At 41.3% G+C, this 288,358-nt stretch overlaps 1 protein-coding gene and 1 pseudogene across 4 annotated transcripts; both read right to left on the reverse strand.

Moving 5' to 3' along the window:
- Positions 1–20,814: 20,814 nt before the first annotated feature.
- Positions 20,815–144,336, reverse strand: KIZ (kizuna centrosomal protein). Of its 3 annotated transcripts, none has more exons than XM_081097207.1 (14): positions 144,138–144,336; positions 137,369–137,431; positions 131,650–131,815; positions 121,711–121,803; positions 103,900–104,545; positions 103,204–103,498; positions 84,515–84,628; positions 77,103–77,250; positions 58,234–58,399; positions 57,291–57,356; positions 33,303–33,404; positions 28,079–28,172; positions 22,872–22,915; positions 20,815–20,957 (listed from the first exon to the last, which is right to left on the reverse strand). In XM_081097207.1, the coding sequence occupies exons 1-14, from the start codon at positions 144,224–144,226 to the stop codon at positions 20,854–20,856; spliced, it is 2,190 nt and encodes a 729-aa protein (XP_080953333.1). In that variant the 5' UTR covers positions 144,227–144,336; the 3' UTR covers positions 20,815–20,853. The 3 variants fall into 3 exon arrangements, with proteins under 3 accessions (XP_080953333.1, XP_080953332.1, XP_080953334.1); XM_081097206.1 differs by having other exon boundaries at positions 103,204–103,516; XM_081097208.1 differs by lacking the exon at positions 84,515–84,628 and having other exon boundaries at positions 103,204–103,516.
- Positions 144,337–237,012: 92,676 nt separating this feature from the next.
- Positions 237,013–237,515, reverse strand: LOC308523562 (translationally-controlled tumor protein-like; annotated as a pseudogene). Its single transcript has one exon. The product of its transcript is annotated as a translationally-controlled tumor protein-like (transcript).
- Between the last annotated feature and the right edge of the window lie 50,843 nt (positions 237,516–288,358).

A 288,358-nucleotide genomic window follows, 5' to 3' on the forward strand; every position in this document is an offset into this window, starting at 1 on the left:
AGCAAAAAGGTGACAACTCGCTTTATTGTGGTGGTCTGGAACCAAACCCACAGTAGTATCTGCAAAGTATGCCTGTATCAATAAACCAGGCTTTGCTGCAGTAACAAGTAATGCCTGAAATCTCATTAGCCTACCATATGTGGAGTTGGGCTACTCTCCAGTGCTCTGCTCCATGTGGTGATTCAGGGATCCAGCTGCTTTCATCCTGTGGTTCTGCCAGCTCACCACCTGACCACCACAGTTGCTTCTGAAAAGGAAGACAGGACAGGAGGGCTGTCTTAAGGTCCGAGCTTGGTGGTAGCTTACATTATTTCTACTCACATCCATTTGACCCAAACCCCAGTCACATGATCCCAACCCAACTGCAGAGGAGATTAGGAAATATAGTCTTCCTGACTGCCCAGGATTAGCAAAAGGAAACAGGATTGGTGAACACATAGCATTATATCTGCCGCACTTCTTACGTTGCAAATCAAAGTATTAAATACTAGAGGCCTGGTGCGTGAAATTTGTGCACGGGGTGAGGGGGTGTCCCTCAGCCCGGCCTGCACCCTCTCCAATCCAGGACCCCTCAGGGCATGTCTGACTGCCTCTCTAAATCCAGGACCACTGGCTCCTAACTACTCGCCTGCCTGCCTGATCGCCCCTAACCACCTCTGCCTCGCCCCACATCCGGGACCCAGGATTCCCTCCTCCTGCTAGTTGCAGGCACCCGGGACCTGGGCTTCCCTCCCTCTGGCCAGCTGCAGGCACCTAGGACCCAGGCCGGCTTTGCCCCGGCCAGCCACAGGTGCAGGGGACTGTGGGTGGGCCGCAGCCGGGACCATGGGACGGGCAGCTTGTCCCTCTACTGGGCCGCAGGCGTAGGCACAGTTGCTGGCGCCTAGGACCACGGGGTGGGCGGCTTGTCCCTCTCCTGGGCCACAGGGACAGCTGCGGGCGCCCGGGACCGTGGAGACCACAGGGCAGGTGGCTTGTCCCTCTCCTGGACCGCAGCCAGGCTGGTCCCCATTCCTCTCTCGCGAGCTCATTTGTGCCTGGCTGGTCCCCATACCTCTCTCCCCAGTGTTGAGTGTCTGAACTGTTAAGGTGTGACAGCAATTATGCATATTAGCTCATTATATAGGATATACATGGTCCACAGTCATTGAAACATTATGATGGGCGCTATAAGCAAAATAAGTTATTGGCCTCAAAGAGCCTACCATCCTTAACAAGGACAAGATACAACCACAAAATATGAAATAATAAAATAAGTTACAATTCTACCAATAAAGCCTCACTACAGTGTATGATAAAATCCCAAATGAACTGCACAAATGATCATTGCTACAGACATTTAGAAAAGATAGAAATCTAGTCGTCTAATGGGGTCTTCAGAGATAATAGGAAGGAAACAACAACACTGAGTCTCAAAATGTCAAATTTGATTGGAAATGAGAGTGGAAGGAACACTCCCTCTAGGGATGTTTGTTTATCATGTGGGAATCCATATTCTCAACTATTTCTATTGAATTGAATTCTTAAAGCAGTAATTCTCAAAATATAGTCTAGAGACCCTTTCAGAGGGTCCATGAGGTCAAAACTTCTTTCATAATAATACCTGCATTAAGATGTGACCCACCCTCTTCACTCCCATTCCCCAAATGTGTTGTGGAAATTTTCAGAGGCTATGTGACATAGATAACTCAACAGATTGAATGTCAGAAGCAGGTGTGGCAATCCAGTTGTCTTTGATTAAGCCAGATATTGAATTTTAAAAATGTGGAACAATGCCAAACTTCTTATTGTTTTTAAGTTTGGGAAAATATTGTTATTTTCATAAAAGCATGTTAACATGGGTTTCTTGCTATTTTCAAGTGAATTAACCAATGAGTATTTTTAAATTTTTTCATATTTGACTTCTAACCTGGTAATATGTTGATAATATCCACCTAGACAAAAGCTCCTTGAGGTACTCAATAATTTTTCAGAGTGCAGCCCAGCTGGCATGGCTCAGTGGTGGAGCCTCTACCTTTGAACCGGGAGGTTCCATCACAGTTCGATTCCCAGTTAGGGCACATGCCTGACTTGTGGGCTCGATCCCCAGTGTGGGGTGTGGAGGAGGCAGCTGATCAATGATTCTCTCTCATCATTGATGTTTCTATCTCTTTTTCTCTCTCTCTTCCACTCTGAAATCAATAATGATATATTTTTTTAAAAAAGAGTATAAAGGAGTCCTAAGACCAAAAAATTTGAAACCTCTGTCTTAGACCGTAAAAACAGAAATGAAGTCTATAAGTTCCTGCTCTTATAACCCATCCAAAGCTGCGTTTTTAAATTTCTAGGATTTTGTCTCAATTGCTCCTTGCTACCTACAACAATCTGCAATCATTATAAGCAAGTGTAATTCACAGGTACAAATGAACATGACATCGGAGAGCAAATATATAAAACGCTTGTTTATATTCCATTTTATACTCAAGGAACTTAAGAATACAGCTCAGGCCCTGGCCTGTTTTGCTAAGTGGTTAGAGTGTTGGCCTGCAGACTGAAAGGTTGCGGGTTCAAACCCCGGTGAAGGGCAAGTACCTGGTTTGCAGGGTTGTTCCTGGCCCAATTGGGGTGCATTCGGAGGCAACCAATCAGTGTGTCTCTCTCATATTGATGTTTCTCTCCTTCCTCCCACCTCTCGTCCTTCCGCTCTCTCTAAAAAATTAATGGAAATATCCTCGGGTGAGGATTAACAAAAAAGAAAAAAGAGGAATGCAGCTCAGAAATGTAGATAGAAGAAGGTAATACTGTACAGAAATGTAGGTATCTGAAAGATGCATTTTAAGGCCTCAATATGTACATAGAGCTGAATGTATTCAGAAAGATTTAACTCCAAACTTTCTCAGTCTATGTTACACCTCAAGTTAACAGAAGACATAACAATGAGTAATGTACCCCAGAGTGTGAAAGAAAGGAGATCTGTGGTCAAATAACTTAGGGAGCTCTGGGTTAAATTGAGCTAAACAGGCAGCATTTCTGTGGCCATATTAGAACCTCTTTGTATGCCTCATTTCTATATTTGTCTAACCATAAAAACCTTCTTTTTTTTTTTAGGGGGAGGGCAAGATATTTCATGTATCCTTCAGATACTTTGGGAAACAATGCTGTCTGTATATAAGTGTGGATAGGCCACTACTGATGTTTTAGCAAGCTTTGGCTATATGTACTTAGGTTTCAAAGAAAAGAATTTGCCCAAAACCATGAATCTAAATCCTTGCTTGTTATTATATGAATTTAGATGGCAAATCCCAGGCTCTAAAATATAACCCCAAACAGTCAAAGCCACTAGAACATGATTTGTTTGTAAAGCAGGTACAGGAAGTCCTAGATCCAGTGCTACTGAAAGGCTCCTACTACAATTCATTCCCTAATATGCCATATGAGAAAATTCTGGCAGATTCCTGTTTCAGGCCACAGGTTGTATTGTCTCCTAAAGCAAAAGACAGGAAGTTGACAGAGGAACATGTTTCAAAGAGTTGAAAAGGTAGTAATTCCCTTTTGGGACATAAACCGAGGATGGAAAAGACCTCGTTTAAAGAATAATAAAGAGTAAAGAAGGGGTAAAGGTAAGACCTCAACCCTACAAGCTGATAAGCAGACCCAGACATTTATTTATAGTGACATGAGTGACATTGATCTGCTTTTCATTAGAACATCTAATCCACTTGTCAAGGTGTATCTTACACGGAGAACCTGATTTCTGGTCAGAGTTGGCAGGCTTCAAATACAAATGTGACTGCCCTGGCTGAAATTCCTGATTGAAAAAATATCATTGAGCCGTAGCCGGTTTGGTTCAGTGGATAGAGCATCTGCCTGCGGACTGAAGGGTCCCAGGTTCAATTCCAGTCAAGGGCATATACCTCGGTTGCAGGCTTCATCCCCAACCCTGGTCAGAGCACACGTGGGAGGCAACCAATCAATGTGCCTCTCTCACATCAATGTTTTTCTCTCTGTCTGTCTCTCCCCCTCCGTTCCACTGTCTAAAAATTAATGGAAAAAGAAAAAAATATCGTTGAGTTGTGAAATCTTTGGGTAAATATATCAACTCAACTTCAATGTGCCTCAGAAAGGCAACATTGTCTAGAGAGGGTCTTGGCTTTGTGATAGAAATTATGGTCTGTCAATTAAAGTAGAAGTGGAGATAAATTACCCTAATTAGTCTCTAAATGCAATCATAATAGAGTTGTAGATGTCTCTTCCTTGCCCCGAATTGTTAACACAGTACAAGTTTTAGGAATTGAAAATCAGGATAAATCAGGAACATCTACAAAAACTACATGGTGGCAATAGTTAAGGAACTATGGGAGGTCAGGGTACAGTTCTCTCTTAGGGAGCTTGTATAAATGAGATAAGGCATAACCACACGTAAAATAGAGATAAATGAATAGAATAGCAGTTCAAGAAAAAAAAAGTCCATGGTTATTACCAAATATATTGAACAGCACTTACACTGCGAATGCAGAGGAGGGGAAGAAGAAAAGGTTGCCGCGGTAGGGAGTCAAGCAAGAATTTATGGAGGAAGTGAGATTGGAAACAAGTCTTTCTTGTGGTTGTTAATCCTTGCCTGAGGATATTATTTCCATTGATTTTTTAGAGAGAGTGGAAGGAAGAGAGGGAAGAGGAGAGAGACACTGATGTCAAAGAGGCACATCGATTGGTTGCCTCACGCACGTGCCCCGGGCTGGGGATAGAACCTGCAACCCAGGTATGTGCCCTTGACCATGAATTGAACCCAAGACCCTTCGGTGCACAGGCCAACACCTCAACTACTGAGCAACACTGGCCAGGGATGGAAACAGGTCTTGATGAAAGAGTAACATAAATAAGATCTTCACCCAAAATGATATGTCATCAAGGCCTCTATATGTACAGGCCATAGTGAACCGCTCTCCCCCCAGCCCCCCTCCCACCCACATGTGTGCATGTGCACGCACACCTACTCTCCTATTCCTTGTCCACATGCTTCTTTGGTCACTCAATTCACACTGCCATCCGCTGTTCTTCAGTGGAGGGCTGTTAGACGACAGGGCTGCCCCTCGGCTTCATACTAGATGACAAGCATTTTAGAAACATCTCTCCTGTTTCCTCTTTGTCTTGTGCCCAGAACAGTTCTTTTATTTTTCTACAAGTCAACTGTATTAGGATATAGTTTATATACATTAAGTGCATCTATTTTAGGTGTACAGTTCAATGAATTTTGACATATGTATACATTTGGGTAACCATCACTAAACCAATATATAGAACAATTACAAATGTATACACTTAGGTAACCACCATAGATACAGAACAATTCCTCTGCCTCAGAAAGTTCCCTATGCTCCTGCAGTAGCAACTCCTTCCTCACCCCTGGCCACAGGCAGCCATTGATCAGCTTTATGCTCCTATAGATTAGATTCATTTTTGGAAAGTTTCCTATAAATAAAATAATACTGTTTATGATCTTTTGTCTGGCTGTTTTACTAAGTGCTATGTTTTTTAAATCCACCCATGTTGTGTGAATCAGACATTTTTTTTTATCAGTGTGGTATTGCTGTGGATGTACCACAATTTATTTACATATTGACCTGTTGTTGCATATTGGGTTGTTTTCAGTTTTTTGGAAACAAAGTTTCTATGAACATTCATGTGAAATTTTTTGTGGAAATACACTTTCATTTCTTTGGAGCAAATTGTAGAATTAAGTTTTCATGGTAAGTACACGTTTAACTTGTAAAAAACTGCCAAGCTTGTTTCCAAAGTAGTTGGACCATTTTACCTAAATATATACTTGATATAGGAATGGCCTCCATGGGCATTGTTGTCATTGTCAACAAACTTGGAAGGCCCTCTGATTTCTATGGACTGGAATTCACACTCCTTAGTCAAACATCCTTGGCTTCCACCATTGGCCCTTATTTCACTGTTTAGACTTTGCCTTTCACTACTCTTGTATATGTTCATTTCACTCATTCACACACCTTCCAACTATTTGCTTCCAATTAGTTGAGCCACCTATAAGCGACGGTGCTTCCAGGGCTGCAAAGGAATTTATACTAGTTTAGCTCCTCTTCTTGCCTCATTGTGTGTGTGAACTATGGCACACGTTCACCAAATAGTCAGGGTTAGGCACCAACTTCAATGTGCAATTCGCCAAATTCTTCACACAAATTTCAAGACATTATTAATCTTGAAATTTTACTTGTTTTTTAAAATAAAATATATATTTTTTTATTGATTTCAGAGAGGAAGGGAGAGGGAGAGAGGGAGATAGAAACATCAATAATGAGAGAGAATCATTGATTGGCTGCCTCCTGCACACCCCACATTAGGGATCCAACCTGAAACCCAGACATGTGCCCTGACCAGGAATCAAACTGTGACCTTCTGGTTCATAGGTCGATGCTCAACCACTGAGCCATGCCAGCTGGGCTTATTTGTCTTTAAACATGCCAAACATGTTTCTAGGATTTCAGAAATCCTATTTTTGAAGGGAGGGGAGTACAGAGGGCATTCTCTTTTCAAGGATTCCATCCACAAACATCTAGTGAGCACCTACTATGAACAGAGGTTTGTGAGAGACAAATATGGGCTTGGGTCACGGCAGCAGTCTAAAGGAGGGGAAGCAGCAGATGGTTCTTAGGGACTCTGAAGTGACTAAGTGACTGATGCGATTTTAACTGAAGCACAAACTGGAAAATTGGAAGAACAGTTCATGACAATTACAAAGAAGAAAAGAAATGCAGCCCACCTCGCCTCATTATTCATTCATTGCTTAAGCAAATAAACTTAAATCATCCATTCAGTGATGCTGAATTTTAATGAAGTCTGTCACTATTAGAAGTATCGTCATGGGCAAGACTTGGCCCCATAATGTCTCCTGGGCTCAGCTTGTGGTTTCTTCAAGATAATGCTTCAGGAGGTGAAAACAAGGATGGAGGGGAGAGGAACTGTGCGTTGAAAAAATCACCAGTGTCCCATTTTGCTTGTAAGACAATGATATCAATTTGAAGGAGAATATGTTAATTTGGGGTAGAAAGTTTGCAAGCACTATTTCTCATTTCTTCTATTTTTTAAAACCTGCTTTGGCCTGTTCTGTGTATCCCCATATTCTTTTCTGAAATGAATCTTCCACCTGGACTAGCACGGTTCTTTGTCCTAACACATGTTATTTAAATAGAATCATTCAAGAAACTTGAATAAGAACTAAAACATAGAATTGAACACTTGTGTTATGTAAAAGATGAGTCATTATTTGGCTCAAGGCTGCACAATGTGGGAGCTGCTCTTACTCCAGAATTTAGTACAGCACAATAGCAGAAAGCCTTAAATTAATTAGTGCTCTCAGAACTGCAACAAAGGTAAGGATCCAACAGCTTTTCTGTGAGTGAATGGCGGTAACATGTTTCTGTATTTCTATCATGGATTGCTTGCTGAAGGAGAACCAGCTGAAATATCTCTATCTCTTGTAGAGAGCACTTTAGCTGATGATTAAGGGAAAAAAGAGGATTCTTATGACACCAAAGACCAGGAACATTTTTCATGCAGCTGATCCGACTACCCAAGGTAAATCAAACGACCTAAAACTCCAAAGAAAATGCCTTCCCCTTCTGTCTAGTACACAGAGATCCCACAATGTGTGAGCCTCACTTTTATTGTCTAAGTCATAGTCAGTCACTTTCTAAAATCTCATTTGTGTTTGCCCCGCCAGCACTGGTAGGCTATGAATGCCCCTTTCCTAAAAGATCCTGCACTGGAGACAGGGGCAGCCCGTCTCCAGAGGAGTAAGACATCAAGACACCTAAAGCTTGAACTTGACCTATTCATTCAAGTTAAAGGGCCTGGCTCCTAAACCTCCTGCTATGTGGTCTGGAAGGAGGAGTTGCTAAACCAAGCTACCTTAGGATTCTTCCGGCTTTAACAGCCCAGGGTTAGATGCTCCCTCCCTTGTCTGGAGGCCTGGGACATTTGTGATCTGCATTTAATACATTGATATACGTGGCCTTATTGCAACTTGTGTTCAGCTGTGTGGGTCTTCCCTTCCAGGAGTCACTGAATGCATTCAGTAACATTTGACAAATCTTGACTGAGCAACTGCTGTGCCAGACTCAGTTGTGGGTGCTAGATGTTCCGCATAAAATGCCTGTCCTCCTAGATTTACAATCTTGCTTGTGGTAGGAAGTGGGGTGGGAGAGAGAGAGGCACCAAATAAGCGAAAAAACAATGAATAATATTGTGTTGAGTGGTAACTGCTATGAAAAAAAACCCCACACAGGGTAAAGGGATGGAGAGTTACAGTGGGGTGGGGCCTCTATTTTAGAGTCAAGGAAGGCCATTTTTTTCACTTTTTAAAATTGGGGTAGCACTAGCTGATTTGGCTCAGTGGATAGAGCATCGGCCTGCGGACCAAAGGGTCCTGGGTTCGATTCTAGTCAAGGGCACGTACCTTGGTTGCAGGCTCCTCCCTGGCCCCCTGGTTGGGGCGCGTGTAGGAGGCAACCAATTGATGTGTTTCTCTCACATCAAGTTTCTCTCTGTCTTTCCCTCTCTCTTCCACTCTCTCTAAAAATCAAAGGAAAAATATCCTCAGGTGAGGATTAAAAAATAAAAATAAATAAATAAATAAATAAATAAATTGGGGGTATAATTGACATATATGATTCTCACACATATTGCAACATGTGGATTTTTCCCCCAAACCACCAAGCAATTCTCTACACCAGCTGGGTGTCCTACAATTCAACACAATTGTGACACTATCTACCTGGAGATAGTGTCAGTGCTCACAGATTAAGGGCTCAGTCCTAACGACTCTTCTCCCCATGACCCCCCCAGTTCAGAGGCCAGTTGCAAGTTCAGGTCGTCACCAGTGCTTCTGACCCACAGGCGATAGACTGGAGGCTTCCATGACCTGCTCCTTGGGGTCAATTAATTTGCTGGGGAGGTTCACAGAACTCAGAGAAAAATTTTACTTACTAGGTTACCAGTTTTTTACAAAAGGACACAATTCAGAAACAGCCAGATGGAAGAGATGCTTAGGGCAAGGTATGCATCCATGTTCTTTGAGCGGCCACTCTCCTCAAATCTCCGCATATTCGCTAACCCAGAAGCTCTCTGTGCTCTGTACTTTTGGGTTTTTCAGGCTTCACCTGGTAGGCATGATCAGTCATTAACTCCATTTCCAGCCCCTTCTCTCCTCCCCAGAAATTAAGGGTGGGACTGAAAGTTCCATCCCTCTAATCCAGTGGTTCTCAACCTTGGCTGCACATTAGAATCACCTGGGAATCTTTTTAAAATCCTGATTTCTGGGCCTCATCTTCCGGAAATTCTGTTTCTTTTTTTCCTGCACCTGCCCCTCCCTCCCTGCCCCAAACCTTCACCACACCATTGTCTGTGCCCATGGATTATGCTTATATGCATACAAATTCTTTGGTTAATCTCTTCCCACAACAGTCTGTTCCATGCTTCTATGTCTCTGGCCCTATTTTGCTCAAAATGAACAGTTCCTAAATGTCTGGTGGGCTCTGACAGCTGTACAGACCTGTAGGAGTGCAAACATGTCTGAAAATGTTGTGGCACTCTTACGATCCCCTTCCTTTGAATTAGGACTGGCCTTTGTGACTTGATTCCAAGGCACAGAATATGGCAGAGGGACATGGTATGATTTCTGAGGCGAGGTTAGAAAAGGCAAGACAGCTTCCATCTCTCTTTCTCCCCCTCCACAATGCAGTGAGGAAGCCCAGGACACACACAGAGGCCGGGGGTAGGTGTCTGGCCTACAGCACCAGGTGAGGTCCCACTCAACAACAACGTGAACCACTATGAGTGAATGAGCCTTTGGATAATTTTAGCCCCTAGCCTTCAAGGCTTCTAGCTGAGGTCCCAGGCATCGCAGAAAATATTGTCTCTACTGTGCCTTATCCAAATCCCTGTTCCACAGAAACTCTGAGATAATAAATAGTTGTTTTGATCAACTGAGTTTGGAAGCAACTTGTTAGGCTGCAATAGATAACAGAAACAACACCCATGTAATGAAGCATGGTAGCAACCATGCTTGGGTAATGTTTAATATTTTAACCCTGCTGATTTGGCTTCTGTAATTATTTGCTTGCTAAAATAATAGAAATGTTATTTTGATTTTCTGAACTTATATAAGTTATCCCATTTGATTGGATACTCCATTGATTGTGATTTGAATACCCCATTGATTGTGATCTTACTGGTCTTTCCAAACACATTCCTCTGCACCTGGAGGCCAGGACTGCACAATTACTTTAAATTGCCTCCGTGGCTCTAGATAATGTGTTTCCATTGACTCAGTGGTCCCAAGACCTGAAACTATAATTAATCTTTGTAAATAACTAACTTGCTCAATCTAAGCTTCTGTAAGAAAATGCTTTTTTCCAAACCAGGTTCCTCATTCCAAACCTCGAGATGTAATCAATACCTTTGTGATATTTGCCTATATAAATCTGATGTTTTGGCCAAGGGGGCACTATGAGATTTGGAGAGCATTGCCCCCTTGTAGTACCGACTTTGAAATACATGTGGTTCCTTAATTCGACTTCTTGAGGCGTCCTTGTGTAATTCACGGGGTACACTACAACATAATCACCATCCAAAATAAAATACAGAGTATTTTCATCACCTCTGAAGGTTCCCTTGTGCTCCAATTAATTCCTCCCTCTACCCAGAGGCACCTTTTTCTAACTTTTACTGTCATAGCTTGATTTTGCCTATTCTATAAAGGTCAGGCCCTTAGTTTGAAATGAGTTTAGATTAGACACCTAGAGGAAGTAAGGGAATGAATGATCCATGCAAAGACCCATAACATCTAGGCAGAGGGAGCAACCAATGCAAAGGCCTCCAAAGAGGAATACGACCGGTGAGTCTGAGGAACAACAAAGAGGCACATGTGGTCCGCACGGAGGAACGGGAGAGAGGAGCTGGGAGTCGAAGCAAGATCAGCTTAGGTAGAGTCTTGATGACTAGGGTGAGGAATTTAGGTTTTATTTTGAATGAAAGGAGAAGCTATCAGGAGCTTTTAGCGTGGGAATGGCATGGTATGACTTATGTTTAAAAGGAATCTGGAAGTTATTTAGAGAATTATGGGTGGCAAAGGTGGAAGCAGGGTCAACTGAGTGGTGGGTTAAAGACGGCCACAGATTCTTTTTCATTTGTTCCATGGTGAGGTGGGTTTGTTTCCCATTACTTGAATCTGGGCAGGTCCTGTCACTGCTTTGACTAAAAGAATGCACAGAAGTAATTCAGTGTCACTTCAAGGCTGTCCTTGAAGAAATCTGCAGTTTCTCGTTCAGTGCAGCTCCTTCTTAGAAATGCTGTGAGAAAGCTGAGCAGTTATGCGGTGACATAAGACCCATGTGAAGGGAAACCAGCGCCCGAATCCTTAAAGCATGCACATTTATTAAAGAAGCAAGGCAAGCAAATCTATACATCTGGCTTAGGAAGTGCCGATGGGCTCTCAGCTAATCTGAAGAACCAGGAGAGTGGGAGGGATTCTGCCTTATATACCCTCCTGTCCATAGTTGTTGTTTTTTTCATGGACACAGACAATTGGGTGGTGAAGGCCTGGGGCAGGGTGGAAACTGGGCGGAGGGGGACAGTGAGGGAAACAAGGGGGCATATGTAATACTCCCAACCATAAAGATAAAAATAAAATAAAGTTCCTGTGTTAGATATCTTGTTACAGATTAACTGGGAAGATTTTGCTTTCCTTTGTTATGGCTTGCCCTGAATTTATGAGAAGCACCTGGCAATTAAATCCCTAGACTGCTGGCTTCTCTGTTTAAACAATGGGATGAGATAAAACCTTCCCTCTGCCTCCTTCCTCCTCTCTGCTCTCTTTCAGTTGTTTTTGGGGTGATTTAGCTATGTATTCTCTAATTGCATTAAGATTCCTCACCCCCCCCCCCCTTTTTGGCATTCTTTTGTGAGAAGGAGAGTTTTTAACCCTTTGTTCTCAAGATAAGGCCCTGCTACAAGTGGCCTGCAAAGCTTTTTGGCTTTAATTTTCCTGCCTCAGTTTCCCTATGTCCTCCTACCTGAAATTTTCCTAGCTTTTCATTGTCTACAACAGGAGTAGAGCAATGAGAAGAGAGATGACAGGATTTGTTATTGTGGAATAAGAGAGAAAAGAAACAGAAATGACACCAAGGATTTAGGGTTTAACTCTTGGAAGAATCGAGTTGTCATTGACTGAGATGAGAAGAATGACAGAAGAGCAGGTTTGGGAGAGAAATCAAGGATTCTGATCTGGACATGTTTAGTGTGATATACGATTAGACTTCCAGGCAAAGTAGGCAGGTGGACCTGTGAGTCTGAAATCCAGGGGAAGACTTACTTGGGCTGGAGTGAACGACGTAGGAGTGGTATTTAAAGTCATGAATGTGGATGCAATTACTTTGAGCTAGCAAGAGAAGAGATTCTTGCCTTGGCCGGTTTGGCTCAGTGGATATAGCATCAGCCTGGGGACTAAAGGGTCTCGGGTTTGATTCTGGCCTGGGTTGTGGACTAGTTCCCCAGTTGGGGGCAGGAAGCAGCCCATCGGTGAGCCTCTCTCATCATTGATGTTTCTATGTCTCTCTCCCTTCCTCTCTGAAATCAATAAAAACATACTTTAAAAAAAAGAGAGGAGATTCTTACTTCAACATTTAGAGGTAAAAAAGATAAGGAGAAACCTCAAAGGAGAATGAAAAAGAGCTGCCAATGAAATAGGAGGGAAATCAAGAGACTGTGTCCAGGAGGCCAAGAGAACATGTTTTAAAAAGGGAGTGAAGCTCTAGCTGGTTGGGCTCAGCGGATAGAGCATCAGCCTGTGGACTGAAGTTGTCCCAGATTCAATTCTGGTCAAGGGCACATGCCTGGGTAGCAGGCTTGATCCCCCGTAGGGGGTGTGCAGGAGGCAGCTGATCGATCATTCTCACTCATCATTGATGTTTCTATCTCTCTCTCCCTCTCCCTTCCTCTCTGAAATCAATAATAAAAAAAAGGGAGTGAACAACTATGTCCAGTGTGGCTGATGCACTCCTTGAATGCAACTATGAAGGCTACTGATAATACTAATCATTTGATATTTGTTGAAACTTGCTCTGTGTCTGAGTATCTAATTCATGTTTACTGATGTTGCCTGCATCAAAGGGGTGTAGTATTCTGTTCAAATCTTTTATATCTCCCCTTATTTGTTGATTTGTTTTATCTATTCATTAGTGAAAATAGCATGCTAAAATTACACACTAGTGCAGTGATGGTGAACCTATGACACGCGTGTCAGAGGTGACACGGGAACTCATTTTTTTGGTTGATTTTTCTTTGTTAAATGGCATGTAAGTATATAAAATAAATATCAAAAATATAAATCTTTGTTTTACTATGGTTGCAAATATCAAAAAATTTCTATATGTGACACGGCACCAGAGGTAAGTTAGAGTTAAGCTCAAAATGCTGACACGCCGAGCTCAAAAGGTTCGCCATCACTGCACTAGTGGGTGAATTTTTGTATTTCTTTTTATACTTTTGTCAATATTTTTTCCTTTATATGTTTTTTCCTTTATATGTTTTTAACATATATGTTTTCTTTATATGTTATATGTTTCCTTTATATGTTGTTAGGGGTGTTCAGATTTGGAAATGTTACAATATTATATCTGTACTAGAGGCCTGGTGCACAAAATTCATGCAGGGGGTAGAGGGGAGGCCACTCATCATGGCCTGCACTTTCTTGCAATCCGGGACTCCTCAGAGTATGTCCCTGCAGGATCAGGCCTAAACCAGCAGTGGGACATCCCTCTTGCAATCCGGGACTGCTGGCTCCTAACCACTCACCTGCCTGCCCGCCTGATCGCCCCTAACTGATCGTCTGCCTGCATGACTGCCCCTAACCACTCGCCTGCCTGCCTGATCACCCCTAACTGCTCGCCTGCCTGCCTAATCGCCCCTAACCACTTCTGCCTCAGCCCTGCTACCGTGGCTTCATCCAGAAGGTCATCTGGAAGGACGTCTGGAAGGTTGTTCAGCTGTCCAGTCTAATTAGCATATTATGCTTTTATTATTATAGATGAAGTGAGTTTATTTTGAGAAATGCTTTTTTTGTCATAAAAATCTAATTTGTATAACAATAATGTAGATATACTAACTTTATTTTTAATTTTTATTTATTTATTGTTATTTAAAGTATTACATATAGTATTACATATGTCTCCTTTTCCCCCTACTGACCTCCCTCCAGCCAATTCACTCCCTGGCACATACCCTCACACCCCTAGTGTCTGTGTCCATTGGTTATGCTTATATCTAACTTTCTTTTGATAACTGCTAGATATATATCCCATCCTTTTTCTTTCCCTCATTCTGTGTTCTGATGTTTTTTATGTGTTTCTTTCAAATGATAAATAACCCTTTATTTCTTTAAAAAAATAAAATAAATCCAGCCTGTGCCAGCCCTCTCAGTCTGGGTGCCAGACAGGAGAGTTAAGAAGCCATCCCCAGATATCCAGCTCCGCTAAGCATACAAGTGACTTCACCTTCAGTATTGAGGTTAGCACATGCAAGACCCCAAGCAAGAACCACCAAGCTAAGTAGAGTAAACCCACCGAACTGTGAGAAATAATAAAAAATCATCTTTTCAAGCAATTAAGAATTGAAGTGGGTTTTTACACATCAATAGGTAATAAGGAGAGAAAATGTTTTAGTATCAGAACAAATAGAAGAGTGGACATTTTTTTTTTTTAAAGCTAATGATTTGACTATATATAAGGTATTAAATTTTTGTATGTTAAACTAAAAATATTATAAATTATATAGGAGGATACAGGCAGACACTGCTTCAGGTGTCCTGAGAAACAAGGGTTCTAGCCCCATAAAACTAGACATTACACACTCTTTGGGGCATTGCTAGGCTCACAAGTGGCTGGTGAGGTCTCCAGAGGGTGTCTCTTCTTCCTTATCCTTTAAAAAAACTACAAACCAGAGTTGAGCTTAGTGGGTCTGGGATTGAGGGACTAGGCAGCCAAAGGCTGGAGCAGGAATACCACGGCCAGAGAAACAGAGCTGGAAGTATTAGGTCAGAAATAGAATACTGGGGACTAACTATAATTATAAGAAATATTAAACATGCTCTGTTAACCTTGATTGTTTTGTTCTGATTAGAGAAAGCACATTCTAACCTGGCTGGGATTTGTACACTCTGGGACATGGGAGCTACCATTGGAATGCAGTCCATGCTCCTTTCCTGAGAACTGCCTGTCATTATGGAAAGATTTACAACCTCGTGGCTGAAACAATCTAATCCTGGAGGCACCCACCCTTTGCAATCTCCAACCCCTATTGCCTGTAAGCTGGTCTGGAGGTACCTGGAGGCACCAGCCCTCTGTGGACCCTCTCCCCCCAGCTCAGCCTGCATTGCTTGTAACCTGTAACCATTATACCATGCCTACTCTTCCATGACTGTAATTCTTACTTTCCCATGTAATCTTTGCCCCTCTACCCAATACAAGTAGCTGGCTTATGGGGAGAGAGAGAGCAGGTTTTTGTGGATGGCCTGCTGCTCTCCCATACTGCTGGCAGTATTGGAATAATGCTCATATGTGACTCAACCCTGTCTCTGCTTAAATGACTCAAGTAATGACAGGCAGCCCTGCCCCCTTGGTTGTCCAGTTACAGAAGCAGCAGAGAGTGCTGAGCCGTGCTGTCTCCAAAGCCCCTTTTCTCTGACTTCTTCGTTAGTGAGCCAAAGCAGCCCAGCCTAGGCTCATTTCCCCACCTGGTCCCTCTCCTGTTGCTGCTTCTGTCCTAGGCCCTCCCTTGTGTCACTGTCCCCAGCTTTAATAAGCATCCTCTAAAAATCACCTGGACTTGTGTTGTGAAATCTTTCCTGCACAAAGTCAGGAACACACTACTGGCCAGTCCTAGGAAGATCCCCTCAGGGTCAGGTCCCACTCAAGTAACACTGTCATATTCTGAACTCATATGGGCCAATGTCACCTCCCAATTTCTTAGAAGAGGGGCTAAGAGTGACTTCAAACTTGGGCTTCTTCAGGAAATTGTAAAGCTAGGAGCTGTGAGGAATGCTTTTCTGATCAGGCAGCACAGGCAGCACGGAGACCCAAATGCTCTGTATTTAAAGATGAGCTCAGGCCAAATTTCTTCCTGCTCATTCCAGAGCAGGGCTTGAGAGTTCTAATGGACGGAGAGGCTCTTCAAGGATCTCCAGTTTGCTTAGCAGGGACCATATTGACCTTCTGTTTTGAATCAACGGTTCTTCCCCGGAGAGCACACAGAAGATCAAGACTGCAATCTGTCCTTCCTCCTTCTTTTCTCTGTGTAAATCCTGTCCCAGTTCTCCCAGAGCAGTTTCTTTGGGAAACATTTACCTGTGACTTCCAAGGTCCTAGTGATGGTCCATGGGGCTCCTGCAGGATTCTGTTTCTGAAGGTTTCCAGGGGTAAAGGGTGGAGGGGAGGAACCATCTAAACCAAGGGGCATGGCCCCTTCCTTCCAGGCAGAGGACTCAGGGGAAAAGGACTCCACCTTAAAGGATTAAGATCATGAATAACCGTTGGAAGTTCCTGTAAACATTTTGCATTTATGGAATTAAAATAATGACTGTCCACATGATGTAAAGGCAATATAAGCTCACCAAGCACCTTCAAGAACCTTCCATGCAGCATCAATAAGAAACTTGTGAACTTGTTTGGCTTCAGGACCAGATAATGTGCAAACCAGGAATTATAACTGTGTGTATGCCTGTGTGTATTGTTTTTCTTCATGCAAAAAATAAAAATGTTGTTAATGGTCTGACTAGGTTCCATAACTAAGTACTCACCAGTGGATGTGAGAAATTCCCATGCCACTTCTTCAAAGGAAATCCCTTTCCTAGGACTTCCGCTCTTTCCCTCCTCTAGTGCCTACTATCCAGGTTGGCCATGCAGACCAGGATGATGCCCTGGGGATGGAGGAGGAGCAAAATGGGAAGGACCTGGATTTTTTAATGTGCAAGAGCAAAGGCACCTGCCAAACTTGGGGTTGCTGATGAGAAAGAAATAAACTTTCATATATTAAAAGCCACTGTATTTGGGGGCCAATTTGTCACAGTAGCTAAAACATTACCTAAACAATTTACAGGGATACACACCAAATTCATCTCTTTGTATATTTGGCCTGGCATAATATCTAGGCCATACCAAGTACTCCAGAATGAATGCTCTTGTTAAATGAGTGATTGAATAATGGTTACTTCTTATATTATGCAAAAATGCCTATGAGAAAGGTTTGAGCATTGAGACCGATGCAGGCCTACCTGGAAAGGGAGAAAGAACTAGTCCTTGCCAAGAATTCGGACCAGGAGGCAGGACCGATAGCATTCTCATGGCACTGGGACATAGGATATAGTTTGATTTCAGTTAATTCATACAGTTGCCACAGGTGTGCTTGCAAGTGCTGGGAAGACCTGGCCAAGGGGGCCTTATGAATGCCATCGGTAAACCACCATGGCGATTAAACTGTAGGGTGCTACACAGCGCCCCCTTGCTCTTCTCTCTAGCACATTCTCTTGGTCAAGGAGCATCCAGCATTAAATTTGGGAATGCGGAGATGGCAATTGTATTGCCCATCAGTATCATCTGTCATCATCTTTGAGCTGCCAGTGTGACAGCTGGGGAAGAGCAGGATCAAGTTGACTGGCAGAATGTTTTACATCTAATGAGTTTGTGCACAATGATAGCAAAATAAATAAGACTCTAGAGGAATTCGGTTGTTGCTGGCATTGCGAAGTGAAATATGGCCTTCCCGGAAGCTCACAGAGCCATCTGTCATCAAATATTAGTCTCTGTGTCAATGGCTGGACTGGCCCGAGGACATGGAAGACCTCAGTGGGGGAGGGATAAAATGTTAAGGGAGCTACCTTAAGGAGCCAGAGATTTCCGGATGATTTGAGGTAAACATATAAAACCACTACCCAAGGCAGTTAGACTTGAAATCTTGGCTGCTGAACACTAGTAGGTCTTTCAATGGGATGCGTTCTGGTTCTCTCACTTGGGGTAAGTTCTTGTGTAACATAATCCTTATCTGCTTGCATCTGGGCCTAGAATTAGTGCCATCCTCTTTGATGTATTTTTGCCAGTTTGACACATCAAAATCTGATTGTCACCAAAGCACTCCGCTGCTGCCACAACTGCTAGTGACAGGAATACCGAAAGTGGATGAAAGCTTGAGAATTGGATGAAAGCTGTTAGTATGTGTCGTTGTTCGGTCCCCTCATTTTTTTTGTTACGGAAAAGGATGAGTGAACTCACAAGCTGTCACAAATAGAGAACTGGGCCTTAAAAATCTCATCAGTCAGTAACACAACGGATTGCCAAAGGTGTGAAACCACATGGTAATGAGGAAAGTCTGGGAGGACACAGTGGCATGTTGACCATTTAAAAAGGAGGTGCAACTAGAAAAGCAATTCAAAGAGACGAGAAGTTCAAGGATAGCCAAGTCCTAGTGGCAGCAAATGCAGGAAATTTCATGGCTCTTATCTGAGTGAAGTTTTCAGCTCAGATTGGCCCTGATGGTGTTTATGCCTGGAGACTGTCCTTTCCCACTGCTGATGGGAGACCCTGCATAGGCTTCTTTTGGGAGTTACAGGGACAGTAAAGTGAGATAGACTTTGGTGTTGCAAACTCAAAGAATTCACCTCTAGATATGGTTTCCCTGTTTAGAGTAACCATCCCCCAGCATACTATACTCCAGGACTAGTACTGGTAGATATTTACAATAGATACGGTAGAATGATGCTCAACATCAGTTCTAGCCTCTGCTTGTATGCTTTGCTATGGCCTTACCAGAAGCTCACAGAGCCATTGCCATCAGAACCTGAAAAGCTAAAAACTACATTTTCTAGATTCCCTTGAAGCTTCGTTGTCATTTAGGTAGGTCCTACCAATCAGATCTACTTGTATGACGTTTGGAGAGTGGCTGTGAACGGGGAGTTATTGTTTAGTGGGTACAGTTTCAATTGTACAAGATGAAAAGAATTCTGGGGATGGTGATCGTACCACAACAGTGTGAGTGTACTTAATGCCACTGAATGGTACACTTAAAAATGGCTAAGATGGTAAATTTTATGTGTATTTTACTATAATTTTTAAAAATTTAAAAAAATCATCCCACTGTTGTACACATATAAAAAGGAAAATATGGGCCAACTAAATAAGTTAATTTCCAGTTTGGTTCTGGGAGGAGTTTCAAGCAAGATCCACCTTCTCCACTGCCATCTTGAGCCGATACTGAATGAATTTTTTTTAAAAAATATATTTTATTTATTCTTTACAGAGAGGAAGGGAGAGGGATAGAGAGTTAGAAACATCGATGAGAGAGAAACATCGATCAGCTGCCTCCTGCACCCTTCCCATTGGGTATGTGCCTGCAACCATGGTACATGCCCTTGATCCGAATCAAACCTGGGATCCCTGAGCCAAACTGGTTAGGACCTGAATGAATTTCTTGATAGTTCCCTTCCACTTCACCATTCTGCCTCCAAATGTCTTTTTGCTTTCTTGGTGGTGTCCTTTATAGTAAAAAAAAAAAAAAAAAAAAAAAAAAAAAAAAAAAATTTAATTTGGTAAAGTCCAATTTATCTAGTTTTCTCTATTGTTATTGCTTTTGGTGTCATATCTAAGAAACCACTATCTAAAGCAAGGTCACAAAGATTTACATCTATGCTTTCTTCTAAGAGTTTTATATTCTTACATTTAGGTCCTTGATCCATCTTAAGTTAATTTTTCTATACAGTTCAAGGCAGGGACCCAACTTCATTCTCTTGCATAAAACTATCCAGTTGTCCCAGCATCATTTGTTGAGAAGACCAATCCTTTCCCTATATAATGGTCTTGGTATCCTTATCAAAAATTAAATGAACATAGCCCGGCTGGTGTGGCTCAGTGGTTGAACGTTGTCAACCTATGAATCAGGTCATGGTCCAGTTGGGGCACATGCCCGGGTTGCAGGCTTGATCCCTGGTGGGGAGTGTGCAAGGGGGGGGGGCAATCAATGATTCTCTCTCATCATTGCTGTTTCTATCTCTCTCTCCCTCTCCTTTCCTCTCTGAAATCAATACAAGTATATTAAAAAAATTAAATGATCATAAATGTAAGGGTTTATCTCTGCATTATCAATTCTAGATTATAAATCAATATTTCATTGATCTATATGTCTGTTTTAGTACCACACTGTATTAATTACTGCAAGTTCTTAGTAGGTTTCAAAATTGGGAAGTGTGAGTACTTCAACTTTTTCTTTTTCAAAACTGTTTTGGCAAATCTGGGCCCCTTAACATTTCCATATGGATTTTAGGATCAGTTTGTCAATTTCTATAGAGAAAACAATTTGAATTTTGATGGGTACTGAATTCATTACTTTGCTTTTTGATAACACTGAAAAATGAATATGCTAGCTACTTCATAATCTATCTATATATATAAAAGGCTAATATGCAAAGTGTCCCCTCAGGAGTTCAACAGGGAGAATGGGAGTTCGATCACTTGCTATGACTTTTGCTGACCACCAGGGAGAGGTGCAGAATGAAGGAAGGCCCCAGCTGGCAGCCATAAGGCCCCAATCAGCCCTGATCGCTGGCCAGGCCTAGGGACCCTACTCATGCATGAATTTCATGTACTGGGCCTCTAGTTATGCCATAAAATTTCAGTGGAATAGCAATGTGGTCCCAAGTTTTCATATTAAACAATTAGAAAACTTAAAAGGACTCATTTATTTTGGAAATCACATATGAAGACAGGGTTTCAATTTGTTTAAATACTTTATTTGAAGAACAGTTACAGTTTATTAGTCATAAAAATCATCAAAATCATCCATGGATGTGCTATGGTCTCTAGGACGTAAAGCAGCTTCAATTTCTGAGTTAGTGTCATCAGACTCACCCCAGAAGGCTGGAAGAGAAAAGAAGACAGCTATTTAACATCTTGGTACCTTGATTAGCCTGGTTTAATTAGCTGGACTGGTTAATTGGAGCACTGGTCTGCAAAAGGCCTCCTAGGGACAGCATGTGATGTTTCTGACCAGATACACCTGGAATGCATGTCTGTACTGCACAAATTTACATATTTTACAGTGTGTTCTATGTATTGCTATGGAAAACACTTTACAGAATACTTTCTTTTCCCTTCCGTGTGTCCAACTCTTTACTGTAGGATTGGGATTTAAAATCAGGATTAACACAGAAGCAGGATTACCTGGGTATTTTATTAGGTCTGATACCACCTCACTGAGCTGCCTCTCCACCTTGATCTCCCTCTGTTCTTCACTCTTGTGAAGCAGAGAGGAGAAGAGAAGAGATGATTTACACTGGCACAAAGGTCTGGGTACACATGGTTTATTTTGGAGGTAATCCTGAGAATGATGGGGGTTAGGAGAACTGGGAAAGTGACACAGGGAAGAGAGAAAGCCACAGGGGCCGTTAATGAGAAAGGCTGGTGGCGGTGGTCCTACAGGGGATCCTCTGAGAGACGGGAGAACTCTCCTTAAATTGTCCAAAGAACAAGGAAGTGAGATAATTTATCCACCAACTTCCATGTCTCCTTGTGTGAGGGTTGTTCTCAACCAGGGCATCTACTCCCTGGCACTTGGGCTGCCCTGTGAGAAAGGAGCTTTATCTACGCCTGTGGTCAGATAAAGCCCTCAGGTGGAGAGCCACAGCTGCCTGATGTAGAAGGCCAAGGGCATGCCAGTGAACTGCTGAGGGACCCCACAGTGATCATTCAGGATGTGGTGGGGATATTGTCTGCTACACTGACAATCTCCATGACTATCAATATCTACATGGCATGACCTGTCAGCTCTGTGATGCTTTCTAATATATGACTCCAATAATCCTTCTACCAACCTGGTAAGGTAAGTATTAATATCTCTGTTTTACTGATCAAATTGAGGCTGTAACTGGCCAAATCATCATCAGTGGCTGGTCAAAGCCCAGAGTCTCACTTAGGTCGTCTGACTCAAATCCATGTTCTCAATTATAACCCACTAGAAATGGGTTTAAGGAGACAGGAGTAGATAGAGACCAAGCTCAAAAGGGAATATCCTAGAATGCTGTGAAAGGAAGGTTAGACTCTCCTTGTAAGCTGGGTGTTAAAGGTTGAATAGGAGCTTGTAGGCTGAGGAAAAGAAAAAGGAACATTATAGAGAAGGAGTAACAAGAGCAAAGGCACACAGCATAAGGCTGTGATTAGACTCAACGAGGATAAGACTCTTGGAAGAGCTGAGCTGGAGAGTAGGGATGGGGCCAGACAAAAACAGGAGAAAGTATAGACTTTATCCTGTAGATGGTGGGAAGGCATTGGCAGTTCTTAATCAGGAAGGTAAGAAGGTTAAATGAGGTTGTAGATGCTGGTGGGCAGGTGTAGGACAGTCAGGAGTTGGGAAGAGGTAGGATGTTAAAAAACCAGTTTGAGTCTCCTGCAAGAGCCCTTCATGTCTTGAGAAGTGGGTACTTGCAGGGCACTGGCAATGAGGATGGAACAGAGGCAAAAAACATTTCACAGGTAGAATACAGTGCTGGTAATCAATTATATGCGGAGGTCAGGACTCCCTGCATATTCATACTTGCAAATTAAAATGCTATGCTTCTCACCTATGGCACCCATGTGCTCTCAGGTCACAGCCCTGTCACTGAAGCCCTCCAATCCCCTCACAGACAACATCCCCCAGGGAGAGTTAGTTGCAAGGACTGCCCTTGTGATCACAGATGTGCTTCATGGCCCTTACACCAGAAAACTAATACATGTCACAAACAGGTCTTTTGGTCAGAACAGAAAATGGCAATCTGGTCTCGTTACTTATCTTACCTTTAGACTTTAAGTTGGTAGTTAGTTTCTTTTTGTTTTCATGACTGTAAAATAAAGGAATAACCTGAGTTCTAAAGAAAAAGATAACCAGACTAATATTTTTACAAAAAGCACCTTAGGGAAGAAGCACATGTTATTCACTGAAAGGCCAGAAAATTTACATTTACTCCCCAACTTTTAAAGCAAAAAGAAAATCTCAGGCCTGCCGTGGCCAGAGGCGTTGGCTGATGCTTTGGTGGGAGGGTCCCTATTACAGCAGCATCGCTGCTGCCCCTGAGTGTTGGCTCTGCAGCAGTTGAGTCAGACTCCACCCGCCCCCGCCCCCGTCTCCCTCCCCCGCCCCCATGTGCCAAGGGGCATTGCACACTGTGCTGTTTCAGAGAATGAATGCAAGGCAGTGAGACGAGGACCGATTTCCCGTCAACAGTCTCTGGAAAAACTAGTGTGTAAAGCGTTAGCACTTGTAGACAAACTAAAAGAGAAATACCTGAAGTAGGGAGTTCAAGATGGTAGGATACAAGAAGTTGATGAGGAAGTTAAAATACTTATCTTCATCAAGCCAATACTTAATGTTTTAACAAAGGAGTTAAAAATAAACTCCCACTTTCCTTAGTTAAACATGTTAACATGTGGCAGAAAAAAAATACAATTATCCTAGAAATCCATGCTTAAGTCTCCGCGTATCACATGCATAAAAATGCAAGTGTCTAATGCATCTAATATCTAGCAGTTTGTTTGCTACAGCCAATCAAACAAGAAACTGGCTCTATGGGATATGATGCCCACATCAGTGCTCCTTTTCAAGAGCTTTTGCAATTTTAATGAATTTAAAAGTCTCCTGGGGGAGCATCATTCAATTTTTAAATCATACTTAAATTCTCTAATGTTCAGCCCCACAACCACATCAAAATTACAACTAACCTACAGAAAAACCATCACTGAGAACCACCTAAAATATAGCGGAACTGAAGTCCTCAACTAGGGATTTAAAGAAGAAGCCACATGAGATAGATAGGAGGGGCAGAAACATGGAACAGGCTGGTCCCACTCCCACGTATGGCGGTTTAAAATCAGGAGGGATATTTCAGCTGTGGAAGTCCCCCCTAGGAGTCCCAGCCCTACACCAGGCCTCCCAGCCCAGGGTTCCAGAGCCAGGAAGAGAAGTCCCCATAACTTCTGGCTATAAAAACCAATGGGGAGTGTGGCTGAGGGAGATAGAGGCTGCTGGAGTCCAAGGCAGTTCCTCTTAAAGAGCCCCTGCATGGACTTACTCAGACTCACTCCTGAGCTCCAGCACTGGGACAGCAGCTTGAAAGGAATCAGGGGCATACAGAGAGACTCTGAATTGGCTGGTAGCAGGGATAGGGAACATCCAGCCCATGGGCCATATAAAGCCCATGAAATCATTTGTCTGGTCCTAACAAGGCATTAGGGGTGAGTTAATTAAATGTTTGACCAAATGTAGCAGGCTAATTTTTAGGTTGATAATTTTATATGGCCCTTGAATGATGTTAAAAATATCCAAATGGCCCTTGGCAGAAAAAAGGTTCCTCATCCTTGCCTAGGTCCTGTCAGGTTACTTCCTATTACTTTCCAAAATTCTCACTCTTTCCCTATGCATTGCCACCCTCTGGTCAACAAAACCAGCATCTCTTGCCTGGATCTTTTTTCTTTTTTTGAATCCTCACCTGAGGATATTTTTTTGTTACTGAATCTAGAGATTGATTCTGGAAAGCAGAAGGCAAAAAATAATCCAGAAAAAAAAATCCCAATGAGTATCCCTGCAAATCTATAAATACTAATTTTAAGTTTCAGAGGCAGACCAAAGTCTGAGACATTCTAATTCAACAAAGTCTGAGCGCCCCCTGATGGTTAACCAGGAGCCCTGCAGCAGACACTGCTTTTTAGCTGCCTGGGGTCAACTTGTTAACTAACTCCTTCCATTTGGCTAATCAAGCCATTGTTCTTTTGTGCTCTGTGTAGAAAAGAGAGAAGTATACTAGTTTATGATGAAAAGCATGTGGATTATTTAGGAAGCTGCTAATTCAGTAGAATTTAAGGAGAATGCAGATTTGCTAAGCCAGAGATGCAGATGGGGGTTTTTATATGAGAACCTAAAGTGCATCCAAGAAAACCTCATTTTTATTTCTTTGTGATCTTCTTATCGCCCCAGGAGGAAACGGCATAGTGACCAGGCAAGAAGAGAGACACCACGGTCCCCAGAGCAACAGCCGTAGCCTGGCGCCCTCCCCTGGCCGCTCCCGTAGCTGCAGGGCTGGTACGGAATGCCACCCAAGGAGGCTCTGCCAGGGTGCCTGCGGTGGTTGGATGACCTCTGCTACCTTTCCCCCCAGCAATTAAGTTGTAAGCACACATCCTTTTCTTTTGGTAAAATGTTATCTCGATCCAACCAGTAAACTGAAGTTACCCGACAGGCTGTTAACATATACTCTCCACTGAACAAATGGATCTGGGAGAGTGAAAGCGGCTTCCCGGGGAAGGTAGAGCAAGACAATGTTTGCAGAGGAGAGGAAGCGCTGGCATGCACCCCGAACAAAAGGGAACAAGTGGTCTTTACGCGGAGAACAGCTTCCTATTAGGACTCACTCCTTCGTACATTATGCCTTTCATCCCCACTCAACCACAAAATGATTTTGCCGAAGCAAATACAATAGTAGAAAAAGATTTACACTGAAAGAATCTTTAATAATAAACTGTTGCCGATCTGCCTGCTTGCCTGTGATTTATAATACAATAAACATCGGATTCTATTACAGCTCATGCACTGAAGCTGCTGTTCTGAAAAATGGAATATGAAAGCACCCGGACCGCACCACCATCACAATGAAATGAGCATGTATAAATGTGCTAAGAGTATCTCTTTGCATCTTTTATAGCTTGTGTGTATTAATCTGTAACGCTTATTAAGAAAGCCATTGCTATGCAAAGCAGCACCCAATCCCTTTCTCTGGCTTTTCAACAGAGTGCACTGTTTAGCCAATAGGACGGACCCTCTGGCCCTCATTCTGCATTCATCGCAGGCAACATTTGCACAATGTATCTCTCAAAGGCGGCTGAAAAGAAGGCCTTAATACTCATGTAAACAACTGCAAACCAATTACTTAATGAATCAGGCCCACACATAATGAGGTGCAGACAAAGAGCTATAAATGTATTTTTGCGCCCAAGCCACTGCTTTAAAGTAAAATCCCTCGGCTGTAGTTTGGGCTTAACTAGCACATCATAATTATTGTCTCTAGGACATCAGAGGAAGCCATTTCTTTTTTTTTTTTTTTAGGTCCAGCGGGCTCTTTTTTTTTTTTTTTTTTTTTTTTTTTTTGAGGTTGCTCATCAGCTCACTGACAAAATAGAGCAAAGAAGAATTTTTAAAAGTGCTACAGCAGCACTGCACTGTTATGTTTATTCTCAAGTACTGGTTTCGAGACCACTTGTAAAAGCAATAAAGCACGAGGAGTGACTGTAGTAAGTGGGATCTTTAAATGTAAGCCTCTAAGAAATTTCAGTGAATTCAGGCACAAACAGCAAAATCAGAGCTCTCCAAAGCCCAGGGTGGCGTATTAACAACAACTCACCCAGCACAAGAACAAAACCAGAAACATCCAACCCAGGCCTTGGCGCCCAGACCTTTTCCTCACTGGATTAGAAACAAGGCTTCTGTGCGGAATGTTTTTTCTTAAAGGGGGTGATGTGATTACTTGTAATTTATTTAGGAAATTAATTTCATGCAGAAGAAACAGTAATAACAAAAGGTCCCTGACTCAAACTGAAAAAAAAAAATAGAAAAAAAAGAGATTGCTTTCTATAATGAAATATAGGAGTAAGACATGAAATGATCAGGCTGAGAAAATGTTCTGCAGAATCCAACTGCTTTCTGAATGTATTTAAAAATTGCCTGAAGAATACATATAAAGAAAAGTTTAAGCAGGATTGGGTTTTTAATGCCTCCAAAATATAATAAAAACATTTTTAACCACCTTTAAAAACTAAATGCTTGTATTATTATACCAAATTGTAACCATTAAATGCTAAAAACTACCTGTAAATTTGTCTTTTAAAATTCCTTTTAGAAGACTTAAATCATAAAAATATAATACTTTAATATACTTCCTGACCCATAATTCATTTTATACGTACATCAAAAACATGGATGAAAATCCAGGTATTAAAGATAATAATTTCTGATAACTACATGAGTAATTCCCTAAAATTAAACTTACCAGGTTTCTAAAAGCAGAATTCAATTTTAAAATATCATTCTTTTAAAAATATATTTCAGGTCCTAAAAATATTGTAATGTTTTTTAAAATATAAATGAAAACTTTTTTTTTTTTCATTTTAAAACACTATTATTCCTGGATCAAATCACTTTATCTTATGGGATACCAGAAATGTGAAGTTCCTGTTTTAAAATTTGGGCTAAGCAGTTAATTCAAATGTAATGCAATCATCCAAAGGACTTTTTAAATGAGAAATGTTACTACAAAAGGAAACTTGTAGTAACTTCTAAATGATATTCATCCCAAAGCAAAAAGGAAGGTACTTCATCAGACGCTTGCTTCTATTCCCATCTATAAATTCTTGCTAATTGACTCATGCCACTGCCCGTTTAGCATTTTATGTTGATGACAAATCCAGCACACAACTCACTTATCATTGCTTGGAAAACTTAAAGTGCTACAGTTAAGAAAAAATGTGAAGAAATAAATTTTGTTCTTTATGGAAAATAAGAAAAGATAGAAAAGGAAAGTATAATGTAGCCCAAATACTTAGTACAAAAGAGGAGTACAAAAACAAATAGCCAGCAATGCTGTATGTACATCAGCTGTCTCAGAAAGAAGAAACGGGCCACTTTATTTCCTTTAAGGTCCGATGTTTTCTCTGCCCCTTCCCATTGTGTGGTCTCTAAGCAGCCCTACTGCGAGCAGCTGTAGACGCTAATTTGTGGTTCACTGAGGTGTCAATTGAGTCTTAAACCACGGAAACAACAGCTGCAAAACAATACTTGGCTCTGGTGCAAACATTTTCAAAGGTAGGCTGAAGTTTCAACTGTTATTTTAGATAAATACCAGAACCAGAACCTTCCATCAAGTCACACAACAAAATAACATGTAGCTGGAGTTTGATTCATTGCATAGTGACATTTCTCTTCTTGTTGCCACCATTCAGAAAGGCTTTCACGACTTTACCTTGACAAAGGACTTCTTTCGCTAGATGAAAAACTAGTTTCCGATGTGATTTTGTTAGTTGTCGTCTTCAATGTACCACCGCCAATGTTCAAACCTGTGACAAGCACCAACAGGAGAGGGAGCATTAGCCTACATATAGGAACAGACACAACGAAGAAAGAAGGGGCCTCACAATAACTTTGGTAAAATGTCAACAGAGGAAGATGCTGCTCAAGCCACAGAAAGCAAGGGCGCTTTTGAGGCAAGAAATAACAAATTGGTAGAATCCTGAAAAGAAGTGTGTGTGTGTGTGGGGGGGGGGGGGGCCGGGGGGGGAGGGGAGGGGAGGGGAGGGTTTCCCAGTGAAACACAGAAGCCACAAAAAGTGAATAAAATCATTCAAAGAACACCATTTTAAATGATCAAGATGCACGGGTAAGCACATGGATCCCCACTATGGCATCGAGCTCTGGATAATTCACATTGTTATAACACACAGGCACCAACTCAATGGGTGCAAGGAGCCAGGTCTCAGAAATAACGGACACTCCTGGAGACAGCTGCCCACACCACCCACCTTTTAAAGCGCCTCTGCCAAATCCTCTGTTTTTCCATCTGAATCTCCACTGAAAACCGTCAAGGCCACTCTTTAACCAGCCTGACAAGGTTGATGGGGAAGATGCACAATGCACCTTTCCCCTGGAGTTGGGGAAACCCCATGATGCCCCCAATTTGCGGGGCAACTCCTGGCCTACGCCTCCTGGGAGTCATCAGCCTCGGATGTGTTTGTTACAAGTCTGATTCTTAACTGGCAGTGGCCCAAGATCACAGATAGAGAGTGCCAGGGCAGCTCAGCAAAAGGCATTTGCTGACTTTCTACCCCGTAATCTGCTTGCCTGCACAGAACCTCTGCAGCAGAGGGATTCTCTTGATAACGTGTCCATGTGCAGCCTGCACAGGTCTGCAGGTGCTTACCAGGACCCGGTCATTTCAGATAGGAAAACAAAAGCACCAGGTTTAAGTGGCTTTCTTTAGAGACAGGTCCAGAGACAAAAAAACTAAGACATCTGGTGTAGAAAGCAATTGAAACATGCACCGCACTTCAATCGTTAGACTTGGGGGTGGCTCCTGAGTTGAGAGTGCACATGCCCATCACCACCTGGAACCGTGCTGTGAAGTTTAACAAGGTACTTGGCTTCCATTTTCCTCTGCCCTCTGAGCCTACTTCCTGCTTCTTTTTGGAGCTCAGAGAAGTCCCCAGGATCAGAGTGAGAATGAGAAGGAAAAAGTAATGCATGACCAAAATGCAAATGAAATACCAGAGGCAGTTTCTAACTACAATGACTGCCAACACTATTAGAAGCACTAAGAAAATCCAAAGGACGACAATTTAGAATGTTGCAAACACATCGTGTAATTTTAAGTGTAGAGTGAGAAAATTGAATCTAGGGATACTTGACTACAAAACCCATATAGTATCACTTCACTTACGAATGAATTAACAAAATATGTTTAATTATTAATACATTAATACTATAATTTTGATACACATCCAACAGACTACAACTTATATCATATTTACTCGTCCTTTGAACCTGTCCAATGAACTATCCAAAGTATACTTACCAATAACAAATCTGTGGAGTCGCCTGTGTATGTCTGCTAACCAGCTATAATGCTCAGAAAGAGACATTACTTTCTTGGGGCCTTGCTTATAAAATGAGGGGGTTGAATAAGTTCCCCTGGGTTCTAATTCTGTGACTCAAATGTGAAGAAGGAGATGAAAAGCAAACATTTAAGGGCTCACAAGTGCTCTATCTCTCCAAAGTGATGAAGACTTCTATTGCGGGCAGAGGCCCTGTTTTATACCTGAACAAACTACAATGTTTCATGTTCACAGAGTTCAAATCACCGCCACCACCACGACCACCACATGCCAGCCCTCCTGGAGGCTTTTCTCCAACAGGCACAGGGCTGGGTACTTAAGCTACAGTGGCTCACTGAATCCTCAAAACAACCAAAATAAATTTTGCAGCAACCGATTCTAACATTACAATTAACTAGGAAATAGCTTCAAAGACAAGTCTGATGTACCATTAAGTGTGTCTCTCAAAAAAAGTGTCTGTCTGGTGAACACATCTTTGAGACAGTTGGGAAATCTGAATATGGACAGGAAATCATGTGATATTAAGAAGTCATTTTTTGCCCTAGCCAATTTGGCTCAGTGGATAGAGCACTGGCCTGTAGACCAAAGGGCCCTGGATTCGATTCCAGTCAAGGGCACAAGTCTGGGTGTGGGCTCAATCCCAGTAGGGGGCATGTAAGAGGCAGCCGACCGATGATTTTTCCTCATCATTGATGTTTCTATCTCTCTCTCCCTCTCCTTTCCGCTCTGAAATCAATAAAGATATATTTAAAAAGATTATTTTTTCATTCTGATAGATAAGAATAATGGTATGGTGTCTTATGTAAAAGTAACATTAAAGTGTACTTCCTTCAGTATTAATCCATTTATTTTCACAGAGGGAACTGAGGTGACTTATACTAAAAAAGTGTAATAAAATGAAAACCAGAGCGGAAACTAAGATGGCGGCATAGATAAACACCGGGAAATAGTCGCCTCCCACAACAATTGAAAATTAGCCCAAAGGACGGAGCAAACATCGTCCAAAACAACAGGAAGGCTGGCTGAGTGTAATTTCTACAACTAGAAGAAAAGAAAAGCACGCTGAGAGCCAGAGGAGCTGCGGAGGCTGAGTGCAGAGGTACGCGGCGGCTCGCGCGCGCGGAAAGGGGGTGGCACCTGAGGACGCGGCTGTCTTTTTGAATCACAAGCTCCCGACTGCTCTGATCTCCGGTTCTGGGAAGTCTCTGGGGACCCAGGACTCATATGGGGAGAGGCTGCTCTCTCAGGCGGCAGCGGGCGAACTTGGGGGCAGATTTCTCTCGGAGGTGCTTGCAGCCGTTACCGGGACACTGAGACGCGCGACTCCGGGCGCGGAGAATCAGCCATAGCTTCTTTCTCCGGCCTTTTGCCTCCCTGAGACCCCGCCCCACCCGGGCTGCAGCAGAGGCTTTTGCATGTGAATGCCCCAGAACTTTGCAACCTGATAATTACCTAACTGCAGCCGGGCCAGCCAGACCCGGAACTTCCAAGAGAAGGCCCAAGGCCCCGCAGCGGCTTGCATTGCTTCACAGCTGAGCCTCTTCGTAGTTCCTGCTGTGTGGCCTCAGGCAGGGGCTGAATTAGCACCTCCTTAGATCCAGGAGCCACTGTACCCAGTGGTCAGAGGGGGACCATTCTCCCACTTCAGACACAGCTGCTTCCCACAGCCAATTGGCCTGGAGGTCAATTCCTCCCAGTGGTCCTACAACAAGCGAGGCACCAAGCGTGCACCAAGAGTGTCCACCCCGGGTAACTGGGGAAGCTGAGCCACTGGGCCCTACAGGACACCTGGCGCGCAGGGCCACTCTATCAACACAGGGAAGCAGCCAAAATGCGGAGACAAAGAAACAGGTCACAATTGGCAGAAACGGAGGAGGCCAGACGACTGGATATAGAGCTCAAGGCCACGTTTATAAGGTTTGTCAAGAATTTTATGGAAACCGCCGATAAATTTAATGAATCCCTCAAGGAGTATGGTGAGACCATGGAGGTCATGAAAAAGGACCAATTAGAAATTATGCATACACTGACTGAAATAAAGAATACTTTACAGAGCTCCAACAGCAGACAAGAGGATCCCAAGAATCAAGTCAAAGATTTGAAATGCAAAGAAACAAAAAATACCCAACCGAAAAAGAAAAAAGAAAAGAGATTCAAAAAATATGAAGATAGTGTAAGGAACCTCTGGGACAACTTCAAGCGTACCAACATCAGAATTATAGGGGTACCAGAAGGAGAGAGAGGGCAAGATATTGAAAACCTTTTTGAAGAAATAATGACAGAAAACTTCCCCCACCTGGTGAAAGAAATGGACTTACAAGTCCAGGAAGCGCAGAGAACCCCAAACAAAAGGAATCCAAAGAGGACCACACCAAGACACATCATAATTAAAATGCCAAGAGCAAAAGATAAAGAGAGAATCTTAAAAGCAGCAAGAGAAAGACAGTCAGTTACCTACAAGGGAGTACCCATCCGACTGTCAGCTGATTTCTCAACAGAAACCATGCAGGCCAGAAGAGAGTGGCAAGAAATATTCAAAGAGATGAATAGCAAGAACCTGCAACCAAGATTACTTTATCCAGCAAAGCTATCATTCAGAATGGAAGGTCAGATAAAGAGCTTCACGGATAAGAATAAGCTAAAGGAGTTCATCACCACCAAACCAGCATTATATGAAAAGCTGAAAGGTATTCTTTAAGAAGAGGAAGAAGAAAAAGGAACTCTTACCATTTGCCACAGCATGGATGGAACTGGAGAGCGGATAAATACCACAAGATCTCACTTATTTGTGGAATATAATGAACAACATAAACTGATGAACAAGGACTGATCCAGAGACGGAGAGGCATTGATTGGACTGTCGGGCCTTGGAGGGAAGGTAGGGGAGGGTGGGGGCAAGGGGGAAAGATCAACCAAAGGACTTATATGCAAGCATATAGGCCTAACCAATGGACACGGACAACGGGGGGGTGAGGGGGTGAGCGGGGAGAGGGGGGGTAGAGGGTACACATATGTAATATCTTAATCAATAAAAAATATTAAAAAAAAAAGAAAACCAGTGAAAATCATAAAAATACAATAAAATATTAGAAAACAGAGAAAATTACACTTAAAACAAACATCCCAGATTGTCGAAATTACATTTAAGCTTAAAACTAGTTTTTACTGGGATTTAGTATTCTCATCTAAAGAACCCCCAAATACCTCAACATTCTGGGTAGCCTAGGATGGTGCTCCCATTGATGGTTAGGAAACTGGAAGATGTGGGAAGAAAAGGACTGGACGTGACTCCTGTGGTACTTAGGGACACGTTGCTCTCATGTGCCTGCAGGCAGAATCCCAGGGTCTGTAAGCGCCATCACCTTGAGGGGCCAGAATGTATCCAGGAGGGAAGACTTTTCCAAACTCGTGTTCATTAACAACTGGAAAGGTACTGGCTCATTCTGACAGTGACAGTTTGTTACAAAGCAAATTCCAGAAACCTTCAAAGAATGACCACTCTTCCCTGAACCCAGCACTGGCCACCACCCTGTGCTGTCCTAGACACTGATTTCAAGGGCTGGATCTGCCCTTGCTCACCTGGAAGCTGTGAGGCAGAAGCGTCCTTTTGGAGTCTGTCCTCAGTTTGATCTGCATTATCCTGAAGGGCAGACTGCTTCAGCCACTGGTAGACTTTTGTTTCTATTGATGACAAAAAAAGGCACAGAGATTTGGATATCTACATGCAAAAGAGAGATGGACCCTTACCTTATATCATACAGAAAAATCAACTCAAAAATGATTAAGGACTTAACTGTGAGACCTAAAACTATTAAACTTTTAGAAGAAAACATAGGATAAAAGCTTTAGGACAGTGGACTTGTCAATGATTTCTTGGATGACCAAAGCACAGTCAATAAAATAAAAACCGACTAATAGGACTACTACAAACTTAAAATTTTTGCATGTCAAAGGAGACAATCAACAGAGTGAAAAGGCAAGCTATGCAATGGGAGAAAATAATTGAAATAATATATTTGATAAGGGGTTAATATCCAGAACATATAAGGTACTTATATAATTTGATAACAACAAAAAAATAAAGCACTTTATTAACACTTTTTAAATGCATGAAAATTGTTTCTGTACTGCCTCTTTTAGGTACTCTGAAAACAAACAAAAACCAATTTAGTTGAACCCAGTTTTCAAGACTCAAAGACAAGTTGTGTGAGTTTATCTGAGATGGCCAAATGCTATTCATTATTCTGAGTGGGTCAACTCATGGTAAATGGTTTCTCTCCACTCCGGGCCTTGCAGAAGCCACTACAGAATGAACCAGAAGAAACAGCACGGATACCTTGGTCCGTCCTTTGGCTTCTTCGAAGCACTCCCTACTCTGCCTCTCAGGCTGTCACATTTGAGTGCTGGGTTTCTAGGCTGGGTGAATGGCAGGAACCTCAGGAAGAATAGTCGTAGCAGGATGAGCTCAGAGACCCAGAGCTGAGAAAAATCTAACCAAGATTGTTGTGGGGACAGAAAGGGCATACACAGGGAGCAAAGCGAGGTGTGCCAAAAGGGTCAGCAGCAGCCCAGACCTGGATCGGGTTCACAGGACAGACACCCTTAGCCCTGCAGGGCTTCTAATGGCATCCACTGTAAGTTAAGGGGAGAAGGTTGTTGGGGAAAACAGTACATAAAGATCACATATGTGAAGGACCCAAGATACAACCTCGCCCAATACCTCAAGTCTCAAGGATACCTGGATGGAATGGAACATGGAGAATTAGTTTTAGCACAGAAATAACAAAACAGCATCCTATGTAGAAACAAGGGAAGATGGGTTCAAGAACACAGATATTACATACACACTGGACAGGGCATTGTAAATGCAGACACTTGTGGGGGGGCCAAGCAGGAACCACACATAAAAAGTGACTCTGGTCAGGTGAGAGCAGCGGGAGGGGTGAGCTTGTAGCAGGATGGAGGGCCATACCCTGTCCACTGTGGAGAGCTATTCTCTGACTACAGCCAATTGCTGCCAGCTGGGAAGTGGGCCTCGTCTCGCCAGATTCTGCCTTTGTAAATGAAAAAATAAAAACTGCACAGGCCGAACAGAACCTACTTGCAATGTTGAAACTAGATGGTGAGCAGTTTTTATTGTGCTACAAGAAAACTGTGAAAAACTTCAGCCAAGCCAATTTAGATGTTAAAAAAGCTCACTCCGTTCAAAGAGTTGAGAGACCCCAGAACATATTATCAAGGGAGGCTGCAACATTTATTCAGAGATTTCTAAGTAGCTGTCTGTATCAAGTGGACCAGATTTGAGATTCTTTGGACACAAGTGTATGCTTTTTGCTAGGGGGGCTCAAACAATTCAGACATCCTCCAGGAATAGTCTAGAAGAGTTGGCTAGGAGGCCAACTTCATAAAGCAACAACAGCAAAGCTAGGATCTTAAGGTTTCTGGCAACTCAGGCTCAGGCTTTTGATAGTGAAGAATCAAGTGTTGAAAAGCTGCAAATTCATAGTTATTAAGTGAATTAATGAACAAATAAGGGGCAAAAGTAACAAATCTAGAGGTTCAAGTTAGCATGCTATAAACAAAGTAGGAACAAGGTGTGCATAATTCCAAGGGGAAAATACTTTAATCTTCTCAACAGGCAAGTAAACTCTCAGTCTGTAAATTTGAGGACTGGGTGGCTCCTTAGAACTCCAGAGAAACACTTCCTCTTAGTAGTAATGTCAAAATCTCAGTAAACTACTGAGTAGTGAAAAGTATTATATAAAACAACTATTTCTAAAGAATATAGTTCGTTCTTTTTCTCTGTCTTTTTTCTTTAATTTTTTCCAATTACCATTTATCCCCTCTATGCCCTCTTCCACCTCCACCCCCATCACCACACTGTTGTCCATGTCCATGAGTTTTCGCTCTCTCTTTTTTTCTTTTTTGCTCAATCCCTCCACTCCCCTCAACATCCTTTCCCCACTAGAGCTGTCTGCCTGCTAAGTGAAATAAGCCAGTCAGAGAAAGACCAGTATCAAATTATTTCACTCATATGTGGAATTTAATGAACAAACTGAACTACCAAGCAAAATAAAGACAGACTCATAGACAGAGAGCGGACAGATAGAATACAGTTATTTTCAATTAGAATGTTCCAGTGCACACAGAAACAAGCATGCTTGCATGTTCCAGCTTTAGGTTCTGGATTCTCAGTCAAGCAGCTATTACATGTGGGAAACTGTTTATTGCCTTCACTATCTGATAAGCATAGACAGAGCACTCCCCGAAACCACCCCCCCCCCAAGGCTGGGTGCCTTTGAAGCCCTCCCAAAGGTCGGAGTTAGGCGCCACCTCTGTTTGTCCAGACAGTGGTAGCTGAAACTACTCCCCCATTTATTATTATGTAAATCCTTGCTGATGGGCTAGTCTGCCTGTTGCAGGGGGTCACCTGCCTAGGGCTATGCTATGGGTGCATCCCAGATCAATAAAAGCTTGGTGAGGCCTGAGCACAGGGAGAAGTCCTTCGGGACTTGCCGCCTGGTCCCCCAATATTGCAAAATTATCTCGTGTCTTTTTCTCTCATTTGCTGTGCGTCTCCTCTTTCAGATACCGAACCCTACTCCACGCAAGTCGTGGAAGGAAACACTCAACAATTACATATTCAAATCTGTGTCAAGATTTAGTTTAAAAAGTAAAAAAGATTGTTATTTAAAACAAAAAATAAGGCAAGGGTCCAGGGGGCTAAAATCTATCCTTGCCATTAATTCCAGACTGATAACACAATTAGATAAAAATATTTTCCTACTTCCTTACATAAGCTAGCAGAACCCAATCAGCCATCTTCCTACAAAGTGGTAATGGATCTCTGAGACTGTTTTTTTTTTTTTTTTTAATATGCATTTTGTGTCTAGAGAATGGAAACAGCTAGAGAAACAAAGTGAAACACACTGCATAAAGGGAGGTAGGGGAGAGATGATGAGAAGAGAAGAAAAAGCCTCAACTTCTTATCTTTTATTCTCTTTTATATGCAAATGTACACCTGCTAAAATACTTCTAAATCTACAAATAAAAAGAAAAAGAAAATATCTGATGAACAAGTGCTTTTAACAACCTATTACAAGAGCCTGATAAGCATGTGGTTCATCAGCCTCTATGGGGTGTCTCTCAGGCAGAGAATCTGTCCTGAGCTTTTGCAGAAATGAAAAAAGAAGAGTTGGGTCTGGAAAAGGAATGACAAAGGGAGATGCAAACAATACCATCACTACAGCTAGCAAAAACGACCTTGCACTGACAAAAAACTGGGCATCTCTGAATAAGGAAGGATAAGTGCCATTCCTATATGAAGTGTGTAGAATTTTAAAAATTAAATTTAAAAAATATTTTCTGTCCACTGAATTTCCAGCTGCTGTTACTTTTCATGTATTTCTACATCCATGCATTTTTTTTTAAAAAAATACAATACACTAGATGTGTTGCTGATGCAGCAAACCCAGTTGTCTTTGCAAAATAAAACAAAAATTGTGGGATATATTTCTAAAATTAATTCTAAAGATAAATATTATCACTTAAAATCCAGAAACCACTTGTCTAGTAAACTGCTCAAATGAAATTGAGAAAATAGTAAGATATGGGTGCTTTCACAATTCTGAAAATACTTATCTATATTTAGGAATTTTTCAAAGGCCATAAGTCTGCGTGAATGTGAGCAGCACAGGTTGGGTCCACTTTTCACATCCAGACTTCCCACTCCACCAGGAGTCCTGGGCCTGTGAAGCTACTGCCAAGGTTTCTTTGTCCTCTCACAGAGAGGGCTGATGTACAGAGAAAATCCTAAACCATATGAGTGAGTTGCCTGAAGCTGCTTCAGAAAATAGATATTTATATCATATTCTTAATTTCTATGGAACAATTAAACAATTACGGCTGAAAATAAATGTGAGGCTTATAACTGAACTTTAATGAATGTTCCAAAACTGAATTGAAACAATTTTGCTGGCATTGCTTCACATGTAAATTTATAACCACAGTCTCTGACACTTAATTGTTCAATCATGGGAGGTGAATTTTCAAGTTTCAAAGTCGTAGAATCTTTGATTGAGTAATCTTTATCAGGAAGTTATAGTTTATGGTACAACTAAATGATTTAAAAATATTTTTAGCAATTTGTACTCAATTTACATAATGAGAAGAATCAGAAATAAAGATATTAATATTATCAATGTCATTACCTATAGTAGGGCCAGGAATAATCACTAATTAAGATGAACCAGATGTTAGGGATGTAAGATATGAAGACATCCCTCCTCAGCTCCTGTAGTGGAGGATGGAATAGTGTCTCCCCCCAAACTCCTATCCACGCACAGATGCCTGCCAAAAAATGAAACTAGACCACCTTCTTACACCATATACTAGCATAAACTCAAAATGGATTAAAGACTTAAATGTGAGACCGAAACGAAACCATAAAACTCTCAGAAGGATACATAGGTAGTAAACTCTCTGACACAGATTGTAGTAATATTTTTTTCTGATCTATCTCCTCGGGCAAGAGAAACAAAAGATAAACTAAACAAATGGAACTACATCAAGCTAAGAAAGTTTTTGCACAGCAGAGGAAACCATCAACAAAACAAAAAAGACAGCCTATTGAATGGAAGAAGACATTCACCAGACACACCCTATAAGGGGTTAATATCCAAAATTTATACAGAACTCATATAACTCAACACCAAAAAACAAACAATCATTAAAAAATGGGCAGAGGACTGAATAGACATTTCTCCCAAGAGGACATACAGATAACCAATAGACATATGAAAAGATGCTCAACATCACTAATCATCAGAGAAATGCAAATTAAAACCTCCCACCTGTCAGAATGGCTATCATCAATCAATCAACAAACAAGTGGTGTGGAGAAAAGAGAACCCTCATTCATGGTTGATGGAATTGCAAATTGGTGCAGCCACTATGGCAAACAATATGGGAGAACCTTAAAAAATTAAAAACAGAACTGCCTTATGACCCAGCAATTCAACTTCTGGGTATTTATTCGAAGAAATCCAAAACACTAATTTGCAATGATATATGCACCCGTATGTCCATTGCAGTGTTATTTACAACTAGAGGCCTGGTGCACAAAATTCACGCACAGGTAGGGTCCCTAGGCCTGGCCTGCGATCAGGGCCCATCTTCCCCGGCTGCTGGCAGCCAACACCAGCAGCCAACATCGCGGTCACCCTCTGTGTGTGGGGCAACTGGCAGGGTGATTGGGGCCCTGGCGCCTCCCACATCAGCAGCCACCCACCCCCAGTTCCTGGTTTCCCATCGGCAATCAGGGCCTGTCGGCCAGGGGGAGGGACCGAGAGATTGGCCATTCCAGCCCACTTGCCAGCCCCACCCCCCACCGCCACTGGTCGCCCTCTGTGTGTGGGGCAACTGGTGGGACGATTGGGGCCCTGGTGGACATGCTGCCACCCACCCCCTGTTCCCCATTCCCCATCGGGCGATCGGAGCCTGCTGGGATTGAGAAGTTGGCTGGCAGGTCCTGATTGGGGTCTGCAGGCTGGGGGTAGCTTCTGTGTTGAGTGTCTGTCCCTTGGTGGTCAGTGTGCATCATAGCCAACCGGTCGTTCCATCATCCAATTGATTTGCATACTATGCTTTTATATATATATATAGATATAGATATAGATATATAGATATATAGATATATAGATATAGATAGCCAAGATATGGAAGCAACCTAAGGACCCATCAATGAATAATTGGACAAAGAAGATGTGATACATATATACAATGGAATATTACCCAACCATAAAAAAGAATGAAATTTTACCACTTGTGACAACGCTGATGGACCTAGAGGGTATTATGCTAAATGAAATAAGTCAAACAGAGAAAGACAATTACCATATGATTTCACTGTTATGTGGAATCTAAAAAACCCCCCAAAAACCAACAAACAAGAAATAGACTCATAGATACAGAGAGTTGCCAGATTGGAGGGGGGTTGGGGCCTGGGTGAAAAAGGTGGAGAGATTATGAAGTACAAATTGGTAGTCACAAAACAGTCATGGGGATGTAAAGAGCAGCACAGGGAATATAGTCAATAATAGTGTAATAACTATGTATGGTGCCAGGTGGGTATAGACTTTGGGGGGGGTGTCACTTTGTAAGTTACATAAATGTTTAACCACTATGCTGTACACCTGAAACTAATATAAAATGTCAACTGTAATTGAAAAAAAATTCATGTCCACCCAGAACCTCAGGATGTGACCTTATTTGGACATAGGTTCTTTGCAGATGTAACTAATTAAGGCTCTCAAGATAAAATCATCCTGGATTTATGGTGGCCCTAAATCCAATGACAAGTGTCCTGAGAGGAAGCGGAGTGGACACAGAGACACAGAAAAGAAGGTGATGTAAAGATGGAGTTTTGTTGCCACAAACTAGGACCCACCAGGAGCTGAAACAGGCAAAGAAGGGTTCTCCCTGGAGCCCCCAGAGGGAGTACAGTATTGCTGACACTTTGATTTTAGACTTTTAGCATCCAGAACTGTGAGATAATACATTTCTGCTGTTTTCAGTTTGTAGTGCTTTGTTACAGCAGCCCTAGGAACATACATTAAGCCCTAGGAGAGTTCACTGGTTTTGCATCCATGGATTCAACCAACTGCAAATGAAATATATATTAAAGAAATCCCAGAGAAAGTTCCAAAAAACAAAACTTGAATTTGCTACTACACTAAATCCGAGCACTACATTAAATCCATGCGAATGAAGTGATGTGTTGGCATACCCTGCTGTAGCTCATATGAAAATATAATGCCTTTTTATATAAGGGACTTGAGCATCTGTAGATTTTGGTGTACACAGCGGGGAGAAGGCATTGTTAGGGGAACGGGTCCTGGAACCAGTCTCCTGAAAAGAAACCAAGGGATAACTGAAATACACTCCCTGACCCCTGGTTTTATTAAAATATCTAACGCCCAAGCTATTCACTCTCTCCACTTGAGTCTCTTATGTAAAGTGAGAGTATCTGACAACATGACCTCCAAGGGCTCTTTCAGCTTTGAGACCTCCTGCCCCATGGTTCTCAAACCTGGGGAGTCACCTGAGTGTTATAAAAGGCTGATAACTGGCTCTTGCCCCTAGAGGTTCTGATATAACTGGTCAAGGGAGGATCTGGGGCATAGGCAAATTTTAAAACACCATAGAGGATTCTATTGTGCAACCACCGAGAATTTCTCTAGGCATGTAGGAGTTCATTTCCTTGACTACAGGGGCATCCAATCAAGCGCACTAGTCAGAAAATTCTTTCATTCTTTAATAACTACATTAAATAAACACCGCTACCTTGCAACATCATGAGTGAGGAATGCTTTGCCACAGAAAGGAGCAGGCTGTAGGCCGAATGGGGGAAGTCCCAGCATCCTGACCACTACCATAGAAACAGGGCCATGTGACCTGCAATGGACAATGATGGTTCCTTGGTTTTGCATGAATTGGGGGTCCCCTATCTCAGGTGCAGCAGGTAATACGTCTCTACTGATTCTTGAACATTTCTGGGAAGGGACAAATGAGGAACAATCTTCAAGTCTCAGCAGTGGAGGTATCATGCCACTGTACTTTGGCAGTCCAAAGTTATCACCACAGTCTTTTCTCTCAAGATAAATTTAGTCACCAATGACAATGTGGCCATTGTATGTTTTCAGGTCTTTTCCAATTTGATGTCAAACTCAAGTAATAATGTTTTGGCAAGCACTGCCCAGGACCCCAAGTGGCACCCTTCAAATTTATGCTGACCTCCCACAAAGCTTCTAAATGGAGCACCTTAGCATGACTTTGAATGTTTCAGCTTGCCAAAGAATACCAGTGAGAAATGGCAGTCAGGCAACCACTTTCAACACAGCTTGACCATGAGAATTGATGTCAAAAGAATAAGAGGCTGAATGGACATTCTCAGAGGTTTAATCCTCTTGAGATAAAAGCGGAGAGCCCTTTTCACATGGAGCTTAAGGAGATGAGTTTTGCCAGGATGGGCACGTGGGTGGGAAAAGTATTGGTGGAGTGAATAACTGAAAGAGATAGTATTTTGGCCTGAATCAACAAGCATTTAAAGAAACTCCTTTAATACTCTCATTTTTATTCATTTGTTTGACATAATGAGTGTCCACTGTGTGCCAGACACTGTGTTAGATGATTGGTTTGTATGACATTTAGCATAAGCTGCATCATTTGCTAAAACTAAAATTCACTTCATTTTCAAAGGTAAATATAATTGAACACAAATAAAATTGTCAATGTGAGAACTTCCCCTTTGTGGTTTAAGTAGTTCAGGAGTCTTTCCCTCATAATCTAGATAAGCATTGCTCTAATCCTGGCCTAAGTGTTTCAGGGGAACACTGACCTGAATATCCTCCTATCAGCATGTGGTCTCAGGCCTATGTGTACCCAGATTTGCTGCTCTTTATAAAGGGCATAGCTCTCAGTACAATCCATACTCAGAAAACCTTGCAACCTTCCAAGCTCTGTAAACCCAACACAAGACAAAGGAAAGTAGGGCTATCTGTGTTCATCATTACTCTCTAAAGCATCCTTGAAGAGTTAATCTTTTGTTATGATATACGCTGATGTTTAATTAATCCAGGCATCCTGATGCAGTTCTTAAATCCTGAAGTTTGAGTTCTAGTCAAGATCCAACACACTAGCTATGTGGCTCTGAGCCGGACTCAACCTTTCTAAGTTTCTGTTCGACCATCTTCAGAATGTTACTAATATTTACCCCACAAGGCTGTTGTGAAGATTAGAGAAGACAGATGCTTAGTGAGGGCAAACACCCAGTCTTTTGCTGTCCTGGTATTTCCAAGTAAAGATGTTTTGTTACATGCAAATGATATACTATTTACTACATATATAAAATTACACATTTCATAGATATCAACATTAACCTTTAATTTCTATCTGAATTCTTTAGTGGGAATAACTAGACTAGTAAAAAGGGGTAGACTGTGTTAGGAATAGATCACAGGCTGTGAGAATACTTACTTTGGTTGTGTGTACGGCTGTGTGTATGGAAGGGTTTCTATGTACACTTTAGTACAGGTTATAAAAGCTAGAGTTATGAAACCCACACTCCCTATAATGGTGATTAACAAAGCAGATGCCTTCTAAGTGATAACAAACTCTTAAGGATGAGCCCCCTCTTATAAAAAGACTGATGTGAGGGCGAATAAAGGAAGTAAGAAAGGGAAAGAGAGAAATGAGAATGTTGGCACCTTTGATTTCTTTGATATGGACAGAGAATCACAGTCTCTTAACATTGAAGGTGGGTCAGAATTCCCAGAAATGAGAATTCCTTCCACAGTGACCCTCTAGAGAGCAGGTTCCTGCCATGATTCAAGCACCCAGCACAGAACCCCACAGCTGGAAGACACTCAGTTTGATTTTCCTGATAGGAAGAGCCAGAAAGTTTTTCTGTTATCGAGCTGTCAATTCCTTCCCTGCAGCACTCACAAACAGGGTCTCCTGAGGTACACTCTATAATTATGATCGATTAATTTTCTGCCTTGTACATGGCAGCTCTGCAAGTATTTAAAGATAACTTCTGTGCCCTTCTCAAGTTAAACTTCCCCAGGATCCTCATTGTTCTGAAAATGGTATAACTTCAGACCCACCCATCCATTCTGCCCAACCTCCTGGTGGCCTGCTCTGGGTCCCAGCTCTGCTTCTTTCTTTACTATATCCCTTCTGAGATGGCTGCAAAGCAAATGAGGTCACACAGAAGGATCCACACTGATAAAGACTGCTTCTGGATCACTGACAGTTACTACTGTGACCTGCTAGTCATCAATTCAGGGAGCAGCTTTAACAAGTAACTTAATCATAGCATCATCTGGGTTGAGTTACATTAAAGTAGCCCCAAGTGTCTTTATTAAGCAATCTTATCCACAAGGGAGACTCCCACAAAAAGAACTACAGGAAAATGTTGATGATAATTCTAGTGTACTGATAAAATTGGTGCCCTCATTAGACATAAGGTTTTAAATGTTCCACATGTATGTGTGCATATTTCCCAAAATGTGTTCCATAGAACATTAATTCTGTTGGCTTCTGTTAGACAAAGTATTCCATTTTCAAATCGTTATTTGATTCTAGGTTCCACACTTTTAAATGGTTCATTTACTGAAAGTCTTCTAAAAGTCTTCAACATGCTCCTGTGCATGGTGCATGCTGCAGAGGGAGAAAGACCAGATGGTTTAGCCACAGGATATGTATTCCTTGCAATGTCTTCTGGGAGGAGCAATACACAGAACACATTTGGGGAAATGCTGCATCAGATCATCAGCCTTGTAAGGCAGCACATCAGGGGAGGACTACCACCTGGTGATGAGGAACCCTGCAATGCCCTCACCTGTGTGCACATAAGGCAGAAACAGTTGGGCCTTGACCAGAGAGATCCCAGGAACCATTTCATCAGCTTTTTGTGATTTTTCTCTAAGGGCTTCTTCATGGGACTAACTAGATGTTCCAAAGGTACCATGGAACTCTCTTCAAATATATACATATATTTATCAGTCAACATACTTGTGGATTCAAATAATCAATTGAGCTCTACAATGGGAATTTCTTGCAGAAACTAATTTAGTGGTACTATCAGGAAGTGTGGTCTATGGGGAATTATGGTAGCATTGTAGCTCAAGAAGGCAAGCAGCTACCAGAATAACAAACAAGCTGGCAGTATCCAGGTGCCCTTCCAGGACTCATCTCAGGCTTACTCTTTTTGTGGCATTGCACCCCCAATTGCCCCTGCTTCTTTTCCATCTTGAGTTTGCTTTGTAAGGTTTCTTTTAACTAGATGTCACTAGTTTGAAATGCTGGTGATTGTAGGGCTAGTGCATAAGACCAATACTACTACTAATATTCAGATGAATATTATTAGAAATAACAACTAACATGTATGAGTGTCTAGTATATGCCTGACATTTTCACACACATGACATCATTTCAATTTTAAGGCAATATTGCCAAGTACTATGCATGTCTGCTTTTCCAATACAGAGGCTCAGAGTGGTGCAGAAATGATCAGGGAATAAAGAGCAGACACTGATGGCTGATACCGAAGACCAGGCTCAACTGCCACATTTCCTCAATCCCCAGAGGACAGCCTCTGGTATATTCCTTTTTAAAAATATTCTAGAACAAATTCAGCCCATACAAATAGGAATGCCTCAACAAAAGTATTATAAATGGGAAGGCAGAATCTATCTTAAATCAAACTATATATTTGCCTTACTTTACTAAAGGCCAAATTTCTAAATAACATGACAAAAGATACAAAAATTTGAGGAGAAACCAAGATGGCGGCATAGGCAAACACCGGAGTTTGCTGCCTCGAACAACCACTTCAAAAATACAACTAAATGACAGAATGGACATCATCCAGAACCACAGGAAGGTTGGCTAAGTGGAACTTCTACAACTAGGAGGAAAGAGAAAAACATACCAAGACTCAGAAGAGGCGCAGTGCTGAAGTAAAATACTAAGGTGCGGAGAGCATGCGGAGTGGGCTGGTGGCTGAGGGCGTGGTTGTTGTTTTCAATCGGGAGGGAGTCTTAGGCTCTGATCTCCAGCTCTGGGCAAGTCTCTAGGGACCCAGACTCATACGGGAGAAGTGGTACTGTCTGGCATCGCTCAGAACCCTAGGGCAGCTTTCTCTCCGTGGGGCTTGCAGCGATTACTGGGACACTGAAAAGCAGAGCCTCTGAGGGCAAGACTGAGAGCAGCCATAATTGCTAACCCTGCCCTGCTGATCCCGTGGGACCCACCCTGCCCAAGCCCTGCAGGGAGACTTTTGCTGGATAGCCTCAGGCAAAGGCTAGATTAGCACCTCCCTAGAGATCCAGGAGCCAGGAAGCCCAAAGGTCAGAGTGGGACCATCCAGTTTGCAGCTCCGTGGAACCATAAAAGACACACTCAGGGGGCAGACTCAGTGAGCACCAAAGCCCCATCGAAGCAAGTCTACCCCCAGAGGGGTGTCTCCAGCACAGAAGTTCTCCCACTGCAGACACAGCTGATTCTCACAGCCAATTGGCCTGGAGGTCAATTCCTCACAGTGATAACTACAACAAGCAAGGCTTAATTACAACAAGACTGTGCACAAAGCCCACAAGGGGGTGCACCAAAAGTGTCTACCTCAGGTAATTGGGACACTTAGCACAGAAGGGCACTCTATCGACACAGCGAAGCATAAAAAATGCTGAGACAAAGAAACAGGACACAAACGACAGAATTGGAGGAAAGCAAAGTGCTGGATATAGAGTTCAAAACCACACTTTAAGGTCTTTAAAGAACTGTCTAGAAGCCACCGATAAACTTAATAAGGCCCTCGAAAAGACTGATGAGACCACCGATAAAAGTAGTGAGATCCTCAAGAAATCTAATGAGACCCTCGAGGTTTTGATAAAGGACCAATTAGAAATTAAGCATACACAGACTGAAATAAAGAACATTATACAGACTCCCAACAGCAGACCAGAGGATCGCAAGAATCAAGTCAAAGATTTGAAATATGAAGAAGCAAAAAACACCCAACCGGAAAAGCAAAATGAAAAAAGAATCCAAAAATACGAAGATAGTGTAAGGAGCCTCTGGGACAGCTTCAAGTGTACCAACATCAGAATTATAGGGGTGCCAGAAGAAGAGAGAGAGCAAGATATTGAAAACCTGTTTGAAGAAATAATGACAGAAAACTTCCCCTACCTGGTGAAAGAAATAGACTTACAAGTCCAGGAAGCGCAGAGAACCCCAAACAAAAGGAATCCAAAGAGGACCACACCAAGACACATCATAATTAAAATGCCAAGAGCAAAAGACAAAGAGAGAATCTTAAAAGCAGCAAGAGAAAGAAACTCAGTTACCTACAAGGGAATACCCATACGACTGTCAGCTGATTTCTCAACAGAAACTTTGCAGGCCAGAAGTAAGTGGCAAGAAATATTCAAAGTGATGAATACCAAGAACCTACAACCAAGACTACTTTATCCAGCAAAGCTATCATTCAGAAGTGAAGGCCAGATAAAGAGCTTCACAGATAAGAAAACGCTAAAGGAGTTCATCACCACCAAACCAGTATTATATGAAATGCTGAAAGGTATCCTTTAAGAAGAGGAAGAAGAAGAAAAAGGTAAAGATACAAATTATGAACAACAAATACAAATCTATCAACAAGTGAATCTAAAAATCAAGGGAATAAATAATCTGATGAACAGCATGAACTGGTGATTGTAATAGAATCAGGGACATAGAAAGGGAATGGACTGACTATTCTTGGGGGTGGGGGGAAAGGGGTGTGGGTGAGGGAAGAGATTGGACAATAATCGTGCACCTATGGATGAGGACAGTGGGTGGGGAGTGAGGGCGGAGGGTGGGGTGGGAACTGGGTGGAGGGGAGTTATGGTGGGAAAAAAGAGTAACTAATGTAATAATCTGAACAATGAAGATTTAATTTAAAAAAAATACAAAAATTTAATAAAGAAATGATGATAAAGAACTTAGTATTAAGCAGAACCAAGGTGTATGAGGCCCTCAATCATTAACTTCATGAGAGATAACAGTTTGTGGGGGATAAGACATGAAGTGTGGTGGCAAGGACAGAATGGCAATGCTTGAACAGAGTAAATGGTTTTAAAGTTTTGTTGTTTTTTTTTATGTCTCCCAAGCTACTTTAAGTCTAGTATTCTGGCACACAATGTGCATAAAACATTACAAAAAAAACCAAAACAAAAACAAAAACAAAAAAACCATGCCAACTGCCTTCCACTCATAAATAAAAAATAGACGGTTTGTTCCAGTCTTTGGAGTAAGTGGTATTGTGGAACAGAGGATTACCTTCTGTGACCCCACACAACCTGTTCCCAGAAGGTTATTGCACCTGTACAACAGCTCGATGTGGTCAGAATTGAGCCCAAATAACCCACAAAAGGGCATCAGCTCAGGTTTTTAAGAAGACCATTCCACTGAGTCTCACAGATATTTACTACAAAAGGCCACCCCATTAAGGCTGGGAGTCATAGCAGTTCTATCTAACACATAGAAACAAACTCAAAGAGACAACTAAAAAGAAACAACCCCCAATTGAAAGAAAAGAAGGAATCTCCTGAAAAACAGCTAAATGAGATGGAGGTAAGCAATTTATTAGACAGAGTTCAGAGTAATGGTTATAAGGATGCTCAATGACCTTAGTGAGAACTACAAGGAAATTAATGGGAACTACAAGAAACTGAGTAGGAAATGCATCAGCATGAAAAAAGATATAGAAACCATGAATAAGAACCAGTTGGAAATGAAGAATAGTATATCTGACATCAAAAACACGCTGGAAGGAATTAAAGGCAGGCTTGATGAAGCAGAGGATCAAATCAATGATTTGGAAGGCATGGAAGAAAAAATACTCAGAGCAGCAGAGAGAAAAATATAGTTAAAAGCATGGGGACAGTATAAGGGAACTTTGGGACAATATGAAATGGAAAAACAGCCTCATAATAGGGGTACCACAGAGAGAAGAAAGTGAGCGAAAGACAGAGAAACTGTTTGAAGAAATAATGACAGAAAACTTCCCAAACCAGGTGAAGGAAAAAGTTACACTAGTTCAGGAAGCACAGAGAGTTGCCATCAAGATGAACACAAGAGACATACACCACGACACATCATAATTAAAATGGCAAATGTCAAAGATAAAGAGAGAATCTTCAAGGCAGCAAGAGAGATAGTCAGTTACCTCAGGAGTTCCCATAAGGCTGTCAGTTGACTTCTCAACAGAAACACTACAAGCCAGAAGGGAATGGCATGAAGTATTCAAAGTAATGAAAAGCAACAATCCGAAACCAAGACTACTCTTTCCAGCAAGATTATAATTCAAAAATTAATGGTGAAATAAAGAGCTTCTCAGACCTAAAAAATGCTAAAGGAGTTTATTACCACCAAACCAGCATTGCAGGAAATGCTAAAGGACAGTACTAAGAAAAAAAAAGAAATAGAGAGAGGTACATAGGCATAAAGAATAAAAATGGCAATAAATAAATTAAAAATCAATAATAACCTTAGCCCTGGCCAGGTTTGCTCAGTGGTTAGAGCATCAGACCATGGACTGAATGGTTGTGGCTTCAATTCCCAGTCAAGAACTTATACCTAATTTGGAAGTTCAATACTTGGCCCCAGTTGGAGTGTGAGCAGGAGGCAACCAATTGATGTGTCCCTCTCACGTCAATGTTTCTCTCCCTGCACTCTTCTGCACTTCCACTCTCTCTAAAAAAATTAACTGATAAATAGCCTCACTCCCTGGGTGAGGATTAAAAAAAGTAATACCCTTAAATGTAAGTGGATTAAATGCTCCAATCAAAAGACATAGGGTACCTGAGTGGATAATAAAACATGACCCATATATATACTAAAGGAATTTATTACCATCAAAACATGACCCATATATATATGCTGTCTACAAGAGAGCCACCTCAAATGAAAGACTAAGACAGGATGAAAGTGAAGGGATGGAAAAAAAAATATGCTATACAAATGGACACAAAAAAGTGGGTGTAACAATACTTATATCTGACAAAATAGAGTTCAAAACAAAGACCATAAAAGTGACAAAGAAGGTCACTACATAATACAAAAGGGACCTATCCAAGAGGAAGATTTAACTCTGGTAAACATATCTGTACCTGATATAGGAGCCAATGTTTCTCTCTCATCATTGATGTTTCTATCTCTCTCTCCCCCTCCCTTCCTTTCTGAAATCAATAAAAATATATATATTTTGAAAAAAAAGATAAATAAAATTGATGAACCATTGGCCAGAATCATCAAGAAACAAAGAAAGAGAACCCAAATAAGTAAAATTAGAAATGCAAAAAAAGTAACAACTGACACCACAGAAATACAAAAAATTGCAAGAAAATATTATTAGCAACTATATGACAACAAGTTGGACAACCTGGTCAACATGGACAAATTCCTGAAAAAATATAATCAGAAAACTTGAATAGACCAATAACAACTAATGAAATTGAAGCAATAATATAAAATACTCCCAACAAACAAAAGCCCGGGACTGGATGAATTCACAGACCTGTTTTACCAAATAATGAAAGAAGAATCAACACATATTCTCCTCAAACTATTACAAAAAAAATTGAAGTGGAAGGAAAAAGAAATTACAGGCCAATATCCCTGATGACCATAAGATGCTAAAATCCTCAACAAAGCATTAGCAAATAGATCCAATAATACATTAAAAATATCATACACCATGACCAAGTGTGATTTATTTTAAGGATGCAAGGCTGGTAAAATATGCACACACCAATAAATATGATATGTAATATTAACAAAATGAAGGATAAAATCACATGATCATATCAATAGATGCAGAAAAAGCATTCAACAAAACAAAGCACCGATTTTGGATAGAAACTCTCAGCAAAGTGGGAATAGAGGGAACATACCTCAACATAATAAAGGCCATATATGACAAACCAACAGACAATATCAAACCCAATGGGCAAAAACTAAGTGTTTCCCTCAAGAAGAGGAACAAGACAGTTGTTTGCTTTCATCACTTTCATTCAAAATAGTACTGTTAATCCTAGCCACAGTGATTAGACAAGAAAAAAATAAAAGATATCCACATTGGAAAGGAGGAAGTAAAACTGTCATTATTCACACATGACATAATATTGCACATAGAAAACCCTATAAATTCCACTAAAAAACTACTAGGTTTAATTAATGAATTTGGCAAAGCAGTAGGATACAAAATCAACACCCAGAAATCCATGGCACTTTTATACAGCGGGGCCTTGACTTACAAGTGTCCCGACTAACGAGGTTTTTGAGATACCAGCTGTCTCTCCGCCGATATTTTGCATTGAGCTGACAGAGTAATTTGAGTTAACAAGCTCCTTAATGAGCTCGGTCTCCGAATGAATTAAACTTGTAAGTCAAGGCCCCACTGTATACCAATAATGAACTCTCTGAAAATGAAACTTAAAAAAATCCCATTTACCAACAGCAACTACAAAAATCAGATAACTGGGAATAAACTTAACTAAGGAGGTAAGTAAAAGGCCTGTACTTGGAAAACTATAGTACATTAAACAAGGAAATAGAGGTAGATACAAACAAGTGAAAGTATATACCGTGTTCATAGAGTGGAAGAATTAACCTCATTAAAATGTCCTCACTACTCAAAGCAATCTACAGATTTAACACAATCACTACTAAAATACCAATGGCATACTTCACAGATCTTGAACAAATATTTCAAAAATTAATATGGAACCAAAAAAGAACTTGAATAGCCTCAGCAATCTTGAGAAAGAACAAAGTTAGAGGGATCACAATACCAGATATCAAACTATACTACAAAGCCATTGTAATCAAAACAGTCTGGTATTGACATAAGAACAGGCATCTAGACTAATGGAACAGAACAGAGACCCCAGAAATTGACCCACGCCATTATAATCAATTAATATTTGACAAAGGAGTTAAGAATATACAATGAGTTCAGCTAGTGTGGCTCAGTGATCGAGTGTTGACCTATGAACGAGGAGGCTACTGGTTCAATTCCTAGTCAGGGCACATGACCAGATTGCATGCAATGATTCTCTCTCAATGAAGTCTCTTCAATAAAAGGTGTTGGGAAAATTGGACAGGTAAATGCAAAAAGAAATGAAACTAGACCATCAACTTACACCATAAACTCAAAATGGATAAGAGCCTTAAATGTAAGTCTCAGAACTATAAAAATTCTAGAAGAAAACATAGGCAGTAAAATTTCAGATATCTCACGTAGCAGTATTTTCACCAGTACAACTCCTAGGGCAAGGAGAACAAAGAAAAAAATAAACAAATGGGACTACATCAAACTGAAAAATCTTCTGCACAACAAAATAAAAAGGGAACCTATGGTTTGGGAGAGCATATTTGCCACTGATACATCTTGATAAGGGGTTAATTTCCAATATATATAAAGAACTCATAAAACACAATAAAAGGAAGACATACAATCCAATTAAAAAATGAGCAAAGGACCTGAATAAACACTTCTCCAAAGTGGTCATACAGATGGCCAAGAGAAAAAATGCTCAACGTACTAATCATCAGAAAGATGCAAATTAAAACTACAGCGAGGTATCACCTCACACATGCCAGAATGGCTACCATCAACAAATCAACAAATGATAAGTATTGGTGAGGATGTGGAGAAAAGGAAACCCTAATACACTGCTGGTGGGAATGCAGACTGGTGCAGCCACTGTGGAAAATAATATGGAGTTTCCTAAGAAAATTAAAAATGATACTGCCTTTTGACCCAGCGATCCCACTTCTGGGAATATATCCTAAGAAACCCAAAGCACCAATCAGAAAGGATATATATACCCCTATGTTTATAGCAGTGGTATTTACAAAAGCTAAAATCTGGAAACAGCCCAAGTGCCCATCAGTACATGAGCGGATAAAAAAACTGTGGTACATTTACACAATGGAATACTATGAGGCTGTAAAACAGAAGGATCTCTTACCCTTTGCAGCAGTATTGATGGACATGGAAATTATTATGCTAAATGAAATAAGCCAGTCAAAGAAAGACAAATATCACATGACCTCACTTATATGTAGAATCTAATGAATAAAAGAAACTATCAAACAAAACTGAAGGAAGCAGGGCAGGGGTGCGGTGTGGGGAAGAGGTTAACTAAAGAATTTATATACATATATGCACAGCCCATGGACGCACACAATAATGCAGTGAAGGCTGGGATGGTGTGGGGACTGGCTGGAGGTTGGCAAAGGGAAGAAAATGGGGGGCATCTGTAATACTGTTAACAATAAGATAAAATTTAGAAAATAAATAAAATTAGAACTGCTAACTATTTTAAAAAAATATATATTTTATTGATTTTTTACAGAGAGGAAGGGAGAGGGATAGAGAGCCAGAAACATTGATGAGAGAGAAACATCGATCAGCTGCCTCCTGCACACCCCCCACTAGGTATATGCCCGCAACTAAGGTACATGCCCTTGACCAGAATCAAACCCGGGACCCTTGAGTCTGCAGGCCGATGCTCCATCCACTGCGCCAAACCAGCCAGGGCGAACTGCTAACTATTGATAGACCAATGACAGGTCGTTGGAATTGCAATTTCTTTAAAACTTTTAATGGCAAATAGCTCTTATTACTTCTAGGCTCATCATACCTCTTTCTGCATGATGAGAAGAAAGCTTTGAAATCCTGGTACTTAACTTTCTCTTCTCTTATAAAGAAACTAGAGGCCGGGTGCACTCGTGCACTTAGCGGGGGTGGGGAGGGGGGGTGGTGGTGGGGTTCCTCAGCCTGGCCTGTGCCCTTTTGCAGTCCAGGAGTCCTCGGAGGATGTCCACCTACCAGCTTAGGCCCACTCCTGGCGGGGGAGGGAGGCCTAAGCCTTCAGTCGGACATCCTTAGCACTGCCAAGGAGGTGGGAGAGGCTCCCTCCACCACTCCTGCACTTGCAGCCATTAGCCTGGCTTGTGGCTGAGCGGGGCTCCCCCTGTGGGAGTGCACTGACCATCAGGGGGCAGCTCCTGTGTTGAGCATCTGCCCCCTGGTGGTCAGTGCACATCATAGCGACCAGTCATTCCTTTAGGGTCAATTTGCATATTAGCCTTTTATTATATAGGATTCTATGAGGCAGGCACAGAGAACTGATTGCTGGTTGCCAGAGGCAGGGGTAGGAGGTGAGCAAAATGGGTGAAGGGGTCAAAAGGTACATATTTTCTGACAATTAAAACCACAATGAGATATCACCTCACACCTGTAAGAGTGATTATTATCAGTAAATTAACAAACAGCAAGTGTTGGCGAGGATGTGGAGAAAAGAGAACCCTTAAGCATCGTTAGTGGGAATGCAGATTGTTGTAGCTGCTATGGAAAACAGTATGGAGGTTCCTCAAAAATTAAAAATAGAACTACGATATGACCCAGCAATTCTTCTTCTGGGTATTTATCTGAAGAAATAGAAAAAACTAATTTGAAAAGATATATACAACCCTATGTTCATTGCAGCATTATTTACAACAGCTAAAATATAGAAGTAACCTAAGTGTCCATGGATAGATGAATGGATAAAGAAGATGTGGTACATATATACAATGGAATACTACTTAGTTATAAAAAAGAATGAAATTTTATCATTTACAACAACATTGATGGACCTAGAGGGTATTATGCTAAGTAAAATAATTCATACTAAGAAAGACAAATACCATATGATTTCACTTACATGTGGAATCTAAAAACAAAATAAATAAACAAACAAAACAGAAATAAATTCATAGGTACAGAGAACAAATTGATGGTTTCCAGATGGGAGGAGTTGAGGGATGGGTGAAAAAGATGAAAGGGATTAAAAAGTCAAATTGACAGTTATAAAAATAGTCACAGGGATGTAAATACAGCTTAGGGTATACAGTCAATAATATTGTAATATTTATGTATGGTGCCAGATGGATACTAAACTTATAGGGGTGGTCACTTCACAAGTTATATAAATGTCTAAGCACTATGTTGTACACCTGAAACTAATATAGTATTGTATGTCAACTGTAATTAAAAAATAAGTTTTTAAAAGGCCAAAAGAAGGTAGAAATTTCCAGTTATAAAACAAATGTCATGGGGAGGTAATGAACAGCATGGTTACTAAGGTTAATAACACTGTACTGCATATTTGAACACTGCTAGGAGAGTAAATCTTAAAAGTTCTCTATAACAAGAAAAACATTTGTAACACTGTGTGGTGATGGATGTTAGCTAGACTTACTGTGATGATCATTTTGCAATGTGTACATATATTGCATCATTACACTGTATACCTGAAAGTAACATAGTGCCATATATATCAATTATACCTCAATCAAATTTTTATGAGATAATAACATTTGCAATAATTTTTGGGAGAGTCATCTACTCGCAGCAGGGGCTGATTGAAAATAATACTTAAACGACAAGTAGGAATGGGCAATGAAGCCACTTCCTGGTTTCTCCTAATAAGCTTTTATACTTTTTTTTTTTTTATTGATTAAGATATTACATATGTGTACCCTCTACCCCCCCCCACCCCCCCCGCTCATCCCCTCACCCCCCCGTTGTCCGTGTCCATTGGTTAGGCCTATATGCTTGCATATAAGTCCTTTGGTTGATCCTTCCCCCTTGCCCCCACCCTCCCCTACCTTCCCTCCAAGGCCCGACAGTCCAATCAAAGCCTCTCCGTCTCTGGATCAGTCCTTGTTCACCAGTTTATGTTGTTCATTATATTCCACAAATAAGTGAGATCTTGTGGTATTTATCCGCTCTCCAGTTCCATCCATGCTGTGGCAAATGGTAAGAGTTCCTTTTTCTTCTTCCTCTTCTTAAAGAATACCTTTCAGCATTTCATATAATGCTGGTTTGGTGGTGATGAACTCCTTTAGCTTTTTCTTATCCGTGAAGCTCTTTATCTGACCTTCAATTCTGAATGATAGCTTTGCTGGATAAAGTAATCTTGGGTGCAGGTTCTTGCTATTCATCTCTTTGAATATTTCTTGCCACTCTCTTCTGGCCTGCATGGTTTCTGTTGAGAAATCAGCTGACAGTCGGATGGGTACTCCCTTGTAGGTAACTGACTGTCTTTCTCTTGCTGCTTTTAAGATTCTCTCTTTATCTTTTGCTCTTGGCATTTTAATTATGATGTGTCTTGGTGTGGTCCTCTTTGGATTCCTTTTGTTTGGGGTTCTCTGCGCTTCCTGGACTTGTAAGTCCATTTCTTTCACCAGGTGGGGGAAGTTTTCTGTCATTATTTCTTCAAAAAGGTTTTCAATACCTTGCCCTCTCTCTCCTTCTGGTACCCCTATAATTCTGATGTTGGTACGCTTGAAGTTGTCCCAGAGGTTCCTTACACTATCTTCATATTTTTTGAATCTCTTTTCTTTTTTCTTTTTCGGTTGGGTATTTTTTGTTTCTTTGTATTTCAAATCTTTGACTTGATTCTTGGGATCCTCTTGTCTGCTGTTGGATCTCTGTAAATTATTCTTTATTTCAGTCAGTGTATGCTTAATTTCTAGTTGGTCCTTTTTCATGTCCTCCATGGTCTCACTATACTCCTTGAGGGATTCAGCTTTTATACTTTTAATTGAAATAAATTCAGAGGTTATTAGATACTTATGCATTCATGGGTAAATGCACGGGAAAAGCACCCAAATAACTTATTGGTTATTTGCAGTTTGGGATCATTAACACTTCTATTAAAAAAATTAAAGTCCTGGCCAGTGTGGCTCAGTTGGTTGAAGCATCATCCGATGCATCAAAAGGTGGCAGGTTCAATCCCAGGTTGGGCATTTTGGGGAGGCTTCCAACCAATGTTTCTCTCTCTCTCTCTCTCTCTCTCTCTCTCTCTCTCTCTCTCTCTCTCTCTTTCTCACTCTCTCTTTCTCACTCTCTCTCCCCCTCTCTTTCTCTAAAAATCCATTAAAAAAATAAAGAGGGAACTTTACCAGAGTTTTCTCAAAATGAAGAATAAGAAGGCAATAAATATATAACTGGGAAATGTTTAAAAGAAAAGAAAACCTCTGCATTTTGGAATGAAATATTATCTGATGTACAATACACACAATAATTTCTCTACTATAAACTCCTTTTTCAAAACCAGAGTTCATCACAGAAACATGGGCTTAAAAATTAATCATCAGGCCATGAATTGTACTGCCATAAAAGAAAGCCATTCTTTCCTGCATATAAACAACATTACTACAATACATACAGATGCGTGCCTCAGTACCTTGGTGCAATGGTGTATTTACTTGTATAAATATTTAAAGTCAGACCTTTGAATTTATAATGAAGTAGCACAGCACTTTAAAAAACAAGGCACTATTAAATGTAGATGCATGACAAATAGAATTCTGTTCAGAATACTAATTGCTGCTGTTGATATTCTAAAACTAAAGTAATGATATTCAGGTTTCATCTTAATAAGCCTAATACATGTGCAGAAAACTTAATAAGTCTTGATGAAGCCTTATTGCTAAAATTGTGTATTTATCAGCCAGGCTTTGCAACTGAGGCACAAGCAAGCTTCCTGTCTGGTACTTTTCCCCTTGCTCTTATTTTAATGACACTCATTCAATTATCACAGGAAAGAAAAGAGTAAATTCAGAAACATCTGTAGTTTACCATATAATGACTGGGTGTTCCCCATGGAGACTGACCCTTGCACAGACATAGGTGCTGAAAGGCTAGGTGATGGGGGATGCTTGCATGTGTGAATGTATACTATGATTATGAAGAATTCAATAGACACGGTTATTTTCCACCTTAGTTTGTGTTAACGTTAAGTTTGCACATTATAATTATGTGCTCTTATAATTACTCTCCTGCTCCAGCATGTGGTAGTCAAATATACATGCTCTTAGTGGAGTTCACATATCACCAACCTAGAATGCACTGATTATATAACAAGGTTGAATTCTGTGTTTGCAACTCTTAGGCAACCATAATTTTACCTGTGATTGGAACATTTGCTGCCATGCTTTCTTCCTTGCTCTCATCTCTGCAGGCACTTGAAACTTCTAAAAATCAAACACATGACAATAAAAATGTATGTCAGGGTTATATTTATGGACTAGACCTTTGTTTGATTTTTTTAAAACTACCATTCCTATTATTTTCACTGTCTCCCCACCTCCTTTTTTTTAATCCTCCAGTTTATTTCTTGCCTGAAACAGTACTGTTCCTTCTAAAAGGAAAACTTTTCTAAAACTAAGGTATCTCTATGTTGTTTTCATGAAAAAATTATTTAGCCTGACATCTATCAAATTTGGAGGGGGCTTAAAACAGTGAGTCTTAAATTCTGTGCATGTATATCAACTTCTGAATACATCCTGTATTGGAAATACCATTATAGTGGCTTACTGAGATATTTTAATAGTAATGTTAAAATAGTCACAATTTCTGGATACTAAAATTTTAGAGGGCATAAATCCATTGATTCGTATTCATCAGTTTAGACTTTTATAATACTGTGTTATAAAGACAACCTTAAAAAGAATGTTTATAAATTATGAGTAAATTCTATTAAGTGATATCAAAAACTTTACAGTACTTTATGGAATCATTTTAATGGAATCATCTTCATCTTTGTAGGATGGTCAAGATTACCTACTGCCCAGTAATTAGTTTTGTTAAGATTTCATAACTTATAAAAACGTAATTTATTGGAAATTCAGTAACACTGCAGCCCTACAATTAGGTTTCCTATCCCTGTGAGACTAAACAAAATCATATATTTATTGAAAGGCGGTATGTAAAACAAATAACCTATTATGCATATTAAAATCTGAGGTATTCTCTAGTCCCCTTTATTTTATAGGTACACCTTGAGAAAGAAGGTGTCACGTTGACTCTGAATGGGTTTTTGCTGTGGACCAACCCTTTAACAATAGTTACCTTGTTCCCAGGTAAGAACTCTGTTGAACCACGGAGTGTATTTTGCTTCCTTTACTTCACTATTGCCATTCAGAATGGATGGCAAGCTGCAAGATGATTCATTACTGTGAATGGCTGACCTATCTTCACCCTCTTCTGTAGGGGCTCTTTTCAATAATGCTGTTGCCTACAGTGTTTGAAAGAAAGCACAAAGAAATAACAAACTGTAGCTATCTTCCCCTTGTCTCAAAGACCCAATCTTCAAATACAATTTAGGTTAAGCTTTACTTAGGATTTAATTTGCTTTCTGACATTTAACTGAAATTAAAATGTCTTCAAGATAGAGTAACATCTGATTATTTTCCAGCAGAATTTAATTCTTTGTAATAACGTATATTAGGAATAATACTTTCTTTTGGAGGACTGAATCTTATGCAGAAGTGTTTTTCTACCTGTGAAATATGTGTGTGAGATGCGACCGCCTCTGTTAATCTGGGCTGGTTTACCCAAGATTTTCTCTTTCATTGCATGAGCCCTTCAGTGGTTTGAGAAAGAGATCTGGAAAAATGTGACCTTGTGGTATCCCCATTCCTCTACAGATAAATGACCCCCGAACTTCCCCCAAATGGGAAAATTGCGTAAAAACTTGGTGGCTGAGGAGGAGTAACTAAGCAAAAAAAGAACTGTTATAAATGATAATCTTCAATCAAGAATAAAGTTGCTCTGTTGCTAAGTCTGCTGGGGAGCCTGGGAAATTTAACCACTATACTGTTTTCCTGTTTTCAAAGGGCACTGAACTGTCCTTTCACATCACCTCATGTACTGGGCAAGGAGATGAGCACAGATTTTACCACAGCCAAATTAAGAGGTAGAGAAAAAGCGGCAATTAACAGGATAGGTTAATATCTCTTAATTCGCAGGTCAGCACTCTTAAAAATATGCTGGTAACAAGAGTAAAACCACCAATGATAGCATCGTCCTGCTGCCAGAGTATGTTTCTTTCTCACTTCTTACTCAGAAGTGATTTGCCCAGGCGGTTGGGAGAGGGAACTTTGATGAGTTGCTCACTTTTCATTGGTATCTGACAACAGTAGTAAATACAGTGCAGTATCCAACACAATCTGTGGGAAAGGGAGGTGAGATTCTACACATTAATATGAAGAATGGAGCTGGAGCAAGCTTCACAGGTCATGTTAGTCCAAGGGTGAAGTAGTTACAAAAGAATTTTCCAGTAAACAAGAGGGAAGATGATAATCTTTCCTTGTAATTAACATGAAAGAAGGCAAAAATGTCCTCACAGGGAGAATCACTGAGGCAGAATATGGAAGATCTGACCTTGTAAATTTGGTTTTGAAAAACACAGCCACTGTTATCATCGGCCTTGATATTCTTGAAACATACTCCTGCCCTCTGCCCTCTGCCCTCGCCAGGACTGTATGGCTTCCTGGGCCCTTGGCCTATCCTAGAGGATGGATCAGCTGATTTCAGGGTATTTAAGAAGTTGTAGTCTCCTTGGCCAAAGGACTTAGTCTCAAGTTAGCCTTGGGATTCCTCTACATGTATAAAGTGATCCCTGGATTTTACTCTAGTTGTGACAAGTCTCTGTTGGGGTGATTTGCACAGTATCCCTGTATCTGCAGACTGGGGTTCAGTAGAGTGTCCTGCCCTTGAAACTCAGGGCTGGCTCCCATAGAGCCCCAATTTCAGCTGCCTACAAGAACCATTGCTCTGCACCTGCTTCTAGAATCTTCCAGAAGAAAGAGGTAAAGAGTAGTACCAGGTCTTTGACTGCCATATGCACCATCCTGGTATGCCTCATTTCTAGATCCTGATCTAGGCTGTCCCCAAGGAGACTTAAGTTCCGACTCTGTGTGTCCAATAATCCTGGGCATATGAAAAGCATTTTAGAATATGAACAAAAAGAACTGACCAAAATTCTGTAGTTATAAAGCTATAATTTTCTCTTTCTGATATTTCAAATAATTCAATCTTTCTGCGAGCACTTCAAATATGCATTTCTCCCTCATATTACCTTATGCAACAACTGTAACTAATAATTTCTTGGCATGAGTTCAAGATAGCCATTGTCTTAAAACACATCTATACTAATAAAAGCCTGTGTGGTTGTCACGCCCTCACACATGAGAATGGTTGATTTGACTCTACTGGCCATGGAGCCAACAAAGAGAACAGCAGATCTCCCCAATGGGTAATCATCCATCATAAAGAAATCTACAATATAAGTCCCGACGGAGCAGGGAATAATGATAAGCAAGGACAGAAACAAAAGTCAAATTCAAACAAGTAATGGTCTGCGGTTTGTAGTCCAAAACAAATTCTATAGAGTCAGGAAAAACATCTGTATTATTTGCAGATCTTTTTGAAAGACATATTTCTAAGGAAGCCCCCAATGTGAATGATTTTTCAGCCTGAGACTGGAAACACTAACCCATACAGCACCAGAACAAAAGGCCAGGGAAGAGTGAACAAGCTGCTCTCCACATCTCACACGGGGTTTGAAAGCACTCACAAGCTGAAGTTCCCTATCTGAAAAATGTCACCAGACAACAATGTTACCATGGGCCTTCTGGTAGTGCTTATCAGTGGACTATGCATGGGTTGTTTTTTAAAATCCTCATTTGAGGACATGTTTTTATTGATTTGAGAGAGAGAGGAAGAGAGAGAGAGGAAGTGAGAGAAACATGGATGAGAGAGAGAAATATCAATCGGTTGCCTCCCTTAACCATCTGACTAGGGATTAAACCTGAAAACTGGGTATGTGCCCTAACTGGGAATCAAACCTGCCACCTTCTGGAGGACAAGATGATACTTCAACCAAGCCACACTGGCCAGGGCTGCATGGGTTTTAACTTATCTATTAACTCATAAAAACTCTGTTTGATTTCATACATTTGGAAGCCAGGAGCAAAGACTGGAGACTGTCTCACTGTTCTCAGCAGTCTGAAGCCTCAGTCAATACCGATCAACTAGTTCCTCACTTTTCTGCCTTCCCAGAAGCCAGCAGAAAGGACTCAGAAATTCAATTAAAAGGCACATATTTGCAAAATGACTGATAGTGATAGCTCCATATTTCAGATCTTACAAAAGATAAAAGTGTCCTATTAATTACACTGAACAGGATACCTAGAATTATTGGCTCAATTCTACTAGAAATTTTCTCCAAGTTCAGTTTAAATATGAATACTGCTAGGTTTGGAATTCCGAGAGTCATCTAGGCTAACTCTTAATTTATATGTAGAAACTTATCAATTGTGATACTCAAATGCATAAATAGATAAATGAAGATATTAATGAAAAAGACTTTGTGTCCAAAACACCATTAAGAAAAATAAATGGTGAATATAAAACTGCTCAAATATTACAATGAATTGTACAAATGTATATAAAAAGAGTTCCTACAAGTTAATAAGAAAAGATATTACTAACCTAATAGAAAAATGAGCAAAGAACATGAACTGGCAAATTATAAAAGAAGAAATACAAATGGCTAACAAATAGGCAGGGGAAAATTTGACCTCAACTGTAATTAAAGGTCATAAGAACAACAACAAAAATTGGATGTCATTTGTACTTTTCAATTTGGTGCTAAAAAATGTTGATAGTACCCAGTTCCATAAAGAGTTCAAAGAAATGATATTTTCATCCATTCTTGGTAACTCTGATGACTCTTCCAGAGTAAGCAGTGCAGAGCAAATACCTAAGAGATTCACATAATTTTTGACCTAAAAACTTTACATATAAGAATTCATTCTAAGGAAGTGGGATGGGTATTTGTAAAAACTGAATTGTTCATGTTTTTTGAAACCTTTATCTAGAGAAAAAATTAAAAACAACTTAAATCAGCGGTTCTCAACCTGTGGGTCATGACCATCGGAAAACACATATAGCATATCAGATATTTACATTACGATTCATAACAGTAGCAAAATTATAGTTATGAAGTAGCAATGAAAATAATTTTATGGTTGGGGGTCACCACAACATGAGGAACTGTATTAAAGGGTCGCGGCATTAGGAAGGTTGAGAACCATTGAAAATGGTCAACAACAGGAGTCTAGTCAGAGAGACTGGAATATTCATAAAAGAGTGTTTGGACAGCCATGGGAAATTATGTAGAACATGTGATGATTAGAAAAGAAGTTCATTTGTGACAAGTGGGAAAAAAGAAGCTATGTACACAAACAATGTAACCCATGTCAATACATTAACTATCAAAAACCATACACCTCAACGTCAAAAGGTTAAATATGGAGAGTCAGATAACGGCAATTTTCTTCTCTTCTTTTTGGTTACCTTCACATTCCAAGTTGGTATTTTTTTTTTCCCCTGCTAGTAGTAGTTGGTATATTTTTTTCCCCTGCTAGTTTTTTTTTTTTTTTAATATATTTTATTGATTTTTTACAGAGAGGAAGGGAGAGAGATAGAGAGTTAGAAACATCGATGAGAGAGAAACATCGATCAGCTGCCTCCTGCACATCCCCCACTGGGAAAGTGCCTGCAACCCAGGTACATGCCCTTGACCGGAATCGAACCTGGGACCTTTCAGTCCGCAGGCCGATGCTCTATCCACTGAGCCAAACCGGCTTTGGCCCCCTGCTAGTTTTTTAAAGAATACATATGCTGGATAGAAAAGAATCAAATTTTTGTGATGGGAGGACTGCATGGCGGATTTACAAATACAGCAACCACAAGTAACCATATAGGATGGTCTGAAATTAAAAGTAATTCATGGTGGGTATCTTCCCTGACAAAAGTCAATCTTTACCTTAACTGAGCCTATCTGATGTCTTTAGGCATATAAAATAACATACTTTTGGGATAGCAAAGTAATTTCTGCCTTTCCTGGATGCCTCAGAATACAACCACTGGAGAAAAAAAAAAAAGTAGAGACCACAAATCCCCTTATTGTTATTGTTATCATGTTAATTGTTGACTGTTAACTATCCTATAATTACAAATGTGATTTGTTTTACTTTTTACCCAATCCCAGAGATTTTGTTTTCTCCTGCCTCCCTAATCTATAACCAATGAATTTCATGTAACACCTTTACATCTTCCTCTTTGATTCTGATGTATAAAATAAGCAGTAAAACTGCCATTTTCCAGAACATTTCCTCAATCTACTGAGATTTTGCTTCCCGGCAACTGTTATCAGTTTGGCTGAAATAAACTCATAAAAATGCAATAGATTTCAACATTTCTTACACTGACATTTACTTGCTGAAGTTGGCAGGATTCCAAAGCAGCTCATCCAGGACCACCCCGTGAACCTGGACCCAATGCTAGGTACCAGCAAGGGCCCATTGAGCCCCACTGGCTCCCAACCTCACATCAGGTAAACTTGGGTGAGTCATCTCTTTGAATTCACAACCTTCCCTTGCTTGTGGTAGAGGGCCTGACTTTATTTGAGCTGTTCTTAGAAAAATCTTTGAGGTGGCACTAAAGGATAGGAGTTGAGATGGGTGGCTGGTTTTAATTTTGTTTTTTTCAATTGGAACTACTTAACTGAAAATCTGAACAACAACACTTTTGTTGGATAAATGAAAGCCTGAACTCATTTGGCTCTGAAGATAAGGGGTACTTCCTCCCTCCAGCTCGAACTTCAGGTATTCTTAGGTGACTAAGAATCTTTGTGGAAGTGTCAGAGGGTATCCCTCACTATACGCATGAGTCTCAAAGGGAATTCCAAGCCAACTGTAATTAAATAATTGACTTGTCCTGGAGTGTGAGTTGGTTACTTAGTGCTCTGAGTCCTCACAGTGGTACCAGACAGCTGGGAGAGAAATCAAGACACATAAGATGGTTGAAAAGTGACTGGGGAGGTGACAGCTCCTTGGAGCTCAACCTATAAGCTGCACACTTCAACCCACCACACAACATCCCTAGAAATTTGTTCAGACTGTAGATATCCAAAGAAAACTAAAATTAACATGGGAAATCACGCCTGTAAGGTTGACGGACCCCAAAAACCTTAGCTTCTGTTACCCAAAAAACTTTAGCTTCTGTTAATACTCCTGCAGGTTATATGTATAATTTGTATGGAACTTCAACTTGCAAGTATCTATAGAAATGAGAAAATTTAACCAAAAATGGTATCAGCTTGAAAGTGCCAAAGTGAGGGATTTTTGACATGTCCAGATTGATTTTTCTGCATGCTCAATAAGAAAAAGCCAGCTCTAAAATTAAACTGAAAGAATGAGAAGCTTATCTTGATTGGAAATTAGAAGCTTCCAGGAGAGGCTCAGATAAATTATCTTTTCTACAGGAAGTTAATAAGAAAATTCTAGAGACTATCTCTGAACTAAAGAAGGTTTCTGAAGCTAGTAAATGCCAACACCCCTTCTACAGCTCTTCCATTACATCCTTTGCTCTCGGAGCTACCTTGTCCAGACCTGCCCTCCCCCTACCTTCTTTCTTTCATTTATATCTCCTCTACTACCACTTTCTATTGAACTAGGGGAAAATGAAAATAGAAATTCAGACAAGGATAAGCCAAGAATTCTAGCAGCTCCCTTCAGGGAAAAAAAGTCTCAGGTAGAAGGGAACCAGTGATTGTATAAGTTCCTTGGGCCATAACATAATTAAGAAGGACCTCAATGGGTACAAAGGAATTTGTTAGAACATATGATCCTGGCTATTCTGACCTGTTGCAAATAATATACCTACTGGTTTCTGAAGAAGGGCAATAGAATGGCTGAATAAGGTTAGCTGGCATATGCATGTAGAGTGTTTTTTAAAACAGAGACAGACTAGGAAAAATGCAGGGAATTAGCTCACTGGCTTTACCAAGCCATACCTAACATTTTCCCCTGGAAAATGAACGGGACCTATATCCAGCAATGTAAAAGAAAGCCTGATGAGTCAGTGCTTGATATCTTTGAACGTTTTGAAAAACTTTCCAACAATACTCAGGTCTGTCTCCAGATAGTTTTAATGATCATCAAAATGATCCCTTATTAAATTTGACATTTTTGGAAGGACTAGACGAAGAGCTTGTAACTCTGGTTAAACAATATAAACTGTCAGACCACACATAATGAAGAACTGGCTATTCTGCCTGATGAACTATGTAAAACTATTTAAAGGAGAGAAAAAGATAAATCTACCAAAATCATGAACTTACATCTCCAACAATTAAGCAATCAAGTCAGAGGTACACAAAGGTCTCTTAGAAAAGGGTAGAGACGAGTCTATTTTTATTCTAAAACGCCAGGTTGCTATAGAAGGATTGTAGAAAACTAAAATAGAATTTAGAAAAAGAAAAACAACAGAAGCAAGCATAGAGCTACTCTGAGGACTATGAGAGAGCATTTCTCCTTCTCCTTACTAATACTTTAAGATAAATTAAAATTATCATAAAGGGAAATTACTAAGGCCCTTGGAGATACTGGGGTTATTTTATCCATTCTTAGCCCTCTTCTTCAGAAGAAAGCTTCTGTACAAATGGTAGGGGTATCTAATTAACCAAGGACTGTTGTTAAATCAGGACCTATCCCCTTCCAACTAGGGAATGTTATGGGCAACATATATTTTTATAGTCAGATCAGTCTCAATTCACCTATAGGGAGAGGTTTTCTTGAAACCCATGATGCCCACAAACTAGTATCCTTTTTCCCAGAAGGGTGAAATGTATTTAGAACTAAATGAATTGGATACTGAATCAATTGGAAAAATAATGATTTTAAAGAAACTTCTACATAAGGAAAATAATCTTAAGACTGAGTGTTTGTTGCAGGACATTCCAATGCAATTTTGGGCCTTTCCAATGGCAAGATGAAGTAAGTCACTCTTATTAAAATAACTATTTTTATTTTTTTGGTTAATAGTCACCTGAGGAAATCTTTTCCATTGACTTTTAGAGAGAGTGGAAGGGAGAAGGAGACACAGAGAGAGAAACACTGATTGGTTGCCTCCAGCATGCACCCTCGCTGGGGCTGGGTTCGAGCCTGCAACTGAGATATGCGCCCCTGACTGGAATCGGACCCTTCAGTCTGTAGGCTGATACTCCAACTGCTGAGCCAAACCAGCTAGGGCTAAAATAACTATTGATAATACTTTGCCTCTACCTAATATTCACCAATATCCTTAAAGACCTGATGCACTAACTGGAATTAAGCCCATTATACAAGATTACTTAAAAGGGGAACTTAAAAATTCCATGTACAAGTCTCTGTAATTCTCCTATCCTTCCAGTAAAAAAACCAAATGGAAAAGGATGGAGATTTTTTACAGGATCTTATAGCTATAAATAAGATAGTTATTCTGAGACATACAGTGGTTCCATTTACCTTGTTATCAGCTCTTCCTGGGGACTGCCAATATTTTTCAGTAATAAATTTATGTAGTGCCTTTTTCAGCATTCCAGTAGAAAAAGACAGTCAATATCTCTTACCTTCACCTGGGAAGATTGCCAATTTACTTGGACTGTAAGGCCCCAGGAATATACAGAGTCCCACCTATTTTGCCCAGATATTAAAAATTTATTTAAATGATGTTAAATTTCCTAGAGATTCCACTTTAATCCAATATGTGGATGATTTACTTTTGTGCTCTAGGACATTACTAGACTCCCCAAAGGACACAATTTACCTATTACAACAGCTAGCTGTAAAAGGACATAAGGTCTCAAAGGATAAGCTTCAATTTTGCTTACCTCAAGTAAAACACCTTGGCCATCTCATAACTAAAGACGGGCTACTGATTAACCCTGAGAGACTCGGAGGAATCCTATTTTTTCCTCTTCCAAAAAGAAAGCAGCTTAGAGAATTCCTGGGTTTGACTGGATATTGTCGCAGCTGGTTTCCAAATTTTTCAGTAATGACCCATCCTCTACATGTCTTATTAAAGTCAGATCAACCTGATCCAATTCAATGGAACCCCAAAGGGAAACAAGCCTCTACAAGGCTCTAAAGGAAGTATAATATAAAGCTCCTCTTCTGGGACAACCTACTTACAAATTTCCTTTCTTCCTTTTCACACATAAAAATAAAGGGAATGCTTTAGGAGCTCTAACTCAGAAACATGGAGATCATCATAAACCAATAGGCTATGATAGTGAGCAATTAGACTCAGTAGCAAAAAGGGTCCCTCCCTGGATGAGGGCCATCTCTGCTATAGCCATGTTATGTACACAAACAGAAGAGATAGTTACGGACTCTCCTTTAACTATTCATGTTCCTCATTCTGTTGAATCTTTACTGAACTCTCATCACACCCAAACACTTCTCTGTCAGTCCATTGGCTTCTTATGAACTACTCCTGCTTTCTGCACCGAATATTACTTTTACTTGGTGTAATCGTCGAAACCCTGCAACTTTGTTACCTGCTTTACAGGATGAACACACCCACAATTGTGTTTTGCTTACTGACCACCTTCTTGTTCCTAGAAATGATTTACAGGAAACGGCCAGTGATAATGCTGATTTAACTTGGTTTAAAGATGGATCTTATCTGAAAGATAAACGGGACATTACCGAGCTGGATATGCAATAACTTCCATGGTGGACATAATTGAAAGTTTCTATCTACCTGAAATAAAATCTGCACAGCAAGCTGAACTAATTGCTCTAACTTGGGCTTGTCAGTTGGCCAAAGATCAAGTAGCCAATATTTACACTGATAGTCACTATGCATTTGGTGTAGCTCATGACTTTGGAATGTTATGGAAGCAGTGAGGCTTCTTAACTTTCTCTGGGCAGCTCATGTAAAATGGAAAATTGGTTGCAGAATTATTCGGTTTCATTCAGCAACCCAAACAATTAGCAATTATCAAAATCCCAGGACACTCTAAAACTACCACCATGGAAGCAAAAGGAAACCATTTAGCTTATGCTGCAGCTAGGCAGGTGGAGTTTAACAGTCAAGTTATTCATACCTGAGAATGCTCCTTGCTTTCTATTAAATCAATAACAGACTATCTTTTACAGTTCCAATAGAGCTGTGGAAGAAGAAAAAAGGATATGGCAACAAGAAGGGGGAACCTTTGACCCAGGCAAACAGAAGTGGCTTGGACCCAATCAGAAATCAATCTCACCAATAGGGGCCCAACTCCCTATACTGAGCTAACACATTGGAGACCTGAAAAGATGATTTAATGGAGTAAACAATATTACTGGAAACTTTCTCCTACTGTAGCTCATAAAGAGTACAGCGGATGTTCCATTTATTCAAAATATAACCCAGGAAAACCAATTCATAGATCCCAATGACATTTTCCACTTCCTTTAGGTCAATTTGAGGTATGGCAATTATATTTTATCCAAATACCACCATTTCAGGGATACAAATATATATTAGTTATGATTTGTATGTTTTCTTACTAGTTCGAGGCATTCCCTTACAGGGGAACAACAGCCTTAATGGTTGGTAAATTGTTATAGAAAAAATAATTCCTAATTGGGGAATTTCCTCTGAGTGAATCACAGTGACCATGGTCTCATTTCACTGGGAAAATAATAAAATCCACAACTGTTATTGTGCTTATCAACCTCAGTCCTCTGGTTTGGTGGAAGGTAGCATGGTACAATGAAAGTTCAACTAGCCAAAATTTCAGAAGCCTTTAATCTCCCCTGGACAAAAGCTCTCCCTATAGTGCTCCTCAACCTAATATACACTCCTTTTGGTAAACATAGACTTTCTCTTTATGAAATAGTCACTGGATACCCTATGCATCTGCATGAAAGGGCATATGAACCAACTTTACTAAAAAGAGACATTCTACATTATTGGTGAGGAATAATTAATCAGTTTAAAGAGATCAATAAATTAGTAACCAATTTATTTCACAGTATATTCCCTGAGAAGAAGATTTCAAAGACCATGGCTTATAAGCAGGAGATTTGGTCGATTGGAAAAGACATCAAGAAAAAAAAGACTCTCTCCAACCTCACTGGAAGGGACCTTACTAGGTATCACTAACCAACCCATGCACAGCCAAACTCAAACGAGTTTACTCATGGATACACATTTCTCATTTAAAAAAGGCACCGAACTGCACGAAAGGATCTCTACTCCTGTCTCTGACACTTATCTCCATCTACAGCGAAGATCAAATATTTTTTGAGAAGTTGCTCCAAGATATCAACAAGGCCTGTATGCTCACAAATTGATGTTGAAAATTGTTAAATTTGTTCTGTGAACTTCTCTCAAACCTTGCTCTTATATCACCTAATTGTTATTAATGGAATATACATAAAAGGATTCTTCTATTGTTACTATCCTCCTTATGGTTTCCTAATGGAAACAATATCTGTCTCCTCAGGCCCCCTTTCTTATTAGATATAAAAAATTTAACTTGGATACCTGCTAACCTTTCTCACCTACCAGACAACAATATTCAGATTTTCAGTTATGATAATAAAGTTAACGCTTTGTTGAACCATGACCTCCTGGTTCATAGGTTGATGCTCAACCACCGAGCCATGTTAGTGGGCTGATGTATCTTAAAAGCCCAGGCACCTCAGTTAGATCTTAAGCTTAGATTCTCAGTAGTTCAACTGGATGGCATAGGACCATCCTCAGTAACACTAGAATACTTCCAATGGGAATTAGATGGGCAATACTTAAAAATAGCAAACAATGGGAACCCAGCTCACTATTTAATTATAAAAATCAAAGAGGTGAAGGTTATGCCCCTAATCTATATGGAATACTGAATTCACCCAATTCTGGCCTATTGTATTTACCCTAATAAATAACAATATGTGGTATATAGAAAAAGCACATTTTTAGGGAAGGGTTAGGAAATTCTTCTGTTATACTAAGTAATTTTTATTGTAACAATCTCAAATATACATGGACAACATAAGAAACATTCAAGCCTATGAAGAATTTTGTGAGTTTATTTGAACCAAACCTTGTCCACAATTGTCGGGAAGCAAAATCTCAATAGATTGAGATAATGCTCCAGAGAATGGCAGTTTCACACCTTATTTTATACATTACAATCAAAAGAGGAGACATAAGTGGACAGATGGGAGGCGGGAGAAAGCAAAGCGGGATGGGGGAACCCCTGGGATTGGATAAAAAGTAAAATGACAGACACACACTTCTTTCACTGAGGTGGGTGCAGGATAGTTAATAGTCAACAATTAACTCAATGACAATGAGGGGATTTGTGGTCTCTGCTGAGTGGTGCCTGTGCTTTGAGGGTTCTGGAAAAAGGAAAATTCCTTTGACATTCCAATGATATGTTATCATAGATGCCAAAGATAAGAGACAGGCTCACTTAAGATAAAGACTGACCTTTTTCAAGGAAGATACTGGCCTAGGGCATGACTACCCACCATAAACTGCTTTTAGTTTAAAAAGTTTCAATTTCAGACCATCCTTGTGGTTATTTTAGGTCTGTGAGTTTGCAAGGTCACCATGCAGGCATTTCCTTAGCTAGTCAGGTAGCATGTGGCCCCTTTTTGTCCACAACATTAAATACTATGGTAATATGACATAATACTGAAATTATAGGCAAATAACTTTGCCTGAGGTTAATAAAACCTATGATAATATTGATACTAAAAACCCAATGTATTGAGAAATTAAACTTAATCCTCCCCATGAAGTCATTTCTATGGAAACTAACTGGCCAGAAGAAAAATTAGAGTTTCTGGATAATAAAATGGTATTAAGTATTAATTTGTATGGCCAAATATATCATAAAGTACAATGACAGTGAACAAAGGAGAAAAACATAGTACCAGTTTAATAAAAAATTATGATAATACATGAAATGGGTTCTTTGGTTACTGGTTTAATACTGTTGTTCTTGTTCCCAGTATGCAAATATTATACTAGGTGCAGAAAAAGAAACCTAAGAGAAGCAGCAAAAACACTTGAATCATAGTAGCTCAAACATGAAAAATGATCTAGAATATTTTTAAAAAAGACATACAGGATCTGAGTGACTCCCATTCACCTGCCTTTTTTTTTTTTCTTTAAAAAAGAAATTAGCCCTGACCGGTTTGGCTCAGTGGATAGAGCGTCGGCCTGGGGACTAAAAGGTCCCAGGTTCGATTCTGGTCAAGGGCATGTACCTTGGTTGCAGGCACATCTCCAGTAGGGGGTGTGCAAGAGGCAGCTGGTCGATGTTTCTCTCTCATCGATGTTTCTAACTCTCTATCCCTCTCCCTTCCTCTCTGTAAAAATCAATAAAATATATTTTAAAAAATAATAATAAAAAAAATAAAATAAAAAAGAAATTAAATACATGAAATAATAATTCGGCCTTGAATGCCATCTAAGGCTATGGTCTTGACATTCCCAGTGATCCACTCTGTTCATTCAGCAAGACAAAGGCTGACTCTGAAACTTCCTAGGAATAAGTCTTCCTAGTACCCTGGGGCCATGTTATCCAACCAAAAGGATGGTCCTCCATGCATCCTTCAGATTGATTAATGATTGAAAGGGAAACTGTGGATGAAAAAGGGGAAGGGACACACATACTAAACCTGATGAGCTCGGGGGAAGCCTGCCTGGTGGCCTTACAAACTCAGCGATGAAAGTAACCACACAGAAGAGTCTGAAATTAAAACTTTCTAACTAAAAGCAATTCATGGAAGGTAGTCACATCCTAGCCAGTACCTCCGCTGACAAAGGTCAATCTTTACCTTAACTAAGTCTGTTTATTGTCTTTTTGCATCTGGGATAACACACTTTTAAAGTAATTCCACCCTCTTAGGCAACAACCACCAGAGCAGAGACCACAAACCCCCTTATTGTTATTGTTATCATGTTAATTGTTAATGGTTAACTATCCTATACCCAAAAATGTAAAAGAAGTATGTCTATTCATTTTACTTTTTATCCAATCACAGAGATTTCCCTGCTTTGCTTTCTACTGCCTCCTAATCTATCACCAATGGATTTCATGTAGACCCTTAATTCTTCCCCTTTAATTCTGATGTATAAAATAAGTGCTTAAAGTGATGTATAAAATAAGTGGTGTCTGGAACATTTTCTCAATCCATTGAGGTTTTGCTTCCAGGCAATTGTGGTCAGTGTGGCTCAAATAAACTCATAAAAATTCTCTATAGGTTTGAATGCTTCTAATGTTGACAACACAAAGAGAAAGTGAATGTGAAAGCATTTAATAAAACTGAATTCCCTTCTGTATGTAAATCAGTGCTATTAATGCAGATACAGAAAGGCAAGAGAATGAAAAGCCACAGATGTGGACAGCTGATGACATTTCCCCACATTACACAGATTTAACTGGCCCTTCCTCAAGAGCCTTCCTCTTGCACACCGGAAGCTAAACTTTCAGTGTTTATAGAGAAAGGCAAGCATCATCGCTTAAGTTGTATCTAAGTTATAGGAAAGGGATTTTATCTATGTAGCAATTAAAAGCAAGGGAAAGTATTCAGATGAATATTCAAGAGAGAACAAGAAACCAGCCCATCATTTAGGGAGAGGTGAGGGGATTCCTGTGACCAGTCACATGTCTGATTGATGTGTGTGTGTGGGCAAAAGGACCAACCTATTCTACCAGTGACACCAGCAGATCACTCTGCTTTGTTTGGAGTTTTCCCAGGTGGAAACAAACATCATTTAAAGTAAAAGGAGTATTAAGGCTCTTTGTATTTTAATGAAGCACCCAACTCATTTTTTTTTCATATAAAGTAATTACAAATTTTTCTGATTTAAAGTATGCAGCTCAATAATGTAATTGCCTAATAGATTATGCGGGTGCTGTGGACCTTATCAAGTCTTGAGCGGACATAATCCCAGTTTCAGAGCTTAATGATGTATTTACTCAAGAGATGGATTGACTCCCGCTGACAGCAAGGGGACCCACAGGTAAACATCATTTACTTGTGCTGTTTAATTAGCCATTTACCCAAGAGATCAAAGTAAATATTTCTGAGCTTCATTAGACTCTTACTTAACCAAGTAATTGCTAGGAAAGCTTTCTTAAATTTTGAAAATGTTTAAGAATTTTATCTATAGAGAAGTATTTAACCCATATTATTTACTAAATGTATATATTGTTTCAACGCAGGATAACAACTCTGAGATACTTGATTTTGCTAATTGTAAACGGATGTTGCATAAACTAAAACAATCCTAGAACCCACAAAAGCATTTTAGTCCTAAAGCTCCCAACGCTTGCCCTGCCCATATAATTTTGGTAACAATGTTCATTGCTGCTGTGCATTTCTTCATTCAGAACCTAACCATTTGTGAAACTGCTGCTTTACAGTTCCATCTTTAAGCACAGATGTTGTCATTAATTTATTGATGATTGTTATGATTGCCACTAAGATGAGATCATGATGATTTAAAGGAACAAAGCAGAATATCATTTGATTCCCGAATTTTTAACTGGGCAGCCTCCTCTCATTAATAATGGAGTTATTATTTAAAAATTGTAAGTGGATTGGTTATCTAGAACTTGGAATATGTTTTCTAATATAAACAACACCCTTTAAAAAAAAGTTTAGATAACAAAGAGCATTCAACCAATACTTATTTCACCCTTGACACAGCTGATGTGATGTATGAGACAGGCTAGTAAGCCAGGACAGGTGGAATAGGGAAACTGGGACAGATAGCTGAAAAAATGGACAAACCAATTTACAGCAGACATAGAAGGTCACCTCCTTAGAAATAACATCTAGGCCTCAGTTGTATTTCAGCTCCAGACCCAGAAAATCAGCAAAACCAGGTGGGCAGCACCAGGACTAGATGCAATGACTGACAACCCCCTGCCCTGATACTGACCAATCAGTAGAGATCAAGGCCTGGAGAAGCACAGCTAGAAAACTGACGAATATTCTACTGAAACCCTCCTGAAACCTCCCCTAAGATTCCCACCTTCAAGAAAGAGATAAAGCCTCAAGACAGACCTAACCGGTCCTGCAGACTGAAAGGTCCCAGGTTCGATTCCGGTCAACGGCATGCACCTTGGTTGCGGGCACATCCCCAGTAAGAGGTGTGCAGGAGGCAGCTGATCGATGTTTATCTCTCATCGATGTCTCTAACTCTCTATCCCCCTCCCTTCCTCTCTGTAAAAAATCAATAAAATATATTTTTTAAAAAAGCCTCAAGACAAAGGACCCAGCACTTGCTCTCCTTCTAGGGAGCAGCCCCTGCCATTCCCTTTCCTCTCTTCTTCCCCTGCTTCTCCCCTAACCAGCATGCATCTCCTAAACTCCAAAGGACCCCATGAGGCTTGCAACCAGGGGCGCAATGAGCAGCTCATCCCGGGCTAATCCCCTAAACTTGTACCCAAGGCCTCCTTCTCTCTGACTTCCCAGAGAGCTAAGGCAGCCCAGCCTAGGCTCTCCTGCTGCTTCTATGCTAAGTCCTTTCTTGTTTTATGTCCCCAGCTTCAATAAACGTTCCCTCATAGTCATCAGGATTTGTGTTGCAAAATTTTTCCTGCACAAAGTCAAGAACCCACATACTACAAGTGAGCCCTAGGTAGACCCCCAAGGGCCAGGTCTACTTTCCAGTAGCAGTACTTGTTATAAACTATTTTATTACAGAACTAGAGGTCCAGTGTATAAATTCATGCATGGGTGGGGTATGGCTGGCCCAGTGGTTGAACTCCCGCTGAGGGGACAATTTGCATATTAGCCTTTTATTATATAGGATAGTACTAAATAAAATGGGCAATGAAATTTGAAAAAAAAATCCTTCTTAAGATCTACATTTATCAACAGTTATGGAATGGATTTAGGAAACACAGGTTCTGTTATTCCTAAAAAACATTATTCTTTCTGAAAGAACATTCACACAAATGGTATCATACCTCAGCCAAAACAAAACTGTTATTTACTGATTCACACATCATGCAGAAAATGAAAATGTTTTCAAAAAGGATATACACAAGGTTATTTTTTAAAAGGAGCATGAGATCCTTGAGATGCATATGGGGGCTCCATCTGTAGCTGTAATAATTTATTACAGAAGAAAGAAAGATGAGAGGAAGGTGGCTCAAGAAGGGAGAGGAGGAGAAAGGAGAGGAGAGATGAAAGAAAGAGCTGTAGAAGAAAGGGAAGGGAGGTGAAAAAGGGAGAGAGGGAGAGAGGGAGAGAGGGAGAGAGGGAGAGAGGGAGAGAGGGAGAGAGAGAGAGAGAGAGAGAGAGAGAGAGAGAGAGAGAAAGAATGAGAGGAGAGAGAAAAGAAGAAGATGGGGAGAGAAGGATGAGGATGAGGTCTGAAACAATATAGTATGATGGTAATAACACATGTGACTTTGGGTTGGTAGGTACATTGTATCATCCTATGTATATATGTTTGATATACTTTTAAAAAGTCCTTTTACTCTCTCTCCTACTCTGTGTCTCTTTTTTAAATCCTCATCCGAGGACATGCTTTCTATTGATTTTTAGAAAGAGAGGATGGGAGAGGAGGGAGGGAAAGAAGGGAAGAGAAACATCAGTGTGAGAAAGAAACATCAATAGACTGCTTCCTGTATGTGCCCCCACCGGATATTGAATCTGCAACCTATATATGCGTTTGACTGGGAATCGAACCTGCAACCATCTGGTGCATGGGATGATGCTCCAACCAACAGAGTCACCTGGCCAGGGCCCTTCTACTCTCTTTTAATTTAAGAGGCAAGGAAAGGGCAGGGACTTGAGATCTGAAAGTTCCCTGAAAGACTTCAGGGAAGATGGCAGAGGCTCTGGACATACAGCAACACAAGTGCACAACTCTGAGACAGAGGTGGCAAGGCTCCAGGAGGGGCACATGTAGAATCCCTGAACTATGTGCGTGATAAAAATAACAACTTAAAAAGGATCAAAGACAGAAAACCCTATATTATGCATATGGAGGAGAAACAATGATTTGCAATAAGACAAATTCATATTAAACTTAGGAGAAAAAAGACCATCTCTTTGACTATGGCTTTTCTAGGAAATGACAAAGACTACAATGGGAATGCTCTAAATCTCTCTCCCCCCTCCCCCACCCCTCCCTCATTACCAACTCCTAAGTCTGGCCCCTCCTTGTCTTGTCTGAACTCCTACAGGGTTCCCTCCTCCTGGTCTCAGTCCTAATCCAAGCAGGTGACATTCCCCAAAGCACTGCAGAATCTTAGTATAGCCCTGCTCAGAAAGCTCCCATGGCTTTCCAACATCTATTCAACTAAACATAAGCTCCCTAGCCTGGCCTGGACCCTGCACAACTGGGCCAGGGAACACCTTGGACTTTCTCGCCCACTATCCCCAGCCTGGTGCCCACACTTCGGCCACAGAGGATGACCCTGCTCCATTTCCTGAATATATGTTGGCTTTTCTGGTCTGTTCTCTGGCTCATAACAGTCCTTCCCTCTCATCCCACCCTGTACTCATAGCCTGTCAAAATCTTGTCAGTCTTTTAAGGGTCGCCTCCTCCTTGCCCCGTTTCTTCCATTGTAAAGTCTGCCCTCATTGCTGCTCCAGATAGGTTGGCTCCGTTTTCTGAAGGCCCACATTTTTTGCCATTTTCTTATTACATGCATCCCACTATGCCATTCCCCAGAATGGGGCCACGTTTTATTGATGTCTTTCCCTCCAATGGATCTGGGATGGTGCCTGTGTACAGAAATGGATTGATACATAATTGCTGAATTGACATGAATGCCCAATGTGTTTTGAAAGTACAGAGTGAAGAAAGAAAACCAGAATGCTGTAAGATGCTTCTAAGCTCCTTGGAAAATGTTGTGGTAGATGTGTTTAATTAGATCTTATATCTAGGACCCGAATTAACTTTATGTAAGGAGGTGAGATCCTACACAAACAATATGCAAAAGGCCTGAGATCAGAAAATTAAAACCAACCACAAAACCTCATTTATTAGTTATTTTCTCAAATATGTTAAGAATGTAACTATTTCCTCAAATCATTACCTTGTACATCTTGAAACTTAAAAAAAAAATGACTAACCTTTGTCCTCTGGTCCACATGGTTGACTGGGAAAACTTCAGACAGTTTAGCTATCTCTTCTTCGACAGAATTATAATGTTCTTTCAAGGTGGCAACACCCTGACTCAATGGTGCCCCTAATAAGCCTGAGGCCGGTGCTTGGTCAGATCTATAAAACAGAAACAGGAGAAACATTAGAAATTTGTAAGTTTGGGTTCTTATGAGATTCCCACATTTTAAAAGGCCCCATAATCAAGTTAGTAGAAGGTAATCCAGAAAAGCCTGGAACCTAATTTATTCTGGACTAAGGACATTTTTAGAGTCCAGGTACATTTAAATTTTTTATTACTTTATTCTGGTTATCATTTGATTGTTAGACAAGCAATCTCAACTTCGGCTGTGCAGTGGAACCATCTGGGAAAATCTGAGAAATGTAACTACTGGTGCCACCCGCTACAGAGTCTAGGAAAATAGGTCTGGGGTGTGACCCGGCCATAACAATTTTTTTAAGGCATATAGAGTGCTCTAACGTGCAGTCATGGCTTCAAATCACTGCATAGATGGCCATGCTCCTCTTAAATGTCGTTAAAAGAAATAGGTCACATTTTCATCTCAGCAATGGTTTATCTTGGTCATACTCTTACTATGGTCTACTTATAATTAAAAATATTAAGGTAGCATTAGGAAAGAGTTAAAAAGTAAGCCAACCTTGCATGTATGCTATGGTATTTGGATGCTGAAAGGAACCAGGGCCCCTTAGAAAAATTCCCTATTCCAGTTCTGGGGCAGGAAATGTACACGAGAGCCTGGAACACCTTATCATACCAGAAAGGAAGGAAGCTATCAAAGGCTACTGAGTCATGTCAAAAGCCTCAGGAGCTATCTTAAAGAGGGGATCCCACTGGCCAAAGATGGCACAATTTGAGCACCAAAAAGAGTAATGGTGACAATGGACTGACATAACTAGTATATAGAAAGCCGTGACTTCTTTTAAACAATAAAAAATAATGAAATTAAAATGATTTAGCCTTAAAAAGGAAAGAAATCTTGCCACATGCTACAATAGGGATAAATCTTGAGGACATTGTGCTAAGTGAAATGAGCTGGCCATAAAAAGACAAATACTGTATGATTCCACTCACACAGGCTAGTCAAATTCATAGAAAGAGAAAGGAGGATGGAAATTGGAGGAGGGAGAAATGGAGAGTTGTTTAATGGTATAGATAGAGTTTCAGTTTTGTAAAATTAAAAAGTTCCTGCCCTGGCTGGTTTTGCTCAGTGGATGGAGCATTGGCCTGGGGACTGAGGGATCCTGGGTTCGATTCCGGAGAGGGGCATGTGCCTGAGTTTCGGGCTTGATCCCCAGTGGGGTGTGTGTGGGAGGCAGCCAATCAATGATTCCCTCCCATCATTGATGTTTCTAACTCTCTCTCCCTCTCTCTCTGAAATCAATAAAGATATTTTTTAAAAAAGTTCCAGAGATTGGTTGCACAACAATATGAATGTACTTAATTAACACTACTGAATTGTACACTTAAAAATGGTTAAGCTGCTAAATTTTATGTGTGTTTTACCACAATAAAAAATATAAACAAAATAACCTTTGGATGCTGCTAGGACAACAATTTGTTATTCTGAAAATTGTAAGTAAAGGGATAGAATCACACATTTATCCTGTTTTTGTGGTAAAAAAGTACATTTCAGAGTTACCAAGTAGTTGATGGGAAAAGTTCTTCCAACTAATAAATGCAGAAGAATGAATGAATAAGAAAAACCACCATTTTGAAAGTCCAAATTAATTAATGCATGTAGGAAATCATCATAATTTTGTGATTGCATAATAGGAAACTTTATATCAGAGCATCGTCTGCCAATGCTCGAATCCATGGATTAGTCTTAGCAACACTAGCAATGGGATGACCAGACATGTGATGCCTGAGGAAGTGTAATAAAAAGTACAAAAAATCAATGAAACCAAGGGCTGGTACTTTGAAAGGATAAAGAAAATTAATGAACCATTAGCCAGACTCATCAAGAAACAGATAGGACCCAAATAAATAAAATCAGAAATTAAAGTGGAGGAGTAACCATTGACAACACAGAAATACAAAGGATTGTAGGAAAATACTATGAACAGCTACATGCCAACAAGCTGGACAATGTGGATGAAATGGACAAATTCCTAGAAAAATATAATCTCCAAAAACTGAATCAGGAAGAATCAGAAAACCTGAATAGGCCAATAACAACTGATGAAATGGAAGCAATAATAAAAAAAAAAATTCCCAGCAAACAAAAGCCCAGGTCCAGATGGCTTCATAGGGGAGTTTTTCCAAACATTCAAAGAACTAACACCTATATTCTTCAAACCATTCAAAAAAATCCAAGAGGAAGGAACACTTCCAAGCTCTTTTTATGAGGCCAGCATTACCCTAATTCCAAAACCAGATAAAGACACTACAAAGAAAGAGAATTACAGGCCAATATCCCTGATGAACATAGATGCTAAAATCCCCAACAAAATATTAGCAAGTATATTAAAAATATCATACACCATGACCAAGTGGGATTTATTCCAGGGATGCAAAGCTAGTACAGTATTTGCAAATCAATAAATGTGATATATGACATAAAAAGACTGAAAGACAAAAATCACACGATCATATCAACAGACGCAGAAAAAGCATTTGACAAAATCCAACACCCATTTTTGATAAAAACTCTCAGCAAAGTGGGAATAGAGGGAGTATATCTCAACATGTAAAGGCCATATACGGCAAACCTACAGCCAACATCATACCTAATGGGCAAACAACTTATTAAAGAAGGTTCTTAATTGTGACAACCTTTGCCTGACCTACTAACCCTTCGTTTTTCCCAAGACTTGAATGAAGTGTCATGTATCATTGGAATCCATGAACTTATTTAAAACTTCCCAGAATGATTCTAAGGCAGGGGTGGGCAAACTTTTTGACTCGAGGGCCACAATGGGTTCTTAAACTGGACTGCAGGGCTGGAACAAAAGCATGGATGGAGCGTTTGTGTGAACTAATATATATTCAAAGTAAACATCATTACATAAAAGGGTACGATCTTTTTTTTTTTTTAGTTTTATTCATTTCAAACGGGCCGGATCCGGCCAGCGGGCCGTAGTTTGCCCATGGCTGTTCTAAGGTTTCTGGCTGGTTTAGTAGCAGCCCCTTCAGCAACTTGCCTCTCTTGGTTCTGACCAGACGTCACCGATGTCATAATGCTACCCAATTCCTTTGTTCTGATTCCATGTAAATAAATTTATATTTGCATCTTTATTTTGTTTCACAAGAGATTTTCCTACTAGAAAAATGCACTCACAGGCCACCAGCAAATTTTAGCCCATTCAGCTGGTATATTTCTCATAATGAATAGATCAACTGTGTTTCTGTCCAGAAAGCATGTTTAGGTAGGTTGAATTAAACTTGAAAACAAGTTGAATTAAAATGAATTAAATCAGTTAAATAAGTAGGGATGGATTACTTATCAGATACCAGCCTGTCTGGTGACTGTGCACATGGTTTTTGCAGAGGCAAAGCCAAGGCAAGGCTCTGGTTACTAATAACCCTGCCAACTGAAACCATTATTTGGGTCCTGGCATGAAAAAAACATAAGGTTTCCTATGATTATTACCCAGATTTCACAAAAAGATAAAACCCATTAATGACTTGCAGGGAGGCAAATAGCAAATAAGCTACTGAAGGAGGTAGAGCATCTAGAATTTGTGACTTCTGAACAGTGACACCAACACTTAAAGCACAAAACCAGGCGTTCTTGCAGATTTATTTCAGGACAGACTGGGCAAGGAGTGTAAGAGCCACGGCTGTCCTTGCATGCAGTCTTGCCCATGGTTCTACATAAACACACCAAACCAGAAAATCTACAAAGTGACTTAAAGGAATTTTTTCGCTTTTGTGTACTTTACACTGGAAAGTTTATAAACACCAAGGCCTCACAGAAAAACAAAGTTTGATGTCACCTAAGTTATATACTCCTCTAAATAAAAGACTAGCCTTTAAATAATCTACAATTAACTTCATATGCTTGGAATGGGTTCTGATCAGAAAATTGCAATTTAAACAAAGTGTACCAGAATTTCCAACTGGTTTACAAAAGATTGGTAATTTGACGGAAGTTTTAAATGCACACAAAGTAATAAATACCCCCGATTTTTTTTTCTGAACATAAGCCGTATATGCTATACTCCAAAAAATATAAAGATGACTCAATTTTTCATCATGAGTTTGGGAGCACAACTGGGCAATTGTATCTGAAAGTAGCCACTAACAATTAGTTGCATCTGCAAAAAAAAAGGGGGTAGTCTCATTAGGGTTTTGATATAAAACTACTTATTAAGTAATTATTTTAATGTTAAATTTTTTTCCAGAAGGCAACAAATAAATTTTTTTATCAATTACCCCAAATGACATGAATAATATTTTAATAATTCATCATTGTCTAAAATAATAACTTGGTCTTCTACCTAATAAGAGTAAACCTTTTATATGAAGAACTTTGAACACTTAGTCCCTGATATAAGAAAAACCAACAACGATGATAGGAATTTTTTGTTTTAAGTTGCTTTGTTTTGTGAGCAGGAATTCATTCTTCATACTCTCTTTTAGCAGATGCTCTGGGGCAGATGTCCCATTTTATAAAGGAAAGAGACAGTTATCAACTGCCATGGTTTGGCCAGGGAAACCAGCAGGGCTGCTGCCACATCAAGCACGGCTACAGGCTTTTATGAATTCATGACCTGTCAGAGCCTTCCCATTCCGCCCAGCTTAGAATTCCGTAACTGAAGAGTCATTAACAATTAAGGAACAAAAGTAGGTCACTCTTTCCAAATCTGTGTTTCTGGAATGGCTTATAAAATTGACCACTGAGCTGCAGGAGAGATTGCAAAGCAGACGGGAATATTTCACTTAGGGGAATGGCCCAGCAATAGCTGTGCGGGGTGGAGGAGCCCAGAGGGTGCCTAGATGAAGAAGTCTACGGGAGAGCCTGATGCCATGATGAACACTTGTTAGAAAGAATCTATATTTAAAGACACAATTGCTCATCTCAAAGGTCATATAAACACTTGGCACTTTATCCAAGGCTACAGAGTAAACCAGTGATAATCCATGTGCATGAATCAGCATCCTTAGTCACACACAGGACAATTCTATTTGTAACAGAACAAAACACTGACAATAGTAACCATTCCTGACTTCTTTATCTGACTTTAAAAATGATTGTGGTACAGAACCTGTCTTGAAGACTCCAGATATTAATTTTGAAATTTGTGTTGGTCATAAACAAGGATCATTTCTAACGGAAGGCTGATTTATACATAACTGTAGATCAACAGTCATATAAAATGCAACCTTTCATAATGGAAAGCAATGCTCTATTATATATGTTGAGAAACTATAGCAAATGTTAGTCTAGTAGATGTAAATATTATATCTTATCACCCACAATCACAGTTTGGTAGCCCAGGTTAAGAGAGTCACACAATGAATCATTTAGTCTAACAAGTCAGTTTGTACAGGGAATTATAAATGCATATATGCTTTCTATGCCACATATCATGATTATGGTTTATGCAAAGTAGTATATCAACAGACATGAAAAGCAGAGAGAAAGAAACAGCGGCCTGGTGAGCGAGCCTTACAACACACAACCAGAGTGCAGATACTCCTCCCAGCAGCTTCTTGTACCACCTTTGTAAAGGAGTACTTTTATTCACATGATAAAAACCATGAAAGAGAATTTTCTTGCATGTCCCTTTACTGCTTTAGATTGAAAAGTACTGGTCAGGAAGGCCATTTCCAAGACTTTCCATATGTGGAGAATGCTAGTACCGACGCAGAAGGTCCTGTAAACACATTCAGGACTTACAGACCTCACCCTGTGGTCTGTGAAACAGAACCATATGATTGGCCAAGGTTTTTCGTGACAAGGTCCTTTCAGAGTCCATTATCTGACTTCTCCTTACTCCTTGATGGGATCCAGCACACACTGCATTTATACTGAATTATAGTTTAAAGAAAAATCATGTTACCCTTCCTATTTATATCATTAACATGAAACAGCCTACTGGCACATTAAAGGGAGAGAAAATGGCATTGGATGTAAGACAACTAGACCCAAAGCCCCATGTACTCTCTCAGCCTTTCAGATGGGCTTTGACAGACATCTATTGACCATGCTCGAGTAACAATTTGTTCTTTACTAGTAAACGGTGAGAATGTATTTTAATAAGGGGAAATATAGTCAGTCCTCAAAATCAAAATCAGGGCTAGGACACAGGTAATATTCATGCAACATGAATTAGGCACCTACCAGGTGCCATTACACATATTACACATATTACACATTTATATGAACTCAATAAGTAGCCCAGATGCCACAAAGCTTCTTAGGACATGGAAGGAAACCCAGATAGCATAAAAAGTGGGCAGAGGGTATGGAACAGAATTCTGATTGTCTTAGGATGCACAAGAATCATGACTCTGCCAACTACCTGTTGACAAACTTCTCTCTCTCGTCCCAGCTTTATGGCCATTTAAGACATATACTATGAGCGGTAGATCTCAAACTTGAGGGATTAGAGTTCCCGTAGGGCTCACTGAAACCCAGATGGCTGGGCACCACCCCAAATTCCTTATTCAGAGGATCCTGGGTAGGGCCTGAGAAGCTATGTTTCTGTTCCCAGGTTTTATTGATACTGGTGTAGGTACTATACTTGCAGATTGTAGATCTGTATCTTCTAGATTGGGAGCCTGTATCACTAGCATGACCTTGGAAATTTAGGATCTCATCGGGGGTTTGGACATGCCAAGGACATCCCTTCAGGTCAGCGGTTCTCAACCTGTGGGTCATGACCCCTTTGGCGGTCGAATGACCCTTTCACAGGGGTCGCCTAAGACCATCCTGCATATCAGATATTTACATTACGATTCATAACAGTAGCAAAATTAGTTATGAAGTAGCAACGAAAATAATTTTATGGTTGGGGGTTACAACATGAGGAACTGCTTTAAAGGGCCAGAAGGTTGAGAACCACTGCTTTAGGTGGTGGTGGCAGTGGGTTATATGTTGGATTGCTCTTTAAGGTATGCTAACATAACATACCCAACAAAAGCTATCCCTGTTCTCTCCCGCCAACTAAGCCCTTAAAACGTTGCGATAAGCAGGGATTGAATGGGTATATCCAATTAGCAGTTAGAAACAAATACATTTACAAAGAAGCAGATGGTGATGTTCATAAGAGTTAAATCGAAGACTACAAGTGTGTACGCTGTGCTGACAGTGTGGACGAGTGTTTTGCAACTCTGCGACTGTTTTCTTGGAAGCATCGGGAACCTAAGTGGCCACCCCACCCCAGCCCAGCCGTAGTTTCATGACAGTAATACCTGACTTGCTTTCCATCGCTGCCACCCCCTGGGGAGAGTCTCAGAAGCTGGGGAAGGACAGCTGCTTCGAAGTCTTCAAGGTCTTCTTTTGGAATGTCACTGTGATTATAGAGCCTATAAAGTAAGACAGGTGCTGCATGAGATGTTTATTTAAGCACAGACGGCCAGCTTCTAGAATCTGTGGTGGTTCTTCATGGTTTATTGAAATATATCTGTAATATAATCTAGACATAAAAATGCAGCAACTAGACGGTCTCTCGACAAAGATGTAAAACAGGGCAGTTTGAAAAACTTGTTTGTGTGTACGTGGCAGTTTTAAATCCATCAGAGGAAGTAACTTTTAACCCTTTGAAGACTTCAAATCCACAGCTGTGCAATGTCATTTCACAATCCACCTGACTGATAGGAATGCTAGATAATCTCTACAGCAGAAAAGGCTAATTTTATATTGTCAATCATAACAAAGTTAGATCTCCACAACTCAAATGAAATTTACTTAAATTGTCACTGCTAAGAAATTGAAAACTGCTGGCTGAAGTATAGGTTATGGCCTCCATTTCTGAATGCAGAAAGATGACTATTATTTCTCCATTTAGATCCCATGGAAATAAAATTTTCTTTATTCTTAGTAAGAACAGGAAGGCATGGAAAGAGGGATTTAGCCTTCATTATCTATTTCCTTTCTCCTGAGGGACTTGTAGAGTCTAACAGTTGTTGTTTTTTCCCCAGCTTTTTTTTCTCTCTCTTTACTGATTAAGGTAGTACATATGTGTCCTTATCCCCCCATTGCCCCTCTCCCCCCAACTCATGCCCTCACCCCCCTGGTGTCTGTGTCCATTGGTTAGGCTATATGCATGCATACAAGTCCTTTGGTTGATCTCTCCTGCTTACCCCCACCCACCCCTACCTCCCCTCTGAGGTTTGACGGTCTGATCGATGCTTCTCTGTCTCTGGATCTGGTTTTGTTCATCAGTTTAGAGTTTAACAGTTTTAGATTAGGTTTGTCATGGTATTATAGTAGCCTCCAAACAGATTGGTTATAACCTGCTTTTTTTTTTAAAAAAAGTGTATTTTGGGGGAAAATGATTTTAAAAAGCTATGGGAGAAGATATTAAAGACAAAGATAGTATTTTATGTTTTTATTGAGCTGATCACACGCGTAGTTGGGAATGTTCAATACATACCCCCAAAAGAAAATGAAACAACATATAAAACAATATGATCATCTAACTGACATGACAAGGATGAAAGAGACTCACTCTATCCATCTATTGGAGGGTGAGTAATAAGTGCAGGCTCAAGCCCACCCTCACTCTGAAGCCCTTTTACCCTGGCCAGGAAATACAAGTCGGCCCCATGGGTTCAGGCCTGTTCTGGACTCTGGGCCACCCTGTCAGTGCTCCAGAACCTAGGGCCTAATTCTTTCTGAAAGGCTTTATCCTGTCACCACTCAATTCACAGACTAACAGCCTGTTCTTAAGGTGAGCCAATTTCAGAGCAGTAAGGGAGAGCACTTAATCAATGAGAAGACAATAAGGAATTGCAAGGGGGTAGAGAGACAGAGCTCCCTGCCTTCATGGGGGGTGGGGAGGTGTGGGGGATGATGGGGGGGTGGCTGGACAAGGAGGAGGATAATTGGGCAGGCAGGATTTAGATAGAAGGGGAGATAACATTTCCAGCTAAGGACCAGCACAGGCAAAAACAAAAAACAAAAAACAACAACAATGAGGAATCACTCACCTGTCAGAATGGCTACCATCAACAAGTCAATGAATGACAAGTGCTGATGAGGATGTGGAGAAAAGGAACTCTAGTACATTGCTGGTGGGAATGCAGACTGGTGCAGCCACTATGCAAAACAGTGTGGAGTTTCCTCAAAAAATTAAAAGTGAAACTGCCATCTGACCGAGTGATCCCACTCCTAGGAATATATTCTAATAAGCCTGAAACACCAATCAAAAAGAATAATATGCACCCCTATGTTCATAGTAGCATTATTTACAATAGCTAAGATCTGGAAACAGCCCAAGTGCTCATCAGTAGATGAGTGGATAAAAAAGCTGTGGTACATTTACACAATGGAATACTATGCAGCTGTAAAAAAGAAGGATCTCTTACCCTTTGCAACAGCATGGAGGGACCTGGAGAGTATCACGCTAAGTGAAATAAGCCAGTCAGAGAAAGACAAGTATCACATGATCTCACTTATATGTGGAATCTAATGAACAAAAATAATCTCACAAACAAAACATGGGAGCATGGAACAGACTGAGGATTCTCAGAGGGAAGTGGGGGGAGGGAAGGGATTAACAAAAGAACTTATATGCATACATGCATAACCCATGGACACAGACAATAGTGGGGTGAAAACTAGGGGAGGGGGAGAAAGTGGGAAGGAGGATGTTAATAGGGGGAAAAAGGGAGACATCAGTAATGCTTTCAACAATAAAGATAAATGGGGGGGGGGGGGAGAAAGAATGTGCTACAAGAAAAAAAAAGGCGACAGGAAATGCCAGGGGAAGAGAGGTGCGGTGACCAGCAAGGACCATGAGCCTTGCAGCCAGGGAAGCAATGGGCAGCGGCAGCTTGTCCTGGGCTTACCACCTGAACCTGTCTCCAAGGCCCCTTTTCTCTGTGTAGCCCTTCCCTTTGTATATCCCCACCTCACCTCCTTTTCCTTAAATAAATTCAATTTTCATTAATCACTGAATGAGATGGCTATTTAACCTGCCCAAACACTACCACGTTAACCTTTCAGTACCCCTTGTTGCTTGCATACTGTACCCTCCCCACCCCCAATACCACCATGGTATGCCAGTACTCAGTAACACCCGATAGTCCAGTCCGGACAAATGCTAGATAACCTCTGTTCTTTTCCAATCTGATCAATCCAAGAGGGAGGCTTAGCCTAGCTCATCTCACACTTGTCTAGGAGCTTCTCTGACTACCTCATTAATAGGATCTCTCCTATCCCTGGTTCCTTAAGCACAATTAGACAACATCCTACACTGCACTATTCTCTAGTTATGTCATATCTGCCTACTCTGCTCAACAAAACCAAAAGCTAGTTTAGAACAGCAACTGGATTTCAGAATTTTTATTGTACTGTAAGCGACACATAGCACTCGGCACCCTTTGCACTGCTGAAGACACCCTTACACTATGTGTTGAGTGACAGGTCAAGATTTAAACCTAGATTAGAGAAATTGGTGATACATCTATTTTTACAGTCTGTGTTTAGATGATGGTTTTATACCAGTCTGGGGCTTCCATGGGTGACAACAAGTAATCAATAAGATGCCACCAAGCATTGTCTGCACCGAGCTTATGGTCTACTCTAGACTAGCTCAGAAACTTGTCTGGCTAAACGATGAGCTGGTCTGTGCTGCGGATTTTTAACAGTTAGTTATTAACAAAAGGAAGGGAGCAAAGAAACCAGCCTCACTCTGTAGGAAGAGGCAGCTTCACAGTCCCCAGGGAGTCCATCTGACTGGGGAGTAGGGGAAATGGCACAGGGGAAGTCCTATTAGTGCATGGGCGATAGAAGCCAAACGATAAAGCAGAACTATGAAGCTTGCACAGTAGGAGCCAAAATGGAGACCATAAAGGGGGAGGAGGAGACCCTGGGAAAGGACTGGGTAGGATAAGGGCACTAAACCCCAGAACATCCAAAAAAGGAACTGGATGGTAGGAGGGTGCTAGCACAGCTCCAGGAAAAGCCAGGAAAGAGATGGGCAGTTTGAAAGAAAGCCTGCACCTCCTGAAACACCAGGAATTAGAGTAAAAGCTTAACAAAGGCCCGTCCGGGTGGGCAGGGCAGCTGTGCAGCCTGGGAGGCACTGAGCCTTGGTGACAGATATACAATGAGCGAAACAAGGCACAGAGAAGGTAAATAACTTGCCCAAGGTCACACAGCTAAGAATTTTAATGCCAGCCGGGAGCAGAGGCTGAGCTGGACTACTGGAGCCTAAGACACTGGAGGTGACAGCACTGCAACTCTGGGTCCTGACCCTCCTGGGCCAGTGGGCACAAGTGCAGGCCTGCAGCCCAGAAGCTGAACTTTTCCCATTGCAAGACGGAGCTGAACCACCCGGTCATGGATGAGGCATCGGGCATGACGTACCGGGGGCACATCAGCAACGTCAACCAGTTTCTTTTGCTGGACCCACCGGTGAAGCCTCCCGTCAAGTGCGACAGCCTTTTCAGGGGCATCTGTGCCCTGTGCACCCTTCTTTCTCTTGGACGGTACTTTTATTTTCTCCTAAACTCTAAGGGTCCCCACGAGACTGGCAACCAGGGAAGCAGAGGACTTTAAGGACTCTCTTTTTGCCTCTGTAACTTCCTGTCCTGAGTGAGGGCAGCCCAGTCTAGGCTTATTCCTGTTGCTGTGGTTTGGGCTCTTCTATCCTAAGCCTTCCTTTGTTTTTGCTCTAATAAATCTTGCCACTATCACTCAAATCCTCCTTCGAGAGTGTCCCTGAAATTCCTTTCCCACGACACTGTAAGAAACTATTTCTGCCAGTAACAATACCAGACTAGTTTGCAAATATACATCATATACATCAATTCTTTGCTGAAAATAACTCCACTAAATGATTCACACACTGTAAAAAGCTAAAGAGTAAAGACTATGTATTATAAAAACACTATTGTAGAACCCAAGATTCCAATTTCTTTCATGTCTTCTATTTGCATTCCTATGGTCCTGGAACCAACAGGCTGAGCCCTACCCTCAGCTTGTTCTCTGGGAAGTCCAGCAAGTGGGCAAACCTGCAAGCTGACAAGTAATTGTTAGAAACACAAATGACACTTTATTTATTTTTTGTTAATCTTCACCTGAGGATATTTTCTCCATTGATTTTTAGAGAGAGTGGGAGGGAGGGAGGGGGAGGAGAGAGAAAGAGAAACATCGATGGGAGAGAGACACACTGATTAGTTGCCCCCCTGATACACCCGACCAGGACCGGGGATTGAACCTGCAACCCAGGTACCAGGAATCAAACCAGTTACCCTTTGGTGGGAAGGCCGATGCTCTAACCATTGAACCATGCCAGCCAAGGCCACAAATGACACTTTGAAGAGGTATATTTTATTTTACCCAGTAACAGTTAAAGCATACAACTACATTTTTTGGGGTCTAAATTGAAAGCAATTGCTTTCTAGCTTCATTTTCATCTTTCAATCTCACAGAATTTGGGTGATAACTTACAGAACAACTCTACTGCAAGATAATGTGAATACTCAAATTAAGGTTTGTTTTTGTTTTATTTTTTAAATATATTTTATTGATTTTTTACAGGGAGGAAGGGAGAGGGAATAGAGAGTTAGAAACATCAATGTGAGAGAAACATCCATCAGCTACCTCCTGCACACCCCCCCACTGGGGACATGCCCAGCAACCAAGGTGCATGCCCTTGACTAGACTCGAACCTGGGACCCTTCAGTCCGCAGGCCAACGCTCTATCCACTGAGCCAAACTGGCCAGGGCAAGGTTTGTTTGTTTTAAAGTGAGTTAGAAAGAAAAGTTTCTCTGCTTTTTATTTCAGTATCAAAACTGATAATTATTTCTTGGCAAAAATAACCCAGTATGAGGACTACAGAAAATAAACTTTTCTTTAACTCTACCAGATAACTTTCACACATTCCTGTGGGTATTACCTTTTGGGGGACTTAGAATTTATGTGTTTCAATTGTAGTGCTACAGGCTGAGCTTATAGGTTTTATATTCTCTAGGGGACAAAAGTCTCAAAATGGTATGGCAATCACTGAGCATAAATAGTTATGTGTTTGCTTAAGTAATTTACGTAATATAATGCTACGTTTAAAAGGTTTTATAAAATTCATTTACTGTATTTTTAATGAGACTGAAGAATGGTAAGTACTATAGTTAGTCACATCCCGAACAAAGTTTTAGGAAAAAAATTGTCTTTAACAATGACAAATAAAAAAGACACATCTTTGTGGAGGTGACCATAAGCTATGGGTGTGTTATTCAGGATGAACCCATGCACAGAAAGGTGGGAGAGAGATAAAGCAACCCTCCTTTTTTCCCCAATTCCAGTGCAAAAACAGTTGCCTCAAAACTCCAGTACTTCCTCCTCCCGGTTTGATCCTACTTTGATCTTTAAACTAACAACACATGATTTGTGTAAAAAAGTTTACTTTTAAAACTATCACTGTATCAAGTTCTAGTTCTTTTTTTTTTTTTTAACATTTAATTCTCAAGGAAATTTGTTGATTCCAATGAACAAGATTTAAAATCCTCCCATGACCCTATTTCTTAAGTTTAAGCAGAAGTAACAGAATGCACTCATGTACCAAACACTCAAAAGACCACAACTGCTACAAAATATAACTAAGGAGCCAGAGGACACTGTTGTCACTCAAAACTGAGCCTCTAATTCAATTTGTGTAGCTTACTGGTCATCCTGAAGCAATTCAGCACCTTCACCAATAAGAGAAAACCTTCAGTGACCTCCCACCCACAGGTACACAAATATAACTGAGAAGCAGAGAGGTCCCTAGAAGCTCTACCTCTATAAAGATGCAAATTAAGGTTTAAACAGTATAACAATTGGCTGGAGCTAATCCTTTTACAGAGGTGTAAATGGCTATTGAGATCTGAATTCTAGGCTGCTAGCTTTTGTTAAGGAGCATCACTGACCAATTCCACCCAAGAGTAATGCCCAGCCACAAACTCCGGGACTGTCAATAGTTTCATAAAGCCAGTGCAATTTGTTTGCTTTGATATCAGATTTCCTGACCATAAATCCAAATGTGTAAATATAAACCGCATCAAGAATTAGTGCCCTGGGAAAATAAACTGGAGCGACTATCTCAAACCTGACCCCCAATGGCTGGAACAGCTGTATGTGCGGCCACAGTGAAGTTTGTATAGGGGGTTTTGTTTGCCACACAAAACAGTTGTAGAAAGGACAAACACATACATAGTTAAACAGTCTTTTTCTTTTAATGGGCAGTCTAACGAAACCTATGTTTTGGTGGCTACCTCAGTTCCCATTGTGCGGCCCCTTGGGTGGTCCCTTACAGGGGGCCACTCGAAGGAAGCACAATGCCTACAAGAAGGGAAGGAGGGGACCGAGACACAAAGGCCACCGGAGCAGGGCGGGCTGCAGCAGGCTGCAGACCAAGGGTCAGCCAACGGGCTCCTGTTCTTTACCCAGGAAACAAGGGCTCCTTCTCTTTACCTGCAAACAGTGTGGTTAAGCTGACAGCTTGAATCATGGGCTACATTTTGTAGGGTACCGTCCATCTGGGTTAAGGTCCTCTTTATTGTGACAGAGGCTGCACAAGCAAAACCCTTGCCTTTTCCCCCACTTTGGCCTCATAACCCGACCTCATCATTCTGTTCTATTTTTTTTCCCCCTTAATGAGGCACTGGGAGGCCTGAGAGAGTTTATAATAGATGTTTCCCTCCACCCTCACACAGGGATAACTGTTTGAACCATAATGTGTTTTAGTAGCCAAGAATTACTTGTGATGGCTGCAGATGTGCTTTATGAAATGGGTAAGTGTTGTCAGTCCATTTTCTCTTTGATAACTATGGATCCCATACTTAACATCTGGGCTGATAAAAATTCTCCTTGGTAGGAAGGTGAAGTCCAGAATGATTTGCTCTTGTTCGTTGGGTTTCTTTTAAATTGGCACTCACTGTCTGGCCAGTGTGGCTCAGTGGTTGAGCACAGACCCATGAACCAAGAGGTCAGGGTGAGATTCCTGGTCGTGGCTCATGCCTGGGTTGTGGGCTCTATCCCCAGTAGGGGGTGTGCAGGGGGCAGCTGATCAATGATTCTTTCTCATCATTGATGTTTCCATCTTCCTCTCCTTACTCTCTCTGAAATACATATTTTAAAAAAAAATAAATTAATTTTAAATGACCAGAGGAGTGTCATTATTAGAGTGTTACCTGTGCTCACCAATCGGCGGTGCACACAGATTTATGAAGCCAGTCACTTAAGGTGACCCGGCCTTAAATATCTGCTGCAAAAAAGAACATTGAGGGAAAATGTTTGATTGTCATATAACTTTATACCTTCAAAAATTCAATATAATCAAGTTCTCATTTTGGAAAAGTTTAAAAAAGACTATTAATTAACCAAGGAGACAAAGAACCTGTACTCAGAAAACTACAGGATGCTGAAAAAAGAGATAGAGGAAGACATAAACAAATAGAAGAATATACCGTGTTCATGGATTGGTAGAGTCAACATCATTAAAAAGTCCATACTACCAATAGCAATCTACAGATTCAATGCAATCCCCATTAAAATACCAACGGCATATTTCAAAGACCTAGAACAAACTCTCCAAAAATTCATCTGGAATAAAAAAAGACCCCGATTAGCCACAGCAATATTGAGAAAGAAGAACAATATTGGAGGGATCACAATACCAGATATCAAGCTACAGTGGGGCCTTGACTTACGAGTGTCCCGACTAACGAGTTTTTCGAGATATGAGCGGTCTCTCGGCCGATTTTTTGCTTTGAGTTGCGAGCTAAAATTCGGGTTACAAGCCAGCTTCAGATACCCCACCACTAGTTGGCACAGCGAACGTCACAGTGAACACCACAACATCAGCCCAGTATCACGTGTCATTGTAATGGTGAAAATTGATTTGACATACGAGTAATCTGAGTTATGAGCTCCATCACAGAACGAATTAAACTCGTAAGTCAAGGCCCCACTGTATATTACAAAGCCACTGTAATCAAAACAGCCTGGTACTGGCACAAGAACAGGCATATAGATCAATGGATCAGAACAGAGAACCCAGGGATTGACCAAAGCCATTATGCCCAATTAATATTTGACAAAGGAGGCAAGAGCATACAATGGAGTCAAGACAGTCTCTTAATAAACGGTATTGGGAAAATTAGACAGATCCATGCAAAAAAATGAAACTAGATCACCAACTTACACCATACACAAAAAAAACCTCAAAATGGATAAAGGACTTAAACATATGACGGGAAACCATACAAGTTTTAGAAGACTCCATAGGCAGCAAAATAGCAGACATATGTCATAGCAATATCTTTACTGATATAGCTTCAAGGGCAATGGAGACTAAGGAGAAAATAAACAAATGGGACTACATCAAAATAAAAAGCTTTTGCACAGCAAAAGAAACCAACAAAACAACAAGAAAACCCACTGCATGGGAGAACATATTTGCCAATGTTATCACCAATAAGGGTTTAATCTCCAAAATTTACAAGGAACTCATACAACTTAACAAAAGGAAGATAAACAATCCAATCAAAAAATGGGCAAAGGACCTAAATAGACACTTCTCGAAAGAGGACATACAGAAGGCCAAGAGACATATGAAAACATGTTCAAAGTCACTAATCATTCGAGAGATGCAAATCAAAACAACAATGAAATACCATCTCACACCTGTCAGAATGGCTATCATCAACAAATCAACAAAGGACAAGTACTGAAGAGGATGCGGAGAAAAAGGAACCCTCGTGCACTGCTGGTGGGAATGCAGACTGGTGCAGCCACTGTTGAAAACAGTATGGTGTTTCCTCAAAAAATAAAAAATGGAACTCCCATTTGACCCAGTAATCCCACTTTTAGGAATATATCCCAAGAAACTAGAAACACCAATCAGAAAGGATATATGCACCCCTATGTTTATAGCAGCACAATTCACCATAGCTAAGATTTGGATACAGCTTAAGTGCCCATCAGCAAACGAGTGGATTAGAAAACTGTGGTACATCTACACAGTGGAATTCTACGCTGCTATAAAAGAGAAGGAATTCTTACCATTTGCAACAGCATGGATAGAACTAGAGAGCATTATGCTAAGCGAAATAAGCCAGTCAGAGAAAGATAAATATCACATGATCTTACTCATTTGTGGAGTATAATGAACAACATAAACTGATGAACAAAAATAGAACCAGAGACATAGAAGCATCGAACAGACTGTCCAACCTATGAGGAAAGGCAGGGGGTGAGGGAGTAAGAGATCAACCAAAGGACTTGTATGCATGCATATGAGCAAAACCAATGGACATAGACAGTAGTGGGAGGGAGGGCTTGTGCTTGGGGGAGAGGGTGGTGGGGGAGAGGTTAATTGGGGGAAAAAGGAGACTTATTAATACTTTAAACAATAATTTTAAAAAAACTTAAAATAATACTTCTGTTTGTTTATTAGATGTTATCATAATCAGTTCTATAACTAAACTCTAAGAGGGTACTTCTGGCAAAAGGGTATCTGACAGTAAGGCAGGCCAGTAAGCCAGGACAGTGGAATAGGGAAACAGGCATACAGCTGAACAAACTGACAGAGCAATTTACAGCAGATACAGGTCACCTCCCTAGAGATAACATCTAGGCCTCAGTTGTATTTCATCTTCAGGCCCAGAAAAGCAGCAAAACCAGGTGGGTGACACCTGGACCCGCTGCAATGACTGACGACCCGCTTTCCCTGACACTGACCAATCAGTAGAGGTCATGACCCTGAAGGAACATACCTAGAAAACTGACGAATATTCTGCCGAAACCCTCCCCTGAAATCTCCCCTAAGAGTCCCACCTTCAAGAAAGAGATAAAGCCTCAAGACAAAGTGCCCCGCACTCGCTCTCCCTCTGGGGAGCAGCCCCCACCATTCCCTTTCTTCTCTTCTTTCCCCACTTCTCCCCCCACAGACATGCCACTCCTAAACTCCAAAGGACCCCATGAGGCTTGCAACCAGGGGAGCAATGGGCAGCAGCAGCTCGTCCCAGGCAAACCCCTGAACCTGTCCCTCAGGCCCCCTTTTCTCTGACTTCCCAGAGAGCTAAGGGAGCCCAGCCTAGGCTCTCCTGTTGCTTCTATGCCAGTGATGGTGAACCTATGATACGCGTGTCAGAGGTGACACACGAACTCATTTTCTTGGTTGATTTTTCTTTGTTAAATGGCATTTAAATATATAAAATAAATATCAAAAATCAGTCTTTGTTTTACTATGGCTGCAAATATAAAAAAATTTCTATATGTGACACGGCACCAGAGTTAAGTTAGGGTTTTTCAAAATGCGGACACGCCGAGCTCAAAAGGTTCGCCATCGCTGTTATGCTAAGCCCTTTCTTGCTTTACTGTTCCCCGATTTAACAAATGTTCCCTCATAATCACCTGGACTTGTATTGTAAAATTTTTCCTGCACAAAGTCAAGAACCTAAACACTACAGGCGGGACACAGGCAGACCCTTTCTGGTCACAATAATTTTAGGAGAAAAAACCTTGCTGGGGCTTAATGACAAATGGGGGATCATAAAATCAGACTTGTGTTGTGCGGTGACATGTCTGTCTGTCTTTATATGTATGTATACATGTGTCTGTAAGAGAACAGACAAGGAATTCACACTGGCTGGCAAGGGTTACAGAATGTGAGGGGACCCAGGGACAGAAGAAACCAGAGGCACAATGAGATGGTGGACGGGCTTATGGAGGGCTTAGGTAGTGGTCAGACCCTAAAATAAGTCAGTATGTCACTTCTCCAAAATAAGTGAGTCTCCTAGGGGCCAATTAACTCTGAGGAATGGGAATGGGGTCCAATACAGTCACCCTCCACTGAAGGGGAGCTCAGATCAGTCAGGCAGATGTCTCTCTGCAATCTGACTCAGTGCTCAGGGTCCCCCTCCAAGATGACCATGAAATGGGAGTGGCCGCACCCAGGGAGGGCACTTGCAGGACAGGGACAGGCACGGAGCTGTTAATGGCCTCCTGCTGTATGAGTATCTATAAATCAAATATTACAGGACTACTGCAAAGATGATGCTGGATTGCTGCTGGGCCTTTCAAAGGGTCAGCACTAAATTAAAGTGAAGAAGTGAAACAATTTATTATTCAAATACTCATTCACTTAACAAGCTGCTACAAGAATTCCAAAGACAAAAGAAGAAACAAGAAAGTAGATGATAACAAATTATCAGCAGAAATGAATAAATGGATTAAATGTAGAGGAAAGTCAGGGAGGATGAGAGCAAGAAAACAATAAAAGCTAACTGGGTAGACCCTAGGAACCAGGTGAAAAGCTTTTCTTGTTAGTGTCAGAGTTAAAGGGGTATCAGACAAGCACATCCCTAATTCCGGGTAAGTACACCTTTCCTGAAGCAGGACAAGGTAGCTGGCTGCGCATGTCTGGGATGAAGAGACGAGGAAAAGACCTACAATCCCTGGCTGTGTCCCTTGGCCTCAGGGGTGCTATACTCTGCCACGTGAGCCACTCCTTTGGTTGAAGTAACAATAGTTCCCTAGAGATGGGCCATGGTGCCTTGTCTACAAAGCCTTTGCTTAAACTGCAGTTCTCCCCTGAAATCTGGAATGGCTTATCTTCTTCAACCAATCATCACAGCTATCCTGGTAATCTACTGCTGTGTAACAAGCTAACCCAAAGTTAGTGGTGCAAAACAATAACCAACAGCTTTTTGTTATGCGCTATGCTCATGGCTTCTGTGGGCAGGAATCTGGACAGGGCACAATGCAGGGGGTTCATCTCTGCTCCTAGGGCAAAGGAAACGAAGGAGAAAATAAACAAATGGGACTACATCAAAATAAAAAGCTTCTGCACAGCAAAAGAAACCATCAACAAAACGAAAAGGGAGCCCGCTGTATGGGAGAACATATTTGACAATGACACATCTGATAAAGGGTTAATATCCAAAATATATAAGGAACTCATACAACTTAAAGACAAATAATTGAATTAAAAAATGGGCAAAAGACCTCAATAGACACTTCTCCAAATTGGACATACAGATGCCAAGAAACACATGAAAAATGCTCAAGGTCACTGACCATCAGAGATGCAAATTAAAACGACAATGAGGTATTACCTCACACCTGTCAGAATGGATACCATCAACAAATGACAAGTGCTGGTGAGGATGTGGAGAAAAGAGAACCCTAGTACACTGCTGGTGGAAATGCAGACTAGTGCAGCCACTATGCCAAACAGTATGGCTTCCTCAAAAATTCAAAATGGAACTGCCATTTGACCCAGTGATCCCACTCCTAAGAATATATGCTAAGAATCATGAAACACCAATCAGAAAGAATATATTCACCCCTATGTTCATAGCAGCACAATTTTCAATAGCTAAGATCTGGAAACAGCCCAAGTGCCCATCAGTGGATGAGTGGATAAAGAAGCTGTGTTACATATACACCACGGAAAACTATGCAGCAGTGAAAAAGAAGGCTCTCTTACCCTTTGAGACAGCATGGAAGGACCTGGAGAGTATTATGCTAAGTGAAGTAAGCCAGTCAGAGAAAGACAAGTATCGCATGATCTCACTTATATGTGGAATCCAATGAACAAAATAAACTGATGAACAAAACAGATCCAGAGACATGGAAGCATGGAACAGACTGATGAATCTCAGAGGGAAGGAGGGGGTGGGGTGGGGTTGGGGGGTGGGAAGAGAGTAACCAAAGAACTTATATGCATATATGCACAACCCATGGATGCAGACAATAGTGTGGCAAAGGCCTGGGAGGGAGGGGTCAATGGGCGGAAAAGGGGGTGTCTGTAATACTTTCAACAATAAAGATAAATTTAAAAAGATAATAATAGAAAGGAATGAGATTTTTAAAAAGCAATAGATGGGATCAAATTGGATTATTTGAAGAAATTGATAAAATAGACAAATCTTATGCAGACATGATCAATAGAAAAACAGGGCAGACAAAAAATTATGAGAGAAAAAGGGAATAATTATTGACACAGTAGACATTCTAAAATATAAAGTATGCTCACAAATGTGAAAACTTAGAAAATAGATCTCTTTCTAGTACATTATACATTTTCAAATTTGACTCAAGATGAATGAAAACCTGAATATACATATGAGCACTGAAGAATAAGTAATCAAATAACAACTGAGGGAATTGACATCAGTAGACCTGCCTTGCAAGAAATGTTAAAGCAAATTGTTCATGCTGTAACCCAGCCGTGGGCAAACTACGGCCCGTGGGCGGGATCCGGCCCGTTTGAAATGAATAAAACTAAAAAAAAAAAAAAAAGACCATACCCTTTTATGTAATGATGTTTACTTTGAATTTATATTAGTTCACACAAACACTCCATCCATGCTTTTGTTCCGGCCCTGCAGTCCAGTTTAAGAACCCATTGTGGCCCTCAAGTCTAAAAGTTTGCCCACCCCTGCAACCTCTGCAAGTGCTTCAGTATCCCCCACACCTGCCTTTGCCCCAGGCCACCCACCTCCTCTGACTCAGGCCAGCAGCCTGTGGTGAGATGGATGGCAAAGGCTGGGAACCAGGTTTCAGTTGGTCAATGGGGACGCCTTTTAACATCTGTACAGAACCCCCTAGTGGTAATGACCGCAATTACTGCTTATTTTGCTGAGGATCAAATCTCAGGAATACTGCCTGGTTCTGGACTTTTGCAGTGTAAACCAAAATAAAGATAAGGAAAGTCTTAGATTTTTTCAGATCAAAATAGGTAGCTAACAGGAGAGGCACAGGCGAGACTGGGGAATGAAGTGCCAGGTAGAACATGAGGGGATACACTAATAGCCCTCCTGGCTGGCACAGGGTTATTTTTTCGAAAGCGTAATGCACAACCTTACTTTGGGAACAAAAACCAGAATGGGGTGACAAGAAATATCTCAGGGGCCACCAATGTTGAACGGCAGAGGCCATGTCCAGGAAAAACAAGTGATAGTGGTGAAGGAGAAAAGCAACCGAGAAAAGATACCTGAAGGCATCATCACTTCTGAAGGACACTGGATCTAAAACATGCTTCCAGATCCACTTAAAGCGAACTTAGGGTAAATTCGAAAAGAACACAGTTGTAGCCTATTATTCCAGGCAATATAATTTTCAGCAGCAACTCTTTCTCAGCTGCAAGAACTTTCTATATTTAACTTTGAAGAGGGACTAAATTAAAATCAAAATCACTGGATGAGATCAGCTTTTTATGACCTTGAGAAAGCAAGGCTTTCATTTGGCCACAAAGGCAGCACCGCATTTTGCTCTCAGTAGTACTCCAAGGGAGAAAGAACCAAGCAGCTTCGCAAGCACTTCGGTCCAGCTTGAAGGGCGCACAGCACTCCGTCAGCTTACCTGAGGTTGGAAGGCCCAAAATCAATATGGACAGAGCGAAAGGTCAAACTGGCACTGCTTAGTTTTATTTCCCTTTTCTAATTAAAGAATCAAATTTGCTTCTTGATCTTCCTTATTCAACCTTATAAAATTTATCCTTGATGATACTGCCATTATTTAGGCGGCAGAGGAGGGAGGTAGCCCAGGATCCTAGTTCAGAATGCAGACTCTGGATCCAGATAAGCCATTTTGTGACTGAACATAACCTCTCTGTGTCTCAGTTTCCTTCTCTATAAAATGGTGCTGATAATAGGAATAAATAATTATAAATGAAGCGCTGACACAGGCCCTGGCACAGAGGTGGTGCTATTGATCAGTAAATCGCCGTCATGCTTGTGATGTGTGTGGTAGAGCACAGGAACTTGGAGCATGACCTGTCAGTTTGGATGCCAGCTGCTCTTCCAACCAGCTCTGGGACCTGAAAAGGCTCTTTAATCTTTCTAACCTTACTGGAAACACTCTGCTTGGTGTCTGCAGCACACCTCGGTTCTCCTTGGTCTTCACTAAGCCTCGTCTCAGATCCTTTTCTGGCTCCTTCTGATCTTCCTGATCTTGGATATGGAGTCAGACCTTGGTCTGCTTTCCTAGTTATGCTCACACCCTAATGTTCTTCTCAGGGAAATAACTTTAAAATGCTTATACTCTGATTCAGGAAAATTACAGGATACAAAATCAATACACATAAATCAGTTGCATTTCTCTACATTGAACAATCCAAAAAGAAAATTAATAAAACAATCCCATTTACAATAGCATCAAAAAAAATAAAATGCTTAGAAATAAACTTAACCAAGGAGGCAAAAGACTTGTATACTGAACACTGTTGAAAGAAATTAAAGAAGACAGAAATAAATGAAAAGATATCTTGTGTTCATGGGCAAAATCCCAGTGGCATTTTTTAAATAAATAGAAAAACAACCCTAAAATTCATATGGAACCACAAATGACCCTGACTAGCCAAAATGATATTGAGAAAAAAGACCAAAGCTGGAGGACTCACACTTCCTGATTTCAAAACATTACAAAGCTACAGTAACCAAAATAATATAGTACTGGCATAAACACAGATATATAGAACAGAATAAAACCATGCATATACAGTCAACTAGTCTTTGATAAGAGTGTTAAAAATACACAATGGGAAAAATACACAAAGTCTCTCTCTTCAACAAATGGTGTTAAAAAACTGGATGGCCACATGCAAATAAATGAAAGTGGATCCATACTGTACATCATAAAATAAAAATAAACTCAAAATGGATTAAAGACTTAAATGTAAGACCTGAAACTGTAAAACTCTTGGAAGAAAATATAGAGGGAAAGCTGCCTGACATTGGTCCTAGCAACAATTTCTTGGATATAACACCAAAGCACAGGCCACAAACACAAAACAAGTGTAACTATATCAAACTAAAAAACTTCTGCACGGCAAAGGAAACTATCAACAAAATGAAAAAGCAACCTACAGAATGAGGGAAAACGTTTGCAAATACTATATCTAATAAGAGATTAATATCCAACATATATAAAGAACTCATATAACTCAATAGCAAAAAAATCCAATGAACAATGTGCAGAATGATCTGATTTTTTCCAAAGAAAACAAACAGATAGCTAAGCTAACAAGTACACAAAAAGGTCCTTGACATCACTAATCATCACGGAAATGCAAACCAAAACCACAATGAGATATTTCACACCTATTAGAATTGCTATTATAAAATAGAAAAGAGCCCCAACCAGTTTGGCTCAGTGGATGGAGCGTCGGCCTGTGGACTGAAGGGTCCCGGGTTCGATTCCAGTCAAGGGCATGTACCTTGGTTGCGGGCACATCCCTAGTGGGGGGTGTGCAGGAGGCAGGTGATCCATGTTTCTCTCTCATCGATGTTTCTAACTTTCTATCCCTCTCCATTCCTCTCTGTAAAAAAATCAATAAAATATATTTTAAAAAAAGACAAGAAATAAGTGTCAGCAAGAGTGTGGAGAAAAGGGAATTCTATCCTTGTGCACTGTTGATGAGATTGAAAATTGGTTCAGAAGTTACAGAAAACATTATGATGGTTCCTCAAAAATTTAAAAATAGAATGACTATATGATCCAGCAATTTCACTTCTGGTTATTTATTCAAAAGAAAGCAAAAGACTAACTTGAAAAGATATATGCATCCTCATGTTCACTTCAGCATTACTTACAATAGCCAAGACATGGAAGCAACCTAAGTGTCCATCAATGGATGAATGAATAAAAAAATATATGTATACAATGGAATACTATTCAGGCACAAGAAGAATAAAATACTTCCATTTTCAATTCTCACCTGAGGATATTTTTTCCTTTGATTTTTTTAGAGAGAGTGGAAGGAAGGGAAGGAGGGAGGGAGGGAGGGAGGGAGAGAGAGAGAGAGAGAGAGAGAGAGAGAGAGAGAGAGAGAGAAACATTGATTGGTTGCCTCCTGCACACACCTCAGCTGCACCTCAACTGGGGCTAGGGGTCAAACCTGCAACCCAGGTACGTGCCCTTGACCGGGAATTGAATCCATTATCCTTCAATGCATGGGACAATACTCCAACCACTGAACCACACAGGCCAAGGCGGCTTTTCACTCTTGCCAGTGTTTCCAGTAGGGTTTGTTGGAAGGAAAGAATGACAGCATCTGGGTGTAACAAAGTTTTGAGGGCTGCGTGGGTCAGGGAGGCTCTATGGAGGGTCTGCGCTAGTGGCCTATGTGTCACTCCTTATGCCCCTGGCCTTGGTCTCCTCATTTTTAAAAGGTGATGTTTACATTAGTTTTTTTACTTAGGTTCCTTCTTGTCCTAAAAGAGATTTGATATTATTAGTGTGTGTGTGTGTGTGTGTGTGTGTGTGTGTGTTTTAGTGCAGAATTGGCTTTCAACAGTTTCCAGACTAGCTATACAATTTTACCCAGTATCTCCAATCAATAGTAAAAAAATCATATATGAGCCTTTATGAGTTAAATACTATAAGTGCTCAAAATATATAACACTGATGTTATTCCAAGTTAACATGAAAAATTTCAATGTCCTCATATTTACATTCAGAAAGGAAAGCTGGCTTAGATATACCCTTAGAAGAATTCATTAACTCCTATTTAATCAAATGACCAGAATACTACTTTGGCAAGTGATGTAGGGATTAAGCAACTTAATTAGATATAAGTTCTTAGTCGCTAAAGCTGAATTCCTAGTAAGTTTAACAGTTTGCTACCTTGTGTGCTATCAGAACTTTAAAATGATTTATTTTCTAAAAAGATGGAAGGTAGGGGGAATAACTTATGAATTAACCAGAGATTGTTGGGATATGATTATAAACTGCCAATCACCTTAAATTCAACAATAATCAGATTTTTAAAGCTACTTCATAAAAAAGGAAAAAAAAATAAAATTTTATATAAAAGACTACTTATGAGACTTAAGGAACTTACACATTCATGACTGAGTGTGCAATAATACATTCCATGTGAACTGGTCTCTAAAAATGTCTATAATTAAACACAGAACAGTGAAAAAAAATTGAATGGCTTACTGTCTTGGTGAGTTAGTAGAGGATTCCTTTTCTGAATCAGGAGAGCTTAGGGTTTGCAAAATACAATTACGTTTTTCAATGGATGGGGCATCTCTTTCTTGCTTGGAGTGGATTAATTTTAAGGCCTCTATTCCATCTTCTCCTTCCATCTTGTCACCTGGATTTGGTTGTGGTTCCAGGCTCTTTAAAATCAGATCATCTTCACTTACAGAAACGGTGAGGTCACTGCTGCTGTTCAAACTGTCCTCCTCCCACTCTTCCTGCATTTTTCGGAAGGGCTTCTGTGACTCTGGGTCTGCATGAGGAAGATGATCTGTAAGAGGGGATATGATTAGATTACTGATCACTAACCTCAGGGAGAAGCAAGGTAAGATGTTCCACCTCACAGACGGAATTACTTCACAGCTAAAAGCATGTAGCAACAATCCACAACTCATTATAGTATATAAAAATTCATTAAAATATTTTTTAAAATATCACAGTGGGTTTAAAAATGAGATTAATTTTTTTTGCAAGGATATTTCCACATGCCCACTTAAGAACTCATTAGAATGGAATTTGTTGGCAAAGACACTATTTTGTTTTTTGACAAAGATTAAAATTAGTGCATATTTTGTTCTTACATAAGACCAATACCAACTAGAAAAACTAAATACCAAACAAAAATCAGCAAATAATCTCAGCCTCTCACCCCACCTGAGAAAACTTCCCCAGCGGAATGCTTGTCTTGAGAACACTTGTTTTCAGATGCACAGTACTCCGAGACTGATAGCGGAGAGGCAGGCAGTCTGGCTCTTTCTTCCTTGACTTCAATATGTTCTTGTGTCAGTATTTCTCTCTCCGATCCCTCTGATCTGCTGGAACTGTCACACTTTAAATCAGTGGTTCTGTTCTCTGGACTTAATCTTTCCTGTAACGGGGAATGAAGTTCAGCAGAATTTTTGCCTTCAGATAAATTACTCTTGCCATGACGTGTGTTGCTTCCTATCTCCAGGCAATGAGTTTGTTCCTCCTCAGACAGAACGCTGGCTGTGACTAGCATTTTCTCACCAATCTGAAGAGATGTCTTTCCATCTATTTTGTCAGGCTTATTTAAGCACTCTGTGTCACTATTAGTTTGTACTACATAGCTGTCTGTCACATTACAGTTCTGGGCTGTCTGTTGGTGTGAATGTGGGTCAGGAATTGAAAAGTTCTTAGTGGGTTGGGGAGATTTCTGCTCTGTACTGAAATCTCCAATGCTTGAGACGGCTGACATTTGGCGGCCCATAAAGCTTGTTGCTGGTTGATACAATCCTCTTGACATGGCTGTTTCTGAATTAATTCCTGCCTGCACTGCAACCTATAGCACCAAAAGAGATGTGAGTTAAGCATATTTATTGTGCATGAATAATTAGGTTGTTCAAGTTGTTTTCAGAAATGAAATGAGGTAAAGGAAACATGACCAATGAAATCAACAACTACCACATTTTATAAATCTCATAGCTTCCTTCAAAATGAAGAGCAAAATCCAGTTATAGTCCACACTACTTACTTTTAATAACAACATTGGTTCAAAAAGCAAAATATTGTTCAGGAACTATGAAATCTATATTTTTCAAAAAGAGATGCATACATTGCATAACAATGTGAATGCACTTAATTTCACTGAATTGTATACCTAAACATCATCAAAACTGTAAATTTTATGTTATGTATATTTGACCACAATTTTTTAAAAAGCCATGTATTCTAACCACTTTCCACAGACAAGTTTGAAATTGATGGAGCTAGGGAGATACTTGACAAAAGGGGGGGGGGGGGAAACAGGAGAGGGTAATATAAATTACTATTGTAGGTTTCAAAACTATTTCTAGTTTTATGTATAATATAAAAACTTTTAATAATCACATTCAAGATTACATTAGAATATATGCATATGCGTAAAATAATCATAATTTCCAGTCAAAGGGCAAATAACAGGTTTTTTTCTGAACGTTTTCAAGTACTTTTAAAGATATTTAAAGCAATTTGAATTTATCGGCATGTCTACAGGGAGAAGAACATTTTCTCTTTCTTAAAAAAAGAGGTGAGGGGGAGGAAGGAGTGGAGGCAGAGAAAAATAAGCAATTGGTTTAGTGGTTTGATGAAGGACACACATGGGAAGTACTAGAAGTAACAGTTATGAAGCTTTTCTTCCAAAGGGACCAAAGTATCTCCACATACATAATAGAATTTAGTTCACAGACTCCACAGAATTGATGGGAAAGTGTATTTGCATCCCTCCTCTTCAGATGGAAACCTGGGGTCCAAAATTTAAGAGAGAAAATGTCATACGCATAGTTGCAACAGAATCTAGGTCTTCCTTCTCTTCGAGTATGTTGTCTCTTCTACTCCCAAAAATGAAAGAAACAACCTTGAAGTTAAAAATAAATGAACAGGCTTATTTCGTTTAAGTCAGTCACAGAAAGACAAGTGTCACATGATCTCACTTATATGTGGAATATAAAGGACAAAAACCAACGAACAAAATAGGTCCAAAGGCATGGATGCATGGAACAGATTGACAGGTCTCAGAAGGAAGGGCAGGGCAGAGAATAACCAAAGAACTTATCCTATCTAATAAAAGGGAAACATGGTAATTAGCGTACAACCGCTACCCTTCCCATTGGCTAATCAGGCGATATGCAAATTAACTGCCAGCCAAGATGGTGGCCGGCAGCCAGGCAGCTTGAAACTAACATGAGGCTTGCTTGCTTCAGTGAAGGAGGAAACCAACGTTCCCCGCCTGCCTTGCTGGCCTCTAAGCCTGCAGTTTGAAACATTGTAACAAATATAGAAGCTAAACAAAACCCCAGAAACCTGCTTTCAGCGAGCCGGGATCTCAGAGCTGGAGTTATACATTGTTTTGATTATAGAACCCAAACAAACCAGATACCTGCTTTCAGCAGCAGAGGCCTCAGAGCTGGAGCCAGAGCTAAAGCTGGCCCAGAATAAAGAAAAAAAAGAAAAAAAGGAGCAGTTGGGAGCTTCAGTCACCCGCCAACCTGAAAACAGCCCTCAGCCCCTCACCCAGACTGGCCAGGCACCCCAGTGGGGACCCCCACCCTGAAGGGTGTGTGACCAGCTGCAAACAGCCATCATCCCCTCATCCAGGCTGGCCAGGCACCCCAGTGGGGACCCCCACCCTGAAGGGTGTGTGACCAGCTGCAAACAGCCATCATCCCCTCATCCAGGCTGGCCAGGCACCCCAGTGGGGACCCCCACCCTGAAGGGTGTGTGACCAGCTGCAAACAGCCATCATCCCCTCACCCAGGCTGGCCAGGCACCCCAGTGGGGATCCCCACCCTGATCCAGGACACCCTTCAGGGCAAACCAGCCAGCCCCACGCATGCACCCAGGCCTCTATCCTATATAGTAAAAGGGTAATATGCCTCCCAGCACCGGGATCAGCGGAGCCGAGAGGCCTCCCGGCACTGGGATCAGCGTGACAGGGGGCAGCACCCAAATCCCCTGATCGCCCTGCGGCTCTGTGTGTGACAGGGGGTGGGGCCACAACCTCCTTAATCTGCCCTGCTCTGTTCGTGACATGGATAAGGCGCCCCAACCTCCTGATCAGCCCTGCTCTGTGCCTGATACGGGGGAGCTCCCCAACCTCCTGATTGCCCTGCGGCTCTGTGTGTGACAGGGGGCAGCGCCCCAACCCGCGCCCCCCCCCCCGCCACGGGCCAGCGCCCCAACCCGCGCCCCCCCCCCCCGCCACGGGCCCTGCTCTGTGTGTGACAGGGTAGAGCCATAACCTCCCCATCGGCCCTGCCCTGAGTGTGAGAGTGGCGGCGCCCCAACCCCCTGATCGGCCCTGCTCTGTGGGTGATAGAGGGCGGCGCCCCAAACCCCCCTCCCACCACGGGCCCTGCTCTGTGTGTGATGGGGTAGAGCCATAATCTCCCCATCGGCCCTGCCCTGAGTGTGACAGTGTCGGTGCCCCAACCCCCTGATCGGCCCTGCTCTGTGGGTGATAGAGGGCGGTGCCCCAACCCCCTTATCCACCCTGCTCTGTGTGTGACAGGGGGCGGTGCCTCAACTCCCCTATCGGCCCTACTCTGTGAGTGACAGGGGGGAGCTCCTCAACCCCCTGATGGGCCCTGCTCTGTGTGTGATAGGGGGGAGCTCCCCAACCCCCTGATGGGCCCTGCTCTGTGCGTGACAGGGGGGAGCTCCCCAACCCCTTGATCGACCCTGCTCTGTGCGTGACAGGGTAAGGAGCCCCAATCCCCCTGATGGGCCCTGCTCTGTGTGTGACAGGGGGCAGCGCCCCAACCCCCTGATTGGCCCTGCTCTGTGCGTGACAGGGGGTGGCACCGCAACTTCCCAATCGGCCCTACCCTGAGCATGACTGAGGGTGGCATTGCAACCTCCCAATCCGTCCTGCTCTGTGCATGACAGGGGGCGGCGCCCCAACTCCCCAATTGGCCCTGCTCTGAGCCCGACCAGGGGCTGCACCTAGGGATTGGGCCTGCCCTCTGCCACCCGGGAGCAGGCCTAAGCCAGCAGGACATTATCTCCTGAGGGGTCCCAGACTGCGAGAGGGCACAGGCCGGGCTGAGGGACCCCCACTTTGCCCCCGAGTGCACAAATTTTTGTGCACCGGGCCTCTAGTATGCATATATGCATAATCCACAGACACAGACAACAGTGTAGTGAAGGCCTGGGGGGTGAGGAGGGGGTGGGAACTGAGTGGAGGTGGAAGTGGGGGGAGGAGGGGGGACACATGTAGTACTCTCAACAACAAAGATTTTAAAAAATGAAGAGGGATGTCAGAGAAATTGCAGAACAAGGACCTCTCAAAATTGTCTGCTCCACAGAAGAAATAATAATGCTGGAAAACTCTTTAGGATATCTTTTCAGAACTCTGAAAATTAACCAAAGGCTTGCAGCTATCTGGGAAGAATTTACGGTGTTTTTAACTTGCTTTATTTCCATTTCCCCACCTCAAATCTGTGGTAACCTTGAAAACTAATAGCCTGAAATTACAGCTTGTAAAACAGCAGCCTAGCAGACACTGAATGGAGCAGAGCAGGAATAGAACTCATTCCAAGCCTCATTCCCAGAGAACTGCCATTATTTGAACTGTCTGGTGTTTCCCTGGAAGACAGCACCAGACTGTCTTTATTTGACCGGACATAGACCTGACACATTGTAAACTGCGTTTTCTCTGGGGCGATTTATTGAAAATAATCAGAGGCAAGTTTTTAACACTGAGGTTTCCTAAGGCAGTGGATAACAGTTGGGCAACTGAAAAAGTCTTAAGAGGAAAAGCTGGTAAATGTGATATCCATAGTGGGCTTTAAAAGGCTTGAAATCTAGATAATCAGCCACATGTAAGGGCTATGAGCATGCTCAGGAAAAGTCTGAGAAGGGCCTAAGCTTTCACCTGAGGTTGACCTTGAGGCTTTGTACAAGCATAAAGTGAAGACTAAGGTAAAGTTCTAAACTGCCTGGATGAGTGTTGAAGGTGTGCCCCAACATACACCTAAAGCCCTTTGGCAAAGACTGTGCAACTTACTGGTTTCAGACATTTAAAGAAAGTTTTGTCTAATCATTAGTTGGTCACCAAGCTAACTGAACAGAAACTTCAGTGATCATACATGGCAAAGTTCAGAAAGTCACTAAACAAACAGCAATAACAAATTCGGAGCGGGGGGTAGAGGGGGAGAATCTGATGTTCAGAGTAGCCATATTTTATTATTTAAAATGTCCAAACATCCACAGAAAATTATGAGATATTAAAGGAAGCCAGAAAGTATGGTCTATACCAGTGATGGCGAACCTTTTGAGCTCGGCATGTCAGCATTTTGAAAAACCCTAACCTAACTCTGGTGCTGTGTCACATATAGAATTTTTTTATATTTGCAACCATAGTAAAACAAAGACTTATATTTTTGATATTTATTTTATATATTTAAATTCCATTTAACAAAGAAAAATCAACCAAAAAAATGAGTTCGCATGTCACCTCTGACACGTGTCATAGGTTCGCCATCACTGGTCTATACACTGGAAGGGGTGGGGGGAGCAGAAAGCCCAGACAGTGGACTTACTAGGCAAAGGCTTTAAATTAGCAATTTTAAATATGTTCAAAGAACTAAAGGAAAGCATGTCTGAAGACTAAAGTATTCGAATAATGTCTAAACAGAGACTATCAATAAAGAGATAGAAATTATATTTTTTAAAAGAATCAAACAGAAATTCTGCAATTGAAAAGTACAATTGCCAGAATAAAAAATTCACTACAGGGGCTCAATATCAGATATGAACAGGCAGAAGAAAGAATCAATGGGCCTGACTATAAGTCAATTAAGATTATCCAGACTGAAAAAAATAAGAAGGAATGAAGACAATTTAACGAGTTTCAGAAACCTGTGGGATACCATCAAACTTATCAACCTATGCCTAATGAAAGCCTCAGAAGGCGAAGAGAAAGAGAAAGGTGCAGAAAGAATTTTTTTAAAATGATCAGGAGGAGAACCAAGATAGTGGCGTAGGTAAATGCTGGTACTCACTGCCTCCTACAACCACATCAAAATTACAACTAAAATACAGAACAACCATCATTCAGAACCACCTGAAAACTGGTGAAATGGAAGTCCTATAACTAGAGAAATAAAGGAGAAAGCACAGGTGGAGAGGGGTAAAGTGGGGGGGGGGGGGGACAGGGGTATCTATACTCTCAACAATAAATATTTTAAAAATAAAAGAATAAAATAAATTAAAAATTATTGTGAAAACTTCTCAAATTTAGAAAAAAAGCATTATTCTAAATATCTAAGAAGCTCAATAAAGTCCAAGTATAATAAATTCAAACATATCCTCACCTAAGCACATCATAATCAAACTATTGAAAGTCAAAGAAGGAGGGAGAGTCTTAAAAGCAAAAATAGAGAAGTTATTCCTCACATACAAGGGATCTTCAAAATGATTAACAGGTGATTTCTCATTAGAAACTGTGAAGGCCAGTAGGGAATTGGATAACATAAAGTGCTGAAAGAAAAAGACGGTCAATCAAAAATTCTATATCCACCAAAACATTCCTACAGAAATGAAGGAGAAATTAAGGTACCATTTGCTAAACAAAAACAGAGAATCTGTCACTACCATACCTGTCCTACAAGAAGTACTATAGGATGTTCTTAAGGCTGAAATGAGAGGACACTCTACAGTAGCTCAAAGTCTAAGCAATAAATAGCAAGATAACTGCATTAAGCAATGATTATAGATCTATGTTAATGAGCAGCATCTATCTATCTTTCTATCTATCTATCTATCTATCTATCTATCTATCTATCTATGTATACCTAATATGCAAATAGACTGAACGGCAGAACAACCGAACAACTGAACAACCAGTCGCTATGATGTGCACTGACCACCAGGGGACACGTGCGAAACATGGCAGGTGTCAGCAGCAGGCGGCAGAGTGCAGAACATGGCAAGCATTGGCTGCAGCGGGATGGTGGAGCAGGTGAGCAGGGGCGCCAGACCAAGGTGGGGTGCCGGTCGCTGTCATTGGGGCGAGCCTCTGGTGGTTACTAAAAATTCTTTGCTCCCGTGTACTGCTGTCCTGCCTGGTGCTTGTACCTGCTGCCAGCACCAGCCCTGCTCACACCCACTGCCAGTGCCCGGCACCGGCCCCGATCACTCGGCACCATCAGTGGGTGCAAGCAGCAGCTGCCGGCCCCGATCGCCCCTGAGGGCTTCTGCACCTCTCCCTGCTCCTGAGGGGTGATTAGGGCAGCAGCCGCCACTCGCACCCACTGACAGCGCCGGTCCCGCTCGCACCCACTTCTGGTGCCAGCCCCAATCACTCTACACCATCAGTGGGTTTGAGCAGGGCCGGCATCAGTGCATGGGAGCAGCAGCAGTGGAAATGGGGCTGCTGGCAGACATGGGACCAGGGGTCACAGTGGAAGGGGCCAGGCAGCGGCATGGAGGATAGGCCGAGACCCACCCCTGTGCTCACCACAGCCTCTCGGTCCACAGTTCCTTTCAAGGTGCACGAATTTGTGCACTGGGCCCCTAGTATAAGATATAAAGACATAGGTTGTATTACAATAACATCACAAAGGAGCAGGAAAGAATTGAAGCTATACAGAATTAAAGTTATTGCATTCTATTGAAATTAAGTTGGTATTAATACAAATTGGATTATTATAAACTAAAACATAAATTATAACCCACATTAAAAGAAATAACAGGCAATTAAAATGGTACACTAGAGCCCAGGTGGTGTGGCTCAGCAGTTGAGCATCGATCCAGGAACCAAAAGGTCACTGCTTCGATTTCCACAGGCCCAGGTTGCGGGCTCTATCCCCAGTAGGGGTGCATGCAGGAGGCAACTGATCAATGATGTTTCTCTCTCATGGATGTTCCTATTTATCTCTCTCCCTTCCTCTCTCTCTAAAAATAATAACAATAACAATAATAAATAAATAAATAAATAAATAAATAAATAAATAAATAAAATGGTATACTAGAAAGTATTTAATGCAAAAGAAGGCAGTTTTGGAGGATTAAAAAAACCACAAAAATATAGACAACAAAGAGCAAAATGGCAGATGCAATTCCTACCTTTTCTGTAATTACATTAAATTTAAGTAGACTCAATAATAAAAATAAAGTTAGAGATCGGCAGAATGGATTAAAAATCATGATCTAACTATTTGCTGACAACACTATTTTACATTCAAAGATATAAACAGGATGAAAACACAGGGAAAGGAAAACACTATTTTACATTCAAAGATATAAACAGGATGAAAACACACGGAAAGGAAAAGACATGAACAGAGCCTCATGAAAAAAAATAGTGTTACTATGCAAACAGTAACCAAAAGAAAGCTGGAGTGGCTATGCTAATACCAGACAAAATAGACTTTAAGACACACAATTGTTATTAGAGACAATGGATATTTTCTGATAAAAGGGATAATTTGTGGAAAAGACATTGCAATTAGAAACATATTGTATAAGTAACAACCAAGTCTTAAAATACATGAAGCAAAAACTGAGAGCATTTAAAGGAGAAATCGACAATTTAACAATAATAGGTACGTCAATACTCCACATTCAATAATGAATAAAACAACTAAACAGAAGACCAATAGGAAAATAAGAACTTGAACAACTATAAACCAACTAGACCTAACAGACATACAGAAGGCTCCACCTACAAACAGAATACTCAGACTGCATAATCTTCTAAGTGTACATGGAACATTTTACAGGATATGTTAGGCCACAAATCAAGTCTCAATAAATTAAAAATATATTAAAACATAAAAAAATAAAAAGCAGAGAACATGATTAGAAAAATGAACAACAGAAGTGGCAGGAATAAGCAGAATGATTCAAAGATGTCTTGAATCAAAAATAAGATTCAAGACTTATTTTTAAATACCAACTAACCAAACAAAACAAAACACCTAAATAAGTCCCAGAAAAAAATGGGAGGGGGGATGGAAACCTATTTTGAGATCTCAGAAAGGGGTCTACATCTCCAACCCTGTCATTTGTACACTGATAATACTGAACGCAAATGAAAATTGTTTCAGGTAGCTTTTATTTACAACTTCTCATTCATCTTTCTCCAATGAGACTATAGACTATGTAATGGAGTGAATGTTTATGTTCTTCCAAAATTCCTATGTTGAAGCCTAGTGTGGCTATATCTATAGACAGGGCTTCTAAGAAAGTAATTAAAGTTAAATGAGGTCATAAGAGCAGGGCCCTAAAGCAATAGAATTAGTGTCCTTGTAAAAAGAGACACCACCAAGAGCACACACTCTCTGGACCCAGCCACCAAAGAAAGGCCATGTGAGGACACAGAACAAAAGGGACATCTGCAACCCACAGGGAGATCCCTCACCAGGCCACAACCCTGAAAAAAAAAAAAAGAATTAACACCAATCCTTCATAAACTCTTTTAAAAACAAGTAAGGAAAAAATACGTCTCAACTAACTCTATGAGGCCAGTCTATGACACTGAAACCAAACAAAGACATTATTAAAAAGAAAAGTACAGACCAATATTTCTTATGAATACAGATGTAAAAATTTTCTTTTATATCCCTGAGTGGGCACAAACCAATGTAAAACTTCTTAACATAATACTAGTAAACTAAATTCAGCAACACAGAAATGGGATCTTATACCAGGACCAAGTGGGATTTATCTCAGGAATGTAAATTTTGTTCAACATATGGAAATCAAGTAATGCATATTCTATATTAATAAAAGCAAAAGCTCCAAAGACAGAAAAATCATTAGACAAAGTCCAACATGTGTTCATGATAAAAAAACAAACAAACATGCAACAAGCTAGAAATAGAAGGGAACTCCCTCAACTGGATAAAGTACATCTATAAAAACCCCTAGCACACATCATAGTCAATGGTGAAAGACTGAAAGCTTTCTCCATAAGATCAGGATTAACACATTGTATGCGGGAAACATATTTATACGTTTTACATATTTATACGTTCTACCAGTGTAGTAGAGAGAGGGACACGTATTGATACTTTTTTTATAGACTAGCGGTAGAATGCGGGTAACGTATAAATATGTAAACTAAAGTTATCGTAATTTTACTGAACATTGCCATTTGCGCAAAAAATTAGCAAAAATGGCCCGTGCCACCTGTTAGCGTGCTATAAAAACTACCCGCAAACAATTTAACATGAGAATGTCTACTCTTATCACTTCTATTTAACACTGCTCTGAGATTATAGCCAGGGCAGTAAGGCAAAAAAATAATCAAAAAAATAAATAAAAAAGAAAGAAGAAAGAAAGAAAGAAAGAAAGAAAGAAAGAAAGAAAGAAAGAAAGAAAGAAAGGAAGAAAGAAAGGAAAGGAATCTAGATTGCAAAGAAAGAAGAGATAGACACCCCTATGTTCAAAGCAGCGAAATTTAAAATAGCTAAGATCTGGAAACAGCCTAAGTGCCCATCAGCAGAGGAATGGATTAAAAAGCTGTGGTACATCTATACAATGGAATACTATGCAGCTGTGAAAAAGAAAAATACTATGCATTTGCAACAGCATGGATGGAACTAGAGAGCATTATGCTAAGTGAAGTAAGCCAGTCAGAGAAAGATAAATATCACATGATCTCACTCATATGTGGAATCTAATGAACAACATTAACTAATGAACAAAAATAGACCCAGAGACATGGAGACATCAATCAGACTGTCAAACCTCAGAGGGAATGCAGGGGAGGGTTGGGGTGGAGGGAGATCAACCAATGAACTCACGTATGTATGTGCATAACCCATGGACAAGGCAGTAGGGTGGTGAGGGCTTTGGGGGGAAAGAGGGGTTGAAGAGAGCAATGGGGGGAAAGGGGACATATGTAATACTTTCAACAATAAAGATTTATTTTTTTAAAAAAGAGATACTACCTCTATTTGCAGATAATATGATCTTATACAAAGAAAAACCTAAGAATTACACAACAAACAATGAGAACCAATAAACAAGTCCAGCAAGGTTGCAGAATCTAGGATCAGTACAAATATAAATAATGTATTTCTATACATTAGAAATTGAAATTAGAAAAACAATTCTATTTTAATAATAGCACCAAAAAGAATAAAATACCAAATAAATTTAACAAAGACGTAATACTTGTACACTGAAAACTACAAAACATTTATGAAAGAAGTAAAGACCTAAATAAATGAAAAGGCATTCTGTGTTCAAGGAACATAATACTTAATAGTGTTAAGATAAAAATATGCCCAAATTGATCTACATAATCAATGCAATCTCTATCAAAATCGCAAGAGCATTTTTGTAGAAATCAGCAAGCTAAAATTCTTATGAAAATAAATACAAGGAACCCAGATTAGCCAAAACAATTTTCCAAAAGAAGAGCAAAGCTGGAGAACTCACACTTTCCAATTTCAAAACTTACTACAAAATTAGGGTAATTCTAAACTGTACTGGTATAAGGATAAGCATATAGATCAATGAAATAGAACTGAAAGTCGAGAAATAAGTCCATGTATCTACAGTCAATTGACATTTTTAGAGACATTTTTAGAACAGTTTTAGGTTGCAGGAATTGGTTATTTCCCCTCCTCCACATTTGAAGGCTATCATTCAGCCATAAAAAAGAATGAAAGCTTGCCATTTGTGACATAGACAAACTTTGAGGGCATTATGCTAAATAAAATAAGTCAGACATGATATCTTTTATATGTGGAGTCTATAAAAACAACAACAAAAGAACAAAACCCCAAGGTCATAGATACAAAGAATAGATTGGTGGTTGCCAGAGGTGGAGGTTGGAGTGATGGGAGAAATGGATATACTATTAATTTCTTTTAGTTTAAATAAATTGAAAAAATATTGGGAGTTGGGGAAAATGATAACGAAGCAAATTAATATGACCGCAAATACTTATTTGTAAACAAACAGTTTACTAATTGCGAGTTCATTTTTGCTGAGGAAAAAGGGAGAAATTGCGAATTCATCTTTGCTGAGGAAAAAGGGAGTTCATCTTTGCTGAGGAAAAAGGAAGAAAACATACTTAAGGAGATATTAGCAAGTTTAGAATTAATGTAATGATGTCATCATTTTTAAAGCAGGTGGATCCTGACCATTATTATACTTTGAAAAAAACATATTTGTTATATGTCATGTTTTATAAAATATTGAAATCTTTATTTTTCTTAATATATTATTTTTTTCACAGACAAGGGAATTGGGAAGGTGCATGCAGAATGGAAATAGAACTGTCAGGCCAGTTTCCAGCTTTTCACACAACACAATTATTGCTCTTAGTTTCTATGTAAGCAAATCCTTAAGTTACACTGAGATTTCAAAACAAAATCCCGCAAAGAATCCTATATAATAAAATGCTAATATGCAAATTGACCAAATGGCAGAATGACTGGTTGCTATGACGTGCACTGACCTCCAGGGGGCAGATGCTCAATGCAGGAGTTGCCCCCTGGTGGTTAGTGCACTCACACAGCGGGAGCGCCACTCAGCCAGAAGCCAGGCTCACGGCTGGCGAGTATAGTGGCAGTGGCGGGAGCCTCTCCTGCCTCCATGGCAGTGCTAAGGATGTCTGACTGCCAGCTTAGGGGAGCAGGCCTAAGCCATCAGTCGGACGTCCCCCGAGGGCTCCTAGACTGTGAGAGGGCAGGCCGGGCTGAGGGACACCCTCTCCCCCCACAGTGCACAAATCTCATGCACCAGGCCTCTAGTTTACATATAACGATCTTAAAGAAGGCATTTTATTTTACCGTGTGTTATGAACTGAATTGTATCCTCCCAAAGTCTTTCGTTGAAGCCCCAATCCCCAACCTGACTATATCTGGAGATGGGGCTCTTAAGGAGGTAATTAATGTTAAATGAGGTGATAAGTGTGGAGCCTCAGTCCTTAGAAGAGGAAGAGACACCAGAGATCCATCTCTCTTCATGCATGTGCACAGAGAAGAGGCCACAGAGGACTCAAAGGGAGAGTGGCCATCTGCAACCCATGGAGAGAGGTCTCATCAGAAACCAACCCTACTGGCACCTTGATCTTGGACTTCCCAGCCTCTGAACTATAAGAAAATAAATTTCTGTTGTGTAAGCCACCCAATCTGTGGTATTTTGTTATGGCAGCCCCAGCTGACTAAGAACACCATGCCAATGTGATTTTTAACTCTTCTTTTTTGTCACTGTAATAGACTACTTAATTTTCACAATTAAAACCAAAAAGAAGCATTTCTGGCCATAAAATCCAATAGTTGTTGAAATTACCTAAGTTTTAAAATGGACCATTAAATTTAGGCTTCCAAAGTTATGTCCTATAAGTTATTTTGAAGAACATGTAACTATAAAATCAACCTATTATGAGTTGTTACTAGCAGGTGGCTTTACCTCCCATTTCTTTAATTCATAGGTAGCCTCTATGTGCCCACAGCCCTTTCCACTATCCTGGATACCTGGTAAAAAGCCAGCACCAGAGTATGGCTACCCAAGTGGAGAACAAAGATGGTGATGACAGTGACGGTGGTGAGAGTAGCAACAGGGTTAGTGAACATTTGTCAAGCAATTACTAGGTGTCAAGCAGATTTATACCCATTACCTATTTTAACAGTCAAAACAACTATTATCATTATCCCCACTCTTGTAAGACTTAGCAAGGTTGAATAATCTGTTCCTAGTCCCAGGATTCAAACCCAGATATGAGGACTACAGTGTTCTACCCCCTTATGCTACAATATTAAAAACTGAATGAGTTAAATTCTGTTGAGTGTTTCCTTCCCACGTCCCGCGTGGGTCAGGGTTTAGGAACTGGAAGCAGAGCCTCACACAAATGAAAGTGAAAAGACAAGAGATAATTTGGAAATATTGGGGGACCAGGCGGGCAAGTCCAACTCAAGGGGAAGGACTTCCACCCGTGCTCAGACCTCACCAAGCTTTTATTGATCTGGGATGCACCCATAAAATAGCCCTTAGGCAGGTGACCCCCTGCAACAGGCAGACTAACCCATCAGCAAGGATTTACATAATAATAAATGGGGGAGTAGTTTCAGTTACCACTGTCTGGACAAACAGAGGTGGCGCCTAGCTCCAACCTTTGCTAGGGCTTCAAAGGCACCCAGCCTTCAGGGGGTTCTCTGTCTATGTTTATCAGATAGTGAAGACAATAAACTGTTTCCCACAAAATTCAAATTGTGTTACTGAAACACAGCTTTTTAAAAAAATGTTTTTATTGATTTTTAGAGAGAGAGAAGGAAAGGGAGAGATAGAAACACCAATGAGAGGGAAACATCAACATCGACTGGCTGCCTCCTGCACGACCCCCACTGAGGATAGAGCCCATACCCAGGCATGTGCCTTGACCAAGAATCAAACCAGAGACCTCCTGGTGCATAGGTTGATGCTCAAACATTGAGCCACACACGCTGGGCACTATACCTTTTTTGAAACAACAGCAACATAAAAATCCCCAATAATGAATCTGAAGTCTATTTCTAATTTCTTACTAAGTTCAACCAATACAAACTCAGATCTACTAAATAGACTCTAAGTGAAACTTGTACCTGATACATAAAATCAAGTTCATGTAGTGTACATGAGAAGTGTAGGAGAAAAGCAGATAGAAGTTTCAAGAGAAATTCAACATCCCTAAATTGGACGAGTAGGTGATTTTCAAAAAATATATACACACACACCCTAGTACAGTGATGGCGAACTTTTTGAGCTCGGCGTGCCAGCATTTTGAAAAACCCTAACTTAACTCTGATGCCGTGTCACATATAGAAATTTTTTGATATTTGCAACCATAGTAAAACAAAGACTTATATTTTTGCTATTTATTTTATATATTTAAATTTCATTTAACAAAGAAAAATCAACCAAAAAAAATGAGTTCGCGTGTCACCTCTGACACGTGTGTCATACGTTCGCCATCACTGCCCTAGTATCAACCTTTTCCCAACACCCCTAGGCCTAAACCACTGCTTTGATCAAAACAATACAAAGTTAAGTCATGATTTTCAAGTGAAGAAGAGATGCTTGGCAAATGTCACGGAATAGCAAGACAAGAGCCCTTTCTTTTACAGTGCAATTTAAAATGCCCTATTTATTCTCCCTAATTCCCAAACAGGGTGGCTCGGGATATAAATGTATCTCTTATCGTTCCCTGTTCACAAAAGTAATGTGCAGATCTACATCAGAGAGACAGAACTCCAACTCCATTTTCTAATTCTGAGAGATTTTAGTAAGGACAGAAGCAACTCATAGTCTACCACAATTAAAAGAGCAATCTCATCCAAAGGCAGGCTCCTTCTTCTTAAAATGCATTAACCACCTGTCCATTCCTTCTTCACACATTTAAATTGTCTTACTATATTAACACTATTAAATTAACTGGAGCTTTTATTTCTAGATGATTACTAAAAGAGGGATTGCTAAAATAAGCTATGTGCATATTTAACTGTGATAGTTACTGCCAGATTCCTTACCAAAAAGTTCTAGGCACACACACATTATTTTCACACTGTATGAAAAAGACTGTCTTTTTCTAATAATACAGTATTTAATAGAATATAAGTTTAAAAAGTTTAGAAAGTCTTCCAAAGAACAAGAAATCAATACCTGTTCTGTGGCAACTTCTGTAATCCCTTATACTATCAGAGGGAGAAAAGAAACAGTGTTTTCCGCAAAATTTGTCTTCCTATTGCTGAAATGACTTGTTTCCTTTTCCCCTTCTCATTCACTTTCTCTCTCCTTCCTATCACTCCACTATACGATGTGCAATTCCTTCACTACCCAGCCTTCATGCCAGCAGATCAAACATCACCTCCTCTATCAAGCCATGGATTACTGATTTCAGCGGAGGAATGTGTTCTTTCTCCACGTATCTCATGTCTGCTCCTATACACACTATCCCACGCCTTAGAAAGAATAGCACGTGTGGAAAGCACCTGAAGGGCAAGTATTGTGGCATTCACTGAAGGGCCTACTGAGGCTTCTCAAACAGAACACTTGCTCAAAAACTATTTACTGACTTCAACCAGTAAGACTATCACTATACTCTGCTTCAGGCCAGTCTCTGGAGACCAGTGACTCTGGGCAGAGACTAATTCATTCGACTCCTAAAGAAGTGGAGTGCAGATTTCCACTGAGAAACAACATAACTCATGATAAGGAACTCTCCTGGAATTAGTATCACTTAATAAGGATTAACCAACTCATGATTTTGCTGAAAAGTATTTACCTTTTAACTGATGGAACATCAATGGGAAACTGAAAAAGGCAAGATATAAATTTCTCAAAATATTACCTACTTGATTCTTACATACAGTCAAAGCTTTTAAGGAGATGACACTTTTCAGTATAAAGGAAAAACTTCTCTTCTAATTATTCTATGTAATTTTTTAAGGAGTTGTCAGCGATATATCTCTACCCTAATTTTAAATATGACTGAAAAGGAGACTACATAACTATATGGAAAGTAAGGAATCAGTTGTAAAATAGAAAAATAAAAGCCTCTTGTTGTACTTAAGTAGCACTGACACTGCTGCACTAAGAATGTGTCTATCAGGAATGGCATAGGAAGATAAACCAATTTATAGATTAACAACACATCAATTATTTCATGACGAAATGTCAAACACAAACACTACCTGAATGGTTTATAAGTCTATCACATCACATCATACCATCTTTGACATACATTTAATGTCAAAGAAATCATTTATCATTAAAGGCCTTTTTATATAGGTCAGGGTTACTGGAGCTTGGTGTTTTGTATCTTATAGCTTAAAGAATGTGCCAAATTCTAGGTTTTTTAACTTTTTAATCTTTGGGAAGGAAAACGAAAACTTCCTATAAACTCAGATTAATGCCTGCTAATGCACAGAAATAAAAAGGAAAACTAAAACCTTCCTCCTACTATAAAAACAAAATAGTGTGGCCTCTGTTTCTTTTCTGATAAGAGTCTTAAATACCAAACAGTTAACTGCATAATAACATTTACTGGCAGCCAGGCAGCCTGCTTAGCAGATATATAAAGCAGGTAAAAGAAGAAAAAGTTAATTTCTTGGCTGAATGATTCCATCGGTAGCTATAGGGCAAACCTGAAAGTCTTTTAGTAAAGTAGCAGTTGATTCTTCTATCAATCTGTAGCACACATACTCTTCCAAGGAAAGCATTAAATATGAAAATCATATCCCGTTATCATCTGTTTCCAGCTTTCAGCCCAGTAAGCTTTTCTTAATGAATGCTGCAGCCTAAGGAACAAGCACGCTGTTGGCTTTTCTGAATAATGGAGTGATGCTACCATTTTTGCTTATTACAATATCGACTGGCTGAGGGGGTTTCACACATAGTCACAAGTGACTACTCTTGCCAGCATGCTCCAAGTTATTACAAGATGTTTTTAGACATTTCATCTAAAAGAGCTTTACTGCTTTTAGTGAAGAAAACATCTATGGTCTTGAACAGAATCATTTATATGGAGATAGGCGGGAGGATTAGAAGCCTGCATTATGGCAGATACATAGCAGAATTTATTTAAGTATTCCTTTCCAGTCTTTTTGTCTGTTGCTTAGATATGCAATCCTTTCTTTCCACTTTATCTGTGAAAGGTTAAAATGCACAAAATTACAGATACAAAAAAAGAAGCAAATGTCACATTTTGTTTACTTTTTCATTTAAAATGTTTCTGGAACTAAGAAAAAAGCAGCTATAAAACATTATCTAGAAAAGCACAATTTCACCTCCTAACAACACTGAGGTTTTCTTTGGAATCTGTTTTATACCCACCATGCCTGTCTTTCAGCAAATTTAACTGAATTAGACATTAAAGCAATCGTCTATAAGCAAAAGTCTTCAAATAATCACTTAAGGTTTACTCAAAAATATCTTTGTAATAAGATGATTTTTTAAAAACAACATCTTAAAAGATGAATACTCCAGAAATGCTCAGTTAACAGAAACTTTCGCATTTTAATTTGTTACCTTTCCTGTGTCTTCATTTTTCAGTTCACCTTTTATTCCCAGGCTATCTTTTGAAAGTAGCTGCATCTTCTTAAATTGAGCCTCATATTCAATCTAAATATAAACAAAGTTTGATTTTTTTGTGTGGATATTATTACAACTAGCACCTTTCTCTCTTTTTCAGTCTTTACAGAATAGAAGGAACAGTGAAGTAGAAAGTAAAACTGATATTGCTAAGAAAGTCAACTTATCTTAGAAGACAATTTCACAAATAGCACATAAAAAAGCTGAATTCTAGTGTTATATGTTTTTAAATAAAATAAAAATTGATGCCGAAACCGGTTTGGCTCAGTGGACAGAGCGTCGGTCTGCGGACTGAAAGGTCCCAGGTTCGATTCCGGTCAAGGGCATGTACCTGGGTTAGGAGATGTGCAGGAGGCGGCTGATGGATGTTTCTAACTCTCTATCTCTCTCCCTTCCTCTCTGTATAAAATCAATAAAATATATTTTAAAAAAATAAAATAAAATAAAAATTGATGGATTTTTACTTAGTCTTTCATCAATTTAGGGAATAAGACCTTGATATACTAACCTATCATGAAAATCCATTTACTTTATTATGAAAGTAATATCAGACAGTGTTTTCTCTGAAAAGTTTTGTCCTGAACAAAGGAAACGAAATCAATCTTACTTATCTGTATATCTACATATCATGGCCCGTCCTACTAGTAACAGCAATAGAGTAAATTATTTGCTAGATTATCAACTTAATACTAAATCTGTTTTCTATGAATAAAAATGCACTGTAGACATCAATGATCGGCACCACAGAAATCAAGTTTGCTCTGGCACTAATAACTGCATAAAGATGACTGCATCATTAGCACACTATAATTAATTAAAGTGATTCCATCATAAAATGACTTTTTTTAAAAAAATATATATTTTATTGATTTTCCACAGAGAGGAAGGGAGAGAGATAGTTAGAAACATCGATGAGAGAGAAACATCGATCAGCTGCCTCCTGCACATCTCCCACTTGGGATGTGCCCACAACCCAGGTACATGCCCTTGACCGGAATCGAACCTGGGACCCTTCAGTCCGCAGGCCAATGCTCTATTCAGTGAGCCAAACCGGTTTCGGCAAAATGACTTTTTCTTAGCCATTAAAGTCTAAAAAAGTCACTGAACATGGTCCATCACAGGTGTCAGAACATTTTCTAAATTATGCAGTGATGCACTGCAATTACAAACACACCTCTGAACATAAAGTAGACCTGGGCTTTGTTTTGACACACCAAAAATCAACAGATAATAATAACCAAAGTTGACTTGTTTCCCTCAGAACATCTTAAAAGGTATTATATACTGCCTTTTTGTTAATAACAGTTCAGGAAGAATTGTGGTTTTCTCTATCAGAATGTTATTAACATGATACATGGCAGTAATTATCTAAATAGATACCGAAGTAAATAAAAGTCTCATAAGGCCAGAACAAACAATAAAATGAACAATTAAGAAAGTACATTTTATATCTCTCTGTTCTATATCTACTCCTTTGAAATCAGAGATATTTAATTTTTAACCCATGAACCTTCAGCAAGCAAAGTATCCAGATTCCAAGGCAAAGTATCTTTAAAAAGGAACGACAACTGTCAGAGGGGAGGGGAGTGGGGGAACTGGATGAAAGCAGGTGAAGGGATTAGCAAAAAATACACACACACACACACACACACACACACATAACCTGTAGACACAGTGTGGTGATAGCCAGAGGGAAAAAAGGGGGTGGGGGCTAGCTGGAGGTGGGCAAAGGTGGGGAAAATGGGGATGCAAAGAGACTTTGCTTGGGGTGATGGGTGTACAATGCAATGTGCAGATGATGTTTTATTGAGCTCTACACTTGGTTTTGTATATGGTTTTGGGAACCCACGTCACCCCAATAAATTCCATTAAAATAAATAAAAATAAATAAATGCAAATAAAAATATTTAAAAGGGGGGATGTGGGGTGGATTACAAAGTAAACAGATTTATTAAGTAATCAGAGGTTAAGCAGAAATTCTTTGTTCCGGTGACTACAAATGTTTTCTTCTGCTCTTTGAGATCAGTTACCAACATGCACTGGGCATTGCACCTGATTTCCTCATTATGGAATCATTTTAGAGCCATATCTTCCAAAGACAGAGCATGTTCACACGGGAACGTAAGAGTATTATTCAATTCATTTTGCTGATGCAAAAAAGTGAATATCGCATTAGGGCTTCATAAGGAAAGTATCTTAAAGAGTCCAACTTAGATTGTTCTCAATGAATCTGAAAAATTTACTGAACTATAGGTACTTTCCTAAACTAATAACTCAAATAAATACTGTTTAATATATTTGAAAAAAGTGTTACTATGACAAACTGGTCATTAATACAAACTGGAACTCTGCACCACCTACGACCATGAATTTCCACCTAAAACTGTTCTACTCTCTTTCTTTGCCTTGTATTTATATATACGATACTTATTTATTATCCATACAATCTACCCCCTGAACACTGGAGAGCAGGGGTTTTCAAACATGCTCTGCAGGGGCAATAAGTCCCCCTAGTTCTACTTTAAACAAAGGATTTCACTATGTTTAAAAGTTGTGCTTTTTTTCTTTTTAAGTTTGGAAAACACTGTATAGGTGAATCTTTCCAAGACTTTCCCAGCTAAAAAAATGTCTAATAAAGTAGAAGAGCATGTGTCTCTGCATGCATCTGTTTCTCCAACTATCAGTCTTTCATGTCTTATTACCAATTTCTCCTCTGATCAGATCTCATATGTTTCTCCTAGTTCCACAATACATCGGGGCTTAACTGCATCCTTTCTCTCTGGTGCAGACTCCCAACTCTGTTCCCTTCTTGCCATGTGGCCTAGATTCCTCATAGTCAGAGCTGCTGCTCCAGGGGCCAAAGTACCCATGACACAGGAACATCTGCTGGTCCAGAGCTTCTCTAAGGATAATTCCCTAACTCCCCTGGGAGAAATCTATTTTAATAAACCCAAGAGCATTGAATTCACCCATCAGGTAACTTGTTCTGTTACCGTATTGCTTCACAGCACTGGGCTTGGTGCTGCCCACCTAAATTTAGGAGGACCTTCCTATTCACTTCCTTACCCTGCACTTCTATTCAATTAATGAAACCTGCGGATGATGCTCTTCGGTCATGGGAAGAGAAGAAGAAGGCTCTGGCAGATCTTTCAGGTCTCTGGGATATCTTTTTATTCTTACAACACATCCCTTTTCCATTATGTTTCCTTCTTCTGTATTTTCACTCACATTCCTTCAATATTTCCTCATCGTATTACTACTTGTATGAAAGTGCTACCACCATTACCTTTTTTTTCATAGTTTTTTTTTTTCCATTGGTCTTTGGAATTGTACAGTAATTCTCAATTACAAAACTGAATAGATATTTAAGATCAGGTTGGCCTGACTTCCTCATATTAGATTTGAAGAATGGGTACAGAGAGTTACATAAACTGTCAGACTTGACTCATGTGAATATGAAAGGTGGAACTAAGATTCACTATCTTTTGTTTTTCTCCTACTTTTTTCCAGGCTTCCTCTTAGATGCTAAACCAAAAGATATGGAGGAACATTTATTTGTTCAATTAGTTCATATTAATGGGCAAGACACTTTGGCAGATAAAAAATGGGCTTTCCTACAGATTTTGTCTTTCATGAAGCTGAAGGTCATGCTCTGCCTAAAGGGCTGTCACAATGCTTAGCAGTAACTGAATGAGAGCTCAAATTTTCCTCAAATTTTATCTTAAATATCTATTCAATATTATAACTGAGAATTACTATATAGTTCCAAAGACCAGTAAAAAAAATACCACAGTAGTTCTTATGTAGTTGTTCATGAAGAGGACACGGATAAATAGAAGAATTAATTTTCAATCAAGTAGGGAGTCCCAGTGCTTACCGAGTGCTTATTATGTGCCACACTCTGGGTCAGATACCGAGTACTAAAATGATGACATGGAGCTCATAGTGAGCTGAAAGAACAGATGCATGAAAAATTATAATACCATGGAGGTAGTGCTTACTGAGATAATTATGACACAGACCTAATACAAGAAAGAGGGAGAGAGGCCTTCTAGTTGAAGGGTGTAGGAGATAATGTGGTACTTTCAAGGAAATGCAGATTGTTCAGCATCTTTAAAATTCTATGGGTGTGTATAAGTGAATGAGTGTGTGTAAAAGAATGTGTGCACACATGTGTGGGAGATAAAAATAGAGTGAAACAGTGGGAAGACATTGGGGGTAATAGATATAGAGGGAAAGAGATGGGGAATATGGAGAAAACAGGAATGGGAAATGGGTGGGCACTGGGAAGAGAGGGAGATAAGAATAGGGAAGAGGGCAGAGATAGGAGAAAAAGATGGGGATGGAGAGAGGGTAGAAGGGGACAGAAATGTGTATATGTCTGCATTTGTGTGAGAGAGACACACACACACAGAATATGTGTGTGTCGGGAGACTGAAGCAGGCAGAGACCAGCCTCTGGTCTTTGTCTTGAAAAAGCTGAGCACTCAAGGATGTTAGGCAGAGGAGAGACATAACCAGGTGATGACCTCCATGCTTGGGGACCTTCCCTGAGTGCCCTGATATGTCTGCCCATGGCTGGCACTGGAATGTGAAAGGCTAAAGCAGATGCTGGCAATGCTCCATGCAGGTCCCTGGGACCTTTCTGGGAGCTCCAAAGTCCCAGAATCCTTCTCTCTTGCCCAAGTTTCCTCGGAACCTGGGGAGGCTGCTCTGCCCACAGGAGCACATGGTTGATTCTCCATTACCTGAACTCCTCCCTCATCAGTCCTCAATCAATGACACTTGGAAGCCAATGTATGCATATCTCAAATGCTTTGAACCATTTGCCAGTTTCCCTGAGGTATTAAGTTCCAGGTGCCAACTACAGTGGTTGGCTTAATAATGTGCCCTGTTCCAGTTACCTGCGCTGCCCTGACTCACTTCCCTACTTGCTACTGACATTCCTTGCACTTCCCAAAGTTTCCACTTACATTTAAACCCCTGTCTCAGGGTAAACATTGGGGTGGACCCAATCTCGGGCAATGGCAAGGAGCACGCAAAGGAAACTGCTCTAAGGACCAACTTGGGTCCTTCTGTAAAAGTTGCCACTGTGGGGAACAGGGGGACAGAAAGGGAGAAAAGGATGCAGTCTTCACAGCATTACTAATACTACTATCTACATTCTGGAACTGAGTTTACTCAGCCTCTTTATCCATCTGACAAGTGGCAGTACAGTCACAGCACTTGATTCTCAAAACTACACGAAAGACTTAAAAAGCCCTGAAAATTATTACTGGGCCCCAAATAAAGTAGCATAATTCATAAAATCAGCTGAAAGGTGTTTTTTTTAAAGCTTTTAGTCCATTTAAAAAATTTACCATTATATAATAAAGTGGGCCCAGTCTTACAAAGAGGGAGCAATTCACTTTAAATAATTTGGGCAAAATCCCCACTTCTCCCACACTGCTTCATTTTGTTTCACTTTCAGAAATTCTACCAGTTAATTAGAAGTTCATGTACAAGAACTATATTCAAGGGGAAATATCCTATCAGTGGCATGTTGAGGTATGTGGGAAATACACTATAAACGTGCTAATCAGAACAACTTCCTACTGAAATTTATACAAGGTCAGTCAGCAAAGGCGATAAAGATCTGATACCTGCGTGGGCAGGATTAAGAGGAGACAAGTTCTAGCATACCTAAGGCCTCTACTCAACAGTGGCACAAAAGGAAGAGCCAGAAAGAAATGAGAAGATGCCAAAGACAAACATCCTCTACTCTAAAACTCTGCCTACAGCTTGCTAAGCTAAGTGGTATCACTGCCTGGTTTCATGAGTACACACACTGGTAAGGCATGTGAACTTGGGTGACTGCCAAAATACAGTTCTCCATGGAACTCAACATCTCTCCTGACTGTAGCTACACGATCTGCTCTTTTATGCTATCAGCAGATTTATTTTTTTTTTAAAGGCATGGCCCTAACCGGTTTGGCTCAGTGGATAGAGTGGCAGCCTGCAGACTGAAGGGTCCCAGGTTCGATTCTGGTCAAGGGCATGTACCTTGGTTGCGGGCACATCCCCAGTAGGGGGCGTGCAGGAGGCAGCTGATCGATGTTTCTTATTGATGTTTCTAACTTTCTATCCCTCTCCCTTCCTCTCTGTAAAAAAATCAATAAAATATATTAAAAAAAGACATACCTTATCCAAAATTCAAAAAGTAAAATCTATATATTCATTGTTTATGAATAAAGCTTTACATCCTATCTAATAATAGACAAACATGGTAATTAACCATACATCCACTACGCTTCCCATTGCATAATCAGGGCGATATGCAAATTAACTGCCAACACAGATGGCGGCTAGCAGCCAGGCAGCAGAAGCGAACAGGAGGCTTGCTTGCTCCAGTGATGGAGGAAGCCAAGGTTCCCCGCCTGCCGCAGCCAGGCTCTGAGCTCCAGTCTAAGCAACAATGTTGCAATTATAGAAGCTAAACAAACCTCAGATACCTGCTTTCAGCCAGCCGGCCTCGGAGCTGGAGCCACAACAAAGATTCAATTACAGAAGGTAAATAAATCCCAGAATAAAAAAGAAGGAAAAAAAAGAAAAAAAGGAGAGGCTGGGAGCTTCAGTTGCAGGCTTGGCCTGCCTGAAAACAGCCCTCAGCCCTTCATCCAGGCTGGCCAGGCACCCCAGTGGAAACCCCCACCCTGAAGGGGGTGCAGGCAGCCTGAAAACAGCCATCAGCCCCTCATCCAGGCTGGCCAGGCACCCCAGTGCGGACGCCCACCCTGAAGGGGGTGTGGGCAGCCTGAAAACAGCCCTCAGCCCCTCATTCAGGCTGGCCAGGCACCCCAGTGGGGACCCCCACCCTGAAAGGGGTGCAGGAAGCCTGAAAACAGCCATCAGCCCCTCACCCAGGCTGGCCAGGCACCCAAGCGGGACCCCCACCCTGATTAGGGATACCATTCAGGGCAAACCAGCCGGCCCCCACCCGTGCACCAGGCCTCTATCCTATATAGTAAAAGGGTAATATGCAAACTGACCCTAACAGCAGAAGGACTGGGAATGACTGGTCACTATGACACACACTGACCACCAGGGGGCAGATGCTCAATGCAGGAGCTGCCCTCTGGTGGTCAGTGTGATCCCACATGGGGGAGTTCTGCTCAGCCATAAGCCAGGCTGATGGCTACCAGTACAGCAGTGGTGGTGGGAGCCTCTCCTGCCTCCTCAGCAGTGCTAAGGATGTCCGACTGCAGCTTAGGTCTGCTCCCCGCTGGCAAGTGGACATCCCCCGAGGGCTGCCAGGCTGCCAGAGGGATGTCTGATTGCCACCTTAGGCCCAATCCCCCGTGGAGCAGGCCTCAGCCAGCAGGTGGTCATCCCCCAAGGGGTCCCAGACTGACAGAGGGCACAGGCCGGGCTGAGGGGACCCCCCTCCCCCCCCCCCCACCGATTGCACAAATTTTTGTGCACCGGGCCCTTAGTGTTTCTATAAATACAATGTATCATTCTTTCTTTAAGATGGTCCCTTTTACTGTTATTCTTTAGTAGTGCATTATATACATGGTTTTTTTACATATCCTATTTTATACAACGGGTGCTCTCAATATAAAAATATTGATAATATTGATAAGGATAATTCTTCCCTTCAAATTTCTCACATTCGGTTATAACAAGAAATCAATAGTTATAGAAGTATAAGATAAAATTAAAAAATCACCATTGCAAAACCTCCCTTATGACTGATTCAGGCATCGTTAATAGATCTTAAAATCACTAAGTTAAAAGGCTGTTGAGGAATAAGATTCCCATGATGTCAAACTGTCACCCCATAGATTTATTTACTAATTTACAGAGGAAAAAAGTACCTTACAATAGAGAGAGCTAGAGATTGGCATCTTAACCAAGGCATCAATGTCAGCCTCACTCAGGTAGGACCACCTGATATCATAGATGATTAGCCTCCTGATGGGATGCAGAAGAATATAACCTCAGCTGTGGCTGATTAATTAAAAATTCAGTCCTGGGCGTCACATTTTAAGTACTATTCAATGGCCAGGTATGGCTAGTGGCTACTGTATTGGACAGCATCATTATATAGAGTTCTAGTAGGCAGTGCTGGTCTAGACTGAATTTCTAGTTTACAGGAAATATGGGAGATGCTATACAAGTTTATTTATTTCATGAAAAGGTAGGTTTTTTGGAAAAGACAATAATGCTGGAAAACACAGAAGGCAGCAAGAAAAGAGAAAGACCAGATATGAGATGGATTAACTCCTTAAAGGAAACCACAGACATGAGTCTATAGGAGCTAAGAAGGGCTTTTGAGGACAGGACACTGTGGACATCACTCACTCATAATGTGGGGTTGGAGTCACTCAATGGCATGTACTAGCTAAATGATACCTCAAAGAAATAACCAGTTAAATTCAGAATGTGAGTCATTCTACAAGCCTACCCTTCTTCAAAAGCCAGTGTTATGGGAAAAACCACACAAAAACACAATAACCAATGTAATGTGTGAACCATGGTTGGCTCCTGGTCTGGAACTGGGGAAATTTAAATATTGACTGGACATTAAGTGATATTATGGAATCATTAATTTTCTTGATGTGATAAATGGTATTATGATTATGTAGGAGAATGTCCATTAGGGGAGAAATGTCATTGTGTCTGCTGCTTAGTTTCAAAAATACACACACACACACACACACAAAGCAAGTATGGCAAAATATTTAAAAGTACTGCATCTAGGTAGAGAGCATAGAAGTTGTGTTAGTCCATTCAGGCTGCTATAACAAAACACCCCTGACTGGTGGATTACACACAACAGAAATGTTGCTCATAGTTCTGGAGGCTGAGAAGTGCAAGATCAAGGCACTAGCACGGCCACCTTCTGCTGAGGGCCCTCTTCCTGGTTCCCAGCCAGCGCCTTCTCACTGTGTCCTCACGTGGAGGAAGGGGCTGGGAGCTCTCTGAAGCCTCTTTCAGAAGGCATTAATCCCATTTACAGGAGTTCCTCTCTTATGACTTAAAGCACCTCTCAAAGGCCTCACCTACCATACCTTCATTTTGGGGGATTCGGATTTCAACAAATGAATTTGGGAGGAATACATTCAGACTGCAGCATGAATGTTCATTAGGACAATTCTTTTAATTTTTTGTATGTACTTGAAATTTTTACAATAAAAGGCTGGGGAGAAAAGTGCTAGAGGAAACAAAAGAAAGGGAAGTACTGAAGCCACTTTTCCTATAACCAGTATTCAGTGGGTTAACATGGGCAACAACTTCTGAGCAACCCAAATGGTGAGAAAAAAGGCCTTGCCCTTCACACTCGGCATAATTTGTAGAGCAGGAAGTTGCCACGCACCTTAAGGGAACGGGACACCAGAATCAGAAAGGGCTGCTAAGAGCAGTTGCTCTGGGGCACACAACGAGGAGGAGCATGAAGGCAAACCCCTCAGGACCAGTTCTATCCCCTCAGTCTTCCCTCAGCACACTGCCTGACCAGAACAGAGGGCCACAGAAGAAAAAAAACATTCAGCGGGAACTCTATTGCTGCTCAAATTCAACCATGAGTCCAACAAATACCATGTGCCAGGTAGTGGCTAGTGATGTATGTGCCTGTTTTAAGTTAATCCATATGGCACAACAGAGTATAGATATTCCATTAATTTCTCAACTAAAGTAGGAATCTGAAAAGATGCAGCTTCAAGTGCTCTCATCAAAATTTGGCCACGTGCTAACGCATAAAGAAAATTGACAATCTTTTAGAGTATAGATGAACTGAACATTGTGACTGCCACTGATCTGAAACGTAGTGCTCATTATTTCTGATTTTAGCAAGAAAGGATTTTAGAAAAAAACATAGTACAAAACAAGATGTCACCTTTAGTTCTTGAAGCTTCTCTGTACTTGTGGTGGTAAAGTGTCCAATATGAGCTTGGAAATTCTCAAACTGCTTTAAATATTCTTGGTTTCGAGTATGAGCCATCTTTTCTGATTCACATATTTCCTTCAGGTATTTCTTTAGTTTTACATACTTCAGCTTAACTCTAGAAAAATAAAAGCAGATTTTTAAAACAACAAAGTCAGAATCTGACTTAGGAGAATTTTCTTTTTTAAGAAATTGAATTTGAAGATGTTTATTGCATTCTATTTTTGGTGGAAAAAAACATAACATACATTTATTTAAGCACAAACTTGTGGAATACACAAAGTGAAACTGGGGAAGAAACGATTTTCATCTCCTAGTCCATTTCTGAGGACTAAATCATGAACTGCTTCACTGAACTGAAATATTTCTTGCAACAGTCAGCACCAAACTTAATATTTATTAGTTTAGAAGAATTTTCTTTAACAAAACTGTTAGTGAGACAATGTATACTATATTATTTTCCCCAAACACTGAAACCTAAAGGACAGAATGCATATGCATTTTTAGAAAGAGGAAATTAATGCAACATCACTGAGGTATCACATCTAGGCATCACTCTCCTGAGAAATATATATAAGACCATATTATAACATTCACACAGTAAAGGTTTATATGAATTTCTTCCTAAAAAATAAATGTGATTCCAAGAGTGGTGTCTATGTGGCCAAATTCAGAGGAAAAGCCCATTAGAATTCTTTTAAATGACAATCTCAAAACTACCTGCTCTATGGAAATCAAACTATAAGCCACAATCCATAAACATTAAAAAAGTTTGAAATTTAAAATAAAGAGCTCTCATTAGATATAATTTTTAAATTTTGTTCGAAATGGCAACAACATACTATATTATTAAAGTACTAGAGGCCCGATGCATGAAATTCGTGCAAGGGGCTAAGTCCTTGCAGCCTTGGCCAGCCCTTGTAGCCCTGGCTTCATCCAGAATGTCATCCGGATGGTCGTTCTGCTGTTCAGTCTAATTAGCATATTAGCTCTTTATTATATAGGATTTTGTAATAACTTATAGACTGTAACGCTACTCAAAATGTGAAAAAACCTTTAGGGACTCATCCAACGTGTAGTATCAAATAACTCAGGATATGCAGCCCACTCACAGAACCAACACTACTATCTCTGGCTCTCTCTTTTTCACAAGTACATAAGTCATAAAAATACCAGTAGCATTTGTATTGTTGTTTCAATAAATTATTCAATGGTATTCTATCAAGCAAAAATAAATTGAAAACCACAAAAATGTTCACCCTCAAAAGCAGATTTGCAAAGATGCTGAAGATATTAAAAATTAATCTTTAACAGATCTTAAATCTCTACACTTAAGCCAATAATTTTCAAGAATTTCTTTATTGTGCTAATAATTCTGTGCTTCGATCTTAGTTGGCTGTCCCCATTTTTCCTTATGAACAAAAACTCAAGAGTGGTTTTACTGCTACCCATGTCTACCATTTTCAACATAAGTGACAATAATGAGGTAGTACCGTCTTTCACAAGCAGGTGTTTGGTGAAGCTGCTGGTGGTGGCCAGTACCCACCTGGAATAGGTACAACAGTAACCATGCCTTCTCCATCAAAGTCTAATTTCATTCCTGCCCTTACATTAACCTTCAAAGCTAACTACATAAGTAAGTTATCTATCCATCCATGCAATCATTCATATATTCAGTGCTCTGAATATGAAAGCCACTCAGTGAGGTCAACAGGGAAAATAAAAAAATGAGATAAGTAACGAAAAAAACAATCCCATTTACCATTGCACCAAAAAATTAAGATACCTAAGAATAAACTTAACTAAGGAGGTAAAAGACCTGTACTTGGAAAACTACAGGACATTGAAAAAAGAGGTAGAGGAAGACATAAACAAATGGAAGAACATACCATGTTCATGAATTGGTAGAATAAACATCATTAAAATGTCCATACTACCCAAAGAAATCTACAGATTCAATGCAATCCCCATTAAAATACCAATGGCATACTTCAAAGATCTAGAACAAACTCTCCAAAAATTCATCTGGAATAAAAAAAGGCCTTGAATAGCCACAGCAATCCTGAGAAAGAAGAACAAAGTTGGAGGGATCACAATACCAGATATCAAACTATATTACCAAGCCACGGTTCTCAAAAATGCCTGTACTGGCACAAGAACAGACATATAGATCAATGGAACAGAACAGAGAACCCAGAAATAAACCCAAGCCATTATGCTCAATTAATATTTGACAAAGGAGGCAAGAGCATACAATGGAGTCAAGACAGTCTATTCAATAAATGGTGTTGGGAAATTTGGTCAGATACATGCAAGAAAATGAAACTAGATCACCAACTTACACCATACACAAAAACAAGCTCAAAATGGCTAAAGAACTTAAATGTAAGACGGGAAACCATAAAAATCCTATAAGACTCCATAGGTAGCAAAATATCTTTGCCGATACAGCTCCTAGGACAATGGAGACTAAGGAGAAAATAAACAAATGGGATTACATCAAAATAAAAAGCTTCTGCACAGCAAGAGAAACCATCAACAAAACAACAAAAAGGCCCACTGCATGGGAGAACATATTTGCCAATGATATTTCAGATAAGGGTTTAATCTGAAAAATTTACAGAGAACTCATACAACTTAACAAAAGGAAGATAAACAATCCAATCAAAAAATGGGCAGAGGACCTAAATAGACACTTTTCAAAAGGGGACGTACAGAAGGCTGAGAGACATATGAAAACATGCTCAAAGTCACTAATCATCCGAGAGATGCAAATCAAAATAACAATGCGGTATCATCTCACATCTATCAGAATGGCTATCATCAACAAATCAACAAATACAAGTACTGGCAAGGATGTGGAGAAAAAGGAACCCTCGCGCACTGCTGGTGGGAATTCAGACTGGTGCAGCCACTGTGGAAGACAGTATGGAGTTTCCTCAAAAAGTTAAAAATGGAACTCCCATTTGACCCAGTAATCCCACTTCTAGGACTATATCCCAAGAAACCAGAAACACCCATCAGAAAGGATATATGCATCCCTATGTTCATAGCAGCACAATTTACAATAGCTAAGATTTGGAAACAGCCTAAGTGCCCATCAATAGATGAGTGGATTAAAAACTGTGGTACATCTACACAATGGAATACTATGCTGCTAAAAAAAGAACTTTCACCATTTGCAACAGCATGGATGGAACTGGAGAACATTATGCTAAGTGAAATAAGCCAGTCAGAGAAAGATAAATATCACATGATCTCACTCATATGTGGGATATAATGATCAACATAATTTGATGAACAATAATAGATTCAGAGAGAAATGGCAGGGGAGGGGAAGGGTTAGAGAGCAACCAAAGGACTTGTACGCATGCATATTAGCATAACCAATGGACACAGACACTAGAGCAGTGGGGGCTTACCCAGGGTAGGAATGGATGGGGCGGGGGAGATGTCAAGTGGGGGAAAATGGGACATATGTAAAACTTTAGACAATAAATACATTTTAATAAATGAGATAAGTAAAATACAGTGTAAGGAATGCTATGTGGGACAGTGCAAGGGGCTCTGACAGGACTGGGCAACCCAACCTAGTTGAAGGAGTCAGGGAAGCCTTCCCAGTAGAAATTATTTTTCAGCTGACATGAAGGTTGGTTAAGACTTAATCCAAAATTGGGGAAAGCAACAGTGAACAGTTGAGGGAAAAACACTGGAGCAGAGGAAGTAGTATGTAGGAAAGTTCAAAGATGAATAACAGTGATATGACAAAAATAATAATAAATAATATTGACTCTTACTCTTGGTCAGACACTTATCCCTATTTGATAGATAAAAAATGGAGACACAGAATGTTGAAGTAATTGTCCCAAGGTCACACGGCTAAGAGCTGGTGGGGTTCAGGCTAAATCGAGGGACTTGGCAACAGAATCTACCTGTTTACACTATACTACAAAAGATCCTGTCATGCTTCAGAAACTGAAGTTTTAGTCCATGTAAAATGTAAGGGAGAGGCTGGCAGGGTCAGATAATGGTGGGCATGGTAAGCCCTTGTACCAGATACTTCCCATGCCCTCCTCACATCCTCCTGACCCAGCTTTTCTTCTACCAGTCATGGCTGCAGCAACCGGGTAGCACCTGCCTCAGCTGTGCCTGGTATCTTGCTTTCCCAGGGCTGCTTTTCTGAATTTGTAACAAGGAAAACCTGGGTATGAGAAGGAGTTAACACCCCCTGCCACGGCCCTGACCAATGGGGGTCAGAAACCAGAGGTAAAAAGCCCCCCTTTCCTTCCTTGCGCGGACACTTGTGAGGAGCAGAGAAGCGATCGACACTGTGCCTCTGAAGGTCAGGAGGGATCAGTCCCAGGTGCCCAGAGCAGTGACCAACTCCTACTTCATTCTTCCCAGCCCTGCTCTCCAGTTTTATGTGACCACTTCCTGAAAAAAAAACTACTACCCACAAAAACAAAAACAAAACACCTACCACCTACACACAATCCTTGTCTCAGACTCTGCCTGCTGGGGTAACCAGGTTGAGGCAGCCATGTGAGACAGGAGTTTATCCTACAGGCAGTCAAGGAAAGCATCTTTTTAGAAAACCATACCCTGTGTCTCACAGGAAACAACAAGAGCTTGAGAGTGGGGAACAAACTCAGAAAACTGATAGCTTGGTAAAGGTTCCATAATTCTCTCGCCACCATTATGTCAGGAAGTTGTCTCAGAACAGGCCACAGAAAGAGTGCACACTCTTTCTTCTGCCCCTTTGGCTGTGGGCTAGAAAAATGGCAACTGCTATGGATCCTCTAAGACCTGGGCCCACTTCTGAGGCCATGGCATCCACAACACTGCTATTTCTTCCATCATCTTGTAGCCTCTTCTCGTCCCTCCTAGAGCCCAGAGACACGACTGTCCTCCCTGCTGGTGCCTTTGGAAGTACACTAAATCTTAAAACCAAAGAATAATGTGGAAGATCAGCAAATAAAAGGACCTGATCGGCGACTTGGTTTTAAAGCACTCTTGGCTTCTCTCTCTTCTGGATAAGATGTTTTCATTTTTCACTCATTATGATATGAATAAATTCCAAACTTAGTACTATCATAGCCAGAAAATTTCCATATAAGTAATACTGGCAGTAACACTATACATTTGGCTTAAGGATGAAGTTCAGTTTCCATATTATAGAATTAAAAGTAAAAGTTTGCTCTCAATATTAGAGTAAGTAACCTAAAAAGGATAGCATGTATATTATTTATTGTCCATAATAACTTTAACATTCATTGTCATATATCTGGGAACAAATGGGACACTATGTAACCCTGCCTAAAACAGTTTGTTGAAAGGTCAGCTATAGTAATTATGCCTTAATTATTACACAAACTTAATGGGTAAATTGTTAACAAAAAGATAGCAGACTATAATGTGTCTAACTCTTAAGCTGTTTAAGAAAAATAGACTCCAAATAATGAAAAAAATTTTTTATCTTATGCTAATTTTAATCAAATTTATTCTTACATTTGATAGTCATTATATTGCAGTGTTTACTTGAAACTATTACATATTAAAAATAAGAGAAGGGTAAAAGTTCTGCAACTATGGTATTTACAACATAATTAGGGTTAAATTTTAATTAACATAGCAAAGTGGCTTAAAAACTGTTACCACTGTCATATCTTACCTGTATATATTAGACTGACTGTATTCATAAAGTTTCTTTTCCAGCTCCAATCTCTTCTTTTCACTGTAGTACAGAAAGAAAATATTTTATAAATAATTATACTGATAAGTAATTGGCTATTGAATTTCGAATATAGTCGCCTTTGAAATCATACTTTTGTGAGAATGCTCTCTGGTCTAAGAAGCAGAAAATGCTGGCTGTATCTGAAACTCAAGACCTAAAATTACTTAGCCGTCACCAGGGATGTCTAAAAAGCAAAGAGGACACTAGCATAAAGCAGAAACAACAAGTCTCTAAAGTAAATGGGGAATGCCTTAAGAAAAGGCTGAGAGCCAGGTTCATTCATTCAAGTATTTCTTGAGTACCATGATGAGCCAGGCAATAAATAAGTTCTAGGCCTAGAGACTAACATGGTGAACAAAGCAACCAAGAACCCTGTCATCAGGCAGCTGACACTCTAGGGGGAAGGACAGACAATAAACATACAAATACGTAAGATGTAATATGGCCAGATATCTCTGCGATGGTGGCACATCAGGACTGGACATGATGCTTCCACAAATCCACCTTGGACTAAAGACTGGTGGCTTGCTCTGCTCCCAACCAGTCAAGCTTGGGCAGAGCCAAGTGTCTGAGTTAGGAATAGGTCTCTGAAAAAACCTGGCCTCTCTGACATTTAGTGAAGACCAGGTCACCTAACACTATTACTTCAAATTTGGGGGAATTTCTTTTTATAACTTTGAAACATCACCATGATTTGTCATTAACTGCTATTCCCTGGAGCTACCACCAGTAAAGACTTCGCCTTGATGTTCAGGTCGGCGCTGGAAATAAGCGAGGAGAAAGCTTACCCTGCATACCCGGCCTGGGCAAGAAGTGGGGGAAAGTGGAGAGGGCAGCAGCCAAAACCAAGGGACTAGGGGGTGAAACTGCTGAATGGGAAGCCATCCTGATCCTCAAAAGAGCCCTTGGGAGGGTTACCCACAGAGGGCTCCGCATGACCATGGCCAAAGTCCCAGCTTCAATCTTGTCTAATTGAGGTCACATTGCTAATCTAAGTTAACATTAACTAAAGGCCGAAAGAGAAATCATATAATGTCTGAGAGGAAAATGTTATAAAAAATACTGTGAATCAAAGACAAGGAGTCCAACAGAAGGCGAGCTCAGGTTGTTCTCTTGAAGGAAAGGGGCTGAGCCCACATTCCATTTATGAGCTCATAATCCGTTTGTTTTTCTTTCAGATAATTTTTCCTTAAAAAAAAAAAAAAAAGCCCCAAATTTACTCTGTTAGCTATATGATCGGTTAAGTAAATTTCATTGTTTAGCATAATTTAACTGAAACTCTTTTAATGGAAAAATGGGATACAAAATCCAAACACCTAATCTTTGCTTGGGGAATATAACCTATTCCTTAATTGGGGGTATGCCTATGTTAAAAAAAAAGAATCAAAGATTAAACGGAAAAACCTATAGAAACACAATTTTTTTAAAAAAAGATTGTAATTGATTTCAGAGAGGAAGGGAGGGGAAGAGAGAGATAGAAACATCAATGATGAGAGAGAATCATTGATTGGCTGCCTCCTGCACACCCCTACTGGGTATCGAGCCTGAAACCGGGGTATGTGCCCTGATCAGAATCAAACCCATGGCCCTCTGTCCACAGGCCAACTCTATCCCCTGAGCCAAGCCGGCTAGGGCTAGAAACACAATTTTAAAATGAATAGTTTCTCATAGGTTTTTACTTAATAAGACTGAACTTAGAAATGAAGGAAATATGGTACAACTGCAATTAATGAAGAATGAATGACTGGACAGTGTAAGCAATTTGTCATTAAATTACAAGGACAAAGACACTCTTAAATGCATCTATGACCTTGTGCCCTTGGTGTCATGCTTCATATCTGTGGTGTTCCTGTCAAGAAAGTATGACCAGTCTGGTCATGAAGAAACATCAAGTGGACCCAGTTTGAGGTTCACCCTCTGGAATGAAAGCTGTACTCTGTAAAACTCTCAGGAACATGAAAAACAGGGAAAGACTGAGGAACAGTTCCAGACTGGCAGAGACTACAGCGGCATGGCAACCAAACACAACATGGGTTCACAGAGGGGGCATCATACTTATAATTCTAAAATTATTCAGAAAAGACTAATAATTTTAGATAGATAAGTAGATAGAGAAAAAGAAAATGTTGAGTTGAGAAACCTAGGTGAGGGGAATATTAGAGGTCTTTGTCCTACTTTCCAACTCTTATGTAAACTTGAACTTTAGTATAATTTTTAAAATTCAACCATGACTTCTAGTGAAACAGGTCCACAGACTGGAAATCCATCAGCTCCCAAGCAACAAATTCTTTTTATTTTTACTGATTTCAGAGAGGAAGGAAGAAAGATAGAAACATCAATGATGAGAGAGAATCATTGATTGGCTGCCTCTTGCACAACCCCTACTGGAGATTGAGCCCACAATCCTGGCATGTGCCCTGACCCAGAATCAAACTGTGACCTCCTGGTTCATAGGTTGATGTTCAACCACTGAGCCACACCAGCTGGGCAACTAGTTCTTTTTAATAATGAATGTTAATAATGATCAACTTTGTTCCTGCTTAACCTTCTATAGATACTGGTCATTTGGCCAATTCAACACCAACAGGAATTCCTATTTGGAGTGGCAAAGAAGGAAACTTTATTCAGTGCAAAACAGCTCAATTGCAATACAGCCTGGCTGTGAAGCAGCCCTGGAACCAGCCCCTCTCAGGATGCACAGCTCTGTTCCGCTCTTCTATTGTCTGATCCACTCTGCTCCTGCCAGACTAGACATCTTTGGTGTTTCACCTCAGCCAGGGAAACAGTCTTGGGTAGAAAGGGCAAATGAACTCTCAAAGACAGAAGGAACCTGGCTTACATGGACAGAAGTCCCCACCTCTGATCCCTAATTGGTCTATTCTCATGCAAATGAGCACACCAAATCTTCCATTTGATTGGTCCAAAAGGCACTGTCCTGATTGGTCAGGATAGAGCTGCTCTGGTTGGTTGGAGCTGCACAGCTCTGACTGTGGGGAACACCTCACTCCTATTGGTTAAAATAGGATTCCAGAGACTCCTTTATAATAAGGGCCTGCTCAGCTGGCAGGAACACAGTGCAGGCAGGCAGTTCAGTTCACAGGCAGGCAGTTTGGTGCAGGTCTCTCCTTGAAGGGCAGTTTGCATGAGAGGTCCCTGTGTAGAAACAGCAGCTAGGCTCTGTTTTTGTTTTTGGGTTTTTTTTGATGTTTTTGTTGTTGTTGTTTTAGTTTGAGCCCACTTAGCCACTAGTAGCCCTTCTTAGTAGGTGTCTTCTTTCTCATGATTTACAATACAGACATCTGCTGGCCATACTTGTTCTCTATGGTGACACTTCATACACTGAAAAGCCACAATCAAACACCTCTTGGCCTCCTATTCCAGGCAAAATGATTACAATCTCATCAATTCTTCAACCCAGGCCGTTTCTAGCCTCGTCATCCACGCCCCACCACCTCTGAATGCTGTCTTTCATATATGTTTTAAATTTAAGACTTAAAACCATATATTTACTCCAATAAAAAGCCAAAGAAAGGTGTATTTGGAGGATCCTCTTGCAATTTCTACATGTTAAATCTTTATTTCAGTATCTTTGAAACATCCAGCCCTGGGACGGGTACCCATAGTTTGTGGTTTCAGTCACCTGAATCCCCACCCCCAAACCCCCACCTCCAATCCGTTTAACTTTTACACAGCTGGGCAGTCGTTAAAGTGCAGCCATATTTACTTTTCTCCTTTTAAGCCACTAGTTATTCTGCTTTTGTCTCAATACCATCTTCAGCGTCACTCAACAAATATCTCAGTGTCAATTTCTGAACTATTATGATAACTGACCGTGAATCAATAATGGCATTGAAAAAAACTGGGTCTGGTTAATGGGCCTCTTAAAGGAATGTTTTTATATAATTGCAAGAGTCAATTCCACTTACATGTTTCTACCATGCCTGCAGCACTACGCACACTGTAACAAGTCACTTTACTAGGCTCTTTCAGATTCAATGATGGACTTTCACCACAGTGCAGAGAAAACGCTGTATACAAAAAGGAGACGTTTTAGAATATAAAATCGCATCTGTGTGACTACAGCTAAGATAATTTGAGCTACAAATACACCGGCTACAAGGGAAAAGCCCATTATTAGACCAGCTAACATTGCAATGACCCACCTCAAAGAGGGCCGAGAAAGGACAAGTTGTTTTTTTATCTTATACTCCTAGGAAATTTTTTATAAAGCGAATACCCAGGATTGCAGCCTTTAAAATTACTCTTGAGTTTTAAGAGACAATGGTCCTTTTGATCGCTGGGATTGGTTAAAAAAAGGGGGGGGCATTCAAACACTCAAATAGAAAGCAATGATATTCAGTTTGCTCTGCAAAACTACACATTTCAACTCTTTTACTCCAAGGCTCTTTACTCCAGTAGAGACAAAAAGAAAACCTGAGGCCTTACTTTACATATTAATCAAGGCTCCTCATTTCTGGTGAAGAACTAAGTTCAAAGAGGCTGAATGACCTACTCAAGGTGACACAACTGTTCATGGACTAGAGCCCAGGTTTCCACGGTTCTACTGCAGTTTTCTCTGAATCCAAAGTTATTTGCCTCTGTATTTATTAACGATGTGCTAGAGCTAGTTACAGACTTTTAAAATAAAAAGTGAATATAGGGGAACAGAATTGTACTGACTTAAAAATAAAACAAACCTCCAAATCCAGAACCATGAATAGGTTATACAATTTGACTCAAATTCGTTATATAATTTCAACAGCCTCACCTTGCTACATAGTTAAGTATTTAATGTGAAACATAAAGTGAGCAATAATAATGACATAGTTATACTTCAAGGACTATAAACAGCCAGGTGTTCTAGCAGAGGAAGCAAAAAAAACGATAACTCACAATTAGTTAAAAAAGAAGCCATTTGAACCAGTAACATTTTGAAATTTGAACTTGGGCTAAGCCCGGCTGGGGCTTGAGCATCAACCTATGAACCAAGAGGTCACCAGTTCAATTCCCAGTCACATGCAGGAGGCAGCCGATTAATGCTTCTCTCTCATTGATGTTTCTATTTTTCTCTCTTTCTCTATTCCTTATCCCTCTAAAAATCAATAAAAAATAAAAAAAGCTTGGGCTAAGAGGTACACATAACTAAAGGCTTGGAGTAACTCAGCTACTCTTTTAAAGAACAGAGTCAAAAAAACACTAGTTTACAGAGCAATGTCTCATCTCTAAATTATCAGGTATGTGCAGTTAATATCATCTTTGAAATATCACACTGTCCACTTTTCCTGGTTACTTGGAAAATGGTCATTATTTGGTCTCAATGTGTGACTACTGGGTTCTATACAAGACATTCATAACTCCTGGACACTAGCTGGCTGACTTTGGCATTCCTTCCATTCATTCAACAAATATTTATCAAGCCCCTTCTACGTTTCAGGTACTCTATCACAAGGTAAAGATCCAGTTAGATATAATTCCCGTCCTCCTGGAATTCTCAGTCTGGGCAGGGAGCAAGTCACTTAAAGCTATTATCTAGAGTGCTGTAAGAATCCAAGGTCACAGAACTTAGGGAATGGGTTGTCAGTACTTGGTGCAGGGAATGAACTTCAGGAAGAGATTTTTTTTTAAAGCTGGAGATGAAGAGGTCACTGGGGTGGGTGATTAGTGGCATGTCAGAAAGAAAAGAGGATGTAGAAAAAGATTAAGAGGTAAAATATGATTAGGACAATTAAGAAGGCCTATTGTAGATGCTCTATAAATATTTTACAACAATCAAAGCTAGCATAAGATGAATATAATTCCTTTCAAAAAATCACTTCTGCCTTTACCTGACATGTAATTGTTGTCATTTTAGAACTGTCACACACACACACACACACACACACACACACGCACACCTCTCCTCTTCACTAAAATGATTTTGTAACTTTTAACACTCATTAAACGTGTTATCATTAGATCCAAAGATCTATTTCCTTTCAACTAATGAGATTTCTAGTTTCAATTAACTTAGGAGCTACATAATAGTTCCAACAACTTATCTTTGATGTGATTATTTATAGTAAATTACTTTATAATTTTCCCTCTTATGTGCTTAGATCTTGTTTTCTGTGGTTCTCATCTTTCATGTCTTAATCAAGTTATTAATCAAGGTATCTTGGACACTCTGGAGGCTGCACTTCTCTCGCTGGAAATTTCATCCTTGCGCTGGGTATCTTGTCGCCCAAAGTCTTCTGTACTTAAGCAGGGCATCTCTCTCTCTCTCTCTCTCTCTCTCTCTCTCTCTCTCTCTCTCTCTCTCTCACACACACACACACACACACACACACACACACACACACACACACGTGCTCCTGGACCTGTCATCTTCGCTGCAGCGCGCTGCCGCTCCCGGGGTGGGATGACAACTTGAAGAGCCTGAGAGGAGGCGTGTGGATGGGACTGGAGACGTTCACACACTCGCAAGGCTTGATCAGAATGACAGGCAGGAGAACTCCCACTCTCACTGCAGCATCCCACCGCGGGAGACCGCCAACAAGTGAGGGGTCTCCGGTAAACGTGGTCCTCCAGGCGTCACCCGGAGCGTGGGGACGTCGGTGCCGACCCGGGCCCAGGGAACCACGGGCGGGAGAGGGGTAAGAAACGGGGGGTGGGCACCAGCTGACCCACGGAGCTGGCCGAGTCCCCCCCACGCTCCGATAGGCCGTACCTGTCCCGCAGCTCGAGCTGGAGGCGGCACAGCCTCTCGTAGTACTCGGGGCTCTCCGGGAGCCAGGGCGGTGCGGAGGCCGGGACCATGCTGCTGCCTCCGCCGCTGCTCTCGCTTCCGTCCGCCTCTGGCCACCCGGGAACCGGGGCTTCCGAGGCAACGGCCCCACCATGCACCGCGGGTAAACACCGTGCCCCAAAGCCGCGCAGGGGGCGGAGCTGAGAGGGGGAGGGGAAGGGGCGGGGCGCCGTGGAGGGGCGGGGCGGGGCAGGCGCAGGCCGACTCGAGCCCGTGAGCTGAGGCTGCCTGCTGGTGGGGAAGCTGGCCGCGGGGTGGGCTCGTTACCGAGGCCTCTCCGTCCAGAGCCAGGCGTCTTCCTTCCCCCTAACCCTTCAAAATTCTCACAGGAGAGATGCTAGACCTCCAAGCGGAGCCCTTTTCTGAGCGCCAAGTCAGAAAGCCACCCTTGATCTCGGCCCCCACGAGGATGGGGGCTGGGTCCAATCTAGCCGCACACTTTTCTAGACATGAAAAGGATCAGGGTGGTGGGTACCTGGAATGTGTGTGTAAGGAGGGAGGTAAGCTCAAGGCAAGCATCGTCCCTGGCCCTGGGGCCACCTTGCCTTGCATGAAGTGTCATGGCCAGATAAGGGCCAGAACAGGCTCTGTAATATATAGACGCCAGGTAGGGACCCTCTTGCCCAGGATTTAATAACTACTGATGTTACTCTTACTTAGTTGTTATATCAAAGCATTATACCAAATGGATCCCGTGGTAGTATACAAGGTTTACCTTATTGATTTCAGTGCAAACAACATTTTACTACAACCCTGGAAGGGATGAGGGCAAAAAAAACCCAAAAAACATGTTTTTAGGATTTTTTTTAGGTCTAACCTCATCCAGAATAGTTTTTAGAGGATAATAAAAATCTTCCAAACAATGAACATAACTAATTATTTTCCACAAATACACAAAATAGATGAGGCAATCACTTAACATCCCAAATTTTTATTAGGCCATTTTAGGAATGTCTAAACTATAATTTAACACTAAATAGATAATTCAAAATAATTATAATTTGAATTGTATGGTTGATTTATTAATGACATGTGAAAAATCTAGATGCAGGACCCCCTTTATTAACAATAACACATAGCAAACTAAGTGAATATTTCTAGAATACTTAGGCTAAAATTATGCATTCTAAATGGTAACAGACTTTTAAGAAATGTGGAGCTCTTCACTTGGCATATTTAATTTGCTAGAGCACTCTTTTGTAATATTGTTCTTAAATCCCTTTATACTAGCAGAGCTGATTACTATTCGCAGCTCTGCTTTGAACTACCTGGACTGCAGAACATCAAATCTGCCTAGATTGGCAAGTGTTCCAATAGGCCACAAAATGTCTTAGCTGGAAGTTAGGAAGAATCTAGGCTCACACTCTTTTCTAGACAGGAAAACAGATCGGGAGAGGTAAGGAATTTGACCAAGGTCACACAGCTGGTAATCTATATAATATTAATGACTCTAGCTCAAAAGATGGGTCCTTAATAGCCCCATTAATCAACCACAAGGAAAGCCCTGTAGTCATAGGATCTTAGAGTAAACCATATGAAATTACTGTTTTTGCAGCTCAAAAACAGTTGACTCAATGAATGAGAAATTGATTTTAGAAATATGTTGACATTATAATTTTACATTTTAAAATGTAAATACCATGTAATTTTTAAATTAAAGCCTGTATATATGAGCTTGTATATATGAGCTTGGATATTGTAGTAGTTTCCCAGGGTTGCCATAATAAGGTACTGCAACTGGGTGCTTAAACAATAGAAATGTTTAGTGTCATAGTTCTGGGGGCCAGAAGTCTTGAGATCAAGGTGTTGGCAGGATTGGTTCCTTCTGAGGGCTCTGAAGAAGAATCTGTTCCATGCCTCTCCCCTGTTTCTGGTGGTTGCCAGCAATCTTTGGCATTCTTGGCTTGTGGATGTGTCACTTTGGTCTCTTCTTTCATCTCCACATGGAATTCTCCCTGTCTGCATGTGTGTCTCCAAATTTCTCTGTTTATAAGAACACCAGCCATATTGGATTAGGGCCCCATCTTCCTCCATCTTAACTAATTGCATCTGCAATGACTATTTCCAAATAAGGTTACATTGCGAGGTACTGGGAGTTGGGACTTCCACATATGAATTGGGAACACAATTCAACCCATAACAGACATAAACATGGCAAATCATTTCATTTTTGCAATTACTATGCAGAAATATTAGACATCCTATGCTATTGGAAAATTTGCTTTGTAAGTAGAGATGACTCAAAAGTAGAAGGTGGGTGAAAGGATGTGATGTCACAGGCATGTGTGCATGTAACCTCTCCTGCCACTGAGCTTTTACACTGGTGTAACATTCATTGCCTCATTTTTAAACCCCACGACAGCCTTTTGAGGGTACACACATCTAAGCAACTGGCTTAAGATCATGCTGCCCAGAAGTAGTGCTAGAATTTGCAAACAGACTTGTTCCAATTCCAAAATTTATCCTTTCTTAGCTTCCATATCGAATGGAAGTGTAATATTCCTACTTGGCACTGAGAGGGAAATCATTTCTCATCCTTTCTAGCAGTTAAATGGGTCTGTATGACCTGGTTTCACCAGTGAAATGTGAGCAGAAGTGATACAGCCTCTTCCAGGCCTGGCCCCAAAACATTCTGCATCCTCTTCTCCATTTTTCATTAGTTGCCCAGCTAGAAGCAGAAGATCCAAAGGAGAACTGTGAGGGTCTGGAAGAAGAGTGGATAACTAAAAGGGCACAGGAATGTGTCTTGGGCAAGAAATAAACCTTATGTTGAGTCACTGATATTTTTGGGTGGTTTGTTTCAGCAATGGGCATTACTTTTCCTGACTAATACACAAGCATTCTATGCAACAGTTACACAAATGCATCAAAATATCTTTTCACAACATTCTCATCGAGGATTTATGTGACTATCCAGATGGTCAAAGAAACTACAAACCTGAAACTCCGAGATTAAGAGTCAGTAGAGGAGGAAAGAGGCCTCGATAGTGAAGGCAAAGCCACAGTGAAGAAACTTCTAAAATAACTCTGTACAACGGGACTTTCAGAAATTATGGAAATGTTCTATTCTGTGTTGTCCTATATGGTAACCACTACCTTCATGTAGCTATTAGGCAATTGAATATGGCTAATGTTGAGGAATTTAATTTTTAATTTTATTTAATTTTAATTTCTGAAAATTTATATTTTAGAGGACACATGTATCTAGTGCTACAGTGTTTGACAGTGCAGATCTATAGATAAAGGTAGAGATAAAGATGGATAAGCAAGGTTGGGGCAAGGAGGGGGGGGGTCATAAGTCACCAGGAAGTGGAAAGGTAGGAAATAGAAGGTAAGATGCCATTCTGAGGGGAACTGTAATGGTTAATTTTATGTATCAACTTGGCTAGGCTATGGTGTCCAATTGTTGCTGTGAAGCTATTTTTCTTCTAATATGTGACTAGAGGCCCGATGCATGAAGATTCGTGCAAGAATGGGTCTTCTTTTCCCTAGCTCTGCCTTTCACCTTTGCTCCAGCCCAGAGCTGCCTTTCTGCTTTCCTACGCTGCCTAGAGGCCCGGAGGGCTGGGGCAGTGCGGAAGGCCTGTATCATCACCATGGCAACAACGCAAGTATCCCGTCCTGCCCCTGGCCTCTCGGGGCCTGCATATGCAAATTAACCCACCATATTTGTTGGGTTAATTTGCATAATCACTCCTGATTAGCTGGTGGGTGCCATGAAGGTATGGTCAATTCGCATCTTTCTCTTTTATTAGTGTAGATTAACATTTAAATCAGTAGACTTTGAGTAAAGCAAATTATCTTCCATAGTGTGGGTGGGCCTCATCCAATCAGTTGAAGGCTTTAAGAGAAAAGACAGATCTTAAGAAGAAGAAGGAATTTTGTCTCCAGACTACCTTTGGACTCAAAACTGCAATATCAACTACTGCAGATAAGTTTAGCCTATGGGCCTTACCTATTGACTTTGGACTTTCAAGCCCCTACAATTTCTCACTTTCTCTCTCTCTCTCTCTCTCATTTACTCTCTCTCTCTCCATATATATAGATGTTCCTATAGATATATAGATATTTATATCTATCTTAACTGGTTCTGTTTCTCTAGAGAACCCTGACTAATACAGGAGGGCATGAGGTTACTAAGAGCCTTTTTTCTCAAAGGTATTTGTAATAGCTAGTTTAAAATAATAAGAATTGGGTAATATTTTCAATAAAAAATTAAAACATAAATTCCCTCATTTGATTTTATATCATGCAAACCAACAACTAATGTGTGGGTCTCAGGAATTACATGAAAAATGCCAAGTACCAGCAAAAAAATAGAATAACAGAATGTTGAATGGCTCTAGCCAGAGACTTGCTTCTTAAATGAGATTAGCTCAGTCTCACAGCTCTTGCATGCCTATGATTTCCAATGAAGTCCTTTAATTTGTACTTTTGTGAGGTCTTCAGGATTATCCCTTCTTGACAAGGAGGAATACTCAGAGGCAATAGACTTGTGGCACCAAAACTTTGTACTCTTTTCTCCCTGCAGGACTGGCTGGTGGCTTGGTTCTGCCTGGGAGGGACTGTTCCACAGCTCTGGATCCCTGAGTACTTGAGCAACACCCCTGCATCCGTGGGTGCTAATGTCACATATGAGCAATCTTTGAATGCTGAGATTCTTCTTAAAGATCATTTGGTGGATTTCATAATTGTCTGCCACGTGGATGCACTTCTCATCAGGGTTCAACAAGTACTCCTAACAACAAGGATTAGAAACAAAGGGTCACCCTATGCCTGCCCTTACAACTCACAGGCAGGTTGAAACTAAAAAATTTTGCATAATAAATACCATTTAATTTGTTGGCTATTTGTTTATGTTTACAAGGCAACAGGTCATCTAGTATAGAACACGCCACTTATCATCTGCAATTATTCATGGCATGTGTCTTTGTAGAAATGTGGCCTTCATTCATTCCTGGGGCACTTGGATGGTGACTGCCTCACAGAACATTGTCCTTGTTCCAACAAACTCTTATTGTGTCTTAGAAAAGTATAAAACACAGAGGTTGAGAATTTTGGCTCAGGTCCCGTCTGCATGGTATAGCACCACCTCCTCTTATAAGCTGTGTGACCTTGAACAGATTAATTAACCTTGCAGTGCCTCACATTTCTCACCTGTAAAGTGGTGATAGTGCCAGTGCCTTTCTCTCAGGCTTGTTGAAAAGATTAAATGCGACACACTTAGAATCATGCCTGGTGGTGTTAGACCTCAATAAACTTACTAGTACACTGGCATCACGTCTTCAGAAGGCAAGAAGAATATCCCTGTGGAAGATAAGAGTCATCAGAGGTAAAAAGTTAGTTCTCTCTCCCAAAGACATTTCCTAAACTTCCCCTTGATCCTTCTTTATCAATGCTGCTTTTCCTGCACTCACATGCCCACTCAGAGAGGTCCGGTCACATGAACTCATCACGGATGAGTCAGTAGATGACATTCCGTTGGGAACCTCAATTGAGATTCAGTTTCACTCCTTTTGTGTCAACACTGGCAGTTGAAAGAATCCCAGCACGTCACCCCTCAAGTATAGAAATCCAGTAACTTAATTACCTGTTTAAAGAGCCTCTCCCCAAATAGACATTTTGAGGAACTGGGGGGGGGGAGGGGATTGTGACTTCAATGTATGAAATTGGAGTGACACAACTGAGCTCATTGCTGTCCCCGCCCCCCCAAGTTCCTTTCCATTAGGAATTCATGCCCTGTGTAGCTCCTCCCACAATGAAACAGGGCTAACTTGTGTGATAGTTGTGTCATCCAAAAATGTCTCATTTTATCATAAACCAGCCACCATATTGTGAAGAAATCTGAGTAGTCCTGAGGAAAGGACCATTTGAAGAGTAACTGAGGCTTCCTCCTAACAGCCAGTACCAACTTACCAGCCATGTGAATGAGTGGGATTGGGTCTTTCAGCCCTGTCCAACTTCCTGATGACTGTGGCTCTCGCCAACATCTGACTGCAACCTTGTGAGAGACCACAAGAAAGAACTGGTAAGCTAAGCTGCTCTGGAATTCTGATCCATAGAAATCATGAGATAATAAAAAATACTTGTCATTTTAAGCCATTAAGTTTTGGGATGGTTTGTTACGCAGCATTAGGTAACTGATACACCTGAGGTGGAATGGCAGTGGTTGAAGAAGTCAGTGATTATTATATACCTACTATCTTAGCCATAGAGTCATCTGTGGGAATCATCTTCAAAATTCACAAAAATGCTGTAAAGTGTGTGTTATTATCACTGTTTTATTGAGGCTCAAGGGGTTAATAAACTTGCAAAGGACTTAAGTCCATGTGCTCTCTACTGTATCATTGAATTTCTGTTGTGGGATATCGTTACCAGGGATGGTGTTGTGTACACAGTTAACTATTTGCTATCACTTAGCAGCAGTAGCAGTGCCCTAAAATGTCTCATACTTACTTTGGAATTCTACCTTGGAATGCATAAGTCACCCTTATGCATCCAGCATTTCATTTTTCCTCTCACATATTTCTTTCCTTTCTTTTTAATTTTATTTTTCAATTACAGTTGATTCAATATTATTTTACATTAGTTTCAGATGTATAACACAGTGGTTAGACACTTATTTAATTTATGAAGCAATTCCCTCAATAATTCTAGTACCTACCTGGCCCCATACATAGTTGTTACAATATTATTGACTATATTCCCTATGCTGTAATTTACATCCTTGTGACTGTTTTGTAACTACCAATTGGAACTTCTTTTTTTTCGTGTGATATTTTTCCCCCTTTATTGATTAAGATATTACAAATGTGTCCTTGTCCCCCCAATTACCCTCATCCCCCCAATCCTGCCCTCACCCTCACCCCCTGTTGTCCACATCCATCGCTTATGCCTATATGCATGCATACAAGTCCTTCGGTTGATCTCTTACCCCTCCCTCCCACCACCCAACCCTCCCTAGCCTTCCTGCTGTAGTTTGACAGTCTGTTTGATGCTGCTCTGCCTCTGTATCTATTTTTGTTCATCAGTTTATAATGGTCTTTATTATCCATAAATGAGTGAGATCATGTGGTGTTTTTCTTTCATTGACTGGCTTATTTCACTTAGCATAATGCTCTCCAGTTCCATCCATGCTGTTGCAAATGGTAAGAATTCCTTCCTTTTTACAGCAGCATAGTATTCCATCGTGTAGATGTACCACAGTTTTCTAATCCATTCATCTGCTGATGGGCACTTAGGCTGTTTCCAGATCTTCACTATGGTAAATTGTGCTGCTATGAACATAGGGATGCATATATCCTTTCTGATTTCTTGGGATATATTCCTAGAAGTGGGATCACAGGGTCAAATGGGAGTTCCATTTTTAACTTTTTGAGGAAACTCCATACTGTCTTCTATAGTGACTGCACCAGTCTGCATTCCCACCAGCAGTGCATGAGTGTTCCTTTTTCTCCACATCCTCTCCAGCACTTGTCGTTTGTTGATTTGTTGATGATAGCCATTCTGACAGGTGTGAGATGATACCTCCTCATTGTTGCTTTGATTTGCATCTCTCAAATGATTAGTGACTTTGAGCATGTTTCCATATGTCTGAACGTCCTCTTTTGAAAAGCGTCTATTTAGGTCCTTTGCCCATTTTTTGATTGGATTGTTTATCTTCCTTTTGTTAAGTTGTATGAGTTCCCTGTAAATGTTGCAGATTAAACCCTTATCGGTGATAACATTTGCAAATATGTTCTCCCATGCAGTGGGCTTTCTTGTTTTGTTGATGGTTTCTTTTGCTGTGCAGAAACTTTTTATTTTGATGTAGTCCCATTTGTTCATTTTCCCTTTATATTCCAATGCCCTATGAGCTGTATCGGTGAAGAAATTGCTTCGGCATATGTCTGAGATTTTGTTGCCTTCGGATTCCTCTAGTATTTTTATGGTTTCCTGTCTTACATTTAAGTCCTTTATCCATTTTGAGTTTATTTTTGTGTATGGTGTAAGTTGGTGGTCTAGTTTCATTTTTTTGCATGTATCTGTTCAATTTTTCCAGCACCATTTATTGAAGAGACTGTCTTGACTCCATTGTATGCTCTTGCCTCCTTTGTCAAATATTAATTGAGCATATTGGTTCGGGTCGATTTCTGGATTCTGTATTCTATTCCATTGATCTATATGTCTGTTTTTGTGCCAGTACCAGGCAGTTTTGAAAACAGTGGCTTTGTAATACAGCTTGATATCAGGTATTGAGATCCCACCTACTTTGTTCTTTTTTTCCAATTGGAACTTCTTAATCCAGGGGTGGGCAAACTTTTTGACTCGAGGGCCACAATGGGTTCTTAAACTGGACCGGAGGGCCGGAACAAAAGCATGGATGGAGTGTTTGGGTGAACTAATATAAATTCAAAGTAAACATCATTACATAAAAGGGTACGGTCTTTTTTTTTTTTTTTTTTTAGTTTTATTCATTTCAAACAGGCCTGATCCGGTCCGCGGGCAGTAGTTTGCCCACGGCTGTCTTAATCCCTTCACCTTTTTAACCCAGTAGCCCATCCCTCCTCCCCTCTGGCAACCATTAGTCTGTTCTCTGTATCTATGAGTCTGTTTCTGTTTTGTTCATTTGTTTGTTTGTTTTGTTCTTTAGATTCCATGTATAAGTGAAATCATATGGTATTTGTTAGCTCTGTCTGACTTATTTCACTTATTCCACTTCTTAACTAGTGTGAATTTCACTGCAATGAACACGGGGGTGGATATATTCTTCTGAATTAGTGTTTTGGGTTTTTTCAGATACATACCCAGAAATGGAATTGCTGGGTTATAAGACACTCTCATTTTTAATTTTTGAGGAATCTCCATACTCTTTTCCACAGTGGCCACACCAAACTGCATTGCCACCAACAGTGCAAGAGGATTCCCTTTTCTCTACATCCTCACAAACACTTGTTTGTTGATTTATTGCTGGTAGCCATTCTGATATAGTAAGGTGATACTGCATTGTACTTTTAATTTGTAATACTCTGACAATTAGTGACATTGAGCATTTTTCTTATGTCTATTGGCCATCTGTATGTCTTCTTTGGAGAAATATCTATTCAGGTCTTTCCTATTTTTTAAGTTGGGTTGTTTGTTTTCTTAGAGTTGAGTTGTATGAGTTCTTTACAAATTTTGGATTTTGACTGCTTACTGGATGTATCACTGGTGAATATCTTCTCGCATTTAGTAGGTTGTATTTTTATTTTGTAAGTGATTTCATTTGCTGTGCAGTCTTTTTAGTTTGATGTAGTCCCAATTTGTATTTTTTTTCTTTTGTTTCCCTTGCCTGAGGAGATATATCAGAAAAAATATTACTAAGAGAAATGTCACAGAGTTTACTGCCTATGTGTCCTTCTAGGATTTTTATGGTTTTGAGTCTTACATTTAAGTTATTAATCCATTTTGAGTTTATTCTTGTTATGGTGCAAGAAGGTGATATAATTTCATTTTTTGTATGTACCTGTCTAAATTTCCAATTCTATTTATTGAGTAGACTATTTATCCCATTGTGTGTTCTTACCACCTTTGTCAAATATTAATTGACCATATGAGCATGAGTTTATATCTGGGATCTTAATTCTGTTCCATTGATCTATAGGACTGCTTTTATGCCAGAACCATGCTGTTTTAATTACTATGGCCTTGTAGTATAGTTTGATATCAAGTACTTCCAACTTTGTTCTTCTTTCTCAAGATGGTTGTTACTATTCAGGATCTTTTGTGGTTCATACAAATTTTTGGAATATTTATTCTAGTTCTATGAAATACACCATTGGTATTTTGATAGTGGTTACACTGAATCTACTTTGGGTAGAATGGACATTTTAAAAATCATTCAAAATTTTTTTCAATTATAGTTGACGTACAATATTATATTAGTTTCAGGTGTACACCCCAGTGATTAGACATCATAAAACTTACTAAGTGATCATCTTGATAAATCTCATACCCATCTGACACCCATAGTTATTAGAATATTATCCATTATATTCTCTATGCTTTGCTTTACACTCCCATGACGATTCTGTAACTATTAATTTGTACTTCTAAATTCCTTCACCTTTTTTACTCGTTTCCTCAAAACCCCTCCCATCTGACTATTGTCAAATGTTCTCTGTACCTATGAGTTTGTTTCTGTTTGGATGTTTTTATTTTTGTATTCAATTGTCAATAAATATGTATTTATTGCCATTTTATTGTTCATATTTTTTATCTTTCCCCCCCCTTCTTCTACAGAAGACCCTTTGACATTTCATGTAATACTTGTTGGGTGGTGATGAATTCCTTTAGCTTTTTCTTGTCTAGCAAGCTCTTTACCTGACCTCCATTCTAAATGATAGCTTTTCTCGGTAATCTTGGTTGTAGGTCTTGCTATTCATCACTTTGACTATTTCTTGCCATTCCCCAATGGCCTACAAAGTATCTGTTGAGAAATTAGCTCCCTTGTAGGTAACTAACTGATTTTCTCTTGCTGTTTTTAAGAGTCTCTCTTTGTCTTTAACTTTTGACATTTTAATTATGATGTGTCATGGCATGGTGTGGGCCTCTTTGGGTTCCTCTTGTTTGGGACTCTCTGTGCTTCCTGGACTTGCATGTCTATTTATTTCACCAGGTAAGGGATATTTTTCTGTCATTATTTTTTCAAATAGATTTTCAATTTCTTGCCTCCTCTCTTTTCCTTCCAGCACCTCCATGATGAGAATGTTGGCACACTTGAAGTTGTTGCAGAGGCTCTTTACACTATATTTATATTATTGGATTTTTTTTCTTTTTGCTGCTTTGATTGGGTGTTTTTTGGCTTCCTTATTTCCAAATCACTGATTTGATTGTTGGTGTCCTCTACTCTACTGTTGATTCCCTGTAAATTCTTCTTTTTGTGAAGTGTACCCTTCATTTCTGACTGGTTCTTTTTTATGGTTCTTATGTTCTTTTTCATGCTGTTAAAATTCTCACTGAGTTCCTTAAAGGCTCCATTAAGTTCCTTGAGTATTCTTATAACCATTGTTTGAACATTGTATCTGGTAGCTTGCTTTTTTCTATTTCATTTAGTTATTTTTCTGGAGATTACTCCTGTTTCTTCATTTGTGACATGTTTCTTTGTCTTCACATTTTGGCTGTTTCCCAGTGTTTGTTTCTGTGTATTAGCTGCTATGTCTTTCAGACTTGGTAGAGTAGCCTTGGGTAGTAGGTATCCTGTAGGACCCAATGGTGCAGCCTCCCCAGACACCTTAGCTAGGTGCTCCAAATGTACCCTGTGAGGATGTGTGTATTGTTCTGTTGCAATTGAACCTTAATTGTTATTGTCATTCAGAGAGCTTTCCCCCAGGCCAAAAAGCTGTGAGGACCAGCTGCAACTACTGCAGCAAAGTTGTTGTGCAGGAGTTGACCCTACATAGGAAGACTTGCTTCAGTGGGGCTTTGGTGCTCACTGAGTCTACCCCTTGAGTGTGTCACTTGTGAAGGTGGTAGGGTTGTAATCTGAGTAGTCTGAAGTTGTTAATCAGGTACTCTGGCTCTGGAGCCTCCCAGGAGGTACAGAATCAGCCACTGCCTGTGCCCTGCTTGGGGCCACCCAGCACAAGCTACAGAGTGATCTGCAGATGACTAATACTTGTGTTGGGCTTAGAAGTACCCAAGAGAAGCCAAGCTGTAAGCCAAGATGGACTGCCACTAGTACCAGGCCTGGGGCCACTTAGCAAAGGTACAAGGCATGCTAAAGCCAGCTGCTGCTTTTTGAGAGATTTTAGGAAAGTCAGAAGCATATGGCAAGAGAGGCCAGTTTTAAGGAAAAGCTACTAGAAACGGCTTGGATGAGCCCTCAAGTTGCGTGGGTTGAGATCTCAGGGAATCACATGGCAGGGCAAACAGTGTGAGCCAAGTGGATGGAGACTCAGATATGGTGCCATCTGTTGACCCTGTTGAGGCGAGGGTTCAGCAAATGACCAATGGCCTCTGCCATTACTTTTATCTGGAAGAAATCTGCCCTCCCAGCTCTTGCCACGATGCTGGACAATTCAGTCATGCCCCCACCCCCCACCCCCGTATGTCCCTGGTTCCCTTCAAGCTACTGCCCCAATGCTGGAGCTCAGAGTAAGTAAACCCAAATAAGTCCATGTGTGGGCCCTTTAAGAGGAACTGCCTGGAACTCCTGCAGCCTCACTCAGACACAATCCCTGCTAGTTTTTACAGCTGGAAGATTTGGGCACTCTCTTCTCAGCTCTGAAACCCTGGGCTGAGGGGTTTGGTGTGGGGCTGGGATCCCCTCATTCCTCAGGAGGGACTTCCACAGCCAAGTTATCCCTCCCAATTAAAAACTGCCACACTGCCCTAGCAGGTGTGACTCCATAGGTTGAGCATTGTCCCATGCACCAAGAGATTGCTGGTTTGACACCTGGTTAGGAAACATGCCTGGGTTGTGGGCTTGATCCCCAATGAGGGGGGAGGGCGTGCAGGAGGCAGCTGATTGATATGTCTCTCTCTCTCTTCTTTCTCTGACATCAATTTAAAAATATTAAAAACAAAACAAAACAAAAAAGCTCTGCCACACGTGGGTGTGGGAACAACCCATTTAGCACCGCCACCCCTCCTACCAATCTTGGTGTGGCTTCTTCTTGAATTTCCTAGTTGTTGGACTTCCATTCAGCTAAATTGCAGGCCATTCTGAATGATGGTTGTTTTGAAGACTAGTTGTATTTCTGATATGGCTGTGGGAGGATTCCAGTATTGTATTTACCTATGCTGCTATCTTGCTCAGAAACCTAGAATGGACATTTTAATGATTTCAATTATTCCTGTGCAAGAACACAGAATATGATTCCATTTATTTGTATCTTCAATTTCTTTCTTCATGGTCTTAATTTCTGAGTACAAGTCTTTTGCCTCCTTGGTTAAATTTATTCCCAGGTATTTTTTCTTGATGCAATTGTAAATGGGATTGTTTTCTTAATTTCTCTTTATGGTAGTTCTATTTCTTTTCATGTGTGTGTTTTAATGTCTTCACCCAAAAATGACTTAATGTTCCTCATGAATCTGTGGGTTGGCTGATTGGGCTGACCTGGGTTACATATTAGCTGCTCTCAACCAGGAGTTCAGCTGAGTCTGGAATGTCCACAATGGCTTCACTGTTCTATCTGCATCTTTTTTTTTTTTTTTTTTTTTTTTTAATTTTATTTTATTGATTTTTTACAGAGAGGAAGGGAGAGAGACAGAGAGTTAGAAACATCGATGAGAGAGAAACATCGATCAGCTGCCTCCTGCACATCTCCTACTGGGGATATGCCCGCAACCCAGGTACATGCCCTCGACCGGAATCGAACCTGGGACCCTTCAGTCCGCAGGCCGACGCTCTATCCACTGAGCCAAACCGGTTTCGGCTCTATCTGCATCTTGATATAACAATTAGCAGAACCTCTCTTTCCACATGGTCCTGTATTACTCAATGATTTGGCTTCTTTCTAAAGTCTCTGGCTTCTAAGAGCGCTTTCATGCATTTCATTATTTATTTTTAAAGTAAAACGTCATGCAACATTCAATTGCAATGTTATATAGTGAAATTACCTGGCCACAACCCTCCAGTTTCTTTTCTCAGAGGCAACCACTTACCCTTTTCAAATTAGTCTTCCTGTGTAATTCTGAGCACAGATCTATATCTATGTGTATGTGAATATATGTATGTATATTCATATCTCTACATTTCTACTTATATATACATACTAGTATACCTATTACATCATTTAAAATATAAATGGTAGTATTTTTATACACTTCTGCATCTTATGTTTTTGCTTAATATATTTTGCAGATCTTTCTATATTAGTATATAGAAACCTACAGATTTACCCCATTTTTAAACAGCTATATAGTGTTTCATTTTATGGATATTACATAAAACATTTCATTTTAAAAATTTGTTTCTTGTTAAAATTTTTTATTTGTTGATTGATTTTAGAGAGAGAGGAAGGGAGATTCAGAAAGGGAGAGAGAAAAAGAGGATGAGAGAGAGAGAGAGAGAGAGAGAGAGAGAGAGAGAGAGAGAGAAACATCAATGTGTTGTTCCACTTATATATGTATTCATTGGTTGATGCTTATATGTGCCTTGACCAGGGATCAAACCCACAACCTTGGCATATCTGAATAATGTTCTAACTAACTGAGCTACCTGGCCAGGGCTATGGAACATTTTAATCAGTCCTCTTTTGATGAACCTGTTTTTATTTTATATACTATGATATTGACAGTGTTTGTATTTAATGCACTAACTCCTATTTAATTTTTTAATTGACTTAATGTCACAGGGTTAGGCATTTTTCTGTTATAACACAGCACGGCAATACTAGTTGGTTATTTGTCAAATGTGTACATGTACCATGCTTGCAAAAGCATGTGGTCTGGGAAATGCTGCTGACCGATACCTCTAGGCTTTGTACTTGCATCATTAAGTCAGACTTAAAGATGCGCTCCACTGCTTTAAGTCTCCTCTCGCCAATTTCCATACAACTATTATTACATTATCTTCGAGAAATTATCCCTTCTTGTCTTCAGGGACCAGCACCTGAGCCCCTCCCTCAATCACTAGCTGTGTACTAGTATATGAAGCTTGAAACCATGTATAGTGAGATCTGTACTTTGTAATCCCAGCTTTAGGGGACAAGCATGGCAGAGTCAGTACTGCACTGGTAATGCCCAAAACTTGACATTGTTTTATCAATTGTTTCAAGTGTATTCCTCCATATTTGGTAAGACTAAAGGTCCTAATCTACAGCCAGAAGATTAACTTTAGTTCTTCTACTAATTAACTTGATCACCTGTCAATCGCCTACCTTGGTTTGATACCCAAAAGCAAATCTCAAGACAAGGTTTTTGGGGACAACTAATTTATTTAGGAGGTGGTCCCAGGAAGTGATTGAGAAAAATGAAATAGGGAAGGGAAGGAAGCAGAGAGAAGTTACCTTAATGAGCATGTTACTACTGTGTTGAATTAACAGTGGCTCAATTCAATAGGGACCACTAAGGGACTATGTAGAACAGAACAGAATCATCCTGATCAAGAGATGAGAAAGTAAGATCTTTATTATCTACCCACTCCCCCTCCTCATTGGTGGAGGGTTGCTTTTGGTGGGGTCTTAACCCCCTAGTGTTTTCAATCTTCCATGCACTTTTCCAAGCAAACCCAGGACCAGAGAACACCTTCAGGTAGAAAGATGTAAGATGCCCTTGGCTGAACAGAAACTATGAAGTAACTTCAAGGACAGACCAAGTAGAAATGCACTCTGACAGAATCTGTTATGTTTAGAAACAGCATTATGTTAGCTAAAAAATAAGCCTTTGGGTCCTTAATGGAGTACTTCATGATTGGTCAACAAGTAAAAACTTTCTGAGCACTTACTCTGGACCTAAAGCAGCGGTTCTCAACCTGTGGGCCACGACCCCTTTGGGGGTCGAACGACCCTTTCACAGGGGTCGCCTAAATACATCCTGCATATCAGATATTTACATTATGATTCATAACAGTAGCAACATTACAGTTATGAAGTAGCAACGAAAATAATTTTATGGTTGGGGGTCACCACAACATGAAGAACTGTATTAAAGGGTCGTGGCATTAGGAAGGCTGAGAACCACTGATCTAAAGGGTGCTTAGCACTTGGGAGCACAAAATGCTTCCATAGGGAACTTAGAATGAGGCATGTACTATGAGCTTGCCCTGGGTGGGCCTTTAATTTACATAATTCCATCAATCCAAATATAATGTGGCAAGGTAAGCATTATTATCTTGAGGCTCAGAGAGGTTAGTTATCTTGTTCAAGGTCCTACAGCAGATAGAGAAATAGAGGTCAGCCCATGGTCATGTACATGACAAAAGCCCTCTCAACTGGCTAAAGAGGAGCAGGAAGGCCAGTCTGTGTCTGATTTCTGGTTTCTACTTTCTTTCTGAGACCTAATAGGTGAGTTTACCAAGGTTGTAGGGTAAAACATCAATTTACAAAAATTGATTGTATTTCTGTTGACAACAAATAATGGAAAGTTGACATTTTTAAAATACCATTTATAACAGCATAAAAATATGAAATACTTAGGGATAAATTTGACAAATGATGTAAAAGTTCTATACAATAAAAACAGTGAATATTGCTGGGAGAAATTAAAGAAGATCTAAGTAAGTGAAGAGAAATATCCTCCAAGTTGATCTAGAGAGTCAATGGAATCGCAATCACAATTTCAGGAGGGTTTTTTTTTTGAAATTGATAAGCTGACTCTAAAATACATGAGGAAATGTAAAAGATGTAGAGTAGCCAAACAACTTTAAAACAGAAGGAAGTTGGAGAAGTGAGACTGATTCCAAATCTTACTACAGGGCTATAGTAATCTACTACTTGCTCAGAAGGAAACTATTCAACTCCATGACTTGTTTGGAAGAACTTGGTAGATGCACTCAGAAACTGAAGGGTGTTGGGACTAGGAATGAACAGTCTCATCCTGAACCTAAGTCTTGGACCAATTGGTTGCCTTGTGATATTAGCAGCTGCAATGCATTCAAGAAAATAACTTTTTAACTTGCTGATTACATACTTCGTGATATTCTAATTTTTGTGTTGTAAGATTGGGAACAACACTTTTTCCAGCTATCTATATCACTGAGCAGAAACTGTAAATCTATGGAATGAATTTAAAAAGTAGAGAAGATAAAATGATTCAGTAGTCTAAAAGGAACAACATGAAATGAAGAGAGAGTCTCAGGCCAACTGAGCTTCAGTCTTAGAAAAACTAAGATTGCCATGAAATCCTAGAGCATGAGTCAATGTTCTCTATCACTTCTCCATTTTCAATACTCCACAAAATTCCTTCAACACTCTAAATTGCATATCTTTCTTAAGCTTCCTTGAATATTTCAAGGCGGAATTTCTCTTTAGGAACAAATTTCTAATGCACATGCTGGATATTGTAGCATCATTGTCTTTGGGTAATAAAAGAACAGAGAGGGAAAGCATTATCTCTTCTGGGAGTAAAAGAGAAATATGAAAATTTCCCATGACTTCTCAAATCTCAGAGAATGCACCTGGGCATTCCAAGAGTAGGAGAATAATTGGACCTTGTGTTATTTCCATTAAGATATTCAACTACATCTCCAGAATATTTTGGCTATACCATTGAAGAAAATAATTACTTCTCGTTCGTAGAAAGCCTGCAGACAAGGTCAGTGTCATTATGTTTTACAAAAGCATCAGATAAAAGCTCCCTCATCATAAAACCACAGAAATATTTTCAGGTTTATTGTAGCTTTATAGAAAAAGCAGAATAAGGCCTCTTTCACCTTAACCTACTAACTATTTAATTAACTCTATAATTCTTCAGGCCCTACAGTTTTTATAATTTAGTAATTGGTTCATATTATCTTTTTCATTAATTATTTCACATTTTGCTTGTGTTAGTATTAATAAAACATGTATTATCAATTTAACCACCACAAAATATTCCATCCCATTAATGAGTCTTGGGAATTTAAGAACAAGAAAGTTTGAAGGTACCTGAAAGGTCAATCTAGAAGAAGATATTCACTAAGGAGATGATGCAACTTAAGTCCAGGGCAGCAGAGTACAGTAGACGATGCCAATTCCTGTTCTGATGATCTCTTATTGCATGACAAATGAGTTTTTATTACCTCTCATGGTTCTGTGGGTTTACTGCTAGATCAGTTAAGGCCTATCCTTGGAGCTAGTAGTGTCATTTCCACTGTGTTCTATTGGTCAAAGCAATCATGGGATGCACCCAGACCCAAGAGAGTGGAGAAATAGATTCCATCTCTGGATGAGAAAGCGGCAAGGCCCCACTGTAGAATATATTGGCTGGAAGGTTTAGTTGGACATTTTTGGAAAATATAATGGCACTCACATTTGATGCACACTGGCCCACCATCCAAATGCCAGCGCCTGCAACTCTTTGCTTTAGGGCTTCTCTGGGACCCAGAGCATGCTCTGCTTCTTGTGTCAGCAATGAAAAGTTAACACCCAACCAATGCCTGACAAGAGTTGGATACTATGATTCTCTTGCTTCCCAGAGTTCCTCTAGCAGGATTAAGCCAAAGTTGCAAACAATGGTAACTTGTTTAGTAATCCACTATTTCTTTGCTCTGTTCCCCCTACTGTGTTGCTTCCTGAGAGCACCTCCAGGAAAATTGACTTGCCTTCTAATCTTTGTCTGAAGGTTGCGGGGAACCCAAATCAAGTTATAGTAACTTGTCCAAAGTCAGAGATAAAACTAGAGGCTGAGCTGACCCATAGTCAGTATTTCTCATATTTGTTACATTCTGAAAGGGGTTCAGAATATTAAAATGCTTAACTTTATTGAGCGATTGAGAGAAGACTTACAAAAAAGAAAAATTTGAAGTTTATATGTTAGCTATCTTTTAAAAAACACACACATGTTCTTATAGATTCTAGAGAGAGATTTTAGGGAGGGAGAGAGAGAGAGAAACATTGATCTGCTGGCTCCTGCACACCCCCTACTGGGAATCAAGCCCACAACCTGGGTATTGAACCAGCAACCTCTCAGTGGTGCATGGTACATGGGACACCGCTCAACCAATTGAATCACACCAGCCGGGATTATGTTAGCTATCCTAAAAGGAGGTTGTTTGGAAAGAGCCACTGGAGTAGGAGTCAAAAATGTGGGTTCTTTCCCTTTTGCTCTGTGAGTCATGAACAAGTCATGCAACTTCCCGGAACACAAGTAGGAGAGATTAAATTCTCAGCCGGCAGTCATATACCATTTGACTCTCATTCTACACTTCAGAAGAAAATGACCTAGTCCACCAATTCACACCTTCTGAATAATTCAGGTTCTGCTGAAGTCTCCACTTTTAAAACAAAGTCTTCAGATACGACTTTTAGCAGGCAGTTGCCAATGGCCCACTTTTACTCGAAAGAGCTCCTGGGACAGAAAGCTATCCGTCAGTTCCGTCAGCAAATGTCCCTATCATTGCAGAACATACATCAGCATGAACTACCTGGATAAAGATAGTCAAGATATTTTTTTCTCCATTGGTTTATTTAAGAAATAATTCACACCATATTATGGCTTCAATCTACAAGCTTAAGATTTATGAATTTTACCTAGCAGCAGTAGTGTGTGTGTATGTTGAGTGTTTGATACCTATCTCTTTGTGTTAGCACGTTAGAAAAATACAGACACCAGATTAATAGGAGAGAAAATATCTCAAGAATGGTCTTGAACACATTTAATAATATTGTGCATATTTGTGATACACCAGAACCAGAGAAGATTCATGTAGTTGTTTGCTTACTAGATTGATCACACTTCCTGGTCCAAAGGCAAAATACAATTTAGCTACGAAGGATTCTGAACTCACGTTTGGTTGGCATTTGTTTTTATGTTATATTTTGAAAAGGAAATAATTTGATTTGATTTACAATTTATTTAGAAAACTATGCTTGCCAACTTAGTAAATCACAGCCATGGTTTATGCTAAGGTGAGAAAGACTTAATTTGGGAATTACATTTCTTCAAAGACTAATTTCAAACTGGATATTTTTCTTAAAAGATAGGCTGACAGATTCATATCTATGTCACCCACTGGGGATGGAATGGGGTGGGGGGGAGAATGCTCTTTCTTTCGTTTGTTGTTCTACTGGTGGGTTAGATCCTGACTACTGAGAACTAATTACCCTCCTTTGTGCCACTAAGGCAACTTTTCATGAGCACTTGCTGCTAATGTAAGGGATCAAATCATATGAACTTTCCTTTAATTGGTTTATTCATTTTAAGAATCCATAGAAATAGAGAAATTAAAAACTGGAAAGTATAACCAGTTTCCAAAGACTGTAGAGCAAACCATATGAGCTACCTTTAAAAAGAAAACCTCAAATTAAGGGTTTAATTGAAAAAAAAATCCTTTATTTTCCTTTCTTCGCATCTATAGTATGCAAAAGACAAGAGAGCCCCTTTGAGTTGAGGGAGAAGTTGTCCTTTGAAATGACTCCAGTGAGATTCCATCAGTATTTCAAACGCATTAATTTCACACCGTCCACAGTAGGTAATGAAGATGCACAGATTCGGGTCAAATTCACCCTCTGAAAAACTGCAAATTAAGATTCTGTTGATTGATACGCCGCAGACTGTCTTAATCATGTTCAAAATTCAAATATTAAGGAAAGGGGCCCGGGAGGGATGCGTTTGGGGTTTGCACAAACCCTCGACCAAACACAGAAGCCCAGACAGCGTTTTCCCAAACCTTTTTGCAGGCAAAAGACCCCATCAGCCCGCGTGGGGCTAGCAGTGTTTCCCAAGAATGGTTCCACACACCCCCACCCCCACCCCCACCCCAAACCCAGACACACCCCGACCCCGCGAACGGGTCTGGGCTGTCTGAGCCCGCGGCAGCGCGTTCAGTCCTCATAACTCTCCTGGTGATTAATGAGCGCCTTGATAATTTAATATCGCGTGTGATTACATTATAAGGCGTGGGGGCGGGGAGCTCTGGGCTCCGTCGCAGGCCGGGTCGACGCAGCCGAGCCAGCGGGTCTGGGCAACCTGCGAAGCCGCGCTCTCCCTCCGCAGGAACCCGCGGGGCTCCGCCGGCCGCCGGGCCGCGCCTCCCCCAGGTCAGTGGGTGCAGGGATGGGTCTCCGGCGGGGAGGGCGGCGGGGGTGCGGCTCAGGGGAAAGGGGTGGTTTGCAGAGCGGAGGGGTAGTTAAGCGTACGGGGCAGCTTGGGTCTGACCGCAGAGCTGGCAGAGCGGCGGTTCCGCCCCGGGCAAAGGCGCGGAGGGGCCGGGAAATGGCCCCAGACCAGGGAAGATTCCTCTGTTGAATGCCCTGTCTCTCCGTCACCGGGGCTTGGGGATGCCCTGGGACCCCAAGATCCCTGGCAAGAGGGGTCGCGGGGCCTGGCCGCGCTGAGTCTCCTCCCGCCCTCCATCCCCCCGCCTCCCGCCAGCGCCCGGACGTGGAAGACTTCCCGGCAGGAAAGGAGGCGGCGGCTCGGTTGAGCCACCCAAAGCGGACCCCGGCGCCGTCCTGTGCCCGCCGAGGTCCAGGCCAGCCCGGGGAAGCGGGGAGTATAAAGCCGAGCGAGAGCCTGAAACCTGGGTCAGGCTGAGAGGTGCTAACACAACCATACTAGGTGCAGCGTCTCTGGGGACCCCAGCTGGATTTATTGGGAGGAGGCGCCGGGAGACGATCTACACCCCTTTGAAGTTGCTGGGGGACTCCTGGCTGTCTCTCTCTTCTTAAGGGGTCACGGACAGGCCCTGGGAGAGGGGTGGACCCAGGTTTGAAGGCGGTTGCCCCGCTCTGGCTACCGGCGGGCGGACCAGGTGGTGCTGCTTTCGCTGCAGCGCAGAGGCCGGTCTGCGCCGGGGACGACAGACTCGGCTGGGGACCCCGAGAGGCCCCTCGCGGGCGAGTGGGAGCGTCGCCTCTGACTTCGTGATCGCAGCGAAGGGCTTGACATTCAAAAGGAGGGGAGGGCAGGGCCCCGAGAGGCAGGAGTGTCCCCGGAAAACCCCAGGAAACGGCGCCCAGGCCGTCCAGACGCCCAACCTGAGGGTGAGAATGGAAGAGCCGGGTGTCCGGCGGTGCCCGTGCCTGGCGGAGGACGGCTGCGGGCTGGGTTTTCTGCCGGGAATTGGAATCTCGAAGGGACGCGGCGGGCTGAGCCCAGGCGAGCGCGTTCCTTCAGCCAGCGAGGCGGGAGGGCGCGCTGGGTGTCCGTGCCGTGGCCTGAACCTTCCTGCGAGACAGGGCCGGGCTCCTCGGATATACAGGCGTTACCGTTTCTTCCTTCTCCAGATATTTGGACATAGCGCCGAGATAGGAGGCAAGTCACGAACAACCTCATGGACGTGGAAACAGAGGTCACAGCATGGAAATGTGCATATAAGCACCCAAGAGAATACACAAACGGACCTGCCTGGCTGGGGCAGAAACAAGCACGCATTTGTTTTGGGAGGCTCGGCCTGAGGGGCCCCAAGTTAGAGTGTATAGGTGCCTACAATTCTTCAAAATCCTCCGTAGGAAGATGTACGAAGGGCGGGGAGAAGGAAACGCCCAGAGGCCTTGGCTAGTCCTTGGCACCCGTGTGGCCCTGGAGGCGCCTTCCCCCCCCCACCCACCCCACACTCCCGGGTGCCTTTGCTCCAGCCAAACCTCCGCTGTCCAAGGCCGCAGGCGGGTCAACAGAGGCGGCCGCTTCCCTAAAGCTGCCTGAGCGCTAAGTAAAAAGGGTTTATGGGCAAGGCTGTTGCCTGCACCCGCCTCAGCTGCGGGCACAGTTCTGCAGAGAGGTAGTCCCGTAGATCACTGGTGTGCGCACGGGCGCTGGGCCCACGGGGTACTGCCGTGCCCCAAGGGTAGGCGCGCAAGCCTGGGGCTGCCTCTTTTGTTCTTAGAACCATTCCTTAAATTTGCTCCCGGCCCGTGCTTCTCTCACATGCAAACTGAACCCTTGTATCCGATTTTTCACCAAAAACCGCAGCTGGGCCCACGGAGGACAAACTAAAAGCTCCATCAACTTTTTCAACTCGAGAAGGTGCCACCTGCTGCGGAAATAACAGGTGCCTCGTGCACACACACATATTTCCTAGAGATTAAATGACCAGAGCCGGACGGGCAAGATCCTAGACAGAAGTGTGTCTTCGGAAGAACCCCGTGGCCTCAATATTAACGTGGGGAGGGGCGCCAAGTGAGGTTTTATTTCCCTGATGATCGTCGCTCTGTAGTCTGATTAAACGACGCCAGGACACAGTGAGGGCGATGGCGATCCCCAAGTTGCGAGAGGAGGAAGTTAGTTTTAGCCTCTCGTCCACAAGATTCCTCCTGTCTAATGATGTCGGACACCTGCCAATGACGTAGAAATCGGAGGCCTTGTTCGCCCATCGTTCCGGACTCGAGCGGTGCGGCCGCTTTCCGGCTCCGGAGGGCGAGCTCGCGTGTTGATGTCACCCCTCGCGCTCAGCCCCGCCGCCGAACACCATTTAGGCCAAGATCGCGTATAATGGGAAACACCATCAGCAGACAATTACCCGTTCAGAGGACTCACTTCTCACAGACACTGTTATTTGAGAAATAGGATCATTTGATTTCATATTGCACTAAATAACACCCAGCCGGCTCAAATTGCCAGCTTCTTAAAAACCGCCCATTGGAATAAATTGCAGCGGCCTCTTTTGCTTTTCAGGGCAATCCGCTGGGCACCGGGCAGAACTGGTAAAAAAAAAAAAAAATAACTACAAAGCTTGCCGGAGCCGTCGCTATTGGTAGGAAAAGCTATGCCACCCCGCAGGCCAAAGGCTTCCAGCCACCGGGTTTCCGGCCACCGCCCCCTCTGCCCGCCGACTTCGAGATGGTTCAATCACTTCGCTTTGAAATTGAAATGTAACGCTTTAGCCACCCGGAGAAAGCGTTTAGGGCCACGTGTGCGTCAGTGTGGGACAGAGAAAGAGGGGTGGGTGGGTGCGCTAGGCATCGATTTCCGGAGCTCCTGCGCTGTCTGCGGGGAGACTGCGGTGTGTCTGAGGCTCCGAGGCCCGGCTGTGCGTCCTGCAGTTGGCGGGTCTCGGGTTCCAAGCTAGAGAGAGCCACTGCGGCCTCGCCCTGTTCCCGGTGACCTCAGCCCGGGTGCCCAACCAGGAGCCGTGGCTCGCGAGGTTCGACTGAGGGCAGAGAAAGGACGGAGCCTCACTGTGGCTTCAGCGCGGAGTCCAGAGGGGGAGAGAGGGCGCCTGAGAAGGGAAGGAGTGGGGCGAGCGCCCGTTCGCTGCACACCCGCCCGCCGCCAGGGGCATTTCAGCGAGAACTGAGCTTTTTATAGTCGGCCACCAGCTGAGGTTTGTTAATTAACACTGTTCAATTGGGTGACATTGTTTTGCTCTGCGGACGTTCCACCCCCGCCCCTCCATTTTTATATAAAACAAGATTTGATTCCTTGATGTCTGGTCCATTTGTGCCAAGGGACAGGGTGAATTTGAGACTGCCAGGGCCTTGGCGAATCTGCTGAAGTTACTACATTTGTATGAATGTGCTTCACCAAGGCCACATTTGAGTCTCTCTTTCCCTCCCAGGTAAATTGAAGGCCTCATCCGGAGACCCACTCGTGCACCCCAATTCGGGCGTGAGCTGGCAGGACCCCTTTCGTGGGTGCTGAGTTCCAGACGGTCTGTGGGGACTGCGTGGGAGCCTTTCCCTTCCCCGGCACTGGGAGGAGCCAGGGAGCACGGGGCTGTGAGCTTTCGTCCAGAGGAAAGGTTACAGGAACTTTGAGAGTCGAATCTAAATTCCTCTCGCTGGGTTGGCTCAAACCTCAGCTTGGGAGTGCTGTCGGGGATTGTGGGGAAGGCGTGGACGTGTGCCCCAGCTGGGCTGATGCGGGCCTGAGCGTGCCCGCACCCTCCACTTGGCCGCGTTCTACGGACCCTGAGCTGCGCTGCCTTTTAGCATTTCATCCAGTCACTCTTTCCCCAGCAAATAAAAGTGCGGCCCATACCAAACTCTGGGCCCGTTGGGCTGCGGGATTGCGGAGGTGCCCTCTCGGCCTGGGAGGAGGCCGCGATGCGTAGCTTTCCACGCTGCCACGCCTGGCCCTGCGTATCCAGATCCAAGGCAGGCCTGGGCTGTCCACCCGAGCCCACCGACAGCCCCAGGGCCTGCTCAGTTCCTACCCCAACGGCCCTGCGCCCTCACCCCGCGCGCCCCTGGGAGTCAACACTTCCTTCCCCGCACGCGGATAGGGCGCTCCCCCTAACTCCCCACCTCCTCCCTTGTGGGGCGCAGCCAGAGAACCCTTTTCTTGTCAACCACTAAGACCAAATGCTAAGGCTTTCGAGGAGATAGGAACAGGGTGATTACATTAGGAGGAGCCGGAAAACTCGTCTTGCCCGGCTTCAGTCTTTGCCCGGCTCACGGGACCGCAGAGCCACTGGTGGAATAGCCGTGCCGTTGGCCTTGCGACTGTGATCCGGGCGGTAGCCCTTGGGTGGGCGGAGGCTGGGGCTGGGGCTGCCGTGGGCTGCTTCCCTGAGGTCCCCACGGGGGACTGCAGAGACGGCGTGGGTGGGCCTTTTCCCTCCTCCCGCGCCTCTCGCTCTCTTTCTGACCCGAGCCTGGGCACTGCGTCAAGGCCAGGGAGCCCGACGAGGGCGGTGAGGACTAGTGGTCGCCGCTCCGGTTGGCTCGGACCTCGGGCTTCGGCCACAGCTCGCAGGGCATTCATCCCCTTTGCTCGCTATTCGTGCTCCCTCCCGGATCACGTCTCGGCAGCGCGGGCCCCGGCGCTGCCCTGCGTCGCCCGCTTTCCCTGCACATCGCCGCGTTTACCAGCGCGTTTTGTCTCCCTGTCGGATTCCAGACCGAGGGGTTGTAGCCACGCTCTCCTCCTACGGACGCTAATCAAGTAATTTCCCCATCCCAGCCCCATCAAATTGCTCTTTAGCTGTTGAACCACGGAGTTTTGCTCGCCTTTTCACATGCTAATCACGCCCATTCAGCGGCCCTTGGTGGGGCTGTTAGTCGCGGGATAAATCTCCTTGTTTGCCGACTGCATGATTAATTGATATTGTTGTCTGGCTTTTGTGGGGGCCGCGCGAAGCTGAAAGGCTGCGCGTCCTGACTGCGCCGGGGGCCGCTGGCAACATCATCGGGCTGCCGAGGTCCCGGAGAGGTCGAGCCGGGGCTGATGACATTATGCGCCTGATTTGGTTTTCCTTATTAAAAAGATGATGAAAGACTCCGAGACCCCAGTTTTACAACCCACCACCGGGGCGCAGAAGCAGCACCAGAGTTTAAGCCACCAGCCCAGACAAAGCCCTGGAGTTTGCTCAATTCGAAGGAAAGAGTGGGTGTCACTTCTCCACGCAGGAGACAATTAAATCGCATTTCGGCCCACCCGGGATATCAGTAGGAGTTGAACATGCGCAGCGTTGGCGTTTGGTTTTTCAAACAAAGAATAACATCTCTCTTTCTCTTTTCGCCCACCTCTCTCTCTCTCTCTCTCTCTCTCTCTCTCTCTCTCTCTCTCTCTCTCTCTCTCTCGTTCTCTTCGGTTGCGGGTTGCAAAGACGAGTTAATATCCTTAAAGGATAATTCAAAGGAAGTCAGAGTTCCGAGGGACACGTTGTAGGCAGCGTTCGAGGAAAGCCGTGCAAGGGAGCTCCCAAGCCTGACCACGGTGTGAGGAAGTGCCGAGTACTTAGACCGAATCGCCAGCCCCGTGCAAACCTGGCGCTAACCAGGCACTCCCAGGATCACCATAGCCTGCGTCCGCCTGCAGACCAATGTTTTTACTTCCCTCCACGGGTCCCTGCCCATTGCTCTCTTTCCACAGCCCGCAGGTGTGCAAACCTACAAATTCCTCCGGCCTCCACACCTCTCCTGCCCTCTCCCTTGCGTCCTGGGGTTTTATCCTCTACGGACATCCCTGAAAACCTGGAGATTCAATTAAATAATTCCAGTTACGCGGTGCTCCTACCGCCTGCTTATTGCTAATATTTCCTTTTTCGAGTTCTTAAGGAAAAAAAAAAAAGCAAAGAGAAGAAAAGAAACTGTCTCCTTCGCTTTCACTGCTCCGGGTAATTGATAGGCGCCATTGGAGGTCAGAATTTGCATAAGAATTAAGAGCAGTAAATTAATTTAATATTCCATGCACATCTCCAATTATTCCTGGAGACCTTTGTCTACACGGCTGCCAGAGAGGGGATTCAGCTGCTCTTCAGCCAAACAACATCTGTGCGGTTAATAATTTGATAAACAGCTCATACAAATAGTTTCTGAATTATCTGGCAGCCCAAAGACTATTCAGTGTGGAAACGTTTTTGGCAGGGTCTCCCGGCGTACTCCGAGGGCTGCAGGCGTCTGCCAGACAACTGTCTTCTTATCTTTTAAACATCAGCAGATGACAATGTGTAAAATAAGTCATTATCATTAAGTAATAACCCTGCCCCTTTAAAAAGAAATAAAAACGCCTGAGTCATCACGGTGGTCAGCAGGTCGTCTATTAAGGACCCAGAAACGAATAGGCCCACTGGGGAGAAGAAGGGGGTTGTAGAATAACCTGAAGGGGAGAGGACGACATGGGCGTTGGGAGGAACTGGGTACGGGTGGGGGCTGTTTTTCTTTAATATCCTGGGTTGGAATTCAGTGACTGGCCTTGTGTATGGGAATATCTGCCAGGAAGGGTTCCGAGGTCGTTGCTACTGGAAGGGGCCCGGGGTAGGTGTGTGTGAGGAGCACCAACTTTTCACTGTGTTGCTTCTTGTACCTTTCCATGTTCTCTTTACAGGCAGGTATGATTTACTACAGAAACAAATACATAAAAACAAGCTGAGTTACCAGAAAACAGAGGTGAATTATTTGACTCGATATAGTCCTTAACTGACTTCTCTCCATCCCTCCTCCTGGCCACACTCCCTTCCTCCCTGTCTTTATCCCCAGCCTGGTATGTTTGTCAGCCAAAACATTGAGTTGGCCCGAATTTGGAAGGAAGCACTTGTAGAATGACGCCATCTGTTGTCAAAACAGACCTGAATTTAGACACTTTTCTTGGCTGTCCCTGGCTCTAAAGATTTCATGGCTCTGGTTCTGCTCCTGTATCTTTCTGCCGCCCTAAGCAAAGCCTTGTTCCTGATATAAAGTCTAGAAAGGAACCATGTGATCTTGAATGAGACCGAATGCTCTAATTCCTGCAGCCTGTGCATTGCAGCCTATTGACTTTAAGTCTGTGTTTACCCTGGAATTGTTCTGCGCTGACTGTGCTAGAACAGGATGTGCGACTATGATCCTTATCTGTCTATACATTCCTACACGTTTGATGTGTACACCTCACCCATTCAATATTCTACTTTCTATTTCTTACACTGCTGACAATCTTAAGCACTTGAAGCCACTGAAAACTACCCCTACATTCAGAGTAGTGTCGAAGCAGTAATATGATAGAGCTTTGTCCTTGTACTCTAATGAGCCTGGGGTAGCACTGAGCTTTAAATACATGCTATCAGTCTAAATATACAACTTTACAGTGAATACAACGCTTCCCTGAGCTCAATTGAAGAAGTACTTTTCCAGGAAACAAGTCATTGTATCACAAGAATATCACAATAGCATTTCCACAAGAACGTTCATTTCTATTTTTAACATTTTCTTCTTGCATTTTATTAGATTTTCTACCCCTATTGAACTATAGGCACTTCCAGGCCTTGCAGGCTCTTATACGCATACAAATCGTTTCTGTTATTTATGGTGGGGATTGCTCTCTGCATTTTTTTTTTATTAATTTCTGACTTTGATTCAGAATTCTAGCCAGCAGAGTGACTTGAAAACATTTCTCTTCTTAAATGGAACATTATCAATTCTTTTGGGAACCATTCTAATTTTAAACACCAACACATTCAGTTTCTTAATCTGCAGCTCTGATGTTACTCATTTTTATGCACACAACCTATCCCCCTTTGGCAGTAGTTCGTTTGTGCTCGATATTTATCTTCTTTCCATTTGTTTGACTCTTTTGCAAGGCAGTGTAAGGGCAAAAAATGGCTATTAAAAAACAAGGCAGAAGCAGAGAACTCTGATTATGTTTTTACTATTTAAGTAAAGCCACAGAACACTAACATTTTGAGATTATAAAAAACCACAACAACACAAAAGCTAATGAGCCTTCTCCAGCAAAGCTGTCTGGATACCATTAAAGTTGATGACTTCTAAAGGATTATCCTGATAAATGCTTGGCTTTTTGGTGATTAGATACATATTTTCAACAAAGTCTCCTAAATGACACTGAGGTCTGCTTACAGGAGATTTGCTGAGTGTAACTGGAATTGTTGGGGGGAAAAATCTAGAGTACCACCTTACTTTGTAGAGTCCAAATCAGAAGTAACTGTTACTCATGTACACTTGCACTAAAAATATTGAAAATATTTTAGTAATAGTTCAATAACTTAAGCAACATATACTCTGGTTATTTCCAAACTAATTGTAAAGGAAATATACCTCCTATGTTGGAAAATTTTAAAGAATGGCCAAGGGGCCGAATAATTATTTAAAAACTCAGAGCTATATCTATTGAGGATAAAAGGATTTTGAAATATAATTTGAGAGATAAGAACAGTGCAGAGCTATTAAACAAATTCTTCCAATGAACAGATTCTTTTAATTCATTTGGTTCCATTGCCCTTAAAAAAAAAAAAGACAATTACTACATACATGTCCAGCTTAAACCTAAATCTGGTAAAAAAAAAAACACCAAAAAACCAAAACTAAATTTGAAAAATATGGGTTAGCACGTAAAAGTTATGAACAGGTTTCACTTAGATAAACCCATTTGCTATCGTTTTCCTCTATTTTAATATTTAAATGAGTTGTGCTGGATGCTGATGCTGGGTGGGCATCTCCACCCCTGATCCTGGGTTCAAAAATAAAGAGCTTCAGCACTTATCAGCCTGTGGATAACTGCAATACACCGAAGTATGCAGTTTGTCAAACAAAGCAAAAACAAGTCCCGATTCTTCAGAGACGACTGTAAGAAGTCTGATCATCAAGGCTGTCAGCCAGCTCCATGGTCCTTTCCTCTCCCTCTCCTGGCCAGGACTGTGATCAGAGTAGACAGGTTGAACTTCACCTAACTCCATGGGTACCCTTCACACTGTTGTCTTGTAGATTTACAGTATATGGTTTTTAAGACACTGTTCTGATGTATGGCAGTAGAGTTCCTTGAGAAAGAGGGCCATTATTAGTTTTTAAATAAAATTTGTACCAAGGGGCAACATGGGCTTAGCAGGCCAGCTGGCTCCACTTAAAAGGAAGGGTCATCTGTAATAGAGACTATGATCCCTTATGCTTTGGCGAGCAAGTCCAAGTCAGCAGTCTAGTGTAGAATGAACTTGACAAGGGTTCCAAAGGCTTGTTCTGCTTTGCTGACCCTGTGATGAGGGGAAATGGACCCTGCAGAATATTAGACTCTTAGGCATGACATTTGAGGCCTGCCATAGTCTGATTAGCATCAATGTAGGTAGAGAAGGAAAAAGATGGTGGGCAGAAGGCTTATCACTAGTTATCTACTAACTTGCTGCAGGAACTTGGGCAATCACCTAATCTCCCTGCGTCAGAGACTCCTGTCTGTCAGTTCTCATTAACTTATTCTCTTTTTGCTGTGCATATGGCTGCCCAGTGGGACTACATTTCCCAGCCTCACTTGCAACTGCATGTGGCTCATATAACCAAGTTTCACCAATGAAATATAAGCAAAGGTGATGGGAGCAATCATCATCTCATACTTGCACTGTCCTATTCCTTCTTGCTGGCTGGGAATTATGCTAATGAAAGCCACATATGGAGAATGACAAGTTATCCAAATGGCCTGGGTACATAAGATGATTTCTTAGAGCAGAGTCTGCCCTCTCACACTGGACTATTACATGGAGAGAAATAAATTCCTACCTTGTTTGACACACTGCATATTTCTGGTTTGCTTTGTTATAGTACTCAGCCAAAGTAACCGGCATCCTGGCTTTTTCTTACCTGTGAAATGAGAGTATGTTAGTTTTGGTTTCCCTAAAAGCAAGCAGTTTATTGGGAGGTGATCTCAGGAAATACGAGTAGGGGAGTGGGGTTGAGTGACAGGGATGGGAAGGCAGCCATTAAATTACATTATAAAGTATTACCATTGTGGTCAACTGGGACTTATTTCTATCAAGGGAACTCTGGGGAACAGTGTAGAACACTTGTCTTAGAGTGAGTGCACCTGAGCTGGGATAGTTACACACCAGCTCCTATCAGTAATTAGCTGAAGGGCTGCTCTTCATGGGCATTATTTCCCCAGCCAACACTTCTGGTCTGTTGCATTGGTAGATGGGCTTCAGGGGCCAAAACAAACAAACAAAAAGTGCTGAAGCAATGAAACACAGGTGCTGGTGGCTGGACATTGAGTTGGTACACACTGAAGTATAAGGGTAAGGGTCTACTGACAGGACACTGACAGCATCTTCTACAGAGGACATTGGATGAATAGTCTTGAAGATCTCCTTCCCACATTAAAGTTGTCTTCTTACTAATCTGAAATGCCTGCTCTAGCCAGATTGGTTTTCTCAATTTAGGGCTCCTCAAATACCATGTGCATTCATTCTCATTTTATTTCTGCCATCCTTTCATGTGGCAGCAGCTTATCACTCATGTACAGATCATCTGTATCAGTCATCTGTTGCTGCTTAACCAATCACCCCAACAATATAGTGACTTAAAACAATTATTTGTTATTTTTCATAGGAATTCAGGCAGGACTTGCTGGGCATTCCTCCATGGACGGTCAGCTGGGCTTACTCAAGAGGAATGACCAAGATGGCCTCTTACCTCCCAGGGGATCTCTTGGAGTGACCTCTAATCATTCAGTAGCACAGTCTGGATAGCTGGATCCCAAGAGGGAGGAAGTAGAAGCTGCTAGATCTTTTAAGGCCTATGTGATTGGAAGTCTCAAAATGTCATTCCCTTTCATTCTGTTGTCTAAAGTAGGTCACAAATTCTGCCTAGATTCAAGGGGATAGGAAACAGGCTCCTTCTTCTGATAAGAGAAGCTACATGTACGTAAAAAATCGGAAGAGCTGACATGGTCACATTTGATTACTGTCTATCATGCTTACCCACCTCTTTGCACTATTTCAAATGCCCAAGACATCCCCTATCTTACTTTATATAAGAAGCCTTTCCCATCATGCTAGTCCTCTGGGGACTTCTAGCCCCATCTGCACTGCTAGGTGCTGTGCCTCTTATTACATAAACCTGTTATTTTGTCCTTAGTAATTTACTGTCTTGTGACACTTTCTTGTTGCTGCTTATTATTGTCTCACTGAGGGCAGAAAATGCAGATTAGAATTCAAAGAACACTTGCTACAGTTTGGAGACCAGTGTGGACTTTCAATGTGTATCTGTGCAAAGACAAAGGAAGGACACAGAAGTAAGGGCTAGGTGGAGGGAGGGACCAGCATGAATATGCTCTTGGGCTAAGAGCTAGATCAGTAGAGCTCATTTCTAGTAGATTTACTGGTATATACAGTTGTCAATGGCTTATTCTGAAAATCAAATAATTCTGAAATCCTCCCAGCCTAAGTAAGGCTTAGGTGGCACATCTATCTACATGAAGGAATGATCGTGTTTGTAACTGGAATGGATCACCCTGAAGGTGCCTGGAAGGCTTCCCCCTTCTCAAACACCACCCCTCCCTCATGAGGCACTACGCCCTTGTGTCAACCATGCCCTCTTTTGTTTTTATTTTATTATTATTTTTAGAATAAAACTTTTTATTGGAGTGCCCTTATTATGGGATGCAGAACTAACAATAACTTTGCAAGCTATGTCCTATTAAGTTCCTATTATATATAATTAAAATGCTTTATAAAACAATAATAATCCAAATCTATAATACCAAACCATGTTACAATAGGGGAAAATATTATTTGTTTCCATAAAAACATTAATAATGACTATCCTTTTTTTCTTTCTCTAGGTATAAGCAAACATTGCCCTCTTTTAAAATGCAAGGACAACCTGTTGGAGATGGAATGGGAAGTAGGAGATGGTGGTGGAAATTTGAATCTCTGATAAGAGAGCAGTGTTTCCTTTTCTCTCACAGAAGAAAGTGGGGCAGCATGAATGTGCTGGAGGATGAGAGGCCACTGATACTGAAGGAAGGAGAACCATGGAGGAGGGGACTTTGTGAACAAGTCATTTCCCTTATGTCAGCCAGGCAAGTTGTCTAGGAGACATTCTGAATAATACGTTGTCCTGACTATTAGAAAGTGGCTAACATTCTCATGGACAACAGAGAAAAGTGGAAATCCGAGCCAAAGGAAGATTCTGGAATCTATGTGCATGTTACATGGATTTGCAGTCAGAAAATGGACATCCCTCCAGTCTCTGGAATCTAGTCATTTATGTTGTGATTGGACCCTTAGTCACTAGGTTTCCAAGGCAGGATAAGGCTGTGGGAAAATTGGACCATGGTGTCCACAGAAAGGGAATAAGTATTGTTGTGTTTTAGTAGAACCACTAAGAGAATATCAGCAGACAACTGGATGAATGTAAGTGTTAAACACTGGCAAAACTTCCTCCATTGATCCTAGTGACTAGTGGGAGCACTTCCATAGCTCCATGAACATGTAACCCCACCACACTTTAAAATAATTATATATATATATATATTATATATATATTATATATATATATTATATATATATTTATACACATTAAATATATTTTTATTGATTTCAGAGAGAGAAAGGGAGAGAGAAATGGAAACATCAATGATGAAGATGAGAGAAAATGAGGTTGCCTCCTGCATGACCCCTCCTGGGGGTCGAGCCCACAATCAGGGCATGTGCCCTGACTGGGAATCAAATTGTGACCTCCTGGCTCAATACTGAGCCACGGCGGCCAGGCCTCACCACACATTTTAATTAAATGCCCTGAATTGCCCTTGGGATCAAAACTTTTTTTTTATTATGTCTATCAAAGAAGGCTTACTTCAGCCTACCTCATGGTTAAGGATATCAGATGTGTAAAAGATGATCATTTCTACACATTATCATGACCATCAGCTTTTGTGCATTGATGTTGGCTGACATGCAGAAAATGCACTTTACTGGATTCTTGGAAATCTGTAATGGATGCTGGCTCTAGGAGAGGCAGATGGAGCATGGATTCTGCTATGGGTCACAGCTGGGCTTATATTCTGCCTCTGTCATTAGCATTGTGACTTTGAACACATTTGAAAACTCTATTAGATGTGTGGAAAGTTTTCCTCATCTGGAAAGTAGGAATAGCAATACCTAAGTCACAGGGTTGTGACTAATAAATAAGTAAATGTATGCTAAATTTCTAGAAAGTTCCCCAGCACAAAGTTATATTAATAAATGACTTTTAAAACAAGGTCTATTGTTACTTATCTTCTGATCATTTCACCACAGCCTTGTGCTTACAGACTGTGTGTATGCATTTTCCATTAAATATCAGAAAATAAACAGAGGCATGTGTGATTCTTAAAGATGAGGAAGAAATCCAGAGGATTTAGGATTACTGGCCATCCTGTTTGGTGGATTCATAAAGAAGATGAGGCATTAAAACCATAACAGAAAGGAATTCTTTTTTTATCATTGAAATGACAGGTGGGCTGGTTATAAAACTAGCAGAAGCCCTTGGATGAAGCTCTTCCTTCTGCCTAGAATATTCAACCCTCAATTGCCCATTGACTGGGCATTCCCACTGCTTCATTATTATAATCCTGTATAATAAAGAGCTAATATGCAAATGGTCCTCACACCCTCATGCCCTCGCACTTGGGCTGGGGCACCTGAGGCCATGCCCCCTGCCCCGGTGCTAGGGCCAGGGGACCTGAGGCTGTGCCGGGGGATCTGAGGCCCCGCCGCCTGCCTGGTGCTGGGCCAGACATGAGGCTGTGCCCCCCTCCCAGCAGGGCTTGACGGGGAACCTGAGGCTGCGCCCCCCACCCTATAGGGCTTGACAGGGGTGGGGCCAGCCGGGTCTGAGTCTCACACGATTTCAAGGTGTGGGTGAGTGGGCGGGGACTTGACTCTGGGTCCTGTGGTGTGCCCTAGACTCTGATAAGAGGAAGATTTTTATGTACATTTTACTAATTTTCTTTCATTTCTGACACTTCTATTATAGAGAAAGGGCAAATAGCAATATTAAAATATTTCCTCTAATTAATTCTCTTTTAATGTGCACAAATTTCGTGCACCGGGCCACTAGTCCTATATAATAAAGGGTTAATATGCAAATTGTCCCCTCAGGAGTTTGACCGGGAGACCAATCACTCGCTATGATGTGTGCTGACCACCAGGGGTTGCTGAGGGAGCAAGGGAAGGAGGAGGCGAGGAGGTAGGGAGGTGGGGAACCTGATTGGCCCTGATTGCTGGCCAGGCCTAGGGACCCTACCTGTGTAAGAATTTCATGCACCAGGCCTCTAGTCTCTTATAACTGTGTATAGAAACCCTTTTCCTTTTGGATTATTCCTTGTTAGTGACAGTCACTTTCTTGGCATTCTCTGAATCTCAACCCCATCAAGACTTGCTCTTCAGATGGGAATCTTGGTAAACTGCCCAGCTTGTTTCATCTTTATCCCTTGACCAAAATTCTCTACATTCAATCATGTCTTTAAACAGAAATCAAGTAATCCTTCCCATCACCTTCTCTTCCAAAGACTGTTTGTGGGGTGATTACACTACAGAATTTTCAGTGTCCTGAAACCCTTGATGGGCAAATATCTCTCCATTGATTTTTTAATTGAGCTGAGGCTCCCTTAGCAGAGGTCTTTATTTGGCATTTTTCAGTTAATCATTTGTCAGGAAGCCAGGGATTTCAGGAAGAACAAAACTTTTCCAAAAATTGGAAAGAGGGAGAAATACCTGTAGAAAATTAATTTAGAGCTAAATAGCAGACAAATCTGAGGAAATACTGGAAATGAATATACTTACAGATGTCACCTTTCTGAAGGCAGTTAGATCCTTGAAGTTTCATTTCGCTCTTTATGGTCTGCATCCATTGCCAAGATTATGCTCTTCTAGGAAAAGTAAAGGCAAATTTCTTAGCATTTGCTTTGCTACATCTCCCACTGGAACACTCATTAATGAGCAACTGGAGATGTAAATGAAATAGCCCCCTCTAACTATCTGGTTGAGATGCCTCAAATGCTTGGCTGTCATTAAAACTTCCCCAAGCGATATTCATAATAAATCCAAAATGTCAATATACAACATCATTAATGTATGTCAGTAGTCACCATTGGAGGGAAATGGAAATCAAGTATGTATCACAGAATGCACTCAGAAACCATGGCTTCATGTCTACTTTTTGGGGGGAGGGAGGAGGTTGTACAATCTCTTTACTGAGTTTTTAATCGAGTTGCTATTCCACTCTTTCTTTTATGGAGCCATAGAAGTGTCTGTAATGAAAGATTAAAATGGTGGTGTGCAGTGGCTATGCCCAAATAAAATATGACAGCTCTCTCATAGGACCTATATGTAAGCAGAGGGAGCTCTGTAACAAGCTGCATTATGCTCTCTGCCGTGCATACTGATTGCAAATTGTGTGGGTTATCCTTGAGACCATAAAAATAAAAAGATGTGTGTTTCTGTGTGTGTGTGTCTCCGTGTATGTGTGTCTGAGAGAGAGAGAGAGAGAGAGAGAGAGAGAGAGAGAGAGAGAGAAAATTCTTTCTCCCAACCGATTATGAACCTCATTCATGCATAGCAAGTAATGGAGAAACAATGCTCAGATTTCCTGTAGCAGAGGACACACACACACACACACACACACACACACACACACACAGGCTAATGGCTACTTTCCCAAAGAGTGGTTAGAAAGAAGTAGTAAATGGGACTGTGTTGATGCTGGGAGAAGACCCGGGCAAAGATCAAGATACCGGCAACATATCGGATAACACATAATTGGCAGGTCACCGCCAAATGAATGTAGTCATGCATCGCCGGGCAGGCCTTTGCGGGTGATAAAGACACTTGTAAACAATTCAGTCCCAGAACATGGCAATAATATGTTGATCCGGCGTGTAATGAGGTGTCCCTGGAATCAATAAGCAGTCCTGGAGAGCAGGGAGCAAGGGCAGTGGCTGTCTTTCTGATGACCTTTCCTCACCACCGAGGACCCCATCTCCCCTGAAGAGGACTTTTCTCATTTTGCAGCCAGCTCTGAGTGTCAGAACTTCCATTCGCAGCCAGCAAATGAACAGCTAGGCCCTGCATGCTAATGAAGTCCAGGCTATTTTGCACCTTTTCATCTGCACATTATGCTCTTGACTCTGGAGAAGGTGGGAATTAGGCTGGACCCCGGTGTCAGACTGCCTGATGGCTCGGCTTCGGAAAACTGGTAATTGAAGCTGATGACTGATGCGAGGGAGGCCTGAATTTGGAAATAAACAGTTTCAAGCACTGCATGTCATTTCTAGAGAGACTGCTGAGAGAATGGAAATGAGCTCTGTTTCTTGAATCTAATGCAGTTTCTCAGCAGGAAAAACACCGTCTTTTAGACAACAATGCCAGTCATTAAGATTTAAATGTTCTGGCGATAATAGAAGAACTGGCCTCCGTTCACAAACAGCACTTATGTAAATGTCTTTCAACACCCAGATCTACATTTAATCCACGCCCAGGAAGATAACTGTGTTGGAAAGCGGAACCAAATGCAACCCTCAGTCTATAAATATCATTCATAAGGAGAGAGAGAGGAAAACAGTAAAATTGTTTGCCAACATGTCACCCAGCATTGCCTGTCAGTGCCAGCGACATAGCAACTCCCTTTTGAAACAATGAAAGGACATTTGGAAGTCTACAGTAAAACACCCCAAGCCACACTTTTACTGGTTATTTTTACACGGCAGTATTTCATGCCAAATAATCTACCACCCTGGCCTTTTATGTTCAAATGGCATGAATATTCCCTATTGGTATGCAGCATTTACATTTGGATGGTGAATCTGTAGGTTTAATGTTGCACCCAAGGCCCGAATCTGGACCCATTTGCTTGTAATATGTCAAAAGAAGTTCTTTCATTGAGCATTTTTTTCATTTTCTCTTAACATCACTAACTAGGTTGTCATAAAACCCCAGACCCAGCATGACCTTACTGTTTTAGCCTCCTTTCCCCAGGCTGCTGAGATTAATTGGACATTATGTTGCTTTATGCAAAAAGAAGGGCTCAGAACTCACACACAGGCTTTTGTGTTTTAAGAGGCTTTAAAAGTCATTTTTTACTAGACATCCCGCCAGCCCAGTTTTTCCTGTGCAGGTGAAACACCTTCAGGGAGAAAATTACGAGCCTGGAGAAGGGGAGAATGAGACCAGTGGTATTTATCATGGCAGGCCGCGTAATTCATGAATAACCAGCGGCTTGCTCTCTTCTAGCTTCTCCTCCCTACCCGAAGTGAGATTTCTATATTTTGGGCCTTTTTCAATTTAATGGTGACATACAGGATTCTCACAGGCAGTCTTTGGTTTGTTAGTGACATCAAGGATATCAGTACAACTTGAGAGAAACCTAAGCTGGCTGGGTGTTATTGTCACTTCAGTTTAAAGGTAGCAAACCTATCTTACAAAGGATCAACACTGAATTATTTCACCATTTCAAAATATAGATAAGCAATGCATTTTTAATAGAGTACTTGTGGATACTAGCTAGATCATTGAATATTCAGCAGTCCTTTGCAGGAAATATATGAAACCCCACAAGAAAAAGGATAAATCTTAAATACATACACACCTACCCCTTACTGTGACAATGTTGCTACATTTTGACGGTATTTCTGTGTGTTGTCAAGTCTTACGACATAATGGCTAAAAGACAGGGAGAAAATTGGGGTCACTAAAATGTGATAATGATAACCATAAGGCTCTCCATGCATAGTGTACATGCATGCTGGAAATTCAGTATTCATATAGCGAGTCCTTCTGTGTCCAGAACAGCATTGATTATTTGAAAAGCTTAGCTGAGTATTTCTTAACTAGACTCCCACCATAAGCCTATGGCACAAATTCTATTTTATTAACATGTAAGAAAAGAGAGGCAAGAGAAAGGATGCGATTTTTCTAAGATCACACAGCAAATACAATGGTGAAGCCAGAATCAAACTTTCTGTTTTAAACATTTGCCATGTTTTTCTTGTCTATAGATCCATGTTCCCCTGGGTTCATACTATGAAGTAAAAAAGTTATGCAGCATTAGGCTTTTTCTACTTTTAGCCTTTGGAAGCACTACCTCTTCTGTTGCTGTTATGAGATTGAGATTGTTCTGACTTGGAAGCATGAGGTGTAACTCCAATTGTCCAGAGGAAGAATAGCCAGAGCAAGACTTTTTTGAGTCTTTAATGTCCACTGGTGGTGACTACTATAGTAATGCCATCCTTTTTGTGTGGAGAGGGTTCCCTGGATTAGCAGTGATTTTGCAGTTTAAGGGTCTACAGCATGGGCTTGGCTTTGGTTCAAATCCTGGCTCCATCACTATACCAACAATGACAGAAAAGCAGAGTGGGTAATTTCGCACTCATGTAATGGGAATTTCAGAAGGAGATAGTCTAGGGCAGTGGTTGGCAAACTGTGGCTCGCGAGCCACATGCGGCTCTTTGGCCCCTTGAGTGTGGCTCTTCCTAAGCCTTGGAGTACCCTAATTAAGTTAATAACAATGTACCTACCTATATAGTTTAAGTTTAAAAAATTTGGCTCTCAAAAGAAATTTCCATCGTTGCACTGTTGATATTTGGCTCTGTTGACTAATGAGTTTGCTGACCACTGGCCTAGGGTGAAAGAGAATAGGCCTCACGATGCGATCAATGTCCCAGTTTCTTTTTGTCTTCTACTCCACCTTTTTCAGAACATTGATTTCATCTCAAGGTTGCCTCATGATCATATAATGGCTGTGCAGTTTCAGCCATCTCATCTGATGGAGGAGGAAAGGAAGAGGGCAAGTCAAAGAGCCAGAGAAGTCATTTTCCTTCTCAGGGCTTTGTGGGAAGCAGCTCCAATGTTTATAGCTCATTGGTCAGCACCTAATCATGTGACTGTTTCTACGTACAGAGAAGTCTGGAAAGTGTAAATGGGAAGTAGATTTGGGTTCTCTTGTTAAAGAAGAAGAGAACAGATATTGTATAATTAATTGGAGGAAGAGTTTATTGCCACACTTAACAGAAGTGAATACAGGTAGTTATCTAAATTCTTTAAGTCTCAGTTTACTTATTTGTCACATGGGGGAAAAATGGTGGTTTCTTCCTCATTACCATACTAGGAATGGGTTGCAGGGATAAAATGAAATATTTCACATAAAGTTTACATTGCAGTCCCTGGCATGGAATTGTGAACATATAGTGACATAAGAAATGAAGTATGTTTAGTCTTACTAGAGAGATTGTGGAAATGAAGATTAAAACCCCAACGGGATGTCATTTTTCTCTCCATTCCAATTGACAAAAATTAAAATAAACAATAATGTGCGATGTTGGCAAGTTCATGGGGAAATGAGCACTCTCATAAACTACCAGTGAGATATCTGGGACAATGTTTATGGAGGGCAATTTGGCAGCATTCCTTCTCCTTCCAACCTACCCAGGGACATATTCATACAAACGTATAAAGAGACTTGTCTGACAAAGATCATGGAAGCCCCGTCTGTAAAACAAAAACAAAATTAAAAGCCACCAAAACAAAAAAGAAAACCCCCAAACCAAAAAATAACAAAAACTGAACACATCAAAAAAAGGAAAGTTTAATTAAACTGGAGTACATCCGTGCCATGGCTTACTATGCAGAAGATTAGAAGAAAGAGGAAGATCCATGTGTATGTAGTGACAAGGAAAGAAGGAAGGCGAGAAATATCAAGGCCTTGTTAAATGAAAACAGCAAGTTGCAGATGAACATGAAGGATATGTCATGTATTTAATTCATATTCCATATTGCACTCCAAATCTCTCTCTCTCTCTCTCTCTCTCTCTCTCTCTCTCTCTCTCTCTCTCTCTCCCTGTCTCTATTTAAAGATCTCTCCTTCTTTCCTCATGTCTCCTGGGACAAAGTTTAAGCAGTGTTTGCTTGTACCTAAGCTCAGGGTTCCTCAGATCTGGTGCAAATCTAGTGTGTGCAGCATCCTCCTGGGCCCACCTCCACATCACCCTTGGTATTGGGGATCAAAGGGAACTGATGCAAACATGAAGCTCATGATTCCTGTGAGTAATAGTGTCCTTTGTCTCTGACCCAGGAGTCTCATGTCTTCTGCCAACATCCATAGCAGGTTAAAATCTCAGCCCCTTCACATAAATGTAACAAAAACATTGGAAACTGCACATTTTATAAGTCTAGAGTTTGATGAATTTTCACAAAGTGAACTCACATGTGTGACCAGCACCAGATTCAGAGAAACAACATTATTAGCATTAAAAAATCTCCTCGTGTCCCTATCAGTCAAAACCCTCACAAGGATAACACACTCCTATCTAATAGCACGGACTAGTTTTTTTTTTTAATCTTTAATTTCATTATTGATTAAGGTATTACATATGTGACCTCATCCCTGCATAACCCCCCCCCCCCCAACACACACACTCATGCTCTCATCTCCCTATTGTCTGTGTCCATTGGTTGGGCTTATATGCATGCATACAAGTCCTTTAGTTGATCTCTCCCCCTTACTCCCACCCTCCCCTACCTTCCCTCTGAGGTTTGACGGTCTGATCGATGCTTCTCTGTATCTCTGGATTTGTCCCTGTTCATCAATCTATGTTGTTCACTATATTCCACAAATGAGTGAGATCATGTGGTATTTATCTTTCTCTGACTGGCTTATTTCACTTAGCATATGCTCTCCAATTCCATCCATGCTCTTGCAAATGGCAAGAATTCCTTCTTTTTTACCACAGCATAGTATTCCATTGTGTAGATGTACCACAGTTTTCTAATCAACTCATCTCCTGATGGGCACTTAGACTGTTTCCAAATCTTAGCTATGGTGAATTGTGCTGCTATGAACATAAGGGTGCATATATCCTTTCTGATTGGTGTTTCTGGTTTCTTGGGATATATTCCAAGAAGTGGAATCACTGGGTCAAATGGGAGTTCCATTTTTAATTTTTTGAGGAAACTCCATACTGTTCTCCACAGTGGCTGCACCAGTCTGCATTCCCACCAGCAGTGCATGAGGGTTCTTTTTTCTCCACATCCTCTCCAACACTTGTTTGTTGTTTTGTTGATGATAGCCATTCTGACAGGTGTGAGATGATACCGCATTGTCATTTTGATTTGCATCTCTCATATAATTAGTGACTTTGAGCATGTTTTCATATGTCTTTTGGCCTTCTGTATGTCCTCTTTCGAAAAGTGTCTATTTAGGTCCATTGCCCATTTTTTGATTGGATTGTTTATCTTCCTTTTGTTAAATTGTATGAGTTCCCTGTAAATGTTGGAGATTAAACCCTTATTGGTGATAACATTGGCAAATATGTTCTTCCATGCAGTGGGCTTTCTTGTTGTTTTGTTGATGGTTTCCTTTGCCGTGCAGAAGCTTTTTATTTTGATGTAGTCCCATTTGTTTATTTTCTCTTTAATTTCCATTGCCCTAGGAGCTGTATCAGTGAAGAAATTCCTTTGGCATATGTCTATGATTTCGCTGCCTGTGGACTCCTCTAGTATTTTTATGGTTTCCCATCTTATGTTTAAGTCCTTTATCCATTTTGAGTTTATTTTTGTGTATGGTGTAAGCTGGTGCTCTACTTTCATCTTTTTGCATGCATCTGTCCAATTTTCCCAGCACCATTCATTGAAGAGACTGTCTTGACTCCATTGTATGCTCTTGCCTCCTTTGTCAAATATTAATTGGGCATAGTTGTTTGGGTTGATTTCTGGGTTTTCTATTCTATTCCACTGATCTATATGTCTATTCTTGTGCCAGTACCAAGCTGTTTTAAGAACTGTGGCTTTGTAATATTGCTTGATATCTGGTATTGAGATCCCACCTACTTTGTTCTTCTTTCTCAGGATTGCTGCAGCTATTTGAGGTCTTTTTTTGTTCCAGATGAATTTTTGGAACATTTGTTCTAGATCTGTGAAATATGCCATTGGTATTTTAATGGGGATTGCATTGAATCTATAGATTGCTTTGGGTGGTATGGACATTTTGATGATGTTGATTCTACCAATCCATGAACACGGTATGTTCTTCCATCTGTTTATGTCTTCTTCTATCTTTTTTCAGTGTCCTGTAGTTTTTCACATATAGGTCTTTTACCTTCTTAGTTAAGTTTATTCCTAGGTATCTTAATGTTTTTGGTGCAATGGAATTGCTTTTTTAGTTTCTCTTTCTGTAAGTTCACTATTGGTGTAAAGAAATGCCATAGATTTCTTGGCATTAATTTTGTATCCTGCTACATTGCCAAATTGGTTTATTAAGTCTAATAATTTTTTGATGGAGTCTTTAGGGTTTTCTATGTACAGTATCATGTCATCTGCAAATAAGGACAGGTTTACTTCTTCTTTGCATGGACTAGTTTTTGAACTTGACATAAGTTGAATTGTGCAGTATGTACTCTTTTGTGTCTGGGTTCTGTCTTGCAACATTGTGTTTATGAGATTCATTGTTATTATTATTATTATTATTATTATTATTACTATTTGATTTTCTTTTTGTAGTTGGTAGATAGTCTTTTGGGGAAGAGATAAAGGGTGTAAAAGCATACAATGGAGTAAAGACAGTCTATTCAATAAACAGTTCTGGGAAATTGGACAGATACATGCAAAAAAGAAAAAGAAACCAAACCACCTATTTACACCATACACACAAATAAACTTAAAATGGATAAAAAAAACTTAAATTTAAGTTGTGAAACCATAAAAATCCTGGAAGAAGACATAGGCAGTGAAATCTCAGACACCTCTCATAGCAATATTTTTGTTGATATATCTCCTTGGGCAAGGGAATCAAAGGAAAAGATAAATAAATAGGACTACATCAAACTAAAAAGCTTCTGCATAACAAAAGAACCCATCGACAAAATGAAAAGGAATCCACTCTATGGGAGAACATAATCACCAATGATATAGCTAATAAGGGGTTAATATCCAAAATATATAAAGAACTTATACAACTAAACAACAATAAATAAAACAATGCAATTAAAAAAATTGGTGGCCCTGTCTAGTGTGTTTCAGTTGGTTGGGCATCATTCAGAGCACCAGTAGGTTGCTGGTTGGATTCCTGGTCAGGATGAATTCCTGCATTGCAAGCTCGATTCCCGCGGGGGGGGGGGGGGGGGGTGTCTTGTAGGAGGCAGCCTATCAATGTTGTGCTTTCACATTGATTTTTCTCTCTTCTCCCTTCCTCTCTTGCTCTATAAATCAATAAACTATTTAAAAAAATGGGCAAAGGACCTGAAAAAACACTTCTCCAAAGAGGACATACAGATGGCCAATAGACATATGAAAAAATGCTCAATGTCACTAATCATCAGAGAGATGCAAATTAAAATCATAATGAGATGTCACCTCATACCTGCCATCAGTAAATCAACAAACAACAAGTGCTAGAGAGGATGTGGAGAAAAGGGAACCCTAGTGCACTGTTGGTGGAAATAGAGACTGGTGAAGCCACTATGGAAAACAGTATGGAGTTTCCTCAAAAAATTAAAAAACTAACTGCCTTTTGACCTAGCTATTCCACTTCTGAAAATAACCTAAGAATCTTGAAACACCAATCAGAAAGAATATATGTACCTCTATGATCATAGCAGCATTATTTACAATAGCCAAGATCTGGAAACAGCCCAAGTGCCTATCAGTACATGAGTGGGGAAAAAAGCTATGGTACATTTCAACAATGGAATACCTTTTGTGACAGCATGGATGGACCTGGAGATTTTAATGCTAAGCAAAATAAACCTGTCAGAGAACGACAAATACCATATGATCTCCCTTATATGTGGAATCTAATGAACAAAACAAACTGCAGAACAAAATAGAAGCAGAGTCATATGTTAGAGAGGAGGGTGGTGGGGCAGATGGAAGGTAATGAATAGCTAAGGAACATATATGCATGGCACATGGACACAGAAAACAATGTTATTAGGGCCAGAGGGAGGGAAGCATGGGGCCTGGGTAGAAGGGGGGAAATGTTGGGGGAAATGAGGGATATCTATAATAATGTCAACAATAAAAATAAATTTAAGAAATTGAATGGGACACTTGCTACCCCGGTGCAAGTCTTCCCTGCTTGGGAACCGGAATGTATTGAACTACAGCAACCAGAATTGCAGAGATGGTAAGTAGATTCTCCACATAAACCATTGGATGTGATGGTGTGTGGAGTTAATTTTATGTTAACCCCTTGTTTCCCAGACGTATTTGTTTCACCTACTGGGAACACAGTACCATATAAAGATCATTGATTTAGGGTGTGTGCCACATTCTTGCATGTTTTTATCTTTCAGTTGACATATTGGCTGTGCCTTAAATGGTTCCTTAACTGCTCTGTGAAGCTGGCAGTTTTTTGTAATGTTGAATGTAGCAGGACTAGTAGATCCTGTGAGCATGGGGCCACTGCTGGACCACCTTTGCTGTAAAATGGGCCTTTCAGTCCAATGTGACTTAATGTAGGATCTTGCATTGGTGGATAAAATATCTTTTTTTCAAATATTCTTCATAAGCCCTTTAAACATGGTGCTAGCTGAAACCCTGTGGGCAGGGCAGGCAGACTCATACTTGGAATATATGTTGACTTCAGTCAACACGAATGGCCACTCCTTCCAGGGTGCAAGGAGTCCAGTGTAACTAACCTGCTATCAAGTGACTGGATGGTCTCCATGAGGGATGGTGCCATAACAGGACCACTTGTCCCTAATCTGATGAAAGAAAAAGAGACAAAAGCCCAGGAAGTACAGAGAGTCCCAAACGGATGAACCCAAAGAGGCCTTCACCAAAACACATCCTAGTTAAAATGATAAAGGTTAAAGACAAAGAGAAAATCTTAAAAGCAGCAAGAGAAAGAAAGTTAGTAACCTACAAGGGAGCTCCCATAAGATCATCATGTAATTTATCAACAGAAATATTTCAAGCCAGAAAGATTGGCACAAAATATTCAAAGTGATGAAAAGCAAAGACCTGCAACCAAGACTACTTAATCTAGCAAGGCTATCATTGAAAATTGAAGGAGAAATAAAGAGCTCCCAAGAAAAAGCTAAAGAAGTTTATTACCAACAAACTAATATTACAGGAAATGTTAAGGGGGTTTCTTTAAGAAGAAGAAGAAAAAAAAAACAGGAACATTGTTATAAATAATAAATCAGCAATAAACACCTTCCTATAAATAATTACTTTAAATGTAAATGGCGTAAATGCTTCAATCAAAAGACATAGGGTAGCTGAATGGATAATAAAACAAGACCCATATATATACTTTCTACAAGACGCCCACCTCAGAACAAAAGACACACACAGACTAGAAGTAAAGGTATGGAGAAAGATATTTTATGCAAATGGAAAAAAAAGCTGAGGTAGCAATACTTATATATGACAAAATATACCTTAAAGCCAAGGCTATAATAAGAGACAAAGGCCACTACATAATGAAAAAGGGATAGTAGAGGAGTTTAATACCTCATTCATATCAATGCATAGATATTTTCGACAGAAAATCAACAATATAACAGTGGACTAAATGGATCACATAGATTGATATCTTCCAAGTATTTTACACTAGAGCAACAAAATATACAATCTTTTCAAGTGCGCATGGAACATTCTCTACAATAGACCACATATTAGGACATAAAACAAGTCTTAATAATTTAAAGAAAACTGAAGTCATATCAAGCATCTTCTCTGACCACAATGATATGAAACTAAATATCAATTAAAAAAATGAAAACAAACAAACACATGGAAGCTAAATAACACATTACAAAACAATGGGTTAACAATGAGATCAAAGAAGAAATTAAAAGATGCCTTGAGACAAACGCAAATAAAAATACAGCAACCCTAAATCAATGGGACACAGTGAAAGCAGTCCTAAGAAGAAAATCATGGCATTACAGGCTTACTTCAAGAAACAAGAAAAATCTCAAATACAATCCAACCTTATGCTTAAAAGAAATAGAAAAAGATAAACAAAACCCAAAGTGTGTAGAAGAAAGAAGAAAATGTCATAGCAGAAATAAACAGAATAGAGTAAAAGAAAACACACAAAAAAGGTTAATGAAACTAAGAAGTTTTTCTATGAAAAGATAAACATGATTTTACCATAGGCAAATTGATATAAGTTGCCATTTTCAAGAACCTGTCGAGTATGTTACAGTAAATAAAGACTTATCGTATTTGAATAAAGAGTCTTTTGTCTCCAAAGAGAAAAGATAAAGATTGATAAACCTGCAAACAGGCTCATGAAGAATAAAAGAGAGAGGATTCAAATAAATAAAATAAAAAATGAAAGTGGAGAAGTAACAACTGACACTAAAGAAATATAGAAGATTAGAGGCCCAATGCACAAAATTCATGCACGGGGCATGGCCTTTGCAGCCCCGGCTTCATCTGGAAGGTAGTCCGGAAGGTCGTTCAGCTCTCCAGTCTGATTAGCATATTATGCTTTTATTATTATAGATAAGAAAATATTACAAACAACTATATGCAAGAAAATTGAACAATCTGGGAAAAGTGGATACGCTTTTGAAAACATACAATCTCTCAAAATGAATTAAGAATTAGAAAATCTGAACAAACCAATTACAGCTGATAAAATTCAAGCAGTAATAAAAAAAATTCCCAACAAACAAAGTCCTAGAGTGGATGGCTTCACAGGTGAATTTTGCCAAATATTCAAAGAACTTACACCTACCTTTCTCAAACTACTCCAAAAAATTCAAGAGGAGGGAAAACTCCAAAGTTCATTTTATGAAGCCAACATTATCCTAATTCTGAAATCAGATAAATATGCTAATAGAAAGAAAATTATAGCCCTCGTAGTGGATAGAGTGTTGGCCTGCAGACCAAAGGGTCTCAGTTGGATTCCGGTCAAGGGCACATACCTTGGTGCAGGCTCCTGCCCGGTCCCAGCCCTGGTCAGGCTCAGGCAGGAGGCAACCAATCGATGTGTTTCTCTTACATTGATGTTTTTCTCTGTCTTTCCCTCTCTCTTCCACTCTCCCTAAAAGTCAATGGAAAAATATCCTTGGGTGAGGATTAGCAAAAAAAAAAAAAAAAAAAAGAAAAAAGAAAAAGAAAGTTATAGGCCAATAACCCTGATGAACACAGATGCAAAAATCTTCAACAAAATATTAGCAAGCCAAATTTAGCAGTACATTAAAAAGATCATACACTGTGATCAACTGGGATTTATTCATTCGATACAAGGTTGGTTCAATATCTGCAAATTAATTAATGTGATACATCACCTAGACAAAACATAAAACTCATATGATCATATCAATAGATGCAGAAAAAGCATTTGACAAAATCTACACCCATTTATGATAAAAACTCTCAGCAAGGTGTGACTAGAGGGAACATATCTCAACATAATAAAGGTCATGTATGACAAACCTACAGTTAATATCATACTCAATGGGGAAACTAAAAGTATTTCTCTTAAGATCAGGAACAAGTCTGACCCATGTGGCTCAGTTGTTTGAGCATTGTTCCATGCACAAGGAGGTTGCTGGTTCGATTCCCAGTTAGGCCACATGCCTTGGTTGCTATCTCAATCCCCAGTAGGGGGTGTGAAATCAATAAAAACATAAAAAAAGATCAGGAAGAAGACGGATGTCCATATTCACCACTCTTACTCAACATACAGTAATCCTACACACAGCAATTAGACAAACAGAAGAAATAAAAGGCATCCAAATTAGAGGGAAGAAGTAAAACTGTCATTATTTGCAGATGACATGATATTGTTTATAGAGAACCTTAAATATTCCCCCCAAAATCTACTAAAACTGATATATAAATTTAGTGACACAAAGTAGTAGGACACAAAATAAATATCCACAAATTAGTTGCATTTTTAGTATATTTAAAAAACGTTTTAATGATTTTGAGAGAGAAAGGAAGGGTGAGGGAGATAGAAAGAGAGACATCGATATGAGAGTGAAACATTGATCGGCCGCTCCCTGAATGCCTACTACTGGGGATTGAGCCTGCAACCTGGGCATGTGCCCTGACCAGCAACTGAACAGGCAAACTTTCAGTGTGCAGGGCACTGCCCAACCAACTGAGCCGCACTGGCCAGTGCTAGTTTCATTTTTATACACACACAAAAAACTGAAATATCAGAAAGGAAAACTAAGAAAAACTTCCATTTATAATTGCATAAATAAAAGGCAACTAGGAATAAATTTAACCAAGGAAGTAAAAGGCCTGTGCTCAGAAAATTATAAGGCACTGAAGAACAAAATCGAAGAAGATACAAATAAGTAGAAGCATATGCTGTGCTCATAGATAGGTAGAATTAACATTGTTAAACTTTCCATACTACCAAAAGCAATCTGTAGAATCAATGCAATTCCTCTCAAAATACCAATGGTGTATTTCACAAAATTAGAACAAATAATCCTAAAATTTATATGGAGCCACATAAGACTATGAATAGCAGCAGCAATTTAGAGAAAGAAGAACAAAGTTGGAAGAATCACACTGCCTGATGTCAAATTATACTACAAGGCCATAGTAATCAGATCAGCATGGTACTGGCATAAAAGCAGATATATACATCAATGGAATAAAGTAGGGAGCCCAGAAATGAACCCATGTCTAGGTGGTAAATTAATATTTGACAAAGGAGGCAAGAACCTAGAATGGGCTAATGACAGTCTACTCAATAAGTGATGTTGGGAAAATTGGACAGATACATGCAAAAATAAAAAACTAGATTACTTTCTCAAAACATATACAAGAATAAACTCAAAATGGATTAAAGACTTAATGTAAGACTCGAAACCATAAAAATCCTAGAAGAAAACCTAGGCAGTAAAATCTCAGACATTTATTTTAGTAATATTTTGACTTAATATCATAAATTTTGTCTGAATTATTAACTTTTAATGTGTAAAATGCAGTATGACTTTCCATTTGCAGGTAAATAAATTAGAGAGAGTTTCAGCATGTGTTAAATAATGAAGGAATATCAGATACTTTATCTAAGAATTTCCTAGTAACTGAGGCAGGAGGAGAGAAAAAAAAAAGATTAGAGTGATGAGATAAAGCCAGTGTTGTCCAGGAAAAGCTAGGGGTACCAAGATAGCAGGATTAATTTATAAGGAAGAATCTTTTATGAAAAAAACTATCCCTGATTCCTAAATGTAGGCATGAGTAAGCAAGATTTTAAAGTTGAAAATATTGTTGAGAAAACTTGCAGATTTAATAATATATTAGTATCCAAAGGAAATGATGGGTTTCAGTTATCTTGATTTTAGTACAGCAGACACAAAAGGACCTGGATCTTTAATCATTTTGGCAAAAGGAATTTATCCTTTAGTTTATCCACTGACTAACCTTGAATGAGCAATGGGATTTTGGAGGACTAAAGTCCTAACTTGATGCTGTCCAATAGAAATATACAGTGCAAATCATACATGCAATTCAAAATTTCCTTGTAGCCACATTATAAAAAGTAAAACAAAACAGATAAAATTAATTTTAGTAATATATTTTATTTAACTAATGTATTGCATTTTTAAACTTTAATACATAATTGATAAAAAAATTATTAATGAGATACTTCATGTTTTTATCCTGTTTCAAATTTCAGTGTGTGTTCCACACTTATAATATAGCTCTATTGAGACACTAAATTTTTAATAGTTGAAGTGAAGTACATTCCTACTAAAACAATAAAATTGTGTTTCACAAAAAAACATATTTCTTAAGTTTTAAAACAAACAACTTAAAATAAAATAAAAAATTCAGTTCCTCAGTCATATAGCCACAATAGTACTCAATAGACACATGTGGCTATGGGCTGCCATACTGGTCAGCATAGCTATCACCAAAGAATGTCCTTAAGATTTTCATGAAGTCCTGCCCCGTGTGGCTCAGTTGGTTGGAGCATTGTCTGACACACCAAAATGTGGCAGGTTTGATTCCTGATCAGGGCCAGGTTTTGGGTTTGATCCACGGTTGGGGCATGTTCGGGAGACAGCTGATCCATGTTTCTCTCTCATCATAGAAGTTTCTCTCGCTCTCTTTCTTCCTCCTCCTCCTCTCCTCCTCCTCCTCCTCCTCCTCCTCCTCCTCCTCCTCCTCCTCCTCCTTCTCCTTCTCCTACCTTCCTTCCTTCTTTCCTTCCTTCCTTCCTTCCTTCCTTCCTTCCTTCCTTCCCTCAATCCCTTCCTTCCTTCCTTCCTTCCTTCCTTCCTTCCTTCCTTCCTTCCTTCCTTCCCTCAATCCCTTTCTTCCTTCCTTCCTTCCTTCCTTCCTTCCTTCCTTCCTTCCTTCCCTCAATCCCTTCCTTCCTTCCTTCCTTCCTTCCTTCCTTCCTTCCTTCCTTCCTTCCCTCAATCCCTTTCTTCCTTCCTTCCTTCCTTCCTTCCTTCCTTCCTTCCCTCAATCCCTTCCTTCCTTCCTTCCTTTCTTCCTTCCTTCCTTCCTTCCTTCCTTCCTTCCTTCCTTCCTTCCTTCCCTCAATCCCTTCCTTCCTTCCTTCCTTCCTTCCTTCCTTCCTTCCTTCCTTCCCTCAATCCCTTCCTTCCTTCCTTCCTTCCTTCCTTCATTCCTTCCTTCCCTCAATCCCTTCCTCCCTTCCTCCCTTCCTTCCTTCCTTCCTTCCTTCCTTCCTTCCTTCCTTCCTTCCTTCCTTCCTTCCTTCCTTCCCTTCTCAAATCAATTTAAAAAGTGTGTCCTCAGGTGAGGATAAAAAAAAAAAAAGATTTTCATGCAGTTGAATCCTGCTGCCAATCCTCTGGCAAGAATTTATTGGTTTAGAATAGTCATAGTTTGTGCACATCTGGCTGTTATGGATTGAATTTGTGTCTCCCCAAATTCATATGTTGAAGCCCTAACCCCTAGTACTTCAGAATGCGACTGAACTTGGAGATAGGGACTTTAAAGAGGTAAGTAAGGTAAAATGAGGTCATATGAGTGATCTTGAATCCAACATGACTGGTGTCCTTACAAGGGGAGGAAATTTGGACACATGGAGAGACAAGGGACACGCATGAACATAGAAGAAAGCTATGTGAGGGAATGGTGAGACGGTGGCCATCTGCAAGCCAAGGAGAGAAGCCCCTGAAGAAACCAAACCTGCTGACATCTTAATCTTTAACTTCCAGCCTCCATGGTAAGAGAAAATACATTTCTGTTGTTTAAGACACCCAGTTTGTGTTATTTTGTATGGCAGCCTGAACAGACCAATACACTGGTCCAGCACAGAGTAGGTTAAAAAAAAAAATCAGAATAACCCTTCACCATTTCAGATGTGTTCTTTCTAATTTTTTACCAGCTTCATATATGACTGTTCCAAAATCCTTAGAGCTTGACTCTCTGAAAACTAATTTCAGAAAACTAAATGCCCAGGGGATGTGTTTTTTTAAAAACTGACCTTGTGTGCAAATTCTTTAGTGGTTTGTTGAACAGGATGCTGTGTTTGTTTTCCATTTAAAAGGTGGGAGTGAATGAGTCACATCAACAAACCACAAAAAACACAGCTTTGAGGTTCAAAATGAAATGTCCATGTGCATCAGGCTGAGCCTCTTGCCTTTATCTATCACACACATCAAGCCTCTTCATGATCGCCAAAGTTCGTTAATAGCATTCGTGTCTATGCTAATACAATCAGGAAATTATGCAGACGGTCTATCCCTTCCCAGAGAGAACAGGGTGATCAGCCATTAGTGGTTCACACCGATGAGCCTCCGCTAATTGCACAGAATGTAATTAGTGATTATATAATATTTGAGCTCTTGCAACTGTCATTAATGTCCACAATTCACCAGAGATGGGCCCTACTGAATGGAGTGTGATTGCCACGTGCTAAATCTAGTTCATCTGAGGTATGTTAATCAGCACAGGATGCACTTTAGGCAGTGGTTAAAAGCTCTCATGACCTCAGGAAAAAACCCTGCCATTTACTAAAGTCTGAATTGCTTACAATAGGGATCTCTTTCAAAAGAGAAATTTAATAAATAAATGGCCTGGAAAACTCGAGGGCAGAGTTATTGGGTGGTATTGACACTTTTGTGTAACAGATATGGTGACAAAATGTCATAATAGTGCTGGTATTAATTTATGATACATATGTTATATGCTGAGATTATTATGGTTTTGTTATGTGACTAAGGAGAAGTGGATTAAGAAAGAGCTCTTTTTAAGAGGAAAGATGACTATAATTACCCAGAGCCTTCTTAGAGCACAATTTTGGAGGTTCGTTTTACAGAAAAAGTTTTAGAAGCAGTAACATTATAGTTATATTTTGCTTCCTATAATAAGTAAAAGTTGGGCTCTAAAATGGATTTACATGATAATACATTTCATGGGGTCCTGAGTCATGATAGATTTTCAAGACAGTTTTTTGTAGCAGATGCTGTTGATGCCCTACCCTGTGTTCACTCAGTCATTGAGTTTGCCTACAGCTGCAGTATACCGTTTCCATAGAGGGGTGGGAAAAAGTAGGTTTATAGCATATTCATACAATGGAATAATATGCAGCCATAAAAAGGAAGAGACTCATGGGGGCAGGCTGGAAGAGGTCAATGGGGAAAAAAGGGGACATATGTAATACTTTCAACAATAAAGATTTAAAAAAATGAAGAGACTTTATTTTAAATAAGCAGTAGTAAATTTAATCTATTGGATAAAAAGAAATGTCCTAAATATAAAATATAAAATAAGGTAGATTAATTTTGCCCAGCCTGCTTTTAATTCCTTCCAGTAAATTCTTGATATCAGATATGGTTTTCTTAACTTTTGACTGGTTCTTATTCATGGTTTTTATGTATTTTTTCATGCCCATGTGGTTCCTACTAAATTCCATGTGGTTCCCATTAAGTTCCTTATAGTTCTCACTAATTTCCTTGGGCATGTTATATCCATTACTCTGAAGTCTACGTCTGATAAATCGCTTGCCCCCATTTCATTTAGCTCTTTTTCTGGAGATTCGGCCTTTTCTTTCATTCAGGGTTTTTTGTTTGTTTGTTTGTTTGTTTTTTCTTTGTTTCGCCATTTTAGCTGTCTCTTTGTGTTTATTCCTATTTATTAGATAGAACTGCTGTGACTTCCAGTCCTATGTGGTGGAACTTATAAGTGTCTAAGTGTCTTGTGGGACCCAGTGGTGCAGTCTCTTTGATATCCTGAGCTGGATGCACTAGGAATGTCCTTTGTGTGTGTTATTTGGGTTCTCCTGTTGTAATTGGGATTTGAATGTTGTCCTGTTCAAGGGTGTGATTTCCCCTCAGGCTCATTGACTGTAAGGTTCAAACCCAACCATGTCATGTGAGCTGTTGTACAGGTGTTGACAGAACAAAACAAAACAGAACAAAGCAAAACAAAAACAAGATAGGAAATAAAAATATCCAAAAGACCCCAACAACAATAGGAAGAAAAAAAAACCCACAAAGGAAAAGAGAGTTAAGAAAGATAAGAGGAAAATCATAATAAAAGAAAATAAAAGGAAAGGAAAAATACAAGAAGAAAAAAAAGGGAAAGAAAAATAGAGTATGAAAGAAGAGAATGGAGATAAAAAATAAGAATAATGAATAAGAAAAAGAAAATGATAAAAAAGAAGAGAAGAAAAAATATGAAAAGGAAAATGGGACAGAAAGAAAGAGAAAAATAAAGTAAGAAAAGTAAAGAGAAAAATAAGGGATATGTAAGGAAAAAAGATAAAAAGCAATAAAAATGATTAAAAAAAAAAAAAAGAAAACTAGAGCTCTTAGAGTTTTGTGTCTGCCAGGATCTCCCTTTGTATCCTGCTCTTGTGTTGATTGAGGCTGACTATTTATCTGCCTGTTTGGGAACTCCCAGGAGGTACTTTGATGCTAGCCACTGTTTGAAGCTGTCAATCTTTGGCTCTCAGCAACCTGTTTGAGTCTCCCAGAGATCCACTGGTAATAGCTGCCTCCACAGAGCTTGTCTGCACATGGGAGGGGCTAAGCTGCATGCCAAGGTCAGCTTATTAGCAACATGGGGCCCATGGACAGGTCAGCAAATGTCGCAAGGCACCTTGGGATTCCATCCTCCTCCACCTGCCAGCCCTCTGTCAGACTTATTCATGGAAAAGCCTGTTTCTGACAGGGCTCTTGGTGGAATTGGGAGAATGGGACCTCTGGGTTTCCCATAAGGGGGAGGTCCCATTCATATTTCAGGGAAGATGGTTGGTGTGTTCCCCCACTCCAGAGCCACATGTCTGAGTCTGTCCCAGAATATTTCTCTTGACTTTGGCAGGGCTGAGCCCCTTGTAAGCAGTCGCGGGGTGAGGGGTGGGGGGAGGAGGGGGAGGGAGTGTTCTGCTGGACGCCAGGAGCTACTATCAGCTCTTTCATGAGGGAGGAAGGGCCAATCAGGTTCTCAGCCCCAAAGCTAGTCACTGACACCTCCTGAGACTGCTCAGAGACAGGCTTAACTTCCGCTGCTGCCTCCTCAGCATGTGTCAAGATGCAGAGTGGGGTGAGTGGGATTACTAAGGGTGAGGTGAGTGAGATTCCTGAGGGTGGGACAAGCTCTATCCCGGAGGGCCAGGTAATTGCCTTTCTCTAGGTTGCTGCTGTTGGGAAGGCTTGAGCCTCTAAGGCAGCGGTTCTCAACCTGTGGGTTGCGACCCCTTTGGCGGTCGAACGACCCTTTCACAGGGGTCGCCTAAGACCACCCTGCATATCAGATATTTACATTATGATTCATAACAGTAGCAACATGACAGTTATGAAGTAACAATGAAAATAATTTTATGGGTCACAACACGAGGAACTATATTTAAAGGGCCAGAAGGTTGGGAACCGCTGCTCTAAGGAAAAATGGTTGCTGTTGTATCAGAATCAGGGATGACTGAGCACAGGTGTCTGAGCAACCCCTCTTCCACGTCTCCCCCTGCCATGCATCCCACCTCACCTGGTGAAGGAAGAAGACACACAAGTCCAGGAAGTGCAGAGAGTCCCAAACAAGATGAATCCAAAGAGGCCCACACCAAGACACAGCCTAATTCAATTGACAAAGGCTCATGACAAAGAGAAAATCTTAAAAGCCGCAAGAGAAAGAAAGTTAGTTACCTACCAGGGAACTCCCATAAGACTGTCAGCTGATTTATGAACAGAAATATTTCAGGCCAGAAAGAATTGGCACAAAACATGCAAAGTGACAAAAAGCAAGGCCCTGCAACCAAGACTACTCTACCTAGTGAGACTATCATTTAAAATGGAAGGAAAGGCTTTTGTTTTGTTTTTTCAAGGTGGCAGAAAAGTAGGTGAATCTTTCTTGCACCTTCTCCGAGAACCCAACTGGAAATAAAACTAGATTGGGGAACATTCACCCTGAATTACCAACTGAATACTAGCTGAAGAGGAGGCTTTTAAACAAGGAAGGGAAGAAACCACCTCAAGACTGGGAAGTTGAGAAAATATACTAGAAATTACATCAAGGAAGACTTTAAGATGTTAAAAAATTCTGTTTATGAGGGTGTGAATATGAGAGTTTTGGACAGTAACAATGTTTGTATGATTAATGAAAACATTTCCAAATGCACATTTTTCAAAAAGCTCAGTCACAGCATGTGTTCTTTTAAAAAGCAGTTACTCACCTGGCCGATGTGGCTCAGTGGATTGAGCATGGTTCCATGCACCAAGAGGTCACTGGTTCAATCCCTGGTCAGGGCATATGCCTGGGTTGTGTACTCGATGCCTGGCAAGAGGCAGTGGATCCATGTTTTTCTCTCTCCATCTCTCTCTCTCTCTAAAAGTCAATAAAAACATGTTAAGAATATAAAAAATAAAAGCAGTTACTCATTTTCTTTCCTTGTTAAGTGAAGGTGACTCTTTTTTTTTTTTATCCTAAAGGAATAGATTGTGTGTTTATTTTTTTATTTATTTGAAAAATATGTGTCAGGTCACATACTAGTGACAGCTACTTGTCATCACAGAAATGTCCAGAAGTCTGGAAACCTTTCAGTTTCCCTGTTTTCTTAGGGTGCATTGTTACTCTGTGTGGTTTGAAGGATTTTTATGGTCATTTCCTTGCTCATTACAAAATGTGATCAAGATTCAACCCTACTTTTGAGGTCTTGTATTTATAAATTTAACATCATAAATGGCATCCTGTTGCACTGTTTTGTTTGATTTATTTTATGCTTCAGCGTGATGCTGCACTAACTTGCTAAGAATGATGCACTAAATGCAATTTATGTGTTGTGCTTTCTTTGTCAACTTTACCATAATTCCTTCGTTTTTTTAAAAAAAATCAGTAATTCAGCCATTACATTAGTGATTACATTTACAGATTTCAATCTCAAATATTATTTTTAGTCACTTACTATAGAGAATATGATAGTCTAGTGACTCATAAAAATGGCCCTTAGTGTATTTCATTATTAGAATTGAATCTGGCAAACACTACAAAGTGAGATATGTAGGAACTATCTGTACTTTCATTCAACTCTAAGGCAAATCTTTTGAGGCATAATTTATTCTAATGTGTATATTTTCACATCTTCAGAATTGTTTGCTATGCATTTCTAATAGTGTTGCTAATAAAGGAAGGCATTTTAACTTGCTGCCATATTGTTCTCTATATAATTGCAGCCACTTTTACTGTGGCATGGGGAAAAGACTTTACCCAATGGTAAGTAGCCTTTTGTTTTTCTTTATTTAAAAGCATCAAAATATTTTTATTAAGCTGAGTGAAACTTTGGTAACATATTGGATTGAGTATCTCACAACTTTAAACGCTGCTATAAAAATGCAGATGTTTGTTTTGATATGCTGAATGCTTGCTGTGCACATGTGTTGGTTTTCACCATGGTTTTACACTACCATCAGCTGACATTTTCAAACCACAACATAAACATAGAGTTTGGCTCATTGTCAATGATAATGATCATATATACAGTATATATATATATATATATATATATATATATAACCTCACCCGAGGATATTTTTCCTTTTAGAAAGAGTAGAAGAGAGAGGGAAAGACAGAAATATTGATGTGAGAGAAAAACATTGATTGGTTGCCTCCTGCACAAGCCCTGACCAGGGCCAGGGCCAGGGAGAAGCCTGAAACCAAGGTATGTGCCCTTAACTGGAATCAAACCTGGGATCCTTTGGGCCGAAGGCCAATGCTCTATCCATTGAGCCAAACTGGCTAGGGCTGATTGTATAATTTTATTTCCAGTAATCTTATTTATAATTTTAATATTTTTTACTAAATTCTTATCACACAAATTGGATCATTATAGTGTTTATCTTGTGATAAGGCTAATAGAGGATAAAGGGAGTTAAAAAAAAAAAGAGTCAACTTTGCCATTTTTGGGGTTCCTTTATGCTTGTGATATTAGGATTACCTTTAATTCATGATTTTTTTTTATTAGAATATTTTAAACCACTGTACCAAACTGGGAGAGTTAACTTAGTTAAAGTTAGGTTTATACAATCTATATATTCATTTAATGGCACTCACATTTAATTGGCACTCAATCCAATATATTATTACAGTAGCTGGAAAGCCACCAAGTGAGGGTGTTGTTCTCGGCTCTTTGGAGTGGAGAGATTCCCACTGTACTGGGGGTACTTTAGGTATCAAGAATGCAAAACTCGCCCTGGCCAGTTTGGCTCAGTGGATAGAACGTCGGCCTGCGGACTCAGGGGTCCCAGGTTCGATTCCGGTCAAGGGCTAGTACCTTGGATGCAGGCACATCCCCGGTGGGGGGTGTGCAGGAGGCAGCTGATTGATGTTTCTCTCTCATTGATGTTTCTGACACTCTGTCCCTCTCCCTTCCTCTCTGTAAAAAAAATCAATAAAATATATTATAAAAGAAAAAAAAAAGAATGCAAAGCTCTGACACGGACCAAGGAAGGGCACTAGCATCAATCTGTATCCTATATAATAAAAGGCTAACGTGCAAACAGACAGAACAGCGGAGCAACTGGAACAACCGAACAACCAGTTGCTATGATGTGTGCTGACCACCAGGGAGCGTGCATGGAACATGGCAGGTGTCAGCCTTAGCGGGATGGTGGAGCAGGTGAGCAGGGGCGCCAGATCAAGGTAGGGCTCTGATCGCTGTCATCAGGGCGAGCCTCTGGTGGTTACTGAAAATTTTTTGTTCCTATGCGCCACGGTCCCACTTGGTGCTTACACCTGCTGCCGGCAACGGCCCCGCTCGCACCTGCTGCCAGTATGGGAGCTGCCACTTGCACCCACTGCTGGTGCCTGGTGCCAGTCGCAATCGCTTGGTGCCATCAGCAGGTGCAGGCACTGGCTGCCCACCCTGATCGCCCCTGAGGGCTTCTCCACCTCCCCCTGCTCCTGAGGGGTGATCGGGGCAGCAGCTGCTGCTCGCACCTGCTGACGGCGCCAGCCTTGCTTGCACCCACTGCTGGTGCAGGCCCCAATTGCCCTGCTCCTTCAGCAGGTGAGAGCGGGGCTACCAGCAGGCAGGGGACTGAGGGCCGCAGCGGGAAGGGCTGGGTGAGGGCGAAGAGGATGGGCTGAGACCTCGCAGCCCACAGTTACTTTCAAGGTGCACAAATTTGTGCACTGGGCCCCTAGTATTTCAATAAAACTTAATCCTGTTGCTATTTTTATATCAAAACTTATAAATAGAAATCCTAATTTTTTTTCTTCACCCAATGGATTGTCATGCATGCCTCACTTTGAAGACCCTGGCTTAAGGTTGTGTGTGTGTGTGTGTGTGTGTGTGTGTGTGTGTGAAGATAACTAAATTGGCATTGTTAGACCACTTCTAGTGTCAAGCACTGTGCTATGTGAGTTAATTATATAGCAGCAAGTCACATTGATCGAGTGTTTATCATGGGTGCCACCAAGCTAAACCTTTTGCCCATACACCTTGCAACAACCCTATGAATTAAGTATTGTTACTTGCCTGTTATATAGGAGAGAGACGCTAGGTATTTCCTTGGTTCATCTGGAGACTTGCTTTGGGGGAAGGGATGGCTTTCAGTATCTGGAAATACACAAGTTTGCCCACTCCTCCTTTTGAAACAGGCATTGATATCATTGCTTTTGATCCTTCTGGTTTTTAACTATTAAAATTCTTTTGGTTTTTAAGGAATACTTTTTAAAATAATGGGTACCCATGCATAACATCAAATAACTCACTTGTCACCTGTGTCCAAGATGGTAAGGTTAATGGGGCAGGAACCCAGCTGTCTTCAGCATAGTTATATCATTAATATCCAACAGAGAATCTGGCAGAGAACTCATGCAAATCTTCATTGAATGAGTGCATGAATGAATTGCAAATTTTACTTTGTTGAATGAGTGAATTACAAAGAGAGTAACATAAAGGACTATCTAGAATATATGATAAGATTTGTCTTTACTGCGTCTCTCATAAGCATTCTTTAAAAATGTTTCTCATATTTGACCTTGAAAATGACAGTATTATCCCTTATATTTGACTGATTTTACTAATGTTGTCTTGCAGAAGTATTCCCTTTATAACTTAGCAATTTCTAAACAGGTGATCACAGTACCAACTAAAGCATCGTGCTTTGCATCTTGGATAAATTAAATCTCAGTCGGATATGTATCAATTGTATATACACGAGCAAACAGTTAGCTAACTATTAAGAATCCTGAATATTTTTCTAAGGGTGTTCATTTAGGATTTTAAATGGACGTTTGCGTGTGTTTCTGAGGGCATCTGCAGAGACATCCTCAACCTTTTCTGAACTGGGTTCAGATGATTTTTTTCTTGACGCTAAAACTCAGCATCGTTGGCTCCTTCCTAGAGTTTTTCTGCCTGTCAGCCTGAGAGACTGTTAATTTCAGCAGTGTCGCATGGTTTTCTACCAACGGAATTGGCTCAACCGATTGAAGCTCCCTCAAGAAGTTTTATGGATAGCAAAAATTTTCAAGTGACCTACGATCTCAAGAATTACTTACTGATGTGCACACCCTCCTGTTCCCTAAGTGCTCTTTGTTTTTTAAAAGAGCTCCTGTGTGATGTTACCACATGGCATCACAGAGGGCACCATTTCATGATCCCTCCAGTTACATCACCTATTGATTTATAAATTAGATGGAACTGGGAGAGATTTCCCCCTCAGCTGGCCTAGATTAATATGACATATGAGCTATAACTAAATCTAAAACTTTAAATAAGCTGATAACAAGCAGAAAAGATCTTTTTGGTGTAGCATTTTTAGGGATAGAGGAATGTCCATGCAACTTGGCAATGAATGTGTTAACGTCAATCCGACTGGATTAAGGGTCTCCTGGCCAGCAAGCTCTGGCAGCAAGAATCTTTCCTTTGTCTCAGCATGCCCCCAGCTGGCAGATGGGGCTCACAATTTGCTTTCAAATATCTTCGCCTTGCCATAGGATTTGGTGATAAAAGGAAAAGAGGCACAGGAAGATTTCTACAGTCTGCAACACTTTCAACAAATAATCTTTGTGGGTGATCTTTAGTTGTTGCAACATGTGAGGTTAAATTACGCATTCTAATAAAGCTCCTTCTATTCTGAGAGCAGGCAACTCATTTAAGCAGTTTATCTGCTTCAAGCTTTGGTATTTTGCATTTTTGCATCAACATTTTCCCATTCTCTTCATCCCTCCCTTAACCTGTGGGGTGAGAGAGGAAGGAACATAAACTGCGCTGACGGTCCCACATGCTGTTCTGTTATGATCTGAATGGTTGAGCAGTAGACCCATGATGAGCAGGAGAAAGTCTGAATTCTGAGTTTCTGGAGTGTAGCAGATGCTGTGGGTACCCTGCCCATGTTCCCTTCACCTACCCCAGAGGCGGCCTGCTCACACTGAGCTTCCTTCACCATGCATGGCGCAGGCCACAGTGCCAGGGAGTTAACATCCCAGGAATGACCCCCAATCAATGAGGGGTGAGAATGAGCAGAAAAACTTTCTAATGGCCTGGCTTTTCAGAGGGACAATTCTCCACAGACTCTCAGAGGACTCTGGGAGGATTGAACCCTGGATGCCACTATAGAAACATGGTCACTAATGCACATTGGCTTCCTGCATGTCTGACTTTCATCACTTCCACGCACTTTCATCGTTTCTCCCCAAACGGAGCCTGAGACAGGATTTGATTTCAGGTCTTTTGCTGGGGGGCAGATATCAAGCCAAACACCTGAAATCAAATCCTGTCTTAGGCTCCATTTGGGGAGAAACCCAAACTAAGGCAGCCTGTACCATTGGCAAAAGCTGCCACGGGCATGCCCAAGAAGAAGCAGTGGGCAAAAAGCCAGCCTTGTCTGTAGTCTCCACTTGGGTGTTTGGGTTGGTTACCATCACCCTCCACATTTTAATTTGGTTCCTGCCCCTTGTTGACAACCACCACAGTCAGGCAGGACAGTCTCTGGCAGGGCTCCTGAGTCCAATGAAGCACTGGGTGCCACACAGGCTTGCCTGGCTCTGTCCACAAACCCTGAGCCAAGGCAAGGGGATGGGGCGCCAGAGAAAAGAGAGCTTCTTGCTAATTGGTGCAACCAAAGGGGGCACCAGTCATTTCCCCATAGGAATAATTTTTCTAATTTGCTTAAAGAGTCTTTAATTCTAGCTGCCTTGGACAATGGAGGATCACCAATTGGGTTGCCAACTGTGGTTCTTTTCTGGTTCCTGTTTTCTTGAGGAAGATGCTATGTGCTGCCCAGGGCAAGGCCCCAAGGCAACCTGAGGTCCTTTTCATGGAGGACTTTGCCTTTCAGAGATCACTACCTCCAAGGAACTTTTGACTGAAAGATCATGTAAAAACTGTGGGACTAAGACTACCTCTTACCAGTGTACCATAAAAACAGTTGCAATACCATCTAGGTGTTTGCTTCATTTCAATTAAGTGTATTTGTATATGTTATTAAAAACAACTCATATAAACTATTGGGTAGTTTCTACTAAAAATAAACATATGTATAACAGCAATTTCACGCCTAGGCATAGATTCAAGAGCAATGATTGGATACGTCTATAAAAAAAAAACACTTTAAGACACACTCCTCTGTTTCAAAATGTCCTACAAAGCAACAGTAACCAAGGAAGTATAGTACTAGCAAGGACTGACCTCTGGTTCAGTGGAATAGAATTGAGAGTCCAGATATAAAGTCATATGTCTATGGCCAACTGATTTTCAACAGGGTGCCAATATCATCCCATGGGGGAAGTATAGTCTTTTCAACCAAATGATGCAGGGGCAATTGGATATTTACACTTAAAAAATGGAAGTGATACCTTTACCTCATACTATATACAAAAATTAACTCAAAATGAATCAAAGACCTAACTGCAAGCTAAAATTATAAAACTCTTAGAAGAAAACATAAGGATAAATCTATTATGACCTCAGAGTTTGCTGTGGATTCTTAGGTATAACGTCAAAGCACAAACATCAAAAGAAAAAAAAATAAATTGGAGTTCATCAAAATTAAAAACTTTGGTTCCCCAAAAGGACATTATTAATATACATCACAAAATGAGAAAAAAATAATTGCAAATCATACATGTGAAAAGGAGCTTTTATCTAGAATATAAAAAAACTTATACAACTCAATAACAAAAATTAAACAATTCAATTAAAAATAAAAATGATCAATAAGCACATGAAAAGATGCTTGACAACAAAACCACAGTGAGTTAACCACTTTATAACCACTAGGATAACTAGAATAAAAAATACAAACAAAAACAAGTGTTGATGAGGACGTGAATTTTCACTTTGGAAAACAGTCTGGCAGTTCCTGAAAAAAATTAACATAGAGTTAACATATAACTAGCAATTCTACTCTTTAAATATATACCCAAGAGAAATGAAAACATAATCTTCACAAAAACTTATATATGAATGTACAAAGCAGCAATATTTATAATAGCCCAAAATATAAACAACCCAAATGTCCATCTACCAATGAATTACTAAATAAAATGTGGTATATACATACAATGGAATATTATTTGGTTAAAAAAGAAATAAGTATTGATATATGCGACAAAATGAAGAAACCTTGAACACATTAGGTTAAGTAAAAGACGTTAGTCGCTAAGAACCACACACATAAACTTCATTTATATGAAATATCCAGAAGAGGCAAAACCATAGAGACCAGTAGATTAGCAGTTGCTTAGGGCTGAGGGTGGAACTGAGGGCAGAATAGGAGAGTGATAGCTAAAGAGTACAAGATTTCTTTTTCTTTTTAAAAAATATATTTTTATTGATTTCAGAGAGAAGGGAGAGGGAGAGAGAGATAGAAACATCAATGATGAGAGAGAATCATTGATTGGCTGTCTCCTGCACAGCCCATGCTGGGAATTAAGCCTGAAACCTGGGCATGTGCCCTGTCCAGGAATCAAACTGTGACTTCCTGGTTCATAGGACAGTCAACCACTGAGCCATGGCAGCTGGGCTTAGATTTCTTTTTGAGGTGATAAAAATGTTCTAAAATTGACCGTGGTGATGTTTGTACACTGTATATGAATATACGCAAAACCATTGAATTTATATACTTTAAATGGGTGAATTGTGTTGAATGGAATTTTTAGGGGTAAAATAGGCAGGTTTTAGGAAATTTTAAGAATTAAGGGTTCCACGGAAAAAGCACAGAGCTACAGAGCTGCAGAAGGTACATTTCCATAGAACAAGGGAGCTGGGAACAGCAGAGGGTAAACATTTACAGAATAAAGGGAAGGAAGCCCTCATTCAGAGAGGGAAGAGGAGAAGCCCAACGGAAATAGGAGAACAATAAGGGAGAAGAAGAGGAGAACCTCACGTACCTCATACCTCAGGTGAGGTTTGAGCTCTGAAGTTGCTCTAGTGACCAAATCGGAGGGGATAGTGACCAATCAGAGGGGATGTCAGGGCACAAAGAACTGCAGGCTTTATAAACTGTAGAAAAAAGGGACTGAGTGGGACACTCTCCCCCCCCCCCCCCCCCCCGCCATGGGAAAGTCTGCGCTTGTTTCTCAATAAATGTCCATCTTTCACTGTACCACCATTTGTTTGTGGTTTCATTCTTTGACTCCACCGGACGAGAACCCAGGAATCATCCTGCCCAGAGGAACATCACGCATTCCAGTTCAATTTTTGCCTTTTAGTGTGCTATATGAACTATATCCCATTAAACCTGCTAAAAATATGCATAACAGCTTTGTTTGCAATTGCCTCAAATTGGAAACAAACCAATTGCTCATCAACAGTAGAACAGATAAATAAATTGTGCTACATCATTCAATGGAATACTACTCAGCAATAAGAAATAAGAAATGTTACATGCCCCAGCATTGACGGATCTCTTAGGAATTATGCTGGGAGAAGAAGGCCACACACAGAGTGTGCATACTTCGTCAGTCCACCTACATGAATGTAACGGATGTATTGATGCACCATCCAGATCCTCCCAACCTTTAGGACTGAACACTCAAAGCTTAGAGCTGAGCCTCTCCCTCCTCTGCTGTTGTCCTAGCTAAAAAAGTCACCTTGCCCAACGTCATTTATGGAGGCAGTCCAAATTCCACTATTGGTCAATGTGGGGCGTAAAGTCTGTCCCCTGGCACCAATGTGAGACCACTCTGCAGGACCATCCCAATTCCAGAGGTCCCTGTGGAATCGCCTGAGAACTCGTGAACGCATCCCAGTCCAGCTTCCTCCTGCATCTTTCACCCTCGAAGGCACTGATATTAAGAACGCTTCCTAAAAATCATTCTGCATGCAGTTCTCCATCTCAGCCTCTGCTTCCTGAGGAAATTGACCTAACAATGAAGTTTGAGATCAAACAAAACTAATTGATGATAATAGCATTCAGAACAGTAATTACGTTGGGACTGGGGAGGGAGTGTGTGTTGTTATTGTCTGGGTAGGGGCACAAGCCAAAGTTATGGGGTCTGAAAATATTCTCTATCTTGGTCTAGAACGGTGCTTACACAGATGTATACAGGGTGTCCCCAAAAATGTATACACACTTTGAATACCATTATTAATCCCAATGGGTTAAATCTGAAAAGAAAGAAACATCAATTGAGCTATCAGCTGTTAAAGTGCATATACATTTTTGGGGGGATATCCCATATTTATGTAAAAAAATTAGTGACTTATACCTCAGACTGGTGCACTATTAGCTTTACTGGATGTTTATTACATAACTCTCTTTAGTGTTTGAGTTCCATAGAAATTATTCCACCCTTGTTCTTTGATGCACAGAAGATAAGCTAATGGATCCAGATATCATGATCCTTCTTTGCCTTTTGCAGGGCTCCAGGGCCTGGTGTGTCCCTCATCTGTTCTGAGCTGCAGTGTGTAGACAACATCCTGTATATCCCCAGGGCTGGGTGGGCCACTGCTGTGTTACACTGTAGATGGGTCTATGAGCCCCAAGGCTGTGAGCTCTGCCACAAATTTAATTTGCTCATCTGTGAAATGAGGGAGTCAAACATGATGATTTCTTGCTTGATGTTGCTTTATTTTTCTTTTTGCAAAAACATTACCAAATGTAACTACATCAAAAACCCCCCATAAAACTCTAAACTATAGGAAGCATAAAGAAAAGAATAAAGAATCTCGCCACCCAGGGATAATGGCCATCAACAGTTGGGTAAGTATCCTTCCTGACACTTCTCTATGTGGGCTGCATACTCCCTGTGCCCTCCTCAAAGACCCTTGCCCACCTTTGAAGTCCAGTTGTTGCCACTGCCACCAACTGTGCCAGTGTAATCTCAGCTCATGGACCTCTGATGAGGTAGTTTCCCTTTTGGCAGAGGGTAATGCTTCAGAGGAGGCAGCTGAGAGCTGTTAGCAGCCACGGCTCGGGGATGGTACATGGTCTGGTAAAGGGGAGCTGGGCAGGCACTAGCAGCATATATATATATATAATGTGTAGAATTATACATACATAGAATATTACCTTACTGAGGTATATGCTCATGTATAGAATGTTACTTCCCTGAGAATTATAGTACAGTTCTTTTTGTGATATGTAAATGATTGTCAATTTCAACTTATACATTTGCTATATACTCAGTGGGGCTGCCCCGCCCATTACATTTCCAAATACTCTGATGAAGACGTATTAGAACAAATTTCAATTAAGTCACAGCAAAATCAGCACTTAAGACATAATGCACGGTTACACACATCATAGTGAATAACAGTTCTTAATGAGCCACAGTCTCAAGTTTTTAAGTAAAGGAAAACAAAAGGCTACTTACCATGGGGAAAACCCTTTTCTTTATGCCACATTAAAAAATGGCTGCAATAGTAATAGAAAGAGTAATATGGCAACAAATTAAAATGTCTTCCTTTACTAGCAACACTACTGGAAATGCACAGCAAATAAAGCTGAAGGTTCATGTCCCTTGAGGGACGTTGGACTGGGGTCCATCTGCTCACTGCTACCCTCTAGAGGGCGCGCTGCTGGGCGTCAATTTAGTCGCCACACAGACCCTCTAGGAAGCCCAAAGGGTTTCTGCTAACCTGGTACTGCAGCTTTTTTTTGGGGGTCTCTGGGGAATACCTTCACTCTGCTTTTTCACCTCTGGTCATCCCTGGGGTCGCTGCTGCTCTCCTCTGCACAACCTACCTCCCCTGCCTTGATTTCTCTCTGGCACTTGCAGCAGAGTTCATCTGCATCTTTGTGAGTGAGCTTGAGGTGGGGCTTGTCACCCAGTCTGTTCAGAGTTCTAGTTGAGGAGCAGCAGCTGCTGAGAGAAACCCCATCCCGCTTCTCTTAGCCTGTCTGTGACAGCTAGCTGTGCAAAGGAAGGAAGAAAAAGTTTTGCCAACCTCATGGCTAGTGATGAGGCTTCAATGAGCTGCTGCATGGATGGTGCCCAGAATGGTGCCTGGTTTGTTGAAGGGTCTTAATAAATGTTTGTTATTATTGATGTAAGGTCACCCCACCACTATGCTTTCCTGCCTCTCACTAAGTCTTATGGTAAGGATTTTTTTCATATGTATATGTCTCTGTTGAATTAAAAGTGATTGTCTTGACTAAGAGCAGTCTTACTGAGTACTGGACCAAGTCTATTCTGGTGCTGATACAGCCAGGAAAAAGGAGATGGGTGAGACACAGCCGAGCTTGAGGCTAGCAGTGTGGTTTCTAGGGCTGGATAAAACTGGTATGGAATTCTGGGTAACTCACTGGAGCCTTGGCCTTCTCATCAGGGTTATTACGGGGATTAAATGAGGAAGCAGAACCTGGTGGTTGAAAGCAGTAGGTTCTAGGGCAGATTGCCTGGCTGTAGTTCCACCACTCAGCAGTTGTATTACTGTGGGAGAGCCACATAACCTCTCTGTGCCTCACTTTTTTCCATCTATGAACTGGGATAATAGTAACATCTACTTTGTAGGGGATTTAATGAGTTAACATTCATGCTAAGCACTTACACATGAAGCTCTTTGTAAGTATTATATAACTACTATATACTATATTGCTATTAATATAAGTATTAATTGTTGGCATAAAAATAATGATGACAAGTAGCAAGGACACATTTTTAGTTTAATTTAATATTCTATAAAATATTAGTTGTTTTATTTGCCCCAAATTTGAAATAATACAAGTCTTCACGAAATAAAAATGAATCCAGAATTGTGTAATTTCAAAGCGGACATGTGGAGGAAATTGTACACTAGTATATGCTGTAGCCACATGGCTGGTAATCAAAAAAATACTCGCCTGCTTCTTTGGGATTAATGTTGAATCATGCGGGCTTTGCATTACGCCATTTCTTCAAGAAGAATACCTTTCGTATCAAGCGCCACCACTTGCATATACTAAGGCCCATGGAGGCTGTCTGTCATGGAGAAGGTACTTGGTGAGTGGCAGTTACTTCGAAGGTGTAGGCTTCAGTCCAGTAGCAAGTTAACCACTTGGGTTCCTATGAGCTTGCTTGTGCCTGAGTCTTCTGCCCAGCAATGGGGACACCCTAGGAATAGAAAGGTGGGAACATCACTGCCTCCACTCAGCATGGAGCTCCTTTCTCTGCAAGCCTCTCACCTGCCCAGGTCACTGTGCACTCTTCCTGTGTTTTTGTGTTTTTGCTGTGCCTACGGGTTGCTTCTTTGACCATATTCCAAATGCTGTGCCTTTGAGGAATGCTTTTTCTCTCGTGCTTGTTACATTGTTTAACAGCACTGGGCACACAGGTAACCTGCAATACATTCTTATTTACTTAAATATTTTTCAAAATTTGGAGCAAGAAAAGGGAAAGGTTGTCTTTGACAAAATTACCCACCCATTCAGAATATGTGCATTATTTGTAAATTTGTGTGGATGTTCACGAGTATGTCTCCTGGGAGCTTAATAAAAGGCACGAGTGAGGACAAGCTCTTTTCTTTCCTGATCTAGTCTCGGGCAGGGCACAGCCATGGGCTCCATTCTCAGCAGCTCCTCAGACACCTCATGTGATCTGGAGCAGTAGTCGAAGGGCTGAGGTCTCAGTTGACACTACCCTTCATTGCCCTTCAGCCTGGTTCCGCAGTGTCTGCATCTGGGTTCCCTCAGAAGCCAATCCTGAGATGAGGATTCGTGGACAGTGTTCGGCTTGATGCCAGGAAGCACAGGAAGTGGGCTGGAGTGAGCGAGGCAGGAGGGAGGAGGCTGCCAGAAGAGTATGTTATCAAGTCCACTACCATTGTGGTCACCTGGGGACATGGGGTAAAACATGCATAGGAGTTTGTCCATTTGAGGGGCAAAGAGTGGGGCCATTTATCCAGAAACTGCAATTTTCTGTTAATTAAGTGCTTCCCTGGAGAAAATAACTCCCTGGTACTTCTCGCCTGGCCCTCACTGGCCACATGGGCTGCAGCCAGTGACACTGACTTTCAGTAAGAAGTTGACAACTGGTATGGAAACAGTGAAAGCCAAGGAGGTGCAGATAGAGCACCAATAGTGTCTATAATGTCTGATAATGAAAAGCGTGTACACTGGGGCCTTGACTTACGAGTGTCCCGACTAACGAGTTTTTTGATACCAGCTGTCTCTCGGCAGATTTTTTGCATTGAGTTGATAGAGTAATTTGAGTTAACGAGCTCCTTAACGAGCTCGGTCTTGGAAGGAATTAAACTCGTAAGTCAAGGCCCCACTGTATACAGAAACACCCTAACTGCACTCAGTTTCTTAGGAGATGGTGTTTCCAGTTGTGTAATTTCATACCCAAACCTTCTGATTTAATCTCCAGCTATCATTTTATTACTATTCATGGCTTATTACTACTCATGGGTCAGGAATTCAGGAAGACTTTGCTGGGCATTTCTTTCATGCAATTGCCATTAGTAGGTGACTAGAGCTGGCAGAGCAGATGGATGGCTGGAACAGCTGGAGATGGCCAGAATCTCTTTTTCCCTTCATGTAGTCTGTCTGCAAGGACTTTTGGGCCTCCTTATAGCAGGGTTGCCTCCAGGCCATTGGGCTGCTACCAGAGAAGATGTGGAAACTGCATTCCTTTTTTAAAAAATACATATATATATATATATATACATATGTTATTATTATTATTATTATTATTATTATTTCAGAGAGGAAGGGAGAAGGAAAGAGAGATCGAGCCCACAACCCCAGGCATGTGCCCTTGACCAGAATCAAACCCGGGACCCTTCAGTCCGCAAGCTCATGCTCTATCCACTGTGCCAAACCAGCTAGGGCCTGCATTTTTTTTTTTTTAATGATCTCGCCTAGGAAGTCATTTCTGCTGGACTCTGTTACAGGCTCATCACAAGCCAAACCACATTCAGTGGCAAGTGGTTTAGACTTTAGACTTCACTTCTTGATGGCGGAGTGGCAAGGATCTAGAAAAGCATGTGAGACAGGTAACAGTGAGGTGGCCTTTTGTAAAATACAACCTGCTATGTGTGTGTGCATGTTTGTATTAGTAAATGCTGCCATTTTCAATACCTATGATATAAACAACACCCAGAATAGCGAATGAGCTTGGGTCAGCACAAATGCATTGACTGATAAAATATATAGAAACGTGCAAGTTTGGTAACTGTCTGAGTCTGTTTTCTCACACCCATTGGCCTGAGCTGTCAGGGAAGCTGTTCTATTTCTCAGCCAGCTAGAGTGTGTGTGCCTGTGTGTGTGCATTCTTAGATGAGACAGTATTGGCTAATGATTATCAGCAACTCTGGAAATGAAAGAAATAAGTGACACAATAAAAACCTTAATTGCTTGGCAACAGTGTTTAGGCCTCATTAGGCAGATTTGAACAGCTTCAAGAGAAATAAACTCCTGTGTCATTAGATAACAAGGCAAGAAATTGGTTATTTCCTTCTTGAAAGGTATGAAAGCTTCCAATTGCCTGATATATTTGCCTAGTAGATTATTTTCTGTCATCTCAGTTAATTGAATTTTATCCCTTGCTCTTAAAATGTTTTCCTTCAAATAAGGTTACAAAGTTCATAAAAGTCATATTTTACATCGCAGCCATAGAAGACAGACATCAACCTTATCTAGACAGAGTGCTCCAGGAGGAAATGAAAACCCCCAAACTTTTAGAAGTTTACAATTTTCATGTACACTTGGATGACTTGGGATTCAAATAATATGATGTGGAATACATCTTTGCAATATAACACCCAATTTGGATTTTAAAAGAAAACTAAAACATTACTTATGGTTCCATCCATATTTTCTTCTATGGGAATCCATCGAAGCTTTCATTGTTGAAAGTTTTTAGTTTAGTTAAAATAAAAATTTGGTTCCAGTAAAAGTTTGGCTTGCAATATGTTTGGTAGTACCCTGCTGCCATTATGTCTATGACATATTTCAAACCCACGCTCTCATTTTTTTGTGAATTCTTGTGTCTCTCGATTATGCACCACACACATACCCTTCGTGCTATATGGTTAGGTATAACGTGGTACATAAATTAGCTCATCTTTTCCTTGTAATGCTAAAAAGTGGAACTAATTAATGTGGCAAAAATATCCACCTCTCATGCCTGGATTTTGAAGGCATGTTGTGGACCCTGAGAAAGATGATGCTTAATAAGAAGCTCCCAGTGGCTAACTGGGCTCATATTTTTTTTTTTAAAAAAAACAGCCTAGCAGCCATTTCTGCTCAGGGGATTGTCACACAAACTGCACTTCACAGAGAAGCCTGTACTGAACTGCCTGCCTGCGCGTACCTTCCTGCCATCTGAGCCAGCCCTTATAAAGGAGTTCATTTCAGCCAATAGGACTGAGACTTTCCCCATCCAATGGGAACTGCACAGCTATATCTTCAACAGCTTCTTCACTGACCAATCAGAGTGACTCTATTCTGACCAATCAGAACAGTGCTTTTTGGATCAGTCAAACTGTGAGGATTTGAGTCCTCATTTGCATGAGGATGGACCAATCAGTGACCAAGGGTGGGGACTTCTGTCTATATAAGTCAGCTTCTCTTTGATTCTGAGAACATACTTTCTTTTTCCAGGGAAGACTGGAGACTCATTTTCCTGGCTGGAGCTGAGACATTGAGGATGTCTCTCTGGAGCAGAGCAGACCAATGAGGAGCAGAGTAGAGTTGTCTAGCTCAGGGGTCCTCAAACTACGGCCCGCGGGCCACATGCAAATACAAATATTGTATTTGTTCCCGTTTTGTTTTTTTACTTCAAAATAAGATATGTGCAGTGTGCATAGGAATTAGTTCATAGTTTTTTTAAAATCTATAGTCCGGCCCTCCAACGGTCTGAGGGACAGTGAACTGGCCCCCTGTTTAAAAAGTTTGAGGACCCCTGGTCTAGCTGAAGCAGGCCTTACCCCACCACTGCTTCACCCAAGAGCTGCCCAACAGCGGTGCTGTGTTCACAGCTGTGCTATATAACTGTTTGTGCTGAATAAAGTTTCCTTCTTCACTGCACCCCAAATTGGAGATTCTGTTGGTGTTGAATTGACACCAACAACTGGCCTTTGGATGACAATGTCCTTTATCATATTGTTTTCCACTTTCATTCTTTCTCTACTAACTTTTAAGTCTATACTCTCTTAGGCAAAAGGAATATGGGTATTTAGCAGTCCCTGCCTGCCTTGAATATGTCCCCTGTTGTGTTTTACTCAAAGCCCCTTTGCTCCAACCTCTGAGAAGATTGGGACCACAAATGAGAGAAGCAGGCAGAAGTCAGCACCGTGGGAATTCACTCTTTGGTACCAAATAATGTCTTTTGTGAGGTGGAGGGTATTTAATCTCCTCCATCTCTCATGCTGAAAGCCTGGAAGGGTCTAGGGAAAGAAGGGATCAGAAACACTCCATCTTCTTTTCCTAGAGGAAAATCATGTGGTCAGGAAAGATGAAAGGTAAGTGCATGCTGGGACATGTTACAATTCAGCTGGACACCTGGTAAGCCATGGGACTGGGATGGCTCCTTTTTAAATAGGTTCACTCTCTCTCTCTCCTTCTAGCTCTGTTTTCTCCCTTCCTTCCTTCCTTCCTTCCTTCCTTCCTTCCTTCCTTCCTTCCTTCCTTCCTTCCTTCCTTTTTAATGAAGGCTTTACTGGGGATCAGGTAGGGCTGGGGCATGGACCACGCTGCGAGAGCAGGGCCTGCACCCCAGGCCAAGACTAATCTTCAGGGCAGTGCTGGGAAGCTCAGGGCTGAGCTCCGTGGGTGAGGGGTGCAGTCTGGCTCCTCAAAGCAGAAGCCACAACTGAAGGGAAGGACGGCTGGTTGGCTTTAGTGCATGAGGGAGAACGTGAGGTGGGGTTAGGAATTTTGCTGAAGAAAAGTGGGAAACGAAAGCTTTAAAGGGCCTCTTGAAAAGGGGGTTCAGAGTGAGAAAGGAGGGGATCAGTAAGCATCTGGGGAGGGAAGAAGGGAATAAGAAGAAGGAGAAAAAAGGAAGACAGCTGGTTCTGGAGGGACAGGGAGGTCTGATGATTCTCCAGGGCCCTGGAATATAGGTGCAGCTGTGGCTGCTCCCTGCCCCCACCTGGCTGTACAGGCCCTGCTTGCTGCCTCACAGGCGATCTTTAGAAACAGAGGGCCTGGCAGGAAATGGCTGGACACCATGTAGGCAGGGATCTCTTTCAGGACCTCAAAGTGGGCCATGAAGTCCCTCAGGTTTGGGAATGCCTCCAGGCACCCAGGCTTAAATACAGGAGGTAGGCCACCCGAGTCCTAAGCCAGGAAATCCACAAAGGTGAGTTTGACTCCTGCAAACCAAAACCTTTTCTTCAGAAACTGTAAAAAGAGCTTCATCTTTTCAGGGAATGCTTGCAAGTACTCAGGTTTCAGTTTCTCAAAAGTCAGAGATGTAGCAAATCCCAGCGAGGTCCATGCAGATGGCCGTAACCCCATTTTTCTTTGAGCCTTCCCAGCAGACCAGAACTCTGATCTTTGACTCCACAGCTCGATGGTCATGATGAGTGAGGCCACGATGGTCTTTTTGGTCTCCGATTTTCCATAATGTGCTGTGGAACGTGCCTCCAGGTAAACAACCAGGACAATCATCTCATGTGTTTCCTTTTCCTCTGGGACCACAGTCTTGTACTGCATTCCAATCTCTAAAACAGGGGGTGTTCTCTACCCCCCCCCCCGCCCTCTCCCCTCGCTTCCCCCCCCCCCAGTGGTTTACAGGGGGGAGGGCTAGTCTGGGATTTGGCACTCCATCCTGACAGGAAGCAGAAGTTATCTTCTTGTTTGTTATTCTGATGCTTTTAGATTCAGATAGTGTCAATTGCCTCTCCCAACCTCTTCACACTCACTCATGTGTGTTGATGCAAGCAAGCTGGAGGGCACTCCAGTGGGTGTTGTTGGGGGAGAAGCCATTCTTGCTGAAAGTGGGATCAGGATCTCAGGGGAGCAATGAGAGCATGACAGGGGGTTGTGCCCTGTCAGCTGGGGGCAAGCATTGGTTTGGGTTGGCTGCTCAAGTCCTTTCGGCCTTTCACTTGGTGGGATGCAGCCTGTCATATATATACATGTAGGGGAGTAGGATGGAGCTCAGAAGAACAGGAGAAGGTCTGGACCAGGGGATCTGAGGACTAGATCCAGCTCTATAACTTAGAAGTTGTGGGATGTACAAACCATTTGAACTCTCTGCACTTCCATCTCTCACCTGTAAAATAGAGGAAATGGTCTCCTTGCCACATGGCATCAGTCAGTTCATGGATGTGGCTTCATCTTGTAAACCATGAAGCCTCTTACACACATGAAGAGTCTTCCTCTCCAGGAAGCAAGTGAGGTCAGGTATAGAGTGTGATGTTCCCAGGGCCCCAGCATCCATTGGAGAAATTCCAAATTGCTGAAAGAAGAGAGAGAAAAAAAGGGAAAGACGTCTCCTTGCCTCTCCCTCCAGGCCTAAATGGTCCATTTGTCCCTTAGGCAGTAATACCAAGCCTGTCCTGGTGTGTGTGTGTGTGTGTGTGTGTGTGTGTGTGTGTGCTTCTTGATCCAGAAATGAAAGGCAACCCTGAGGCCCACAGCCAGCCTGGTGAGGCTTCCCAAAGCCTATCTGGCCTGCCTCTGCCAAAGGGCAGCTGGTCACCCAGAACTCGGGCTGCTTGGCTTTGGGGCCCTGCAGCAGTGGCAAGCCTTTCTCCCTATGAGAGTTTTGACTTCTCCCTCATCAGCCCACTGGCTGTAATACTAGGTCAGATGTATAATTGCCTGAGAGTCAGGGTTTGGTAATTTCCCTGGACCCTGAGGCTGAACAATGGACACCACCAGGGAGAAGTGCTGGTTTGGCTTCCAGGGATGACCTCAAAAGCTTTATTTGTTAGGAGGATCAGGCCATATGTCCTCATCAATCCAACATTTGGGTCACAGGGTGGAGAAGCACCCGGATCCTAGCTAATGCCATGGCTTAACTCCCCTCCCAAATGATCATTCAGAGGCTCAGTGGCAGAGGAAATTTAATTATTAAAGAAGGGAGAGGGATAGAAAGATACACTGAAATGTTAGATCGGGAGCTTGGGATGCTTTATTTAAAAATTCTGAGCCACAAGAAGGCTCATGAAATTCTGTGACAATATTGACAAAAAGAATCTTTAATGGAGCATCCTTAGAGGTAGGCAAATATGGCAAATATTTCATGAAGTAAAAAATGGTGACTTGGGATGAAGATTTAATTGGGAGAGAAACTTGGCTGCCCACCAAATTAGATTGGAGTGTGGAACACCTCCACCTTCTGACTCATAACTATCATTGAAAAGGCCAGGGTAGTAAATACAGGTTGTCTTCAATTTATAATTAAACATTTGCTTTTCTGGGGGCTTACCATGTGGCACAAGGTACAATGAGATACCAAGATTAACAATAGCCTTATTGTTGTTACTCATAAGTAAGGACAGAAAATTAATCATCATCACCACCATCATCATCATACATAACACCATAGTGGTAAACCAGATTTGAGAGGTTGGGAGGGGAGTCACAGGTGCAGATTAGGGGTAGACATAATTGCTAAAACTTTTGTTTTCCTACGATATTCTGTCTTTCCCCCAGCTCCTGGAAACCACCATTCTTTCTGTTTCTATGAATTTGACTGCAATAGTTACCTCATATAAGTCAAATCAGAGTATTTGTGCTTTTGTGACTGGCATATTTCACTTAGCATAATCTCCTCAAAATTCATCAAAGTTGTAACACGTCAGAACGTCCTTACTTTTAAGTGCTGAATAATACCCCATTGTATGCATATACATTTCATTTACCCATGCATCTATCACTTGGATTGCTTCTACTTTTTAGCTATTGTGAATAAACCTATTACGAACATGGGCATATAAATATCACTTTGAGGTCCTGCTTTTAATTATTTTAGTTATATACCCAGAAGTGGAATTTCTTTATTAATTATTTTAGTTATATACCCAGAAGTGGAATTGCTTTATTTCAATTGTTTTAAGAATCACTATTCTGTTTTTTCATAGTGGTTGCACCATTTTACATTCCCAACAGTGCACATTTTCTTCACATCCTTACCAATGCTTGTTATAATTTCTTCCTTCCTTCCTTCCTTCCTTCCTTCCTTCCTTCCTTCCTTCCTTCCTTCCTTCCTTCTTCTTTGCTAAAAACTATCCTAATGGATACGATGTGTTTTTTATTGTGATTTGATTTACATTTCCTTAATTATTAGTGATATTGAGCATCTTTTCATGTATTTGTTGGCCATTTGTATGTCTTCTTTGGAGAAATGTCTATACAAGTCCTTAGCCTATTTTTGACTGAATTATTTGGACAGTTCTCATTTTTAACCAGCGACTGTGATCGAAGAGGTCTGGAAAAGGACCTAGGTATCTGTAGGTAATGGAAGTATCACAGATGTTTCTAAAGCAAGTCATGTTTGAGAGCCACTGTGTTACATGGCAAGAGCTTTGCCTCTGCCAACTTAATTAAACATGCACATGTTCATATGAAGGATCCAAGAAAAATTTAGAACTCTGTCATGTTGTCCAATTTCTCTCTATATTAGACAGTCACTATGATTTGATTTTGATTCATGAATGATCTAGTTGCCTTCTTTTCTTACCTTCAGACAACCTCGAGGAGGTTGATATTGATCACCAGCGACTGAGGAGAGTAAGGAAAGAAGAAGGAATTGAAGTCTAACAAAATAAGAGTTTGGGTTAGGGAGGAAGCTAAGCTATTCTCCATGTTTTTCTCTTCTGAGGATCACACTCCACGAGCAGACAAAGAACAGACTTTAGGAACCCTGAGAGGGAACACCATACACAAGCTGTGACTGAGAAGGATTAACCAGAACATGGCGCTGGTAGCTGGGTTCAGTTACTGGATTTCACACAGGACCATGGGTGATAGGAAGCAAAGAATCCAGAGGTATTGGTCAGCTTGAGGTTTGTTGGTTGTAAGTCATAGAAACACACCTCAAACTGATGTGAAGTAAAGGACACAGTGGTGTCTCATGTAGTGGGGGAAGGCCTCAGGGAGACCTTGTGACACATTCTCATGGTCTTTCTTCTTTCTGTCACCATGAATGTCATACTGGAAGGAAGCACAGCTGCTGAGAGATTCCTGGTCTGACCACTTGTCTTTCCTCAGCTCCAGTCTGAAAAATTCTAGGACAAGATTCCAATTGGTCTGATTGGGCCACTGCTTGTTGATGGACCAATCAACTGTGCCTGGGGTAGGAGTGACTATCAGTCTATGACAGGACTATGTGTAGCAAGAGGGTGAGTGCTCAGTGTTTTTCAAGTCTCTGCTTGGTCACTCTTATTGATGTTAACTGGCCAAAGTAAGCCAATCAAAGCAATGGATAATCTCAGAATTCCTGGGGGCACTGCCAAAGGCAATGTGGGGGTCATGAGGGATGAGTTTATGGCCATTTGTCATCTGTGTCAGTCATACGGATGCTTATACTCATCCATTGTAAAAAGAAGAATTTAAAAATTGTTTTTGGCCCTAGCTGGTTAGGCTCAGAAGATAGAGTGTCAGCCTGCGGAGTGAAGAGTCCCAGGTTCAATTCCAGTCAAGGGCACATGCCTGGGTTGTGGACTCGATCCCCAATGCAGGGCGTGCAGGAGGCAGCCGATCAGTGATTCTCTCTCATCATTGATGTTTCCATCTCTCTCTCCCTCTCCCTTTCTCTCTGAAATCAATAAAAATATATTTAAAAAATTGTTTTTGGACATAACAGTCTCTAGAGGTACATCACTGTTTATACATTTCTAAAAAGGTGTAATAATGACATTAGAATACCTTTTTAAATATTCCTGTGTAGGTGCACACACATATGCACATTTGGTCAGAATAAATCTGTGACCTTCTAACCTTCCTGAACGTAGGTCATGGCACATATTCAACTAGTCCTTTAATGTTCAGCTTTCCCCACATTTTCATTTCACTTTAATTCAGTTACAGGATTAGCCAACTGGGTAATACAGTACATATATTTTAATGTTAAAAATAAGAGTAACATTTGGATTCCAACCTGATAAGGGTGCTTTCCTCACCTGGAGTTACATCCCGCCATTCTCCACTCAGGAGGGGAGTTTGCCAGGCATTTCCCTTTTCTGTTCACCTTGGCTGGGGCTGTGGGACGTGTTCACGCTTTACATGCTTTGCTCATCACATGTGACAAATTAATGTGTTTCTTGTTCTGTCATTGAGCAAACCAGAGTCAGCAAAGCAAAGTCATTTGGAGCAAGGTCATTCCGCATTTGTGAGCAGTGCTTCCCTCACTTGGGCAGGTCCTCGTTTTCCCTGTGATCCTTCCTGACAAAGTTTTGATCAAAAAGTAATCGACATATTTCAACAAATGTGTGGCCAGTAACATTCAACCAAAAAAGTAACCTCAAAGAACTGTTTATGATGCCCAATGCTGACTCTGAATACTAACCATCGTTTTCTCTTTCTTCCCGACTAAGCAGAAACATTTTTCTTTTAAGTCTCTTCTTGAGGCATAGCAATGTTCTGGTGCCTTCCTCATGCTGGGAGAAACAGTTTCTGCCTATTTGCCCTTGTCCAAAATGGGAGCCTATCATTTTTAAATGAGCATCCCCCCCGCCCCCCCCCCCACACCACCTTCTTCCTACATACAACTCTCAGAATCTACATGTTCCAGTTCATTTCTCCATGTTGAACCACGCTACCTGCCAGTGAAGCATGATAGCAACCATGTTTGGGTAAATGTTTAACATTTTAACCCTGCTGACTTGGCTTCTGTCATTATTTGCTTGCTAAAATAATAGAAGAGTTATTTTGATTTTCTGAATTATATAAATCATCCAATTTGATTGAATACCTTATTGATTGTCATTTGAATACCCCATTGGTTGTGGTCATACTGGTTTTAGAAAACACATTCTTTTGTACCTGGAGGCCAGGACTGCACAATTACTCTAAATTGCCCCAGTGGCTCCAGATAATGTGTTTCCATTGACTCAGTGGTCCCAAGACCCAAGGGCTCCAGATAATGTGTTCCTGTCGACGCAGTGGTCCCAAGACCCGAAACTATAATTAATCTTTGTAGATAACTAATCGGCTCACTCTAGCTTCTGTAACAAACTGCTTTTTTGCAAACCAGGTTCCTCATTCCAAATGCCGAGATGCAATCAATAAATACCCTTGTGATTTTTGCCTATATAAATCTGGTGTTGCGGCTATTTAACCACTACGAGATTTGGAGAGCAAATTGCCCTCTCATAGTCCCGGCTTCAAAATAAATGTGACTCCTTAATTCGACTTCTTGAGGCGTCCTTGTGTGATTTGCGGGGTACATTACAACACCAGCAGTGGAGTCTGTGTCCAGAAAGACCAAGTCACAAAGTCTGGGTCAGAATCGGTTCTGGCTGCCCAGCCTCAGCAGTTAGGATCACAGTGTAGGGCAGCCGTGGGCAAACTACGGCCCGAGGGCCGGATCCGGCCCGTTTGAAATGAATAAAACTAAAAAAAAAAAAAAAAGACCGTACCCTTTTATGTAATGATGTTTACTTTGAATTTATATTAGTTCACACAAACACTCCATCCATGCTTTTGTTCCGGCCCTCCGGTCCAGTGTAAGAACCCATTGTGGCCCTCGAGTCAAAAAGTTTGCCCACCCCTGGTGTAGGGGGACCCAGGCCGCCTGCACAGAATGTCATAGCTACTCCATGGTAGGCCAGTTAGGTCTATGACTTAAGCAGGATTCCACCTGGTTCTGGACCGATGGCATGTGGCCAGGGCCCTGCCGACACTTCAGGACTCACTTGGGAGGGAGGGAAGAGGCTGAAGCCATAACAGGCTGGGTGACTGTGAACGGCAGAGCTTTAGCTGTCCTAGCCGACGTGCCGGTGAGCTGCACACCGCAGCCTGTGACAGACAGCTCCTTATTTGTAAGTAGTTAATGTTTCTTAGCAAGCACTTCTAAAAGAAATTGGTATGTAATGACAGCACTCACTGGAAAACAGGCCGATTAGAAAATGCACTAACTTATCTGGTATTCATTTGAAAAGTAAATGGATGCACGGCAAGGTGAGAGTTCACTATCAATTCAAATATTTTCCCGTAACTGGCTCTAGCACTCCTGCTTTAATTCAAGCAGAAATACAAGTATGAATAATCAAAGTAGATGACGCTCATCAAGAACCTTTGTGCTTTGCACCATTGCAAATGGTCATTGAAGCTTAATGGCAAAAATTTACATTCTTCCTTTAATTTGTATTCCATTCCTTTCTTCTGAGTGATGTGATTGTGGCTGGCTGCTGGCTGCTATATTATTTTGATGCAAATGCTGTGTTGTGGGTGCCTGAGTCCAATTTCCTGGCTTTTGCTAGGAAGGAGGGACTGTGAGGATAGCTCAAAATCAGGGTGATTTAAAGAGTTTATAATTACTGCTCTTAACGAGTGAAACAATACAGACAATTGATGAGACCCACTGTTCGGAGATACCTGGATGGCCCCTAGGTTAATAATAGATACCCACCAAGGAAAATAAAATCAACAGGAAACTCACTGTGTATTTGGCTGCCTTGCCCCAGCCCCAAAGTTGGGTTTAATTCTGGTCACCGCTGACAAAAACGAATTTATAAAATCTGTAGTTCAAGCAGAACTCCCTTCCCTGTGTGCCAGGCTCCCTGGGGAGGAATGCTTTCCTGAGATACAGGGTTTTGCTGGCCAAAGACTGCAAACCTCGGGCCCCAAGGGCCGTCCTGGAATGTAATGTATGCACAAGCTAATTTATGATTCTGTGACTAATTTCCATCTCTTGTGCTCAGAGTTGCCTGGCTAATTACAGGAATGTTTTCTTAACTTTAGTAATTACGCTCTGTGCCTTCGCCAGGCGGCAGAGCAAATGAGTGCGGGCGGACGGCGCAGCACTTGGAGACGGCGCGTCCCGGCAAGAGGGGACGGCGCGCCCGCGCCGCGGGGCCAGCATCCCTGATCAGAAGCCTCTCCAGCTTTGACCAGCGCTCACAGGCTGCTTCGGAAGCATCTGGAGACAGATTTGATGGCACGCCCCGTAATTAGAGGAACTGGCTTAATTAGGAGAAGTTTGTGGGCAGAGGGAAACCGGCGGGTGTGCCCTGGGATCTGAAGGTTTGCAGCCTCCTCCCGGGAGGCCGAAGCACAAAGCTCTGCCTGCTCAGCTCCGCCACCGCAGCGGCTGTAAAAGCCGCCCCTCTACAGCCGCCCCTCGGGCCCTGCGAGTCCCGAGGCCTGTCCCTTGCAGCAGCCTTGCCGAAACGACAGCAGACACGTTCATCTGCCCCCCTCCTCCCCTCCCTCGACATAACGAGACAAACTGGAGGCTAACTCAGCTGTGGTCAGCAGGGTGAGACTGGGGTGGGGTTATGGACCACGGTGTTTTTCTCTCTCCAGGGCCCCCTCCCCAGCACATAATTTAATGCCCCAAGCAAACACTTAGCTCTTTAGGAACCAAGGTCTGACATTGTCCAATCCCATCAGTCAGAGCTTTCAAGCAAACTTAGCAACACCCGCCCTGACTGTCTATCATTAGGCTGCCCAGGATAGCCGAGGAGTGAGGGCGAGGCTGGCACACACCTGGGAGACATCTACCCACAATTAGACAGGAGCTCACCATGATCAGGAGCCCCAGTGCACAGCAGGGGGAAGGCGAAATAACAGCTGCCAACGCACCACTCAGCACCACAGGTATTCACTCTGCTCGTGTGCGGAGACCTCTCTTTCCTCCCACCCCGGGCGGCAGCATGGAAGACGCTGAAAGTGCATGTGAGTGTGTGTATCTCAGTGATTTTCTCCTCAGCCCAGCGATTTTTACTTTCTGGGGCCTGACGGCTATTTATTTTTGACATACTATCAGAAAATGCAAAAAGGCTCCGGTAAAGTGTGCCCACCTTGCCAAATCAAAATGGCTTGCCCTGCTTAATGAAGATGAGGTGATTTGTACATCAGGTCATTCAAGATATTAAAAAAAAATGATCTGTCCTCTAAATATCTCATTAGATATAAACATTTGATGAAATGCACTTTAAACCACTCATAAGATCAATTTTAAACCAAGTCAGCCAGGTAACCTGCATCAAACACATGCCCCGGGGACAAAGCTGTTGAATTTTTAATGTGCCATTGAAAAACATTAAACAGGCTTTATTTTGAAATTGTAAAAATGGACTTCAGATGCATTTGAAAAGACTTCTACGCAAAATGATGAAACCTTCATCCGAGCTTCTACTAAATTCCTTTTTAAAGATTGGCTCCCCGGGAAAGAATTAACGTTTCAGAGGACATCACCCTCAGTTTAAAAGAAGACATGAGTAGAGGGAATGCAAGGGAATGGTGGAAAGATGGACAACGTCTCAGACACCATAGGCCATTTGTAGGGTAAACATTCCTGCTCCCCAAGCAATGGACAAAGAGGCACAAGCAAATCCCGGGCATTGGTGGAATTAGCTCCTGCCAGGCTGAGAATCCCAGGCAGCCATGACAGAACAGAGGATGCCTGCCTGTTGGGTGTGTTTCCTCTCTGAAAAGTCCTCCTTTCATCCAGTCAAGTGAGGCTGATGGGCTTGCTCAGGTGATGTGGAAGAAAGAAAAGCAACAATAAATGTAATTATTTTGACACATTCCTTTTAAAAAGGTTATTATTCCTACTTAATGCAAAGTGGTTTCCACTGCCATTATGAGAGGGAATCCACTGTCCTTGGTCTCCAAACTGTGCACACTGAAGATTCAATGCCAGACACAATCAGCAGTCCCTCATAATTTGATGACAAACTGCAGGGAGGGATCATGTCAGCGCTGTAAGAAATGCAGACCTTTCCATCTCCCTTCCAGCATCCTCTGTGCTCTCTATTTTACTCTATTTTGCAAGGAAAAGCTCATTTTTACCTTGTGAGAAGGATAAAACAGTTGGGAGGAGGGGGTGTCTCTCACTGGCCCATCATTTTCTCCCCAAATGACATTTATTTATTCTGAAACTCCCTAGCATGAGACCTTGATTGTGTGGATCCTCTGAAATAAGTTCTTTGAATTATCAGAATGCTGCCCTGCCTGTTGGGAGAACAGTTGTGGGTCCCTTTTAATCGTTATGTGTGAACAGTTGCTGGTTCGGAGGAAAGTGTGGCCATTTCTATCCCCATCTAATTTTGTCCTGATACCTCTGAACCCCTGAACTCTGCTCCTTTTCGACCCACCCTGTAGCTACAGAGGGGGCCCAGATGTTCCACCACAAAATGCCATTTGCGAGTCAGAGATCAAAGGCCCTCCAATAACTCACTGCCCTTATCATGCTCCTTGTGGCATCCGGGGGAAGCAAAGGATCAAAGTCATAAACAGAGGCCATGTTACTGATGAATAATTTACATCCACAGTAGGTGGGAATGTGTTAGTACATAAAGGTCCTTTTGAAGGCGAAAAATTTTGCTGCCTTTCCAGCAAACATTGATTTTGGGGGGAAGCCTATGAGAGGAGACCTGTCCTGAGGAGGGATTTGGCATTGCTCTGACCATGACCATGGAGCTCTACGAGTCACATGTGTGCCCAAGAGCAGGCCTTGCAGGCTGCAGAAGGATTGAAAACACACATTTGTTCATTCACTCACTGCCTAAGTGGCAAAAGGGCTCAGACTTCTTATTGGAGTTAAGAACTCTAGACAGAAGCCTGCGTGGAAAGAGTGTGTCCCAGTTTTTCTTATTGTGAAAACTGCTTTTCCCTACTGTGTCCACTCTCATCTTGAGGGGTGCGAATAAAGTTATTTGAAATTAAAGACAAGCTTAACACTCCATCAAATCAAGAGAATTACACCAGATTTTCCTGCAGAGTGGTAATTATATTTGGAATAAAGTGCTTTCGGGCGTATGTGTATCTGGATTAAGCGAGGCTCCTGGTTTTCTACTACAAATGGAAATGTCTTCTCTCTTTGCAGAACACAGGCACAAGAACTGGCCTTTGCAAGCGGTGAAATTCATGTGGTGAAAAGAAAAAGCGAAAAAACAGAAAGAAATAAAGATGCACTTAGCATTTCATTTAAGACCAAGCATGATATTCTCCCAATCTGCCTTAAATTTAGATGCTGACATCATTCATGCATTTTAAATAGCTAGCCTGATAACCACTTCCTTAAAATAATTTCACCACTCAGCTACAATAAAGTAGATTTCTTTCAAAGACCCCCCTTACTGAAATGTGTTCAGTGCTACTTTCTGTATCATGCAGGTCAATTTAATTCAGCTCGGCTCTCTCTGCCCAGCTAAACAATTGCTTTTCAGTCTCTGGAGAGCGTGGTGAATGCAGCCAGGAATACCCATCTAGAGACGGCCTTGGACACTCCTGCTCATAAAAACTTGACATCTGAAGTCCCACTCTATTAATCTCTTGTCAAAGAGTTAGTCAAGATTTCTGAAAAAAAAGTCAATGTCATATAAATCATTATTAATGATTCAATAATGAGTGAGATTAAAAATGGAAGAACGAGACATTTTAAGAATGGCAGCAGAGCCTCTGGTTTACAAGTACGCCTCTCACAACGGCTGCACCTTTCCCTCAGCAGCCTGCTTTTCTCTGTAGCTCCAGACAGGGGCAACTCCCTTTGCATTTGATGGTTTAAGTGATACCATATGAGTGGTCTGTATCTTTCTATAAAGCCCTTTGCCAGTACCTTGATTTCTTGCTTCTATCTTATTAACATGGCCCCACCACTTGCTTTGTTGAAAGGTGTCTTAGTTTTTGGTGTCTGCATGCAGACCCTCTAACAAGGTTTTGAGTGCAAATCGTTTATTTGAGGGGTGACTCCAGAAAGTGCAGTTGGAGGAGAATAGAAATGAGACCAACATGTCTGCATGAGCAGATTAGAGGGGTGGGCACCTGGGGCTCAGTCCTGCTGGGAGGTGATGTGGAACATGTCACAAAATTGTCCTACCTAAGGGGCAAGGAAGCTGGACTATGTATCTACCAACTCTTGTTTGAAATTGGTTAAGGTGCCAAGTACATCCTTTTGGCCAGAGAAAGCCCCCTCTGAAGTTGCTGACTTGCATGGGGTTGGTGAGTGCCAAGAGGAAATGGGAGGAATGCTTACTGTTTCTGCCAGACAAGGCAGCTGAAATCACTTAGTGCCAAGATATTCGTCTAAAAGCTTGGCTCCAAGTTTTATTTTGTAACATAACCTCTGAAAGTCATACAATCTCATTCAGCCTATCTATACATATAAAAGCCTAAGTGACTGGCCGACCGGCCAACTAGATCACCGTCTGGCCATTTGGTAGCTATGATGCACACTGACCACCATGGAGAAGACACTCAATGCAGGAATGGAAACCACAGGCATGGAAACATGGAAAAGTCTGATGAATCTCAGAGGGAAGGGCGAGAGGGGAGGATGGGAAGAGATTAACCAAAGATCTGATATGCATACTAAAGGCTTGGTGCACGGATTCTTGCATTTATAGGGTCCCTCAGCCTGACCTGTGGGGATCTGGCCCAAACTGGCTCTCTGACATCCCCTGAGGGGTCCTGGATAAGAGAGAGCACAGGTCAGGCTGAAGAACCCCACCGGTGCATGAATCCATGCACCAGATCTCTAGTCCTATATAATAAAAGCCTAATATGCTAAGTGTCCTAGGCCTGCACAATCTCGAAATCCGGGAACCCTCAGGGGATGTTGGAGAGCTAGTTTTGGCCCAATCCTGCAGGCCAGGCCAAGGGACCCCACTGGTGCATGAATTCATACACTGGGCCTGTAGTGTTATATGAAATTGATCAAAGAATGCCTTGGGCTGCTGTAAGCTCCCATGGGAGTCCATGGTGGTTTTCCCCACCCTTACTGCACTGCTCCAAGGACTTCTACCAGAGTCAACCATCAGAATGATTGCCCCACAATTACTGTGGGGCAATGCCTGGACCTCATGCTCATCCCCTACTCTAGCATATAGTTGGTTGGATCAGGGTGGCCACCTGGTCCTAGACAACCAATCAGAAAGCTGATTAGAAACATTTTGTTGCTTGACTTTGAAAAGACAAACTGGGCCAATCAGAGTTCCTCTTTCAAAGATCTGAGCTAAGAAGCAGGGAGAATGTGCCCGTGAATGGTGGGAATAGTAGTTGAAGGTCATAAAGTAGAACTTTCACTGTAAAGAGGAAAAGAATTAAGGTCAATGAGGTAGAGATATTTGTCTGATTGATCCAATGCTGTACCCTCATGGCCAAGAACAATGCCTCGCATGTAGTAGTACTCAGTAAACATTTGTTGAATAAATGAATGAATCATGTGTGCAAGCTTAAGTAATAGGGGAGTAGCAATGATGAGTCACAACAGGAAACCAGTTGGAGAGAGAATAGTCAGAAGTGAAACTCACTCATGACAAGCTCAATAATGAAGATAAAAATGGTTAATTAATTATGTACACGACCTTATATTACAACCTCATGTAACAGGTACTAGCATTATTAATATACAGATAAGGAAGCAGAAAAATGGAGTATTAAGTGACTTTCCCAAGATGATACAGCTAGTACAAGGTGGAGCCAGGGTTTGAATCAGGTTGTGTGCTCAGGCGAGTTTGCTGTTAGTACTATGTTTTGCCTCTGTTAAGGGCCCCATGCCTCCTTGTTTCCAGAACAGGTCTCAGAATCAACTGCTATAAGGCCCAATTCTATTTCCATCTCTGGCCTTAGATTTCTATTTGACTGCATCCCTCCACTGCTCTATGGTAATTATTACAAAATCTTGGCCTCCTTATCTCTCTACCTGGAGGTAGCCTCAGTAGGTCCCACTTACTGCAATCTAAGAGCAAACTAGAATTAGAAAAGCAGAGATAGCACTGGACACGTGGTCCCTGCAACTGTCTTCCAGGTGTTTGCCTGTGGTCTGGCCTCAGCCCTGTGAACACCATTCCCAAATGGTTGGTCCTGCCACCAGAGGTCATGTGTTAAATAAATTTCTGAAATAGTTACCAGAAACCAAGTCACTCATCTACTTTAGGTGATCTGATTATCTTCTGCTGCATAAGGAACCACTCCAAGTCGAGTGGCTCAAGACAATGACATTTATTTTGCTCATGACTCTACAGTTTGAGCAGGCTTAGCAGGTGATATAAACTGAATAGTGTTCCCTACATACATTTATATTGAAATTGTAACCCAAGTATCTTGGAAAGTGACTGTATTTACAAAGGTGATGAAGTTAAAACAAGCTCATTAGGGTGGGTCCAAATCCAATATGACTGGTATTCTTCCAAGTAGAGAGCACTTAGATGCAGACAGGGAGAGAGGTGAGATGATGTGAAGGCATAACAGAGAGAAGACAGCCATCTCAAGTCAAGGGGAAGGGCCTGGTTCAGATCCTTCCTTCTAGCTCTTAGAAAGAAGCAACCAGCCAACAGCTTGATCTTGGACCTCTGCCCGCTAGAACTGGGAGAACATGAATCTCTGTTATTTATGCTCCCAGTCTGCAGTACTTTCTTCTGACCACCTGTCAGACTAATACAGCAGGGGTTGCTCATCCATGCTCTACGTGGTGTTAACTGGAACCGGCCAGGTGGAAGCTGCACTTTTTTTTTTTTAATCCTCACCTGAGGATGTGTTTTTTATTGATTTTTAGAGAGGAAGAGAGAAAGACAGAGAAACATTGATGTGAGAGAGAAACATCAATTGGTTGCCTCCCATATGATCCGCAACCTAGATAAGTGCCCTGACCAGGAATCAAACCCCCAACATTTTGGGTGTATGGGATGATGCTGCAACCAACTGTGCCACCCTCCTAGGGCTATCGCTGCAATTTTTATGACCTAGCACAGAAGTCACACAGAGACATTTCTGCCACATTTTATCCATTAGAAGTGAATCATAAAGGCCAGTTCATATTCCATAGGAGAAGAATTAGAATATTTAACTTTTGATGGGCTGAGTCCAAAAATTTGCAGACATATTTTAAAAGAAGGCTATTAGGCAAACCAATCAACATCCTTATTTGAGCAAGGATCTCAGCAGACCAGTGGTCACAGCAGCTTGGACTCCTGTCATAACTCTTCCTACTTTATTCACATGAATATAGTTTATAGAAACAACACATTCGAAATATGTGCATCAGAGGAGTCATTATATGTAGTCAGCAGAATCCACTGAACTGGACATTGTCTGATACTTAAAGCTACTACAAACTACATTCAATATAAAAACTTCAGCACTTTCAATTCAATTAATAGTGGCTACCCCAACCTGCTCTTGTAAAGTGCATCCCCATGTGATGTTTGAACCAAAGGATTACAGGAAATTCAGATAGAAATATGACCCCATCACATAAGATTGGTTGTTTACTTCTGCTGTCATAGCTTGATAACTAAATAAAAAATCAAAGTAGATGTAGCATTTCCTAGCTAATATGGTAATGATTAATAATAGTTTGCTAAGATGCTATGCATTGAACAAAAGTTTATGAGTAGGAGACAACGCATCAGGGGCAGAGAATTGGAATCTGGTTGCGCAAGGAGTTAACTTGGAGGACTGAGGATATGTGCAACTTACCACTGGAGTAACTTCTCACAGCCACAGGGAAGCTTCTGGCGAGGGAAGGAAAGAGAACTCTCTTTATGCCACCTGAGGGCATCAGCTACTTCTTCATCTTTTCTCTAACCTTTCCCATACAAGTAATCCAGGTTAGCCAATCGGATAGTTTGAGATTATTCCATAAAGGCGTGGCTATTTCCCTCATCAACCCAAATTCTTCTTTTCTATGACAGGAAGACTGAAAGTGACTATTCCCCTAGAGAGGCCGCCTACTTATTCTTCCATCAGGGGCACCTGCTCATGCCTACAAATCACTGGGACACCCCATCACTCTCAGGAAGCATAAATATTAATGGGTGTATGGCCCAGGCACTGAGGGCCACATTGAGCTTATTATAACAAAGGAGATGGCAGCATGGCCATGGAGAACATCATTAGTGAGGCACATGGTGTGTGCATTAAGCAGTGTTTTCACCACAGAGATAGATGGCTGGAGAATGCAAACTTGAGAAGTGAGAGTGTCATAGGCACTCAACTGGCTTCAGACCCACAATCCTCAATTGCAAAAATCCCTTTTACTTGGTCTAAGTCTGATGCTTCTTTTCAACCTAGTATTGGTGTAAAAATGGTGGCAACTGTGCTCTACTCCTTGTTTGAAATCCACCTAAATCAGCAAAGGGGACAATAGATACAGGGAACACAACCCACCATCAATGAAGTAGGAACCTGCAATAGCATCACACCACAAACTACGAAAGAGTCCTAGCAAATGCCAAGAAAGCTAGACTGAGGTGAGGGAGTAAGCCCACAGCTGACACATGCTGCCAAAGTCTGATAAGACTATGTGTTTCACCCAGCTGGCATAGCTCAGTGGTTGAGCCTTGACCTTTGAACGAGGAGGTTATGGTTCAATTCCCAGTTCGATTTTATTAATATGTCAATAAAAATTTATTAAAAAAGAATATGTATTTCCTCAAAAGTATTTGTCAACACCAAGAGGAACATATCAAAGATTCTCAGAGAGTCCAGTTTTGTAGACAGCACAGGAAAAAGGTAGGAAAGAAATAACATTTTTTAAAAAAATATATTTTTTTATTGATTTCAGAGAGGAAGGGAGAGGGAGAGAGAGATAGAAACACCAATGATGAGAATCATTGATTGGCTGCCTCCTACATTGCCCCACACTGGGGATCAAGCCCACAACCCGGGCATGTGCCCTGACTGGGAATCGAACCATGACATCCTGGTTCATAGGTCAACGCTTAACCACTAAGCCACACCGGCTGGGCAGAAAGAAATATCTTGATGAACAGAGAAAGTATCCATTGCTTATAGTGAGGTCAGGAATGGAAGGGTAATTTAAAAAAATTGGTATGCTGGTAGTCTGCTTCTGTTGTTGCCTGAGAGTGATGAGGGATACAGAGCCAGCAGCTGCTCATATCCAGAAGGTATGTACCCTAAAGAGCTTGCTGTGAACAGCACTGGTTGAGGAACACAAACCTGAGAAAGCCTGTGCCCTTAGGGTAAGGAAATCAAAGCTACAGGGAAAGAGGACGGGGAAATACAGAAATGGCGGGCTTGAGGTCATCCAACAAAATGAAATAGAAAAGCAAACTATAAATTTGCAAAGAAGTTGGTGGATATGGGAAACAAAGCAGACCCATATATTCATAATTAGTTTCTGAAGAAGAAAACAAGTGTTGGAAAATAAGTAAACAAGATATTTAACATAATCTTTTCCTCTAATGGGCTATCAGAGTTGTGCATACAAAGATGTCCAGAATGGGGTTCAACAAAAGTTGACAATTGTGATTTCTAGGCAGAAAGAGATTGTTTTTTTTTGTACTTTTGTGAATCATTTGAAAATGAGCATGTGCTTTAAAAGTCTAAATAAAAACATTATTCTAAAATCAATAAGCAAATGCATAGTGTTGGGGCCAGTTGACCCATGACTCCTTTCATCCCTGGCCTGCTTTTCCTCCTCTGCTCCACAGATGGTCACTCTAAATGGAAGGTCATCTACATGTCTACAGATTGGTCTAAACTAGAGGCTAGGAAGTGAGACCAATCATCCGGGGTGTTGCATACTCTCTTGCCTGCAATACGTCCTTTCAGGCCAACCTCTCCATGTCAAGGATGGGGCCAGAATTCAGAGGTTAGAAATCACAATCCATTGTTAACTCTGAGATCAGAAAACAAATGCTGCCTACTTCATGCCAGCCAGCAAGGAGGGCTTGCAGAAGACATTTGCATATTTCCTTTTTAAAACTCACTGGCATAGCCCTACTAGGAACACACTAAGTGTTCTGGTTTATGGAACAAATGGCCTACTTGTTTGTTGAGTGCCTACTATGTGACAGGTACATCATTTCATTTAATCCTCATCAGAACCCTATGACATGCCTATACCCCTTACCGGTGAGGAAACGGAAGTTCAGAGAGGGTAAGCCATCTAAAGTTACATAGCTACTAAGTGGCGGAGTTAAAACCAAAACCACGTCTGTCTGGGAAACTAGAATCTCTTCTCAATAAAGGCTTGCAGACAAAAAGACTCTCTCCCCAGAAATTAAAGTTTGCAGGGCAAATCCTTTGGATTTTATGAGTCAAACCAATTTAAGAGCTACAGAAAGTGGGAAGAACAGAGACTTTGGTTGGTATTTTCAGAATTTCCTATAAATATCAATTGAGAAGTCTTGTGACACAGGAGCCAGTGACTAAGGGATTTGTCGTGGCTTAAGCCAATTTGCTGGGAGCCAGAGGACATGAGACAGGAAAACTTGGTGGACTGGCCTTGCATACCCATCTGTCTTTCTGCGGATGTCCAGATTCCTATGTCAAATGGGATACTTAGGCAGTATTTGTAATAATAAAAGCTGAAAATAAGCCTTAGTGTGCATTGGAGAGGGAATGGTTAAATAAACTGCAGCCATACCTATGCAGACATGGAAAAGAATAATATCAAGTCCTATGTGCTGATGTAGAATGATCTCCAGGACATATAGGTAGGTAAAAAACAAACAAACAAGCAAACCCCAAAACAAGATTCAGATCAGTATATTTCTATGCTCTCATTTATGTTAAAAATGTATATTAGATTGAATGATATTACAATCCTGCTTTTGTAGGTAAAAAAATGTTTCAACAGTGGCAATTTCACTAAAAGGGGATGCATCCTGGGCAGGTGACTGGGGACTAGAAGTCTGGGGTAAGGAGGACAGGGAATTTACTACCAAGAGCAAGTATCACTTTGTAAAATAAAAATAATAAAAAGAAAAACAAAATATACTTGACACCTTCAAACTGAGATTATAGCTTCCCCAATTTATGACCGTTTCTTGATCCAAATATTTAAAATTTGAGTCAGATTTTCATTAAATTCTGGTGTGGCAAATGGGATATATCTACTTTTCTATTTTGAGAACATTAAAGAAAAAAGGATCATTTAATCACTGTACTGGTGAGAACATGGCATGGACTGGAGATGGGAGCAGCTGTTCATAAATGGAAGGGGGGCAGACAACACTGCACAGTTTTCTCTCTCTTTTCTGTATTCCTCTCCTGTGGCACACACTTCCGTTGTTGTTCTTTTTTAATTTAAATTCATTTTATTTTTAGATGACCTACATGACATGTTCTTCTTAAAAACAATGCGTCTGCTCCAAATAAATCAGGGTCAAAATAAATGAAGAGCTCAAGATACCATCAGCCCCATTTATGCTAGTCCAGGTGTGTGGACGAAAAGCAGCAGCCAGATATGATGACAGGTGATAGATACAAATCACCAAATTTGTTAACATTGTTCCATTTCTAAACTACCCTTAAAGAAAATCATATATGGGGTCACCCCGTGCTCACGGTCCAGCAGAGCAACCAGGCCATCTGGATTCATGTTTTCACCAATAAAGAACTGGTAGTTTTTGAAATTAGCAGGATGAGCTTCCTTTGTTCTACAGCCCCAGTCATAAAAGGCTCTACAAGCCTTTGTTCTTCAAGTTTCCCTCCAATTGATTCCATGTAATCTCTGATGTAGTTCTTGTAGACTTCTTTATGAAGCCGATTTCCTGCAAAAGGCGGTTCACAACCATATCACCAGTGATTACTATGACCTCAGTACCTTCCCTTTGGGCTTTCAGCAGAGGCATTTCCACCAATAAGCAAGTCAACAATGTTACCCTCTGTCCTACTGACCATCTTCCCCTTCACCATCAGGTACAGGCCGTCTGCGATCTCCTGGATCTTGCAGATGTCAGAGAATATCTCATCATGGCTGATGAGGTCACAGTAGGTGATCATCATGGCAGTTGAAAAAGATGACAGAAGTGGTGGTAGCAGGGACCCAGAACTTCCAGCAAGCGCCATAACAAATGGCACTGGGGAGGTGGGGGAAGGAGGGAGAGGAACCTCTGATTTTTTTAAAGAGAAGATATGATGCAAGATGGCAGCAGATGTAGTAAGACTAACCACAATGGTCAAACAGACCTCCACCTCATTGGGTCAGCGAAAAAATATGGTTTCGATTCAGTGATTTTGTTAGATTATAAAGATGGCCAACTGTTGGGGTCAAAATGCCCCCAAATGTGGCTTAATTTGTCAGTTATATAAATTCAGCTTTTGAGAATATTTGGGAATCAAAGAGGGGCTGTTGTACTTTAACATAAACTAAAGTGATCTCAGAAGAATAGTTACCTCCATAGAGAATTCTAGCCCTAGAAAGGATAATATCTATGGTGGATTAATTACAAGAATGGCCCTCATTTGTGCATGTCTCCTTATTGTGCCTTTGGGGCTTTGTCACACTGACTATAGGCTTGGTCATGTAACTTGCTTTGGGCAATGGGACAGTAGCAAATGTAATGTAAGCAGAGACATGAAAAGCATTTCAGTACTGGCTCTCCTCTCATTGCTCTCGAGATCCTGCTGAGCTGCCATGTTGAATAAGCCTGGGGAAGGTTGAGAGACTGCACACACTGAGATGAGCCATCCCAGCTGAGTCGTCTTACATCAGCCAGACCCCAGCAGACCTGGCAACTGAAAGCAGACACATGAGTGTGCCCAGCCAACATCAACCGCGTCTAGTCCAAATAGGCAGAATCACCCAGCTGAGCCCACCAAAAACTGCCATTTCTTAGGATAGTGACTAAACAAAAGATGGTTGTTTGAGCTATTATATTTTGGGCTAGTTTATAATGTAGCAGTATCTATCTGCTACAACATCCTCGCTTTTTAATATTTGATATAAAAATAATATACTTCTTTCTAACTAATCCAATCAACGCTTGAATATGTGAATAAATGGAGAATAAGGACATGATGGGAAATAAAAATGCGCTAACAATCCCAAATTCTATAATCTGTTGAAAAACGTTTGGAGATGGGTGGTGATGATGGTGGGACAACAACCTGAATATACTTAATGCCACTGAAATGTGCACTTCACAATAGTTGCAGCGGTAAAGTTTATGTTATATATATTTGACCACAATAAAGAAAACAAAAGCAATTATATTACCTGTTACTAGCTTCAACTTGATTCTTCATTCTGGCCTGAATCAAGTAAAATAATAATAATAATAATAATAATAATAATAATAATAATAATAATACAGGACTTCTGTGGGTCTGATTTTACCCATTGTTCCTCCTTTGCCATGGGTGCTAATGAGCAGTGAAAGGGAAAAGGCAGCAGCTGTGGGGGAGGGGGTGAAACAAGAGATCTGGATAATCAGTTTCTGGTTAATGAGTGAACTAGCACCAGGGGTCTACCATAGGTGAACACTTTTCTCTCCTGCAGTCTTTTGATCAGCCTGGATCATAATCAGCTAAGACATGCTGTGGCTCCTCAGTTATGCAGTCAATGCTTACTTCAGCTGTATATTCCAAAGTAATATGTGACCAACTCTAAAGAGTAAATCTTGTTTTTGAAAAATAGTGTGTACTCTGCCTACTTCTAAAAATGAATTTGATGTGGTAGAAAGTCTACTATGGTAGAGACAGGAAGGGATGTTTGTATCAGGAGCTGGTGTTTAGATGCTTCTAGTACCCACTATATTCCCATGGCCTACCATGGAGGTATCCTGTGGAAGAGTCTGAACATGCCAATGGCTTTCTGTGTCTTTCTAGGTGGCAGCCTACAGGTGCTAGGGAGTAAGTGCCTCCAGGAGTGACTTCTAACCTGTGAGGGACAGGAGTTGGTGGACAGAGACTCAATTTCCTTGGTCCTTAGTGGGGCAGCTAGACATGGTTCGACACAGTCACTTAGAGGACCTCAGTTGCCCTTAGTGATACCCACCTGTTTATTGTCACACTTCCTGTTAGTTCTTCCTTCCTTGTTTCACTTCCCAGTCTCTTAACAGTGTTTCCTGGGATCACAAATAAGCCACTTGCATCCAATAATTCATTTCAGTGTCTGCTTTTGGAAGGAGGGAATCCCAATACAACAGAGTTACCATAACTGGTATTCAGTAGACTCTTAGCTTCTTAGCAGGTAGGCTAAGGAAAACACAAACCATACTCATGAACAGAGTCAAGTCCGAACCATTAGTTATTAAGATAGCCTCCTTTTCCAATTAATCATCTTGGCTTTATAGGAACTGCTCACTCCTCCTCCAAGTCACAGCCTAGGAAATCCTAGTCTACTAACTGGAATGCTTCCCCCCCCCAACCCCCACCCCTTCGGGGTCAGGGCCCATTGTGGGCTCTAGAGCAGTTTGATAAGGGTTATTAAAGGATGGAAGGGTTAAGAAGGGTCCTGAGAGAAGACCAGCTTTCTCAAGAATGGTTCGAGAAGTCTTGAGAAGGGTCCCTCCTAGTTCATCCCACAGAGTGATAAGCAGAGATACTGTATTTCCTTAGAGTTGTCTGTGGAACCCAAATGTACAAGTTAGGGTATTTTGGGCAGTTAACAACATATCCCAAAGTTATTTGAAACTCCACCCATCAAGATGTGAAATCTCTGTTTCCTTCCCTTGAATTAAGGGCTCACCTTTGTGACTAAGCACGTGATGAATAGAATGTGATAAAGGTAAGACTGTGTGACTTTTGAGGCCTTGCCTTTTCCCTTGGTTTGTCTTGGAACATTCTCTCTGGGGCCTGAGGCTATCACTTAAGAGGGTCTGAGGTCTGACCTCACTACCCTGAGTAAATGAGAGAGAGAGAGAGAGAGAGAGAGAGAGAGAGAGAGAGAGAGAGAATACTTGGGGAACCCCAGCTCTTCAGACCCCAGCTGTTGAGTCTTCTTAGCCCAGGTACTAGACATAGAAGTAAAAACACTTTCAAAATGACCCTAGCCCCAGCCACCATCTGACTACAGCATATGAAAGACTCTGCCCTCCGCCACCTCCCACCTGAACTGCCCAGCTGAGTCATACATGTCAGCTACCAGATTTGGGAGCCAAATCAATGCTTGTTTTTCTCTTCAGTCACAATTTTAGGGTGGCTGGCTCTACAGTAGTGATTTTTAAACCGTGTGCCACAGAAGTTTTCAAAGCATGCAGTACCTGATGACTATTTAGTCAGGGGCATTGACCTCCTTTTCCTTAGATTGTCAGATAAAAGAATTACAGCAGCCAACACAACAATAGCATCAAAATTATACCTATTTTTGGTCAGATCGGCAAAAATATATATTTTTTTGGTGATTAGCAGAATTTTAGTAATTAGTTTATGTGTGCCATGAAATGAAACTGGTTGAAAATCACTGCTAGCCGAACCGGTTTGGCTCAGTGGATAAAGCGTCGGCCTGCAGACTTAAGGGTCCCGGGTTCGATTCCGGTCAAGGGCATGTGCCTTGGTTGCGGGCACATCCCCAGTGGGGGGTATGCAGGAGGCAGCTGATCGATCTCTCTCATCGATGTTTCTAACTCTCTGTCCCTCTCCCTTCTTCTCTGTGAAAAATCAATAAAATATTAAAAAAAAAAGAAAAGAAAAGAAAATCACTGCTATATAGCAATAGGTTTATTTGGTGGCAGGTAGCAGAATATCCAACTAAAATGTGGGGCTTTTTGTTCTCACTGACATGAGATCTGGAGGTAGGTTGTTCCGGGGTTTGTTCATTCAGCGGCTCTTTGAGGTCGGGGACCTGAATCAGAACATTTTGGCTTTCTCCTCATGACAGCAAGATAGCTGCTGCAAATCCAAATAGTGTTTTCTCACACAGGATCTAAAGGTGGGAAGGAAGGGGCACTTTGCTCTCTGTGGCTTTCTTCTTACAAAAAACCTTTCCAAACTCCCTTCTGTGGACTGCCCTTGGATCCTATTGGCTGTGACCTTGTTACAAGGAAGGACTGGAGAGTGACTATCTCATCAGTTTAGTCTCCAAAGTTGGGGGTGGGCTCTGCCTCCATGGAAAGAGGGTTGGGGATGGTCATTGATTAGACAACCAAAAGAGTTCTCTAAAAAGGGGTTTCTAGATAAACTGAAGTTCCCTTGCCGGGGGGAAACCTTTATTTTATTTCAATCGTAATGAACATCTTTCTAAAACGTTCCAGGTTTACATTTCCTTCTGGTTCCTTTCACCACCTGGAACCTGCTGTGTTCTCATTTGAGGCACTGTTTCCAAACTGGAAGCCGCTGTGCATTCCACAGTACGGGAACTATCCCGGTTGCCCCCTCACCCCCAGGCTGCTTTGTTGACATGTCACGCAGAGTGACTCTGGCATTTTCACCCTGACCTGGTTCTCCACGCTCTTCTCAGTTCCACGTCTTGATCTGTTTGGGTCCCAACATTTGGTACCGCCCATAAGGCACAAAACATGCTTTGAGGACATGCATCAGGCATTAGTTGTCTATTGCTATGTAACAAATTACCCCCAAACATAGTGTTTCTAAAACAGCAAACATTTATTACCTCACTATTTCCAAAGGCAAGGAATTTGGGAGAGGCTTGCCTGGGAGGTTCTAGCTCAGGGTCTCCCTATAAGATTGCAGTCAAAATGTGCCTTTGGAGGTGGCTGTGGTGGGTGAAGGAAAAGACTGCAGAGCTGAGCATGGGCTTATCCTGAAAGTGTCATGCATCACTTCCTTGCACATGCTATTGGTTAGAACAAGTTACATTGCAAGGGAGGCCAGGAAGTGAAAGGGATTATATAGGTAACAGTAAAATAATTAACTGCTCTGCCACAAAAACAAAACTTATGAGTTCAGAGAGACTTTCCAAGATCACATTGCCAGCAGGTGATAGAGAAAGCTCCATGTTCTTAAAAATAATTTAAAATTAGGTGGGTTTATTGCTATCATGGTTATTTGTATTATTTTAACATTTTTATAGTTTCATGTTTAAGAAATCTAAGATCTTGCTAAAAGTCTTGTGTAATAAGATTAACACGTGTATGCAGTTGATTTTATTGTAACTATAAACCAGTGACCACTAACTTAAATGAAGCTTATGTGTGGACAGACAAGAAGAACAAAACAGACTGTCAGAGGAAATAAAATGAAGATAGAGAGTGAATTTGAAGACTATTTAGTCGGCCAGGGGCAGCTCCATTTTGTTTTGGAAACAGGCCAAACAATTTACATTACAGAGCCCTGTCCAATTGCACATGATTTTGTCTGTTGAATTATGGTGTGTTTCTGCACACCTTTTTTCTTTTCATGGTAACAGGGAGCTTGGGAGCTGCCCTTCCGGAAGGATCAGAGGCTGTGGGTTATTATGTGTTCTGTGTGCTGCTATCCCTCTGGGACATGATTACCAAAGATAAAAATGCTTGCCTTGAGCTTTATTGTTCAAATAGGGAGTCTACCCAAGTAGCAGTTCCTAACGGGAGCACTTTTCATTCACACGGCTTGTATTTGGCAAGTACATCAGAAAAGCCATGATTTGAAGCAGGGCAGGGAGCGTTTGCAGGAGACTAGTCGGGAAGCAGCCCTGGGCTCCCGATTCTTCACTCCTATGGACTGTAGCACCCGCCCTGCCTCCTGAGGAATGGAGCAAACACGCTTGCTATGGCTTCAGCACCTTCTCTGTTCTCTTGCCCAAAGGCGAGGGATCCACATTGACAAGAGGCCACAAGTGCAGGAGATTCAGATGATGCAGCCCCTCTCCAGTTTCCAGTGACCACCTTTGAGAGAGGAGTGTGCTTGCTTCTCAATCATCAACTGCCTTCTCAGATCCCGTATAAGCAGAGCAGGCAGTTGGTGAGGGCGTCTGAAATCAGTCCAGCTTCAAAGTGGCATTTCTATCCTTAATTCCCCTCATGCTCTTACCAGTTGAAGTGGGTGTCCTCTTTCTCACTGGGTGTTTGGGGTGGGGTTCTTACAATATCTTGAGAAAACGGATTTTCTGAGATGTGCATGGGAGGATGAGTGATTTTTATTTGTGTGGAATTACATCTCTGGGTTTTCAAAGTCCCATTTCCCTTAATCTAGTCATGGAAGACGCGCAGCTGGGAATCCAGTAGAACTAGACGCAAAGCCATATCCAGAGCTTCCATCCCATGTTGGAAATGGGTACCATACAGCATCAGGCTAGTTGCAGTTCATTAGTCCATTATGTGTGTGGTCCACATGGCCGTGAGCCATGAGGGCGAATGCAGAAGTGTGAGAACCCCGCAGGCCAGGAGTCAAGTGCAACAGGCCAAGAGGCAAGAGCTCAAACAGTGGTTCTCAACCTTCCTAATGCCGCGACCCTTTGATACAGTTCCTCGTGTTGTGGTGACCCCCAACCATAAAATTATTTTTGTTGCTACGTCATAAGTGTAATTTTGCTACTGTTATGAATCATAATGTAAATATCTGATATGCAGGATGTATTTTCAGGGGTTGCGACCCACAGGTTGAGAACCGCTGGAAAATATCTCAGATCTTCCCATGCTTGCAGTGGCCATGTCTGCTCTGGCCAATGACCTGTTCCCCAGTGTGACTGACAGAAAAGTACCTTCCCTATTTCACCCAGACTTTACTGGGCATGTATCTATCCTCCCCCTGTCTAGTCCCTCCCCTCAGTGATCTGTGGAGAAGAGACGGGCGGATCCCTGGGGAGTGTTAAACTATAGCTTCCTGGCAAAGCTGCACAAATGGCATGCCTATATTTGGCCTTCCCTTTGTTCCTTTCTTGTTATTTATAGACAGGTTAATTACAATGATATCGATGCTATAAAGCAGAGAGATAGCACAGGTACCTCATATATTACATTAAAAAGTTGTTAAATGTAATATAAAACCCTTTATTAAAATACTAGAGGCCTGATGCACGAAATTTGTGCAAGAGCAGGCCTTCCTTCCCCCCGCTGCCAGCACCGACTTCCCTCCGGCACCCAGGACCTGGGCTTCCCTCGCAGGTCATCTGGAAGGTTGTCTGGCAGGATGTCTGGTCTAATTAGCATTTTACACTTTTATTATTACAGATAATGTACATACAGAAAAGTACACAATCAGCGAGTCTTTGCAGACCAAGTGCACCAGTGTAACCAGAACCTAGATCAAGGATCAGACATTACTTGCCTCAAGATGCTCCCCATTTGTCTTCTTGTCATTACCCCCAGCCAGGGTAACCACAATTCCAACATCTCTCTCTCTATATAGAGCAGTTTTACCTGCCCCTGAATGTTTATAAATGAATACTTTATACATGTACTCTTTTCAGTTTTGCTTTTTTCATTTAGCATCTTGTTTCTGAGATTCATCTATGTAGTTGTAGTTCAGTCACTTGGATGGCTCTGTAGTATTCCACGGCACACCTATTCCCCATTGGTTTATCCATTGTACTGTTGATGGACATGTTGATGAATTAAAGTTTGGCACTCTCATGAAGGAGGCTACTACGAGATGCGTCTCTGTTGTATATCTAACTAGGTGTAAAATTGCCGAGTCTGTATATAGTTGGCTTTAGTAGAGACTGCTGGTTTTCTAAAGTGGTTTTAGAAATCGACACTAGCAGTGGGGCCAGGGTTCTTGCTGCTCCAGGTCTCAACACCTGGCATTTTCTTATTTATATTTTTCTGGCTATGAAGTAATATTATTCTCTAAAAACAAGGATATAGTGGGCTTGGGGTAAGAGTAATTTGACTTGGTTAATGTCCTGGAGAAGTATTCCGCAATGTGTACACGGCTGCCCTGCCCCTAGCCCAGCAAAAAATGTTGATAGTGTGACAGTAATTATTTGTCAGCTCCAGCCACCCCTGCCTCCTTGAACGGCACAGCTGGTCCTGGGAAATCTTTCTAGAAGCAAATTTGTGCAGACAACGACAAGAATAGCCAATGGCAGTGCTTCTGCAAGTGTGATCCCACCTCTTCCCCTCCCCAACCTTCCCCCTGAGAGGCTGACAATGAAGCTGACTTAGACGCCCATTTCCCAATAACTCAGCATCTCCACTACCTTCCCGACAGCCACAGACTGCTCCCCTGGTGTGCACAGCACCCTGGCTCCCTTGCCAAGACAGAGCACGGCAAAGCTTCCACATAATCATTTCCAAACATTAAAATGGCCCCATTGTCATTACAGCAGGGAGATTGAATTCGCCTCATCAAAGCGGAGTGTGACAGGTGACTCAATAGGACAGTGCCAAGCGCAGAGGCAAGAAGATTAGCAGGGCACTGATATCATTATTTCCGCCTATCACAGATTCGGCAGGGAGGCAATTGTAATTTCTGGGCTTATTAGTCTACATTCGGAGGGAAAAACCGAGTGATAAAACTCACGGTGACAGCTAGGCATTTGTGCAGCAAGTGCTGTCACGGTGACACTTAGAAAATGCCAATGTGGCGACGTCCTCATAATCCTCACTAATAGAGGTTAAAGCTGGGCACAAAGGCACCCTTATCAGTCATCAGTCCACTAATAACATTTGCATTTTTAAGTTTAACAGAGTAAGTAAAGGAGTAAGTAGTTCTTTGCAGTTGGGACAATTAATTTCATGCTGGAATTAGAAAGCAAAGCCCAAAATTTCCTGCGGCTCCTATCTCTTCGATCGCTTGCGAGAATCCTCCAAGGAGAGAGATGAGTGAATGGTGTTAAGAACAATGTTACCGGCAGTGTCTATTGCCTGTGAAACCGTCGATAGGAGAACATCACTAAACTCCTGAAATTAGATTTCTGCCCCCCTCCAGTCAACAGACAGTGCAGCTCAAGGACTTAAAACCAACAAATGCAGCGGAAAATATCTTCACATGCTTAACATACTCCCGTCTTAGCACTCTCGATTTTGCCATCCGGAGGTATATTAAATCACATAAGAAGGCTCCAAAGAGCTGGGGAGGGTAAGACAGTGTAACTGTTGGTGACGGAGATGGAGTGCTGCCTATTCTGAGGCCACTTCCCAGAAAAGCCTTCCTAGCCCAGCTAATTTACATAAACCTCCTGTAATTAATATGTTTCCATATCAGCATTTTTCAGGGCACCGGCAACGAAAAAGAAAATTAAGAGATTCTTCTTGGAGATAATACCAGAACTACAGTTTCATGGCTAATATATATTCATGACTCGACGATTGAAAAAAAAAATCATCTAGCTGGGGGAAAATATTAGAATTCTAATCTTACTTTGTTGGGAAAATATTATAGGTGGCAAGCCGTTACTTTTTCACATTTAAATAAATAAGAGACCAATTAAGAAGACTATGTAATTCAATTCTTGAGTGAGTGCCACTGAATTCAATTTGTTTCAGGTCAATGAATATAATGCAAAGTTATTAACAAAAAGGTCAGGGGCTGTGTAGAAAGCGTGCACACACGATACAACAGAGGTAATCAGCACACATTTCCAGTGTGCTGTTGTGCTGGCATATGGTGCAGAAAATCTTAACGGGATTAGATGTTAATAAATTGTCAAGTCTGCTTTTCCTCTCCTACCCTCTTTATTAAAAAGTCTTCAATGGACTGATCTCCCTCCATCTCTCCCCACTCCCCTTCCTTCGTCAGGCACTGAAGATTAAACATATAGAGGTTGGTTTAGAAAACCACATGTATCAGTGAGCCTGGCTGAAGCGCGAATTTTGAAAATCCTCATTGCAGGGAGAGGTATGTGAGTTAAGGGAACATGAGCCACCGTTTTGAGTTAAGGAATCCAATCTCCCAAGTTCACCAACAAATATTGGTTTATAAACTAAACTCCATAGTTACTTTAGGGTTCAGTCTTTGTGTTGTGTGGTTCTATGGCTTTTGACAAATGTATAATGCCTTGTACCCATGATTATACTACCACACAGAACATTTTTGCTGCCCTAACAATCTCTTTTGCTCCACCTATTCGCCCCTCTCCTCATCCAAACCACTGATTTTTAAATTTTCTCTATAGTTTTGCCTTTTCCAGAATGTCAGATGGTTGCAATCATACAGTATATAGGCCTTTCAGATTGGCTTCTTTTACTTATCAATGTGCATTTTAGTTTTCTCCTTGTCTTTTGTGGATTATTAGCTCACTAAAAAATTTCTGAATACTATTCTGTTGTCTGGATATAGCACAGCTTTCTTATCCATTCACTCCTGAAGGACATCTTGATTGCTTCCAAGTTTGGGCAATTATAAATACACCTGCTAGAAACATATATGTACAGGTTTTTGTGTGCACATAGTTTTCAACTCATTTGGGTAAAACCAAGGAGCATAATTGCTGGGTCATATGTTTAGTTTTGTCAGAAACCTTCCAACGGCCTTCTAAAGTGGCTGTGTCATTTTGTATTCCCACCAACAATGAACGAGCATTCCTGTTGCTCCACATCCTCATTAGCATTTGGTGCTTTCAGTGTTTTGGATTTGTCATTCTAATAGGTGTGTAGTGGTATCTAGTTTTAATTTGCAACTCTCTAATAACATATGATGCTGAACAGCTTTTCAAATGCTTATTTGCCACCTGTACATTTTCTTTGATAAGGTTTTTTTGTTCAGATCTCTTGCCCACTCTTTAAGTGGGTTATTTGGTGGGTTTTTTTTTATTGTTGTTAAGTTTTAAGAGTTCTTTATATGTTTTAGATACAAGTACTTGGTCAGATTACTGTTTTGAAAATATTTTCTTCCCATCTGTGGCTTGTCTTTTCATTCTCTTAATAGTCCCATTTATTTTTTAAGATATATTTTTATTGATTACAGAGAGGAAGAGAGAGGGAGAGAGAAATAGAAACATCAATGAGGAGAGGGAATCATGGATCGGCTGCCTCCGGCACGCCCCTTACTGGGGGTTGAGCCCACAACCCAGGCAATGTTCCCTGACCAGGAATTGAACCAGTGACCTCTTGGTTCTTGGGTCGACACTCAATCACTGAACCACACCTGGTTGGGCTGAAGTCCCACTTATTAATATTTTTTTCATGGATCATAATTTTGTTGTTGTATGTATCTAAAAAGTTATAGCCAGCCCTATCTGGTTTGGCTCAGTGGATAGAGCGTCAGCCTGCCGACTGAAGGTCCCGGGTTTGATTCTGGTCAGGGCACATGCCCCAGTTGTGGGCTCAATCCCCAGTAGGGAGCGTACAGGAGGCATCCTATCAATGATTCTCATCATTGATGTTTTTATCTCTCTCTTCCTTCCTTTCTGAAATCAATAAAAATATATTTTAAAAATAATAATAAGTAAATAAATAAAATGTCATAGCCAAACCCAAGGTCACCTAGATTTTCTCCCATGTGATCTTCTAGAAGTTCTATAGTTGTTTTTTAAAAAATATATTTTATTGATTTTTTACAGAGAGGAAGGGAGAGAGATAGTTAGAAACATCGATGAGAGAGAAACATCGATCAGCTGCCTCCTGCACACCTCCTACTGTGGATGTGCCCGCAACCAAGGTACATGCCCTTGACCAGAATTGAACCTGGGACCTTACAGTCCACAGGCCGATGCTCTATCCACTGAGCCAAACTGGTCAGGGCAGTTCTATAGTTTTTTATTTTACATTTAGGTCTGTGATCCATTTTGAGTTAATTTTTTCGAAAAATGAATGAATGAATGAATGAATGAATGAATGAGTGGGTCTCATATTTACTACAGATTTGTTGGCTTTATATTAAACAGCAAATAAACAGGATCATTCTGCAGTAACAACTTGGAACTTTAAATAGTCTGGATCCCCATGGTTCCCATCATGGAGACACTGACTTCTGACTCAGAACAAAGCACCCCCATCTGACAGGACACATTCAGGTGGGTGTGACAGTGTGCCCGAGGGAGCTGTTTGTAAGCTTAGATGTGTAACGGCTCCTGGAGTGAAAAGCCTTGGGACAGGGACTTGGCAGCCTTAGTGACTGGGATGCTTCTGATTCCATTATGTCAGGCTCAGCCCTGGGCCAGAGCAGTTTCCACCTCTGTTCTGAAACACACAATCATTGGCTTCCTTGAACTGAGAATCAGCTTTACTTAAAATAAAATTAAATTTATGGACACAGGATTATAGCTGCCCCAAGCTGCCAAAAATAGTGTTTGTAGAACTCAAATCTTTTAGACACTCTTCCAAATCCAAGTAGTAGGCTTTGCTTCTGATATTAGTGTTGGACCTACTACCCCATGCTCTCGGTATGGTGAAAAGATTCTCAAGCAATTTCTTGCTATATGGTAGGCATCTTCAGAAGTAAATGCCAAGAAACCATAAAACAAATGCAAAATTATTATGGTCTCCCGTGAAACTGCTTGCAGATGGGTAAACTGAGGTTAATTATAAACAAAACAAAACATCTCAGTGACTTAGCCAAGAAATAATGATGAGATCTGAAGACACAGAATGTATGAAGTAGCCTTTTTTGTGCCCTATACAACATCCCTTAAACTTGCCTCTGATTTTAGTTGTGGTAGGCATCTCCTAAGCCATTTTAGTGTCCCACTTAAAGAACCCATTCCAAAGTTCCTCCTTCCTTGTGAGGGTTCTTGGAGCCATGTTCAGACACAGATGCTCCCAAGTAGACTGAAACCAATGCTCCCAGGGGTAAACCTCAAACAATAACTGGTAGGAGTTAAAAGATAAAATTCTCAACTTCTAGTCTTTTGAAGGAATAATACAGAAGTGCATGCTACATGATTTCCCAGCAGAACTGAGCCTCAGTTCCCATAGTAGTGACAATATTAACACACATTTACTAGATTTTTCTATAAGACTCTACCCATTTCCTCCTTGGAATCAGCTCCCAAATAAACTACCAGCACCCAAGTCCTTAACTCAGGCTATGCTTTTGCAGAATCCGAATTAGGCAGTATATAAATCTGTCTTCTTGTTTTTATTACCATATCATCTCAGACTAAATTCCTGCTACTTGGTAGAATCCCAATGACATACTTTCTTTATTATATGCAGGTACTCATTATTCTTTTACCTCAGTGTTCCAGGTAAAACTATAGCATACTTATAAAGCTCTCAACATTAAACTGGTGAAGACTGTATTCCATGAACACTCATGTGTCACATGAACCATGACCAATAGGATACTGATTGGTACTATTAATAGGAATAGGCACTTATTTAATGAGGTCCTGCTCTGTGTCATGCTCTTCTACTTTACATATTTGCTTAGAATATTTTCTTGCAATGTAGGCATTAACAATCCCTCATTATATGAGGTACCATCTCACACCTGTCAGACTGGCTATCATCAACAAATCAACAAACGACAAGTGCTGGAGAGGATGTGGAGAAAAAGGAACACTTGTGCACTGCTGGTGGGAATGCAGACTGGTGCAGCCACTATGGAAGACAGTATGGAGTTTCCTTAAAAAACTGAAAATGGAACTCCCATTTGACCCTGTGATCCCACTTCTAGGACTATATCCCAAGAAACCAGAAACACCAATCAGAAAGGATATATGCACCCCTATGTTCATAGCAGCACAATTCACCATAGCTAAGATCTGGAAACAGCCTAAGTGCCCATCAGTAGATGAATGGATTAGAAAACTGTGGTACATCTACACGATGGAATACTATGCTGCTCTAAAAAGGAAGGAACTCTTACCATTTGCAACGTCATGGATGGAACTGGAGAGCATTATGCTAAGTGAAATAAGCCAGTCAATGAAGGAAAAATACCACATGATCTCACTCATTCATGGATAATAGAGACCATTATAAACTTTTGAACAATAATAGATACAGAGGCAGAGTTGCCTCAAACAGATTGTCAAACTGCAGTGGGAAGGCCAGGGAGGGTTGGGGGGCAGGAGGTAGGGGAGTAAGAGATCAACTAAAGGACTTGTATGCATGCATACAAGCATAACCAATGGACATAAGACACTGGGGGATAGGGGAGGCTAGGGGACTGTCTAGGGCGGGGGGATAAAATGGACACATATGTAATACCCTTTGTAATACTTTAAGCAATAAATAAAAAAAAAAACAAAAAAAAATAAAAATTAAAACAAAAACAAAAACAAAAAAAAACAATCCCTCATTATAGATGATGTTGAGCCTTGTCCAGTGAATGAGTGGTAAAAAAAGGCATTCAATCCATATATACATAGATCCGAAGTCCATGTTCTTCCTATGGGTCTAAAATTTTTTAGTTTACTCCACAGTTTTCTACAAACTTTCGCTGTGTCCTATTTGGTTTTCAATCAATTAGATCAGCGTTGGTCATTTGCTGTAGTAACTGCACACTAGACAAAAGAAAATACCCAGACTTTTAGAGAGCGATTTGATATACTAGTGTGATCTGAGCTGACAGGATACAAGGAGATACATTTACCAGCATTGTGGCCCCTTATTAGCATGGGATTTATGCAGAGAAGGTGACAAATTGAATTCTGTTCCAAGTCTACCTCACAGCGTTTTCAATGGGTTTCCCAGTACTCATATACATAATCAGGATGGATAGCCTTAGCAGCTGGAAAAATTCTTACACTAATTCCATGTTATGTAGTTTAAGAGGTATCATGGAAGGGAGAATCAAGTGGAAGCCCTTGAAATTGTTCCTTCCCTATCCTGGTCAAGAAAGAATCATAAAACATCCCAGGAGGAATTGCATCACTTTCAAAGACTTTAAAAATGCAAAGATGGTGGTCCCCATTATATCCTTATCTAATTCATCTGTCTGAGGTTTAGCAAAAATCAGGTGGATTATGGCAGAAGACAATGAACTACCATTAACTTAACCAAATGATAGCTCTAAGCATAGGTGCGATACTGAACATGGTGTCTTTCTAGAAGAAGTAAATATAGCCTTTGGTCTTCAGTATGTATCTATTGCACTTGTGATTGGATTTTCAATCACCATCAGAAAGGAGCTTTTAAAGCAGTTCACTTGTACATGGGAAGGACAGCAGTACACACTTCCACATAATATTCATCTTATTATTAATTTACTTTAACTGGAACTTGATAATTTTTTTGAGTGAATGAATGGAAACTGAACCCACAAAGTATCCACATTTCTAGAATACATCACTAGCTCTGCTCTTGTTCTCAAGATTTACTTGTCAGTTTATCAGCTTAGCTTAAGAAAAAGGTAGGATTTCTCTCCAAAGTTCTTTCCTTATGGTACAGGACATTTTTCTTTTCATTTTCTATTTTGACATAATTTCAGACTTAGAGAAAAGTTTTAAGAATGATATTAAGAATCTAAACCACAATGAGATATCACTTCAATCCTACTAGGAAGGCTAGAAAATAAAGGAAAATGATAAGTGTTGATGAGAATGGTGAGAAATTGGAACCCTCATACACTGTTGGTGGGACCGTGAAATGGGGCAGCCACTTTGGAAAATAGTCTGACGGTACCACAACAGGTTAAACATAGAGCTAGCATATGGCCCAGCAGTTCAACTCTTAGTGAACACCCAGGAGAAACAAAAACTTGTTCACACCAAAAGCTATGTATGAACGTTCATAACAGCTTTACTCATAATAGCCCCAAACTGGAAATAATCCTAATGCCCACTAACTGATGAATGGCTAAACAAAATGTGATATATCCATACATCAGAATATTTTTGGCAATAAAAAAGTAAAGTGCACACACTACAACATCATGCTAAGTGAAAGGAGCCAGTCACCAAGGACTACATATTGTATAGTTCCATTTGTGTCAAATATACAGAATAGGCAAGTCTATGGAGACAAAGAGTAAATGTGTCTTTTGTGATACTGACTTTTGAAGAGTATAAATCGGCTATTTTATAAAAAGTTCCTCAATTGGAATGTGTGTGATGTTTCCTACTGATTATACTGAGAGGATATGTTTTGGCTAGGAAGACCCCAGAAGGGCTGTTGTATCCTTTTCAGTGCATCCTATTAAGAGGTGCATGATGTCAAGTTGTCCCACTACTGGCTGTGTTTTCTGCTCACTTGGTTAAGAAGTTGCCTAGTAGGCTCCTTCACTGTAAATTTACTATTTTCCTCTTGTAATGAATAAGTATCTTGCGGAGAGCTATTCTGAGGTTGTTTAAATAACCTTAGTGCAGTAGCTTCTTATCCATGGTTTAGCTCTCTGTGGTTTCAGTTACCTATCATCAACTGTGGTCTGAAAATATTAAATGCAAAATTACAGAAATAAACAATTCATAAGTTTAAAATCTCATGCTGTCCTTCTCCATCCCACACAGATGGGAATCATTCTTTTGTTTAGGGTATCTATGCTTATAGAGTACAGTAAAATATTGAGAGAGAGAGAGAGGACACATAAACTTAACTTTTGTTACAGAATATTGTTATAATTGTTGTACTTTATTATTAGTTATTAGAGGCCTGGTGCACAAATTGGTGCAAGGGTGCAGTTGGGCCAGCCCGCGCTGATCTGGGCCAATCAATCAGTGTTGATCAGGCCGGGTCTGCCAGGGAGAGGGGCCTCAGGCAGTTGGCTGGCTGGCCCTACTCCCTGGTTGAACGCCTGGTCGAACTCCCGGTTGAGGGGACAATTTGCATATTAGCCTTTTATTATATAGAATTGTTAATTTCTTACTGTGCCTAATTTATAAATTAAACTTTATTGTAGGTATGTACATATAGGAAAAAAACAACATATATAAGATTTGGTACTATCTGCAGTTTTAGGCAAACTCTGGGGGTGTTGGGAAATATTCCCTATGGATAGGGGCAAACTATTGTATAGGCCAGTGGTCGGCAAACTGCGGCCCCTTGAGTGTGGCTCTTCCCCAAAATACCACGTGCGGGCGCGCACGTACAGTGCGATTGAAACTTCGTGGCCACACTCAAGGGGCCAAAGAGCCGCATGTGACTTGAGAGCCGCAGTTTGCCGACCACTAGTATAGGCCATTTTGGTCTTGGAAGCTATGTGACCTCTGAGTCCAATTAGAAGAGAGGGAAGCTAGTCTGTCACAAACTCTTCTACACCTGGTCCTTCTAGGAAGCAGGGCCAATAGATTCTGCGCCAACTTTAACCCTGCAGATGAGTCGAATAAACAGAACAAGAGGTCACCTCTCCTCAGACAAGGGCGGTGGGGGCTCAAGAAGTGGAAGACCAAGTGAACTTCCTGCTTCCTTTGCTGCCAAGCGCAGGAAAAGCTTGCCCTATCTTCTTCCACCTCCTGGAATATCAGCTGCTTAGAATAACATCTGGTCTGTACTGAGTGCTCAAACAGTGCTAGCTCCAATGACGTTATCATTATCAGTAAGGGCGATTTGAGAGTATTTTAGACATTAAAGCTTTGTAACCAACAAGAGGCAACAAAGGCAAGAGCAAGGCTGCACCCCCGCCCCCCAAGCTTGGAGTCAGCTGAGCTTCCTGAAAAACCAGAGGAGGAAGATGTGCCAGAACCCAGGTGGGAAAAGTAGCGCCTATCTTGGTACTTGCATCTTTTGTTCTACATTTCCCAGCATTCAAAACGCAAATGACTTGTAATTTTCTGGGCTCTGCTTTCCTGGCCATCAAGGCTCCTCCTTGTCTTTCTAATGCAGTGTTCTTAGACCTTTAAAATGCCTTTATTCTCTGGCCAGTGCTCTTGGCCTTTGAGATGTCATTACCCTGTGGGTAGGGGCTGAGGTGCCTACACAATGGGAGAAGCAATCAAGAGAACACAGACTAACCGGGCTGCCAGCTCTGCGCACTCAACAAGTCCTCTCTGCGGACAATTAGGGCCAAAAGATAAATATTGACACATTAGTCTATTTCCTCATCTATTTTCTCATGATTGTCGGGGCAATCTGATGGGGCAAAATTCGACTTTTCTGATAACGGATTCTAGGCTAATAGAAACAAATAAAGTAAAGGCTCTGTCCACAATGGGTTGGGCAGACCCATTGTGCAGAACTGCTAATCGGATTAAAGGGACTCCTAGCTCTATATACAGCCACCAAACGCCGTTAAACATTTTCCACATCTGAAGGGGATGCATCATGGTCGTTTTCTTGCCTTTGAATCAAATGGAGGCAAGCAAGCAAAGACTTTCAATTGCACCAAAGCCTGTTTCCAAGCAAACAAAGTGCAGGGATGAGAAAAAATACATGGCCAGCCCTTGCAATTAAGTGAACAAGCAGAGATTGGTTGTGGCCAACGGGCGGAAAGTAATTTTCATTCTTATAAACATATATTTTCTTTTTTTAAAAACTGACAATGAAGGAGAGTGGAGGAAGTGTAAACATGTTTTGTGCATCTCTGAGAAATCTAGAAGTCTTGCGAAAGTCGTTCTTATCCAGCGTCCTGGGGGGCAATGCATCTTTCTGATTTTGCCAATTTAGCTAGAAAATATTACAATTTAATCTGTGTTAATAAAAGACCAACAGAGTAACGCCTGGGGTTTTATGTGTCTGGCTGGCTTCTATTAGCATTTAAATCTGCATCCATTACATTAGTCCCTTAAAATAAATACAAACATTTATGCGAGTGACAATTCGAGTTAGCCTTAGTCAGTCTTAAATAATGTCACTCAACTCGGCATTTGGACCGAAGCCTGTGAATCATGAGGTATATTTTTGCCTACAGTCTGATAATTTTCAAAGCTATTGGCAACCTGGGAATTTTCCTTCCTTATCACCAGGGCTCAGCTAACTTCACTAAGACTAATCAGGCTGGGAATCATTCATTCAAGGATTGCATGATCATGTTTTTCTTTAGCTGTGACAGCTGCCTCAGCCACATTAGCAATGCAGATTAGCCAGCCTAATAGGTTAATGCAGAACACGCGAAAATTAGGTTTAATCCCCAGTGAAATAATCTAACATTTTCACATTTCTTGATGTTGGGATAGAGACATTGCTGGTGACTCAATTAGGTGTAATATAGATCAAAGCAAATTTACCTTCTGGCTGAACCTTCCCAATAATTTAGATAGAAGAATATAGCAAGGGCCCTTTAATTGGTGAATAGCTGTAGGAGAAACTGCATTAGGATCGCATAGGATGTGAGCAAAACTCTTCGGGCCTAGGACAGACAACTGATGTATTTTGCAAACATTCACATCTATCACTCTGCCATCCCTTCAAATGATGGTGCAGCGGGGCGCAGATGCAAATGCCTGGTACCTGCCCATTCATTCTTAGGGCATAACTGTCATAGATGGAAACTACCCCCGCCCCACCTCCCCACCTTCTTCACATCCGGACCAGGAGTATCACAATTGTGTTCTGAATGGGCCCGAATTGTGAGGGGAACAGAAAGGGAACAGAAAGAGAACGAGAGGGTGTCTAATGTTTTCATTCTGGCGAATAGCATATCAAATACCCATCTCTTTTAATCATAAAGGGAAAGAAACAAAAAATTACATTTCCTCAGTTGCCACATTATTTTTTGCTTTGACATCTTAATTCTTAATCCTTGTGTATGGTCAAATCAGTGTACTATAGGCAACCAATCAAGCAATTATTTCTAAATTATATTTGCCCAACTCACATTGATTGGCCATTCTTTTCTTATTGGGTTAGCTCATTAATTCTGAGCAGCTTGCTTATTATGCCTTCCACATCATTTTCCTTCCAAGCCTATCTGCTCCAACCAGCCTGCTGATGTTTCAAGATGCCATGGGGGGGGGGGGGGGGAGGAAGGGGGAGAAAGAAAAAAAAAAAGACCAGTGATCTACACATTGTCTCCTCTAGCAATTACAATTCACATTGCTGATTAACTTTGATGTAAAAACTAATGAGATAAGACAAGTTATCAAGGCGGGCCTGATCATCATTCCATTTATACAGCATTTGCCACCGTGAATGACAAAAAACTAATGAAGACATATCTGACAGCAGGCTGAGCGGAGGCAGAGTTTCGGTCCCCCATCAGCAAGAGTGTGCTACCCTTCTCACGGTCTATCTAAGACATGTCGGAATTAGCTTACTAATGAAAACACTTCATCTAAATGGACACGTGTTTACATTAAAATAACTACATGATAAATAGATGGTGGAGATTTTATGCCTTCTTGAATCTAAACAACAAAGTAAAAATGTGTTCTAGTATTCACTAAATCATGCTGAGGAAAATTCAATTTAAGCTATTATACTTATCACTGAGCGAGCATCCCTGTTTATGAGTAACAAATGTTGGTTTTCAGAGGGCGGGGGAAGGGGTGCGATCTGGGGAGGACAGGAATGATTTACTTTGTTAAGATGGTAATGGGCAGATAAACAGAAGCACAATATTGGTAGAGCTAATGAACGCTATTCACACGGTAATAACTTTGCGATGAGGAGATCCACTAGAATGACATTTCCAGCTGCACATTTTTACAAGTTCTCTTCATTTTCTGAACAGAGACACCAGAGGTCTGCTTTCTGTCCACGTGCAAATGGAGTTCCACCGCTCTCTATATGTAACATGTATTCTTTTAGAAGAATAAATCCAAATAATTTCCCTGGATATAGTCATACATTTGTTTTCTAACAAATGAATAAAGACAGATATTGTGCAGGAATTGTACATTTTCTTAGGACAATTTTGGAGGTTGAGCATGAAATATTCAGAAAAAGCACACATGCTTTATGAAATTTGTGGAATGAAGTGGTTACATCTTAGCTTTATAAACATTTAGAAGTATTCTTATGGTAAAAGGATTCTAATACATGTTTTGGTCTCCACAATATCTTTGTTACATTTAGCCTTATAAGTATGAAAGGAAGCAAAACACTGATTATTTTTACAGAAAACACAGCTTTCCCAATGAGTCATTTTGTTACTTTGATAAATCATTTCCAAAAACATAACAAAAAGAAAAATGTTTATTTTCCTAGAAAAAGCTTTTTCCCCCAACATAAGCAAGTGTATTTCCCTATCACATAAGCAACTGTTTTTCATACACTCAAATATCATGGGAAAAGCCAGAATAAAAAAAGCAAAAAATAAGCATATTTTTAAAGTCTTTTTTTTAAAAAAAGCTGGTAGTTTTTGTTTTCTTCAGTCAAATATAATTTGAACTATTTTAAGGCAACTGTCCAGAAATATCATCTTCACTTATATTTTTAGAATTAAAAAAGGAGAAACACATTAATAACACCAGCGTCTATAATCAAAATTTCTCCTCCCAGCCATCACAATAACAATAGCAAGAAAACAAAACAAAAAATTAACACAAACCTACATTTCTTGAGGGGCTGTACTAAAGAAATCTACTGCATCTGATGAAAGTTCACCGCAAGTACTGTTTTAAAGATGAAGGAACAAATTAGTACTCCAGCGAGGGATTACATTGAAAAGCTCTTCTCAGAAACGAAGATAAATCCTATATATTAGAAGACACTATAAACGTACTTGCGTAAGAGCTAGTAGCACAAGTGGAAAGTTGACCCCCAAGATGGTTTGATGATGGCGTGCTAAGTTTATAAAATTCTCCCGCAATAAAAGGAGCCTGGAAGTACAGTGCCCACTAAACACAGAAGCGATTGTCCTAGCAAACGGGTTTCCAATTTTGACTCAAGTGATAAAATTAAACCCATGTGAACAAGGACTGACCGATTTCTTCTCTGGAACCCGCCTCCTTGCCCTCCCCTGCTGGCTCCTCTTTAGCCCATCTCTCTCTTGAATTCTCTCCTGGTTATGTTTACCCCTCAATTCTAATGTTAATTAGAGACATACACATCCGTGTTAGAAACCCACGTTCTCATTAGCACAGCCCACCCTGCTAAATAAAAAACCCAGGAGTGAGTCTGCGTGCAAGCCCACAATGTAGAGATGGCTGTATTTTTTAACACACACATATCTAACATTCCTTCCTCCCTGGTGTTAATTTTCCCTTTCTGGGTGCTCTTATTATGTTATCTCTAACATGGGTAGTGGATCCCTTTTCAGCCTATTTCATTAATCTATTTTGATAAATAATTACAGGCAGCTACAGAATTTATTCATTCCAGAGAGCTATCTCCTTCACATTTTTTTTTCCAGAGACGCAGCTCAAGGAGACATGGTGATAATCAGGGGGCCTGGAATCCCCTTCTACACAATGTCATTATGAGTTCCCATTTAAAAAGAAAAATGTATATTACACTTAAAAGCGATACAAGGTTGGTGCCTCTTCCCCCGGGATGCTTCACAACAAGGAACACTCTGGTTCCATATTCGGGAAAGAAGCTGGAGGAAAATGAAAGAAAATAAAACCACCACAACATATTTTAAATATATTAAAAAGCCCCTCATTTAGAGGGAAAAAGGAGTCATATCCTTTGCCTTTCCTACAATAGGAAATAATTCCCTTTCACTGGGTTGTTTGAGAATTTTATTCCTAACCTTGTTACTCTACTTTGTGTAGTACTTGGGCTTTATTTTTTTTTTCTTTTACTAAAAACAAAAAGAAGTCCTAGTCTATTTTCCACAATGGCTCCATGTTCCCTAAGATGTATTACAATTTCCAATGTGTGATTTAAATATTCACAAAATAGGGCTTCCTTCCCAGGACTGGAGTCCTGTTCATTATCCTTCATGACTCTCATACTACAAACCGCTTTTTACAGCTGAGCCCGTAGCTGATTTTTTTTTCTTCATTTCTTCAAAATGACCCCATAGATGAGCACATGGGTACCTTTCACTGATGAATTTCACTTATTCAAAATCAAGCTTTACCCCATCTTATTCAAGCCAACATTCAGAAGCATCTGAAACAGGAAGCTGACTTCATAGCTGTAGATGGGTTTGTAATATTTATCTTTGGAGAACTAAAAATAAATTCCTTTATTAAGTGTTTGCTTCCTTGAAGTGTGTTGCTAAACAATTCCTTCAATATGTATCTTAAAATCTGTTAACTGAGCTCCCTTCCAAGAAATGATTTGATAAGGGGGTGGGTGGGGAGGCGGAAAGCCTTGCTTTGAATTTATATATATTTCAGTCTTGACTAATGTTTTATTTAAAACAGTTACGGTGCACTTTTTGGTTTGAAGTTTAAAGTAAATAATATTTGTACATCTGAAACATACTCAAGACAAATGAAAAGCCTCTAGATGCTTTTGTGTGAGATGTTGAAGGGCTCTACAAACTTAAAAGGACAACCTCAATTAAGCTCATCTTCATCTTGAAAAAAGTAGCAACTGAAAGCTGAATATATTAGATAATACACACTTGCCCAAGAGCATTCTCTTAGCTATTTAAAAAAAAATGTAAAGGACAAAAGAAAAGAAAAGAAAAGAAAAATATTCTTGATAACCAACCCAATGCTGGCCCGCGTGTGGCTGGATGCTAATTTTGTTTGAAACTGTTCGACTAACTATGAATAGATATCCATATTCAACAAAGACATAATTAATGGCAACATTTCCTTCAGCCTCAAGACATCACAACAAGCTGCAAAGTACAAAAAGATTTTTATGGGAACTAATTTAAGGACAAAGGGCTGACCTCTCGCATTTCATTACCGAACTCGAGGGAGGGAAGAAAGAGTGGCAGGGCTCATACTAGTTCATTTCAAGCAGCCAATTTCAAAATGCAAATTGCTTTCTGCAGATGTTGGAGGCTGATATAGATATTTTAAAATATCATGTGTTCAATTTAAGGACATCAGACATTTGAATTTTAAATAAAAATCAAAACCAATTTTGGGATTCATTTTTAGTCTGGGAATGAATGTATTCATGGTGCATTGGAGGTCTTTAGGTTAGCTATGTTTTCAAGTGTTTAAAACTATTCTTGTAAACCATTAATTTTATATATTATTTCCAAAACCTTTTAATGGAGAAGTTTCATTAAGCTACACATTATTTCTGATTATTGTACCAAGTGAGAAGTGGTGTATTTTGAGTACAGAGTTGAGCAGGATAAAAGCAACCCTCCAAATCAGACACCTGATTCATGGATGTATTCAAACACTAGGTGCTCTGGACTCTACAGTTTGCTTTAGGAGGCACCTAAGATAAAATCTGAGAAGTTTGCGTGCATTGGTCATGAAAAAAAGTTAAATACATTAGTCCTTTTAGAATTCTGATCTCTTCTAACTTCATTTGGCTTTATTTTTTTTCCTATGGCACCTTTTACTCTCTGACGTATTTTACTTACATTTTGTCTGTTCCCACTCCCTCTCACTAGAACATAAGCTTCAAGAGGATGAGAATTTTTCACTGCTCTGTTCATTGCCAAACCCCCAGTGTGTCTAGTCCTGTGCTGTCCAGTAAGGGAGTGACTATAACATGTGGCCATTTAATAGTAATTTAAAATTCACTAATATTAAACAAAATTTAAAATTCAGTTCCTCAGTCACACTAGCCACATTTTCAGTGTTCAATAATCACACGGGCTAGTGGCCCTCATATCGGACTGTGCAGACAGAGTATTCCCGTGGTCCCAACAATTCTATTTGATTGTGCTGCTGTACCAGTGCCTGGCACATAGTAGGCACTTAATAAATATTTGTTGAAATTGAATTTGAAGACCTGGAAAAGGCTATTTCCAGGGATGAGACATCTGATACATTGTCCCCAGAGTCAAATGCTTAGATTGAGTGGGGGAAACATGGTTTACCACAGAGCTCTCAGCTTGTTGTCATATATTATTTTATATATTCCACTAGAGGCCTGGTGCATGGATTTGTGCACCGGTGGGGTCCCTCAGCCTAGCCTGCGCCCTCTTGCAATCCGGGACCCCCACAGGGGATGTGGGACTGCCGGTTTCAGCCCAATCCCCACAGGCTGCCTGGGGATCTGGCCGAAACAGGCAGCCCAACATCCCCCAAGGGATGTAGTAGTGCACAAAGCGGCAGGCAGCCGGGGAGGAGCCTGTGCTGCTCTGCTCAGCTCATCCCGGCCCTGCTGTGCTTGCTGCCTCTCATAAGCTCAATTAGCGGCACTCCCACTGTGGGGGCACACTGACCACCAGGGGGCAGCTTCTGCATTGAGTGTCTGCCCCCGGTGGTCAGTGCACGTCTTAGCAACTGGTTGTTTGGTCATTCAGTTGTTTGGTCGTTCGGTCCCTTAGGCTTTTAGATAGATAGATAGATAGATAGATAGATAGATAGATAGATAGATAGATAGATAGATCAGTGAAGGTAGCTATGTATTTTGTGGTTTTGTTTTGTTTTGAGTAAAAAGATTATTCAATTCACTTTCTCACCTCTTTATAAAGGATATATGAGGCAGGTTCGGGGAGATATCGCCCGCCAGTCCCATTTTTAGATGGGGAGGGAGGGCTTCAGGGGATTAAGGCCTTACCAAATGGGTCAGAGAAAATTTTGAAGATGACTGTCGTGGGATCACACCTTCTTGCTCAGTCCAGAGTTTTCCTGATTGGTGCAACCTTTGTCAAGTGTACCCACAGATGTTTTAGGGAGGTACTTAATAAATGCATCATTGAATTGGAGTAAGCAATAATGTTAAAAATAATCACAACTGGCTTTTTTCATGAATTATTATCACCCTCACCACCATCATTTATTAAATTTGATGTTGTGGTGGGCAATGTGTGAGGATTTTACACATACTCTCTCATTTAACTCGACAATAGATAACTCTTCCCCAAATTTTCACTGGAGGAAATGAGGACTGCAAGGAGGGAGGAGGAAGATGCAAGGAAGCACTGCCTTCTCCCCCCCTCACCCCCCACACCTAGAAGAACTGCGCCGAGGGGCTTTGACCAGAATTGGGGGAACTCTTAGCCCTTCCTGAATAAATGGTGAGGGTTTGCAGCCAAATTTACTGCAGTTAATATTTTTCACTTCCTTTAATTTTAGGTCATTTTGTCTTCCTTTCCTTTCATAGACAAGTGAATTCTATGGTACAATCAGACCTACTAATACCGGCATCTTCCAGTTCTTCCAACTGTGCCCCCACTGCTTGTCATGGAGGTAGGTTGTCATGATGATGGGCAAACCTGAGTGGGGACAGTGGCACTTGCAATTGGAAGAAAGCTTTCAATTTATAGAACTCTTGACAAAATGTGTTCCCTCTGAACTAGGCTCAAATTGTCCATATTCCCTCATGCTAGAAGGCATTATAGCACCATTAGATTTAATTAATCTGTTTTCTCTGCCTTACCTTCACTACCCCATAAGAGCAATGATTACAAACATAGAGAAGGGCAAAAATCGGGTGGGAACCCCATTTTGGATAGACATGGACTGAAAATGATGCAGAGATGGAAGGAAATTTTCTACTTTTCCTCTATAGTCGAATAAAGGAAAGATTCTAGCAGCAAAAACAAAGGCTTGTGGGAATTAGGGATTCATGATGCTGGGGACCAAATCTCAGTTTCTGGAGATATTAGCCTTCAGGGTTGTTTCCAAATAAGGGAAGTAGGAATCCTGAGATATGTTTGAGGACGCAAAGGAGGACCAAGTACAAAGTACATGGACAAGTGAATGTGTCCACATGCGCGCGCGTGCACACACACACACACACACACACACAATAACTCTCCTATGGCCACATATTCTAAGCCAAAAATTAGGATAGCTGGTCTGTCATACTTGGTCAGCAACCAATTTCCAGGCTGCTTGAGTGTGAGTTACAGGCTAGCTAGAAGATAACATTTGAATTTCTAGGTTGTGTTAATGTTCGGAACAAAATTTTAAAATCAATACCATCTCAGAAAATTGGGGATATAAAGGTTTTGTAGGACCTATCCATTTTTGGGTTTATTCTTACCTTGCTTATTTCAAGTAAACTTGTGACTTCATAAATAGAGCAATTGACAAAACTTTTGCCAAGAGAAAATATAAATAAGTAATAAGAAGTATAATTAGCCGAAACCGGTTTGGCTCAGTGGATAGAGCGTCTGCCTGCGGACTGAAAGGTCCCAGGTTCGATTCCGGTCAAGGGCATGTACCTTGGTTGCAGGCACATCCCCAGTGGGAGATGTGCAGGAGGCAGCTGATCGATGTTTCTCTCTCATCGATGTTTCTAACTCTCTATCTCTCTCCCTTCCTCTCTGTAGAAAATCAATAAAATGTATTTTTTTTAAAAAAAGAAGTATAATTAATATAAAGTATACTGACAAAATGGTTAAAATGAAATAAACCTAAAAAATAAAAATTAAATTAAAAAGGTATCACAAGAGCAGGCTCAGTCCTGGAGACGGTTGTAAAATAAAAACTCAATTAGGAAAATAAAACAAACAAACAAACAAAAAACCCAAGCATCTAAAAGCTCATTTGGGGTTGTGTTGGGTGATATTCTGAAGTAGAAAGAATCTACTTTTGGCTGAGGGTTTGACTGCCACCTCAGTAAGCAAATCTGTCACATGTTTCTGACTCATTGCAAGTTCACTCCTGGTCTCTCAGCCTCACTCTCTCTTATCCCTGTGTCTTTTCCTTTTATCTCAAAACAAGAAAACTCTGCAAAGTTATGCCTCTGAATGTCTCTGTCACAGGCCACTCCCATCAGCTTCCTTCTCTCCCTTGCTTCCTGTTATTCAGTAGGCAACATTGGTAGGTCTGGTTTCTGATTTTGAAAGACATGATTTCTCCCCAGGGGCTCCAGGGTTTCAAGTAAAAGATTTCAGTAATTAATACCATAGACTCATCACATTAGCGTTAGTCCGGGGCAGGCTCTTTGGTGTAACCCAATCTCAGTCTGTCCTTCTTTGGCTCCACTAGGTGCTACCTTCTCTGTGGCTTACTTTGGCCCTCATCATAATCATCCTTTGCCCCATGATCATTATTGTGTTCCCACTGAATATTTCAACAGGCGGTTTCCCCTTGCCCTCCTCCCTTGAGTGTGCTCCGGAAAAGCCTGAAACGATTTGGCTTTATTGGGAAAGATTCCATGTCAAAATCTTGTTCCTTTTCCTCAGCCATTTACACCCTTCCTTTGGTCCTCAGCAGGGCAGGCTCTTGTATAGTAGGCTAAGCCCATCTTCAGCCCTAAGTAGCATTCTCATGCTCTCCCTTCCTTCCTGTCAAGCTGCTGTCATTACTAGAGATGTCCACTGAACTCTTAGCAACCTCAAGAATTGCCCCTCACATGGGGTATTTGCATACTAATAAGGTTGCTAGGAAAAGGCATTACTTACCAACCACATAAAGTTCTAAGGATGATATTTTAGGCATTTCAGCAAGTGAGGCACTGGTGTTTGGTAAGCAGGGCTTTCCTACATCCTTCATTCCCTAGTTGGACCACCAGCGCTCACATTCAACATGGCACCACCCTGCAGTTTAGCCTGTGACCTAGGAGGCATGGGCTAATTTCATATGCTCTGTTCTTAGGGAAAGCAGAGGGAGAATGGCCAGCTGGCTTTATCAACAGGTGTTCTTTGCTGCCCCAAAGCATCCAGCTGGGCACTCCCGATATGTGCTCCCAAATGTTTGTTGGTGGTGGATTCCCAAAGACCTCTTCTGACCAATGAGAATTCAAAGTGGCTAAAGCAGCCATCACATGGAGTTATTTTAAAACAACCAATTTCAATGTTTCACATCTATTCAAACACACATATACATCCCTGTCTACAAAAAGACAGTGTGTGCTCAGACCCATTAAAAAAGAAATCCCACAGAGAGCTGAGCCAGATATTTTCCTTTTAGGTCTCAAAATGAAGGATTCATTTTAGCAACATAAATTCCTTTTTTCCCCTGCAAAGGCGTTTTAAGCCTATTCAACTGGGCTTCTTAATTGGTCAACCTGTACTCATCACCCAGTGGGGAAGCGGGTTCTCCTCTTGCCTCCAACAAAGCCAGGCCTCACCAAGAATGGTGACAGTCCAAGGTCTTGCCATGCTTGCCAGCTCCCCTGCCTCCATCATATGTCAATAGCCCCTGCAGATGTCTCAGGGAAAAATAAATGACTTCCAGATGTGAAGAAAAGAACTGAACACATTCATGCAGAAGTGAAGGGGGCATTGTTTTCCCTATGTTGGGGTCTCTTGAAAGGTATCAATGAACAACAAATTCATTCTTAATATATCACAGGAACTCTAAAATAAAATATATTACCCAGCAAATAATTTCCTATTTTTCATGCTGAGAAACCCAAGCCTAATTTCTTGCTAAGTACCAAGGCTTACATTCTCCAGGAAAGCATTTGACTGCTCACCCACTAGTCTGATTTAATGGCTCATTATTCCAATTTAAATTTTAAAACAAATGCAAAGGTTTGCAGGAATGGCTTTATATGAATTTCATAAACCCCTATTCATTTTTTAGGTCCACTTTCTTCATTGGAGAAGGTCTGTAACCTTCTTGAAAATACTTTCAAAGAGGAAGTACCATTTGCACATGCCATAAATAGATAATGTGATTTTCAGTGTTCGGGAGAAAAAGAAATGACTTCTTTTCCTCGTAAGGAGCTACGATCTACAAGTTTTCATTTGAATATGTGAGATGATGATGATAATGTATGTGTATTTTGAAAGCATAAATCACGAGAATAACCATGAACAAAAGACAGAATGAGACAAAGCCAGCCCCAATAAAATGTACCATGGTTTTGCACCAAAACCTTGGCTTATGATACATTTTCTCAATTGACAATGGTACAGCACTGGGATCTCTCACATACACTTCCTCAGGGTGGTGTTATCATTGGAATTGGAAGGTTTTGTATTTCCTGTATCTAAACCAGGCAACTGAATTTAAGCCTAATTGGGAGCCCCTCAACAGGGATCCACCGTGTGCTACATTGTCAGTGTTGCTTGATCTTGTTTTCCACAAGATTACTAGTAAGCAGAGGCAGCTGAAAAGCCAAGTGAAATACTCACTTTTTAGTATTTCACTTACGACCGGTATTTCATCTGACATGATCTGTTCATTACTTCCTTACTCCTCATATCCCCACCTTCCATGGGAATGGAAACTCAGGGCCTCTGGGACTTCACTTTCTTCACAGCTGTGTCCCTAGTGCCTAAGTGGTTTCTGTGCCCTCATAGGCATTTTATACCTTTCTAGAATGAATGGATTAGGGCAGTTGCAACTCCTTCCTTATGGACATCTATCTGGAAAATCCAATTGTCTTTTGATAACACTAATGACTAATTGGTTGGCACAAATGCAACTAAATAATTTGGAAATATTGGCCATATTGGATAGGAGTGACGCATTCACTCATATCTATTTAATGGACTGGAGAGGAAATTAATATCTTCTTACAAAGGAAATAATCGAAAGATAAGGTGGCAGAACCCTAGCAGATGTATGTCAGGTTATTAATATTTGAACGCTCATACAAATGAATGTTCTTTAAAACCAATTGGGCTCTTTAAAGAAAACAACCTCTATGTTCTGCAAATTAATTCCGATCACATCTTCAAGTCCATTTATAGCCAAGCTGAAAGTCCTCCCCTTCCGTCAGCTGTTGACTTTCTAAGTGTCCCAGGCAGCTGCATGTCTGTCTGTGGCTCCCTGAGATGACTTGCCAAACTGAGCTTTCTTAAGACTGCTCACTTCTATGGGGTGCCCGACAAAGCCCCCACTCTTGGAGGCCTTGAGGCCCAGGTGCCCAGCCAGCCTGTGGCAGGAGTTTAGGGAGTCTCGAAGGCCTCTTTAAAACCATGTCACGCTTGTGTGATAACCGCTCCTCTGTGCTTATTTGAACTGTCCCTCCCAATTAGTGGTAATAAGTGACTCTGTAAAGATGAGCAAACACAGTGCCTTCATTAGTCTGCACCAGCTCTGCTCACCCCCTCCCAAGCCTGCATTCCCTGCCCTGTGCCAATCAGCCCCAGAAAATCCCCAGAGTATACCTCCAACAGTGCTTGGAGAAAGCTAAACACATCTTACTCTGAAGGAACAAGGACTGGCAAAAGGCAAATTAATGACAACCCATTTGAAGAGTTTGCTGGAAATTATTGTATTCTGCCCATCCACCGAAAAATTGATTACTCCCAGAGTAGGGGGAGAAATCCAAATCAATAAACTAAAGCAAAATGGTCAAAAGGCATGCACCAAGTCCATTTATTTTCTCTATTTACCCTTCCTTGCTGGCCCCCTTTCCTGGTCTCCTCTCTTGCATCCCTCTGCCCTTTCTCCATCCATACACATTTTTTAAAGAAATGAGAGATAATTTACAGGACAGGAGCTGCTTGGCCTTTTCAGATAAAGCACTAATAGCAGCCCAGGGAGAACTGCGTGGCTACACATCTCCCTGATGAACTGGGGCCTGTGAATACCTCCAGTCCCAATTTCACCTGGACAGAGTCTGGGGTGATGTGGGCAGTTTCCTCCCAGGGGACCAGGGAGATATGCAAATGAGGCATTTGACTCCAGAGTCCAGCAAGGCACAGAGTGTTAACCCCTCTGTTCCCTGAGCTGCTGCACAACAGGGAGGCAGGAAGAGCTCTATACCTGTTTAAACTGCCCTGGGATCGTGGGGGGGCACCAGTGTCTCTGAATCTGATCTTCATGGAAAAATGACCATGATGATCACAAATTTGAATTTTGGATCCCACCTCTCTCATTAAACAGCAGAGGGTGTCTAACTTTATTTCAGAATAAAATCCCCAATTCCTTCCTGCAATAACCTTCATGGTGCTCTATGGCCCTTTGCATCATCTTCCACCCCTTCAGGTCTCTTAGGCCCTGGCCAGTTCACCCTACCTGGCTCATGCCATTCCCTCAACTTGTATTTTCCAAAAATGTCCAAAGCAATATTTTTGGCCTCACACCCTCTCTCTGAACTTTGCCACGCCCCTACTAAAAGCTGGCATCCGTTTCCCTTCCCTGGAAACTGAGCACAAATGGATTGCTGGAAAAGCAACCTTGTGTGACTTCTGAGGCCAGGTGATAAAAGGCCACACAGCTTCCACCTCGCTCTGTCTGATTCCCCACGCTGGCCTTTGGAAACCCAACCACCATGTTGTGAGGAAGCCCAGGCCCCAGGGAGAGGCTACAGGTACGTGTTCTGGCCACATCCCCAGCCGGGGTCTCAGTCGATAGCAACAAATGTGATTGTGCGAGTAAATGAGCTGTTAGACGATTCTAGCCCCCAGCCCTGGAGTCTTCCAGACACAGATCTTTTGGAGTAGAAGCAAGCTGTTCCTGCTGTGCCCTCTCTGAATTTCTCACCCACAGAATCCATGAACAAATTAAAGGATTGTTTCATGTCACTAAGTACTGGGGTCAATTTTTATGCAGCTGGGCAGCAAGCTTTTACACAAAGGGGATATGGGTGATCTCTGCTGCCTACCACACCGCTATTGGCCAAAGGCTTTAAAGTTACATTAGGGATCATAGCCCTCTGACCTTCTTTCATTTCAGAGAATGTGTCCAGGCACATGGATCAGGGGACTTGAATCAAAGACGCAAATACGGCACTGCCCCCAATGTTACCAAGGGTTCCTGTGTTGGTTAGGGTGCTTTGATTACAAACAACAGGAACAGATTTTAAATAACTTAGCAAAACAGGGCTGAGTAGGAAGGACAGGGACTCAAGCTCCCGGGGACCTAGTAGTTAAACATGAGTGGGCAGCGCCCTCACAGCACCATCCCAGGATAAACTGGTTCCATGAATGTCTTTGTTCTTTCACTTGGTTCAAGAATCCAGTTCCCAAGAAAAATAGTCAGTTGGCCTATTGTATGTCATGTGCCCAACCCCTGCAATGGTCAGGACATATTGACTGACATTCCTACCAAGAACACACTTGATGACAAGGGTGAGAATGATCATCGTTAACCTGGATTCAGCAGTGAGTGTGTGCCAGGCACATAGATTCAGTCATTTAACACTCAGCAGGTGCTGTTATTTATTATTATTATTATTATTATTATTATTATTATTATTATTATTTTATAGATGAGAAAACTAAAGCCCAGAGAGGGTAAGTTACTTGCCCAAGGCCTCTCACTTGGTAAGGGCTCGGAAACAGCAGTTTCATATGTTGGACTCTGAATTCTTACATCACAGGTTCTCATAGGCCTTGTAACTGTAATGCTGATGCTCAGAGACATCGTTCCCCGCAGGTAAATCAACGGGCTACTTACTTCAGAAAGAATGGGTGCTGAGCCAGGAAAGTGTCACCATAGACCCTAATAGCCAGTGAAGAAGAGGAGATTTGGGGACAAGATCTGAGTCCTCAGAGAGGTGAGTAACCATTAAACTCAATCCAACTAATTGCAGAGCTAAGATATGACCTACCCAAAATGTGTGTTTATTTGACATAGACTTTATAAAATAAAGTAAAAAGGGAATGCTGCTCACCTCATGGCCACAGGCATGAGAACTGTTGGTGGATTGGTGCCCATGGCTGCCTGGGTCACCCACCCAATCTGACTCCTGTACACAGCTGGACTAGAGGCCCCCTGCTCTGAGCAAACTCCCTCACACTCCGCGTCGAGGAGATCTCCACGCATCTTGCTTTGCCTGCGTCCCTTTGTCCTTTGTATATGAACCTCCTATGCAACTAAACTGTCTTTCTTTCAATGGCCTTGAAAAGCACTTACAGGTAAAATCCTCCTGAAATAGACATTAAAAATACGTCCAGCATGCAATTCAGTGAAACGGATAACAAGTGCTCGACGCGTGTTTGTTGCTGGTAACAAAAAGACAAGATGTTGGGAAAGTCATATTGTGATATGGGGTGTCTCACCCCCTCATCCTATAAAGCAATTTCACCAAGAAGGATTCTTCCAGGAGAAATTGCTGTTTTAAACCTGTGCTCATTCAGCTGAATCACAATGGGATTCAAGAATTTGTCCCAATCCAAATGAAAGAAAATTTCGTTTAAAAAATGATAATCTCATCTCTGTGTGCTGGTGGCATCCTTAACACAGTACGTTTACTTGCTTGTTCTTGTTACAGAAGGACCAGATGTGGGAAATCCCGAGACGAGGCCCTCATTTGCATTGGTGTGAAGATAATTCTGAGTGATTTTCTGATATTCCAAACAGTAGTCTTTTCAGCAAAGACAGATGATAATGCTTTTTCAACACCTTTTTAATTTATTAGGAAGAAAGCTTTAAAACAGTTTAAGGAGTTTAAGGATATACATAATCTCACCCATCCATTTTTCCTTTTCCTTCTTAAATTTTTTGGGAACCTGGCAAATGCTTTGTGATACCAAACATAAGCTCTACCTTTGTAAGTCAGACAAATGACCCACAACTATGAATATTCTTGCAGTGGTCATGCCCGTTCTGGCTACTGACTTACTCCTAGGTGTGATTGATAGGTAAACAAGCACATTCCCACCTCACTCAGACTTTATTGGACATGCATCTAAACTGCCTTTGTCCAGTTCATTCCCCCACCCATCAGCAGAGAGCGACTTGAAGAGTGTTAAATAAGCAAAACTATATAAATGGCATGCCTGTATTATCTACTCTTCCTTTTACTGGTTTTCTGTTAAACAATAACCAGATTATTACAGCAGTATCAATGTCAAAATTGAGTTTGAATGTAGGACACCCAGCTGGTGTCAGAGAATTGCCTGGTGTTGGGGGAAAACACCCCACAAATTGGAATTGGGTGCACAAGCTTAGATACACTTGTAGGCACTCACTAACGTGGGCTCCAGTAGCCTGAGGGCAGTTCTCTGAGAAAGAGGTGAGGGTGAAGCCTCTTGTAAAGAAAAGCAGGGACCCACAAAAACAGTAAAAAGTTATCTAGCGGACCAATGTTGTCTCTCGCCATTCTTAATGAGGAGAGAGAAGCTTGTATGAGGGGATGGGGATGGAGTGGAGGGGCTAAAGTGGGGAGTGTTCAGTGTAAGGTGTGCAGAGCTCTCTAAATCTTTCAGATATCCCCATATTTGATGGCAAAGTCTCCGTTGTTATCTATCAGATACTTAACCTGGGTCAAAGAAAATGTTAATATTGGGAATTTGGCCCATGCTGAAATTCAGCAACGCAGATGGTCATTTTCAAACTTGCTTTCAATGGGCTCATTGTGTCAGCTCTAAGCAGGAAGGGCCCCCGTTCAGTAGGGTTGCACTGTGTTCCCAAAGATCTGCTTATAGCTGCACAACCCAGATACAAAGCTCATTCTTCAGCCATTGGAAACCACTCACTGCTGTTTGTGAGCACTCATCTGATACCTGCAGCCCTGTATATCCTATTCCCTTCCACTGCTCTGTGGCTGCCCAAACCCCCAAAGCCTCGCCTATAGAGCTGGCCTGAATCCTAAGAAACCACAAATAGCTTAATGTACCAATGCATTGCCATTTAAAATAGAATCTTAGCCTTCTATCCTAGGTTTTGAAGACTTCCTCACTTCCTTGATTGCTTATTCCAAATACCCTGCATTTCTTATGGGTGCCTGGTTCCATGCAACCTCACTCTTGCCACTATTTCCTGTTGTAGCAAATCGATTTGGTTACAAGGAACAGAGGTTCACTTGAGTCCGTTAGGAACAAGGGACTTTATTGTAATTTATTATAATGTAAAGTTGAACTTCAAATGGTACCCAAAACTGCTAGGAGTTCTTAAACTCTCTTAAAATCCACCTCTGATCTTTCTCTCTTCTCTGTTTTTCTCCTGTTGGTTGCTTCTACTTGTTTATTTTCTCTATGTTTTCCTTGATTTCATTAGTTTCTGCCTATTCATAGTTTCTGCTTTCTTATAACTTCAGCTAAAATTGGCAAATCATGACCATCAATTTCCTGTTTCCCCTGATATTAGGCAAACTCTTTCCATTCTTTTAGTGATGCAAGCAGAGATTTGAAAAGTGCTTACGTGTTAAGGCTTGTCTTCTTTTGTTGCTCCTGGAACTTTTTGCCCACCCTGTAAATGACCCTGAGTTAACCTTCTGGCGGGGCACATAGGGGATAATCAAAGCATCTTTGCCAATGGCCTACTAACCTTCTGCCCTGTGAGTGATGCTATCCTAGCCAGTGGTCGGCAAACTCATTAGTCAACAGAGCCAAATATCAACAGTACAACGATTGAAATTTCTTTTGAGAGCCAAATTTTTTAAACTTAAACTATATAGGTAGGTACATTGTTATTAACTTAATTAGGGTACTCCTAAGGCTTAGGAAAAGCCACACTTAAGGGGCCAAAGGGCCGCATGTGGCTCGCGAGCCGCAGTTTGCCAACCACGGTCCTAGACCACCCAGCACAGTTGAGGCCCCAGCTGACTGCAGTCATACAAGTGAACCCAGGCAAAAGCAGCTAAAGAACCACACAGTTGAGCTTAGTGCAGATCACCAACGCACAGAATCATGAGCTAATTTATGACTGTTATTTTAAGCCAATAAGATTTGGAGCTATTTGTTATGTTGCAGTAGCAAACTGATACACCAAGCAAGTCAATAAGTCAAGTCTAATGTCAGTGGATATAATCCTCTGAAAGGGAAGGGAAGCACACATTTGGGAAAAAAATAAGCCAACCTACCACTGAGTATTCCATACCAGATAAGGTCATCCTTGGTGATAGAGCTTGTATTTCATGTATTTGTCTCTCACCCTGCATAATATCTGGCATTATTATGTGTGTTCAAATATTGCTGAATAAATGTATCTCACAAGGAAAATAGATACACATCCAAATAACAATCTCAGAAAGCTGAGAAGAAAAGGTGCCACAGAAATTACCAAATTCTACCATGGCAGATAGCAAAGCAGATATTTCTCTTTTGAAGTAGGGAAAGGAGAGAAAGGAAATCAAGGGAGGCTTCTTGCAAGTTATAGGATTTAAACTTGTCTTGAAGGAGCAGTAGAATTTTAAAAAGAGCTGGTGAATTGCGTGAGAAACAAATTAAGATGCTAAAGTTACTGCTCCTGTTCAGGATAAGGCAAAAATCCCGACTTAATTGAAGCATGATATAAAGGGTTTTAAGACCAGAAAGGAAGAGTGTTGCTAGACTGACCTTTATTTTTAAAATATGTTTCTGTTGATAATTTTTTTTTTTAGGGAGAGGGGTAAGGAGAGGGAGAAATGGAGAGAAAAATGAATGCAAGAAAGAAACATTGATCAGCTGCCTCCTGCACGTGCCCCAACTTGGAATCGAACCCAAAACCTGGGTGTGTGCCCTGACCAGGAATCAAACCAGTGACCCCTTGATGCATGGGATGACACTCAACCAATGGAGCCACACTGGCCAGGGCTGAGCTGTATTTTTTAAAATATATTTTTATTGATTTCAGAAAGGAAGGAAGAGGGAGAGAGAGACAGAAACATCAATGATGAGAGAGAATCATTGATCTGCTGCCTCCTGCATGCCCCACATTGGAGGTTGAGCCTGCAACCCAGGCATATGTCCTGACCAGAAATTGAACCATGACCTCCTGGTTCATAGGTCAATGCTCAACCACTGAACCATGACAGCAGGGCAGGGCTGAGCTGTATTTTAAAAACAATTCTTGAATTATCCAGGAGCAACCAAGTGATTTGATTGATCTATTATGTTACTGTGGAGTGGAATATTTATAATCATTAAAAAATTGTTTTTGAAAAATGTTTAATGACACAGGTTGTGATTAAATGACTAAAAATATACAAATCTATATTCTAGCTTTGTTAAAATTATACTATATAAATGTAACTATTTATGAACTTTAAATTTCAAACTTTCGTAGATATAATTAAGCCACTAATCAAAATGGTAATGGTTTGCTGGTAGTATAATTTTGTCAGCCACACTTCTAAGTGTTTTGCATGCATTGTGTCATTTATTCAACATGACAACCCATGAGGGAAATGTAGCCAACAGGATGAATAAAACATGACTTGTGGGATATAATCTTAAAGTAGCTTCATTTGTACCACTGCCCTTTGACATTTATTCCTTTGGACTCATTTCCATAGATGAAAATTAGAATGACTTCTGCATTTTTTGGCCACTGTCATTCAATAGAATGCTATATAATCAATTCTTAATATGTCTAGTCCAGTATGTAATTAATGCTTTACACATGATTCATGGTTAGGTATTTCCCTTCCAGCCTGGATGGGTGAGCTCTGGGAGTAGGTAGGAAGAGCTGATTGGGGAGGAAGGGGTGAAAGAGGCAGGAAAGTTGCTATTTGGGCACTGGATAAAGTGGAGAGCTGATTTGACACTCTCTGGGTCAACGGGTGTTTAACGCTGACCCTTGTCCTCAATGGCAACGTTGGTGGGTTCTCCCACTTCCTACAGATCTGTTGCCCTTGGTTCCCTTATTGCTGATGAAAGCATCTCTCTTCAGACAGTCACTTATGACTCCTTCCTTAGCCAAAGGCATCTGATTGTATTTCTACCTTTTTTAGCTGTGATCTTCTTGCCTCTCCAGATGACTCCCAGGTAGCTTCTAGGACAGGGGTGGGCGAACTTTTTGACTCGAGGGCCACAATGGGTTCTTAAACTGGACCGGAGGGCCGGAACAAAAGCATGGATGGAGTGTTTGTGTGAACTAATATAAATTCAAAGTAAACATTATTACATAAAAGGGTACGGTCTTTTTTTTTTTTTTTTTTTTTTTTTTTTTAGTTTTATTCATTTCAAACGGGCCGGATCTGGCCTGCGGGCTGTAGTTTGCCCACGGCTGCTAGGATGATCCCATGAGGACTCTGTTTCATGGATGACCCATGAGAAGTACTTATGAATACTTTGTCCTTCCAGACTCTGGGAGTGAAGGTCCTCAGTGCAGCCACCTCAGTTTGCCCCTGCCACCAGAACAGCTAACTTGTCCCTTGCTATTTTAGGGTCTCCCAGGCTCAGGTCAGATTAGCCCACCATGTCTCCATGACTACAGGAGACTCATTATGCCCTCTGACTTCTCCATAAAGGCTGCTGCCTTGATTTGAGGTGAACGGGGGAACAGCCAATTCTTTTTCCACTGTGAGCTTGCAGGACCCAGAGCAGCAACTACTTTTCCAAAACTTCTCTCCTTCCTTCTCTAATAGCCTCTAAGTCTTTTCTTTCACTCCCACAGATGAACAGTTAAGTCACATAACCAGCGTCATTTGCCTCCTTTGCCAAACCTGCATCCTGGTCTTGCAGTTCATTTGGAATGAGCATCAACTGTCTTGGGCTGAGAGCCATTTTAATATCTTGTTTTAAATTTGAGAATCCATGGTCAGAGAAGGATGAAATACTTTGTTGAAGGTAAGTGGTGGATGTGGAATTTCAACCTGGACAATGTGGCTTCAGATTCCAGACTCTAAATTCTTCTTAGGAAATGAACCATATGAGGAAAAAGACAAATCTGGGAATAAATTCACCAAGATGTTAAAGAGTAAAGGGAGTGATTTTTATTTACTTCTATATATTTGTCTCTGTATTACACATTTTCCTAAATATATATATATTTAAAAATAAGAAAATTTATGTTTTAAAGATTACTCTAGCAAAAGCATTCAGGGATAGTTGATGTGATTAGAAGTTAGAAACTATAATAGTAAATAAAATGATATCAAAATAGTCAAGAAATAAGAGTATAATAATATCAGTTATAATAAAACTCACTGAACACTTGCTGAGGGCCACTCTATTTATGTCATTCTAACTTGAGCCTCTCAATAGTACATGACACAGGAGCTCCTATTATTCTCAATTTGTAGATGAGGACAGAAATTAACCAAGACCAGTCTGATCCTCTCAATAGATTACAAATGGCTTGAGAGCAAGAACCAATCTCGTTCATATTTTTCTCTCAGTGCCTAGAACAGAGTTGGCACCTTGTGTGTGCTCAGTGCATGTTTGCTGAACTAAAGAAGACAAAGTGTTTAAAAATTAGGGGTGAAATTGATGACAGTAGCTATGTGGGAGGACCCTATGATGAAACCAGGCAGTTGGGTGTATGCTAGAACCAGAGATGGCTACTACCACATTCAACATCCAAATCCCACCACACCTCATACACACAAAAGAAGACTAAATAAAATTGTAAATTACTTGAGTGAGAATATTAGTAAATAGGGGAAAAGATAGTTTTGAAAAATGCATGATCTAAGGTTAAATAGTAGGCCACAAATTTGATCTGAATTTTGTGGAGTGGAATATCTGTAATCATTATTGCTGGTCAATGTAAAGAAAAAAAACTGAACCAGTCACGATTCATAATCAAATAAAAACTCAGGCCCTAGCTGACTTGGCTCAGTGGATAGGTCATTGACCTGCTGACGGAAGGGTCCCAGATTTGATTCCGGTCAAGGGCACATGCCCCTGTTTCGGGCTTAATTCCCAGTAGGAGGCATGCAAGAAGCAGCTGATCAATGATTCTTTCTCATCATTGATGTTTCTTTCTCTCTCCCCATCTCCCTTCCTCTCTGAAATAAATCCTACATAATAAACGGATAATATACAAATTGACCCTAATGGAGGAACTACCAGTCGCTATGATGCGCCTCAGCACAGGAGCTGCCTCTGGTGGTCAGTGCACTTCCACAGGGGGAGTGCCGCTCAGCCAGAAGCCAGCTCATGGCTGGCCAGCACAGCGGCAGTGGCGAGAGCCTCTCCCGCCTCCGTGGCAGCACTAAGGATGTCCTACTAATGGCTTAAACCCGCTCCCTGCCGGACTCCCGGGCTGCCAGAGGGATGTCTGACTGCCAGCTTAGGCCAGATTCCTCGGGGGAGAGGGCCTAAGCTGGCAGGTGGACATCCCCCAAGGGGTCCCGGACTGCGAGAGGGTGCAGGCCAGGCTAAGGACCCCCCCCCCCGCCCGAGTGCACGAATTTTCATGCACTGCACCTCTAGTAAAAATACATTTAAACAACAACAACAACAGAACCTCAGAGTTCTTTAGGAGATTCCAAAAGAACTGAACACTTGGTACTGAAACTAGAAACAATTCCCCATCCGTGGCATTTTAGAAAACATCCCAACAATGTCCTTATAGCAGATACAAGCACAACTATTATGAAAGTTCTCCATGTGATTGCCTCCAAGGTACACTGATAGAGTAATGCCAAAACACAACCCAGCAGAAGCTGCTCTGGGAGAATGAAAACAATTCAGTTTTAGGGCACAGCTCTCTGTCACCTGGGATTAATGCAGAGAGACATTTCAGAGAACTCTGGCATTGGATGGGTGTCACAACTTTCAGTCATTCCTCTGTAAATATTGTTTGTATTAATTAAGTCTTTCATAAACATTGAGAGGCAGGGAGTTCAAGGTTGCCTGGAGAGGTTGGAATGTAGCTATTCATTATGTCGGCTAAATGCAGACTCTAGCAGTCAGTTTAACGGAGAGTGGCATAGTTAAGCTTCTAGGTAGTTTGACAAGCTTGACAAGGACACCTGTCTCTATTGTAGCAATCAATCATTTCCACAGTAATGTTGCATAACAAATCATCCCACAACCTTTTGGCCTAAAATAATGATTTATTCTCAAAATATACAAGGTAGCAGTTCTCAACTGTGTTTAGCTCTGAGTAGCAGTTAGGGTTTAGCTATTCTCCACATCTCTCCTCCTTATTGTATCAGTGGATTAGTGGGACATCTTGTCATAATATTGACAGAAGTGTTAGGAGGCCAGGCTCACTTTTGCTTCCATCATGTCCATTAACCTTTCATTAGTCAAACCAAATCAAGTAGCCAAGCCCAATATTAATCAGGTGGGGAAGTGTGCGCTGTTCACCATGAGGGGTGGGGCGGTCAATAATATTCACACTAAACAATAATGCAAACCATTATGTTCTCCTTAAAAAGCAATTTGGCCACATTGATGAGAACAGCTAAAATTAAAAAGATTGATAAAACTAAATGTTGGTAAGAAAGTGGAATCATTTGAACTCTCCTATACCTATTTGTGGGAATATAAAATGGTACAATCATTTTGGAAACAGTTTATAAAAATTAAACCACCAGTCATTCACTCCTAGAGATTAACCCGAGAAATATATATATATATATATATATATATATATATATATATATATATTTGCAACATTGCATAATTATTATGCAACATTACTGTGGAAATGATTGATTGCTATGAAGACTTATACATGAATGTTCATAGCAGCTTTATTCATAATAGCTCCCAAATAGAAGCAACCCAAATATCCGTCAGCAGGCAAATGGGTAATCAAATTGTGGGATAGTCAAACAATGAAATACTACTCAGTATTAAATGGAACAAACTCTTGATACATGCAACAAAATGGATAATTCTCAAAAACATCATGTTGAGCAAAAGGAACTAGACACTAAGGAATACATATTTTATGACTGTGTGTACATCCAGTTCCAGAACAGACCAAACTAATTCAAAGTAACAGAAATTGTATCTATGGTTGCCTTTAACTAGAAAGGAAATGAGGGAACTCTTTGGGATATGGAAAATGTTCTATATCGTGACTGGGATGCTGGTTGTGTGGGTGTATACATATGTCAATACTCACTGAATTATTCACTTAAAATTATATATTGCATTGTATGTGAGTTTACCTCACTGAAAAAGAAAAACCTGGCATTTGGGGCTCGGTCTGGCACATCCTGAAGATTGGGCTACCAAGCCACATTTTTAAAGTCATCAAGCCTGGCTAACCCAGTGTCAGTGTCAGCCACAAACTCCTCACAAACAATGGTTGGTCTATCTTGAGTATGTTATACTCTTCTAAGAAAACTGCTAGAAAATGCCCCTTCAGGCAGCTGTCTTACCGTGGGATTCTGGGAATGCTGAGTCTGAGACAAGGACTTGAATGCAGATGGTTTACCTGGGAGGTGAGCCCAGGAAGTAGGAGTGAGGAAGCAGGAAGAGTGAGCTGGGGAAAGAGGGAAGGTCAGCCCGGGGAGCCCATGCTGGAGGCAGCTGGGCCTCGATTTCACAGGGAGCTGTGAGCAGGACATGCAGTTCCTCCCAGAATTGTCCAGAAAGGAAGAGGGACTGGGGCTCTGCTACCAACTCCTGTCTGCATGGGTTGGGGCGTTCTGAATTTGAGCTGAGCTTTCCTACCATTTAGAGAAGGATCCAAGGCAGAAAACCAGAGAGCCATGGGCCATGCTCTTGAAGGTGAAATGCTGTCTTTGTGACTCTGAGCTCAGCACGGGATGATTCGCCTCCGCAGTAGCGGGCATGGAGGTGGGTTGAGGGCTGCGATGCCGGCCGCTAAAAGTGTCTGCCCAATCACTGCATTGCTTTATTTGCTGTAACGAGCTAGCAGGTGAATTTGGGGGCTCTGCTAAGCCCAGATGACAATGCTGGTTTTAGACTCATTGATCTGCAGCTTTTGCTTTCAGAACTAATTGTACAATAGGATCAGTTTCCTGTTATGGCCTCTATGACAATATAATATTAACATGGGTATATAACAAAATGCTTATCGTTCTGTTATTTATTAGATGGTAAGTAAGCAAGAATCTAGTTCATCCATCGGTAGCATTCAGTCATTCAATGCATAAACTCAATAGACAGTGGACAGTGAGGAAGCGAGGGGGGGCGGGTGGAGGAAGAAGAGAGAAAACACACCTATAGTAAAACCTCGATATAATGGACTAATTCGGGTCAGGAGGTATCTGTTAAAGTCGAAAGTTCATTACATAATAAAGTAGGTTTTCCGAATGGGTATGTTAAAAAATAGACAAATTAGTTAGTTTACTTGGTTTTTACTTATGTAGACATGTTTGTGTAATTAAAGTTAAATATGTATGAAAAGTTCAATTTCACATATGTATTACTATAATTTTAAATTTTTAATGAGTAGGTCTAGTAAATAAATAGTAGAAGATTGTAAAAATGTAGGCAGAATGAGAAAGCAATACTCTGTATAAAACATAAAAGAGTATGCAGTGTTTGTGAAATGCAATAAAATGGCAAGTGGATTCTGGTAGGAAAATTTGATATAACCCTTTGAAAACTGTTTGGCAATATCTACTAAAAATGATCGTACACATACCCTACAACACGAACTCCACTCCTTGGCATATACTAAAGGAAAGTTATTCATTTGTTTACCAAAAGACATGTACAAAAAGGTTCAGAGCAGCTTTATTCATAATAACCCAATTCAACTTGTCCATCAACAGGAGAGTGTATAAATAAATTAGGGCGTATCCAAACAATGGAATACAACACAGCAATGAGAATAAGTAAACTATTGCAGCACACAGCAATATAGATGAACCTCATAAGCATAATGTTGAGCAAAAATAACTGGGTATAGAAGAGTAGATGATCTACGATTGCATTTATAGAGGAAGTTTCAACACAGATGAAACTAATGCTCTGCTGTGTGAAAGGTCAGGGTAATAATTTATTTGGTGAGGAGATGGTACAGTCTGGGTGTGGGGAAGGAGGTTTGTAGGGGCTAAGTGTTGAGTACATGGTATGTTCATTCTGTGCACTTTTCTCCATCTATTAAACCAATTAAATGTTTACCAAAAAAGCTAGTGGAATTTCTTTATCCTAGTTTTAAATACATACACATACGATCCTCATAAAGCATCTTTTGTATGACTGCAAAGCATGCTGGAAATGATGAAATAAAGCATACATGTTAATGTCTTCTAACTTCAAATCTTTTACAAAAGAATGACAAATGCAAGTTAAGAAATACGCCTATCTTCAAAATTCAACTGTTACAGTACACTCTGGTTTACTACCAAGACTCAGGATAATCCAGCAGAATTTTTTACCCCAGTATATGTTATAAACTTTTGTTTCCTCTTAAAAAGAACCAACTTTATAATATAAGGATATTTAGAAGCTGAACCAGAGAGGAATCTCAGATTGGCTTTGCTAAGAGCTTCGCTGACATCATCCTCAAGGTTTGCAAAGCAATGTCATCTACCATAAAAATAAAAAGGAGTTTTTATATTCACTCCTTTAACAAGGATTTTGATGGTAAAATAGACAATTTCTGAAAACTCAAATAAAATACATTTTCCATTTCTCAAGACCAACAGGTCTGCCTTTTCTTGCCTCACCACATCTCAACAATTACCTGCTTTAGACCATACTGAGTATCTAGGTAAGATTTTCCAAAACATATGAGCCACATAGAGGTTTCAGAGGGAACAACTGGCTAACAATGTTTGCTTCTGAAACGTTTTCTTTGCGCTAGCTGTGCATATCTGACCCTCAGAAGGCAGAAAGCTCTGTTAAATGAATAAAATATCCGAACTGTGATTCTTTGCAACAAGAAAAACCAGTATGCATCCCACAAAAACAGAATGTCTTCGGTTTGTAAATATGAAAATTTAGGGAGGCTGGAGAGACAATGTTCTAAAAACCTGGTAGGAAAAATTAGATGAATCCCCAGAATGAAAATGTAAAAAATATAAATACAGTAAAACAAAAGGGAACTAGGTGGGGTATGGTGAGGAGTGTCTCAGCACAAGCTGATTATGGCAAATCTTTGTAAGGGAGCTGAAATGTTTGGTCCAAAGAGTGTTTCTCCTTGGTGTTCCTTGGTGTTGTAACTGTCAAAGCTCTTACCCCTGGGGCTGACCTTATCAGAGTCTCTAAGCCACCTGTGTGGTTCAGTCTTCTTACTCCTGACAGATGAAAAAATGCACAGCTTATGTTAATCCAGGTGCCTTTACCTGCTGAAGGCCCCTCAGCTAGTTAGTGCTCAGCAGCGTGTGGAGTGAAGCTTGCGGGTTACAATCAAAAGGACTTTCCTTCCACATGCCTTCTAGTACCCTAAACACTCCAGGCTTTTTATTTTTTAAACTAGAGGCCCATTGCATGAAGAGATTCCTGCAATAGGCCTTCTGTTCCCTGGCTGCTGGCACTGGTTTTCCTCCGGCACCCGGGGCCCAGGCCTTCGCTCCAGCCACAGTGGAGAAGCCAAGCTGGAGGCCCCTCAGCTCTGACTGCAGCAGAGAAGGCAAGCCTCTTCAGTCTTCAGTTGTCTTCAGTTTTCAGTCGTCTTACAGTCTTCGCTCTGCAAATTAACCACCATCTTTGTTGGATTAATTTGCATACTCAACCTGATTGGCTGGTGGGCGTAGCGGAGTGACACCATTTTGCATGTTTCTCTTTTATTAGTGTAGATATATTTTTATTGATTTCAGAGAGGAAGGGAGAGGGAGAGAGAGATAGAAACATCAATGATGAAAGAGACTCATTGATCAGCTGCCTCCTTCACGCCTCCCAGTGGGAGTCGAACCCACAACCCAGGCATGTGTCCTTGACTGGAATCGAACCCTGGACCTTTCAGTCTGCAGGCCGATGCTCTATCCACTGAGCCAAACTGCCAAACTGGCAAGAGCCACTCCAGGCTTTTTTAAAAATATATTTTATTGATTCTTTACAGAGAGGAAGGGAGAGGGATAGAGAGTTAGAGACATCGATGAGAGAGATACGTCGATCAGCTGCCTCCTGCACACTCCCCACTGGGTATATGCCCACAACCAAGGTACATGCCCTTGACTAGAATTGAACCTGGGACCCCTGAGTCCACAGGGCGATGCTCTATCCACTGAGCCAAACTGGTTAGGGCCACTCCAGGCTTTTTTAATGCATGGCCCTAAGTAGGTTCCTGGTGAGGACCCGCATTTGTTTTACAAATGGTGCTTTGAAAATCAATTCTGAGGCTTTTACAAGACATTTCTTTGGCCATGTTTTTAGAAAAATACTTTTTTCTCTTTATTGAGTAAAATGTACATAAGAAAAAGGACAAATAGCCTTGTATTGACTGGATGAATTTGTACAAAATGAGCACTTCATGTGACTAACATCCAGTCGAGAAAAAAAACATGACCACCCCCAAAAGGCCCCCTTGCACCCATAGTCGTTAACCCCGACCAAGGGTAACTACTATCCTGATTCCTAAGCCCACGGTGAGTTTTGCCTATTTTGAACCCTAAGTGGAAACAGACAGGATGTGTTCTTTTGTGTCAGCCACCTTTCTGTCCGCATCGCATTCGTGAGGCTCAGCCATGTGGCCATGAATAGTAGCCCTTTGTTCTCACTGCTCTGGAGTCTCCGGTGTGTGAATATGCCTCCATCTGTCCTCCTGTTGATGGGAGAGCGGGTGATTCCCACTTTGGGGCTATTATGAAGTAGTGCTGCTATTATGACCAGGCTAGGCATGTCTGTTGGTGAACATACGACACACTTCTGAAAGGAACATCCTAAATGTTCAAGTCTTGACTGGAGTGAAATAAAGACCCCTGGGAGTCTGGTGTGTAGAGGTCAAAATTGTAATTTCTGAGCCCAGCTGGTTTGGTTTGAGTCTTGGTTTTGCCGTCTGCTGGGCATTTTACCGAACCACCCCACGCCTCAGTTTCTGTATCTGTAAGAGGGGGTAACAATAAGAGCTGGCTCATAGACTTGTAGGAGGGGTTGGATGAGTCAATGCCAGAGAAGGCTTGACACATACAAGCACTAGTTGAGAATTCTCTAACATTGTCGTAATGCTGCCAACTTGAACTCTAATTCTTCTGTGTGGCCTTGTCGTGGTGTAAAGTAAGAGGATTGGAAAGGCCCTCAGTAGCATCCTGCCTCTCAGAACTCTGCCTGGCACAGTGAGGACTTGCCCACGTGGGCACCAGCCTGTGGAAGACATCCAAGCTCCAATCTCACCGCCTGGCATCACATCTGGGACTGGCTGCCTTCTCTGCCTGCTCACCCACCCCCCCTCTGCCTGCTGCTGCTGCTTCGTACCCTTTTAATGTTCTCCTAATTCCTTACCCACTGGGGATGTTTATACCCTGCATAGAATACAGATTCTCTCCGGCATGACACCATTAGCAGAAACAAACCTATAATAGCTGACAGCTTAAAACAGCCCAGCGGCCTGAATAAGGGGCCACGGCTCAGGCCAGACAAAAAGGCGGCAGTCTTATAAAATATAGTTTTATTTGAATAAGATCGGTCCACATGGGATTAATTAAATACATCCATGGTGAGTGAAAGGGTGCGTGTTGGTGGATTTGCTCATCCGCCTTTCCTATTGCAGCTCTGGAAGGTTTAGCTTCTGCTGCTTTTGTCTGCATGGGATTAAGAAGGAGGAGGCTAGACGGGGTTATTAAAAGAAAAAAGAGCATTCCTAGTGACCTAACTCCCTTCTGCATCTTTATCATGTCCTGGGATGCACAAATCCCCATTTGGGACAATAATGCAAATGAGTTTTACTGGAGAATAAAAACATTTGAGAAAAAAAAAACACCACCACATGACTTTGTCATACAATATCACTGCAATTCATAATGCTCATACTTTTAAAAAATGACATTCTATTATGGCGTTTTATTTCCTGTCCCGGTGGGCGGCCAACCATGCATAGCAATTCAGGATTCAAATACTGTACAAGGACATACAGTAACTATGGTTCTCTGAGGATTTGAGCAAATGTCAGAAAACCAAGCCCCAAGACAAATTTATTAGTTGGTGCTGATATCTAACAATTTTACATAGATGCTGATAAGGCCATTTGGGAATCCCTTTTGCCATTAAGTGATTTAGAGGTCCCTACAGAAATTTCCTTGTCGGCTACATTTCACAAAGCAACACACCCCGCCTCCCGCAATAGCAAACCATGCAAAGACAGCAGCACTCATTATTTACTCTTGGCAATGGACATATTTTTCTTTAAAAGCTTATTTCTGTAAGAAATAAGTCCCAGAGATAGAGAGATTTTTCATGAAATCTGCCAAAGCCAGAATGAGAGAGGTGAATACAATTTTAAAATTTCAGTACAGGGCTAAAAAAAATTGTCTTTCAGACTTAACTCTTTTCCCCAGGTCAGCTTCCAGCATAATCCCTAGGATTGCACCAGAAAAACAGGCCTTACTAATGGATGGAAGTTTCTGGCTTCATGTGGACTACGCTTGGCTCTTGTAAGCAGCAGAAAGTGAGGCTGAAAGAGGCCTTAGGGGTTGGTGATCAGTGCTCGAGTCTGGACAGGCCACCAACAGGCTCAATGGACTCGGACAAGGAGCTAATTAGCCCAGGGTTCCATGTTTTCAACATGCAATTCACACATGAACCAGCTGAGCTGAAACATTTCTTCATGGGTCTAAATAGGATTTTGAACCTGAGGCCCACGGTCCGACCCCCATGTTCTATTTCTTGTCTTCATGTAGCTGTCACACCCTCTCTCTTGCTTCCTTCAGAGAAAGCAGTCACTCTATCACCACTCTGGTATTATCTCCAACCCATTACTGCCAATTTTTTCTCAACCTATCCACCCCCGTAATGTCAAGTAAATAACAAAATGTGGGGATTTTTTCCTGCTATACTTGGCTTGCATATTTGTGGAGCTTTGAAATTATCTCAGAATTTGGAAACAATTTTGAAAAGCTGGTTCAACAACCTTTGGGTTGCTGGTAGGAACAGAGTAGATGCTGGGATGTAAAGCCGAGATCTCTACTTTCAGGAAGTGTGCAGGCTGGTCAGGGACGGGGCTGGGGGTGGGTGGTCCCCTGCCTCACAGAGCGCTCTGACAAAAACCCCCAGGAGGGTTCGTAGTGGAGCCTGCGGGAATCCAGAGGTGGTTTCTGGGCCAAGCTAAGTCTTAAAGGACCAGTAAGAACTAATCGGGTCGCAAATGTCCCAAATGCGAGGAAGCTCAGGCCAGACTTGAGTAAGAGTGAAGACTTTCAGAAAGCTGTCAATAGTAGGCATGTCTGGGGTATACATTGCAGAGCAACCAGTAATCAGAGGTGTCTTTTAAGAGGCTGAGGGACTTGATTTTTATTCTCTACTTGACAGAGCAGAGGAGGTGCAGGGTCAGATTCGCATTCCCATTATATTTCTCTGCTCTGTTGAATGAGTAAAGGGCAGGTTTGTGAGGGCTGCGGAGGAGGAAGAGCAGGTCAGGAACTATTGCAATAATGTAGGGATGACCCCACATTTGAACTTGAGTAATGAAAGCAGGATTTGTGTAATAATCCAGACCACATGGCAGCCATAACAAACAAAGCCCCAATTTTCAGTGGGCTTAGTATTATAAAAAGTTATTTCTTATTCACATCACAGTCCAGTGGGGTGTGTTCTGGTGAGCTGGAGGGCTTCCCTTCACGTGGCAGTGCAGCAGCCCAGATTCTTTCATTTGTAGCCCCAGCGTCCTGAGACCTCAGGTTCCTCTGTACAGGCCGAAGGGAGCAAGAGCGGATGGAAGAGGCCACCCATTTCTTGGAGCCCTTGGCCTGGAAGAGACACACATCTCCAGCATTTCCATAGGTGAGGACTGGTCATGTGGCCCACTCAGATGCAAGGATGGCTTGACCATGTAGCCCTGAGTGGGCAGCTGCTTCCTAGCAGGATGGGAACGTAGGAAGTTTTGGAGGATTGTTACATGTCCCTGCAGCAGATGAGAGGAAGGAGTGGTGGTGAGAAACATGGAGGAGTTATACCGTTGCGATTTGGGAAGCACTTCTGTTTGGATGAAAGTACAATAGTAGGTAAGTGGGGGAGAGTATAACATCTTCTTTTCTGACTTAGTGGTGATGCCAATTGAGAGCTGACATATGAAAGAAGGAACTGTGTTTTCTGTGCGGAGGGTGGGGGGTGGAAGGTAAGGATGCATTTTGCTGGTTGTATATATTAGGCCAGGTTTATTGGAAACAGACCTTGAGATGAGGATTCTTGTGCACATAACTTATTTAAGAATGTGCTCCCAAGGGAGACAAGTAAGGCATGAGGATGCACCAGCCAAAGGAATCAGCTGAACAGGGATAAGGTTCCAGCTTCAGGTTCCAGCCTCAACCTGGTCCTACAAGGGAACTCCGGCACTCCAGCTATCTGGGTATGGAGGCAAATTTCCAGCAGCCTGGTACAGGCAGGTAGAAGCAGAACCACACAGAAGCTGGGGCAGGGGCACACAAAGATAATGAAAGAGACCTGAGGGGATTTAGGCAGAGCCTCAAATAGTGTCTGCTACAAAGTCCCTGTGGGACAAGCCAGTAGGAAGTGTGAGCAGCTGATGGGATATTTGAGTCTGGAGTCTGATTGTTCAGGAATGGGATGCAGACCCAAGATGGCACACAGGTGGAGACTAAAATCACAGCAAATGAGACTGCCATGAGCTAGAGTGTGCAAGATAAAAAGGTGAAAGGACTAGAACTTTGGGAAGCACCAATGCTTAAGTGTTGAGAGAAAGAAAAGACAATGAAGAAAATTGAGAATGAGTGACCTGGAAAATAAGGGGTCATCTGTCTCAGGGGAGTTTTAGAAAGACAAAGACCAGAATTAAATCTGACACT

The sequence above is a fragment of the Myotis nattereri genome, assembly GCF_964212035.1.
Source record: "Myotis nattereri genome assembly, chromosome: 8".
NCBI classification, from domain to species: Eukaryota; Metazoa; Chordata; class Mammalia; order Chiroptera; family Vespertilionidae; genus Myotis; species Myotis nattereri.

Coding starts and splice junctions, on each gene's coding strand:
- KIZ (XM_081097206.1), bottom strand. CDS start 144,226: ATGGTCCCGGCCTCCGCACCGCCCTGGCTCCCGGAGAGCCCCGAGTAC. Junction 103,517..103,899: donor CGCTGGGGAAGTTTTCTCAG/GTGGGGTGAGAG, acceptor CCCCTCTTACAG/ATCATCTTCCTCATGCAGAC. Junction 33,405..57,290: donor AGCAAATGTTCCAATCACAG/GTAAAATTATGG, acceptor TGTCATCAATAG/AAACAAAAGTCTACCAGTGG.